A 286,966-nucleotide genomic window follows, 5' to 3' on the forward strand; every position below is an offset into this window, starting at 1 on the left:
GCACTGTTTTCTAACACAACCTGTTCACAAACCCCCTGACAAATGACTATGAAAGCCAACACAGCAGTTCTCAATGCAGGAATTCATTCTGTTATGTCAGATTATGCATAAATGATGGAAAAGCTGATCTCCATGAGAACTGAGAAGGCATAGAATTAATGGACTCAGTGTTGTAGTGCTCGCCGCTGACAGCCTGAAATCTACATATAGGATTGAGAATCTGCACAAGCTGTGGAATTTCAGATCCAGCTAGGGTGCAAATGGATTTCAGCCACGTCTACAATGGTAACTGGGAGACAGATAATAGTCTGTAATCAAGAGATAAGCCTGCACGTGACTTTATAGCGAAACTGGGTTTGTGTTCTGACTCCCACCCACGAAGCCTGCTGGGTGACACTGGGCTAGTCACAATTCTGTCAGAACTCTCTCAGCCCCACTTACCTCACAAAATGTCTGTTGAGGGGAAAGGAAGGGAAGGAGTTTGTAAGTGGTTTAGAGGCTTCAGAAAAGCAGGGTCTAAATCCAAACTCTTCTTCTTCTTTCTATATACAACTTCAATGCAATATACAAAAGGCCAATATACAGAACACCCCCCCCCCAACACACACTATTCTTACATAGAGTTGCCAACAAGCCGAGAGAAAAAAAGGCCAATCCCTTTAAGGGTTATAGTGCAGGGACAAGCAGCTGAAGCTTTTCATGGCACTGAGGTAAAAATATACCATTAAGTTTCTTCTAAAGGCACAGGACATTTCGTGCTCCATGCAGTTGCCAGTCCTACATCTTTTGCCTATGTGAAGCGGATTCCACATGGGTCAGAAACAGTGGTGTGAAAAGGGTGTAAAATGGTTTAAAACATTGTAAAAGAGTTTACATCGTTTTCACATGACTGTTTTGGGCCCATGCGGAATCCACCTAAGATGTTGCTTAGAAATCCCATTGTGAACTTTGAGTCAATCCCTGTAGTTTTCTGCCCGGTTGCTCTGCAGTAATTAGCAATCAGTGATGCTTAGCACCTTCACATGAAAACTTTCACTTGCTGGTTTTGTAGATCAAACCTCTGTTAAACTGCACAGCAAAATTCCAGTCTATTTTGAGCTCATTTGAGTCCACAGGAGCAACCATGTTACTCTGTAGCATTTAAAGAGTCTTGTAGCACTAGCTCTTGTTAATGCTATAAACTGACCCAAGACGCACTTTCTTTATGCATCTGATGGAGAGGCCCTTGAATTTCTTGCAAAAGGAAATTATTTTGACCCTGAAGTTTCTTTGAACTTAACCTTGAAAAAAAAACCTTTCCCCATAGCTGTCTGCTACAGGATTCCTTTGAAACCAGTGACTGGTTTCCTATATTCTGCTCCGTCTACTGACTTAAGAGTTGAGTGTGGTCAAGGGACAGCAAAAGAGGGCCTTTGAAGAGAGATAAATGACTCTCTGAAGTGAATGAATATCTGTGGTAGCAAACTACTACATCTTCCTGCTCCACTGTCACCAAAGGGAATACTTTATGGAAATCTAATGGTTTCACATTACCAGAAAAATGTTGAACATTTTTCATTGTTTACTGTCGTTAATACCGGAATCCAAACGCAATGCCAAGAAGGTAATTCCAGATTACTTTGGAGAATAAAGCTCCTGATCACAAACATCTTTTGCCAAACTACAAGAGATCTTCCAACAGAACAGATTTCCACCATTTAAATACAATTAGCAGGCAAGATTCCCAATTAATTTTTTATTCTTTCTTTATTCTTTCTACGACAGCCAGTGTGGTGCAGTGGTTAACAGCAGTGCCCTGGAGAATAAGATTTGATTACCCTTTCTTAGTTTCATATGAAGCCTGCTAGTGCTAGTCGCAGTTCTCTCAGGCCTCACAAAGGCAGGCAATGACAAACCATTCTGAATATCTCTTGCCTTGAAAACCCAATGGGTTCACTATGGTCGTTTCCCCACTCACCATTTGCTGCATGCTACTTGCATAAAATACCGGGGGGGGGGGGGGGCTGCCGCATTCCCCACTACCTCAGCGGCGACCATGCAGCCACCCCGATTCTACTGCTCTCCTTCCTCCTCAGCCCACAGCATTTCTGCTCCTGGATGGTCAAGCACCTTTTTGAAAACCCCGTGCCAAGCGTGGGGGAGTGGGAAAGCCCAGGGGGTGACTCTGGGTTTGATTTTCCCGCCGCTGCTGGTGACGAGAGCCATCCGTCCAATTAGGAGGTGCGCAGCCTGGGTTTTTATTTTTTTATTTTAAATGCTTAAAATCCACATCTGGACGTGGAGACGTTGATTCGTCCTTTTCACAATAAAAAAAATCCTGCCCCAGCAGAACACAGCAGCCAATCAGGACAGCCCCTGTCCTGCGTGGGGAGTCCTGCATAGCTGCTGTGTGGCTGCCGCATTCATTGGACCAAGGGGGTGGAGGCTGCGATGGGGACCAGGACTCCGCGCTCAAAAGGTCCCGCAGCAAAGGAAACCACAGCTTATGACCTCCATTTTGTAAGTGGGGAAACGACCCATGTCAGCTGTGACTTGACCACACTTTATACACACATTCTTTCTTCAAACATCCATTTTTAACTAGGTTCAGGAGCAAAACCATGACTGGGCAAAGTCAACTTTGAGTCCTGCTAGCTTATACCCTGGAAAACAATGTTGGTTTTATAAGGTGCTCTTAGACTCACATCACTATATTTATCTCCTCCATCACATTTCTGAGATATTCCCTATAACCATCTGTTTCGTATTCAGCTTTGACCTACTTAATTTCACCCATATGTTTCTTAAAAGCAAAGCACAGGACGACAAGATGGAAGGCAGGTTTAAAATAAGAGAACAGCTGTCTGCTGCCTTCACAGCAACCAAAAGTATATTACAGTCAACTGACATCGACTGGTGTTTAAGCTGGTTTGACAAGTAGTTTTCGAATTTTGATAATCCAACCTCAGTGGTTTGTTTTGGTTTTTTTCCACCTAAGTGAAGGCTGCATAATGCATCTCTTTCACCTTGAAAGAAGAGCTGGCCTCACTCAACAGAGCTCCCTGCAAGGCTTCATCAGAAAGTTACAGCGGGTGAGCGAGGTAATACTGTCATACAGAATATTACTATTTACTGAAGCTATACAAGATCCATAGCTTTTAAAGATTGTTCAAGAATAAGTATAAAACATGGGCAGCCCAATCCAGAACCCTGGGGTAGACAGGGACACCACTGCTGAGGCAACTGCCTTGCCAACTCCAGGGGGCTTTTCGCCAGCACGGGGAGGCAAAAAAACAAAACAAAAAAACCATTCCCCACTGTGAAAAGCCTTCCATTGGGCTCAGTTGGCTTACATCACCCCAAAGTCCAAACCTGGGACACTGGCATCCTGGGAAGCAAAGCAGGGTGGAAGCTAACTAAGATCAGCTCCATCTTTGACCATGTCTCTGGAATGCCCCCTTTATGCCAACAGAGCCAGTGGGGGCACAGAAGTGTTGATGTGGTGCTCTGTGGGCAAATTTGCCCCTCCACCAGGGGCAAATCTGCCAGCATAGGGGGCTGCTGCCTCCACAACTCCCTTTGCCTCCACAACTCCCTATCCCCCCCCCCCCCGGCAGTTTGGAGTCTGAATGTAATTTTTAATTGTGTCAGATGTGGTCTCAAAAGACGTATGTGAACTTAGAGCTATTTCTACTGGTATATTCCTTTGGTGCTTCATGGCATTTACTATGTTTGAGTCACTGTACAGATGATGTGGGCTATGAATAAGTGACATAAAATCAAGCTATAAAAATGTAAGCGTAATCAACCTGCATTTCACAGGTTGGTCTTTAGTATTTGATTATGTCTGTGATAGCTTCAGGGAGGGACGTTAAACGTTGTTTTGTTCTAGGCACTACAAAACAAGCTTGAAAAAGTCAATTGTATAATTATATTTAAGGTATTCCTTAGACAAAGAACTAAATGCTCCAAATGCTCTGGGGCCAGTTTCTTCTTGATAAAGCTCCTTCCAGCAGCCACTGAATCATTCCAGAGAATAATATTACTGCACCAATAGCTAGTATTAAATTCTGACTCATTTCTGTTAGCAGGATTTGTGCTGTTTTATTCACAGGAATGTCCAAGGCAGTTTCCCCCATTTTATTTCTACCAAAAGACTAGCATGAGGAACTGACCACTATGGCAAGTAGAATAGAAAATATGCTAAATGTCTCAGATCACTGTAGACCTTCTTTGAGCTCTTTATTTTCACGTCTTTCAATCCATTCCAGCCATGTAAGCTCTATTTCCATTCTGCAGATAAGTTTGCAGCTATGTTGCTGTCACATAATGGAGCAACACCAAAACACCTAGGCGTTTTCCCTGCAGACAAAATATCCCGAGGGAAAACCGGTATCAAACATACTGGGTTGTTTGCATCTCGGTTTCTCCCTTTGCATGGCTGCCCTGTTGGAGTGTTCAGGCTGGGAGGAAGAACTCCAGTGAATTATGCATGAGCCCCCAGTTTATTTTCATTTTCCCCATGAACGTTTATGTTTACGTTGTTTACGTAGATTCCTGAGCATGTGTGAACATTCCCATTTTTCTGGCATTCTGATTGGCTGCCACTGTGGGACGGGGAGAGCAGGTGGCAAGAAGGGAAAAATAAACCAGTCTGTCGCCTGCGGTGTTTGCATGGGAGTAGGATCAGCCCGGTCTTTTTAAAAAGAACCTTCAATTTTATCATTTTTTGAAAGCTGCAGGATAAGGGAAATCTTGCAGGGCGAGCCCAATTTAGGCCCAGAAACCATGCGGAAGTCATGGCCGAACTGGGATGTTTCACCTCCTTGCCACAAGATATACGGTCCGTGGGGAAAACACCCTAGTTTCCTTAGCATAATGGTTTATTTGTCACCACTGAAACTTTAGGGCAGATAACTTGAATTGAAAAAAAATGGAATAAAGGCTGCTCCTTGTGCATTAGTTGCTGGTTGAGAAATACCGTGGAACCTCGGTAATCGCTGCCTTCGGTTTACGCCCGTTTTGGAGTTCGTTGGTTGCGTCAGGCCGCATTTCTTCCTCGGTTGTCGCTGGGCGCCTCGGTGTTCGCCTACACTGTTTGCGCACATTTATGCTTTTTGCATCAATTTGCTACACCGTAGTGTAGCGCATGCACAAATGCATGCACAAACAGCGTAGCCTCAGTTTACGCCAGTTTTGGAGTTCACCAAGCGCTGCCGGACAGATTACCGGCAATTACTGAGGTTCCACTGTACCTGGACACTGGGGTATGTGTGTGTGTGTGGAGCCTCAAGAAGGCAGGGTTTGGGGAAGGGAGGGACTTTAATGCAGTAAAGTGCCTTAGAGTCCACCTTCCAAAGCAGCCATTTTCTCCAGGTGAACTGATCTCTGTTGCCTGGAGATCACTTGTAACAGCAGAAAGTCTTCACCACCACCTGGAGTCTGGCAACCCTCAGCTCAGAATTAGGAGTGTCAGCTTCCAGGTGGGACCAGGGGATCTCCTGGAATTACAGATAATTTCCAGACTACAGAGATCAGTTCCCCTGGACAAAATTGATACTTTGGAGGGTGGAATCTATAGCGTTGTCCCCCACAGAGGCCCCTGTCCTCCCCAGGCTCCATCTCCAAATCTCCATGAGTTTCCCAACCTGGATCTGGCAAACCTACCCTGGCCATTCTCCCTGCCGCCCGCAGCCCACCAGAGGCCAGGAGCGACCTGGCAACTCTACAATTGTCCTACCCTGGTTCTGAACATTTATGCAGGTCCAGCATGCCCACAAGTTACTAGCAGGTAAATACAACCTGTCCTATTGTCCTGTTTGCACTGAGGTTTTCTGGGATAGTGGTCTTAAAGAGGCAGTATACAACAATTGCACCTAGTCCTAAGCACAAAATCCAATGAAATATTAATAAAAAACCCTGTGATATACGTACTGAATTGATTGTAAATGCCTTTGCTAATCCGTTCTTTATCTGGTGTGGGGAGCGAGGCTGCAGCTATCCGTCCACCTAGCATGGCTGCTTCACCCCCAAAGACCCAAGTGGGGGTACAAAAGTCTAAGTAGTATAGCTGATGATAATTTTTTATTAGGAAACTGGCCATATGATGTGTCCGCAGATGTTCAGTTTGGCTGTTAAGCTCTGGTGGTAGGGTAGTGTGGCTGGCAGGCATGCTCTAATTCCCTGTCCTGTGCAGGGAATTGAGCAGTGAAGATATTGCCCAATCCAGCAGACTGTAAACAAATATAAGCATGGCAACCTAATCACAAAATATTTAGTGCATGACTTGACTCTGTGCCAGCATCAGTCATGCAAAACATGACTGAGAGAGAATGCTTGAAAGGAAAAGGGATATAGAAATGTTATAAAGTCTTTCTGCAAAGTGGAATGTGACAATTGATCCCCAAGCATCCCAGTTCCCCAAAGATCCATGTCCCTGACAAATACTTCTACTGTATTGCCAAAGCCCCCTATGCATTTTCCGCAAACCAGATGGGAGTTCAAAAATGTAATGCATCATTCTGCGTTTTCTGGGCCGAAGCGCGAATGGTTTTGATTGGCTGCCCAAGAGGAAACTGAACTGGTTATGGAAACACAGTAGAAGAATTCTGGTATCAATATTTAAAGACCATGAGATCACTGCTCTGAGAGCAAAGTCATCTCCTGTACCTCATTTCTACATTGTTCATAGATTGGTTTGGGATTACCTTGGGTGGCTGAGAGGATATTTTCACCTGGATGATGCGATAGAGTTACCCACCTAAACAGATACACGAAAGGAACAGCTGCCTCAACAATAGTGTATTATCAAGTGAACAATTACCTTTTAGGACTAGAACAAACTGTAGATGTATTTACCTTAGTGTTTAAAGCAGTCATCACTGCCTTTTAAAGTTGTCTGTGCATTTGGATAGTACCGGTATTCTTGAAAGGCTCTTTCACATGCAGTAAGACCTTATTGGATAGCAGAAGCTAAGCCATGTCAGCCCTGGTTAATGCTTGGATGGAAGACCACCAAGGAATTCCAGGGTTGCTAAACAGAGGCAGGCAATGGCAAATCACCTCTGAACATCTTTTGTCTTGAAAACCCGACAGGGTTGCAGTAAGTCAGCTACAACTTAACGGCGCTTTCCATCACTGCCAACAGAGCACAGGAAAGTTCCATTAAAGTGGGGGCATGTACACAGTGTGCTATTTCTAAGCACGATTTGTGTGTGTCCTTTAAACCAGATATAAAAAACCCGCTTCTTTGATATGGCTTTGATAAGGGGGAAATTGCAGAGTTGCTGGGGCTGGACAGTGCATGTGGATGCTCTCCCAGCAGCTTCTATGAAGAGTGGGGTGGAGGAAAACTTTGCAAAAAGCTATCACAGAATCCAGGTTTTTCTTTCCTCCGGCCATTTTATCTTTGTTTTTATTATGCCAGAGGAATAAAGCAGCCAATCTAATAGGAAATTTTAAAACCAAGGGAGCTTTAGAAAGCAAACAATGTCATGTTATCAAAACAAAGAATGACTGACACCATTTGATCTAGTTCCAGGGCAATTTAACAGCTTGTGCCAAGGTTTTAGTACTTTGCAATTTGCCATTAACCCATTTCTATATTTTACCATGCAGGGCAATTAATTAGATTAGCAGTTGGCTAGATTTTAATCATGCACCGATGGATAAGGGGAGACAATCTTTCATTTGCAGATATCTACAACCAGTAGTTAAGGCCAATAATATAAATTTAGGATCTCTGGGAAGAGAGTATCTAAATATCTCACTAGAGAGCCAGTGTGGTGTAGTGGTTAAGAGCAGGTGGATTCTAATCTGGAGAACTGATTCCCCACTTCTCCGCCTGAGTGGCAGAGGCTTATCTGGTGAACCAGATGTGTTTCCGAACTCCTACATTCCTGCTGGGTGACCTTGGGCTAGTCACAGTTCTTTGGAACTCTCTCAGTCCCACCTACCTCACAAAGTGTCTGTTGTGGGGAGAGGAAGAGAAAGTAGCTTGTAATCCACCTTGAGTCTCCTTACAGAAGAGAAAGGTGGGGTATAAATCCAAACTACTCCTCCTCCTCTTTCTCTTCCTCTTCAGAGGCTTGGCAAGGCCCTCAGGCCAGAGCTCTTGGCCACTTTGTTGGACTTGTCAAACTTCCTCTGGATAATTTTCCCCTGGCCACACTCTCACATTCTTAGCAATATTTGCCAGTGCAGGTGCTCTATTCTCTCCATAATCCATTATCCCAGGCTATATCCCTGGCATGCCTTCCCACTCCATGTCTCTGTGCTCCCAGGTAAGGAAAATTGAGCAACCCAGGTGAACCCTTTCAGGTATTGCTCTTTCCTCCCTTGTTGCTGATTCCTACATGGCCCCCCTCCAGCTTACAGCTGGTCTGATTTCTTCTTTTGGCCCACCCCCCTTGATATGATGGCTCTGCTTCCCCTTTGGAGGCAGTGGGCCATGGGCCCGTCCATCCTGCCAGCAGAACTGCATCACTTCCAGGACAGCCAATTAGGGTTGCCAACCTCCCACTTTTATAAGCTGGATAAATCAAATTGTCAGGTATTTCCCAACCCAGAGCTGGCAACCCTACCAGCCATTCTTACATTTGGCTGGGCTGGTTGGAGTACCCACAAGGGCCTCATAGGACTGGCCCATAGACTACAGTAACATTTATATGTCCAGAGATTAGCAATAATTCCTAAATTTACCAAATGTATGTAAAATATTCCCTCTGGGAACTGCACCCGCTACTTGCTTTGATATAGATTTTTGAATGCAGATCACAGGAGAGTAGGAATTTAAGGTCAATGGAATATAGCTAGTAGTATCCAAAATTATTTATTAAATACACAATTGCTGCAAATTCCAAGAAGCAAAGTGCCTTGGGTTTGTCTTGTTGTCTTTAGTGCTTTCACATAATGGCTCATTCAGCAAGTCAACTTTACTATGACGTTTGCCTACACTCACCCCCTGTAACTGTTTCAGGGCCATTGTGAGTTTCCCCCCTCTTTTTTTGGAGTTATTTGTAGACATGATGCTTCATAGAGTCTTAGATTCTCTATAGTAATCGTGGGTTTATGGTCAAGTAAATTTACCCACATGAAAGAGAAACTACTAGAAGAACATTGGTGCAAACGTTCTGACTATGACTCAAGGTTTTTCTCTGTCATGCAACCCTGGGCTTAAATGTTGTGCCGGGGCTCATGTGAACTCATTTTCAGTACCAGGTCTGATTCCTGGAATCTGAATGCTAAGAAACATAAGCACATCTGAACATAAGCAGAGTTTCTTACTTCTCAGCCCTGAGGCATCATGCCTCTACTGAAAATTCAGGAGCATGACTTAGAAAGACAGATGCTGCAGCCTGAACCCCGACACCTGTCGCTTTAGCAAATTTGAGGACGGGTAGTGTCAAGTATTTCAGGAAGCAGAAAAGTACTACCAGATGTGCCTATGGAAAGGTTTCCGTTCTGCTTTCTGGTTTAAGCCCTGTAGATTTGTATCTGATTACAGCTTTGTGACCAGGATAAGGTTATACAGGGATGAAAGTACCTGCCAGAGAGAAAAAAAATCACTTTATATGACTTCTGACCAGAAGCGTAGCATTTGCTTTATGCAAGAATAAAGCCCCCCCCCCCGCTCCGCCAAAGATGTTTGCAGCTCGCGCTAGTGGGACGGTGAGGAAGAAGGTAAAGAAGCCATCGAACCTTCCAAAGGTTTCTTCAGAAAAGGACAACAGATATAATGTCTCAGGGCCAATGCAGCAGAAGGCACGGAGGCTGGCCCTTTTGCGTGAACTGGAGATGAATTTTTACCTCAAGACATGTGAACTGTCTTATGAATATACAGTTGCCTACACAAGTGGGATGCCGCACAGGTAAGCACTTTACACCTGTTACCTTTACATGTGTAAAATGCACCTTTCAAGTCTATAAAGGGATAATAATTTTGTGCAGCAGCTGTGTTTTAACCCTTATGAAAGATAATAATTGTTCTTAGGTCTTAGTGGCTTCTTATGCAGCAACTTCAATTTATCTTCTGTTCTCAGATGTGTTATGGGTTGTCTGCTTTGCCCGTGCGATTGAGGTTTGTTCCAGAAGGGCTTCTAGTAAGCAAATGATGTAGGAGAACGCTGAACTGCTGGACTGGGCTTCATATATAAGTGACAACTGTGCATGTGGTTGTAGAAGGTAGGCTAAAGAGCAAAAAGAGCTTCAACAAGGTCTCTTGAATTCAAAGCTAAATTAAAATGGAGCAGAGTATTCAAAGACTATAGATTGTGGGGTGTGGGTGTGTGGGTGTGGGTGTGTGTGTGTGTGTGTGTGTGTGTGTGTGTGTGTGTGTGTGTGTGTGTGTGTGTGTGTGTGTGTGTGTGTGTGTGTGTGTGTGTGTGTGTGTGTGTGTGTGTGTGTGTGTGTGGGGTTGACCCCTGAACCAGTCACATACTCTCAGTCTTGACCCTGGATAGTATTTGAATGGGAATCGTCTTGAATTTTTACATGGTTTAAATTGAAGTGCAACTTAGCAGCATACCTTTATAGTTTTTACCATATGTTTTAATGCTGATGTGCAAAGTTTGGTGCTATGGCTATAACTTTTTCTGGTCTTTGACCGTAGTAAAGTCTGTCTGTCTGTCTGTCTGTCTGTCTGTCTGTCTGTCTGTCTGTCTGTCTGTCTGTCTGTCTGTCTGTCTGTCAAATTGAAGTGCCATTCTGGAGACGCTAAAGTTCTTGTCAAAAACATGATCAAAATAATTTCTTGTGCTAAAAATATTTACAGACCAAGAATGTTGGTAGGACTGTGCTGCAGACTGCTTCGAGAATTCAGGGTTGTCACTCATGCCCCATAAAAGCTGATTTACCTACTGTAATGTCCATGTTTCTACCATGAAGACTTTATATAGGCGTGTTTCTGGGAGATCAGAGCTAGAAACTTAATTCCCGGACATCAGGGAGTCCTATTTGTTTTGGGGCTCTGGTTCACAAGCAGAATAAGTTCCAGCTCCCCCCATCCATGCCATTTTCCTAACTTGAAGAGCCCAGAACGCCACTGTTTACAACAAAGATGCCCAATTCTGGCCCTCCATTAGCCATGGTGGATGGGAATTGTAGTTCATGAACATCTTGAGGGCCAGAGTTGAACATCCCTGGTCTACCACATGTAAACTTCACCAATAGGGCAAATACAGGCTCCTCTGGGTTGTATCAGGTCTGAAAAATGGCCTGGGGAGGAGTGAAACCTGTTAGTATTTGGCAAGTGCCAGCCACCCAATTCAGTCATGAAAGAGTTAATACTGTGCATGCTAATTAGTGAGGTCAGAGGTGAGAGACCAGTCAGTGAATCAGCTATTGGTCAGAGGGGCAAGGCTTGCATGCCAGGTCACATGTAGGACAAAGGTTATATAGGTAACCTTTGTCTTTGTTAGTGTGTAAGTCTGCGCGTGCAGTTGTAGTTGTACACCATGTGATAGTTAGAGGTAGCTAGCTTCTGTAGCTAGCCAGTTCGTAAAGCAATTTGTTGTTTTAATTACAAGCTACCCTTCCCTTATAGCAAGTAACTAAAAAGCAACTGACTCTGCTCCTTATTTGCGTAACTCTGCTGACCAAAGTTTTTGTATAATATCTGCTATAAATCCCCATCTTGTTGTGTGTGGTGGACCTAACCTGGGCCTGCACATCTCTGGGAATTAAGTTCACAGCTGTGAACTTCCAGGTGCACCTCTGACCCAAAGTCCCTGAGGCAGCAGCTACATTTTCAGGGGAATTGATCTCTGCAGTCTGGAAACAGTTGTAATTCCAGAAGATCTCCTGGTCCCATCTGGACGCTGGGGAAACTGCAATTTATCTGCACATCTCTGGCTTCTGGAATGGCTTATGCAATCTCCACCACCCAGGAGGAAGGTTTGGCCCTGATTCCAAAGCTCAGGTCATAGCTTGGATCTACAGAAGCTCTGATCAACATGTAGTCTCCTTTTTTGCTTACTTCATTCAGATTATTTCGGCTTGTGGAATAGCCTCAGAAATCATTCCACTTGAAGCAGGGACAACGTGGCTGGGTCAGTCCCACACTGCAGAAGCTGCCTGCTGTGCTGATACAGCCAGTGAAGATGACTTGAGGGTGACTGGAGAGATGCCACTGATCAAATCAGAAGCAGAGTGCATACAGTGTGAACTTGGCTGCTGCAGCCTGCAGTCCATCCGGTAAAAGTTGGCCATTTGTTCAGTTGACAGGCCTAGTTTTGAGACCGCTAATTTAAAAGCAGTGCAATAGAGAAAAGTCCTAAAAATGCTAGTTGAACTAAGCAAGTGATGTCAATTCTAATTTAACGCTAGTAGAATCGTGTAAATGAAAATGATGAGAATAATATTGCAGAGAATGAATAATTCTGTTATTCCAAAGCCCTAGAGACCAATTGCGAAACTTTAAAACAATTAAACCAATAAAATATGTGTCTGTTTTTTTAAAGTATAATCACAGATATAGTTCTTGCTGAGAGTGGGGAATCCTGTTTCTTGCCACTGCTCCTGCAACAGGCTGGAGAAAAATACTATTTTAAAAAAAAGCTAATGGCAATGGTTGTGATGTCACTTAGGGAGAAAACCTGGAAGCTACCATAGATTTTCAAACAATTCCTAGAGAGATGTGATGTCATGCCTGGGATTTTCCTGGAAGTGACATCATGGCATCAGCAATGGAACCCTGCATGCTCCCCAAGACTCTCCCCAGCTTCCAGGCTGTGCTTGGCAATCCTAGTTCAAGTACAGGAACAGATTATATATGTATTATGGGCTCATTTCACAGTTTTAGAGGAGAGCATGGTGTAGTGGTTAGAATGCTGGACTAAGATCCATAAAGCTCCGGTTTTAATTCCCAATCTGACATCAAGTTTGCAAGGCTAGTCACTCAGCCTAAACTACCTCACAAGATTGTTGGGAAGATAAAAACAGAGGATGGGAGAACAATGGTCCCTGATCTAAGCTCCAGGTGGAAGGGAAAGGGGGAAATGAGCTAAATAAATAAATGGAGAACCATCTGACAGCTCACACATGCACAGGCACATCTCTGAAAAAAATGGGTTGAACGTTCCAATCCCCAGAAACAAACTGGTGTTGACCTCTCCCCTCCTAAAAAAATGGGAGGAGAGCAGCTTTGTGGGTAAAGAACAAGCTTGAACCATAATGCTCCTGATGAAACAACTTCAAACAACTTTGGAAGGTATGGTATGTTTTTCCTGGTTTGCTGTTACAGCGCAAACTGGAATAACAGTTCGGTCCCTGGAGCTTGGGATCTTCCTAACTACCCACGCTATAAGTTGGAAACAAAGGGCGTTTTCCCACTCTCCACGATCCCCCCTATGCATGCCCTCTAATGCCAGCAGTATCCCTAAGCCTCAAGACATTCCTATCACTCCTGACTCTGCGCATGGTCACCAAAATACTTGGAGCCGTTTACAAGAGCTTAGGGATGTCAGATGCTGAGGGGGCGCAGAGCTTGAAGGCAGAATAAGTATTAAGGCTGTCAGCTGCAGGCTGCTACTGTCGTGGGAAAAGTTTGTAGGACCCCGCGCTACTTGAGGAGAGTAGCGCAGGGCTTAAGGTAAGTGGGGAAAGGCCCAAAGACTTTCTGGCTGCACTGAAAATACGTATCAGGTTTCAAAAGCAGATATTAAAATAGGTATTGACCTTTGTAAATGATAATGGAGAATTGCTTGAATCTGAATATAAGACCCTGATGAAGCCTTCTAATAACTGGTGCTCTGGCAAGGTCATGAGCATTTTTCCAGATGTTGCTTGCAGAGCAAGAATAACCCAGATGCCCCTGCCAGAAATCTCTCTCTCTCTCTCTGCCCAACAGAATTATCATTTTTTCAAAACCTGTTGTCTTTGTAGATCAATCTCATTAATCTTGGTTTTCATGGGTGAAAGATCATGATTTAGTTGTCCCATAAGAGCACCACCAAATGAGTTGATTTGTCTAATCACACTCTGCCTATATGGATTAGTGATTGCATGGAAGTTCTTAGGACTTGGGGGTGATGCAAATAATAGCTTCTCTCACACCTGCACATGCCTAAGACACAGTTTACAAATATCTACACTTTCCACAGAAAAGAGAGTTAATGTGCCCCTAGATTTGCTGAGAAGGCACTTGAGATGCAGAATAAGAAATGTATGTATTTATATAAGTATTTTTATCCTGCTTGTCACCCCACTGGGGTCTCAAAGTGGCTTACAAAAAAAAATCCACAAAAATATAATTTAGACAAAAAAATACATCTGAAAGGCAACTCCTGGTCTGATCCTAGATTAACTCAGGGCCACAGGCTGTGAGCCACAGCCTATAAGTAAAGTTGCCAACTCGTGGTTGGGAATTTCCTGGAAATTTTAGGGGTGGATAAAGTGGTATCAAAGGACACCGATTTTTCCCAGGAAGACCTTGTCTCTGTGTTGACAGATTATAGACTCTGTTATCCTCACAGTCCTTCATATCCCTCTGAAATTTAAAAAAAATATATGATTTCCTTAAGTTCAGTAAATTGTTTTTGTATGTCTTTATCTAAAATACACATTTTTGTCTGAGAACTTTTTCTTCCCATATTTGTTTTGATATTATCTTTCAATTTTTAATTTCTTGTTCCATTTTAGAGCTTTTTACCTTCATTATCTCTCATTGGGTCCATTGAACACTCATTTAAGATGGCAAACCAATAGTCCTTAAATCTTTCATTTTGCGGGAACATCCCTAAGGTCTTTTTCATACAGAGGCCCTAGGTATAATCTTGTTTCTGCAGTTATCCTTTAATGCTCCTGAGGTAAAGCTTATGGGGAGGAGGGATTTCAGTAGGGTATAATGCCATACAGACCATGCTTCAAAGCAGCCGTTTTCTTCAGGGGAACTAATCTCTGTCAGCTAGAGATCTAATGGAAGGCCAGGAACTCTCCAGGTCCTGGAGCTCTAGCAAAACCACAGCTATGTTCAGTAGTCAATAGCCCAAGATAAATAATTTTAAAATAAAGATAAAACATAATTCCTGTTTCATAGTTCTTTCTTGGCAGTCAAAGAAATGTTCCAACTTTCCTCCCCTGCTATCTGTAAAAGGGGGATCCTTAGGATAAATTAGTATGGAATGCTTTGCTAAATCAGGACCAATTCTGAGGAGCATTAGGCCCACCCTTCTGCCCACTACCAGGAAACCCACATCCTTTCTGCCCCCATCCAAGGACCCCACATCTGTCTGTGCATCTTTCCCTGTCTGCTCATGGGCCCTCCCCTATGCTGCCTGTCACTGGTTGCCATTTCCTTAATAATACTGAGCAGTGTTTGTGTGCAGTTGCCAGAGTTCCCACTCACAGTAATTATAAAGGTCACTGCCTGCACCACCCACATTAAAATACTCATCCTCAGTAGTGCTCTGCAATCCCAGAGGTTGAATACAGGTAAAAATGATTGGCCCAGGGCATGTAGGTGGGTGTCAGTGTAAAAGGGTTCTGCCAGAATCCCTGGGTCCTAGCAGATGCCCCACTTCCAAATGTGCTGATGCAGGCCCTGGCCCAACTATAACATTTTCAAGTCTTCAGCCTTTCCTTATAGGGCGTGGTCTCCAGGCTCTTGATCATCCTCATTGCTCTCCTCTGTACCTGCTCCATTCTGATCACATTTTTTGTAAGGTGAGGCCTCCAAAACTGCACACAACACTCCAGGTGTGGCCTGACCAATGCAGTGTACAGCAGGACTATGACATCTTGTGATTTGGATGTTATACCTCTGTTGATACACCCCAACGATCACATTACCTTTTTCTGCTGCTGCATTTCACTGGCTGCTCATATTTAACTTATAGTCCACCCATAAGATGTTCACATACACACTGCCACTCAGAATGCATCTCCCATTTAGTACATTTCTCATTTTTGTTACCCAGATGCAAAACTCAGCACTTATACTTGTTGGCTTGCATCTTCACGATAACTCACTTTTCCAATGCATTCAGAACTCTCTGGATTCTATCTCTACTTTCTGGTGCCTTTACTGGTCCTCCCAATTCAGTGTCATCTGAAAATTTAATTAGTCCCTCCATCCCCTCATACTGTTCATTTGTAAAAATATTGAAAAGAACCACTGGATAGTTCTTCATTCAAATGAAATGGCATTGGCAGCTACTTTGAGTGTTGTTCTCCAACCAGTTCTCTATCCACCTAGTTATCTGATAGTCCAGTCTACAGACTCTAGTTTTCCTGTCAGAACGTCATGGGGAACCCTGTCAAATGCTTTACTGAATTCCAGGTAAACAACAGCAACAGCCATAGCAACAGCAGAGGGCTGGTCCAGCAAGCAATCCCAGGCAAACAGGCCCTCCCTACTCTGCAAAAACTAGACAAAAGTACATACAGAATGAATCAGAACCCCTTCTCCAGTTGGGTCCAAACACTCACTGACCCTCACACACTGTCCTCTCAAACAGCAATGCTCAGCTGATGCTCCCCAGCAGTTTAGGAAGGACAAAACTTACATTCACCTCACCAGCAACTCTGTGTCTCAAAATTTGTAGAAGTGTGGGGGTAAAAGCTGGGGAGGAACCTCAGCCAGGGTGTAATGCCACAGAGCGCACCCTCAAAGGCTGCCATTGTCTCCAGGAGAACTGATCCCTATAGCCTGGAGATCAGTTGTATCTGTTGTAATTATGGGAGCTCTCAATGCCTCACCTTGAAGTTGGCAACCTTGTGCAAGTAATTGGAAAATTCAACTTTTCTGTGCAGTCGATGAGTTTGTGTGTTGGGGAGCCTGGAAGGAGTGGTTTCCGGGCTGTATGGCCGTGTTCTAGCAGTATTCTCTCCTGAATGCCGCCTTCGCATCTGTGGCTGGCAATTTCAGAGGACTGCGCCAGCCACAGAGTGCAGGCTGCAAACGCCAGAGAGAATGCCGCTAGAAATGACGCCATACAGCCCGGAAAGTCTGCTACAGCACTCCAAGATTCCGGCCGTGAAAGTTTCTCAGCAATATCCTTTGTATTTTGCGTTTGCAGTAAGCCTCAGCTCCCCCTCCCAAGGAATTTGTGGAACTACTTAACAGCCTTGAAAGGTGGGGAACATGAACTGTAATTTTCTGCCTACGCTTGAATTTCACCCACTTTACATGAAACCAAGCTGCAAAATCGTAGAATTCGAGCAAAGATGGAGGAATGAGTGTATTTTCAGCTAGTTGCCAGCGAACTGTATTAACAACAACATTTATTAATATTACAAAAAGGAAAAGAAGAATCATTGTAGAAATAAACCAGCTTATGAGTATTTAATGAATGTTCCTTATTAACAATTCATTATTTTCCATACTAAATTAAACAGCCTGCAATACATGGGTTTTCTTACCACTCATTACCTGTGAAATAAACATTCTTTTTGGCATGAAAAATTTCAGTAATGGCTCGAACAGATGAACAAGCACACACTTAAGCAAACAAACTTCCAAACCCAGCAGGAGCCACGCAAGGAAAGTTTGGTTAAGTGGCAATCAATGCAGGACGGCAGCTTTAACAAAACAGCGAAGGCAAAATCCATTTTCAAAATGGTTATTTCCCCTGTTCAGATGAGGGAGTTGGAAGAATTTATTACTTTCTCTTGCAAGTTATTTTGTTCCTTTGTAGCCTGTAATGAAGAAAACAGAGATGCAAACCATTCCCCCTTCTGTCTCCATCGATCTGCAATTTTCAGCTTCCTCGTTTGCTTTCCTTCCATGGGTGCAGCTCAACTAAAATCATGCTTCTTCTGATGGGCAATTGTGCTTGTTTAACATGGGTGATCTCCACTTATCCACAGCCCAAGAAACAAACGCACAATTATGCATCAGAAGAGGAATGGCTTTTGGCATTCACGTGTGAATACTGAATTGTGATCTGCTAGCAGACAAAGCTCAATGAAGCTCCAATGACCAGCAATGAAAACAGTCAAAATCCTTTCCCAGCCTCTACACTGTGCCACTTGTTGTTCTGTAGAGTTTGCTCTTCAGCCTTTCAGGCCACCATCATTCATATCAGACGCATCATTTAGCTCTGACAAAGGTCCAGAACAGATTTTGGCCGCACAACAGAGCCAAACTCCCTCCAGACTGCCTTCCATGCCTTCTGCAGGCAAGGGTGTTTTGCCAGGGAAGCTCAGCCTCCTCCTGGTCTGTGTCTTGACTGGGCCAATATCTCCCACATAGAAAAAAAGAGAAGAGATTGGATTTGTATTCCCCCTTTCTCTTCTATGAGGATATAAACTCCTTTCCCTTCCTTTCCCCACAACAGACAGTGTTTGAGGTAGGTGAGGCTGAGAGAATTCTGAGAACTGTGGTGAGCCCAATGTCACCCAGCAGGAATGTAGGAGTGGAAAAAATAAATCCACTTCACCAGATAGGAGTCTGCCGCTCATGTGGAGGAGTGGGAAATCAAACAGTTCTCCAGATTAGAGTCTACATGCTTTTAACCACTACACCATGCTGGCTCTCCATATTTGTTTACTGCTTCCCTGAAGTGCCCTCTAATACACTTAGAAATCAGAATAAACAAACCAAAACATTGGCTCTTGAGCTTCAGTCTGGCAACAGGATTCTCAAAAGTCTTAATTCATTGTCTACAGTTCTTGCTTGTGTCCTTTCAGCAGTGGCATAGCACCAAGGGGACGGGGGGGACGCACTGGGACGCGCCCCTGCTGGGACATGGTGATGGCGTAGAGGGGGTGTTCCGGGGCAGGCGAGGGGTGTGGCCGGGGGCAGGGTGCACGTGTGCCCCCGGTGCAGTTCCTCCTCACTCTGCCCCTTCCTTTCAGTACTCACTGGCTTGTTTCTAAGGTTGCCAGCTCTGGGTTGGAAAATTCCTGGAGATGCTAGGAGTGGACTCTGAGGAGGAGTCATCTGTAGACCACTGGGGAAGGCAGTGGCAAACCACTCCATAAACATAGTCTGCCTAGTCAATGTTGTGATGTGATGCCACCCCTCATGGGTCAGTAATGAGCTAGTACTGGCACAGGGGACTGACTACAGTCTAAGGATTTGGGGAAGGGGTATGTGTGTGTGTGTGGGGAGAAACCTCAGCAGAGTATAATAACATCTACAGGAATTTCCCAATTTGGAGTTGACAATCTACTTTGCAGTCCTAGGCAGTAGGCCAAAAATGTTTGTTTTTATCCAGACTTTTAACGGTAGTTTCATATTTTTTTAACTTTTTAAATGATCTGTTTGTAGCTTGACAATTGTTTTACGAGTACCCTTTTAGGCTGCTGAATGTTTTCAGTGCTGTTTTAAAATTCTCTAGAAACTATAACTTTTAAAAAATTATGTTTACGGCTCAAATGATAGCATCCTACTGCTTTTACTCAATAGGGTAGGTGGGGGTGCGTGGGTAGGTGACAATAATGTCCTTAGATGCTGCAATGTCACGTCCGGCTGCATAACTGAAAGTTCTATCACTGCCTCGTGGGATGCTCTAAAATTCTCCTGAAACATTATGTTTTCAACTGTAGATTTTCAGCAAAATTCTACCACCTCCTGAAATATAGAGAAGTTTTCAGTGATGCAACAAGAAGTGATGTTGGCTGATATTGTGGTGTTGCAGGACGATATTTGCATAAGCCTCTCCCAGTTCCAGTCTCCCAGAGGTTGGTCTATCTCTGCAGAGGCAGCATAAATGTTTTCTAAATAAATACATACATTTGTGTCATATAAATGCTAATATCTTGCAAAGAGAGACACTTTTTTTTCCACTAATGCAAACAACCAGCTGCATAATCAGCATAACTACTGAAAGTATGCAGGAAAATACCTACAGCAACTTTCCCTGGAAGAAAATAATGTATTTTATTATTTTAAGGGTCATTCTTAAAGGGCCATTTTAAGGGTCATTCTTAAACAGCTGAATGCTGTTTTTATGCTCCTGAATTGTTTTGGTGGCTTGTTTTAATACCGATAATTCTTATGTTGTTTTCATGATTGTATTGTTTTGTTTTTAGTTTGAACCACATCAAGGGTGAGAAATTGGAGAAATGGGAATCAAAGAAGGATTTTTTAAAAAAAATCCTCATTCTGTTGGTTTTGATCCAAATCGCCTCCCTGCAGCTTTGGACTTTTCTGCTTTTTGCTGGTGCCGTCTGCAGGTTATGCTTTCCAAGCCCTTCTTAACCCTAAGAATAACAGACATTTATATGTTTGGGACAATACCAGACATCTGGCAACCCTACTTTCACCTATTACTCCCTTGGGTTAAGGCTCTGTCCCTACATGCAGAATAATGCACTTTCAATCCACTTTCAATGCACTTTGAGGATGGATTTTACTGTGCAAAATAGCAAAATCCACTTGCAAACAATTGTGAAAGTGGAGTGAAAGTGCATTATTCTGCATGTGCGGAAGGAGCCAAAGTAAACCTTCTTTTTGAGAATCAGGGCTCTTTTTCCTGGACAGAAGAAAGTCCCTCAGTCCAGCCCAGTGTCTTTTCCTATATTGCATGAAACCAGCCCTCATCCTTCTTGTTGGCTGTAAGTGTCTCAGTAGGACCATTTAAGTAAAACTATGCTTTAAAACTGGCTTTCACTATGGCAAATGTCCCTTCCTGCTGGGACAAAACAGTACCAGAAGGCATATAGTTTTTATCCTTTTGACTAATCAAGCTAATTAAACGAAGGGTTATGCCTTGGTCAGCTAGCGGTGCTATATGGAGAACAGGCTTTCTTGTATTATATAATTGCTTTATTAAAACAGTAAACTTCATAAGCCGCAAAACATTGCAGTGTCAAGCTGTAATTATAAAATATTTTACCATAAAAAGGCAGCTATAAAGGATATGTTCATTAGCACAGTGATGTTAATTCTGGCATGAGGATCTAGACCCGGGCACAGACATAGTAACAGATGTGGGTAGTGTTGCACTGGAAGCTGTTTTTGGCTTCCAGTGTGGTCTAGCTGCACTCTTTAAGGGTAACTATGAGTAACAGGGTCACAGATGGGCCACAATGTAGGACAAGGGAGATGTATCCAAGTCAGTGAAGCCTTTCAGGGCATTTGTAACTTCCCCCTATTTTGTACTGTCTCCATGGTAGTGGCTGAAGCAGAGACAGCTTGTACAAATGCAGGGTCAGTACTTGGAATGGAGACCTCCAAGGCTGGCTCTGCAGATGAAGGCAATGGCAAACCGCCTCTGCTTCCCTTGGAAGTTCCTTGCTGTGACCTGATAGCACTGATTAGGTTTTCTGATTAAGTTTCACTTGGAGAAGCTCTTTGTATCTGTGTGCGATGAACCTGAGCAAAAGAAGTGAAAGCCAAACCCTATGTAGAAAGGGTCTGTGAGAATTACTGAGGCAGAGAAGAGTCTTCATCTTTAGAATGCTAATGGCAGCTGATGGTGTCAGATGAGCCCAGGCTGAGGTCCAGACGTTTTAGCTGAGCTTCCCCTCTGCAGCACTGGTAGCAAATAGGATTGTTGTGGCTGGCGATCGCTCGCTATTACATCTGCTCATCAAGCAACACAGATCAATTCATCTGGAGAAAATGGCCACTTTGAAAGGAGGAGTTTATGGTATTATATTCTATTGAAGTCCCTCCCTTCACCAAACTTCATCCTCCTCTGGCCCCACCATCAAAATCTTAAGGTATTTCCCAATCTGAAGCTGGCGGTGTCCCTAAAGATCCCTTCCCCAGTTTTCACAGGTTTTAGCTATACAGACTTTTTTTTTGGTGAACTCACACATCAACAAATAATTTCTCTGCAAAATGCAGCCACTGTTGCTGTGTTCCTTTTAAATCACCCAGCTGCATCCTGGTCGGAAAGTTCTTCTCTCCACAGATAAACCAGCTATGCCACAAAGTCTAAAATAGATGCCTTTTCCTGGTTTCCTCTGGAGTGAAATTATGAAAAATCTGGAGGGTTTTTATTTTCTGCAGAGCAGAAGTCTTACAGGTTTTGCCTAAGGATACAGCGGGAAGGTAAAGCAGTCCTGTGCTTCAGCTGCCATTGCAACTGTGACTTTGTCCATATGGCTTGGCACTGGTTGTCTTGGGAGTGGGGGATCAGACCCGCCTCCCCCTGGCCAAATTGTGAGGGGCAGGAATTAGGCAAAAACACAGGTCTTTTATACATGTATCAGTGAATCCAACCCTCTGCCTTTAATCATATTCTTTTTTTAAAAAAACTTTTACTTTCCGGTTTTGGTGGGTTTTCTGAGCTGTGTGGCCATGGTCTGGTAGGTCTTGTTCCTAATGTTTTGCCTGCATCTGTGGCTGGCATCTTTTATTTTCTCCTCATTAGAGGCCTCATATGTGACTACTTCTTGTAGATAAAGCATGTTATGGTTTTTATTTCATTTCCCACCGGTTTATTATTATCAAGCAAACATAACCTGAGGAGATGACACACTTTGCACAATACTGAAGCTATTTGTGAACTTCCTCTCGCACCATTATAATGATTCCCTTCACAGTGCTGGAAAGGTTATCTTAGAATTAGAGATAAACTAACTGTGCAGCACTGATGTGTTGTGTTTAAAAAGATGTGTGAATAGCCAGAATTTTTAAGAATGAAGTCCATATTGTTCAGCAGAGGGGGAGCCTATGAAAAGAATAGCATTGGTTCTTTGAGTAGGCTTATAAGTTCAAGGTTCTTTTATTGAACACAGAGATTTCACTTGGCAATTCCCTGCTCATACAGCTTGACAATACAATAACTATGGGAACAAAGTGTTAACCTGCGGGAAGCAAAGGTTATGATTAATATTGGGTAGCATGTGGAATGAAACCAGAGGTTTAGCAAAAATGCAAAAAACAAAGAAACCTAGCTGCTGTTATATCTGCTGTTATATCTGCTACACTGTGTAGCTCTGAGGGAGCCAGATGACCCACCGATGAGGAAAGTGGATAGATTTTGCTCCCTATGCTTTACTTTTTTAAAAAGTATCAGAATAAATGTTAGACTTTCCTTGGTTCAGCAAGGCTTACAGCATTCTGACAGCATGATTTCTGCTCTGAACACTAAAGAGGCAGCTCAAGCAGAAAGTGCAGCTGAGAATTACTTTGGCCGCCGTTACTGGCTGGGAGTGGGCCTCCCCTCTGCAGGATAGACTCTGGTGTTCGGCCCAGCAGGCAGGGCCATTCTGCTGCCGGTGCAAGCACATGATGTAGGTGGAGGGTCGGGGTTGCAGCCTTATAAGGGCAGGCTGAGCCTTCCCGTCCTCTCTTCCATTCAAGCTATGACAGCTTCTCCCAACCACGCTCCCGTGTTTTTTCAACATTGTAGTGTTGCCCTATTGTTTGTTAAGCTTTGTTGTTATTTGCATTCATCCGTCACAACATGGTGGGTTGCACATGGGGACTGATCCGTTCAGGGGAGGAAGAGCCTGTGTGCCTGGCCTCCCCTTTTGGTGCATGCCTCCATAAGAGGCCTGGGGGGGGGGGGGCATGGCAAGCATTTGTACTGCATGCCCAGGCGGGGACTGAGGGTGGCTCACACGCCCTGGCAGCAAGGGGAGTTCATCCAGAGGCTAGTGCCCAGATGGCTCCTACTGTCTTGCTGCTCTACTATCTTGCTGTTTTTCCCCAATGCATTGGGCTGGGGGAAGGTTATTATTGGGGGATAGCAGATGTGCTGCCCAGTGCCAGATCCATTCCCTATGCTGCACCTCTGCTTCTTCAGCCACCATACCAACGAACAGGCTATGGCCAAATTTTATTCCATACCAGGTGGTTGTCCGTGTTGTCTTTCGCTCCCTCTAACTCATTCTCCCCTCAGGTGGCCAAAGGAAGAATTAGGCTATATCATTGGTGTCTTAAGTCACATTGTGGCCAACTGTCCCTTCATTAGCAAAGGTTTTTTAAATGGTTTTGAATAAGGAAAGTGCAATCTATGAATTATTATCTTGAGACTGTAGACTTAATTTGTATTTCTGCTGTCATTCACTTTTACCATAAGTGGCCCAGTGTTTGTTCATTTTCAGCAAACTAAACTAAAAAAAAACCTTTTAGAAGCGTTTCATTTCAGTTCTCAAGATTCTGATCTGTCTGCTCTTATAGTAACTGAACTCATTGTAAAATGTTTTTTTTTCATGTGTAAAAAATTGTATATTGCTGTCTAGGATTTAGAATTTACAGTACAAGTAGAAAAAAATTAAATTGAACTTAGATGGGGGAATCATGGCCAATGGAACCTAAAAGTGTCAGGTCAGTGGAGGTGTAACTGTTTTATAGTTTATTTGTGTAGCAGATCTTTACACAAAAGAAAATTAAAAGTAAGTAACTGGAGTATAGAAATCAAAAGATGCCTACTTGAATGACAGAAATACAGTGCCAACCTACTGAAGTACAAAGTTGTTTAATGAGTCCGTGAACAGTAGATGTGAAACATTCAGGCATCTTCTCATTTCAAGTTCATTATTATTGTAAGTATAAAACTCTCAATGAGAAATTTATTTACAACAGGTGCTACTGGAAACTGGTGGATTTTTCTACTGACTTTTTACGATCCATTGCTAGCCCATGAAACAATTTCAAATACGAAATTTTCTCTGATGGGTTTTTTTTTTTTGGTCTTCAAAGCCAAATATGAGTGTAACAATTGAGTCAACAACTAATCGCTGATGAGAAAAGGTTCCAGAGGGTAGTTTAATGTTTGATCTGTTTTACAACAAATCATTAATGTTCTGGTTCATATTGTAATTGCCGCAGCAATTAATTTGTTTAATTTATGGTTTTTAATTAGTTTGAAACATCTGGTGGAATCCTTGTGAACGTGTTTTTATAAACGATCAATTCAGTAATAGGAGATGGCACTGACTGATGTTTCTTACATATAACTGGTTGGATTCCTAATTAATTTTTGCATATTTGCATAACTGCAAGATGTTGTATCTCAGAGAATGCAATTAAGAAGACTGACAGATTGAATGAATTCATACTTCTGAGCAATAACAGTTTTAATGCCAAAGAGAGATGGCAAGTGACGTCACATAAAGAGCATCTCTGAAGCACTTTGGCATCATTCATGGGCACCTGTGAATGTTGCTAATGCAAATCAGAAAGCAAACAAGAGCAATTTTTTGTTGCATTTCTTCAGTAGATGGAGATTGTGGATCAAATGACACATTACACATATATTTGTGTGTATCTTTTCTCCGTCTTTTTCTGATTTTAACCACGAACAGTTTTAATGATGGCAGCAACCTGTGGAAGAAACGAGGGGGTGGAGAAGGAAATACTGTGTAATCCTAACCCTTCTGGTGATTTTTCCCTTTCAAAATTACAACACTGACTGTTTTTACCCCTGCAGGACTGTGGAGGGGAAATATAGTTACTTTTCCACGTGATGAAAAACAGCTCATGAGAGGCAGTGCTGAGCAGAAACATGGCAAGGAAAATATACATCCATCAATGAGTTCAACCCTAATGGGTACAATCCATAATGAGTAAAGGGAATGCTGTAAACCACAGAAATCCCATGCAAGGAGATAACACCAGGGCTTTAGACATTATGCTCTGTTTGTTGGCCTTCCAGAGCAGCTGGTTGACCACTGTGTGAAACAGGATGTTGGATTAGATGGTCTGATCCAGCAGCGCTCTTTTTATACATATGATTGCATGTACCAGGTTGGCTTGGCCATGTCATTCCTGGGTTGTAGGCTGCCAAAGTTATGGTAGGAGTATGAAGCTTGGCAGAACAGCAACTTGAACTTGTTGGCACACTGGAAGGCTAAAATGGAGGCAAAGATAAAGTGATGGAATGGGTTCAAATTCCAATATGCTGTGATGCTCACTGGGTAATCTTGGGTCGGTTACTTTTTGTTTGCTTATCCTACTTCACTGGGTTACGATGCCAACAAAATAGGGAGAAGAGTCCCAACCATGCATACATCCCTGAGTGTCTTGCAGAAATAGTAGCATACGAAAGGTAACAGTTTGAGGTAATAGAAGGCCAGATGCTGGAACTAGATATAAAGCCACCCCCCCCCCCCCCCAAACAGCTCCTGCGGAACTATGTTGAATATTTTAACAGGAATCCAGCATTCTCCCATTAGCTGGTTTCACGCTAGAGTATTATTTATCTCTGATAGACATGCAAGTCTGTACTGATGATTAGTGTCCAAAGGTCACGACAATTAGGCATAATGGCTAGACCAGCTAAGTGTCAAGACAACAGCATAACTACATAACAGCATAACTAGTCAAATGGAGACATAAGATGCTCATAAGAGACATAAGATGCTCATAAGATTCTCTCAAGATGTAGTCTAACAGATAATAATGACAACAAAATGGATGTGAAATTGCAGAAGTCTTCTCTCCTTTTTTGGCCATTACATAATCTTTAAAGAGAAAAAATGATACATAACATCACCACTCATTTGCTAGTGAAAGAACTATGATTTGGTTATGTTCCTAATGCCCAGAGTTTGAAGTAGTAAGTTATGTCAACTTGCTGGAAATTTGTACCTCATCATAGGCATAGCACAAATAGTGTTAGCAGTGCCTTTGAACTTCCAAACATGACCTGTCCCATTCGCCTAGGGTTGCCAGCTCTGGATTTGGAAATACCTGGACATTTGAGGGTGGAGCTTGGCAGGGTAAGGTTTAGAGAGGGGAGGGGACCTGTAGGGTATAATGCCATATAGTCCACCTTCCAAAGCAGCCATTTTCTCCAGGAGAAGAAGAATAAACAAACAAGAAATCTATGGCCCCTTCTGCACACACAGAATAATGCGTTTTCAAACCACTTTCACAACTGTTTGCAAGTGGATTTTGCTATTCCGCACAGCTTCAAAGAGCACTGAAAGCAGTTTGAAAGTGCATTATTCTGCATGTGCAGAATGAGCCTATGTAATCTGGAGATCAGCTGCAATTCTAGGAAATCTCCAGCCCCCAGGTGGAGGTCGGCAACTGTACTGCCATCATATCGCGCCTGCTGCCAGTCCCCGTGCTAAGCTGCGGGCTGTAATCCCAGACAGTACATCATCTTTCCAAACTCATAATGGGAGCCAGCGACTGTTCTATTTTCATCTCGGGCTCTGCTCCCAACAGTGCATCCGGCATGCCCGGCCTTGGAATCCTGGTTCAAAAGTCAGTAGGCCTGGACTCTGACACTTCCTTCAAAGAAACTACACATCTTCTCCCACTGTCCCCACTAGCTATAATATGGCAGAAATATTATGGTGCACCCCAACTTAAGCAGTCACTCTATGCCCATGTCTCTGATCCATCAGGTTCAGTAGGTCAAACAAGGCTTGATGAGATTGTTAGTCAAAACTCTTGCTTTTAAACCGAAAGATACAGGAGCTTTTCAGTTCTTCGTCATTTACAGACCTCATGATCTCCCAGTTGGCCTCTGACTGATCATCATTAATGATTACTTTCAGTATTTCCAGCCCCAGTGTGGATTACTTGGAAAGCCTTGCTGTGTGTGCGACTGGTCCAATTATTTCTACCTTCTGCCTCAGATCCTTTAAATGACTGCCAACCTTTATCTCATAATTGCTAAGTTTCCTGAAAAGAGACTTTTGAAAGCTCTTGGCAATACACTATATACTCTACATACTTGCTGATAACCTTTGAAAAAAAGATTTAAAGAAACCAACCTGTTTTTCTACCCAAGGTTTGTTATTTATAAAAGTATTCTGGCAGCTAGAATTACTACACATAAGCAAAGTTTAGCTATTCTAGCTTTGGAATGTTCTCAGGTAATTATGGGAAGCAGGTCTATAGCCGAGAGGCCTTTAATTTTTTAGGTACCTTTTCTTTTCTTTTCTTTTTAAGGTGTTTTATATTGGCTATCTCCAGTCTTGTGGTAGATAGTTCGCAACAATAATTGTAGAGACTTTAGAGACAACAGATTCTAGGGATCCTTATGGATCTGAGTTAGTTCAGCAGTGCCCCACCATTTCAGTCAAGCATGACAGTCAAATGTGTGGTGAACATCAGGGTGACCATATTTGCTATGAGGCCCAGTACCACTTAAGTTAAGGTTCTCCAAGAAATCCCTGGAACACCTCCGCCCTGCCCTGGAACACCCTTGCCACATCCCCACATCCCCATCCCCCCACAGGGGCGCGCACCTGGTGCATCGTGCACCCCCCTGTCCCATTGGAGCTACGCACCTGCCCTTAAGTTCAAACAGACTAAATACATTAGTATATTAACATTAATGAAACTGCTCACACACTGTTATATCTCCAACAAACTTCCAACCTGAACCTTCCAAGGAGAGGGAATCAACTTTTGATCCAGAGCCATAGAAGGGCTACACTGTATGAGGGAAAGTGCGCTGAGGAGGGAAAGTGGGGCTTTCTTTATGTCAAGTATTCACCAAGATTTCAGTATCTGCTCATCTTTGTGAATCTTCTATAGATAACCCAGATGGCAATCTGGAATTTATTTCACAAGATCAAGATTACTATGATTGTAAACACAGAACAGAAACCAGTGGGTTCATGAGAAAGATTTAATGCCCAGCTGGTTCCAGACGTATTTCCAAATGCAATTTCTTCCTCAGTCCAAGATTAGTTCATTTTTTTTCTGCACCAACTTCTATGCGCACAGCAAATGCAAGTGTATTTTGATTTTCATGTCCATCCATCTCTTAAATAAATGTATGAGCTATGGAATAACTTGAAAGAACACCAATCAGTTGAGAATGCTATTTTAAATATCTTTTGTTTTAACTTTACCCCAAGGAAAAACATGGGTGTTTGTTATACACGGACAATCTTCTTGGCATTAATTTATTTTATTCACTCTGTGTTTTTTGCTATCTGCATCCTGAACTTTACAGTGAGAAATAAAGAGTTTTTAGCATATAAATCCAAGCCATGTCTAGAAATTGCTGACAGCAAAAGATCATGTGACACTCCACATAATGAGATCCAGGTTTAAATTCCCACCATGGGAATTAATAGAAGATGGGGACTACACATTTGAGGGTCCATAACTTTGGCCCCCATGAACCAAACTTCACCAAACCCGGGTGGTATCATCAGGAGGGTCTCCTAAAGATACTCTGATATTTTGGTGCTACTAGCTTAACAGTTGCACACCTGACAGCAGGCACACCCCCAAAGGGCAGGCCTAGACATCTTCATTAGAAACATGCTGCAGTGAGCATGTTAGAACCTGGATGAAAAGGCGCCAATTCTTTTGAAACTTAGTTGTATCTAGATTAAATTTTCAGTAGGAATTCGGCCTCTGCCATGGAACTTAGTAGATGAATGAACAGAAAGTCACACCATGCTTGCATCTGCTGTTCACATGGAGGTTCATGCAGAAAAAAACACATTTGCTTCTACATTTGCACATCATTCCTGTAGTCTGGGCTGTTACCTACTCTTCCATCCTTAATGTTTAGATATGTTGTTGTATCTAGCAACAGTAGTGGCTGCTGGTGTAATAATGCCGATTCATGCTGTTATGTCCCCATCGCAATCTGGTTGGTGCAGTGGTTCAGTTGGTGACTCTGCATTAGTGCCATGCTATAGCATTTAATGTGCTCCACTGTAAACAAACAAAAGGTAGCTAATTGTAGCATCAGGCCATTATGACTGAGTGGTTTATAGGTGACTAATTCAGAAGAACAGGCTTACATATTCATTGCAAAAAGAAGCAAAGCTCTCTCTCTCCTTAATTACAATGTCATCACTTGATAGATTTGGGGAATTTTAAACAGTGTGCAAGTTTAAAAAAATGCATTTAGGAATCCTTCTTGAAATGTGGAAGTTGGATCTTCAGTTCTCTGTGATCAGCATGATTTCAGTCAAGAAGACATGACAGAGATGAGTACTCTTTTCATTTGGTCCATCAAGATTTATGACATTTAGCAGATCCAATTAAACTGTGCTGAAACCATGCCAAGAATTGCTCTGATTCATGGCTTAAACCGCATTTTAACATTGAGCTCAAACATAGCTGCTGTAAGTTTCTTACCTGTGACATCAACATTTTTCACTCACTCAGTCTTCCCACCACACACACACCCTGCAGCATGAGGCATATGCGCTCTGTCTGTCCTAATTTTAAGGGATTCATCTGTCTGTCACTTCAAACATTGACAATCCTGCTGGGACTGCCAATTACCTGTCCTTAAAGAGCACAGAGGAAGACACTCCAGGGCAGCACTAAAAAGATGGCTGGTTCCTTGCTCTCTAATACAGCCAATCGAAGAAACATTGATCTGGAGGAGAGGAAGCCCTTTGCCTTCAGCTCTCATCAAGATGGCTACAAAACCCAAGAGATGCTGGGTAAAACCGCTTGCCTCTGAGCACTCAGTTGTGCCACATTAAGGAGGCTCTGGCCCCTTCTGCACACACAAAATAATGCATTTTCAAATCACTTTCACAACTGTTTGCAAGTGGATTTTGCTATTCCGCACAGCTTCAAAGAGCACTGAAAGCAGTTTGAAAGTGCATTATTCTGCATGTGCGGAATGAGCCTCTATTCCAGCAGTTCTCAACCTGTGGGTTGCGACCCCTTTGGGGGGTCGAACGACCCTTTCACAGGGGTCGCCCAAGACCATCGGAAAACATATATTTCCGATGGTTTTAGGAACCGAGACACAAATAATTTTGTGGTTGGGGGACACCACAACATGAGAAACTGTATTAAAGGGTCGCCGCATTAGGAAGATTGAGAACCACTGCTCTATTCAGAACTAAATCAAGATTCATTTACTACCTAAAGTAAGAACAGGTCTCTTTAGGGGCATGTTAGCCAAAGTTGTAGTGTTGACTCCTAGTATAGATAATCTTTGAAAAACAAGCAACAGAACCTCTGTATTCTGAGACAACATAATTTCAGATTTTGGGGAAGAAATAATAATAGGTGAAGATTATGGACTATTGTGTTTTTCATGTTGGCTCTGCAATGAATTTGCATTCCTGTCAGGGCAGACCTTCCTGTCAGGACACCTTTTACACTGCAGTCACTTTGCAGCAGATGGGAGAAGACCCAGATCTTTGATTAGCAGGAAAAGTCCAATCCTTTCCTTGCCTGCTCAGCAAAAGCAAAGCCATTCGATGACCATAAGGCTTGCTTCATGTCTACCTGCATTCCCTCATCCATGAACTTCCCCCACACTTCCAGGGGATTGGGAGAATGCCTTCCGCCCTCTAATTTTAATCACACTGTTTCATTGAGGTATAGGAGCAATGATGAAATGAAACAACTATTAATTTTTTTCCAAAAAATTTTTTTGGAACGTGGTGATCCTTATGACTCAGAAGAGGAGGCAGATGGACATGTCAAAGCTCTTCCTCACATGTAGCAAGAAAAATGCAAGGAGAGCCCAATGTGGAGAACGCAGATGCAGAACAGGCATGGGGCAGGCAAGGTATACATAACCAGCCCAAGTCTGCTCATGAGCGTGTGAGTGGCATCTGGTAGGTGGGAAAGTTCAGATTTGGCAGCCATTTTCCATAACACTGCCCCTGCAGTAGCTATTTCCTCCCAACACCATTAATTTCATACCATTATATTAATATTATATTGATTTCCTATCCTCATATTAATACACCCATGTCTTCTATTTCAGTGTTCTTACATAAATCTCTGCTGTTGTAGGGAGAGGGGAAAAAACCAATTGAATACGTGATAAGTAGTGCTGACAAGACAGGTTGAGATAGGTTGTATACCACAGTTGCTTATGTCTAACACACAGTGAATTCCAAACAGCATCCTTTGCGTGATTGAACAGGCAGGGGCCCTGCTGCAAATCATCTTCTACTGACTGCCAAAACCCTGCTACAATAAGGCAGCTGATTTACATGCTATGGCAGTGCAAGATGTGTGGCTCTTTATGTATGTAAGAGACCAGATGTGATGGAATTTCAAATCGCTTCCCCGTGAAGTGACATGATCCTTCAAAAGATGTTTTCTGCGGTGCTCTCCTTGAGACACAGTATGTCTGATTTAGAAAGCTGTTAAAACTTGCCTCCAGTTCTTTTCGGAGAAAGTAGGTAGTGTCATAAATAAATAAATAAACTCACTTGGAAAAAGAGGAATCCACTAAACACATGTTATATCAAGTCTGGAAGATGGTTCAGATCTCCTATTTAGTATCACAGGTAGTGAATGTAACCATGGTTTTAGCATAAGATTTGTCTATGAAGTCACAGCTGACTTATGGCAACTGCATAAGCTTTTCAAGGCATGAGATGTTAAGAGGTGGATTGCCATTGCTTGCCTCTGTGTGAGCTCTGAGAGGACTGTGATTGGCCTAAAGTCACCCAGCAGTCTTCAAGTGAGAAGTGGGGATCTTAGTATATGTTCATCAATGAAACTGGCTAATGTTGCTTTAAATTATAGACATCAGAGCTATAGTTAGGTTTTCAAGCTGCAATTCCTTAAAACACAAGTTTTATAGGTTAAATGCAGCAGGCTTGGACAGCTAAATTTAAAAACTTATGTGTTTATATGTATTTCACACAATGCCATAAATTCATTGCCTATGTACATTTTTGTTTCATTTGGTGGGGTGGGGCGGGGCGGGGCGGGGCAGAGCAATATCAAAATAAAACTCAGTTTTGTTGTCTTTGGTAAGATATTAATAGGCAATTAATTTTTAAAAGTCACCATGGTTCCGATTTCCTTTTTATAGCATTCCTCAAAATCTTTCCCACATTCTCTCTCCTTTTGCCCTGTCTGCAACTGGGTAAAATTCCATGTCATGGGAACTTTCTTTATCCTCTTCTTCATCTTTCTTTTAAACAGGTCAAACACTTGCAAGTGTAATATCGGTAGTGTAAAGGATTCAATGGTGTTGATGTTCAGAACAGCCGCCTGGCCTTGACTGAATTCCATAACCCGGGCGATGGGCCAGCATCTGCGGCGGAGACTCTGGTGGAGGCCTTATCTCTTCAAGAGAGATGAGAACTCCGTTCCCATGAGAAACCGGGAGGGGGGATGGGATGGACAGAGTTATAACCTGTGCTTCTGGCGGGAGACTTTATTCCCAAGCAATGTCAGGTAATGGAGTTTTCTAGGATGTCTGAATAAACGGTCTTTTACACCAAAAAGCCTTTTATTTCTGCTTCTATGGAATTCCTTACATTGTGGCAGGAATCTTAGTTCATCTATCTTCCCAGTGTAGCGGACCTCTGGTGTCTCGGCATGGAGAGGTTGAATATTCCTGAACCTGTGGAAGGTGCGGTAGCCCCCAAAAGAGGGTTCCGAAGCCTTCCCTTATGGATTTGGAGGGAACTGGCGGGAGAACGGGTCTCATTGGTAACTCTTTCCGGTCCTCGTGACAACACGAGCCTCCCTCTTTACTCCGTTGGGACGAGGGACGAGGAAATCCATCATGTGGACTCTGTATGAGTCGCTAGGGGCGCTAAGGTCTATGGATCGGGCGCCTGTGGATCGGATAGCTACTCTAAATTCGCTTACGCGGTGGGATTGGCAAACCTCAGATGCAACCTGTCACTGGAGGAGATGGGCCTGACCAATTTTCAAGGCGGCAACCCAGGAGTCCATTGAACGCATTCCTGGACTCGTATTTTGATGATGCTCCCAAGAATCCACCGCGGGTATAGCACTGGGGTCTGCCCTAAGACCACCGCTGGAAACCGGGACTATATCGGGGATTGGGAGGGGTATCCGTATCAGCTTCCCATCGGACCTCCTTAGATCCCGGATCAGCAGTTGCACCTGAGGCGCTCAAGAGTCAGCTGGTATCAATGGTGCTGCATTCCGGCTGAAGAGGAATCTGGCGAAAGCCTGCCTTCCCATCCGGACCTATTTCCCCTCCCGCCAAAAGAGAGCTGGGATGAGGAAGTGGGCTGACTGGGTGATGCCCAGGGAAGCATTGGGCCCGTGGAACGCCAGCTATGGGAAGAGGAACGGGAGCAGCTGCAGCAAGAGCTTGAAAACTCGCAAAAGGACCACCGGGAACAGTAGCGCAAAGAAATCCAACTCGAATTGGACCGTACCAAAGACGCGCTTGCAACGGCAATATATGCAGAATCTATCGGTCCATGATAGCGTCCTGGAACACTCCAAACTGGACTTAGAGCGTCAACGCTGAAAGCTGCTAAGGCCATGCGCGCGCAAAGTGAACTAACTGCAGCTATTCAAATGACCTAACTGGCCAAACTGGAACGAGAGAAAGCAGCTTTGCATGCTAATTCAAGATGCCTTTGACTCGCAAGGAAAGAGACTTAGCCGCCTTTGAAAAAGGAGCTGAAGAAGCAGCTGGTGGCAGGACAAGATGCCCTGCTGGAAGTCTACGCCGTTACTGGTACAGCGCCAACGCCAGAGGGGCGACGCTTCTGGGTCCTGCTACTCGTGATTCAAGCACCTTCCAAAGACCCGCTGCTCCCACCAGAGCACACGTGGGCGCCGGGCGCCGGTGCCCCCCACCTCCACCGATTCCGTTTCTCCCAAGCCACTTCAACCTGGCGCGCTAACCGCCGCCACCAGCGGGTTTCTCGAGGGCCGTGGGAGAGAGGATACATAGACTCCTCCTTAATACTCCAAGCCCAAGCTTCGATGGGACCGCTTTCCAAATCTCCCCTACTCATCAATCCTGCAACTCGATGCCCACATGGAGTGACTATGGACGATTTGTAACCGGGTCTGGAACATCTAAAAAATATCGGACATCGGGTTCCGGCCTTTGGATGAGCGGCAGCTTCGACTGGTTTGTGGGGACTCTTTTTGACTCTGCAAGTGGGAGGATACTCGCGACGGGTGCCTGCGCTCTCTCCAAGCCTTATGCGGGCTTCCCGCCTCCAAGATCCGGATGCTGAAAATGAAGCCATCCGGCATTCATCAAATCTATTCCAGCAAGGCAACCGCTTCCTTTGCTGAATTTGCTCCGTGAATTTGCGTGGCGTGGCGGCTGCTCGACTCTCCTGAGTGGGCCTGAGCGCATGAAATGTGAATAATTTCGGATGCCAGTCGACGGCAAACCATGGCGGTGAAACGGTGTTCCTTATTCGGATCCCTGCACGCACTCATTGCTGAATGGATCAATTAGGATCTCAAGTGGCATGCCCTCGCTTGGATTACGCCACAGCTGGGGGCCCACGCCCAAAACCCGCCACTCACGCACCACCGCCAAGCACTCGCAAGCCAAGCTTCTCCAGCAGCCTCTACGGAAACCACCTCCGAGCCGTCGCCGTTTGGGATTGTGTCTTTACTCATGCGAGGACCGGGTCATCTAGCTGCCAACTGCCCGAAAAAACAGAAGCTAACCGCTCTGACTGCACGCACTTACCCATCTGCCAAGCCACCACGTGAACTGGGTCACGCTTCCAACGGGCTTTCGCTCTAAGGCGGTTACCGTATAGCGCACTCCAGGAAGAGGGGAAGCAGCGGTTTGCCTCTCTTCAGCCCCCCCCTGGATGGATACAAGGGTTCGGACTCCAGATGCGGTGTGGGAGTGAAGGCAGCGCTCCCATTACGCATTCAAGCGATTCTGGCCAACCCCCGCTTAAGCACACTCGTATTATAGCCTCAGCTCCTTGTAGATTCTGGGTGCTCCCATTGCTTAATGCGGGTCCCAAGTGGGCGGAGGAACTTTGACTAGGACCGGAGTCCCCCCTAGCTAAGCCTCCATACCGTTTCACTCCTAAATGGGACGGCAGCCCTCCTCGGGCCGGGCAAGGGACCGCCCAGCTCTAAAACGCAACCGTTCTCCCTCTGGCCAAGTGCGCTGACCATTGGGAGAAAATTAGTTTTATTCTCTGGCTCCAGTGGCCAAACACTCCATAGTCCTGGGCATGCCATATGGTTGTTGCTGCACGAACCAAAAATTCATTTGGAAAGAACGGGATCTTAGAATTCTACTGGACCCTCCCTGTGGAGAACACATGAATTGGGGGGAAAACTCACCTCCTAATGACATACAATTCCCCTGGTTTGGCCAGCGGTGCACGCCTCCAGTTGCTCCCGACCCATCGCATTCCGCACCGGCTTCTACCAAGATTTAGCCAGAGTATTTCAGGGAGCAAGAAATGCGATCAATTGCCACCCCATAAAGACACACTCGACTGCAAAATCGTGATACAGCCAGGGCCTCAACCCCGCCCAAGGGTAGAATTTACCAAGCATGAGTCCTAATGAGGAGAAGCGAACTTCGTGGCCTTCTTTAGACAAGAACCTTGCTCATGGGTTCATAATGACGAAAGCTACCAAACACACACATGCTGCTCCTGTATTATTTGTTAAAAAAAGGGACGGGTCTTTGCAAGGCTCTTGTACGGATTACCGAGGACTCAATGCGGTTTCCCTGTCCAATAAATACCCCTTTGCCTTTAATCAAGGACCTTTTTTAGATGCATTGGGCAAGTGGGACGATTTTTACTAAGTTGGACTTAAGAGAAGCTTTACTACAGAGTCAGGGATTTCATGGAAGGCTATGAACATTTGACTGCATTTAACATTTCAAAAATTTGGACAGTATGGAATACTTTAATAATGCCATTCGAGCTAAGTGGGGCCCCCTGAGCTTTTATGGCCCTCCTTTATCAACCTAAGTTCTACATGATTTATTATACAAGGGAGTAGTGGTGGTACTTAGGATGATGTTTTGCTTAATTTCTATTCACAAACCATGGAGGAGCATGAAGCCTTTGGTTCGGGAAGTATTAAAAACGCTTTGCTCAACAACTCCCTCTTTGCAAAAAAACTTTCTAAATGTTGTTTTCTACCCAATCCTCCATCTACTATTTGGGCTACCGATCTCTTCCGAGGGCTAAAATGGATCCTGCTAAGATTGAAGCAGTCCCTCCAATGGTCTCGCCCCTACCAATCGGAAGGAACTCCAGTCTTTCCTAGGGTTTGCTAATTTCTATCGCAGGGACTTTATACCCCACCCGCTGAACTGGACTCTCCCACTACAGACCTTTTTACGCACTTAAAGGTAAGACTCCACATAGGCTTGCCAGGCCCGGGGCCCCCTCTTTCTTGGTCTAAAGAATGTCAGACAGCAGTTTCAACATTTAAAATCAGCTTTTACTACTTGTAAACCTATCCGGTAAAACACCTGACCCAGATCTTCCTTTGAGGTTCACGTGGATGCCTCTCGGACAAAGCGCTTTGGTGCAGCCCTGTTGCAGAGAAATAAAGATGATAGGACTTGTTCCGTGGTGCTTATTTATCAAAAAAAATTCTCCGTGCTGAGCTCAACTGGACTGTAGGAGATAAAGAGACTGGCGTGCCATCAAAGTAGCGCCTCCACTTGGCCATCTGGCTGAGAGGGGGTTAAACACCCCTTTCAAGTTTGGTCGGACTCACAAGAACTTGGGTCAGCCTTTCCACCCCCCCCCTCAAGATGTCCGCAAAACAACTCCATAATGGGCCGATTTCTTTTCTCGTTTCTCTTTTCACTCAGTCCATTTTTTCCTCCGAAAACCAATAAACATGGTTGATGCAACTCTCGCTCCTGCCGTCTGGAGGGGGTGGAGCTGCTTTTATCGGGATATCCCGCGACTGTTCTCTCCCTCCCACTGGGGCTGGCTGGGTCACTCGATCTCCAGACGCCCACTCCTCCTTCTCCAGCCATTCCCAGCCTGGCTGGTCTCTCCTTTCCCACGGTGAACTCCTCGAGAGGAGGCGGGGCTGCGCGAGCCACCAGCTGGAGGAAGGTGACCTCCCCAGCCACGCTTCTGGAGTAGGGTCGCCAGTGTTTGGAGGCGGGGATTGTTGGTATCGCGTCTCCCCCCCTCCGTAGCAGGTTCTCGAGGCCTGTCATGATGCCTCGCCTCGGGCTGGACATTTTGGCTTCCCTTAAGACTCTGCATTTGGCCCGCCGTCAATTTTGGTGGCGCGCGATGCAGACATTATCAGACATATATCAGCAGTTGCTCTGTTTGTGCGGAAGCCAAAACCGGGCTCCGGGAAAACCCCATGGTCTGTTGAAGTTCTCTCCCGGTGGCCTCACTCCCCTGGGAAGTCATCTCCATGGATTTTATTACCGGATTTGCCAGAAAGTCAAGGCAACACGGTCTTGTGGGTGGTGGCGGACTCATTTTCCAAGCAAGCCCATTTCATCCTATGTGCTTCCCATCCCCTCCTCATTCTAAGTTAGCTGGCCTGTTCATTCAGTATATTTATTGCTTCCACACTTCGCCCCCGTTAAGGTGGTATCCGACCGCGGTTCCCAATTCATTCCAATTCACGTTCTGGGAAAGCTTTTCCTGGGCTTGTTAGTCACTGCAATTGCCGCCTCCTACCACGCCTTCAAAGTGACGGTGAGTCGGAGAGAACGTAATGAACTCCTTGGAAATAGTATTTACGTTGTTACACCAACTATCACTAAGACAACTGGTGCGAAGCATTCCGCTTTGCAGAATACGCCTACACAATGCGGTTCATAGTAGTACAAAAAAAAACCCCTTCGAAATTGTATCTGGTCGGTCCTTTCCTCCTGCTGTCATAACTACCTGCAGAAGCTGCTGAATCCCTCCAGAGTTCCAACAGTGGATTTCCATCTCATGGCCGAGGGGTGGAAAACGGTCCAGACCGCCTTTACAGCAGGCTAAAGATTCTAAAAACTTCAAGCTGTGGATAAGCACCGCTCGGATTTCACGGTACGTGTGGGCGCCTGGGTATATTTATTCACCAAGAATCTCAGAGGACGCATATAAATTTTCAAAACTGGGTAAAAGATCTGTGGGACCTTTTAAGATTACTAAAGTGATTAATGATGTCACTGCCCGATTAGGACTTGCCTAACTCTCTAAGTAATATCCATCCTGTCTTTCATTCCCAGTTTACTCATGGAGGCTCCCCGCTTCCGGTTCGAGTAATCTAATTCAATGGAGAGACCCCTACCGACTATAATTGATGGCTACAAGCATTACTTAAATTGATTTCATCCTGGACTCGCGTTTTAATCAAAACGCTTGTACATTTAGTCTCTTTGGGTGGGATATTCCTCTGGGTATAATCAATGGGTCTATTCAGAAAATATTGACGCCCCTTCCCTCATTTCTGCTTTCCACCGCACCTTTCCGCACAAACCTGGGGGGGAGAAGTTTTTCTTAAGGGAGGTGAGTGTGCGATCTAAATGGTGTGGATGTTAACAACAGAGGCCTGGACTTAACTGAATTCGATAACCAGGACAATGGGCCAGCATCTGCGGCGGAGAAGATGGAGGAGGTCTTATCTCTTAGAAAGAGATGAGAACTCCGGCTCCCATGAGAAACCGGGAGGGGATGTGGGATGGACAGAGTTATAACCCGTGCTTCATGGCGGGAGATCCTATTCCTGCCACGCCGTGGTAACAAGTGGAGCTTTCTAGGATGTCTGAATAAACGGTCTTTTACACCAAAAAGCCTTTTATTTCTGCTTCTATGGAATTCCTTACAGGTAGGGAAGGCAAGTCTGATTTATTAATCCTTTCCTTCCCAGCCATGTTTGCCCTGCTTTGCTCCCAGAAAAGTACCTGCTTCCCAAGGTTCCTATAGCTTTTAACTTTCTGAGAGAAAGAGGTGAAGGGTGTGTGTGGTGACTGAATGGCCAAATATCTGGGGAGAAATTTGCTTCTTCCTCAAATCCTGACACTCCTCTGCTCAGTTTGAAGCTAACCTTCACTGGGTAGGGGAAATATTTTAAGAACTAAAAATAACATAATGTATGGTTCTGTCTTTCTATTTAAGCACCTTTTGTTCTTGAATGTTGAAATCCAAGTTGCACAATGCAAGCTCACTGCATTCATCTTTAAGGGTGCTGTCTTGGACGTCTTTCTAAAATTCCCCCTAATCAATTCCAACCCAACCCATTTAGTTACTAGGAAGATGATTACTGTTTTGGTTTTACTAAAATAATTTGTCCTACCTAAGAGATGCTTTTAATGTCAACAAAAGCGATAGGGAAAGGGATGGCTGAACTGTCGTTTTGGGGGGTTTGGCACGGCGTTGCTGCAATAAGTTTTGCAGTGGTGAAAGAATTAGGATGTAAAATTCAAATTCCTGTTGGGAGAATAGCTACCAAGCCAGCTTTTATTTGAAAAACAAATTAACTACAGTACTGTATTTTTTTAAAAGTAAGGCAGCTAGGTGATCAGTCAGCTGAGCTTAATTGCTTTTTCTTAGGTAGACAAAGAGATGTCTTGAGCATACTGGCACGAATAAACTTTAAACAAAAGGAAAGAGGAGCCCTAATGTCCATCCTAAACAAAAAAAACAGAATGCCTTGTAATTTTTTGAATGGAAGAAAATAATATTACATCAATGCCAAGAATTATTCTAGGGTGCTATGTTGAAAAATCCTGTTTGTTCCAGCTTGCAATCAAAAGGAAATGTAGTCTTTTCCAAGTCATTTAAGGTTCTCTTGTACATCTGAGAAGGAGCATTAGTCACAGTTGGATCCTGGCCCTTCTTCTGATGCATTGTGGGTGTACATTTTCCTTAGCTCAGGTGGAACGGGCAGATTTAAAAAAAAAATCAAGCTACAGAGAAGAATGACTTCAAAAGCTCACAGGCTGGCATCTGATCACTTCTTGGGGACTGAATAAAGCATTTTCTATTCAGGTCCTTATTCCATCACTGTAGTTACCTTAGTGCCTTCTGCTAGAGCAGCTGTTATCACAATGAGAGGGCACCTTCTTTGGGAAGATTGTAGTTCGGTTCTCTGAACATCCAGAGAACCTGTAAAGTTAAGAGCAGTTTTATCATTATTTTCTCACTAACCTCATTCAAGAGATCCAGCCAATTTTTTCACTCTGTTTTCCGCAGTTCTTCTCGTTACTACAGCCCTGTAGTATATGTTTTTTGTCTGTCCAGGTCCCATTGAACCCCTGTGTTGCAGTTCTGGGTGGTCAAAGTGGTCCCATTCTCTGCTTTTCTTCAGCAGAAAAGCTGATTGGTTCTAACCCTGTGTCACATTTTCCAGTTGATACGTCCCTGTGAATGCAACCATGTATGAACAGTAATAGACTATGTAGTTTCCCAGTGGTACAACAGTTAAATGATGCACCCATGCACACAACTACTAGGCAACTATGCATTTTTCCAATGCCAACCTTCTGCACAGCGGGCCTAAGCAGTACCTTAGACACAAATTCCAGAGGAGCCATCATGCAAGGTGGAAGGTTCCGGTTTCGGTAAGGCAAAGGACATTGGGTGCCTAAGTGTGGATTTTACCTGTTTTTAACTATGTGCTGGATGCTTGTGATTTTTGGTGTCCTTGCAGTTTTTGCTGCTTTGTTAGCTGCTTTGAGTCTAAGGTTGCCAACCTCTAGGTAAAGCCAGGAGATCTGCTGGAATTACAAATGGTCTCCAGACTACAAAGATCAGTACCCATGGAGAAAATGGCTGCTTGGGAAGATGGATTCCGTGGCATTATACCCAATGAGGTCTTTCCCCTTCCCAAACCTCATCCTTCCCAGGCCCCATCTCCAAATGTTCAGGAATTTTCCAATCCAGAGTTGGCAACCCTTGAGTCTGAGGAGATGAGGCAGGGTATAAAAACTTTAACTAAATGAATACATACATCTGCTGCAGGTCAAATAGCAAGGAATCTTGTAGCACCTTATAAGATCCAGCCATTTTTGTGAGTTGGAGCTCACGTCGTCAGGTACATGAACTGCAACATTCAGCTAGTGGGGTACAATTTATACCCAAAATTACAAATGATAGAAAAACAGAGGAAGGAAAGCTGTTACAAGAGAAACCAGAAGGCCCAGTTTCTCCCGACATAGGTGTGTACCATTACATTGCCAGGCACAGGCAAAGGCAGGATCAAATACAATCACAGCCAAAGTACTAACAAAACAAAGATTATGTGTTATTTTCTTACGACACAGCATACTCTCATCCTGCTATTACAGCAGAAAATTCACATAAAAAGTTTGCTCCGGCAAAATGTTTATACTAGAGTACTCAAAACATCATAGAGCATTTACTGTTGCTCAACTCAATGCACTTCCATCAGCTCTGACTTCTACCAAGACATCCAAAGTTGATACATCTCTTCAATATTACTTAAATATCCAGGCAGAATAGACCATTTCTATGTATCCCTGCTTCTTGACGATAGACACAATGAAATTGCATGCAAAGTAGCAAGATTCTGGATGATCCCTTGTGGGCAAGGTTCAACAATTAATTTTACTATTCCGTTTATTTTATATCTAAATTGCTGCATTTTGAATTCACCATTGTTTAAAGATAATTAACCTTGTTCAACTGATCTGCTATTTTGTTTGCTGATCTTTGATTGTAATAAAAACTGAACTAAACTGATTAAGTCCAAAGAGTGGATGAATTGGAAAAGTAGGATGAATTTGCAAAATGCACATAAACCTGTACATAAAGGCAGGGGTTTTTTTGGTTGTCCCTCCTTCATCAGGGAGCCACCCTTCTGCAACCAGTAGTTTCGATGTGCCCCCCCCCCCGAGTCCTTTCACCACCCATGGAAGAGAAAATGAAGAGGAGGCAGGGAGGGAGTCTCAGCTGACTTTCTGTGCTGTACCTTCTGGTGTAGGATACAATAAAGGCAACAGAACATTAGTGTTATTGATTACATTTATTAATATTTTAAAAGTATATATTAATAAAGTTAGGAGAAACTGATTACTTTTAATAGTGGCTTAATCATCCCAAGTCCTTATAGCCTCCTAGTCTGAGGGCACTTTCGCACAAGAAGAATAATGCACTTTCAATCCACTTTCACAATTGTTTGCAAGTGGATTTTGCTGCAGTGCATTATTCTGCATGTGCGAAAGTGCCTTAGTGTATCAAATTTGTCCATAAATTCCAACTTCACCATTTCCTCTGTGGAATTTTCCTTTGAAACCTTCCTGCTGTGCTGAAACTCAGAGGTCCATTACAAAATGCTCCGGGAGGTGGAAATGCTATCTTAACGGTTGATAAGGGCCTGACTAATAAAGACTCACTACATTGTTCTTATATTCTCCCTTCCTCAAATCCACTCTGGCTTCTGCCTACCAGAGTTTTAAGCATGGAACTCTCAACACACCTCTGATTTGAGCCTCCGTCAGAAGAATACATATCCAGCAAATGATAAGAGAAAGAGGTTGTGTTGTGTGGACAAATACTTATTTAGCAGAGTTAATGCAATAATGAGGCAGAGACCAGCTGCTTTACTGAAATAAAGTTTACTTACTACAGGGAAGGGAAACTTGGAAGAAAAACAATAAACATCTTTCTTACTAGCTAGCACCAACAGCCAGCTTGCTGCTTAGACTATTACATGGCTACTAAGCTATAGACTGAACTCAAATCAACTGAGCTGAGCGGACTGAGTGAGTGAGTGAGTGAGCACGTGTAGAGTGCAACACAAAGAAGATATATCTAAAGCCTACGTGCAGACCTGCATGTAGCCCACCCAACCAATAGGTATCAATTACCTGGTCACTGACTTCTGACCTCACTAACTAATTAGCATGCAACAATTAACTCCTTCATTACTGGATTGTGTGACTGGCACTTGCCAAATCCCATCAGGTTGTGAACAGCAGGATTTTAAAAAGGTATAAAATTCAGGAAGTATCATTTGTGATATTTCTAAGCAAATCTCAGAAGTATACAAGATAAACACAACAACAATTCACATTTCTGTAAACCTCGTCAGCATGTCTTGTGCACTGGGCTTCCAAGAGCCTTCCTAGACCGTGGACAAAAATTCCAGCTATCCCTCCCTATGACCCTGATGCAAACCAAGTATCGTAGCAAAACAAATCACTCAGCCAGCTGTTACCACACATCTGTAATAATAAAAGAATCCCCATATCCGTCTCTCCACCCATTTCTGGTGGGCATAACTCAGCAGAAAATAGAATTAAGAATCTCAAAACTGGCCACCAGCTTCAAGATGATTGTGGGAGTTCTAGCACAAAAGAAAAAGAAAAAGAAAGGAATTATAATATCCTGCCCTAGGTGATCTCCACACCCCTTTCCCCAGTGCTATTTGCAATGGACATTAAGCTTGTGTAGTAGTTAAAGTGTCAGACTAGGATCTGGAAAACCCAGATTCAAATCCCCAGTCTGTCATGGAAACTTGCTGCGTGACCTTGGCCCTGTCATGCTCTCTCAGCCTAACCTACCTCTCAGGATTGTTGGGAGGATAAAATGGAGGAGAGGATAAAATGTAAGACATTTTGGGTCCCTTTTGGGGAGAAAGATGGGATATAAATAAATAAATTCTAACTTCTGTTCCTTAGTTATTACCACTGAGGCAGATGAACATTTGTTATCATGCATGTAAAGAGTGGCAGGAGGAGGGAAACACCCTTTCACTATTTGGCTAGATTATGGGGAAATATTAACTCTCCCCTTCTGTTCGTAATATTAACAGAGCCTTGCTGCTATACTACTATTAAACATGTTCTAAGTTGCCAGTAAGGATGGATGAGAAGGAGTTGAGACTAAAAAATAAGGGGAGTGGGAGAGAAAAAAAATAGAAATGGGGCAGATGAGTGACAGATCATGAAAGGAAGAGAGCAAAACAAAGAAGCAGGCAAGGATGGAAAACAGGAATTGAAATGTAGGAAATAAGCAAAAACTTTTGCAGGGGAGGTTGTTGCCATGCACAAATAGGGCTGTCCCTTGGGAAAATCCAGCTGTATAGGTGATAGGTGGAACAAAAGGAAAAAGGAAACTATAGACTGCATCCTGGCACTGACTGAAGCTTGTCTTGGCTGGTCTGGTACAGGCTTGGCTGATAGATTTAGCAAGATCTCAGAAGCAAGGGCTTCCCTCAACCTTGTAATGAACTTTGCAGAAAGGCTGAGCTCTTGACTGTGCTCTGCCTTGCCTGCGCCCCAGTGGCCACAGTCAGAACTGCATCTGGATTTTTAAAAAATGCATTCCATTAAGGCAGCATGAGGCTGGCTTCAGGGGTCTTACCGCTCATTTGGGCCCCTCAAATTTTACCCCAACAGTCTCCCCACCCTGTTTGGCAGCCCTGTTTGGCTTGGTGCTGTTAAGAAGCAGTTTTGTGGCCAGGTTCAGTCAGGCACCTGAGACAGCAAACATAGCCCAAAACACAGTCTGGGGTCAAAACACAAGTATTCAAACGTTAAAGCACCAAACCAGAAGGCCAAATCCAAAGAGCACAACCCAGGTCATGGTCCAGAAAGTCAAGTATACAAAGGTCTAGAACAAGGCACAGTCCAACAATGAACACGCAAGACTTGTGAACAAATTGATTCCATCCCAGGTCACCCTTTCTTGATTGAATTTATTAGGAAAATACTTTTGAGTCACTCAGCAACAGGTGCAACTCATCAGTGATGAGTAACCTTTGTGGCTGTCAACTACAATCCTGTGGTGATTCAAGCTGACAGGCAGAGGCTGACTGGTGCTGGGCTCCCGACTGTGTGCTATGGCACCAGTCCAGTGCCTCCTTCCAGGCCCACCTTCTCCTATGTTCCCAGGGCTCTGGCAATTCTAGGGCCCCTTCCGCACATGCAGAATAGTGCTCTTTCAATCCACTCGATTCCCTACAGCATCCTTGGGCTGTTCTCTGATCTTCCCTACACCTTCTCTGCTGTGAAGTTCTGGGAAAGATTGCGGCAATGACTGGATAGCTGCCCTGTGGGAAGGAAATTCCAGATTTTCGTCCCTCCAACATGGTGGACAATTTTCCTGCTCCACTCCCCTCTGTGGTCATTCTTGTTTTAAATTGATCTCCTTTTATTGTTATATAAATTTACCTATGTGGGTAGACACTCCATACATCTGATGAAGTGGGGCCCCTGGGCTCTGGTTCAATTTTCCACACAGCTTCCCGGTAGTTTCCTGGGCTAAAGAATGATAACTTTTCCAGTCAGCAGAAAAATGTCTTGTTGGAATGAGCCCTCCAGTTTGGATCGTGAACTGCCACTTTTCTGGCTTTTCAGTTTGGTTACCAGAAGTTTAGGGCTGTGTGGAATTCTAGTCATTTTTGTCTCTATGACTGAAGCAGCCAGCAGGCAAGACCTGGACCAGGAATCCAGGGTATGTATTTGGTTTCTGGAAAAGGTTAACAGCAGTACTGGTCCTCCAGGGAAAATAACCTTGCTTTCCACCATAGTTGAAAAGATGTGTTACGTGGTGACCTTGCACCTGGCTTTCCACTCCTTCCTCTCCTTTCTCCCACTCGACATCATAGAGACTGTGTTCAGTGTGATAAGAACAGCGTCATGCATAACAAAAGATACATAATTATAGCAGGAATGGAAAATGGAACATTGGGAGATATAAATAGGTAGAGAACAACTTACTGTTTCCTCCTTCCAAACTTGCTGGTTATGGTTGCGTCTTGCTGATGAACATCTTTCAAATATGTTGATGTATGAAGTAAGTTCTTGTGTGCGCGTGCGTGCGTGCGTGCGTTGGGCCCCTTGGTATAAAGGCAAGGCAGAATCTTAATCTGAGTCTGAACGTTTGAAATGGCATCTTTGAATCACAACACCTGCCAGTCTTAAGGACTGTAGGAGGCTTTCTGTGAATTAACACAAGGGGTTTTTTTACAGGAAAGGAACTGTGGAATTTTTTTTTAACCAAGGGTGCAGGATATCCTTGCTCTCATGATCTGGAAATACAATGCAATCCTGAGGGGGGTGGGGAGGTTACAACAAAAGGGCACTGGATGCAGTGCGACCTTGGCACTGCAAATGCAGGGGCATTTATGCAGACCCTGGGGAGCTGTTGGTATACAATGCCTGGGTGCCAATGCTGCCGCGACACCAGCACTCCTCCAGTGTAGGAATGTGTGCTGGTGCTGATGGGGGCAATAGTAAGCATGGAGCCTTCAATAGTCAGTTTTCTGAACCCTCTCAGCCCGGGAATGCCCCCTTTTGCTGGCATAAACTTATGCTAGCAATAAGGGCAGTGCAGCTCATGGGGTCCATGGGGCTTTCCCCTGCCATCGAAGGAGGTTGCCTGTTTTCTTGCTGGGCATGGCAAGGTAAACCTCTCTGGGGGCAGCAAGGCTGTGCCATGCCTAGCCACTGCACATCTACCTCACCTCCTCCCAGGACTGGGCTAACCAAGACTCAAATGCATTGCTTGTATGCAAAGGTTGGGAATATGCCTGGAAAGAAGGGGTTGAAACAGTTTTTCTGAAGTGTGGGCATGGCTCCAGAAAGTGTTGTCTGTGCTTCAGGCTGTTTAACTTATTTCCAAAAGAGGTGCGTCATGCTTGTGACCATATTACACTGTAGTGCCCTCGTTTTATGTTGGGCAGATGTCTTGCAGACATCTTTACAAAGGATCCAATTCTTAACTCACTCCCTGTCAATTCCAGCCATGCTGCTTACACTTACCGTGTTTCACACTGGATAAACTGAATTTGTGTTGAAGAGGAGCATATTGTTATTGCATTTGCTGTTCTTGTGTCTCTGGTTCCGCACCACTGAGATTCTACTCTAATCCTGTTCTGAACAGCGGGGATTGCAGATGCAAATACCCTTTGTGCTTCTGAATCCCCACTAACAATAGAATAAGTATGTGCTGTAATTCTGGTGGTTATTTTTTAAGTAGATTGATAAGCAGGGGCGGGGGGGGGGGAGATGGAGCCCAGGGAAACACCTGCACTGGCTGCCTCCCCGCTCCCCCAGCACCCCCCCTGCACCCCACTTACCTTAGCTGGCGAGAGCCTGCTGCAGGCCACTCCTCGAGTAGCCTGGACCGAGGGGCACCCGGTGATGGAGCAGCCTGGTGGGACAGAGCCAAGGGGAGGGGTGTGGGGGCGATTCTCTGTCCCCCACGTGACCAGCTGGCATGTGCCCGGGGACATGGGATCCCACATGTCCCCATGAGTGCTCCTCCTCTGTTTATAAGCATGAGCTCTTCTTGTGTCCCAATTACCCCTTTGAGTTGGTCACTCTAGGCCAGTGGTGGTGAACCTTTGGCACTCCAGATGTTATGGACTACAATTCCCATCAGCCCCTACAATTGGCCATGCTGGCAGGAGCTGATGGAAATTGTAGTCCATAACATCTGGAATGCCAAAGGTTCGCCACCACGGCCCTAGGCCTTAAGGAGCCATTTCTGAAATTCTGTTCTGCATATATTCTATGATTTTGTTCAAGGTACCCTATTGAACATCCTGGGAATTTCCAGTTTTATTTTAAAAAGTCGAGCAAGTTTCTAGTTCTTAAGAAGATGATGATAAGCTAACTTATGGATAGATATGTGGAAAGAAAGCATGGAACTTTGTTTCTATATATGACAACAGTGGCAAGAATACTTTACATGTAGAAATGGAAAACTTCAGCTGAGCCTACAATTGTAGAGTAGTGGATGACGGTATTAGAGTTGGCAGAGATGGCCAACTTCGCTACTCTAAGAAAATTGATAGAGTATTTAGACAAAACAGGAAAACAGATTATTGGCTAGTGGTTTTGAAAGTTAAGGATTATTAAAATAATAACCAACAGAGAAAAGTGAGACAGTGATAAAGATTTAATGTTATCTGATGCTTAATGACCAAGTGCTAAAAATTGTTTTTTAAGAGTTAATATTCAGTGCATAAGGAACTGGAAGTCCTGGTGAATTTTATTTTGTGTGTGTGTTAGAAAGGTTTTGAAGTACAAATAAAAAATTTATGTTAAAAACATGATGATGATGAAAGGCTTTCGGATATATGAGCAGCATCTAGTAAAATGATCAAATGTAGAACTTTCTACAAAGTGTTTCCACAGGGCAATTCCTCCCTCCTACCATGGACAGCAGGAAGGGCCTGTAGTAAAGGGGGGACATCCATCTTTTGATTTTCAGCCACGTGAAGCCTTCTGGGTGACTTTGGGCTAGTCACAGTTCTCTTGGAATTCTCTCAGCCCCACCTACCTATGAGGTGTCTGTTATGGGGAGAGGAAGGGAAGACGATTGTAAGCCTCTTTGAGATTCCTTACAGTAGAGAAAAGCAGGGTATAAAAACCAATTCTCGTCCTCCAGGTGATGTCATGCCCTATAAGCACATACAGTACGTTGGTTGGCTTCCTTATTTGTCTCCTTTGCTCTGAAGAACATGTAAACCTCATTTTCTCTGAAGCATGAGGAAACTGTGAGCAAGCTGTGAGCAGTGATTCCATCTGGACACTCCACCATAGCAACCTAGGGAGGGTAGGGCTCCACTTCTTTACTCAGCTATGCTGCTGTACTCCAGTGCAGCTGGGAAAATGAGGAGGAAAGAATCTTTAAAAGGCTTTCAAGGGGAGGCGCTGTGGAGGGCCGACACAATGGCCAACTGTGACAGGAAGGAGCAGGGCTGGACTGGCAGCAAAGCAGGCAGAGTGAAGATGAGGCCTGTAGACACTGTCTCCATTCCTTTTCATGCCCTTTGCTGTTTCCACTGTCATGTTCCCATTGTCACGGTTTTTGCACTGCCTTCGAGAAGCAGCCACTGTAAGATTTGCAGAGTTTCAGGGTGATGAATTTGCATGCTGCCGAGCTCTCTGCTCTGTCCCATGCTAATTATAAGATAATGCAAATTGGCTTTATTTACATGATGTACATAAGCGACAGATGCGTTTTCTCTGGCGCAGAATGTGGTGTACAGTAACATTTGGATTTTGGAGTACGTAGCACACAGCCTTGCTTGATGCTGAAATACTCACAACAGAAACTGCCACTCAGGCTACGTATAGTGGTGGTTTTCAACTCATAGGTTGAAGTGGGTTGTAGACAGGGGTCATGATCCTCTATAGAGTTGACATTTTTAATTACTTTTCTAAATTTATTTTTATAAGTTTTTATTTTAAAAGGGAGACGGGACCTGTTGCTAAGGTACATGCACAGGGTCAAGGATGCCATGTCTTTTGTTTCTATTTGCACGATTGCTGAGAGGGGCCACTGGCAAAATCACTCAGTTGTGGGCAGAATTCATCCTGAGCTTTTCTTATCCTTGGCTTGCTCCTCATTCCCAGTTCTTTCCTGGTGTTTAGACCACGTTTCTTGACCCCGGTTCTCTTGGACTGCTGCCCAAAAGGCCTACCGTTGAAGCAGGTGAGGTTGTAATCTTGCCCCTTTCTTCCTGTCTCATAGTTCTGATATCACATTATTACCTATCACGTGCTTGTATCTCAGTGAGTCCTAAGTCTGGAAGAGCTGAAGACCACTGTGGTAGAGCCAATCGACACTGTTCAGAAGGCACAAGGTTCAGCAAAGGCTCATTTAGCAAGCACTGGGAAGAGATGTGTTTTGTTCTGAACCTTGGACAACCTACAGATTCTACTGAGTTCAGAGGTCATGTTCTGAGGTAGTATAAGGCAGTTTTACATATCCAGATGCTTCTCATGTCATTCATCCATAACTATTTCTTGGTAATGAACAGTGCTGTCAAGTCACAGCTGACTTACGGTGGCCTTGTAGGGTTTTCAAGCCAAGAGACAGTTGGAGGTGGTTTGCCATTGCTTCCCTCTGTGTGGGCTGACAGAGTTCTGAGAGAACTATGACTGGCCCAAGGTCACCCAACAGGCTTCATGTGGCAGAGTGGGGAATCAAATTTACTTCTCCAGATTGGAGTATGCCACTCTCATCCATTGAACCACACTGACTCTCTAACTATTCCGTAGCTCTCCAAAATGTCTAGCAACTGCCTGCTTCTTGGTGTCTCAGCGCTATCTTCAAAGTGCCTGCTGTTAGATCCTCCCACTCTTCAGCACTCTCAACAAGTCCTTCATTACAGTTTTTTTCTGCATTTATCTGACGGGGCTGACTCCTTCAAAAGTTATCTCCTCAGGCATTCTGTCAGAATTGTTCTGCTGGATGAGTAACGGTATCAGAGGTGTTTGGTTGACTGGGCATCTCACATTACTGATGAATTTGGTATTTGGTTGCTGCCTCTTTTGAACATTTAGGGAGTTCATGGAGAAAAACTCCCTCCTTAACAAAAATGCCCCTTTATTTTGGGGCAGATGTGATCAAACTAGTTCAGACCTGGCATTGGTCCAGGTTTCTTGGATGTATTTTATGATATTCAAGGAAGCTGGAGATAGGGTTTTGGGACCGGGGGACAACACTTCTGTGGAAGAAAGAAGACAACTTGTCTTTCAGTACCAAACATACACTTCTCTCAGTGTTTGTTGGATTAATGTGTCACAAAACTGGGCCTGGGGCCAATTATGTTGTGTAACTGAGTGACACATGAAAGTATTAGGAGTGTATTGTCGAAGGCTTTCACGGCCGGAATCACTGGGATGCTGTGTGGTTTCCGAGCTGTAAGGTCGCGTTCTAGCAGCATTATCTTCTGACATTTCACCTGCATCTGTGGCTGGCATCTTCAGAGGATCTGATAGTAGGAAAGCAAGTGGAGTATATATACCTGTTGGAGTATCCAGGGTGGGGGGAAGAACCATTGTCTGTTAACAAGTAAAGGGTGCAATTAGCAAGCTAGATTTACATGTGTTGAGTGGGATCCACCCATTAGCATGTGAGTAACAATGAAGATAGCAAGGTCAATAGGTGAGGGCATCTGAATAGAAGTAGCCTGGCCTTTGTTCCCTTAGATGGTTTACTGTCTATAGTCATCCTGTGTTTATGTGGAGCTGATTAGTCACTGTCTTGACTCTAGTGTTTTTCAACACTGGTAGCCAGGTTTTGTTCATTTTCATGGTTTCTTCCTTTCTGTTGGAATTGTCCATTAGGAGTGTGTTAATAATTATGCTAAGCAACCTCATAAGCAGGGCCAAAAATAAATAAAAAGCTGCTTGAGGTGGCTATCCACAGACAAGCAAACTACTTTTTAAAAAAGTATTTAGTACTCTTTAACTTTTAACAAACTACTTTTTTAAAAAGTATTTAGTACTCTTTAACTTTTATACTACTCATTAAAGTTTAGTTCATCCTTTGCAGGCGTAATTGTGGTAATCTCCAACAAATAAACCAACCACAACAAAAAGCAAAAACCTGTTTTAGATCATTCTGCAATGGTAATAATATGCCCCTCCAAACTTGCAATGAGGTGGCTTTGAGGGGTGCATTTCCTATCTTTTCACACCCTGCAGAACTAACACCCATCTTACCGATCTCTGCAGAAAGGTCAGGGGCTTCGTGTTTATATTCACACAAAGGCTGCCACTTAACAGGAACAGCCTGGCACATCTGTCCGCCAAGTTTGAAAGTCTGTCCTGGAGCATGCCTCTGGAAAGAAGGCCCCACATCTCATGTAAGGGAGGCTCTGCCTGCTTTAAAATGGTAATTTGGCCATGCAGACTCCGTAGCCACCAGCAGTTTTCAAAATGTCCTGGTCAGCACAAGCCAGAGGTGGGATCCAACAGGTTCTCACAGGTTCCCGAGAGTAGGTTACTAATTATTTGTGTGCGCCAAGAGGGGGTTACTAATTGGTGATTTTGCAACGTGATTTTTGCCTTAGTTACGCCCCTCCTCTCAGCAGTAGCGCGCAGAACTGGAAGCAGTCTAGCAGGAGGTGCACCGGTGTGTGTGGCAGCCTGCGCCTGCGTGCATTCATTTCCCGCCCAAGGACCGGCGCAGCAGCTGCGTTCTTGTCACAGCCCCGCCCAGGAATGCCCCACCCCCGGAATGCCTGGCTATGCCCCGTCATGCCCTGCCCTGCCCCATTGGCGCTATGCCACAGTTTGAATCCCACCACCATGGGAACCTGTTACTAAAATTTTTGGATCCCACCTCTGGCACAAGCCCAGAGGGGAAATCAGAATGAGCCAAAGCCCCATCTTTTTGTCTTATTCAAACACAATATCCATGAGTCAACCTTGCCATGTGCTTCTGGAGTTAAGTTGGGTGGCAAGGACTGAAGGGAGTGTTAATTTCTGTCGGCCACACCGCATTACAGGAGAAAACTGCGCAAGGATGCAGCTTTCTGGGTCCAGTTCCAAAGAGCTTTTCCATAATGTTGCCCAGTGAGAAAATTATATTTTATTATTTATAAAACATCTGAAGTTCTGGCATCGTACAAGGATTGCATTAAAAATGAACAACTTTGCCTGCGGGGTTACAACCTACAAGACAACTGAGCATTAGTTTGCACAGAGCTGCTTCCATATCACAGCAAGCGTTTTGGAAAGCTTTGTTTTCCCCCCCAAGAGCAATTGTGGTGGGCATACCGAAAGCTGAGCATTGTGCCTGGCGGCTGCTGCACACGTGCGGCAGGGAGCCAGAGAATGCAGAGTTTTAAAAGAGATTTTTTTTCCTACACCTCCCATGTGCCTGAATTGTGAATCCGAGCCCCGTTTGCCACCCTTCCTCTAAGTCCTGAGTTCCGATATGATTTATGGCAAGTTGCAAAATTTCAGACTAAAAGCAGGCAAAGGGATCTGCATTTAGCAGGGAACGCGTTTGTGCAGAGCAGAGATTAACCCCGGCGCTGCTGACGATGTGCCAGGGCTTGAAGGCTGGGGTTTAGCGTGCCACACTCAAGGGATCAACGAGTTAATTTGACAGCGCATGGTAGAATAGTGCTTCTCCCACTTAGAATCGTTAGCACGCTTTAGCATCAATTTGTCCAGTCGGGATGAGAAGTCTTCTGTTCGTTTAGCCGCGCTGCCAATTGTTGGGATTGCTGGAGTCCATTGAAGTGCCTCCCTTTATGCTGCACACAAAGGAAGCAAATTGAGCAAGCCGATCATACTTTCTCCAGGCTTCTTAAAGGGAGCGCCTTACGGTTCGCTGTACAGCTGCATCGCCGATATCAGCACAGCGTTTCCCTCTGCCAGGCTATTGAGTTGCCAGGAAGGAAAAAAGAGCAGGGGATCTGGATGAGGCATAGTTTTTCCCCCCTGCAGATGCTGACAAACTCTATATGGATATTCTTGGTCTTCTGAGACTTGCTTGTGACTAGATGCTCCTTGGGCTTTTGAGCTTTGCCTGTTCAGCATTTCATGGTCCAGAGGGTGTTCGAGACGCATCGTGCAGTATGCCTGCATTGATTTAAATCCAGCAGCCAGAGAGGCAAGCCAGCGTTAAGACAGAGTGGATGCTGTGTTGCTTTGGGTTAACTGCAAAGATGCAGGTCTTGCATTCCTGACTGAATGGATGATTCTGTCTAAGTACTGGGGGAACCCTTGGCAAAAGGAATTTTGCTTTGCAAGAGCCAGTGGTCTGCTCTTTTAGTTTTTCTTTGGCTTGTCTCTCTCCTGGTATCATCAGGGGCTGTCTTAGTCACTTCTGCCCTGAACCAGGTCCAGGTACTTCTGCCGGAGCATAGCTGTGAAGAGCTGCATTAAGGACTGACCACCTTTAGCTCACCGCAGTCCAAGTCTCTGGTCCTGTGGAAGTTCTCTGTTGTATACAGAAAGGCTAAGTGAAGGAACAATGCAAGTCTCCATCGCTTGCACGGAGCATAACCTCAAGAATCGGAATGGAGAAGACAGACTTATGAGCAAACAGAACACCACGAACCCAAATGCAGTCAATGCAGCTCGGGCCAAATTTCGGACGGTGGCAATTATTGCTCGCAGTTTGGGAACATTTACCCCTCAGCACCATATTTCCTTAAAAGAGTCCACTGCCAAGCTGACTGGCATGAAATATAGGTATGTGTGAAATATTTATACTGCACGGGGTTTCCGTGTCTTTTTTCTGTAGCTCTAAAAAGTCATCTTCTAACAAAGGTCCCTTATGCCAAAAACAAAGCCAAAAGAAAGAAAGAAAGAAAGAAAGAAAGAAAGAAAGAAAGAAAGAAAGAAAGAAAGAAAGAAAGAAAGAAAGAAAGAAAGAAAGAAAGAAAGAAAGAAAGAAAGAAAGAATCCTTTTGTAGAAATGAAAGTTCAAAGCTTTTTGTAGAGAGAAACTCTGGTGTTATTTTGTTTTGTGGGGGTTTTTTTTGCAGTCTTATATATTTGATGTTGACAGGGTTTGGTACTTGGTATCTTACAGAATAACCATGTGAGTGGCATTCAAAGGAGTGTTTGATGGAAATCGTGTTAGATTTATGACTTGGAACAAATGATGCTCCAAACTGTGCTTGGAAGAAAGTTTGTATCTCAAGGCACCTGCTGGATAGAATGGGGGGTGGGCGGGGAGAGAGGGAGAGATCAGCAACCGTTAAACTAAGTGAGGTGCTCATTTGTATTCTAATTACCACTCTCAGGATCCTAATTGGATGGACTCTATAGGGATAAGGAAAGGATTTACTTTAAGGGACATAGAAGCCTGTTCCTAGAAAACTTCATTCATTGCACTAAACTATCCCTTTCACAAAGAAAAACTAAGAAGGTGATATTTTAAAGACTATTGCTGAGTTGACAACCTTGATGAAGAATTTACTACAGCATAGGTGTTCGATAGATTAAGAAGGTTCAATCAATCTAGCACATTAACGTCTGAATGGGTCCGTTCTACCACTTGTTCATTTGCAGGTGATCTCCTAAGCAGAGTTATATCTTTCTAAGTCCATTGAAGCCAGTCATCTTAGAAGGGTGTAATTGGTCTTTAAATCTCTTCTTTTTTTGATAAGTTACATTCTAACTTTCATAGTGCAATCCTAGCAAAGTTGTAACTTAACAGTTGGCTCCTGAGCAGAGAGACATGATTCTGTTGAAGCCAGTAGATTCAGAGGGTTTAACTATGTTTTGGTGTCCATTACTAGTCATAAAAGCTACTGAAACTTTTGTGGGGCTATCTGATGAGTAGAGGGGCTGGAGTTTGCATCCAGGAATCAGGGGTTCAAATTGCAGGACTCATTGTGTGATTTACAAAAAGTCTGTTTTGGTTACCCGGCCATAAAATATTAGTTATCGATAAATGACCAAAGGATATAGCAATTTTTTAGCGTGAACAGGCAAAGGTAGTAAAACAACTCTTTAACAATGTTTCATGAGTTAATGGGTTGGATTCAGACTAGCAGTACAGTCCTAAACAGAGTCAGTGGCCCCTTCCGCACATGCAAAATAATGCACTTTCAATCCACATTCACAATTGTTTGCAAGTGAATTTTGCTATTCCACACAGCTGCAAAGTGGATTGAAAGTGCATTATTCTGCATTGCTTAATTTACAAAAAAAGCCATCTTCTCTATTAAATTACCAATACTTTCTGTAAAAATGTAATCAGACTATGAATAATAAAGTTAAATCATAGCTCTGCCATGGTTTATACAGGAAAAGTTAAGGAGGGGAGATTCACTTAGAAACAGCGGCATGGCAAATACTGGATTCTTCCACACTGTTCTCCTGCCGTGTTACCTAATCTTCAACTTTAATCATGTAGCATTTGTATATCTAAATCCCTTTTCCAGAACTGACTGCAATTGGTTTATTGTATCCTGGATTATCATTCTGGTATAGCAAATAACATAACAGCAGGAGATTCACTCCTTGCAAATCAAGCATGCATACTGAAAGTTCTTACACAGGTTAGTAAGAGCGATATAGATTCAGAAGAAGAAGAGGAGTAGTAGTAGTGGTTTGGATTTTTACCCCATCTTTCTCTCCTGTAAGGAGACTCAAGGTGGTTTACAAGTTCCTTTCCCTTTCTCTCCCCAAACAGACACCTTGTGAGGCAGGTGGGGCTGAGAGAGTTCCAAAGAACTGTGACTAGCCCAAGGTCACCCAGCAGGAATGTAGGAGCGTGGAAATACGTCTAGTCCACCAGATAAGCCTCTGGCACTCAGGTGGAGGAGTGGGGAATCAAACCTGGTCCGCATGCTCTTAACCACTTCACCACGCAGCTATCCCAGTAAGCCTAATGCCAGTGAAGTACAGTTAGATTCTGTAATCTGTAGACATTGACTGCAAAGAGAACATAAGAACATAAGAAAGAGCCTGTTGGATCAGATCAGAGTCCATCTAGTCCAGCATTCTGCTACTCGCAGTGGCCCACCAGGTGCCTTTGGGAGCTCACATGCAGGATGTGAAAGCAATGGCCTTCTGCTGCTGTTGCTCCCAAGCATTTGGTCTGCTAAGGCATTTGCAACCTCAGATCAAGAAACTTGGTATCTGGGGAATGTGTCTGTCATCTCTGTAAAGTGGACAATTTCACATGAATAATATTGTACAGGAGTACTGCATAAAATTTATTTAGTGCTGATATTGTACATAGTGCTGATATTGTACATTTGATATTTTTGTTTTGTTGGCTAATAGAAGAAGGAATTCAGGTGAGAGATCCCCACAGTTGGGTTGGACAAATGTAACGCAAGCAAGCCAGGTCCTTTCCGATTACTGCAGGAGGAGTGTTTCTCAGTGTTAGAACATCTGCTTTGCATGTCAACAGTCCCAGGTTCGATCCCCAGTATGTCCATTAAACATATCAGACAGTAGATAACATGAAAAATCTGTTCTTGAGACCCTGAACAGCCAATGCCTTTCATAGGAGACAATGTCAGCCTAGACCAGTGGTGGCGAACCTTTGGCACTCCAGATGTTATGGGCTACAATTCCCATCAGCCCCTGCCAGCATGGCCAATTGGCCATGCTGGAAGGGACTAATGGGAATTGTAGTCCATAACATCTGGAGTGCCAAAGGTTCACCACCACGGGCCTAGACAGAGTCGTGGTCAGACACAGTATAATGCAATTTCATGTGTTTGTGTGTATTTCTACAAAGTTTCGTAGCAGAGGGTTTGTCCAGTCCTGGTAGATGCATTTAATCTCTGACCAGTGTTCCTGCATTCTGTCCCCCAGTCTCTCCCCTTCCATTTTGCTCACCTAGTCTGCACTGGATAATAGACATAGGAACATAAGAAAAGCCATGCTGGATCAGACCTAAGGCCTATGTAGTCCAGCATTTTGTTCACACAAAGACCAACTAACTACCTCTAGAAAGCCCACAAACAGGAAGTCTGCAACAGCAGCAGCATGCCTGTGCTCTCCAGAATACTACCACTGAAAGTGGAGGGAGTAGATGTCCAGTGTAATTTGTAGTCATTGATAGCCCAGGCCTCCATGAATGTGTCCACTTCTCTTATAAAGCCCTCCAAATTGGTGGCCATCACCACATCCTGTGGCAGTGAGTTCCACAAAGTAACAGTGTGTGGTTTGAAGAAATATTTCCTTTTGTCTGTCCAGAATCTCCCATCCTTCGGCTTCAGTGGATGACCCTGAGTTCCAATATTGTGGGAGAGCACTTGTCCACTCTCTCCATACCATGCGTAATTTTATAAACTTCTATCATATCTCCCTAACTCTCCTTTTTTCTATGCTAAATAGCTCAAAGTATTTTAACTGAGATCTGGCAGCTGCTCTACCTCCTGATCATTTGGCTGTTCTTTTATGCACCCTTTCAAGCTCTACAATATCCTTCTTTTTCGGTGTAGTGACCAGAACTGTACACAATATTCCATGTGTGGTCTCACCATAGATTTGTAAAGCCATTTGGGGATAAATGTTTTAAAACAAACAAATACAAAGGATTGACACATTTGCTGTGTTTGGATGCTCCTGAGCAATGCATGGTGTACACTGTCATAATAATTAGGATACAGTTGCAGGTTTTTCAGATTACCCTTTTATTACTAATGTTAACAGTCACAACTTCGGCAGCATGATAATATCAAAAGCCTGATTTTCATATAAAATCAGTGGTGACTGGAGATATTCACCAGTCAAACTTACTGTGATCTAACACCTTGTTTACACAAAAGTTGAAGATCCTTACTGGATCACATGAGTGTTTTTACTCAAGGTTCAACTTGAATGCAAGGACAAGCTGGTTTGCAGCTGAACAATACAGATCTTGTGGTACAGGACCATGGACAGGTCCACCCTTGGTAACTAAGCTATCCTTGTAGCTCTTGGCTGGCAAACCAAAATTTCTGGATTGTAGAGAAACATAGAAATATAGAGCTGTAAGGAACCTCAGGGGTCATCTGGCTCAACCCCCTGCAGGTATCTCCCATAGTCATGGTTGGGTCCTTGAAATAGCTTGCTGGTTGAGCATGGAATCGCCTCACTTGCAGTCTGTGCCTGTGCAGTCAGATTCTACTTCGTTTTAAGTAACCTTTGGCCATGGGTGGCTTCTCTTTGCCTTGGTTCCTTTTGCACTCCGCGCGATAAGCGTTGCTTTTGGTCAGAGTTGATTGCAAGACTAAGAAGTGGCAACTCATCTGACAATCCAATCCTGTCCCTGGATGAGATCTGACAGTCCAATCCTATTCCTTAGCAAGGTTACATTGTCTATGTCTGCTGCAGTCAATGGGTTCTGAAGGGAGTAATTTGGCTTAGCAGTGCATTGGAAGTTGCCTTAATTCATATATTGGCCACATACCCTTAAAAAAACCCATCTCCCCTGAGCAACCATTGTTTTTACTAAAAAGAAATTGTGTGGCAGGAATACAGTGGTAAAAGAAGATCTACTAATATGTCCTTTTACCAGTATAAAAGTTTTTAAAATAAGCTATAAAGCTGAGAATTTGCCCTGGTCCCTCTTCAAATGAGGCACAAGGCAGTGATTGGTTGAATAAATAGTAGCTGCCCAATGGGAAGGCATAATGAAGGGCTATATAAGCAAGCCTCATCCCTTCCTTGCAGACTTTTGCTGACTGCTACTGACCCACCTGCTTTCCCTGCAATATTGTGGGAGTAGCTTTTTGCCATTTGGGGCCAATAAAGAAGGGGGGGGGGGTTTCCCACGGTTTTCCCTGTTTTGCAATGTTCAGGTGAGGGGAGAGGGGATATAGTTTTGCTGGATTTTCTTTTGAAAAAAAGACAGGTCATAAATACAGTAAATATTGGGTCAAGAGTCAATTCAGGTGAGGAAGCTTATTGTGAATCCAAGGTGGGATACTAGAAGCTGACAATGAAAGTTTGTATTGAACCTTTGTTGTCATTGAAAGTTCTTATTTGTCCTCCTTTCTCTTTGGTTTTTATTTATTTACTGAAGTATCCCTGCTTTCTTTTTGTGGCTCAAGGTGGATAAAATAGTTCATAATGAAAACTACAGTGGAAATCAATGTCTTAAAAAACCCTGTTAAAATCCCAGAAAATGTCCGTAACTCAAACTCCATTATATGCTCTAGCAAATCAAAAGGACTTACTGCCCAATCCAGATTTTTTTGGGGGGAAGGGAATCATCCCACGGCGGCATTGCAAGGCCTTAACTGGTGGATTTGCCTTCGCCAGGGAACCTACCCCCACAGGGGGGCAAACATGCCAGTGTGTGGCTGCTGCACCACTCTGTGCTGCTGCCAGCCCCATAATTAATTGACTTTCACTCTAGGTTGGAGGGAAGTGAACAGCGGCCTGAGCCTTCAGCCCTATGGGGTTTTTTCCAGCAGCTGGGATTTTGGGGGTTTTCCTCATTCCCTGCACTTCCAGAAAGCCCTCTGGAGGCACTGGGGATGGCACTGCATGGTACTGTCCCCAGCCACCTGGGGCTCTGGATTGGACTGCCCAAGAATCTCCTTAAAGCAAGGCAGCCTCCTCACTTCCTTTTTTCATAAACTGGGGGCCACTACTGAGGAGTGGAATAGGAGGAGGCAAACAAAGACATGTAGCAGGGGAACACCCAGAAGGTGGCAACCAGAGGACTCTAAATGGGAACATATGAAGAGAAATAGTTCAGATATGTGGGGTCCTGAGTGATAAAGGACTTTAAAGGTCATTAGAAACACTTTGGCCCCTTCTGCATATGCAGAACTATGCACTTCCTTCCACAATTGTTTGCAAGTGGATTTTACTATTCCGCACAGTAAAATCCAGCTGCAAAGTGCACTGAAGGTGGATTGAAAGTGCATTATTCTGCATGTGCGGAAGGGAGGGACCTTTGGCTATACGAAGGTTATAAGAAGCACTTTGGATTGAAACCAGTTAGCAGTCGAAGCAGCTTTTTAAAAAGTAAACATGGCATGGTCATTCATATCAACCAGCCCTAACGATAATCAGACCGTGGCCTTCTGAACCTGTTGAAGTTTCAAGACTGACTTCAAGAGCAGCCCACCTAGAGTGCCCTTTAGTTGGTTTACCATCAGTTAGAAAATTAAATGCTCTTTAGAATAATGTTTTTGATTGTAAGCACCTCAAAGCAGGGAATAGAGTTTCTACTCATTGCTATTTTGTACAGTGCATGGCATACTGATGCATATTACTATTATGTTACAAAGAATGATTTAACAGGAAGGAGGACTTCAATAATTGAATCAAATATAACAAGATGACATTTAAAGGAATTTGCAGATGGTTGCAACACCTATTTAAAGCTTTCTGGGAGTTTCAAAATTGGCCTCATAATATATTGACTTATGATTGCCGTTTTTTGAACCGCGACTTCAGAATAAATTTTATCAGGCACCTCAAAAATGATAAGCAATCATAAAGTCCCTCAAAACGCATAGACTTTATGCATCTGACTGTGCTGTTATTCCCTACTAAAGATAAATCCCTCCTCTCTTTTTAGTCTTCAGACTATCTCGGCCTGGATGTTTTGCAACATGCTTTTTTAATGCTTCATTTTAACATTTCATTTTCTTTCACAGTAGTTTGCCTCCTACGTCTGGTAGGCAGTTTTTGAACTAATGCAGTTCTGTCAGGAGTTTTATATAAAGGCATAGAAGGAGTGAGAGAATGAATGCGCGTGACGCAAAACTGAGCAGAGAGGAGGAAACAGAGAGAGGACATTGTGTATATAAGATAAGTTTTAAGAGTCTCTCCAGAGCCAAACTCAGATTTAGACTTAAAAGGAGAAAATGCTACTAACACTAAGAGGAGCAAACGACTTCCTACTGGTGGCAATAGCAAAATCCTTTAGAGCTACCCCTAAAATGTGAGAATCTATGTAGCAATTAAAAGTGGTTGGGCTTACACCACATTACATTTCTTGAGCTGTACTGCATTGTGTATGTTTCTATATAGAGAATATATTTGTTCATGGAAATGGGTGGGGGTCATCATATAATTTCAGCTAAAATGATCTTTCTTCAAATTTTGTCCTTCAGATTCTCATTAGCAAATTTTCAAAATGAATATTCTCTTGCTACATGCTGAGTTCTCAAGCCGTTTGCTAAATAGTTTCTATCTGCATTTCATACACAGTGATATTTGCTTCAGTAATTGATCCCTGAAAGTTGATATTGTGCCTTATTTCAGAATGGGGTGCCACAATATATAGTCGCTGATGTCCAATATGCGATATCGTGCAGTGGTTTTTAAACATTCTACTTTCAAGAAACACTTCTTTTTTGTATAATTTTATTGATTGATTTTCAAACTTAACAATTAGTATAAAGATAAACAAGTACAGGCTTATAATCTTCGTCATAATGAAATTCTGTACATACATTTCTATCTTTTCTTCTCTATCTCCCAATCATATTACCAATCCCAGAAATGTATAATTCCCTTTGTACCTTCCCCTTATCTACCCTCCCCACCTTTTACCTTCTTTCCCCTATATATAATGTATGATATTTCCCCTTCAGAGAGAAAGAGAAACACTTCTGACACCAGCATCAGGAGAAGACCCTCTGTGTTTCTGCCACAGAACCCCTACATGGTGCAGAGGATTGTGAGGCATGTTTGGGTACAAATTAAGTTCTGATATATCCTGTAGAATGTGTAATGGATTCCCACAGAATGGGGTACCATCTTTTTAGGAGATGTAAAGCCATCTAGCTTCTTTTCCAACAACTTGCTTTGTTGGTTGGTTACACATCTTTTAGCAGCATATGATTTGTAGCGTTAAGTAGTTACAATGAGGTAGGAATGCATCTCAAACACCTAATACAATCCCCCCTGACAAAGGGCTGATTCACCAGACACAAAGACTTTGGTTTATTACCCATGACTGGCTCTGCCCAGCCTTTGCTCCACTCTGGCACAAAAGTTATGCCAGAAGTGCTCTTACTTTCCATGGGAAAAGCGAGAGGCACAGGTGAGGCAAGAGGAAGCACACTGGAACAAGATTTCTTGCCGTGATGTGCTCCAGCTGCCAGTGCACAGCTCTGCCCAGTGGGTAATCTACCCTTGTGACAACCATGAGGACTAGGGATGCACCTCCTGAAATTTCTGAATCAAAAATATACATGAACATTCCTGTTTTGTGTTGTTACTGTGATTCCCAGAATAACAAACCCTGTTGTCCTTTCTGCTTTAAGCTGCACCAGAATCTCAGATTGGTTTCCCAATTGAAAGTAATGCTCCGAAAATTCTAGAAACCTCCCTGCCCAACCGTACATATTTTAATCCCAAACTGATACTACCCTGCCCAAACTTCAGGAATAAGCCTGTCCTCCCCAAATCCAGGATCTGAAGCTGTAACAAAAAATTTCTTGGAGTGCATCCCTAATAAAGACTTGGATTACTGGGATTATAAGAATTCTGTGTTCCCCAGGAGGGCAGGATTTGATCCTGAGGCTGTGTGCACTTTGGCCCCTTCTGCACATGCAGAATAATGCACATTCAATCTCACAATTGTTTTCAAGTGGATTTTGCTATTCCGCACAATAAAATCCAGGTTCAAAGTGCATCAAAAGTGGATTGAAAATGCATTATTCTGCATGTACAGAAGAGTCTCAGCATATTGGAGTTCCACAGTAGTCAGAGGACTTTCACATTTCAAACCATGAAGGAGATATTGTAAAAGCTACCAGAGTCAACTGTATTTTGGCTCTTGAGCAGGACTTGGGGCTGTGTTGAAAGCAAGGTAGGCAAGCTCACCTCCTACCTATTGCAGCTCAGGGAATTCCACATGAAGTACCACACAACTACCTCTGCTCTAGAGGCTTTTCCAGTCTTACAACTATGCATCAAAAAGAAATGATAGTACATTTTAAAATATCTCTCCGAGCTAAACTTAGGCGAGAATGGGAGCATAAAGATTATACTTAATGGTTACAAAAACTGAGGATGATTAAAATGATTCTAATTTGCTAGAATACTGCATTGCATTAGAAATGTACAATGTGTCTGATATGTATGCAGAGACAGCAAAGAAGACACTAGCAAAGGCTGCATTCAGGAATATTCTCAGCCTAGGAAGAAACCCTGTGTTAAGTTTCAGCTCTTGCAACAGTCCTGCAATGAGTGTAGAGGCATAGACTAGTTTCTTTGGCATATTAGTCAGAGACCCAGCTCAGCACTGTGAACTGGGAGCCTCTATAGACCTAATGCTAAGATACAAGACTGCCTTTAACATTTCAGACAGCATGCTTACAGAATGGCTCCTGAAAAACTCTAGCCTAAGCATCTGCAGAGCAAAGGCCCTTGGCAGGGGTCAATTTTGAAGACCCCAGAACCCAAACTCCTTCCCATTGAGTACAGAAATGAGAACCTCCTAAAGGGAGAAAGTCACTGGAGCAATTTTCTTCAAGAAAGGTCCTTGTAACTGCACAGATCAATTACTGCAGGAGATTTGCTCATGTTCACAAACAGGAAGCTGTATTCCAGAAACAGGAAGCTGTATTCCTGAGAACAAAGAATACTTCTGTTAAGAATATGTGAAACATAGATGCCTAGTATAGATCAGTGTGGCTGGTTTACCAATCCCTAAGTAGATACTGGAGCTGAGGCCTGGTAGAATATTCTGATGGAGGAGAGCTGGACCTTGCAGAACTTGGTACAGTTTTGCAGGACCTTTAAGATGGAGCTGTTCCAGGACGGCCTAAGGTTGAGGCAGTAACAGTATTTCATCTAGCTGGTTTGTAGCATTAAGTAGTTACAAGTAGTTGCCCTTCCACTTGCCCTTCTTTCAGTGTTTTTATTTCCTTCTCCCCATATTGATATGACGGTGTAATATGAGAACTGGTTGCAAAAAATTAATCCGTTATTTTTACTTAGTTGCATTGGAGTTGTATGGTTGCATAGACGTGTTAGGCTGGCATTCAGAGGATCCTCTGAAGATGCTGTTGCCATGGCATGTTCGCCAGGAGAGTAGTCGCTAAGAAATACTACAAGGCCCGAAACCACACAGCAGCCATGGACTCATGAAAGCCTTCGACAATACATTGTTATTTTAAATGCCATCTGGATTAAATTATCAGAGATAGTGTAGATTGTATATATATCGTACTGATTTTATTATATTATTTTACGCTGGAAGCCACCCTGAGCCCATAGGGAGAAGGGTGACCTAAAAATAGAATACATACAAACATACATGCTGATTAGTGATTGATTGACTGATTGAGGAAATTTGTATGCTAATTGCCCCAACCTGCTCAAGGCAGCTGACAAGCAAAACAATAAAACACAACCACTCAAGTCAATAAAGTCAATAAAATGAATCGCATAATAAATAAAGTCAATAAAACAGCCAAACCAGTAGAATATTTTTTTAAAAAAATCCATTAAAAATGTAACTATCCAATACATTTCCTCCAAGACACTGCCTGCAAGAGAAAGTGAACAGGACAGGGACAAACCAAATGCTAGTTGCCTTCAGGGTTACAAGGATCAAACCATCACAACTCATTGCAAGAATGACTCTACCACATGCAGTCTAAACTTCTACATCAGAAGCAAGGGGTATCTACCAACATTGGGCAATTCAGTCTCCATTACCCAGTGCACAGTTGAGAAGCTTTGCATTCCCCAACATCTTCCAATGTTATACTGATGTTCTTGAGCAAAATGCTTTCCACTGCTTTCTGGATATGCATTTTACCATGTGGCCCACATAGTAATTTGTTTCCTATGTCCAGTGGACAGCAATTTCTGCATGCTTTCAATCTGTGGTACCCCCAATCAACAAGAAGAAGAAGAAGAAGAAGAAGAAGAAGAAGAAGAAGAAGAAGAAGAAGAAGAAGAAGAAGAAGAAGAAGAAGAAGAAGAAGAAGAAGAAGAAGAAGAAGAAGAAGAAGAAGAAGAAGAAGAAGAGTTGGATTTATATCCCCCTTTCTCTCTTATAAGGAGACTCAAAGGGGCTTACACCCTGTGAGGTAGGTGGGGCTGAGAGAGCTCCAATGAACTGTGACACCCTGCTGGCATGTGTTGGAGTCCACCAGATAAGCCTCCACAGCTCAAGTGGCAAAGCGGGGAATCAAACCCAGTTCTCCAGATTGGAGTGCAACTGCTCTTAGCCCCTACACCACGCTGGCTCTCTAATAGGCAGGCAGAGTGAGTTATCCTGTCAAGAAGCTGCTCTAAAACGCATTGCAAAATGGTGCAGACCTTCACGTGCTGCTAAGCCTAAGGAATCCTCCCATCAAAGGATCAGATTTCCTTTTGAGCTAGCTGCTAACTGGAAGGACACTGGGGATTGCTCCAGTTCTGTGGTCCAGAGAGCCACTAAAGGGACACTTTAAAACTGCAATGCTGGCAAAAGTGCCTAGAAAAGCAGGAATGCAGCATGTTTTAATTGTAGTTTTAAATGTCTTGGTAGGTACTTTCGCTCCCGTTTGAATTATTCTGTACTCTGTCTCAGAAAAGGATATTAGTATGGTCAGTTGAGGTGCAGCAGCTGAGAAAATTGCATGTTTCCGCATTAGAATATAGTCCCAAGCAAATATGAGAATTCATTTTTATGTGAGGAAGACCAGCCAGGCGTAAAGGTGTGTAATTGAGTTGGGTGCCAATGTTGTATAATTAAGCTGAATGCCAAAATGTATTTTTACTTTCAAACTTTTATATGGATGTGGGGGGAGCAGGGCACTAAAACTTAGGCAGAGCATTCTACCACAAAGGAGGTCCGGCATGTTGAATTCTGTGGCAGAGGAACATACAAATACTAACATCTTTTTCTGCAACAGACTATAGTAATGAGTTCTTTTTGTTGGTTTAATACTTTCAAAATGTGGTTTTATTATGTATGTTGTAATTTATTAGCTGCCTTGTGAGGGCAGACAGGCAAAATGTAAATAATTTAAAATGGATATAATTTTTTTTAAAAAAAACTCTTCGTTTGAAAGCAGGGAAAGGCTACAAATGGCCTTGGCTTGGATGCCACCATGAATGAAAAAAAGAAGCATGTCACACTTGAGCGTGGTCAATATTCCTCAAGGCCACATTTACGGTGCTGTTATGAGGATCCTCTTTCCAGGAAAGACTGTTCCCTGCCTGCCAGTGTTCTGTTTACAGCAGCTCTAGAATCTGCAGGGGTAGAGCAGCCGTCCCCTCAGAAATGGGACCTCAGCAGGAGCAAATTCCCTAGCAATAACTGAGGTGACAGATTTAATTAGACAAGAATGGTTGATGACAGCCAGAGAGAGGATGGAACTTGAGCTGTGGAGGCTTATCTGGTGAACTAGATATTTTCAGTTTTCAGTACTCATTCCACAGTTGCATTCCACAGTTGCATTTATAGAATGGATTGCCATGAACAAATCTAGAAGCTTCTGACTCTGTTGGCTTTTGGAAAGGCTGGGCTTATCAAACTGGACTTTTGGTAGCTCTACAGAGGGAAATGAGATACGTTTTAGTGGAGTTGTGTTTTGGAAAAAGGGGTAAAGAGTAGGAGAGGTAATTATAATGTTTTAATTGCATTTTTAATTGCATTGGTTTTTAATTTTGTATTCAATGTGTTTTTAAGTGAATATTATTGTGAGCTACTCTGAACTTCAGAGAGGCAGGACAAGACTATTTTAAAATTTAAAACATTAAAAATTAGACAAGACATGGTCCTGATGCAATACCTGTACAGTTCAAAGATTATGCCAGGGGATAATGCTAAAGGTTATTCCCTAATGGAGAGTCAAGTACTAGAGATCTTTCACCCCTGGTTCTGAAATGGTTGTGTGAAGGTTATGAAGAGTGATACTGAACTGATAAGGAGACAGTTTCTGCCTGAAGAAGGAAATATGACTTTTCCCTTTGAGGTCTGTATGCGGGGGGGAGGGGGGGAGGGAAGCTTATGACTCTCAGTGCACTCTCTGGCATATTTTGGAATCCTCTGGTAGACAATGCGCTCTGTGCCCTCATGTTCAGAAGCAGGAAAAAGACCTTCTGTTGAAATGACCAGAACTCCTTTGATTACTGAACAGGGACCAAGTCATGGACTAAAGGAGACAACTTAGGTGATCTCACCCCTTCCAGTCATGCCTCAGGGAATATTGTAGTCTCTCACCACCAAGGGAATGGAAATAGCAGACTTCTTCTGAAGTAACTTTTGTTTTCTGGAGATCACTTTCGAATGGATTTCCAAGAAGTAATTCCCACAGATCCATACATTTCTGTTATGACTCCATGAGTATTTTTTAAAAAGACCCAGTACCAGAAACTTAGGCTGATTCCCCATGGCCAAAACAGAGGTATGAAAATAGTGTGAAAACGGTATAAACCCCTTTACACCATTTAAAACCCTTTTGCACCATTTTCACACCATTTTCACATTTTTGGCCCATGCGGAATCAGCCTTAGAGAGAAATCGAGTATGTTTCAAAAAAGAAAAGTCTCCCGAGGGCCAGTATACTCTCATAGCACCCTTCTCGTGGAGTTGACAGTTCTTTTCAGTGAGGCCTCTTACAAATGCTTCCTGGCCATAAAGGCAGCACTGTCTCCTGTACATTCCTCACAGGAGCTCATGGTGGAGATTACCATAGTTGTGTGTCAGTGGTACATTTGTCAGCTGTATGTTAGTATCGTGTTTCCCCGAAAATAAGAGTGTCTTATATCAACTTTTGCTCCCAAAGATGTGCTATGTTTTATTTTCTGGGGATGTCTTATTTTTCCACCTACAGCCGCATGCTCTGTCAACGGGCATGCTTCCAAACAAAAACTTTGCTGTCTTACTTCGACGTTTTATATTTAGCACCTTCAGCAAAACTCTACTACGCCTTTATTCCTCAGGGATGTCTTATTTTTGGGGAAACAGGGTAGCACATTGGGATGTGACCTACCTGTGAAGGGGGCTAATTATGTATGCTAATGCAGGCAACCTTTCCCTGGCACCATGTTTACACAACAAAGCAGCCTTGGAGCAGAGAACATGTAGCAATAAAGAGGGAGCAGAGGGAAGGGGGGGACTGCCTAGGCTTGCTGCCATTTTGTTTTTACTTAAAACTGATCCTTGCGTTTGGTTCCAGATTAAGGGGTTGGATCCAGACTAAATTTTCCATCAGTGCAATGTAACTTCCCTGTTTCCCCCATTCTACTGCAGCCCACTGATCTCCATAAAAATACTGCTTCTGGGAGATAAAGAATCTGAGTAATGACATGAGGGAACTCTGGAATGGGAAGAGAGCATTAGTGGGAATGAATCCAACCCACATGCTTTCCTGGGGATGATAAGCTACGGTGACCTTGAGTGCAGAAATAGTAAAAGGGTTAAATACTCTCCTACCAACCATTTATCCCCTGTAAGGTGTCTCCTTCTCAAAGCTTCTTTGCTTTAAAAAATAGCATCAAAGTTCTCTTGTCTTTTTGAGCATGTAACATGCAGTTAATATAAGAGAATGCTTTACAAATGTTGTAAAATAGGATCGGCCCAATGGCATGGGCTTTTAGAGATCTCAGTGAAGCAGCTGGTGATGTGTGTAGCACTGAATACCAAATACTCATGTTCTGTCATGAAGCATACCAGGTGCCATGAAAAAGGATCCTCATTCTTTGGATCTGGAAATACGGGGGTTGGCCTTTAAGGCTCTCTACTGGACTCAAATTTTGTTCAGGTGCAGTGCTTGGATTTTGTGGATTTTTGTCTGCAAAAGGGATTTTGGATTGTACATCTTGGAAAATGTTCAGCAAAGTGTTTGTGCTTTGGCCTGGCTGACAAAGGCAGATCTTGCATGGGAACGAAGATTCTCTTCTTAGACAGGTCGACTTCTTAGCTACTCAGACAAATTGCATTTAAGAATGAATCAGTTCTGTGCACAGTGGCTCCTTAAGATCACCATGTTACCTTGTCTAAAGTGGCAATAAAGCCTGCAGGGGACTCAAATTTCCCCCTGCGTGAGATAGCAGCAACATGACAGGCTAGTGAAAATATTTTCATTCCTGCTAACTCCATTCAGATTATGGTTCATTAACTCTGTGGCCCAGAACTGGTCCGTATGTTCATATGCTGTTCTACCAGGTGCTGAAAATCTTTGAAAAAAAGATGTTGGCTGAAATGCCTTGTAAGGGGAAAAAATAGTCTCTGATCTCCTGCAGTATGCTTAACAACAGCTACAGTGAATCTTCTCCCTAGTAGCTCTCTAATTAGGAGCTATTTTAAATTCCTGAGCATTTGCCTGTTTCCTACAGACTACACTAAGCAGGTCCATCTGCATTCTATAGTAAGACATCTAATTGGACACAAGAAGCTGCCTTATACTGAACCAGACCATCAATACTTCATCAACATTGTCGATTTTGACTGGCTGCTCTCTCCACTGGCTCAGGTAGAACTCATTAGCCTTGGTGATTTAGTAAACGCAAATCACAGAACCCCCCCCCCCCCCCAAAAAAAAGTCCTATTGGGGTGTTTTTTGTTTTTCTTTTACTGATTTAACCTCCACCCCCAACCCCGGTATATATAAAAAGCCAAGTACACCTGGGGCTGAAAAAGCCGAATAACATTTCTCCTTATCTAATAGTAGAGTTGAGGCATCTGATGAGGCATGAGTTCATATGCAAAGCGGGTGGAATGAGGAAAAGAGAGAGTCTGGTTTTTTTCAGTTTAGAAATTAAGAGAGACATTATAGGGATTTATGAAATTATGCACGGGGTAGAGAATGTGGATAGAGAGAACTTTTCCTTGCTCTTTCAAAAGACTAGAACTCAGGGACAGCTGGCAAACTTGATGGATTCAGGACAGATAAAAGGAGATACTTCTTTCCTCTATGAGTAGTGTAGTTGCAGGATTCATACTTGGTGAACTTATGCTTGACGGCCACAAGCAAAGGCTTTAAAGGTGTGCTAAAAGATGGCAGGGAGATTGCAGAGAAGCTGAATGAATTCTTTGCATCTGTCTTCACCCAAGAGGAGGTGAGGAACATTCCTGCACCTGAACCAAGCTTCTTAGGAGGCGAATCCGAGGAACTAGCAAAGATAGTGGTAGACAAGGAAGAAGTTCTGGCAGCCATTGATAAACTAAATGTTACCAAATCCCCTGGCCCAGATTGCATTCACTCCAAGAGTTCTTGGGAAGAGCTCGCTAGCATGAAATTGCTACTCTTCTCACTTTAATATGCGCAACTTATCCCCTGAAATCAGGCTCCATCCCTGAAGACTGGAAGATGGCCAATGTCACACCAATCTTTAAGAAAGGATCTAGGGGACCTCGGAAATTACAGGCCAGTCAGTTTGACATCTGTTCCTGGTAAATTAGGTAGAATCTATCATTAAAGATAAAATTATAAAACATGTAGAAAGCAAGACCTGCTGAGAAAGAGTCAGCATGGCTTTTGCAGAGAGGCAAATCCCCACCCTACAAACTTACTAGAGTTCTTTGAGGGTGTAAACAGGCATGTGAAAGGGACAGGGGTGAACCGTGATACGGTCTACTTGATTTCCAAAAGGCTTTTGACAAAGTTCCTCACCAGAGACTGTTGAGAAAAACTCAGCAATGAAGGAATAAGAGGGGAAGTCCTCCTATGGATTTCATTAAAAAACTGGTTGAGAAACAGGAAAAACAAAGAGTGGGTGTAAAATGGGAAGTTCTCACTAATGGAGAGATGTCGGGAGTGGTGTCCCCCCAAGGATCCTGCTTTTGGGACCAGTGTGCTCTTTAACCTATTCATAAATGACCTGGAAGTAGGGTGGTGAAGCTGCGGGTGGGCTAAGTTTGCAGGTGATACCAAATTATGTAGGGTGGTGAGAACCACAAAGGATTGCGAAGAGCTCCAAGCTGACCTTGATAAGCAAATTAGCTGAGTGGCTCCAGAAATGGCAAATGCAGTTCAATGTAGTAAAACATGTAAAGTGATGCACATAGGGGCAAAAAAATCCAAAACAAATCCAATACACGCCACAGGCTCAGTGCTATCAGTCACAGACCAGGAAAGGGATTTAGGCTGCCTTTAGGGATAGTTCCATGGAAATGTCAACTCAATGCATGGCAGCTGTAAAAAAAGGCAAACTCTGTGCTGTGGGATAATTAGGAAAGGAATTGAGAATAAAACTGCAAAGATTGTCATGCTCCCTTTATAGTAAAGCAGGGAAGCGAACACCGCACTTGAGCGCAATTGTGGTTCAGTTCTGGTCACGTGATTCACAAAAAAGCAAAGGATATTGAGGAGATAGGAAAAAGTGCAGAGAAGGGCAACAAAGGATGATTGAGGGACTGGAGCACCTTCCTATGAGAGGAGAGGCTGCAAGTATCGGGACTCTTTAGTTTGAGAGGAGAAGGCCAGAGCCGGGATATGATTTCAGTCTATAAAATTATGCATGGGTAGAAAATGCTTGATAGAGGACGAAATTTTTCCTCTTCTCACCAATATTTCAGGAACCAGGGGCATTCCATTGAAAATGCTGGGGAAGAATTCGACTACTAAAGCGAAAACACTTTCACGAACGCAGGATTGGTGTTTGGAATATGCTGCCACAGGAGGTGGTGATGGCCACTCACCTGGATAGCTTTAAAAGGGGCTTGGACAGATTTATGGAAGAGAAGTCGATTTATGGCTACCAATCTTGATCCTCCTTGATCTGAGATTGCAAATGCCTTAACAGACCAGGGTGATCGGGAGCAACAGCCGCGAGAAGGCCATTGCTTTCACACATCCTTACAATGTGGGAGTCTCAAAGGCAATCTGGTGGGGCCACTGCTAGGCAGCAGAGAGCTGGACTAGATGGACTCTGGTCTGATCCAGCTGGCTTGTTCTTATGTTCTTATGTTCTTAAAGGGGAAATCAGTTCACGGAAGAGGGGTTTATCAATGGTTACTATCAATGGTGACTAAAAGTAATATCCACAGAGGCAGTAAACCTCAGAATATCAGTGCTTGGAGGAGAATGATTAGCAGTATCACCCATTTTCTACCCAGCCCTATTTTCTCACTTTCCATGTTCTATAACATCAACAGGATTAAATAAGATTTAAGAATCTGCGGGTGATGCACAAAATAGTACAGTCTTTAAAACCTGAAAAGCAATTTAGATATTTCCTTCTATATCAACAAAGCTTGTTCTAGAGAGGAAGGCAGTAATATTTTTGGAAGTCTGTAATTGTACAAGATTATCCAGTCTATTTGAAATGCACACTTTGAAAGTTGGTATGGCTATTTTTGCTCCCGTTCTCTGACATTCTCACTTACATTGCTGGAGGCATAGAAAGCTCAGCCTTTCTCAAACATCCCCTAGAAAGATGAAATTCTGAATGAAGCTCTTAACATCAAATAATATCTACCTAGACAGATTACAACTGGACTTACTAGAGCAAATGCAGTCAAAAATACTTTACCCCTCGCTCCTAAAGGTTTGAAGATCAGCTCCAAGGAATATTCAGAGGCCGGACAAACCCATGCAAAATGCAGATATCCTTCAGAACAACTGTATAACTGTATAATTATATGGTCCCAGTACTGTTCTTTTGCATTTCTATACCACACAATCTACAGCATTAAGAAATGTTTGACACTTTCAGCTCTTGGCCATTAAGCATCAAAATGAAATTAATTTTTAACATCTTTATTAAAACAGTCATGTAAGGAATTCCATAGACGCAGAAATAAAAGGCTTTGGGAGTAAAAGTCCATTTATTAAGACATCTTAGAAAGCCTAAGTAATAATGCGAGTGGCAGTGGAATGACACTTCCTCGCCAGAAGCACAGGTTATACTACCAGTCACCCCATCCGCCGGTGCCGGCATTCCCCATGCTAACAGAGGCTAAAAGCCCCGCCAAGACAGCGCAAGTCTACCCATGGCCTGGACGCCCGGCTGTGGAATGCACTCAAGGTTACTTCACCATCAACATCATTGGGAATCCTTTTTTACACTCTGCCTCCTTAAAGCAGCACCTTCCCCCAGGTTTATGCGCGGAAAGGCGCTGCGGAAAGCAGTAATATGGGTGGGGGCTCAATGTTTTCGAATAAACTCCATTGATTATACCGCAGAGGAATATCCCACCCAAGAAACTAAATATTGCTGCGCTTTCATGCATTAAAGCCGAGATCCAGGATAAGGCCACTTTCAGAGTGCTTTGTGGCCATCAATAATAAATCGGGTAGCCTCTCCGCGGCCGCCAGGCATCGGAAGCGGAGCTCCTTTGAGCAAGCTGGAATGGAAAACAGCATGTATTGATGTTACCAAGAGAAAGAAGTAACGGCAGGCTGGCAGTGACATCATTAATCACTCTTTAGGTAATCTGAAAAGGTCCTACAAATCTCTTGCCAAGCTTCTTAAATTATTTATGCATCGCCTCTTTGAGATTTTTTGTAGATAAATACACCCAGGAGCCTACACGCAGAGGAAACTGAAAGCCGTGCTTATCCGCTGGTAGCTTTTGGGAGTCCTTTGCTTGTTGTGGCAGCAGTCTGGACTTCCTAATTTCCATCCCTCGCTAGGGATGAAATCCATTGTTAAAATTCTGGGGTCCAAAAGCAGCTAAGTGGTAGTTGTGGCAACGGGGCGGAAGGAGCCACCAGATTACCACCTCAAAGGTTTTCTTTGTACTTGCTATGAACCGCGATTGTTGTAGGCGATTCGCGAAACGGAATAAGCTCGCACCAATTGTCTTGGTAGAAGGTGTAACAAACGTGAATACTGCTCTAGGGTTCTGTTCTCACTTCTTCCCGCTCCCCGCCACTTTGAACGTGGTAGGGGGCGGCGACGTAGCCGGGCTGCCCCCCCAACAACCCCAAAACGCTTTCCAGAATTTTGAGATGACCATTGGGGGGGTCAGCGTCGGAGACCACCTTAACGGGGCGGAATGGAGACGGTAAACATGTTGAATAAACAGCCGCGGCTAACTTAGGAGCCGGAGGGGATGGAAGCATTAAATGTAAAATGGGCTTTGCTTAGAGAATAAGTCTACCACCACCCACAAAACCGTGACATTTCGCGCGACTCTTCGGCAAATCTGTAATGAAATCCATGGAGATGACTTCCTAAGGGCGGAAGCTACCGAGTAAGGTTTCAATAGTCCAGCGGGCTTCCCCGATGGTTTTGGCTTCTGCACAAACCGCAGCAGCCCTTTTAATGTATGCCTCAATGTCTTTACATTTCGCTACCACCAGAACTTCGCCGCATGGCTATGCAGAGTTTTCTAAAAAAGCCAAAATGCCCAGCTGAACGGGCATCGCGGGCAAGCTTCAAGAACTTGCTTATGGAGGGGAGGTATCGCATCAACATTCCTCCGCCAAACTCCATTCTCCAAACGAATTGGGAGTCTCCTTCGGCCGCTGGAGGTCTTATGCCTCAGCCTCTCCTCCAATTCCCCGCAGGAAAGCGGAGAGGACAGACTGGGGATCGTGGGTGGAGGAGAAGCTGACGCTTGAGATCGGTGACAGCCAACCCCAACTGGGAGGTGGGGGGTAAGAATAGTAGCGCGGAATAGTCTGGTGAAGGCAGCCCCACCCTCCTCTCGGGTAGATGAAAGCGCCAGCCAGTTTGTTGGTTTTTCCAGGGAAAAATGAATCCGTAAAAAAGAGAAACGAGAAAAGAAATCGCCCAACGGGTTGTTTTATGGACGGGATCTTGAGGGGGTGGAAAGAGCTGCCAGTTTTGGTATGGACCACCAAACTTGAAAGGGTGTTTAGCCCCTCCAGCCAATGGCGCCAAGTGGATAGGGCAAGGCTTTGATGGGCCGGTGAGTCTCCTCTTGTCTCCCTGGCCAGTCCAGTTCAGTTCAAGCACCAGAGAATTTTTAGACAAATAAGCAATTTCACTCTGAACCAGGCCTTACCATCTTTATTTTTTCTGCAACAGGCTGCCCCAAGCGCTTAATCCTATAGCGCCCACGGAACCACAAACGGGAGATCCGGTCAGGGTGCTTTAGGGATAGGTTCGGTGGTAAACGAGATTTTAATAGCTGAAAAGGCTGTTTGACATTTCCTCAGACCAGTATAAAGTGTATTCCCGGGCTTAAGCTGGATGCGGATCTTTTACCTTTAGCGCGTAGAGGTCTGGTGAGGGGGAGAGTCAGTTCAGCAAATTGGGGTATAAAATCACGACATAGAAATTAGGCAAAAAACCAAGAAAACGCACTGGAGTTCTTTATGGGCAAGGGTGGGGTAGGCCATTGGAGGACTGCTTCAATTTTTTTAGCAGGCATCCCATTGTTAAGCTTCCTCGGGCGCAGATCCGTAACCTGGGGCCAAATAGTCAATAATAGAGGTCTGATGAAACAGCATTTGGAGAGTTTGGCAAAGAGAGAGTTAATGGCTGCCGCTTTTAATACCTCTCGAACCAATATTTCATGTTCTTCTATAGTTTATGCAAGTAAATTAAAACGCCATCTAAGCATACGCTACAGCTACAACCACTTTGTACAGTAAATCAAGTGGAGAACTTCTCGCTGATAAGGGCCATGAAAGCCCGGGCCCCACTTTAACCCTAATGGCATTATTAAATATTCAAAATTGTCCAAACCAGTTAAACGCAGTCAGTGTTCATATCCTTCCAGCAATTCTGGACTCTGTAATAAGCTTCTCTCAAGTCCAATTTAGTAAAATGCGCCCTTTGCCGAAAGTGCATCTAAAAGGTCCCCATCAAAGGCAAAGGATATTTATTGGACAGGGAGACCGCATTGAGACCTTCGGCTAATCTGTGCAAAGCCGAAAGACTCCATCTTTCTTTTTGACAAACAAAACGGTTGTGCAGCGCAGGTGTTTCAGAAGCCCGCCGTGATGAACCCAAGGAAGCAAGGTTCTTATCTAAGAAGGCACGGGGTTCCTTCTCCCTTACACTCATATTCCGCGCGTAGATTCTACCCCTGGGTAGTTGTGCCCCTGGTTGTATGACAATTTTACAGTCAGTAATCTCTGTGAGGTGGCAACTGATCGCGATTCCCAGTTCCTGAAAAACTCTGGCTATAGATCCTGATATGCAGGTGGGATGTCAATAGAATCGAGCAATCACTGAGGAAGCCGCTGAGAGGGGGGGGGGGGGTGTGTCAGGAGATCGCTGGGTTTCTTCCCCAATTCATGTGTTCACCACAGGGGAGGGTCAGTGAATTCTAGATCCTTTCTTTTCCAAATGAATTTTGGTTCATGTAACAATAAACTGCTGCATGCCCAAAACTATGGAGTGTTTGATGCCACTGGCCAAAAATGAAACTAATTTTCTCCCAATGGTCGGCTAACGGAGGAGAACCGCTTTGCAGTTTTGTACTGGGCACGGTCCTTCGCTTCCGGAGGGCTGGCCCATCTGCGGAAATGGCATGGGCTTTAGCCAGGGGAATCTGGACATCTAGACCTAGCTCCTCTTGCCACCCAGCTTCCTATTAAGCAGTGGCGGTAGCCGAATCCACAAGGGGCTGAGGCTATACGCGAGTGTGCTTTGAAGCTGGTTGGCTGTGAATGCTTTTTTGAACAGTAATGGGAGCGCTGCCTTCACTCACCGCTGCCAGGGAGTTTCCGGGCCCATGTCCATGGTGGCTGAAGAAAGGCAAACAGCTGCTTCCCTCCTCTGGGTCGCGCTTCGGGTCACCTTTAGACGAGTTAGGCGGAGGCGCTGCCCTGACTCCGCGCGTGGTGGTTTGGCCATGGAGGCGCCGAGTTGGTGCCGTTGGTTTTGCTTTCTGGGACAGCGGCTAGGATGACCTGGCTCCTCCGCGAGTAAAGACACAAATCCTAAGCCGGGCGACGGCGCTCAGAGGTGGTTTCGGTAGGAGCCGCTGGGCTTGATTTGGTGATTACAGTAGTGGTTTTAGGGCGCATGCGTCTTCCTTTACGGAAGCCGTGATTCCAAACGAGACGCCCACTTGAGGACCCCAAATCTCTGATCCAATCTGCAATGGCACGAGGAACTGAATTAAAACACCGCTTTCATCGAAGTTTGCTGTCCACAGCATCCGAGAAGTATTATTCGTGATTGGCATGCGCTCAGGCCACTCAGGAGGAAGTTCCAGCAGCCGCCGACGAATTCACGGACAAATTCTCTGCAAAACGGGTTGCTGCCTTGCTGGATGGTTTTGATGGTGCTTAATAGCTTCATTCTCGGGCGCTTCTGGATTCTTGAAAAGCCGCCTTTAAAGCTTGAGGAATGCTGGCACTGTAATGCAGAGTCCTCATCCTGCAAATCCATGTTATCACGTAACCAGTCGGTTGCTGCCCTATCCAGGACTGAGCCGATGTCCTTATTTTTTTTCGCTACCAGATCGGGACATAGGATCATCATAGTCTTCCAAGTGGGCGGGTATTGAGTTGCAAGATGAAGCAGGGAAGTTTGAAGCTGTCCCCATCAAACGGGCTGGTATCGGGGCTTATAGTAGCCCCGCTCGACGGCTCTAGTTTCCTGCTGGGGAGGTGGTTGCTGCCATTGAGCAGGCTGGGCAGGCAGCTGTTATAATGGGGGGCTGAATCGGGCGCCATGGTACCGGGGCTGGCGTTTAGTGGCAGGACCGCAGGTACGCGGCCCCCTGGCACCGGGCATGATCAGTAACAGCATAGACTCCAACTTGGGGACCCCCCGGTCTGCTGCCTCCTTAGTTCCCTCTCCAACGCAGCCAGCTCCCCTCTCCTTGGCGAAGTCAATGTGCATCTTGGTGCGCATGCAAAAGCAGCTTTTTTCCCCGCTTCTAACTTTAACCAGTTCGGGTCTCCGCTTAGCGGCTGCCAGTTATTCTACTTTGCGGCGCGCAGAGCCTGGACCGCCAGCTGTTGCTTCGCTTGTAAATCCAGTCTGGACTGTTCCAGGACTTTATCATGGACTTAATCGTATTCTGGGCATATTGTCGCTTGGAGCTGCTCTTTGCACGGTCCAACTTCGAAGCTGGACTTCTTTATGCTAAGGTTCTCGGTCCCTCTGCAGGTTTTCAAGCGCTCTTGTTGCAACTCGTGCCTCGCTCTCCTCGCTATTACAGCTGGCGCTTCACGTTCCATGCCGCTTTGGGCATCTCGTGAAGTCGCCCCACTTCCTCATCCCAGTCCTCTCGATGGGAGAGGGAAACCGGTCCGCTGAAGGCAGGCTTTCTTCGACTCTCTTCGCTCGCCTGGAAGCTGGAGGCCTCGAGGCACCGTGATCGTCAGCCAGAAATAACCGGGTATTCCCTCGGCGGTACCTCGTAAAAGGTCAGCGGTCGGCCTGGATTTCTGATTAGGGGGTCCGATTAAAGCTGCACGATGTTACCCTCCCAATGCCAGGTTTAGTCCCGTGTCCTTTGACGGGCTCCCCAGTGCTGCTGCCACGGTGGTTCTTTTTTTGGGAGCATCACTAAAATACGCAGTCCAGGAATCGCTCAATGGATTCCTGCTGCCGCGAGATGAAAGGTGGTCAAGCCCGCCTCCTCCATGACAGGTTGCATCTGAGGTTTGTAATCCACAATAAAACGTGGTAGAGATCCGCATCCATTGTAGCCGATCCATGGATACGCTCTCAAACGCACTCATGGAAGTCCCTTATCAAGCCGCCGCTTACGCCCCCTCGCTCCAACGTGGAGTAAAGGAAGACTTCCCGTGCTGATATGAGGACGGAAAGAGCCACCAGCGAGGCTCCGCTTCTCCGTTGGTTCCTCTAGATCCAGAAGGGAAAGGTCGGAGCCTCTCTCTTTGGGGCTACCGCATCTTTCCGCAGTAAAATTCAACTCTCTCCATCGCAAGACAAGAGGTCCACTGCACAGGAATGTAGATGAATTCAGGATTCCTGCTACAATGTAAGCAACACCCCATAGACGCAGAAATAAAAGGCTTTGGCGAGTAAAGTCCATTTATTAAGACATCTTTAGAAAAAAGCTTCAAGTGACACGAGTGGCAGGAATGACACTTCCTCGCCAGAAGCACAGGTTATAATACCAGTCAACAATTTATCCCCTCTTTCCTGCTTCCCATGGGAACAGAGGCTTTATCTCCTACAAGAAAGATAAAAGTCTCCGGCCGATGCATCTGGCCCATCGCCCGGGCTGTGGAATGCACTCAAGGTTACTTCACCATCAACATCATTGAATCCTTTACACTCATCATCAATAAAACAGAGCTGATAACTGGTATCTAGTGTCTGAAATTCATAAGAACATAAAAACATAAGAACTAGCCTGCTGGATCAGACCAGAGTCCATCTAGTCCAGCATTCTGCTACTCGCAGTGGCCCACCAGGTGCCTTTGGGAGCTCACATGCAGGAGGTGAAAGCAATGGCCTTCTGCTGCTGCTGCTCCTGAGCACCTGGTCTGCTAAGGCATTTGCAATCTCAGATCGAGGAGGATCAAGATTGGTAGCCATAGATTGACTTCTCCTCCATAAATCTGTCCAAGCCCCTTTTAAAGCTATCCAGGTTAGTGGCCATCACCACCTCCTGTGGCAGCATCTTCCAAACACCAATCACACGCTGTGTGAAGAAGTGTTTCCTTTTATTAGTCCTAATTCTTCCCCCCCCCCCCCAGCATTTTCAACCCCCTGGTTCTAGTATTGTGAGAAAGAGAGAAAAATTTCTCTCTATCAACATTTTCTACCCCATGCATAATTTATAGACTTCAATCATATCCTCCCCTCAGACGTCTCCTCTCCAAACTAAAGAGTCCCAAACGCTGCAGCCTCTCCTCATAAGGAAGGTGCTCCAATCCTTCAATCATCCTCGTTGCCCTTCTCTGCACTTTTTCTATCTCTTCGATATCCTTTTTGAGATGTGGTGACCAGAACTGAACACAGTACTCCAAGTGCGGTCGCACCACTGCTTTATATAAGGGCAAGACAATCCTTGCAGTTTTATTCTCAATTCCTTTCCTAATTATCCCCAGCAATTCCAGGGTCATCTGGAGGTAGTCAACATTAGGTCTCCTGCCCAATGGAAAATAGATAACTAGTTAACTGTTTTATGGATGGCATTGACAAAATCAAGAAATCACAGCTCTTTTTTTCACCTTGCAATGTGCAATTATAGGCATTGTTGTGTGGTATGAACAGTCACATCTCAATTCCATAATCATTTTCCTAAGAAAAAGATGTTTTAAAAAATCCAGACAAAATTGACTAATCAATATCTCATCTATGTCCTGTTTTAAAAGCGATTACAGCCAATGAATCCAGTTACCCTTTATCCTTCTCAATGGAATAACTAAATTAATAGAACTTGGCATTGCTATGGGAGTGATGATAAATGTTGTGTGTCAAACTAAGGAAAGGAGAAATCTTTCATAAGAGAAAACATTATTCTAAAGACAGCACATTCTGTGAATAATCAGGCCAACCCCCTTAGTCTGAAGGTCAGAATTGATTTACATTTGCTGACTTTTTATGTGATTGTCACCATCACAACATCATTAAAAAATTTCCACCGTATGTCTGACCTCACTAGCCCTTTCATCATGTGCAACATATAGTCTTCTGGGGAGGAAAGGTAAAACATTGAGCTTTTTGAATGGTAATTACTGCATATTCTGGATGTATGACTCTAACTACAGTTGTTTAACAATGTAACTATATGCTGAGCTATTCCAGTCTAAGTCCATTGAACCTGATGAATAAGTCTGCATAGAAATGCTGTGTAGGACTTAGTTCCTGTGTAAGCTTTGTTCTAACTCCTCCCCACCAGTACTCATGAATACATTTGCAAGTACTTGAACTATTTCTTAACAATACTAGATGGCCTTATGCCTTAGCAGAACAGGTGCTCAGGAGCAGCAGCAGCAGAAGGCCATTGCTTTCACATCTTGCATGTGAGCTCCCAAAGGCACCCGGTGGGCCACTGCGAGTAGCAGAGTGCTGGACTAGATGGACTCTGTTCTGATCCAGCAGGCTAGTTCTTATGTTCTTATGGTTCTCCATATTGTAGCACTGCACATAGGACTCTATGTATTTTTAATCTACATGTTGGTCTCTCCTTGATAGAAAAGCACCCCAAAAGGACCAAAGTGGCCTCTACAAATATGTGGATTGCTCAAGAACTTTTTAAATGTGCCAAATGCGTTTGGGATTAAACATTCAAAAAGCACAGGGATATTCACATTTCACAAACACAGCAATGCTACTTACTGGACCTCATCAGTTCGGGGAAAGCAAAGCTCTCCCCACAACAGAAACCTTGGATAGGCAATGCCATATACCACATGGCTGAAAACATGGGAAATCAGGCCCCTTCCGCACACACAAAATAATGCGTTTTCAAACCACTTTAACAACTGTTTGCAAGTGGATTTTGCTATTCCGCACAGCTTCAAAGAGCACTCAAAGCAGTTTGAAAGTGCATTATTCTGCATGTGCGGAATGAGCCTCAGATACAAATAACAGTAATCCTTTTAAGATGGCCTGTGGAATGAATGCATACATACATAAAACCTTTATTAGGCATAATACCAATATAACAACCAGCATTATCCAGGCAAATGTTCAATACATAAAACCATCACAGGTATTATTCCAAAGTTCCTAAAAGGAACCTAGCTACAGAATTTAAAATCACAGAAGAAGAGTTGTTTAGTAGGAATGCAACCTTCCCAGCAACAGAGTATTCCTTAAACTTAGCAGGAAGAAGAGTCAAAAGCCTGGTCCTAGCTTCTTCGTATTTGGGGCAATTAAGCATTATATGTTCCATAGATTGCACCACTATAGAACAGTGGGGGCATTTCCGCTCTTGCGAATCAATTTTAAGAAACCTCCCTTGGAGTACAGAACAAGGGAAGGAATTACAACGAGCCCTTGTGTATATCCATCTAAGCTTGGGGCTCTGGGAGTATACTCAGATAAATTCTGCCATCAGATTGGTTTTGAATTTTATGTTGAAAAGAAGGGGAACAGTTACTTCGCTTTGGCCTTGTAGGAACTTTGTAGCTCCTGGTCAAGGAGTCGCCTTTTTAGTTGAAAAAAGAGTTCAGAAGGAGGTAGCATTTGTAAAGAGTCCCAGGAGAATCCCAGGGAAAGTATTTTAATTTCAACTGCCCGCCACCACTTAGATCCATGGAGTTGGGGGAGGATATGATTGATAAGGCTACCAGTGCGTCCCAGGGGAATAGCTAAAAGCACAGGCTTAACCCAGTGGAACTTAATGGGGTGGCCGTAGCCAAGCTTCTCGTGAATCAGAATGATGTTGTCCCGGCTTCCAAACAGAGTGCAGCATAAGGAATGCAATGTGGCACTCCGAATATTTTGTATAAGAAGGCTGACTGAATCCTTTCAACTTTTTGGCTCCAAGCATTAATCCACAAGGGGATTCCATAGACCAATTGAGGAATCGCTTTCATGTTAAAGATGAAACTGCGGCAGGGATAAACCTATTGCCTTTTGTAAAGAAAAAGTTCTCCACACCAGCCACAGTAGCCCTACAAGCTGTCATGGCTAGGTCTCTGTGTTTATACCAACAGGCTTTATGATGGAAAACGATTCCTAAATGAATGCATGTGTCTGAAAGCTCTTCCCTCAACATGTAAATATAAAGCATAGGCAGGTAAACATGTACACTTTCTCCAAATAATGAACAACTGATTTTCCCCAGAGTTCCTAACTGCAAGCCCAGAGCTCTGTGCTTGTATGGACTTTATTTCTCTAACAAGTTCCAAAGAACATGTATTGATTGGAGCTTGCTTCCGTAATCCCCTCCCCTCAAACCATGTGCTCATTATACCTAGTAATGCTCAAGCACCTATCAGTTCAGTTCACATCCTGTTTGCCTGTGATGAACAGGGAGATGGTTTTTTGACAGATCATTTATCTGCCTGTCAACTCATTGCTTCACCATATTCCTTCCTAGCAGTTCAATGCAGCACAACCATTTTTTTCCACATATGCACATTCTCACACAGCCTGATTAAGACTACGCTGTTCTGAAGCCCCACTCGGCAAGCACTGATCAGACACAAATCGTAGAAATCAATCAAAAGTGAACACTGTGCTTTATTAAAAAATGCCCCACCAGTCAGTGTTTCATGGATTCCACACGGCATATTTCTAATGAGTTGCACTCAGTACAAATGAACTCGTTTTCCCTAAATGTTTTCTTATATGCACAGTGTTGGGGGGAAATGATGTCAACTTTTAGTCATTTGGCAGAACTCTGAGTCACTTGGTGCTGAACTGAACTGAACACGTTATTGGCTGGTGTCTGATCATCACAGTCAAACATGGTAAATCCCACTGTCATGCAAAATCTACAGCATCTCTACCCACACTGAATAACTGAGAAGAGCTTCAGTGATATCAGAAAGCTAATGACAATAGACTGTTGGTGCCTAGTGGCTCCTGGATCCTTTCCAGATGTTGCAGTCAGACGTCATGCACTTATTTGGTGCCCAGTGAGGCTTACTTCCACGTAAATGTGTGTAGGTTTGCATTCTGGGACTCTTCCGTCCCACACAGATGTGTATGCAAGTGCTCAGGTGTGGGTACTCTGTCTGAAGTTTTTGTCTGAGTGGATTAATTGCCTCTGTGCTCATTGCTTTAACAAATAACTTTTTTACTCCTGGAAGCCCAGCTGGGCCCACAAGATCTCTGAAATGTGTCCCTTTTTATACCTCATAACTGCCCACTAGAACTTATAAGCTGAGGATCTTATAAGAAGAAGGCTGGGGGAAGTTTAGATACAACTGATATTTCAGTTGTTTTATTTAAATTCACAGTATCAACTGAAGCATTCATCCTTTTTTTTGGAAATGCCAGCAACTTTCACATTGTAACCTAGGCTCTGCCCCCCATTAGCTGCATGTACGACATACCATGTGTTACTTGATTGCCATGGTAAACTGCTGCTAATGGAAGAGGGGGAAAATAATTCTGATAAAAAATAATATTTTTTTATTAATACCTAAAAACAATTTAACAACTAACAAGTTACAAGTTACAAAGGTTACAAATGAAGATAGATACATTTATCTATCACTAGCAGGGCACCCGTGCTTCGCTACGCATACTTCATCACAGGCTCTCTATGAATTTCAGGGTGGCATTCAACATACTTATTTACAACCTGTTTGTGAACTTTCGGGTGACATGCAGCATATTTCCTCACAGCCTGTCTGTGGACTGATGGTTTTGTTTTCGCATATTTTGCAGCAGCTTCATGTAGTTGTCTTTTTCTAATGCAATGTATTATTGCTCTCTTTCACCTGGTGGGCTCCAAAAGACATCATGCAGAAGCAGCCGTTGTATTTTCAGGATGCAGAAAGGAAATGTTCTGCCATTGGATGCTGATGAGTGAGAAGGCTGTGAAGAGGTTCAGGGTAGGGTTGAAGGGCAGGGAGCTGGACTGTACCTCCACTGCAGCACATTCCTGGGACTCATCCCACCACTTCAGAGCACAACACAAAGCACAGGGTGATCGGAGGCTGAGAGCAGTAAACTTGTCTGCACAGTAATCAATCTGATGTCCATATGCAAAATTTGACAAATGTTTAGTAGTCCAAGGTGATAGTGTGGTTTGTAATCTGTTTTGATTGTATTTGGCTCTAGTGGTGTTGTTAACGTGAGGGTGGGTAGAGGAGTACTTTTTCACAGCCTGTCTTAATTTCGGGGTGACATTAAGCATGCTTTTTTGCAGCCTGTTTGTTGAAACTGGTGGTGTTTAACTGTCACCCTTAGAATCTTTGTGCAGCATGTCTGTGGACTGAGAGGCTGGTTTGCCCTTACAATGTTCATGCTGATGGCCAGAGATAAGCAGTTAAAACAGTAAATGTGTAATAACTCGACTAAAACTGAATATTTTGAAAAATCCTTTCTTAGTGAGCACCTAAACCACATAATGAACTGGTGTGCCAAATTTCAACATTGTACTTTCGATTATTTTTGAGTTCTTTGCATGAGTCAGTCAATGAGTCAGTGAGTGGTATTTCGCATTTATAGATATAGATAAGGACTCCCATTGACTATTAATGCCAAATATATATATACCTCCTGGTCTTTAACCACTAATCACCAGACATGTTGTGTGTTATTTAATACTTTGAATAGCCTGAGCTGCAACATCTCCAGTGTCAGGCTCTTGCAATACAATGCTAAGCAATTTGTTTTAGTTTATGGCCATATTCATAGACTGCAGTCAATTTCCATATCTCCACAGAATCCATATACTTTACTTCATCATTAGAAATGATTAGGCAATGTCACTCACACAGGTAATGGCTCAGATCTTGGGAGCAAGTGCTACTCTAATGTAAGGTGTTTCCCTCAGCAGAAAGGTGCTTTTTTCTCCTTCCTCCTCCCAGCTGTAGATACAATGGCTGCCCTTGGAGAATGGGAACTCTCAGAAACATAAGGAGGGACAAACTGTGGGGTAGGAAGGAAGGATCGGTGAAAGTTTCCCCCTCTTCCATTAGTGCCCTGTGCCCCTACTGTGACACCTCCTGCCACCGCCCTGCCCTGAATGCCCAGGAATACCCCCGCCACGGCCTGGCCACGCCTCCACCGCTGCTCTACCTTGGGCGTCCCCCCTCCCCATTGGTGCTACGCCACTATCTTCTAGGCATACTTATGGAGGGTTTCCCTCTGTCTTCCTGCTTTTTTATTTATTTATTGTTTAAACTTTTATACCGCCCCATCCCCAAGGGAGTCTGGGCGGTGTACAACATGAAATATAAATAAAATAAGTTATAAAAATCTTTAAAACAGCGATGACAATAACAATGATTATAATAATGGAGGCGTCCGATCAACCCCATTCTTAAAATTCTCCCCAAAAGAGAGGGGGGAGGGTGGCGAGTCACATTGGATGATGGCCAGGATGAAAGGCCAGTTGGGGGGCACCCAACTGGCAGAAACATGACAACAGATTTGTACAACTATGTTTAATTAAGAGGCAACATGGGCCTAAGTGTGGTGATGAAATGTGATACTCCTTTTAGAGTAATCTTACTTGTATGTATTGCACAGAGCTACTGGAAGTAACCAAATGACCTAATTTTTTGTTTCTCAGCTTGATCAAAGCCTTTAAAATATGCTTATCCCCTTCAAATTGATAGATGAATCACACAGCACATTAGTGCAACCTTTAGAAGAATCCTTGTTGGCAGTGGGATATCAAAATCCTTTTAGACAGTAGAATATCAAATCAAAATCAACTGTGGTAACTTCTTCCCTTACAACTGGGTGTAAAGCTGATGTGGTTAATAGCAGTGGACTCTAATCTGGAGAACTGGGTTTGATTCCCCACTCCTCCACGTGAGCAGCAGACTCTTATCCGGTGAACCAGATTTGCTTCCACACTCCTAGATTCCTGCTGGTTGACCTTGGGCTAGTCACAGTTCTTTGGATCTTCTCAGTGTCACCTATCTCACAAGGTGTCTGTTGTGGGGACAGGAAGAGAAAGGAGTTTGTAAACTGCTTTAAAACTGCTTACAGGAGCGAAAGGCAGGATATAAATGCAAACACTTATTTTTCTTCATGTCATGGGTACCACCCACATTGTTCCTTCATGCATACAGTATCACTTTGATATGGTAGTTTATAGTTTCATTTACTTGGGCAGGAGAATTAATGCTATGCTCCTGTTTACTTGAATTTCTGACCAGAACAGATAAACAGCCGGTTTCAGAGGGTCACCATGTTCGTATGCAGTAGATTTAACAGATAGATTTGAGTCCAGTAGCCCCTTTGATACCAACAACATTTTTGGTGTTTGTGTGTGTGTGGGGGGGTGTTGGATCCATTCGGAGGTCATAGCTTTTAAGAGACCCGTCCTGTGCTTACTTGACAGGTAAGCTCTACTGAGATTCATTTAGGAGTAAACACAAACAGGATGAGGCTGTACCAATATTTCTTCTGAAAATCAAAAGACTTATAGATGTCTAGTTTATTGCCATGGGAACAAAAATAGCATTTTTTAATTTCTTCCTTGAAAGGTATATTTTAAATATGTGTGCATCCTACTGTGAGGAATCATTTTACAGATTATTTTACCATGTTCTTTTGTATTAAAATGACAGGACCACTGACTAAAGTCTAAAGAATGGGTAATTATTTGCCTGCTTTTTAACCAGACCCACTTTTTGGGGGTATAAGCTTTTTGAAACTCAAAGCATATACCCTGAAAAACTTGTTGGTTTCTGAGGTGCTGCTGGAGTTAAATTTAGTGGTAAGTAACATTGTACTCACCATGATCCTTCGTACTAGAGGCAACCAGACCCACTGAAGTTGTAATCAAGTTTATCACTTATTTGGAAAATGTCCTTGCACATATTCACGGTTAGTTACTCAAGGTATAGCTCATGTGAAAAGTCTTTGTTTTTATGAATGTTACGGTTTGCAAATCGCTAAAAAACTTTTCATGGCTAATCTCCTCCTAATTTCTCTATTTTTACACCTGATTTTCTTTCTTCACTAGTTTGCAGCTGCGATATGTACAACATCTACTTGAAATGCTTAAATGACTGCAAATTGTACTAATGTAATTACTGGAGCAGGAACAGTTTTGAGAGCCTGTCAAATGTACTTTAGTGGATTAGTGTATCTGTTGCAACAAAATCATGTCTCGGTTCTGGACCCATTTGTTTTGTTTTGTCTTGTTTTCCTGCCATCAAGTAGTGGTACTTTTAAAGCAATATTGGAAAGGAAAAATAATATTTTGGATGGGCTCCATGATTTGATTTACAGCAGGGCTATGTTTTGGAAAAATCTGCAGACTTTATAATAGTAGGGAATGTCATGATTGGATGTAAAAGAGCCTCCAATTTAAAAGTATACCAGATAGTGATCTCTTGTTCTTGTTTTTTGTAAGCACAAGGGTCTGTTCATTGCACTAGTAGGTACTTGGAGCACTGGGAATTTTCATTAGGGTGAAAATTATGCCCCCATGCTTCTCTGCTGCCTGAGCTGTCCCACCATTTCTCTTCCCTTCTGGCCACAGGGTTGCACCAACTATGGCCTTATTCAAGCTACTGATTTTTAAGGCTCAACACTGTCTGCAGTCTTGCGGATAATAATGCATCTATATATCTAATTCCACACTTTGCCCCCTTGATAGATAGGGGGCACACTCACCTCCAATAGGTTTTTTCTTTTGCAGACAAGGGATCTCCTAGAATTGCAAAAAAACCCAACAACCTGAGACTTAAAATCTAGAACTTTAAAAAGTGGGGTGTTAGATCTGCCTGATTTTATAACAGACATTACACTTTCAACTTGCTGGTAAACGCCAGCATCACAATGGGCAGGAGTTGTCTGGGAAAGGAAATTGGACCTAGAGCAAGTTGAGCTAAGTGGCACTTAGAGCAAGTTGAGCTAAGTAGCATTACAGACCAACACTGCAGGGCCACTCAACCTAGTGGTGCCAACAATGGGCACTGGCTTACCCACTGCCTCCTCCTGCAAACTGTTGGCCATGCAGGAAGAGTTGGTTGGTAAGATGACACCTGCTATCATTATTGCTGAGCCAAGTGGCCCTTGAGGCACTGGGCCAAAGGTTGGTGGGAAGATACCTGCCAAGCCGTCATGGACCAGACCTGTCACTGACACATCAGCTTCCTATTTGCATCTGATAGACAGGATGTGAGCCAAAATGGTGGGTATTCCAGTGTCCCTAATTTTGCTACTTCTGTAAGGTTGTAATAAAATGGTAAACATAAGTGCTGTCAAGCTGCAGCTGGGTTATGGCAACAGCAGCAAGGGGGGTTCAAGGCAAATGAGAAGCAGGGGTGGTCCACCTTCCTCTACAGAGTCTTCTTTGGTGGTCTCCCAGTCAAGTACCAACCATGTTTAGCTTCTGATGAGATTGGGTTATACTATGACTCCTTCCCTCCCCAAAATCACAGGGACCTACTTCAGGACTGCTGTCCAAAACATTTTAAAGTGCAGGGCAATTTGAGAGATATCAAAATATCCTTAAATTATTGAATTTAAAAAGTGAGTATGGACCTAAATGAGAGATTTGTGGTGGGGGGGTTCTGGATCCATTCAGAGGTCATAGCTTTTAAGAGACCCATCCTGTGCTTACTTGACAGGTAAGCTCTACTGAGATTCGTTTAGGAGTAAACACACACAGGATGAGGCTGTACCAATATTTCTTCTGAAAATCAAAAGACTTACGGTATAGATGTCTAGTTTATTGCCATGGGAACAGAAATAGCATTTTTTATTTCTTCCTTGAAAGGTATATTTTAAATATGTGCGCATCCTACTGTGAGGAATCATTTTACAGATTATTTTACCGTGTTCTTTTGTATTAAAATGACAGAACCACTGATTAAAGTCTAAAAGAATGGTAATTATTTGCCTGCTTTTTAACTAGACCCACTTTAGCTTGGAAAATCTTCCTGTGAAATAGGGCACATTCCGGCTTTCTTTAACAAATACAAACACTTATTGCAAAAACATGCGTCTCTTTGACACGGGAACATTAAAGACATTCTAGATTCCAAAAGATTGTTGATGTGGGAGCTCTGCTTACCAGTTTGTCTGTCGTGAATACATTCTTGAGTTCAAGATAACTAAGATCATAGCTGTCCTACAGCTCCATCCAAATGGCTGAGTGCCCAAACATGGCACCACGGCTGCACCCCCCCCCCCCACTGTTCCCAAGGAAGCTTTTCAGCGACATGGGGAGGCAAAGAACACAGAACTGCTGGAAAGTCTTCATTGGGCTTAATGGACTGACGCCATCAAAAAGGTGGCCTAAGTCCAAACCTCTGGCCCGTAATGTAACAGTAACAATGGCCGAGTGGAAGCTCGCTGGTGTTGGCTCCTTCCCTGGCCATGCCCCTGGATTGTCCCACTATACCAGCTGTGGATGGGGGGGGACAAAGGGACGCTGACACAATATTCAATGCTACATCCCACTGCCATGGAGGGCTGCAGTAGGCACCCGCTGGCGGATGTACTACTCTAGTGGGACAAGTGCCCCGGGGGGGGGGGGGCGGCAATTTGCCTGTGCAATCCCACGCTACTCCCAATAGTGGATTCACCTCCCCCCTTGGACGGGGCTGTAAGTTGTCTTGAACTCAGTTATAAATGAACGGCAGATGATGAATACACTGAATTTCTATAGAGTTCTACCAAAACTCGTAGCTTTTCAGGATGGTCCTGAGAATAAATCCACATAGAACAAAGAAAGCAGGGCTGCTAACCACAGTGGCAGGCTCACATCACATTTCATTCTTTCCCTTAGTAACATTCAATTTAACTTAGCTAGCACCATGATATCTTCACAACTATAATTGAGTTTTAATTTTATTTAGTTGCTGGATTTAAAGTTTTTTTCTCCTTGTTCCTATTTGGCTTTAAAGAAATAAACAAAAAGCAAGCATAACTGATTTTGTAAATGGATGTATAATAAATGCATGTTGTAATGTCATTGGGAAACAAGGTCAATTGAGCTAAGCTATGGAACTTAATGCCCTCACAACACACATTGTCCCTGTTCATTATTTGGGGTTTTTATAGGAGTCTCTCCACTTGTAATGGAATTATTACTCTATTTGCAATTAAAATGAGATGTGTTTTGAGCCTGAGGAGCAGACCTACAGTATAGTGTGGGAAAAGGCATAATCATTAAAGTTACCAGGTTACTTAAGCAGTGTATTGATTTTGTGAGCACCACCACCACAATTCCCAAGTGGTGGTTTGAGAAATCAGAAGCTCATAAAGAAAAAAGCCCACCAGTTTAAAAGTCTTAATGGAAATATTTTGTTAAGCATTCGAGATGCTGTGTGTCATTAGCAACCCATTTAGGATTTGAGGAAGGAATTTTCATATCCATCTTCGCCCATCTAGTCTGTCCATGAACATTTTGGATAATAGTTTTAACCTTCCTTTGAAATACCAAGAGGTCCTGGATGTCTTCTTGGCAAATCCTCAAAATCCCAATCAGAAATTTATTGAAGGATGGCTTCAAAGAATAAAGGTCAGTTTCTGTGTAATGCCATTTTCTTGGCTATTCTTGGAAAACATACCATCCTTTCATTTTGATCTATCTTTCCCCCAAAGGCTTTTTTATTTCGCTTTCTAAGCCATGAGCCAGTGCTGTCATTTTACTTTTAATTTGGCACCGAAAGTGTTATTAGTTCTGGACAAAAAAAAATGGAAGAAACGTCTTCACAAAAAGATGGCCTACAGCTGACAAAGTTTTCTAGACAACTTCCAAAAATGCCCTTTTTCTTCTTGTGCAAAAACTGCAAAAATGTCTCAAATAGTCTAAGGGAAAAAAGCCAGTAGGACCAAGGCAGAAGTCAGGAGCATGTAGAAGGGGTAATATATCCTCATAATGGAGTGCCCAGAAAGATGAAAGCTTTAGTGCTTTAGGAACAGCAATGCTGAAGACGTTGCTCAAAAATGTATCATTGGAAAAAATGGTTTGGTTATGGAGAAGAAAGGTGCTAGTGCAGGAAGCAGCATAGCAGAAAACATAAGATAAGTCTGAAGGAAATGAAAAAAGTGACTAACAAGAAGAAACGTAGACAGGTCAAGGGGTTTTTTTTGGCATGTGTGACACTATCCAAGTCCAAAAGGTAAGAGAGTGCTAATCTAGCATATTATATATGTCAGGTGCAGTCCCAAGAGCCTTCCCTTTAATCTACTCAACCTGAATATATGGGATTGGCTGACTCAGTCAGAGGCGGAGGAGGGTCACATATCCCTGGGCGCATGCCAGCTAGTCACATGGGGGGCGGAGAATTGCCCCCACACCCCTCCCCTCAACCCCACCCCACCAGGCTGCTCCTTCAGCAGGTGGACCCTCCTGTAGGGGGCGGTGGGAGGGGCTCCCAGAGCAGGTGTTTTCCCAGGTGCCATTTCCCCCTCCTACATCTCTGGACTCAGTGGTGAAGCATCAGATTTGCTTGCAGACAGAGTCAGGTTCAGTCCATGGCATCTCTATCTCTCTTTGTGCATGAGAGAAGACAGAGATAGGAGAATGTGCATACGAAAACAAGTTATGTTCACACACCCATATTGAAAAACAGAGGTGTGTCATGATCTTCGAGTGGAGTTGCCACTATGCTCAGGTCTACACACGTAGATCATGAATAATGTAATGGTAAACAGTGGTGCTGCCAAGTGGACATTTACCCATAAATTGAGATCCATGAGTTTATCATGATCATACATTACATATGTCATGTTAACTGCAACATTTTGTGGGGCCACGTTTAACACATTAGGTTTGAAGATGATCGTATTTGGATCACAAGAACATAGCTTTTGCCCCCATACACTGTTCATATTGACTGTCCCATCCAGAACTGGATACCCTGCTTCTTTCACCTTACCCAAGAATTTCAGATTGTGGGCTGTCTTGTCGTCACTGCCTTAGATGTCTGTTTAAATGACCTATATTTCTAGTAGTTTTCAAATACTTTCTTCTGGTGTCTCTGATTGACAAGCCAGTCATGCCTGCATGAAAAACCTGTTCCTTTTCTCATCGATCCCATTTACAATCTTCCATCATTTCATTTCTGACAGCATCTTATAAGATATTCGTTCCCAGAATCCTTTCAAATTGCTGATCACAATACGATTTGGACTATGCAACTATTCCACATTTTCAACAACTGCTCCAGTGAAGAATGTTTAGCTCCCTCATTGCATCTGTGTGGCTTTGTGTATGTTACATAACAAACCATCTTCTCCTGGTTTGTCTTATAAATAAATACATCCAAATTTTCAACAAGAAACAACAGGTTGCTCGCAAGCAAAGGCAATAGTCATCTCTCTGTTGAACAAATCCAGGAAGGTAGAAAGATCAAATCGGAAGCCTCCAAAGGAAAGTTGTAGTTGTAAGTTACGACTGCTGCTAGTTCTAATACCTGCACAAAAATAGAAAATGTAGTTGCCGCAGCAACCAAGCTAATCAGCAACATCCACTGAAGAATCTAATGATATGACAAATCCTTCATGGAGAGTCACTTTTCAAGGCTGGCATGCAACACACGCATGATACCCTTCTTGGAAACTACAGCACAAATAAAAGAGTCACATTGAACTGTTCCAAATGTACTTGGGTGCTTATAGCATACTCTTAATCAGAACCCCAATTGTACAAATGCAAAAGGGTTTGTTTTGTTTCGTTTGTGCTGGCTGCCATTTTCATTAGCATACCTCGTTTGTCTTTGTTAGGAACATCTACATTAGACATACGTACAAGTTTAGATATATCTGTGATCCAATTAAGTGAGTGTTTAGTGTGATACTTGACAATGTTATGGTTACTTCCAGACTGAAATATTGCATGCAGTATGCAGGGGCCTTCCCTTACAAGGCCCCTTCCGCACATGCAGAATGATGCACTTTCAATCCACTTTCACAATTGTTTGCAAGTGGATTTTGCTATTCCGCACAGCTGCAAAGTACATTGAAAGTGGATTGAAAGTGCATTATTCTGCATGTGCGGAAGGGGCCACAGTGAACTAAAATACTCCAGTTGGCATAGAACACTGCAGCCTAGTGACTATTAGGACCTAAGTGACACTCCCATTCTGCTGTCACTCCATTGGTTACCAATCAGTTGCCTGGTTCAGATCAAGGGAGGGATACAAAGCCCATAATGGACACGAACCCACAGACTTGCAGGCCTACTCGACTAGTTGTGCTCCACCATGACAGATTTACTTATCTGAGCAAAGCCTTCTGAGAGTGTCACCCTACAAATAGGTAACATTGGCAAATCCCTGTTCACACCCATTCTCTGAGCAGATTCCCTCCTTGTGGAACAGCTTCTATTATGCACAGAATAAGTCTTAAGATGTCTGGTCCCACTTTTTATATATTTTGTAATCTGTTTGGAGTCTCAGTAAGAAAGGTGGGCTATGAGTCAAATAAATAAATTAACAAAATTTACTGCGACTGTGTCTGTGACTAGATGCCCTGAGTTGCCGGCAGTACATAAATTAGAGCTGGACTCCACAAAGAAATGTATGATTAAAAGATAAGGTATTTTTGAAAAACTGTAGAAATAAATTCTTAGATTTTTTAGCCTGTGTTTTGTAGAAAACCAGTTCACTTTGATACATAATATATCTGGAAACAAGATTGGTTCATTTTTCCCCTCCCTATTTCCTGCAAAAAGCTCACAGCCCAATAAGGAAAGGGGAAATAGCTTCTCCATTTATTTCAATTTACTGGAGGCTTGCCAAAATGAGAAACCAGCTCTTCTCAGAGCTGAAGATCCATCTTATCCCTGTTGGCACTCACTACACAATGAGCAAAAACTTTGCAGCTCTCTCAGCACAGTCTCGTGAAGAATTCCAACTAACTGATATCCAGTGTTCTACCCAGGGCCACTCCCCACTCCCCATAAGCCGCGGGGTCACCTCTTTAAAAGACACGAGGAGGATGGACGTTCCCCACGTCACCAGCGCCCACTGCGCAGCTGCCCTTAATTTGCCGCTCTCCCACCTCCTTGTCGCGCAGCAAATTAGGTCCTCTGAAAAGAACAACATTTTGGGCATTCATTTTGCACTGACATGAAATACTGCTGGAAAAACTGGCAGATAAGAAAAACAGTCCTTTATTCCAGCTTTTGCGTGCTGTTGGTCTTGGCTCATTTTTGTCTCTTCATCTGCATTTTCATGGCACCTAAGGACTTTTTTGAGAAGGCAACCAAAACACAAAAAGAGCTGTAGCAACTTATTCCTTGGGCCTCCACTTCAGAATATCATAGGTAAGGCTGCCAACTCTGGGTTGGAAAATTCCTTGGCATGGAGCTTGAGGAGGAAGAAAAGAGTGTAATTTCATAGAGTTCACCCTCTAAAGCAGCAATGTTCTCCACTGTTGTCCATAGATCATCTGAAATTCCAAGAAATCTCCCATTCCCATCGAGAGGCTGGCAACTACAAGATTCACAGATTAGTTAGAAAAGCCTTTTTGAACCATAAATCATTTTGCACTTAACTGGCAACTTGACAGCTGCTTTAGTCTTTTGATGGTTTATGACTGTACTCAAATATACACATTTTGATTGATGGAGTTATCATGGAAGTTCACTCACCATGTTCCTTTTTCATAGGTTAATCTTCTTCCCAGTCAAGGGAGAAATGGGTTTTATATTGTTTGGGACGGAAGCTGGCTAATTACTGTATTGATTAGCTGATATGAATCAGAATTCTTCCCTACTTTCTACAGGAAGAGGAAGTGATGTCTGGCAAGGAAGCCATGGAGGACTCCAAGGATTTAACTGCAGTTGGGAGGATGCTCCTCTTCTATGCCGCATGCCCTGCTGGGCAGTGTTCATAGCTGTGTATTCAAAGAGACAAAATTTTAATTCTTGAAAAGTTTTTTTAATGAAACAAAATGCCACAAAAATGTTAAATTGGAAGCATTAGTTGTGTTTTAAAAATAAAAATGGGCAGTCTAGGAGAAGCTGGGAAGGGAAGGGAGGTGCAAAGCAAATTATTCAGTCAGTGGTCTCCTGAGAACTACTTCAGTCACAAGCACTGAAAAATATGAAGACACCAGGTTTATTCAATGAAAGGCAAATGTGACATAGGCCTGTTCTGCACAACACAAACAAAATGTTTTGAGGAAAGAAATAAAATGTTTCCTCAGATGAGTTCTGCACAGCTTTTAGAATCATGGAGTTGGAAGAGATCACATCGAGCTCAACCCTCTGCCATGCAGGAAGACACAATTAAAGCACTCCTGGCAGATGGTCATCCAGCCTCTGTTTAGAAACCTCCAAAGAAGGAGACTTTACCCCCCCTCTGAGGCAGTGCATTCCACTGTTGAACAGTCCTTAACATCAGGAAGTTATTTTTAATATCTAGTTGAAAACTATTTTCCTGTACCTTGAACCTACTACTCTTTGTCTTAGTCTCTGTAGCAGAAGACAACAAGCTTGCTCCATCTGCAACATGACATCCCTTCAAACATGGCTATCAAGTCACCCCTTGGTCTTCTCTTCTCCAGGCTAAATATACCTAGCTTCCTAAACTGTTCCTCATAGGCATGGAATCCAGATTTTTTACCATTTTGGTCATCCTCCTCTGGATCTGCTCCAGCTTGCCAATATCCTTCTTGAATTGTGGTGCCCAGAACTGGACTCAGTATTCCCAGTGAGGTCTGACCAGTGCAGAATAGAGAGATACTATTACATCCCTCAACCTCCTATTAATGCAGCCCAGAATTGCATTGGGTTTCTTGGCTGCCACATCATACTGTTGACTCCAAAATCCAAATCATTTATTTACGGTCAACGACCAGAACAACAAAATAAAAATACACAATTCAGCAACAATAAAGCACAGGTCAGAGATAATACATATTCTGTATTGCTGACAGAGAGGATGTTCGCGGGAATTAAGTAATATATATATATAAAACAAGTTCAGTCGCTTATGTTTGGTGTCCCGTTACACCTAAATTGCAAGTATACAGTAGAAGTAAAAATATAATGAATTGGAGCAGAGAGATAAAAAATTAAATATAAAAGAGGCTCATACAATATTACTAAAAAAGGACGCCTATAAGCGTGGACTGACTTAAAAGGCTGGACTTCCAGCCATGTCATCTAAAAGTTGGAGCGAGGTCCAGACCAGGATACAAGATAAAATTAGGGTAACCAGTTTCAAAGACTGTTTTGTCCAAACCATAAAATAAGTTCAAGATTAAAAAACTGGAATAAAATTTGAATAAAAGATAAAATCATTAATCCAACGTTCCTATTTTAATTGCCCTACTTGTCCACGTAGCACTTTTTAACCACATAAGCGCTAAATTTTGCCACCTCTTGTTATATTCGGATTGGCATCTTCTAATAGTCTTTCCATGGCACAATCCTCAGGGCCAAGAAAAATTGATGTTGGAAGAGAGTCAAACAGTTTTGTACCCTCATTTCTTTGTGAGTGGGGGCATGCGTAAAAAAATATGCTGTTCGAGTCTCTTATTTCCCCCATATCCCACATGGACAAAAGCCTGTAGCCGATGCTTAGTAGGATTTTTATATCTGCCCTCAAGCACTGCTGAGGGAAGAGCATCACATCTGGTGACTCATATTCAGTTTGTAGTTTACTAAGACTCTAAATCCCTTTCACATGTGTTATTGTCAAGCCAGATGTCACCCATCCTATATCTGTGCATTTCATTTTTTCTGCCTAAGTGAAGTATCTTACATTTATCTCAGTTGAAATTCATTTTGAATTCGTTTTTTGAAATGAATTTGTTTTTTGAAACAAAAATGAAATTTTGTTCATTTTGGCCCAGCTCTCTATTCTGATCAGGTCATTTTGAATTCTGACCCTGTCCGTTGGGGTATTAGCTACCCCTCCTAATTTGGTGTAATCTGCAAATTTGATTAGCAAACCCTCTGTGCCATCAAATTCCAGGAGAACATGGCCATTTCTACCTAAGGACCATACGACTTCCATCCCATTAACTGGGTCATTATTGTTGGTTAGGAGCAGATCTAAAATAGCTGATCCCCATGTTGCCTCTTCTACCTTCTGGACCATGAAATTGTCTGCAAGTCCCTGAGGAATTAGTGGACCTTGTAGTCTTGGCAGAGTTTCTTCAAATTTTAGTCCAAAACATTTTGGAAATGTATTATTTCTGCCTCATACCATTTTATTTAGATATGGTAACTTTTTTTAAAAAATTCAGCAATTGTTAAGGTGCACCAATATTCTAACACATTCTATTGCCACAGTCTACTGGTTCCTTTGTTGGCTTCACCCCTTGGACCTCCACTAGCCTGCCTCCAGCTGCACTGGTCTACAGCTTTAGGCTGGTGCAGCTCTGTGGGGTGCAAGTTCTTCCAGGCCGGGCACAGCAGAGTTTCATGGCACCTGTTCACCTCCCATTTTGCCCTCCCTGCCAGTGCAGGTGCTACCTATGCTGGTGCACTGGGCAAAGGGGTTGGTGCAGTCCCACGCCAGCTCCAAGAGTCCAATTCCACCCCCCTCCAGATTGGGCTGGCCAAGTTACAAAAGTTCATGGTTCAACATGACCAAAAGTTCATGTTCAAAGAACACTCTTAACCTATCACTCAGCTCAAAAGAAAAAAAGAGCCAAAAGTTTTAACAGCTCTGTGTTCTGTCCACAGCAACCATCAAAAGGTATCAGAGATTTTGAAAAAGGCTTTTTCTAAAAAAAATCAACTCTTACAAACCACTGTGTATTTGTTCATGCACAGTTGTGTTGCTTCCTCAAACAAGCCTGCTCGAGTGATTCACACACAGCCAAACCTCATGCTGAATGTTTGCTTTCATTTATCATCACAGGATTCAAGCTGCACAATCAGGACATCAAATATCTCACTGTATGTCTACTTAAACTGATATAAGGTTGACTTCCTGTTCTCAAGGAATCCTGACCACTGAGGTTCTATGAGGGGCTGGGCAGTGGTGGGATCCAAACATTTTAATAACAGGTTCCGATGGTGGTGGGATTCAAACAGTGGCGCCGCCGCACACACGCACCTCCAGTCCCTATCGGGCAGGGAGGTTGCTTTAGTAACCCTTTCTCGGCACTCAGAAAAAATTAGTAACCACTTCTAGAGAAGTGGTGAGAACTGGTTGGATCCCACCTCTGGGGCTGGGGATTGATAACAGAGAATTCTTGGCATCTTCCCCAGGATTCATGGGGAAACCATGACAGTTAAACAAATATATTTACGTCAACCAATTTCATACAATTGTTTATTGATTATTGTTGGAGTCAGATGTAAGATCTTCAACTTATCAAAATAAATTGGAAAACATTTAAAAAGACACAGGGTCTTGGACTGGGAAGCATGCTTTCAGGAATACATTATCAAGACAAAAAGGTCTTTATAAAATGGCTGTTCTGCTGATACAGAACTGTCTTACAATTGAAGGAAATGCTGACTTGTCACATGTATTTTGGACTTGTATATCCACGCCCTTTTGCAAGCAGATTTTAGTAATAATTGAAATTGCACCAGTTTATGAAATCATTCCTCTAATAATACAGTGGTTGGTTCTATGCCAGTCGTTAGAACACAAAGAGCCCTTCGGGGGTTATATTTATTTATTTATTTATTTATTTTTTCAATTTCTATACCGCCCGATCCCCGAAGGGCTCCGGGTGGTGAACAACATAATATAAACATAAAACATGGAACAGGAGCAAATCCAGCACACAATACACAGGCTCCACCAATAAAACATCTTAAAATACCTAAAACCAGCGGTTAATAATTAACATTTAAACATTTAGACAAAGGCGTCCAGCCTCAATTTCAACCCACCCCAAAAGAGGGGGGGACAGCAGGCTCCTCAATATGAGGGGCTCTGATGTACCAGTGCCAAGGCAAGGAGCAAAGAGGGGGTTGGGCGGTATATAAGCCTAAAAAATAAAGAAAAAATAAAGAAAATAAATAAAGAAAATGGGACCACTCCCATATAAAAAAGACATTGGTATACCCAGGTATATAGGAAAAAAACATGATGCTTCCCCTTTCAGGTCACAAAGAGGGAAGAACCCCTATAAAATAGCCCCAGTGAGAACACGAGGCCATGTGTTCTGCCCTCATGTTGCCATGGAGCCCTGGCAGTGTGAGAACAGAGCTTTGGCACCAGCCCTCATTCTGCTTGGTGACAATTAGGCTAAATGAAAGCAAGCAGCTTGCTGTTTGCAGCTATTCAGCCTACAGACTAACTGAGGAAAGGACAATTTCTCCATAGTGATGCTGGCAAGATAGGCAAGCAGCTTGAGGTTCACTGGCCCAAATCCCTAATGACAACATGCAGGGAAATTTCCCTGTACCGTTTTGATCTTCAACCAAGCAAGCTGCCCTTCCTAAGATCCTTTACTCAGAAATGCAGCACTATGTAGAAACTGGGGTATCGTGTAGTTTCCGGGCTGCGTGGCCATGTTCTAGTAGCATCTTGTAGGAGAAAATGCTACTAGAACACAGCCATACAGCCCGGAAACCACACCCCGATGATTCTGGCCGTGAAAGCCTTCGACAATACTACGTAGAAAAATTTCCACCTCGTGTTGGAGATCATGCATCTAACTTTCTCTTCAGTTCAAACACGGCAGTGCAGTTTCTCTGTTGCAGTTTAGTAGACAGCTTTTAAGAGACAAGTTGCCATCCCCCCCCCCCCAATTTAAGAAATGCCTTGTCTCCGATAGTGCCATCCTCGGCAGAGTTACATCCTTTAAGACCATTGAAGTCAACGGTCTTAGAAAGCTGTAACTCTATTCAGGATTGCACCGTTAATGTCTTCAGCTTTTGAAATGCTGGGCTATAAATACATTGCCCTATAATGCTGGAATTGGAGTGCAGGCAAGACACACAAGCCAAAACACTCAGTAAACTTTTGTCGTCCCCCCCACCCCATTTTAATCCCTATTTGGAGAGCTACTTGGGACTTTGTTCTGATAACACGGCTATGTTTTGGTATAGCATTCCCATCTGCCCAAGTGCTTCATGAATATTATCCTAGTAATCCTTCCAATATTCCTAGAAGGTAGATATGATTTTTATCCCTAAAATTGCAGATGTGAAACTGATGCTCACATGGATAGGGCGTTTGCCCAAGGTCAGCTGGAGAGTTTCTGACCTCTCAAATTGCAGCTGGCTCTCCTATCCACTATGGTACGCTGTTTCCAAATGCTGAAGGATCCTGCACAAGTAAGTTGGCATCAGCAAAAATGAGTGTTGCTTCTCACTGAAAATCACCCATGGTACCTCCAAATGGTACATTTACTTAAGGAGAGCCATAGAATGTATGCAACAGAATAGATACATTTCAGCATACAATGATCTTGGGTCAGGTGGTGGGAGAAGAGGGGTGGGGGAAATCTGACAATGAAGTGGCTTAATCACAGCAGAGACTATTCAAAGTAGACGATGTAATCTCCTCCAGTAATAAATTGGTTATGGTAAATCACTTTGTAGTGATCCCATTAGTAGTTCATTGTTAGTGACCTATATCAAAAGCATCATCGCTTCCCTACAGATTAAAAATAAACTACCCAAGAAGGAACGGTGAAGCTGCACCACACTGTAAAAACAATTTTATTAAAAGTTAAATTGGCAAGGGGCTAGCTAGCAGCTCTTCTTTTTGGACAGCATCTTGCGAGCATATTTTTCAAGTGGAGCTAAGTCTGCCAGGAAAAGCAACTCCAGAAATGAATTTACAAGAGGAGATGAAACTTCTGACAGTGACGTTAAATGCTGGGAGTCAAGGACTCGCTGGCAACCTTAAGCAGATGTATGAAATTCACTCCTGTTCTGCTTCACTGTTGGAACTTGCAACCCTCTGTGTGGGAGAATGAGGTGGTAGAACATACCACTCCACACCAGGTGGTGGAATCCAGCTCTGAATGTTTTTTGCTAATTAAATGCAATAAGAAAACTAGTAGGGCAGGGTTTTGCATGCCTCTCTTCACGTGCTCTGGTGGTTTTCAGTGTGCGGGGAGTTTTTAATATAAAACAGCATTTCAGTATGTGATTGTTGGTGACCCTCCATTTACAGTCCAAAGTGGTTCAACCCAGGTGACCTCGTCAGTTCTCTGTCACCTCATTCATCCCCACTCATGTGAACCAGAAGCCAAGTCTAGCAAAAGCTTCCTTGTATGCAATTCTGTGGATTGATTTACATAGGGATGCTCGTCGACTTGAGTTATCAAAGCACCTTTTATGCTTCCTGTGTCAGTGATTTAAAAGCATAACCTATATTAGCTAGACTGTACATTCATTTTCCAAATGGCTCTCTGCTGCTTTCTACCACACATTAACGAATTTCACACCAGGACATAAATCCTTCAAGAGAAATATTTTTGAAGTCATGTGAAAATGCACTGTAGGAAAGCTCCAGAAACCCTCCTTTCCACCTGTAGCTACCAAATGGCTCCAGAGTTGCCAGAGCCAGGCTGGGAAACTTCTCAAGATTTTGGAATGGCACCTGAGGAGGACAAGGACCTCAGTGAGATACAATGCCATAAAGTCCATCCTCTGTAGCATCCACTTTCTCCAGGGGGATGGATCTCCATACTCCAGAGATCAGCTGTAATTCTCAGGGATCCCCAGGTTCCTCAATACCACTTCCATAGCCCTCATAGGAAAGTTAGCATTGATCGTGTGTGAGTAAAATTGTGAGTAAAGTTCTTTAGGATACCCTCAAAATGGATATAGGACAATGTACTGTGGTCTGATACCTACGATACCAGCTGTAGTGGGGTGAAAGATTGATGTGCCAGAGGGGCCCCAAAGTACCTGAAAGCCGACGGCCCTGATCACTGTCAAGCAACGATGATACATATCCAATGATGTGTGGATTTTATTTTGTTTTTTGGTGACTGAAATGCATCCAAAGTGACTAAGTAGTGGAATATGACTCAAGTGGATTTTAAGGTTTGGTTATGTCCCTAGTTCTCCATGCGAATCTGCTTTCCCTGTGTCTGTTTCTATTCTCTATACCTGGTTTTTGCCTCTCTTTGAAAGTCCAGCCCATCACATTCTGACTCTGAATCAGTTTTTACCTCCAGCACAGTTTCCTTCCTCCTCTCACAGCCTTCATCATCCTAGCTGTAGGCTCTCTCCTCTCACATATCCTCTATGTGCTCACGATGCAGATGCGGTAATCTCATTGCGAGGCAAACAATGCCTCCCATTTGGGTAGCTCTTCCGTCTCCTTCACTTGGCATCTCTTGTACAAGGGTATTTTCTCCCTGGGGCTACATTTTGTTGAGTTTCATTAAACATGGCGATTGATTCCTAGTAGGAAGTCTTAGTCTTGTGATTCAAAGCAAGGCTCCCCATGGAACAAGATCTGAGAGGTTGCTGAATTGTGTTCAGCATGTTGGGGGCAGAATCTCTACCCAGCCATGGGTGTGTGTGTGTGTGTGTGTGTGTGTGTTTATAAATAGCTCATTTTAACAGCACTGGCAATACTATCTGTGATGCTTGTGGGCATTGTTTTCCCAAACCGACCAAGTTACATATCATAACTCATTAGGTTTCTGAAAGGGACTTCACAAAATGACTTTTACAGTAGGGAAACAAAGCTCTCTGTGGAAAAATGGGATTTGACTGCAGTTGTTTGAAGATAAACAGGAGTCTGTGATTTCATATGCCTACTTATAAATCCTCTGAGGCTTGGTTTATTTCATGCATCATTTTTGAATAAATCTCATGATATAAGACCTGATGGGGTGGGTGGATTTTCTGGGCTGTGTGGACACGATCTGGCAGTATATTTACTCCACAGCACAGTCACTCCAAATTGTGTCATGGAGAGAAACACATCTTACTGTGACATGTCTCTGAAGATGCCAGGCAAAACATTAGGGGCAAAAACTACCAGACCACAGCCACATACCTCAGAAAGTCCCCAACAACCAGGTGGGTTGTTGAAAGACCTGATAGTTTATAGAAGTTTGCTTATTAAATTTATACCCCACTTTTTTTTTTTTAGAAGTTCGGAGTAGCTTTGCAAGATTTGGCTGGGCAGGCAAACTATGGAGCTGGTTGCAAAGAAAGAAAGAGGGAAAGGATAGACTGCTGGAGTCAGCGATTGTGTTAGCAGGCTGCTGGCTGGTAAGAACTGTAGCAGCCATCAGCCATGATGGATTTTCTTCCTGCAATTCTGGTTTGGTTGAAGGCCTTAGACAGATTTTATAGGCAAGTTTGCTTCAATCTTGCAGAACGCTGAGTCTAGACCAACAGTCTGAATTCCCACTGAATATTTAATCTAGATACAGCCAAGATTCAAAAGAATCGGCACCTTTTCATCCAGGTTCCAACATCCTCACTGCAGCATGTTTCTAGTAAAGACATCTAGGCCTGCCCCTTGGGGGAGGGGGGGTATCTTTAGGAGACCCTCCTGATGATGCCACCCAGGTTTGGTGAAGTTTGGTTCATGGGGGCCAAAGTTATGGACCCTCAAATGTGTAGCCCCCATCTCCTATTAGCTCCCATTGGAGTGTTTTTTCAAAAAGGTGCATATACAAGCAGGTTCAGGAAAATCCTGTGATGAGGGGAGAGGAACGCCAAAAACGGGACTGATCTGTGTTCTGTGGTTCAGAAGTGGGGAGATCGTGAGGAAACCTGGATATATCAGGTGACTATCCCAGGATTAATCGCCAGTGGGAAATCGCCCTGTCAGAGTGCCTTTTACTATGCTCAGATTTCCCTGTACCCCTAGTGGCTGCAGCCAGAACTCCGTTAAAAGTAAAACAAATAGAAAGGTAGCTGGCTGGATGCAGCAAGTCAAGGGCTTTCCAGCTGACTTGGGCCCTGGGAATTTCGTCCTTCCAGTCCTATCTCGGCAGTCCTGACTGCTCCCCCCCCCCAAACACATTTTCATCTATACATAATTTCATTTGTACAGTGCCTTTCTTTATAATAGGGACCCAAAGCAGCTTACATAATTCTTTTCCATTTATCCTCACAGCACACCTGCCGGGTAGGTTAGGCTGAAAGCAACTGGTCCAGGGTGACCCAGTGAGCTTCCATGGCAGAGTAATAATTTGAACCCAAGTCTCCCAGATAGTGAGTGTGAAACTCTAACCATGGTGCCACAGTGGTTTTTGGAGTATAGTTGCTGCAAGCAGCTGGCCCTGGTAAGTCATGGAAGTCACGTTGTAGCAGTTGTCCTTTGGTTTATTTATTTTTATTTATTTATTAAATTTATAGGCCGCCTCATCCCCGAAGGGCTCGAGGCGGCTCACAACTTTGCGGCTAGACCTGATAACAATTTCTCCTCCTGGGGTGGATTAGCCATTATGGGATCCAGAACATATTCCTCCCCACTGGGGTCAAAGCCCAGTGGTAGAAGAGCTGAGTCCAGCCCTCCTGAGCACCACATGGGGTAGGGAAGGTGGCTCCACATGAGATAGTGCCAACACACCTATAGGAGGCAAGTGAGGTGCTACCCAGCCAGGCCAAGCACTGCTTGAGATAAGAGACACCAAGTCTGCAAACCCAAGGCCTGTGGAAGGGAAGGGAGGTGGCTCCTGACCTGCTGCAGCCCTGTGAAAAACAAGGGTTCACACAAACCCTCTGTGAGGGAGGTGGTGCCTGGCCTGCCTAATGCCCCTGAAAGGCCATGTAGGCAGTGGCCAGCCTGACTAAGCACTGTATGAAGTGAGGGCAGGAGCACCCCACCCATCGGAGCTCCACGCAAGGCAATGCGACGGAGGCAGTGCACAGCCCACCCAAGCCCCATGTGAGATGAGGGAAAGCAAGGAAGGTAGATCTCTGTCCATCCAAGCCCCATGCAAAGCAAGGGAAAGGGCATACAGTCCACCCAAGCCTTGTGCAATGTGAGGGAAGTACTATCCAGCTCACACAAGCATTAACCAAGGTGCATTGACATTCCTGCTCAAGCCCCATGTAAGGTGAGGGAAGTAGCCAGGCAGTGGCAGGGCACTCAACCCCATGAAGTAGTGGTCAACCTGCCCCCTCTCTCCCCTTCCCTCTCTCCTTTGAAAGGTGGGGCCCCTTTCCAGGGCTGTTTCAACTGAGTCTGCCACTGTCTCCCAACTGATGCAACCAAGTCTTGGGGACTAGTTTATGCACAATATGGTTGCCTAACCCAGCAATGATGAGAGGGCATTCCTTTCTTAAAACGACAGGTGCTGCTTCTATTATTTGGGGGGGGGGATTGTTTTGTCTTTTAGATTTCAGATTTGAGCTTCTTCCAGATTTGTAGAAAGATTTGTCCTGTCTGCCCATGGCCCCCTTCTCTGGGTTTAAGTATCCACAGATGGGGCCATGTTGAAAATTAGATAAACTGATGATCAGTAGATCTATGCCTTTCCCAAAAAGATGGAACTGTGTTGTTCATTTGGCTTAAAGATACATTTGACTATTAAGATAAGTTCCATTCTCAAAGACTTTTTAGTAAGATATTTGGTAACCCATTTACATAGACTCCACATGGATTAGCGATAGCAGTTGAATATTCCATCCAAAAGTTTAACTCCAACCTTACACCATCTCCTGGTTGTCATAGAAACAGTGTATTATGAACCATTCTTCATGGGTTGCAGGAGTTAACTTCTCAAGTTTCATCCTGGTTACCATGGTACTGCCTCACCTCATTAACTGATTTTATGTGTGGGTTTCTGTTGTTGTTTCTAATTTCATTGAATTGAATCTTGGTCCCTCTCCTGGTTTAGTAATTTCCTGATATTGGCAAAGGATGCCTGTTATAAGTGTGCAAAATGTACTTCCTGACACTTAACAGACAAGCACCTTGTGTACAAAGGTGGTTTGGAAATTGGACCCTTTAAGGAAGGTATTCTGAGCCTAGTAAGATCTCATTTTTGCTTACATGTGGTGTGAGCTAAGTTTTTACTGCCGATCAAGAAAATGTATTCTTTGTGGAAGCAAACAACCACACTCAGAGGTTTCTGCCACTCAAAAGGTGACCTTATTGTGGTGAACAAAAGTCAGCCCACGCTTCCAGTGTTAGGTGAATGGGGCTATGCAACTGCTACAGCGGAGGTCATTTCAGCACGACTACGACTTTCCAGATAGCAAATGTAGAAAAAAAAATGTTCCTGACAAGCAAAGTTAAGCTTCTTAGTGCTAGGAAATGCCTTTGGACACATGAAGCAGCTTTATAGTGAATCAGACTATTGGTATATCATCAACATTATCTACTTTGCATGGCAGCAGATCTCCAGGGTCATAGATAGTGATAATCCAAGTCACTTTCTACCCAGTCCTTTCAATGGAGACACCAAGGATTCTTCATACAAACCAGATACTTTTCTATGGGGACCTTGGTCACTCCCAAACATAAGAAATCTTATGAACAAACTGATGTTGTCAACCTACAGGTGGGGCCTGGAAGTCTCTCTGGAAGGACTCAAACTGATTTCCAGAGAACAATCATATACAATCAAAAGATTATAGTGGCTGTCAAGTTGCAGATTGAGTACCAAATAATTTATGTCTCAAAAAGACTTTTCTAAATAATCTGTGAATGTTGGAGTTGCCAGTCTCCGAATGGGGACTAGAGATTTCCTGGGATTTCAACCGATCTATGGATGACACAGGTCAGCTCCTCTGGAGAAAATGTCTGCTTTGGAGGGAGGACTCTGTGGCATCATCTTTCACTGACGTCCCTCCCCTCCCCAAATCCCATCATCCCCACGTTCCACCCCCAAATCTCCAGGAATTTCCCAACCTGGAGACGGCAACCCTAAAGAAGAGGGTTAGGCATTTATATGTATCAGCCACGGATAATGAATGCATGGGGGGACATAGCAGAAAGTACATTTTAACTGCATTTATAACCATTTACATTTTGTTAAGGTTGTGAAGGGCATGAAATGCATTTAAAGGTTTTGCATAGCATTTCAGTTTTTACCATAGCCAATTAAAACAGTACTGAAGGGTTTTTTCCCCCCCACAATTGGAAGATAGGAGTGGAAAATGAAGATGCCTTTAGAACATGCTGAGTGACCTTTATGGCAGTACAAGACAGTGTTTCAGGAGCCGCTCAACTCAGCACTGCCAGCAGTGGGCATTAGTTCATCCATAGCTTCCTCTTTCAAACTGACAGCAGGCCAGGAGACAACAGGAAAGCTCCTGCCGGCAGCCCTCTCTTCCCACTGCCGCTCAACGTGGCCGCCGGAGAAAAACAAACAAAAAATGTCATATAAGTTCCAGAGAATGACGTCAGTCCTCTCTAGGACTGAAAGAACAACAACCCAACCCATGTGGGAGGGTATCCAACCCAGAATGTATCTCTGTGGGCTTGGCAATCTCTTTCTGAGACCATATGGACAGCAAATGCTTCCTTGTCCTTGGAAGCTGGAAATAAACAGCATCTCTTCCCCAAATAAATTAACCAGTCCCACAACAGGCATTTTGTTACGGGCTCCACCCCCATATCAATTTGGTGGTGGTGACTCTAGGTCAGTGATGGTGAACCTTTTTGAGACCGAGTGCCCAAATTGCAACTCAAAACCCACTTATTTATCGTAAAGTGTCAACACGGCAATGTAACCCAATGCTAAGGTTTTAGTTTAGAAAAGCGGTTGGCTCCGAGGCATGCGTTACTCGGGAGTAAGCTTGGTGGTAGTTGGTGGCTTTGCTTTGAAGCAGCCATGCAACTCTTCCAACGGGTGAATCATGACCCTATGAGGGTTTACTCAGAAGCAAGCCCCATTGTCAGCAACCGAGCTTACTCCCAGGTAAAGGATTGCACTTTAGTTCTTTGCATGAAAATCAGTGGGGTTTAACAGTGTTTAACAGGGTTACCTACACTGCTTCACCAAAACTAGGTCTTGGGTTTAATGCTAATATTCGAGACAGCCTAGGTTTGTGTGTGTGGGGGGGACTCTATTTGCGCGTGCTCACAGAGAGGACTCTGAGTGCCACGTCTGGTACCCGTGCCATAGGTTCGCCACCACTGCTCTAGCTCAGCAGTCCGAACTCAGCTAGATAGGGAGTGGATCCCGGGGGGGGGGGGGGGGGGGTCTGTCCTTACTGGCAGTGAATCTCAAAGATCTGGACTTTTCTGTGCTTTTTCTTTTTTAAAAAAATTGACAGCATTTTAATATGTCTGTGTGGCATGTTTCTCACTTGCATTTGTAAGCTGCCTTTAGCTTAACTTCAAAGGGGTGGGAGGTGGGGAGAGAAGGCAAAGTAAGATATTTTGAATAAATAAATGCATGCAAATTTTTGACTCAGAACCTACTCTATAGCAACTTCAGTATAAATATTTATTTTAACCCCTTTCATGTAATGTGTAAAAGGAAGCATTTTCCCCTGTGCATTTCATTTATGACTAACACAGTCACAAGTGCTAACAAACACCTCTAAATCACACTCTACTGTGTCACCTATGTTAACCTACACAGACATCATCACTTTAAAATAACTATAGTATGCAGCAATCCAATTGCAGCGCATTGCTGTCACCTGGAAACAGCTCTAAATTTAAACTCCAGTCATTCGCAGTTTGTTTCACTGATTCAGATATTTTTGAATCAATTAAAAATGAATTATTGTCCCCCATGTCCAAAAAGCTCAAATCTCTCAGAACATCTAAACATCACCTCTGCCTTATATTACAAAATAGTGGCATGGATGGCTAATATGCAAATCTAAGTCCTTCTAACCAATAGCACAGTTATTAAAAGAGATCAGGGCGGGGGGGGGGGGACTCTGAGTGATAGAGCATCTTCTTGGAATCCAGAGGGTCTCAGAATCAACCCCCTCCTGGTCATCAGGTAGGAGGTAAGTCCCGAAAACAGGGTCTGAAAGCAGGGGTTCTCAAATCACAGTCCAAAAATCACAATCCAGAGGCCAATAATAAAATCAAAGGCAAAGAAGTCAAACATGCAGTCTGTGGGGCGGATCAGGCCCCTTGAGAGGGCCTTTCAGGCCTGCAAGCCAGCTGAGGCAACCCTCTCCCTTTGCTCCCAATCTGGTCTGGTGACCAGCAGGCTCGCCAGTCCAGGCACCTTGTCACCACCAGCTCCTGATCTAGCCTGGCAAGCCCGCTGTGGCCTGGCCAGTCTAGGCAGTCACACACACACCTCCCAATACGATCTGGTGAGCCAGCCTCTCTTCCCCCCCCCCCCCCCCCCCCCGCCCCCAAGCTCATCTAGGCGGGCGAGTCTGCTGGGTACTCACCGGCTGCCACCTCCCCTCCTCCAATAGGCCCATCCTAACCAAGGGCATTTTCCCACTTACCTTTTGCTGTGCGCAAGTAGCGTGGAGTCCCCCGCGCCTCTCCACTACAGGGGCGGCGACAACGCAGCCGCCCCAACGCTGCTGCTGTCGTGCCCCCTCAGCGTGCGTCTTTCCAGGCACTCTTTGCATGGCGCAGTGACCCAGCATGAAGCATGCCGGAGGCCGATGGGGAAGCGAGGCATTAAGCCCTCTCTCAGAAGGATGTGCGCTTCAGCAGCGCGCAATAAAAGCAAAGGCGAGTAGGTGGGAAGCGCCCCAATCCCTGGTCATGTCATATCCAGTTGTCATAACAAATGAGTTTGATACCACTGTCCCAGAGAGTAAATGGACCCTTGGCACTATCCAGCAGGACTCTTCTCAGGTTCTTAAATTAAATTAGTGTTGAAAATGCACTCAAAACTTGGCTCAAGATTAGAGATTGTAGCAGTATCTCTTCAGTTCCTTCTCATTTAAGGTCAGTCCACTGCTTTGGAGAACATGCCAGACGATAAATTGGTTGCCGCAATAATGCTGCCAGCTTTCTCATGTCTGATCAGTTATTCGAGTAAAAATTCATTGTGCTTCAGTAGACTGTCTCTTCCTTTCTGCACCTGTTCCCCGATTGACTTATAATATGTACTGTGTATGTTTGAGTAATCAGCAGCTCATTAAAAAGGTTCACTTGGTTCACGATAAGAAAAAACTTAAAGTAGGGGGGAAAAACTTGTGATGAAAAATGTGCTGCTGTTAGCTCAAATGAAAGGCTTTTTAGCCTGGCAACTACATGGACCTCATTTATCATCTGGGATTATTTTAGGATCTAGGAAATAACACTCGAAGCCGTTTGCACAAAACCTATCGCCGCTGCACTGGTACGATTGCTATGATTTTAATTATGGTTTTGGCACTTAGTCAAAGTGCTGACAAAGCGGAAACCACAGAATGAAGTGTTTTTTGTGACAATTCCTTGCCCTGAAACAGACTGTATGACCAATTCTCAATTATAGCTGGGTAAATCAAGGAATTTTCTATTGAAGTTAATGGACTTGGGATTGCATTATGTCCAGAACTAGGTCATAAATTGAAGAGCTGACTGACACAAGAAAACTCCTGCAGAATTATTGAATAGTATGTCATAGATGAAACGGAACACCTTCTCGCACTTCAAAGATGCACCTGATGCTGCCCCAAATATGGTGCAGTTACAACAGGAAATGATAGGAGGAAGAAAAAGCACAGTTCAGTGGGAGAGCACATGCTGGGCATGGCATGGGTTAGCCTGCCAGGAGGTGGTGGTAGAAAATGTCAGCAAGTAGTTCCAGCTGATCTATGGCAATCCCTTAGGGCCGTGGTGGCGAACCTTTGGCACTCCAGATGTTATGGACTGCAATTCCCATCAGCCCCTGCCAGCATGGCCAATTGGAGTGCCAAAGGTTCGCCACCACTGCCTTAGGGTTTTCAAGGCAAGAGATTTACTATTGCCTACTTTTGCTTAGCAGCTTTGGACTTCCTTGGTGGTCTCCCATCAAGAAGAAGAAAGAACAACAAGAAGAGAAAGAGGAGGAGTAGGAGTTTGGATTTATACTCCACCTTTCTCTCCTGTAAGGAGACTCAAGGTGACTTACAAGCGCTTTTCCCTTCCTCTGCCCACAACAGATACCTTGTGAGGTAGGTTGGGCTGAGAGAGTTCCAAAGAACTGTGACTAGCCCAAGGTCACCCAGCAGGAATGTAGGCGTGTAGAAACACATTTGGTTCACCAGATAAGCCTCTGCCACTCAGAAAGAGGAGTGGGGAATCAAACCCAGTTCTCCAGATTCAAATCCACCTGCTCTTAACCACTACACCACACTGCCTCTCTCTTAGCGTGAGTGTTTTGATGAAATACTAACCAGAGCCAACTCTTCTTATCTTATAATATGGGATGAGATTGGACTAGCCTGAGTTATCTAGATCAGGGCTATTTCTGTCATAGTATGGTTGGATCTGTAAATATGCTTTTCTGCACATCATTCATAAATATTTTCTTGAGTTTGATACTGGCTAATCTCATTACCATTTATCACCATCACTTCACACGTATGCCATTTAAACAAGCACTAATGTTGTCACAAAACAGGTAAAGGAATGGTAGCACATCACTGATAATGCATGTCAGGATTGTAAAGCTTATAAATAAAGAGGAAATGTTTGGACTTTTTCTTTTAGTAGTTGGGGAAACTTAGTAGAGAACATATGCCAGATACTGTCTCAAATATGGCTCACCAGGAGGGAGAGTTGCCAAGCTTGACATGCCTAGAGATCTCCTGGTATTCCAAGTTATCTCCAGCTGCTAGAGATTAGATCCGGGGGGGGGGGGGGATGACAGTAGTAGCTCACTCCTCTTTTTAGTTGGATACAATTATTTAACTACACAAAGGAGGCTTTGTGACAAATTTCAGACAACTGCTAGAACAGGGGTAGGGAACCTGCGGCTCAAGAGCCGCATGCGGCTCTTCTGTCCTTGCACTGCAGCTCCACGAGCAGAGCCGCTGGCCCCATCCTTGTCCGCTCTGCAGGCAGCAGGGCGGGCGCACCAACTGCCAGCACCAACTGCCAGCACCGCCGCGGGCTTCCCCTCTCGCCTGCCCCGTTGGAGCGGGGCACTTTCTCGGCAGCCGGCGAGGCCAAGCCGCTGGCCCCATTCTTGCCCGCCCTGCAGGCAGCAGGGCGGACGAATCCATGCGCTTCTCAGAATGAGCAAAGGTAAAAAAAACCCAATATATACAGTGTTATCTTTATTTTAAATGTCAAAAATTATTTGCGGCTCCAAGTGTTTTCTTTTCCCATGGAAAATGGGTCCAAATGGCTCTTTGAGTGTTAAAGGTTCCCTACCCCTGTGCTAGAAGGATAACATAGGGAAATCTTATTTTATTGGTACCCTTGGATGAAAGCTGGAAATACAGCTAATGGCTAGCAGAAATTATATAAATTAACTACTGGTCCTCTGGAGAAAATGGCTGCTTTGAAGGGCAGTCTCTATGGCACTATACCTTATGGATTTTCATTACCTCCTGAAACTTTGCCCTCCCCAGTCCCCAAGGCTGCCTGCCCCAAAACTCAGCCCTGTCTATACTACAGGTTTCAATTTGGATAGTAGTCAAAGAATCCAGATTCTACAAGTCATCCCTTTTAGAATAGTATGCTGCCACCCTCCTTGGTATTATCCAGAGGGTGAATACACTTGATATTATCCAGAATTCTAAACTGAACTGTGTGCCATTGTGAACCCTGCGTATTTCTTAGCACAGAGTCGTCTTTTTAAACATTGCACATGTGATAGTAATTGGGTTTCAAGTGAGCCCTTAGTGAATAAGCACTCCCAATGTTGTGATTCATGGCTCCACTTGTGAGTGACAAGCCTGACATTCCAACCTGGCAAAGATCACAGTATCACAGTTATATCCACCATGTGGTCTGTGGGATGTGCCCATGTGGTTTGTTCACATTTATGCAAAGCCATCACTCACTCATCAATGGCTTTTCTAGCTGGCAGTATGGTCGTTTGATATTGTCTTTATCAAAAAGAAAAATCTAATTCAAGAACAGCTGGTTGATTCTCCTTTGTGTTATTTCTGGTTAATTTTTCATATCCCATTTTTTTCTCCCCAAAGGGTCCAAAATGGCAACAAAAAATACAATAGCACAACCATACAAAAACTACAACCTGTTTTCAGCTGATTGGGAATACAGCAGCTGGCTTGTTGAAATGCAGTAGCTATGAGCCATGGGGTAAGAACCTAAACAGCCCAATCCAGACCTGTTGGGCAATGGAATGCAGTGTCACTGTGCTGCTGCCCTCTTGTTCTGCTGTCTCCAAGTGGCTTCTCCAAGATGCGGAAAGCCCAAAACAACACCCCAAACCACAGCCAGCCGAAAATGGACGTATGCCACAAAAAATGTGGCATACACCCCAGGCTCACTGTGTTGGCCCACGGAGACTGGGAGAGCAGTGGAAGCTAAAGGTGGCTCCATTCCCTGGCCTGTCCCCAGAATGCCCCCAGCCATGCCAGTGCAGTTTTCTGCACCAGTGGAGCTGGGGAATGGCAGCAGCTTTCTGGTCGGGTGGCAAGGGGCTGCGCAGTGCCCACCCACCTGCACATCTGCCCCCTCTACTGGTGCATTTGCCCCTTGCACTAACAGGGTGAGCACCCATGTCAGCACAGAACTGCACCATGCTGGCACAGGGCTCCACCGCTTCCCCAGGTACGTCTGCCTTCACCCCCAGTCTGGACTGCCTGAGTAATAATTAAACCTGTGTTGAGGCTTAGTATCTATTAAATGTCACCAACCAATGTACATAAGTACTTATGCATAAATATGTTTTGCGCAACCAAATTTGCTTGCAGCAACACAAAAATGTCGCATCAACGCAAAGGCAGAATATGGCTTTTGTAAATTAAAAAAACAAAAATCAATAAACTAGATATCATGTTATTTTACTTATTTATTGTTATATAATAATAATCGTGATTGAACATGTTGACCAGTTTATGCCCTTATAGAACATCATTTGTATAACTCGATGGGCCCTCTTTGTTCTTAGAATTGTAATCAAGTTTTGTTTCGTTCTTGGTTCCCAAGCTTTTGTTTGTTTGCTTGTTTTTACAATGCTGTTATGCTTTTATGAGAAACAAAACAATTAATTTAAAAAATAAACTAGATGCCATGGAGGTTAGCGTCAGAATGAGATTTTCTTGCCTCCCCTCCCTTACTGCTGCACACTAAATGCTGCTCCGGGAGCATCGGGGGACCTGTGGAATGACACACATGAATCTGCCCTATTCTGAATCAGAGCATTGGCGCATCACAGGGCCTTTCCCCACTTACCTTAAGCCCTGCGCTACTTGAGGAGAGTAGCGCGGGGTCCCCCGGCACTCCCCACGACAGGGGCGGCAACAGCGCAGCCATCCCGATGCTGCCACTGCCAGCCCCCCTCAGCCTTGCTGACATCCCAGGCGCTCTTGCAAAGGGCAGCCTTTTGAAACCCACGATGCAGAGCATGGGAGTCGATGGGGACCTTCGGTAGCAGCGCCTGGGATGCTGCGCGATGCTGAGAGCAGTGCGCGGCATAGGGGGGATCAGGGTGAGTGGGGAAACGCCCACAGTCAACTCAGGATTTTCTTCATGTCAAGTAGATCCTCTACCACTGAGCCACAGGCGCTTCCCTCAGTGAATGAGGTCATGTGTGGGGTCTACAGCAGGAATTTGGAATCAATAAAAACTGCTAATTCACTCAGGATCCAATCCTATGTTTTTAGGTGTCCGTCTATGATATTTAAACTGAGTATCTAGAAATGGCTCTATAATCTTTATAAACTGCACTTTGCTTTGTCAAAATCAATGCGTTAAAATCACACAAAGATAAATTTAAAAAGAGTCAGAGGAAGTACAGCACTGTTTTTTAACCCTAGGTCCATGAAAAAACCATTTTAATTCACCTCCTGAAAGTTATTGTACAGCAGAACCCAGGCCCTTTGTCATAGGACAACAAATAGCTTGTACTATTTTACTGTATGTTTTATATATTTTGCTGTATGGAGTGAGATTGTAGCAATAGCAGAAGTCTCATTTAAATGCCTATCAGGATTCCTCTTCCCACCCCCTTCACATGTGTAATGAACTGCATCTAGCCAACAAAGAATGTGGCCCAATATTACTCAGGTAAAGATATGTAAAAGACATTCTGTTCCTAGCACAAATAAAATGGCAAGCATAATTTGTGCTTTGAAATGAATCCATAATTTTCAAGCTAGTAATTTGCTTTTACTGGTTATGGCTTTGCTGTTTCAGAACTGGAGTTAAATTGTAAAGGTAAGGCAAAAGAGAGAAAGGTAATCACTTCCATAATGTATCTGAGGCAATATCTGTTGTGTCTTCAAGCCCATTCAGATGACTCTAATTTGGGGTGGGGGGTGGGGGTTGGAAGCCGACACAGATTGGTCCCAGCTGTGCAGTTGGCACAACTTCTTGGCCCCAAGTGCTGCCCCTGGGACACTCTTACCAGGAAAATGAATCTGTGGCAGTCTAGGTTAATTGCTGGAGTGAATTTTCAGGAGAACAAAATTCTCAACCTTCATCAAGCTTCTAGCAGCCAGTACTAGAAAGTGATGAGTAAGAATTCCAGGCAACTAGGCAGAGAAACCATTGCAAATCTGATAAGAGCGAGTTCTCTTTTCTGATTGTCATTTGTGGGCCTTTTTCACACAAATCTCCTAAACCACTTGTAAAATATCTCTAAGACGTTTTCAATCCCACCTCAAATCAAATAAAAGAACCTTTATTGGCATAACAATGTCCCGGTATTATATACACAGGTCCATAAAATACAAAGAAAAAAGAGGGGAAAATTCAGGTTTTGCTCCTAGAGCACTGTTTCATATATGAATCGAAGTATTTGGCAACTGCATCATTTACATGGGGTTGTCCAACAGAAAGGAAATCTTTTGCAAGTCAGATGCATGTTCTTTTTTAAGTAGCAGGGATGACAAATATTTAACTCTGGGTACAGCGTAAAGTGGGCAATAAAGTAGAATGTGATCTATAGAATCTACACAATTCCCGTTACATATACATAGCCTTTGATGGTAAGGGGTTTTAATAAATCTCCCTGTTGATATGACTGATGGAAGGGCATTACAACGGGCCAACATCATTGCTCTATGGAGACTGGGCGCAGTTATTTGGTGTAAATATTGAGCCCCCTTGTTACCAGTATAAGTGATGCCCAGTGCTAAAAGAGAGCAAGTCCTGGAAGCCTTTTCAAGTAGGATCTGATGTTCCTGGTCAAACAACCTTCTCTTCAGAAGTTGAAAAATCTCTTTGGGAGGTAACATGGCCAGAGAGTCCAAAGAATAGCCAAGTTTCTTAATTTTAGTTTCTATAGTGCCCCACCATTCAGAATGACAAACGGTCTGATGGGCTTTATAGGACAAAGAGGCAGCATCACGGTTGAAACAGATGTGCAGCCAAAATTTGAGCATGGCAAGCCATGCTCTTGTCTCTAGGAGATGTTGCCCAGTTTCGAGACACAGAGTGGCATAAGGCACACAGTGAGGCATGCCCAAGAGTTTAAATAAAAAGCAAGATTGTATTCGCTCAACTGTGTTGGACCAGGAGCCTATCCAAAGTGGGACTCCATATAATAATTGCTGGGACATCTGGGTGTTGAAAACTTTTAGTGCTGCAGGCACGAATTGATGGCCCTTGTTATAAAAAAAACATAGAATTGCTGATGCGCTGACCATGGAGTTTGTAATAACATGGTCTATGTGACTGGCCCCACCCCCTCTACAATGGAGGTGCATTCCTAAATATTTGAAGCATTTGACCAGTTCCAATTCAGCAGTCTTGCTGTCGCATACTAAAATCGGCATGAAGCGACTCCTAGTGACCTGCAATGACTATTGTACTAACAATGGTCTGACATTCAACTCTCAAAAATCTAAGGTTGAGGTGTTTTCAAAATCTTGGAAGCCATCCTGCTGGATGCTAGGAATCCCCCCTTTTGTTCACAGTCACTCCTTCTAAGTGATTCCCAGCTGCCATTGTGTGATTTTCCCTTTTTAAAAAGTTCTATGTTGAATGAATACTTCAATGCTTCACAGCCTCGTAAGGCATTCTAAATTCCTCGTGTACTCGATGCTTTGAAGATTGGTCCCCCCAAAATAAAAGAACAGAGAAATGCTGCAAATAAACAGGCGAGGGGGGACTGAATGAGTTCAGATAATGGCGATGTGGAGGAAGTTCGGGGAAGCAGAGAGGGGTGGGAAATGTAGTAAATAGATCACACAGCAACTGAAGACACTTTCATAATGTTTCAGCTAGAGAATGGTTTTAAAAGGAGATTCATTTGAAACATGTTGAGGTTTGAAAAAAAACATTTTGGGGTAAAAATAGTTTGGAACTCCATGGAGGAAACATTTTGTTTCCTGCCTCAAAAGGTTTTAAATGAATTGTGCGGAAAAGCCCATCAAGTAGACTAGAGGAAAAAATGTTGGCTGGTATACTTTGTTCCATGTAAAGATGTTAGGTCAGGTACAGCAGCTGAGAAAATTGCATGCTTCCACATTGGAATATTGTCCCAAATTAATATGAGAATTATTATTCACTTTTGCGCACAGCCTTTGTCAAAACCATTATTTTTGCATTATTTAATGTGGTACTTTGATACAACCACATTTATGCTACCATGCCTCCAAGCTTCCACCAGTTAACCAGGAACTGCTTAGCACCCCTATGTCTGTTGCTTTCTCTTTCTTATCATCCCTTCCATTGTTTTAGATTGTAAGTTCCTTTTTACTTATTAAACTCTGTAAAATGCTCCATTGAGCAAGCAACAGTAATAGCCATCGAATTGCTCTTCCCACCTAAAGTGTATTCATGTCAGTGGTGTATGCTGAAACAGTTTAGAAGTCAATCTATGTCTCTCTCTCCAATTCTGGACTCTCCAGACTTCCCAGTGGTACATTAATCTTTCATTAGTATAAATGAGTTTTAAAACAATGCATAATTTTAAAGACATTAAGGAAGAATTCTTCTATTCCCGGTAGAAGGGCAAGGGTCAGTAATAATACCCACCCCCACTGCTGCCTTTTAAAATCTGGACTGAAGCAGAAATCCTCCTGGTCTGGGATAAAAGATAGACTTGCGTACCATTGCTGTTGATGGAGAGTCAGACCTGGCTGGTCTCTGCATCACGTCAAACAGTCCAGTCGTAAATTGCAATTACAAATGTGCTGGCCATTCTTCCTGGGAAGCAGCTGTTATTGCAAAGGAATGTTAATTAGTCCATTTAGTATCTTTATCAACAAAATGTATAAAGTGAGCACTGCATTCAGGAGCTGTTGTATGCCAAAGCGCACGCATGAGCTGAAATGAAAATAGATTTTATCTCATCGAGACATGTGAAATCATCCTGCCTAGCGTTATCTTTATACTATGAAGAATTGTCTATGATGACCCTTTTTTTCCTTAGTAATGAGACTTATTATTATGAATATCAGGTAGCAAATGTTTTAACCCTCAGATTCAGTATCAGGTATTTCGGTAAAGAAACTAGTTGAGGGGAGGGGTTCAAACATTTGAGAGTCAGTGTGGTATACAGATTAGAGCAGTGGTTCTCAGCCTGGGGGTCAGGACCCCTTTGGAGGTCAAACAACCCTTTCACAGGGGTCGCCTAAGACTCTCTGCATCAGTGTTCTCCATCTGTAAAATGGATAAATGTTAGGGTTGGGGGTCACCGCAACATGAGGAACTGTATAAAAGGGTTGCGACATTAGGAAGGTTGAGAACCACTGGATTAGAGCATCAGAGTAGGGCCTGGAAGACCCAGGTTTGAACCCGTACTTGCTAGGGAAGCTCAGTAGGTGACCTTGGGCCAGTCACACACTCTCAGAGTAACCTACCTCACAAGATTGTTGTGAGGGGAGGAGAACAATTTGGACCACTTTAGAATCTCACTGGAGTGAAAAGCAAAATATAAATAAAGTAAAAAAAATAAATGCTACATTAACTGGATAGTTAAAATGTTTCTTCTACTGCTCCCCCTTTCCACCAGCCTCAGTCTCCTGTTCCATCCTTCAAGAATGTTCCAAGTTTTACTTGGAAAAAATGAGATATAAATTCACTCAAATCTGTAATTTTAGGGAATTTGTTTGAATATGGTCTGATGGTAACAATTTCAATCATCCAGAACAATAAGAGAGTGACTAGAGTCTTGCCAATTGGCCATGCTGGCAGGGGCTGATGAACATCTGGAGAGCCACAGGTTGCAGACCCCTACATGAACATCTGGAGAGCCACAGGTTGCAGACCCCTGGACTAAACCTTCTGGTCTCTTTCTTCCCCTAGACCCGCGGTGGCAAACCTTTGGCACTCCAGATGTTATGGACTACAATTCCCATCAGCCCCTGCCAGCATGGCCAATTGGCCATGCTGGCAGGGGCTGATGGGAATTGTAGTCCATAACATCTGGAGTGCCAAAGGTTCGCCACCACGGCCCTAGACAATTTCAAGATAAGCCAATGCATTGATGACTCTATTCTGCTGCTGGTTTCATAATTTTAAATTTCAACTTTTTTTAAAAAAATCTTATTTTGCAGAGTGTCTGTATGCAAGCATATATGTGTGCATTCACACAGAACCAACAAGGGGCAACTCTTTGCATGACCCGGCCAATGTAGTTTAAACACCCGAAGACTGCAGAGCACTCACTGTCTTAACTGACTTCCTTCCTGTTTTCCTTGTGGCCAACTCAAGGCCACCTGTGTGTCAAACTCAGCAACAGCCCCATTGGAGATGGGGAACGACAAGCCCACTGATACTGATACTGCCACTGCCTTTGCACTTGCTGTTGTTGCTGCACTTAAGTTTCCACCGGCACATTTTTCTTGCTAACTTAGTCAAGGGGGAACTTGAGAGTGAGTTCTGGATTTAGCTTCACCAGAATCCAAACTTTCCTCTTGTTATTTAACATGACTTCCCTCCAGAGGCGTAGCAAGGGAGAAAAGCGCCCGATGCACCAGTGCATCCTCCACCCCGCCCCAGAATGCCCCGCCCCTGCCACACCCCAATGGGGCGTGTGCCCAATGCATCACACCCCTCCTGTCCCCTTGGAGCTATGCCTCTGCTTCCCTCCATGTAAGAAACTGGAAGCTGAATGGCAGTAGTGGGTGTTCATAGGCAACCTGCAGCCCTTTCATTTGCATTTAATCAGCCTTTTATGCTTCTCTGTGGGAGAACTGCCACAGGTAACCACTGGAATGAACATTTATCTTTGGAATGGACAAATGTCTTTGGACAGTTGAGGATCTGAGTTATATTGTCATTCCCCAAACACTTAGTCTGAAGTAGTCCCGATAAAGTTAATTGGATAGTTTTGGGCAGAACTGTAGCTTCCCCGCTCCCTTTCCCTCTGCACAGAAAACCTCTCTGTTACCAAAGCTGCCTTGCAGATCCATGTAGGCATCACATTTATTTTAATAGGTGCTAAAATGATGCACTGTTTTTCTGCTTATCAATTTTTGCCTTCTTAAACACTTTGCAACGCTGGTTAATTCTGATGCACTGCGAAAGCAGAACTAGACTGAAGAACAGCAGAGGTGTCAAGAAGGGGGGGAGGGTGGTGGTGGAAAGTTCTCCAGATATATGATAGAGGCTCAGGTTTAGTTATAGCCAGAATTCCCAAAGAGATTAGCAAGATTTAGAGGCGGAGCTGATAAAAGCAAGTCATTTATGGATAACAATCACATTTTCAAAATCTTGCCTCCAAATCACTGCATTCAGCCCCCTCAGGAAAACTCCTTTGTGAATGTTTTTTTTAAAATCACACTTGATTAATTTCTTGGAGAATGGTGACATGGCATGGTGCGACTTCTCCTCGCACAGTATTTTTCAGCTCATGTTGTTCTTGGATTGAAAAAGCTGTCCCTGCTTTGGTAGTCGTGGTGTAATTTCTGTTCTCCTGCTGGACTGTTCCTTTCAATCCTTTCACATATTTCAGGTGGCAGTTTCATTTGACAAATGCTTGTCAGGACTTCGTCTCTAGAATCCAGTGAAATTAAAATACAGTCCCCTCAACTGGCATGAAGTTGGGCAGAGGTTCTTTGTGCATCTCTGACCCTAGGTGCTACATCTTGGTTCTCCATGCTTCTTAGATTTTTTTTTGTGGGGGTTTGTTTAACTTTTTTTTTTTAACAAATGAAGCCTCTGGGATTGTTTCATCAAGGAGGAGAACCATATGGGAAGAGAAAGACTTTCATATAGGCAGGGTCTCTAGAGAGGAGGCATAAACGTTTTCTAGATAAACACTTTATTCCCTTTCCTGTTTCTCACCAGTCCTGATCTGTTTTCATCCTCTTTTGGGGGAAAATACACACACCTGTAAATTTTCTCCAGGAGAAGTAAAAGTTGATTCAAGGTGCTTTTTTTCTGTGAGAAAATGGCAAAACATAAAATGGTTAAAGTATCCTTCTTTCCCACAGCATTCTACTCGTTGTTAAAGCAGCCCTGCCAACTGCACTTCCAAAAAAAGTCTCATTTAGAACCACAAAAGAAACTAGAACATGCAACTCAGCCCTTAATTCAGCTTACGTTATGTTTATTAAATTTCTAGACCGCTCTTCCGTTATACAGGCTCAGAGCAGTTTACAACCATCAATATGATAAACAATTAAACAGCGTAAAAAACAATCGTAGCATCCAAGATTATAACCCCAGCAAAGTATGAAGTTAATGGGAACTTAATAACAGAACAAGCTTTGCTGGCCTTTGGCCGTATTAAACTGTCTGTCTGTCTGTCTGTCTGTCTGTCTGTCTGTCTCAGAACAAGATTAAAATAAAAAAGGGAAGGAAAAGGAAGAGGGAAAGGAGGTCGGCTAAGATGCACAATTACTGTTGCAGTCCTCAACTCAGAGACCTAGTGGAACAGCTCTGTTTTGCAGGCCCTGCAAAACAGTAATAGCTTACCATTCCATCTGTTGTTTTGGCAGGGTGGTGGTCCCTTGCTGATGTGCTGTGTCTTTTGAATCTCCTTTTCTCTTTGTATGCCACTCTGACCCACGCTACAGACATAAGTGGGTTCCACACAGCATATTTATAACGAGTTATAATCAGTGGTGGGATCCAAAAATTTTAATAACAGGTTCCGATGGTGGTGGGATTCAAACAGTGGCGCCGCCGCACACACGCACCTCCAGTCCCTATTGGGCAGGGAGGTTGCTTTAGTAACCCCTTCTTGGCACTCAGAAAAAATTAGTAACCACTTCTAGAGAAGTGGTGAGAACTGGTTGGATCCCACCTCTGGTTATAATTGTATTTTTTTCCCCAGATGGAAAACAAATTCATTTATAATGATTGCAATTCATTATAAATGTACTGTGCAGAATCCACCATAGAGTTGTAGCCAACAAACCACAAGTTAAATAAATGTTGTGCAACTGGACTTTCTAATCTCCCTATGTATTTCATTGAGCCCCCCCTTCCATTATAGTCATGGTGATCATTATAGGGGGGAAAGTGGATGTTTTGATACAATTGCCCTTCTGCCATTAGAAACAGCAGTTGGATACGACCTGTTGTATACTATCCACAATAACTCCTTATTCTGAATATTCTAGCTAGGAACACCATTGATGAATGAATGGTAGGCTGGTCTGTAAATCAACCAAACACATCAGCATATTTCCCCCTATCTTGTTTCCCTGACTACAGACAGCTCTGAGTGATTTTGTGCATGGCCCTAATCCAGTGGAGTGGTGTCTGCATTTGCAAAAGTGGCTCTTCTGGAAAGGTGCATATTTTCCCATAGCAGATAAGCATCTCTTATTGGGGCCATTCCTCTGCTACAGATGTTGGGTATGAGAAAATGTGCTTCCTTTGTAACATTCTTTTTTCATCCTCTATATATTAAGAAATGGAAGCACAGTTTTCTTTCTCTTGTTGCCAGTCCTCTCCTTGCTGCAAGCAGGGAAAGACATTCAGGTGTGCTATTGTGTCCTGTGGGTTAAGGTGAAAAATTTTAATGTGCTTAGAGAAAAAGTGAGAGCTACAGTAAGCATGAGGTTATTCTTACTGATGCCATGAATGGTCTCTTAATAATTTGCAGTCATGTAACACCTTTTGTCCTGAGGAGATCATGTCTGCTGGGCCCAAGCTGAGCTGACCTAGTGACTTGGTCACATCTAATCACCACCTTCAAATGCTGCTAGTGCAAATGTGGAAGACGTTTGTGGCAAAATCTGCAGCATTCCAACTGTGGTCCCTATTGTCCAGGCCTAGGACCTGGTGGGCATGCACTGCAACTCAGGAATCCTGAGGGCTGTGGTCAAACATTTCACTGAAAACTCTATAGTTTTACCATAGAATTTCCAGCAGTTCCTAGAGAGGTATGAGTCATTGTTTCCTGGAAGTGATGTCATGCCATCACTGATGGCTGCCCCCACAGATCTACTGGCTGCCAGGTTGTGCCTGGTAACCCCAACTCAGATTTCTTTGTGGGCTTACTCCCCAGAAAATCTAATCAAGCATGAGAGAATTTGACTCTCACCACATTCAAATCACACAGGTTTCAAAACCAATATTTTGACAACCTAAGTATCTTCCATGCTCCCTCTGTAGTCTCTCAGGAAAAGAAGCAAATGACTTTCATTTGTATAATTACACAATTTTTTGTTGAATGAAGAAGCTTATTTAAAGGGATAAAAGTGCTTCTGTTCCAGGAGATCAGGGAACGCAAGCAATGCTGGCTTTTTCTTTCCTTCCTGAGTCCTGACATTCCAAAATCTTATACAACCTCATTTATCCAACTGCAAAAAAAGACGATGTTGGGATGCCTGCTGTTTTGCTCAAACATGGTTTGGAAATGGCCCAGGGAAGAAATGAATGTAGCAAACAACTCTCTTTTGAAAAGGGGCTTTCAGCAGAAATTATGATATTTTTATGCCCTTTCACACTTACGTTAGATGCAAAAAAAACCCTCTTTCTGCTATACCACTGCATCGTTTGTATAGGTCCATGTCATTTAATTGAATTCCTCTCAACAATTCCTAATAGAGAGATCAATACCACATAGAACTTTACCAGTCAAACATGCTATTTAAAAAGCGTGCCAAAAGAAAGGAGAGGGACAGTTAGTAAACTGCTAATTCCTCAGGAGTGGGCAAGGACAGTAAGCTGCCACCGTTGCAACCCATCTCTGGAAAGCAGGCAATAGGTGGTGTCTTAGAATGGCAACATGGGAAGGGAAGCTGAGAGCACTGAAGATTTAATTGGCTATGTGAATTTTAAAATTTGCTTTTGCCGCAGCTGCCACCACGGTACAAGAATTTTCACTGCATGACTGAAGATGAGCTGTGTATGCAAGCAAATATTTTTAAACAATATGTTCATTCCGAAAAGCATTCTGTTAAACAGAGCTTCTGCCCGAAATGTTGAACTGTTATTATTAGAATTGTGCATAACCTCATTCCTTGACATTTTGTGGCTGAGTCTGCCTGTTGTGACAGCCGTTCTGTATCTGGCTCCATCTCCAGTGGCCGCCATTTTGCTGTTGGCTCTGCCCTCCTATGGCCCCATTTTGTTGCTGTGCCATCACCCTGTGTTAGAATACAATTCCACAGCTACTTGAAGGCTCAGAAAAGTTGGGGACTTCTTCACCTTTACAAATCTTGTACTTCTGGCTGGCAAACATTCCTTTCCTTAAAAACATTAAAGCCTGCCTGAAACCCACCTGCACCAGTGAATATACAGACATGGTAACATGTAGAGAAAATGAGGCTCTAATAAACTTGCTACCTTCTCTGTTGGCCATCTTGCCCTGAGCCAAGGGCACCATTGCGACTGCAGAATTGCTCATCCTTCTATTTCAAACCACCTGTCTTTATTCCTCAGGAAAACCTGTGTCGGGTTGTTATGAGATGTAAAAAAAATAAAGGCATAACCACAATAAATGTGCTTAAAATGCACAGCACTGATTTTTCCCCCTCTTTTTTAAAATTCTAAGTGAACTGTGAATTTTTCTCCCCCTTCAAACACACTCGCACACCGGCTGCTTTCACACATGTTGGATAATACTCTTTCAGTGCACTTTAGCAATCATTTAGCAAATAGGAAAATTCATTTGCAAACAGCTGTTATAGTGCATAATCCAATGTGCGTGAAGCAGCCATTATAAACTCCCTGCATGTTCCCATGCTGCAGCTTTTGTTCTTCCCAGCAGGACTGCTGTCAATTCCTAGAGTGTTTGACAACAGATTGAGCTTTTTCACAACCTGCCCCAGGTTTGTGGAGCAGCCTTCCTGAAGAGGACTGTCACAAATATTACACCCATGTGTACTCCAACTCACTAGGTGAGTATCATTTCAACATTATCTTTCTATCACAAATATACAAAAACAAATTTTCTGGTAAGTACACCGTCAGGTATGGCTATAAAACCTCTAGATGAGGTTTTTATTTCGGCAGTCCTTTGTCAAGCCAATCTGAAATGTACAAATGCAGGTGTCAATATATAAAAGTCTATCTAATCCTTTCATTTTCATATAATTAACAAAAACCCAAAGAACCCTCCCATATGCACTTACAATTGTTGTACAAAGTATTCTTTTTCCTTACTCCTCTAGGAGCACAACTGTTTTTTCTTATGCTATATAAAAAATAAAACATTCATATTATTCAATATTAAACCTAAATTTTCATATAAATAATAACACAACACTTTTCATTGTAAAAATTCACCTACATAGTTTCCAAACTGAATTTCAAATTTCACTTGAATGGCTCTTCTTCTATAAGAGCAAACAAAAGGGGGGAAGAGAGAAAAAGATGAGGAATAAATTCAAAATATATTTGTTCTAAGCTTTTTCAAAAGTAATCAAATGCCTTTCCAAATATATAAGTACACTTACTAAATAGTCCTTCTCTCTGGATATCAGGATCTCATGTGAGAGCATAATACAAGGAAGTTTCCACAGTATATACTGGTTAATTGTTTCCAGCTGAAGAGGATAGCAGGCTGTGATGGTCCTGCTCTTCAGCAAGGCTGTATGACAGAGTTGTTTCAGAGAGCCTTGAGGGCAACTTGAGACCAGACAACGGACTACCCTGCTGGGGGGAACATGAGGTGTTTTCAGATTGGTCTTTATTGTATTGTCGGGGAGTGGCAGTCTAGGGCTTGCCAGCCTCCAGGTGGAACCTGGAGATCTTCCAAAACTATAGATGATCTTCAGACAATAAAGATAAGTTCACCTGGAGAATATGACTGTTTTGGACATACACCACTGAGATCTCTCTTCTCCTCAAAATTATCCCTCCTCACAATCCACCACCAAAATATCCAAGAGTGTATCCTCATCTCTGAACCCACCTGCTCATGAGGAGACTCCAAAGGAACAGCAAGCAATGGCACAAAAGTGGCTATCAGTCCAATAGACTGAATACTTTCACACTTTTACTAAACTACTAATGTTTACGTGTACAATAGGGCTCAACGTGTGCGTTTCATTCAAATTCCAGTCACAATTCTCTTAGACTGGTTGTACATTCCAAGAATCAAGTCTGCACTTAGAGAAACACAGCCTGAATGATTCAACTTAGTATAATATAGAGTCTCTAATATGACATAGAATGTCCACAAGCTGGCCAGTTTCCGGTATTGTCTCTGGCTTCGAATAAATTTTTGGAGGCTCATGGCCTCCAAGGAGAAGCAGTGGTGTAGTGGTTAACAGCAGGTATACTCTAATCTGGAGGAACAGGGTTTGATTCCCGTTCTGCTGGTTGAGCTCTGAAGGCTTATCTGGGGAATTCAGATTAGCCTGTGCACTTCCACACACGCCAGCTGAGTGACCTTGGGCTAGTCACAGTTCTTCTGAGCTCTGTCAGCCCCACCTACCTCACAGAGTGTTTGCTGTGAGGGGGGAGGGGAAGGGAGATTGTAAGCCCCTTTTGAGTCTCCTTGCAGGAAAGGGGGGATATAAATCCAACTCTTCTTCTTTTTCTTCTTTTTTATTTCACTGGGACTCAAATAATAAACTATTTATTTCATTCAGACGGGACAGCAATTCTTTCACTCGGAGAAATGGTGAAATGGTGCTCAGAAACGGTACTCAGGAGCACCTAGAAATGGGTCACAAGAACAGACTAGCAGCAACTGAGGCTTTCTGGAACTTGTGCAGGCAAACAGAGCAGCCTCTTGAAACTCTGAAGTGCAAGCAGGAGAATGGAAGGTTCAGTCAGAGAGCAACGTGGCTCAGTTTCCCTTCAGTTACCATGAGATCCCAAGGGTGTTGTCACCCCCCCCCTTCTGGAATTTGTAGCAATGCTATTACCAGCTTTGAGTCTTAGGAGAGAAAATGGGCTATAAATACTTTAAATAAATAAATAAAATCAGGGAGACCCAAGTCAGTGCCAGTCGGAGTAGACAGTAATGACTCTGATGAACCTATGGTCTGATTCAGTATAAGGTAACTATATGTGTACTCATGTAAAAAGGAATCCTGAGGGGGCCCCCTCCCCGATTAAGCACATTTTTGGTCCTGGATCTCTTCTGAACCATAGGGAGAAATATTAAATTGCTCTGTTCCCTGGCTTTTCTTCACAACCCTCATTTGAAGACACTGCTGTGCAGCTGTGCTGTTTACCTCACAGCCTGCTGGTTTGGGTCTTGTAAGGCTGTGAGAAAAGCAGTATCCCATGCTATTAAGCCTGCCTTCTCCCTTCCTCCCCCACTTCCTGGAATTGATTCTTGGTTAAGTATACGCTGGGCCACTTTAGTGACTAATGCTCAGGAAGTCTGAGATTTCTGACAGTTCACATTGTATGAAAAACGAGCAGGCTGTCGTTTACTTAATTTTTAATATATGGGGAAATAATCTTTTGAAGTTTACTTTCGGCTGCATATTTCAAATCAGTATGGATGAGTTTTCCCTGCGCTGCTAAGTCGACACTAATCTTTACCTGTAAAATAAAACCTGCCTCTGAAAAGGTTGCAATGCATCCATTCTACAGCTGATGATAAAAAAGCGTATATCTTTGTAAAGCGTTTTTATAATCTGCGGGATTCTGTATTGGTAGCCTGTAAGTGAACAGCAGAAGGATCAGGCTACAAGAGAAAATAAAGGACATCTGTTCTTTTGCAGTAATGAGGAAGTGAGTCTCAATGCTCAAAAAACATGTTTCGGATAAGAGTAATTACATTTCCATTTTCTAGTGGTGAGCAATACAAGTTACATCGCTTGACAAGTTCATGTTCCAACAATAATTGGTCACCCAAAATGACACTGCTCAAAATGCTAGTATGATGGTTGAGGCCAAGGATTGTGTGTGTATGTAAAGTGTCACAGCTGCTTTATGGAGACTCCATAGGAATTTCAAGGCAAGAGAGGTTCAGAGGTGGTTTGCCTTTGCCTGCATCTGCAAAGGACCCTTGAACTTCTTTGGTGGTCCCCCATCCAACTATTAACAAGGGTCGACCCTGCATAGTTTCTGAGATCGGATGAGATCAGGCTTGCCTGGACCACCCAGGTCAAGGATCGGGGTTACCATTTTTGGGTTTTTTGTTAGACTGTCTTATCCCGCTGGAGCTCCCCTTCATTCACAGAAAGCCTCCACCTCCCACATAGCCACCCTGAGAGATTATTACTCTCACATATCCACTCAGTCATATATTTTAGCTCCATCCTGAGAGAAGGTATTACCATATTAAAACAGCCTAATAAATCAAATGAAGTAACACAAATATTTATCTACAAACGGTGATGATATATGACTCTTCATCCAAATATCCAAGGAAGAATTTCCACTCTGCTTGTGGGATTACATTCTGTGAATACTCAGGGGTTAAGCTCAGGCTGCCATTTCAAGCAGCCTGGCGAAAAAGGGAGAGCTGCTTTCCGCTCTGAAGAAAGAGGCAAGAAAACTATCAGCAAAGTCATTAATTCTAGCGAGGAAATCAAAATGGCAGAATGCTGGCCTGGACACATAGAAATGGGAGCCAAATAATTTTAACCTTTTCTCACTTTGGCGTATTTTCACAAGAGGGATTGGGGGAAAAGGAAGAGTCTCCATTAGAAAGTGGGTGGTACTTATTCTTTAGGAGTTGCTCAGGGAAAGCCACACTTCAAGACAGACATGCTTTAGAGATTCCTGAGGAGGACGTGCAAAGAGAAGAGGCATTCTTTAGAGCAGAGGCAAAGAAATAGCTAAATCTGAAATGAACAGAGATGCACAACAAACCTGGAACCAATAAGACATTTCTACGTTCACTCAGGCCCCTTCCGCACATGCAAAATAATGCGTTTTCAAACCACTTTCACAACTGTTTGCAAGTGGATTTTGCCGTTCCGCACAGCTTCAAAGAGCACTGAAAGCAGTTTGAAAGTGCATTATTCTGCAAGTGCGGAATGAGCCAGAGATACATTTAGGTATAGGGATAAAGGACTGCACGTTGTTGCTTACTTGGTTATTCTTTGATAAAATGTTGTAGTTGCTTCATAATGGTATTTTTTCCCCTTTCGTTCCTGTGCAAGGACTGACAACTGTATTTAGGAGAACAAGGGAACATTGCATGTTGAGAGCGGCCACTCAGTGCTAGTGCATGCTTTCCTTGTAGAAGGCCCCAGTTCTTCATCTCTAGTTAAAAGATTTTAGCTTATTTAAGGAACCAAAGGGAAATGGATTAGGGTAGATATCATGTCCAGTAAAGAATCTTATGCAGCGAGTTCTTGCAAAGACTTTTCTCAGAGTAAGATATTAGAGGGAAGGTAGCCTGGTATAGCCCGGTCTCATCAGATCTTGGAAGCTAAGCAACGCTAGTCCTTGGAAGGGAGACCATCAAGGGAGAATCTGCAGAGGAAGGCAATGGCAGACCACCTCTGCTTCTCACTTTCCTTCAACGCCCCCTGCTGAAATTTTCATACGTCTGTTGTGACTTGATGGTACTTTATACACATAAGGTATTGGGCAACCATGGTTGTCAAGACTGGACAGTGTTGAACTGGGGGGGGGGGCGGGCAATAATTAGACTCAGTATAAGGCAGCTTCAGAGGGTATTCCCGATGTTGTGTTTCAGACCACGTGTGGTAATTTCTCCAAAGCTTGTACTTGGGGGAAATCCAATGGCCCTTCACGTTGCCTGTTTTCAGATGTCCAGAACAAATGCTTAAGACTATTGAACTACAAACAGAGCTGGGGTGGGTTGAGTGGCCGTGCATCTACTTTGCTTTCAGACAGTCACGGGTTCAATCCCCAGCATCTTGAGCTAAAAGAATCAGGTTTCATGTGAGGAGAAAGATGGAGCTTGAGCTGCTGCTAGTCAGAGAATTACCTTGGCAGATGTGTGGTCTGGCTGAATATAAGGCAGCTTCAATATAAGGAGCAGCAGTGGCGCAGTGGTTAAGAGCAGGTGCATTCTAATCTGGAGGAACTGGAGGAGATTGTAAACCCCTTTGAGTCTCCTACAGGAGGGAAAGGGTGGATATAAATCCAAACTTCTCCTCTTCCTCTTCCTCCTCCTGTTTCTTCTTCCTCTTCCTCTTCCTCTTCCTCTTCCTCTTCTTCTTCTTCATCATCATCATCAACCTTTTATTGGCATGAGTTTAAAATACAACAGAGAGGTTGAGGAGAATCAAGTTAAAATAAGTAAATAAAATAAGTAAAAGACATTTCCAGCAGTTAAAACAATAAAAAATAAATAAATAAACTAAAATCTGTGGCGAATCTGTTGTGCCAGCGCCAGGAATTTGGCAACGTCTAGGGATCTCTGAGGAGACTGATCACAAAGCAGATAGAAAGATTTGACCTTGTCTGATGAGTAGGCATAGTTCTCAGTGTATGGGTCTATATCTTCCTCTTTCTCCTCCTGTTTTCTTCTTCTTCTTCTTCTTCTTCTTCTTCTTCTTCTTCTTCTTCTTCTTCTTCTTCTTCTTCTTCTTCTTCTTCTTCTTCTTCTTCTTCTTCTTCTTCTTCTTCTTCTGTAAACCATGGTCCAGTGTGGAGAACAAAGATATTTCAGGGAAAGGAAAGGCTCCTTACAGTTCCCCTCTTGCTTGATGTACTTAATGTTAAATTGTCAAAACAAACACACCAGCATTGCTTTTTAACAACATTAGGAAGGGTGATTAAAAAAAACACAAAAAACAAAATTACTAGAACAATGTTATAAGGCAAATGGGGTTGATTACAGGCCTGAGGAAAAAAAATGACTAGTTTAGTATCTATACAAGCCTCCCAAACTGATCAGAGGTTATCATAATGGTTATCATGATTGCTTTTTCCAGAGAGTTCCATACTCATGATTCACTGAGATTTCCTTCAAATTCTTAATATTACTCCATGTTATCAAATATTTTAGTCAAAATGTTAGAACCTCAATTTCTTCCCCTTCCATTGGCAATACTGATACAGCCGTGTATCTGTATAAGCTGACAGCCATAACATTTTGTTCTCTGCAGCCACCCACAAGATACTGAGCCTTTTAATTGTATGTCTTCTATGGCATCTTGCAGAGATAAAAAGATTTCACACCGTGTTACTTGACTCCATCCCCTTCCCACAGCCCCATTAAGCAAAGGGAAATTTGAATGCCCAAGTTGCTTGCACACTGAGAATTTTTTTCCACTCCTGAAAGATTGCCTTCCTACAGCCAGCTGCAAATAAAATGTGGGTCCGGTACTTCAGCATTTGATTTAATGTCACGTTCCTCATGAAGATCCAAAGAGGCCAGAAGTGTTTAAAGGCTTCTCTCTGCCCACCAAAAAAAAAAAAAAAGGGAACTGATTAAAAATCTATTCAAAAGCAGAAATGAGAAGAAAGTAATTAATTAGGCTAAGAAGTGGAAGCAGCTTCAAAGCAGCCGAGGCAAAAAGGGAAAAATTTAAAGAGATGGTAACTCTGGAAAGGCTCAAGAGCTCTTTGTTAATGCACCCCCAAGACAACCAGTGCCAAGCCAGACAGAGGGCCTTTCCCCACTTCCCTTAAGCCCCGCTACTCGAGGAGAGTAGCGCGGGGTCCCTCGGCACTCCCCACTGAGAGGGGCGGCGACAGCACAGCCGCCCCGAAGCTGCTGCTGTCGCGCCCCTCAGCGCGCAGCATCCCAGGCGCTCTTCTCAACGGCGCCTTTTGATGGCTCTGCGCGGGGTTGTGGGGACGGCTGGGCGCGCACCTGGGATGCTGCGCGCTGAGAGCAGCGCGCGGCATAGAGGGGAAGGACAAAAGTGGGGAAAGGCCCAGAGTCACATGGCAGCTGAGGCAATAGACTGCCCTCCCTTCCTGCTGTCTCCATAGGGCCTACCAAGCGGAGAAGACTGGTGGTGGCTCCCGCCCTACAATGCCTATGGCATAGGCAAAACCAGTAAAACTCCCACTCTGCTGTAAATAAAACCCTCCAAGCTTACCATAGCTTCACCCCAGAGGAAACCAGGAAAAGGCATCTATTTTGGACTGTGTGAGCTAACTCTGGTTCAGTTGCATTGGTACCCAAGGCATTATTTCTTCTTTGGCATTGAACTGGGTCTCTGGTATTTTGGAGTTCTTCACTTCAGAACAGGTAATTATTGTCAAATCCTAAAACTATTCCAAATCTATCCTCATCCCTCTCTAAATCCTAGGCTTTCTTGAATTCTGTCTGTATGCAATCCACATTTGTGTGTGTGTGTTTTATTATTTGGCTCTAACAATAAAGATAACACTTAAATCTCGTCTCCTGAAGATTTCTAAGGAGAAAAACCATGGTATAAAGAAATAAAAAAGATCCTGCAACCTGTGTTCTTATTGTCTGGACTATGTCTTGCTAATTCCCCATTTAATGTGCTGCAGGATTTCCTCTTTATTTTTGCTAGAGAAAATGCTATTTTTTTCTGGACGCAAAAATTAAATGTGTGAATGTATTGTCGAAGGCTTTCACCTGGATTCAACTGGTTCTGGTGGGTTTTGCGGGCTGTTGGCCGTGGTCTGGTGGATTTTGTTCCTAACGTTTCACCTGCATCTGTGGCTGGCATCTTCAGAGGTGTATCACAGAGAAAAGTCTGTTTCACACTGTGTCTAAGTGAGAAGGGAAAGTTATACCATAATATACCACACTAAAGTGGTCTCCAAGAGCAGAAGTGGCGTAGTGGTTAAGAGCAGGTACATTCTAATCCTTACGGGCAAGGAGACCAGAATTATGATTCCCAGCTCTGCCCGCCCTGGCCGGTGGAGGCTTATCTGGGGAATTCGGATTAGCTTGTGCACTCCCACACACGCCGGCTGGGTGACCTTGGGCTAGTCACAGCTTTTCGGAGATCTCTCAGCCCCACCCACCTCACAGGGTGTTTGTTGTGAGGGGGGAAGAGAAAGGAGAATGTAAGCCTCTTTGAGTCTCCTACAGGAAAGGGGGGATATAAATCCAAACTCTTCTTCTTCTTTTACTGCCAGGGACCCCATAGAGAAGACTAGTGCAATGAATCTCCCAGGAACACATTGCACATAAACCTAGAAGGCCTTGAAATATGCAGGGACCCATTCCAACACCCCCACATGTCCTGTCACAATAACGGGCATTTTCTTGATAAATAATGGATTACAATAGTCAGTTTAATAATTTTCAAAGTGAAAATTATCACTTTCAAGAACAAAAAAACCCCTTTATAAATGTTCTAAAAGGCAATCGGAATTGGAGGTCTCCAAAAAGCATATTCATGAAGAAGCACAGAATAACCTCCCATAAGATCAGTCATGTTCTTTCATGTCAGAAATGTTTCATCTCTACTTCTAATCCGTGTCGACAGCCATAGCAAGCGAAATGTTTTAAATACTGCACTTGCTAATTGATGAGTAGTTTTTAAAAATGCAGTGTCATTTATTAACTAATTTCAGGTTTGAATTTCTGTAGTTTAAATTTGTTCTCCTGATCAACTTGCCTTAATATATAGTGCCAGAATAAAGGCATATTCTGATATAGTGCCTGCCTGTTATTTAGTACAGAATATACATTGACCAGAGAAAAACCAAAATCATAATTTATTAATCTTATATAGCCAGCAATCAATTCAGATACTTATGACAAACACATCAATGTGTCTAATTTTCAAAATGACAAAATCGGGAGATATTTAAATCCATTCACTGGGGCCATGAACAGATAAGACAGTTCTTTCTACAAATCTGAAAAATGCTCCAGGTTTTCAGAAAAATCTGAAATCTAAAAAAGGAGGGGGAATTAAACATTCCCCCCCCCCACACACACACAAACAATGGAAGCAGCACTTATAACTTGAAGAAACAACTGACTGCAGTGGCCATTGCTAGCCAACCACACAGTATCATCTGCCTTCAAGCCTTGGTTTCAGTCAGTAAAAGGAGGGGGTAGAGCCTTTTCCAGATCTGTTTTCGGTCTTGAGGGAAAACTAATCAAGGCTAGGCCTGACTGCAATTTGATATTATGTGATTTACATGACTTACCCGGGACTGGCAACTTGCTACTGTTCAAAAGCGCGCGCGCGCACACACACACACACACACACACACACACACACACACACACACACAAATGGGCCTGCAGAGCCCTTCTTTTGACACTTCTTTTGACACTTAATAATGTGCAGGGGAGCAAAAGTATCAGGCTCTTATAGCATTTTTAATTAACTTTAAAATAGTGTTGGCATCCCCACAGTGGTCCCAGGGTAGCCATCACATGTAGTTTAGCCCTCTGGGAGGGAAACTGGAATACCAGGACCAGAAATATGAAGATTTAACTTCGAGTACAATACAGTAAAGTATAGTCCAGAGGCAGGAAGAGGCAGAGGTGTAGCAGAAGGAAATTGTGCCTGGGGCAATAGTCCTCGATTTTGCACCCCCACGGGCACCATCCCCCCCTTGCGCCAACCTGGGACAAGCCAAATCAGCATGGAGGAGGTGCAAAATCACCCTCCACACGGCACACCCCTCCTCCCCTGCGCCATTATGGCTTGGACAATCCAAGTCAGCACAGGGTACAAGGTGTAGGGGGTCAATTTTGCACCCCCACGGGAGCTATGCCCTCCTCCCCCATGCCAACTCGGATGAGCCAAGTGGTGCGGGGGAGCACAAAATCGCTGCCCACATAGCACTCCGCTCCTCCCCCTCCCCAGTGTGGTTCAGATGAACTGAGTCGGCATGGGGGGAAAGGGGCGTGGGGGTGATTTTGCACCCCCATGGGTGCCATCCCCTTCTCCCCTGCACCAACTTGGATGAGCCATGTGGTGCAGGGGAGCGCAAAATCGCTCCCCACATGGCACTCCCCTCCTCCCCTACGTCAACTCAGTCGAGCCAAGTCAGCATGGGGGAAGAGGGGCATGGGGGCAATTTTGCCCCCCCATGGGCCCCATCCCATCCTCCCTCATGCTGATTCATATGAGCCGAGTTGACTCAAGGGAGGCATGGCTGGGCAAAAAAATCACTGCCACACAGCACACCCCTCCTCCCCCACACCAACCCAGGAGCCAAGTCAGTGTGAGGGAGGAGGGGTGTGGGGGGCAATTTTGCACCCCCCCCACAGGACAGGATGGCATGCGCTCAGGGACATGTGACCCCACATGTCCCCATGTGCACTCTGCCCCTGGAAAGAGGGCAGGCAGGGATGTGAGCCCACAAAACAATAGGTACAGAGAAGCAGGTAAACTGCATCAAGGCCCTTCTATGACAGATTAGGTATTACGATTGAGAAGCCAAGTCAGAGTCATACATACTCTGTTCTCATTGGGCACCCTCAGTCACATGATCCAGGGTACAGTTCTTTAAATGACCCAGCCTGACTTTAGGTTGGTTTGTTGGGTTGCTCAGAACTGAGGTGGTAAAAAGAGTAAGGTGCCAGGTTGTGATTCCCTGGTATCTATATCCAAGACTTCACAGTTCTTATACACCTGTGACTCCACGTGATCCAGAACTGTAAAAAGGAAAGAAATGACGCAGAGTAGGGAGATGTCAACCCTACCTAGATATGAGTATCAAATGGCATCTGGATAGGAGGGGCCTGATTTCCTTAGCTTGCTTTTCACAAACAGATCGGAGACCAATTAGGGCAAACTTTTTTAAAAAGAAAGAAATCTGTCCAGACTGAATTAGACTTGTGCTGCATTTATCGCCCAGAGCAATTCACCACAAACAGAAGATGCCTTTGCATCTGGACTGAGATGTCATGCCTTGGCTGTGTCTGTAGTTATGCGTGTTCTGAAAAGAAACAAGCCATCTAAGTCAACTGTTTGACTTTAAAATTGCTTGCAGCTGCACATAAATATTCAAGGATATTGTTCAAAGACTGGAGCTGCTGAAGGATTCTGGAGTAAAAGGTGGAGAGATTGTTGACAAATTATACCTTTTAGTTTTGCAAAACCAAGCAAAAAAGCATTGCTGTGGGCAAAGTTAATAACGCTAAGTACTAGTGTCGAAAGGCATAATTAAAAGGGAGTTCTGTGCTGCATTGATCACTTGGAGCTGGAGTCCGTGTTTAATGCACCATGCTCATTAGCCATCCAGATAATGCTCTTTCCTGACATCTTGCTTTATTGCTTCTATTGTTTTTCTACTGAGTTCTCAAACAAGAATAGAAATCACAGATGCTGCTCTTCTATCTCAGATGCTCAATTCCAAAAAAGCTATACCGTAAGTTACCATGGTGCTGTTTCACACTTGGAAGCCTTAGCTTGATGTCATAAGTCAGTATCAGTGAATGACTGTTATTTTTATTTATTTTAAACATATATATCCTGCTGTTCCCTTGGACAGGGCCGAGACATTATGAACTACATGCAACACGTACAAATTTGGAAACTCGCTACCACAAACTAAAGGCCAAAACTAGAGGCCGAACTATAAATTACACTGGGGATCCATGATGAGACCTGGATTATTAGAAAATTGATGACTCCCCCATTCCATCTAAACATAGGTGACTTACACACTCCACACCCACATAGTTTGAGTCCCTAAACAGGACCGAGATCTCAACTCAGGTCTCATTCATATGTAACTGGGGCATTGTGATTCCCCTAGCTAAATGCCACAGCCAGTGACAGGTCGCTGAGAGACATTATGGCCTTCCAGACAAAAACTTCCTCTGGGCGGCCTCAATCCAGGCATATCACATGAAAAAAAAATATCAGTTGCTCAGCTCCATGGGCCTTCATAGTTACTTTGGCTTCCAGAATGTTGTGTGCCTAGTTCTTCCTTGAGTTGACAGACCTTGTGAGCATGGGTGAAGGGAGGGGGAGGTGAAGCGGAGACTATAGAAACCAGCATTGCCTAATGTCATGATGTCACTTCCAGTTGCATACCAGAGGTATCTTGAGATCTTCCATTATTACAATTGACCTTCAGGTGACAGAGATGTGTTCACCTGGAGAAAAAAGCCACTCTGGAAGGTGGCTTCTATGGCATTATAACCCATTTGAATCCCTTCTCTTCCCAAACCCCACCCCTCCTCTGGCTTCAGCACCAAAATCTCCAGTTATTTCCCACAATGCTCTAGAATTTCCCAAATCCCTGTGACTTTTCCTACAGCTTCACAGGATGCTTTGATGTCATTTCCAGATGCACAGCTGGAAGTGGTGTCATAGCACTGCACAATGCCAGTTTCTTTCCCACACACATTTTTGTTCTTGCTGCATCAGTGAGGGGCAGCAGGAACCTTTAGTATGGGCAGTCATGGTGACTGGCTTGGCAACCCTACACCCTCCCCTTTTGGCAGACCCTGTAGTATATCTATTGTACACAGTACAGTGGAATGGCTTGTTTCTCCGCAGATATCTGCGTGAGTTGGTTTAGTTTCATGGGGTCGAATCCCAGCTTAGTTCTCTTTGTTAGCCATAAGCACAAGCGGCATGAGCTCCTTTGATCTGAAACAAATTCCTGCCATCCCTGTGTCTCCTTATTAATAAATTGATGTTGTTTTGAGAACACCGCTCCCTGATGTACGAACTTGAGAACAGGAGCCGTAATCCTGAACTACAGCCGTGGGCCGACAAAGGCTGTTGGATAAAAAGAGTTGCGTAGGTTGGCCAGGTCACAAAGAAAGTCATAACATCCCAACGTGCAGGGCAACACCAGTGCTGCAGCTGCAGATCTGGATACAAACTAGTTGCGGAAGGCAGCCTTTCATCAGAACTTGTTACATGAAAGCTTGCACTAGCCCGGCAACCACAGTGTGAGACTCCGTTCGGAGCTTGGAAGTACATTTTTGAAACTGTCGCTGCTTGGCAGCACAGCGTGTACCTTTATTTTCAGAAACTCGTCAGATGACTTCATTTGTTGTTATGATGGATCTGTATATTTTGCAAAAAAACGCGGAGGTGATTGGGGAAAGTGAAAACATTTTTTCCCTACAAGTATTGCATTAATCAGTGTTACTACAACGAATGCTAAATGATAGCCGAAATAGCTCAAAATGAAGACGTGCAGCATGCTATGCTTCATGGCACACGCCTCTAAATATATCCACTTCATTTTTTTTTACTCCAACGACAAAGTTTAACTTCTTGAGAAGCCTCTTTGTTCAGGAAACGTAATATGGTCTTCTTGACAGGGTCTAACTTAACAGACCTGTGTTTCCAATTACAATATCATCTAGGCTTACTGAGACACATAATTCCTCTTTGGCAGTGTTCCTATTTGTATATTAAGGAGTCATCTGATATTAATATTGCTTCCTTGGAGATATTTAGCACCTCTGGTAATTGCTATTGCAAAAGTGGGGTGTTAATGTTCTAACCACCTCTTTCCATGATCTCTGAATTCCCAGCCTTCATTTTTAAAGTAAAATTTAACCCTTTTCCTTGCCAAGTTATAAAGGGGAAAGTGCAGTGCACATGTCTCCTTACAGCAAGGAAAAGGTCCAGAGAATGTTATTGCACACTTCTGCAATATTAGTTACTGACTTTTCTTTTTAAAGAGGTCCTAAAAAAGCCCTCCAGTGGCAAGACAGGGAAAATCGCATCCAGGGTTGCTGGAAAAATTGGTTGTGTTATACTGTACCATTAGGAAAAAATATGGAGAAGCTGATTGCCAGACAGCAGCAAACAGGCCAATGAACCAAACAGTCTAAAAATCGGCTCCCTGTTCATGGCTAGTGAACAGGGCATAAGCCAAACCAGTGGGTGTTCACATATCCCTAGCCACCACACCAGTTGTACATAGCAGATAGATTTCTACTTGATACTACAATTGTGTTCTTATTTTAATTCTAGAAACCTTGGGAAATCCGGACTAAGAGTTTCATGTATGGGGCTAGGTAAGTTTCTTTTTAATTACGTGTGTGTGTGTGTGTGTGTGTGTGTGTGTGTTGTATTTTATACATAGTTGCATTATTCTAATGGTGTCGGTATGGATAATCATGGATTGGGTTCCCCAGATCTGTTCTGTGGGTCTATAGCTATGGATCCTTCCTCTGTTGCAACTTGATCTGTCCTTTCCCCCCATTCCAAATACAATATTTGGTCATGTGCCCTTATTTGATCGCACACTGTTTATGTTGCATCCAGCTCATAGTTAATCAACAAAGACCTTTAATACCACTTTTGGGAACATTTTTGCCCTCGGGGTTCTGAAACTGTAAGAGCAAATGCTGCTGTGTCCCTTGAACATTCAAGGATTGTTTGTGCTGTTGAGTAAGGAATTTATTTAACCCTTTGGGAGCCACATGCCATAGCTAGTTTACACACAGAGGAGGAAAAAAGGAGGCGAGTAGAGTAGTGCATTCCTAAAGAAAGTTATTTCAGGATTGCACTGCAAATATTCAGATAATAGACTGTACTCGCTGGCCTGATAAAATCCCTCAAGTGGCCAGATCCAGTCCCACTCCCAGCCGCATGTTTGACACCCCTGGTTTAGACAACCTTTGAATATTGAGAACTATTTTGACAACACAGAGCTTTATATTGAATCTCAGAAAAAAAATAATAAAGATTATTGCAGTCATCTTAGAGTAATTCATTTGTACAGAGTCTAAGAAAATAAAGTATTGAATGGGATTTGGAAAAGATAGAGGGCACTATCTGGGTTCTCCAATGCCGATCCAGAAGTCAAAAAGCAAAAGAGCTATGCACGAGCAGCACGCACAAGCTTGAAAAGGAGAGGCGATGTTGGGGTGAGAGAGAGCACCAGCAGCGCGCATACAGTTGTTAGCTTCCTTCTTTATAGAAAAAGAATGTAGCCTAAGTGATGTTGAATGAGGCTTAGTTTTCATAAGAACAATAGCTGGGTGTTCTCTTGGAGACATGTGTTCTGTCAATTGTTGTTTTGTTTTCAGGAGCTGGTGGGCCACTGCGAGTAGCAGAGAGCTGGACTAGATGGACTCTGGTCTGATCCAGCAGGCTTGTTCTTATGTTCTTATGAGCTGCTGGCCGGTGTCTTTAACCTTGATAAAAGAAACATTCGGCAGCTGAGTTAAATCCTTTCCTGGGAAAGGATTTTTTGAAGTGTGGAAAAGGAAAACTGCTGATAGGATAGATATTTATTAGGGAGTATTAGTAATTCTATAGGGGAAAATATCTTATAGGAAAGACCTATATGAGATTTTTAGAGTGCAATGGGAGACTCATAAGATTTATAGTGGTGTATACCATTAAAGCTGTGGGTGGGGGAGATGGGGTGGATGTTTTATGTCAACCCTCCTTAGTTGTTACGTGTTTTCTGCCTGAATTCCACTTCTCATGTGCAACTGCACCTGTCCTTGTAGAAGAGGGTTATTATTGCCCTTAAAACTGCCTTTTAGGATCGTGGGAGAAGTCTGACCCACTAACAGAGGGGCGTGTGATTTATTACACATATGCATTATAAAGCTTTTCTCGCTAACTACACATAGCCCACTTTAGCTGCATGCCCTTTCCATAATGGTACATTGCCTACATCATTTACTCACAGTTTACTCACTGTGTCAAAATCTAATAGCATTTGAAATTCATGAGTCTGCTGTTTGCCTTTCATAAGGCTTAGTTATGAAAATCTCCAGTGTGGAATCTGGCACCGCTTAGATACCTCTCTGTGTTGCTATGAGACATAAGCTTGTAAATGCTGTGAAATCCATGGATGAAACTGGAAATGGAATCGTCAAGGAGGGTAGTTCTCACTGCTTTGTACGAAGAGAATTGGGATTAATCTTTAGAAAGTTTTTCATTTCATAGCCTGAGCAAACTGGAAATCTCCAGGACTGGAACTAGGGTTGCCAGCCAGTAGGAGTCTGGTGGGGCAGGTGACCATCAGTGCAATGATGTCATGTCACTTCCAGGGAAAACCCAGAGGTGACATCATGCTGCTGTAGAAATTGCTGGAAACTCTATGATAAAATGATAGCATTTCTGAGAATTCCTAGAGTGGCATAATGCCACCTCTGGGTTTTCCTGGTAAATGATGTGATGCCATTGCACCAATGGAATTTTTAAAAAATATATATATTTGTCCCATGGGCTACCACAGGCAACAGGAAGTGGGGGCAGGTTCTCCACCCCTGTGGGAAAGTAGCAACCCTAACTGTAACTGCAACAAAATGTGCAGTGCAACCTGACTTGAAAACCATTAATTCCTACAGAATCCTTATTTATTTAATCTTTGTGTCCTATCACCTCATCTCTCAAAAGAGCAGGACAGGTTGTAATATATCATTGTCCGCTATTATCTTCACAGTAGCTTTCTAAAGTAGGTTAGAACAATTTGCCAAAGCTGCACAGTGAAAATTTCTAGGCCAGGAACAGCTGAGCCTCAATCTTTCAAACAGGGTCCCTGAGTGGAAGGTTTGTGCTACAACTGAAAGGACAGGGAACAGGAAGGATTTAATCCTTTAAAATATTTCTAGGCCATTTCTCCAAATACAGGGATTCATTTTCTAAGGTGCACTACTCTGTTGACCAGGCAAGGCAGGCCAGGTCCCTAATATTTGCACTATGGATGATTTTGAGATTTTCGGCCTGCCGTTTGAGCCCCCAAATAAGTTACTTCTCCTGTGTGCAAACCAAACTCACAATTCTTTGTTTTCACTCTGTTTTAATTTTCTTTATACTAAATTTCTCATTGAACATATGCACTTTTTGACATTATTGGGTGCCAGTAAATCTGATTATTTGGTATAGTATGCAAATAGATATTGGATAAATTGCATATAAAACATATATACACAATATATACAAAGCTCCAAAACCAACAGCAAAAAGCAGAGAACTAGAAATGCTGACAAAATGTAAAGGAATGACAGAGGAAATGGTTTTTTATTTCCTAAACGAGATTTGGAGTTTTCATACTGCCTGGCAATTGCTGGAATTGATAGTGCATAATACAGAGCCTGTGTAGTATAGTGGTTAAAGTGGTTAAAGTCTAAGCTCTGGAAGACCTGGGTTCAAATCCTACCTCTGCCAAGGAAACTTGTTGAGTGACAATGGACCAATCATATGCTCTCAGCCTAATCTTCTTGTTGGGATGAGATCAGTTTCCCTAGAGAAAATGGCAGCTGTAGAGGGTGTACTCCATGACATTATAGCTTAGCTGAGCAGGGGCATAGCTATTTACAACAGTACCCAGGGCTCAGCTTGGGTTTCGTAACCACCACCCCCCCCCCCACTCACAATAGCTGCCACCTGCCAACAACTAAGCCTTTTACCCCATTACAATCTCTAGTAAACTTGCTTTCCTCTCTTATTCCTTTTAGCTGCTGATCAATTCACAGTGTCAAATATCAGCGGCTGATATCTGAGGCCCTTTCCCCACTTACCTTAAGCCCCGCGCTACTCTCCTAAAGTAGCGTGGGGTCCAGCTGCACTCCCCACTTCATGGGTGGCGAAAATGCAGCCACCCTGACGCTGCCTCTCTCGCGCCCCCTCAGCGTGTGCAATTCCTGGCGCCTTTTCAAATGGCGCCTTTTGATGACCCCGCGCAGAGCGCAGGATCGTGGGGAAGCCGGGGCGCGTGCCAGGAATTGCGCGCGCTGTGAATTGCCCGCAGCAACCCTCCAACGAGGGTAAGTGGGGAAAGGGCCTGAGTCATTTTAATAACCAGCATGTTTGACTGCAAGCCTGCATTGGTCAGACCTCGCCTAGAGTACTGTGTTCAGTTCAGAGCACCGCGATTTAAGAAGGATATTGACAGGCTGGAACATGTCCAGAGGAGGGCAATCAAATGGTAAAAGGTGTGGAATCCATGCCCTATGAAAAGAGACTTAGGCAGCAGGGGATGTTTAGTCTGGAGAAGTGAAGGTTAAGGGGGGACATGATAGCTATGTTTCAATATTTGAAGGGATGTTATGTTGAAGAGGGAGAAAGCTTGTTTTCTGCTGCCTCAGAGACTAGGATACAGAGTAATGGGTTCAAGGTGCCGGAAAAGAGATTCCACCTAAACATTAGGAAGAACTTTCTGACTGTCAGGACTGTTCCAACAGTGGAATTCACTGCCTCAGACAGTGGTGAAGTCTCCTTCTTTGGAAGTTTTTAAATAGAGGCTGGATGAACATATGTTGGGAGTGCTTTGATTGTGTGTTCCTGCATGGTAGGGGATTGGACTTGATGGCCCTTGTGGTCTCTTCCAATCACTCTGTGATTCTATGGCCACTTCCACACACGCAAAATAATGCGTTTTCAAACCACTTTCACAACTGTTTGCAAGTGGATTTTGCTATTCCGCACAGCTTCAAAGAGCACTGAAAGCAGTTTGAAAGTGCATTATTCTGCATGTGCGGAATGAGCCTGATTCCATGGTATTTGGGTTTGGTTTGCAATGCATGCTGCTCAAAGAAGGAAATGCTTCATCCATTGATTATTTCTAAGAGGCAAAATGTGTGAACCACTCTTTTGGTCTCCACTCCCACATCTTGAGTCATGGACTTGAGTTGTTTTGGCTGAAGTTACGTAGGCAACTCCAGAATGCCCATGTACCTTTCAATTGTACTGTTGCTGTTTGGCAGCAGACTATATAACTGCATCATCATAGAGTTCAGCAACATTATAGAATCAGTTTTCCGATTAGAAATAAACCATTTAATTATTCTGTAGAATCAGTTTTGTGATCTAACCTCATGATATACTAAAAAAAAAAAACCCAAACCAGAATCCATGTGAAGCCATTAAACCCCTACACAGCCTGGACCCCATATATCTGAGGGACTTCCTCCTCCCATGTATCCCCCCATGGTTGCTCCATTCTTCATCAAGTGGTTTATTGAGGTGCCCGTGTTAGATTTATTTTCATGTATATAAATCTGATAATTCAGCAGTGTGCTCAAAAGCTATTGTGCACAACAGAGCCCATCTAGTCTCTGAGTGACCTCAGGAACAAAATTACTTGGGGTCTTTAATCTATTCATGTTAATATACTTGATTTATTATAGGAACTCCATTTCTGGATAGGATAGAGTAAATAAAGTTTCCCACTCTAGTCTAACTAACTAGGATGGAGGGAGATACAGGAACTGTGTCCTCCCCTCATGACTGAAAGATGAGGAAATGTGTGTGCATGCAAATTGAGGTGCAAAAAAGGAGGAAGAAAGTTTCCTGGGAAAAGCAATCTGTACATCAAAGGGGTAGCATTAGAGCATTAGGGGAAAAAAGGCCCAGTGCCTTGACCCCTCTCTCTCTGACTCTCTAAGTCCCCCTCTGAAGTCTGAGATTAAGCTGGGACCCTGTGATGTTTATCTCTTTACTACCAGGTCTAGAGCATTTTCAGTGACTGTGGCAACATTATTCAGGATCCACTTTTTGGCTCTCTTACATTGATGCCATTTTTAGAGGATTGAAAAAATACTGATAAGATATTTGGGGTGTGTGTGTGCGGTTTGACTTTGCCAAATGCACACTACTAGAAACCCTGCGATGACACATGATGTTACGATAGTACTTCCAGTTTGTATCCAGAAATAACATCATAATGCTCTAGGAATTTACACACTTCTATTATTTTTTTTAAAAAGGATAGAAACTGGAAGTGGTGTCACAGCTTCACATATTATTGTGTAATGTTTGGCTCCTTCCGCACCTGCAGAATAATGCACTTTCAATCCACTTTCGATGCACTTTGCAGCTGGAGTTCACTGTCCAGAATAGCCAAATCCACTTGCAAACAATTGTGAAAGTGGATTGAAAGTGCATTATTCCGCATGTGTGGAAGGGGCCGTTAATCCCTGTCCTCAAAAAATGTATTATGCTGGGTGCCAGAGTTCAGCTGGTAGCCCTGCCTCCAGCCCAATTAAGAGTTGTGGACAACTGGAAAGCTTGAACACAACTGTGTCACATTCTGGTTGCTCCTTAATATAAAGGGATGATATAGCTTTTGTTTGGGGATTATGTTTTGCAGGATGTTCCAGTTCCTGACCAACTTGTGTCTATGGTTCATTCCTTGCAGGTCTGCAAAAATATATTTTCTGACAACACCAATGCTAAGATTCAATGTACACCGTTGTAAGATAAGGCAAGCCCATTGCAAAGGGAGTCCCAGAAGGGTTATAGAAAGGAGGGAGGGAGAGAGAGCAAGCGTAGGACCCAGGAAATCCTGAAATAAGAAAGATTTGTTGTTTTACTCTGCTGAACCATTCAGAAAATGACTCTGCCATGCTATGCAGGATGGCTTAAGAACATAAGAACCCCGCTAGAACATACCAGGATCCGTTCCGGACAGCCTAAGTAAAAAATTCTGAGGACACTAAAAAAGGCTTCCTAGGGAGGCACACTACACACCTTTCTTCCCAAGACATCCTCAGGAGGTCTTATTTTAGCTCAAGGCATCATTTCTGGAGAATGCTTTAAAGGTCTGTTCCATACAACCTAAATAAGACATCCTGGGGCATCTTGGGAGGCACTGTGAACAGCTTTCTTTCCAAGACGTCCTCAGGATGCATTATTTTAGCTGAAGGCACCTTTTTTGGAGAACATTTTAAAGTGTATCTTTTTTCCTTAAGCCACCTGAAAGATGTCTCCTGCTGGCTGTGCAGAATACAGAACCCAGGGGGCATCTTATTTTTCCCGCCTGACCATTTTGCTCTCTGGTCAGTTTCACCCTCAGCTTGCTCCTGAGATTTTGTGTGTTGCTGAAGGAATTCTCCCAGCCACCATTAGCTGAAGGTTGTCTCAGCACGTTTGTTCTGCAGGCTCTGATTTTGGGTGCCTTTTTTTAAAGACATTCCCTGGGCATCTTATTTTGAGTGACTAAAGTAAAAAAAGGCAGAAGTCTTTTTGAGCTCTGTGGAACAAACCCAGGAGTGTATCTAGTCCACCACCCTGTAGCCAACCAGTATCTGGAGTGTCAAAACAGGATATAGCGGTTGAAGCATTCCTCTGGTGTTGCCTCCTGACACTGGGATTCAGAGGTTTACTGCCTCTGAACATGGAGGTTTCCTTGTTACCATGGCTAGGAGTCACTGATAGACCTTAACCTCTAAGAATCTTTCAAAGCTGTCTATGCCTGTGGTCATCACCTTATCCTGTGACAGTGAATTCCACACTTTAATCATTCATGGAGTAAAGAAATACTTGTTTTTGTCCATCCCGAATCTACTCTCGTCAGCATCATTGGAATCCCCTGGGGTTCTGATGTAGAACATTCTGGTGTGGGAAAATTGAGGCCAAGGGTATTGGGAAAGCAACACCTTGTGTGTGTTTTTCCCTTGCACAACGAGCAGAGCGGCACAGAGGCTAGAACACAGTGGAGCTTACCTGGGCACGCATGTGTGTGTGAGCTTGGGAGAGAGAGCTTTGAACACAAAAGAAAGTTGGAGTCATTTGTAGTTTCTAATCTATTAAAAAGAGTATTTATTAGTGAACTCCATTCTGGATAGAAAGGTGGAGAGATAGGTTCACTAACTATCCTATTCTAGCTGGATGGAGACGGATGCTTGGGGCACCCATCCTCTCTCTAGGCATGGTAAAAGTAAGATGGAGAAGGTCGAGAGAGAAGGCGGAAGGAAGGAAGGAAGTCCCTGAGAGTATCAGTCTACTTCAAAGGATAGAACCAGCATGATAGAGTAAAGGTGACAATTCCTAGGTCCTTATCTAACCACTGGCTATCTAGTAAAACCCCCTCTGTAGGTCGAGGCAGGAAACAGCGTAACGTCCCTTTCTTCCAACAAAGAGCTCATTGTGTAATGAGGCTAATAATAATTTGCACCATAATATATTCTGCTATGCAAGCCTTTCGGCTTAGCACTTTAGGATGCACATAAAATATAAACAAATATAAATGTGCTACCTGGAGGGAGTATCATGTTTCTGTTCGGCAAATCAGCTGGGTGCATCTTCCTGTTTGTTGATATGACACCTACTACAGAGGAAATAATCGATCTGCTTGCTCTTTGTGTTCTTAGATTTTCACATTCAAGTTTTGTAGGCAACTGTATTGTTTGCTTCTCCATGTATAGGTTAAAGACCTTTAGAACATACCGTAGTTCAGAATGATCTTTTTCATGTTGCTTGTGAATCCCTGCAAGGCTTCCCTTGATTACTTTGGTAAAATGTTTTTTCATATATAACGGAAGCATTTGAAAAGACAAATTTCTTAAAATAAAACGACTGCAAGAGCTTTCCGGAGAAAACAAAAGAATCCTTGAAAATGATACTTGGGATTAGGAATATGAAAGAAGATTTTGATTTGTGTTGTGACTTTTCAAAGAACAATGCTGTTTAGAGAGGCTATTCTAGGAGGATCACACTATGTTTTCCTGGTGCCATCAGAGAAGAACCCCTTGAGGAGGAGTAAGAAATGGTGCTGTGTACATTTGTGGCAGCAATGGTTACATCATTGTGCACTCCCTACCCTTTTTAAATTAGCTTTATTTAGAAGAAGAATTTGGATTTATACCTCACCATTCTGTCCTGCAAAGAGTCTTAAAATGGCTTACAAACTCCTTCCCGTCTTTTCCTCACAACAAACACCTTGTGAGGTAGATGGGGCTGAGAGAGTTCCAAAAAGAACTGTGACTAGCCCAAGGTCACTCAGCAGGCTCCATGTATAGAAGTGGAGAAACAAACTGTCAGGTTTTGGAACTGAAGTCAGTAAGCGGACTCTGGTGGTTGGCTCAGAAGTGTTTATAGATAATAGCAAGTGCCTGGCTTTCAGAAAGCCAGTTCTGCCAGATTCCAAAAGTACAGTTGCCTTTATTCCCCCAGAGTTCCCACCATAAATCCCCCCTCCCTGTTTCCCATGGAATGTGAGAATAGCACAATGGAAACAGAGATGTTTGGGAGTTGAGCACCTCAAAGCCAGCGCAGTGATAGTTCTCAGCTGCCACCCCTTCCGCTGGGAAGGCACCAGGGTTGTTCCTTGTTAGCTACAGTTACAACCATCACAGGAAAATGAAAGGAAAAGAACAGATCCATTAATATATTAGAAGGTGAAGACAGCTGCCCCTTTCCCTACGTCTGGACCCACTCACCTCTTCCGCCCCATTGATGGCAGGAGAGCGCACATCCTGACACTTTACCAGAAAGAGTTCACCGCTCTAAACCACTACACCATGCTGTCTGTCATATTTGATTGCCTTTGATGTTTTGGTTTTGGTTCTTCCTTACGTTACTGCCTCCTTGGTTGGTCCTCCTGGGTAATGTGAATGAAATTAAATAACTGGTTCATTGACAGAGTTTTTAATTGTATTATGCCTTTCGATTGATTTTTATTTGATGTTTTGAGTTGATTAATTTTTATGCTGTTAGCCACCCCTGAGCCCAACTCTGGTCAGGAAAGGGCAGAATACAAATTTAAACAAGCAAGCAAACAAACAAGCAAACAAATAGCATGGGACCTTGTCTGAGCTTTGAGCATATCAGCAGTTCCATCTAAGTTCCATTCAAGTGACTCTTTCTAATAACGGAGTGTCATGTGCAAGCACTAGATAGAACCTGACTCAGACAATTTGCCAGGTAATAATCATGTGAGGAGTTGCATTGAAGTAGGCTACAAAAGAAAAAGAAGAAACAGTAACAAGTGGACTTCATTGGAGATCTGGAGCTGCTGGCGACAGTTTTTGATATAAGAAGCCCTCAGAAACTAAGGGGTGTGAGGAATTCTATTTATATTGTCATTTGTTTTCTTATATTTGTGCTACCAGAGTACCTGCCTTATTGAGCTTCCTTTGAACCCCCCCCCCCCACCATCCTTTAGAAGGAACCTTTGCCTTAGGCAAGAAAATTGCCTTTGGCACAATAGTTCTAAATCCAAACAAGGTTGTGCTATAGTTCAATGTTTTTGAATACTGCTGCACAGCTCTTTCCCACACAAAACATTTTTGTTATTTCACTTGCAAGCAAAGATAACTTTTGTTCAAGAGGGCGTGTATACCGTTCTCAAATTAGGGCACGGTTGCCTGGCACAGCCTAGCAATCAATGGGAGACCCGGGGGATGTCAACATGAGGATGCCATTGGTGAAAGCCCAGCAATAATGTCATGCCTCTCTAGGAATTTCTGGAAATTCTATGACTGTACTGATTGACATCACTTCTGAGTTTCCCTTGGAAATGACATCATGCTATTGATAGCCGTTTTTAAAATTATTTTCTTCTGCTGCTACTCCAAGCTGTGACAGGAAATAGGAGCAGGGCAGGGAAATCCCCACCCTGTATGAGGGCTTGCCTTGGCAGCTCTACATCAGGGGACTGGACAGCTGGACCATACTTTGAATAACATTTATTTGCTGTGTCCACTGCTTTTTTCATATTATGCAACTCTTTATTATACTGTCAACAGATTTCGTTCAATAAAACAAAGCAGACAGATCAGATAGCATTTGCACATATTTGATTCCTGAAATCCCTTCTAGTCTCAATAGCTGCTAAAAAAAATTGCAAAACATATGTTCCTCTGCCTGTGAGGCACAGTACCAAAAGTACAATAGCCAGCAAAGAGGAGCTGTTTATATAGCCTTAAATCATAGTCAGACTTCTCCCAAGTAATTAATAGTTTCCAAACAACATTTAGAAATACAGACCCATCAGCAAACTCCTCTTAAATTAGAAGCTCTTTCTGCTGATCAGTACATTTCCTCATCAGTTACATATCTTCTGAGAGTTTTCACCTGTTTCCCCCTCCCTATGACCTACTTGGACTCTAGCAGTGCCATCCTAAGCAGAGTTATACCCTTCCAAATCCATTGAAGTAAAAGGGCTTAGCATACTGCAACTTTGTTTAGAAGGCCTGAGCAAGTCTGCAGGCTTAAGAATCCTTTTCCGAGAGCTAGGTTTCCATGGCAGGGGTGAGCTTTCAACCAGGGGCTTCCTGGTTTACACCTCAGTTTCTCAATGGTTGCTCAGCTTTCTGTTCAAAGACATTAGGCTATATAAACAAAAATGTGTACTACAGTCAAATGATCAGGAATTAATTGGCGTGACTGAAAGGTGAAAATGAATTTGGATGTGTCAGGAGCAAACTTATGAAGTCAATATATTACTACAGTACTTAATTTCCAGCTACAGATGTAACTACTGATCAGCTCTGCTGTGTAGCTGAATATTAGTGTAAAGAGGGTGTTTTGCATTAGTGCTATGAATTTGCCTGAACTTCTATTGGCCATTACTAGCATAAGCAGACAACAGTGGCAGAGACTGTACCCACTGGAAACATGCAGCTGAAATACTTTCTATGCGAATATTAATCTCTGTAGTCTTTGTATTTTAGCATTTGACTTTCTTCTTCTCCTGTCCGCAGTGAGGGTGTGCATACATGTGTTTTCTTATCTTAACTTCAGAAAAAAAAAGAATCTGGAATCAACATAGTTATTTCTCTCCCCCTCCTTGGCATTGGCATCAGAACATTAAATTATGCTGGGTTGAGTTCAATAGTCTATCTAATCATTTGTTACCTCTGTGCTGAACTTCCGGAACACTGGGTGGAACTGAGCCACCTGGGAAAGTTCCCCCTGCTGAGCATACCCTTATCTGCGCAACTCCAGTACAATGACTGTGTGGCCGCACACCAGCATGGCTCACAGGGAACATTGGCTATGTTAAAGATTTAGACTTAAATTAGGAGGGCAATGTCAAGGTTTCTGTGCATCCCTGAATATTTTTTTATCTTATCCTGATTTTTTAAATCTTTCATTTAGTCTCTATTTTTGTGTTATAAAGAAACACAGGACAAGTCATCCTGGCTCCCAAGAAATTTGTAACGTTATGCAGAAAAGTGATAAGAGGGAAGGAAAATATTACATTTTTCCTAATGAAAAACTGATATACAGAGAGATTGGTTTTTTTGGCCAACATCAAACAGGACATAAGTAACAGACAGGAAATCAGTCCAGACAGGAAGTACATTACAGACAGGAGGTGCATTTCTAGAGTCCTGACCCAGTGCTCCACTGGTACCTGCTATTACCTATAAGCAGAGGCGTACCTCCCATTGGGCAAAGTGGGCAGCTGCCCTGGGCGCCACCTTGTGGTGGGCGACAAAATTGCAGGTTTGTGAGGGATTTTGTATTTTCAGTGTTTTTCCGTTTTTGGCCTGCAGGGGGCGCAGATTTTAGGCTAGCAGCACCAAAATTTCAGGGATTTTTTGGGAGACTCTCCTGATGATGTCACCCAGGTTTGGTGAGGTTTGGTTTAGGGAGTCCAAAGGTATGGACTCCCAAAGGGAGTGCCCCCATCCCCCATTGTTTCCAATGGGAGCTAATAGGAGATGGGGGCTACACCTTTGAGGGTCCATAACTTTGGACCCCCTGAACCAAACTTCACCAAATCTGGGTGGTATCATCAGTAGGGTCTCACGAAGACACTCCGAAATTTTGGTGCTGCTATCTTAATAATTGCACCCCTGACAACAGGCACCCCCTAAATTTCCCCAGATTCTCTTTTTAAATTCACTCCCTTCCCACCAATGCTTGTTTTCTTTCTTTCTTTTATTCTCTCAGTGCCTAATAAAGGTGGTGGTGGTTGTTGTTGTTGTTGTTGTTGTTGTTGTTGTTGTTGTTGTTAAATCTACCCCCTTCGGCATGGATTTCAAGGGAGAATCTGAGGTCCCCAGTTTAAACACCATTTAAAATGATGCTGTTTGGGGGTGGATTCCAGCATCACTTGTTTAAACCAGGGAGCCCAGATTCTCCTTTTAAATCCACCTTAAAGGGAGAGTCTGGGCCCTCCCAGTTTAAATAACATTGAAAGTGATGCTGTTTCCCCCAATTGGGGGGACTGGATACAACACCATAAAATGTTTTCATAGCAGTAATAAAACATTTTGAAAGCATTTTGAAAATGTTTTCCAAATATTATTTCGGCTGTGTGGCATGGCCCATTGCTATGTTCAGATTTGTGAGTTGGGGGATGTTCTATAATGTGATGGTGACTTTGAAACGACCTGGTGGAAAAAATTATTGTTTGGTCATGGTGGGGGCCACCCGTGGGGGGGGCATCAAACTCAGGTTTTGCCCAGGGCTCAAGTTTGCCTAGGTACGCCCCTGCCTATAAGTAATAATTTAGCTAAAAAGAATGCTAAATTAAGAGTTATAGCACACTAGAGTTATAGCATCTTGCTTTGATTTTTATTCATATTCAGCAAGAACCTGTCCAGGTAAGCAATGGTCAGAACAAGACTCAAGGCATGGAAAATGGAAAACAGATTAACAGGATGGTGAGCTGTCTGGGCAATCACTAGGCAAGAGCTGGTTCAAAGGATTATTTTATCCCACCAAAGAGCAGGCTTCATCTACAGAGTTAAAGTGAATGGGTTGCCCCCTTCCATCCTTCCTGTGGTCCTGTATGAGACTCTGATGGTGGCAAGACCATATATCCCCTGAAGATCATTGCAATTAGCAAATGAAAATCTGCTAGTGGTCCCTCACCTAAAAGATGTCTGGGGGCTTCAACCAAAGCCAGGGCTTTCTCTTTTGTACAGTGGTTCCTCAGTTGGAGTAGTTAGGGACATTAACACAGTTCCCTTTATTCCAGATTTAGTTAACGGCTTCCTTTCCCCAGCCAGAACATTAACCAATGCTGCACTAATGCAGGTGTCATTATTTCCATGCTGTCACTGGCACCTATTGGATACCACCTATGACATCAATGATGAAGAAACCCCTGAGGTAGGAGGGGGTAAGACATGCCAGCCATGCCAGTATTTGAAAAGGAGAAAGAAAGGTTGCCTATTGGACTGGAGACATTGTATTTCCCCCCCACCCTACCCCTATGCAATGAAATGATCAAATGAATGCAAGATGGAGTTGTCTAATGACACTATCGCTATGATTTAGGGTAACAGTGCTGTAAAATGTCGGAATGATAATAATGCGACTGTACACAACTTCAGAAAGGAAGACTGTGATTTAACAGGAAATTACATAGAATATAGTTGTTGGGAATTGATCGTAAAATGGCAGCATCTTTTATGAACCTTGCGTTCCAACTGTATATTGGTACTTAGCAGCATCCTGATGTTCTCACATGATGAGCCTGTAAATTTCTTTCCTGGGCTATGATTGAGGGTAACAATTTCTGTGCAGTATTATTATTATTAATATTAATTTTTAATTATTATCATCATCATCATCATCATCATCATCATCATCATCATTATTATTATTATTATTATTATTATTATTATTATTATTATTATTATTATTATTATTATTATTTATTCCACTTTTATACCGCCCTCCCCCAAAGGGCTCGGGGCGGTTCACAACATAAAATACATATAAGTGGCTAAACAGAATAAAATGCTAAAATTTATACCAGTTAAAATGCAGCGCTCCAAGTTCATAAATATTTAAAACAGACGGCGTTCAACCTTTGACTCCTCTAACTCTGAGAGGGGAACAGCGGATCTCAGTTGTTAACGGGCACCTATCATTGGGATGTGGAACTCTACAGGATAGCCGGGCCTTGTCAGGTCTCAGAAGCTAACAGGATCAGCACTTGAATGGAAGACCTCAAGGAAGCCTAGGCAGAGGAAGGAAATGGCAAACCACCTCTGCTTAATCACTTGCCTTGAAAACCCTATGGGGCCCCAGTCACCAGAAATCAGCGGGCAACTTGACAACACACACACAGCAGATTGTCTCCTAGGGATTTACTTTATGAGCTGGATCCAGTGCAGAATTCCTGCTGGTGCACAGTGCAGAATTCCTGAGCTCTGCACGGAAAAAGACCATGGTAGCTGCTTGCACCAGATCAAATTTATTATCCCCACTTGCGTTTTCTCTTATACAAGATCTTATGCAACCAATTTCTGTGTACTATACTATAATGGGAGAAATGTTCTAGGTATTGTGCAAGATCTTGCATAAGTGGAACTGTGCTAAATCCATTTATTGTGCCTCTTGCATGTCGCTGGATCCAAGCCTATGTCCTTATGAAAGTTTCCAGGCAATGGACAGCATAATTCTCCAACATAAATGTGATCATTTGGATAATTGATGGGTGTACAGTCAGGCTAAGTGTGGTTTGGTTGAAAACTGACTATGGGTTAGAGATTCTACAGCATGCACCTCTACTTCAAATGCTTAACTGTCATCTGATCCTTCATAATTTACAGGAGAACTGATAAACAAAGGAATATGTTGTAAAAGTGAGATGATAAATGAAATGTTGGTTTGTAATGCTGTATCTTTATAGCCAGAGAATCACACACACAAACAAATTAGCCCATTAACACACACACACACACACACACACACACACACACACACACACACACACACACACACACACACACACACAAAATTTTCAGTACAGTAATAGGTAAAACAACAACAATTCAGAAGTGATCATTGTGCCAGGGGAATGCTTTCAGGTTCTTGGTGTAGTGGTGTACACGAGCCAGCATGGTGTAATGGTTAAGAGCAGGTGGATTCCAATCTGGAGAACCGGATTTGATTCCCCACTCCTCCATCTGAGTGGCAGAGGCTTATCTGAGAAACCAGATGTGTTTCCACACTCCTTCATTCCTGCTGGGTGATCTTGGGCTAGTCACAGTTCTTCAGGACTCTCTCATCCCCACCTACCTCACAAGGTTTCTGTTGCGGGGAGAGGAAGGGAAGGGAACTTGTAAGCCACCTTTAGTCTCCTTACAGGAAAGAAAGGTAGAATATAAATCCAAACTCCTCCTCCTCCTCCTCCTCCTCCTCCTCCTCCTCCTCCTCTTCTTGGTGCTTTAGAGTTTGGGGTGAATCCAAGAACATAAACCCAGAGCAGTGACATCACTTCTGGTTTTTCACCAGAGTTGACAGAGTGTGCTGGTACAATACCAAGGAGCACCTCCCCACCACCACTACCACAAGCTCATTAAGCACCAGTGGGGAACAGGGGGCCAAGCTGGAAGGCTGCCCTGTTATAGCAGGAGACCTCTCCTGTATGTGATTATTTTGTAACTGACTAAATCAAAGTGATTTACTGTGCAGTCCAAAGGAAGGGGCCGAAACCTCATTGGAAGCAGCATGACCCCTGCACCAGTGCCATCCTCACCAGTGCTGCACAAATGGGCCTGGATGCTGATGGACTTCCCTCAGCAGCAGAGAGCCACACAGCTCCACAGTGCCCAAATCTGGAAGTTGACCCATGAGCTGGTGATCCTCCACTACAGGAAGCAGTGCTGGCATGAAGGAGAGTATTTCGGGGGTGAACTCAGAGGCATTTCAACCCAGGAATGCCCCTTTTTGTTGTATAGACTTACACCACTTTTATGTGGCTTAAGTCATTCCCAACAGTGAGGTTTCTCCAGGAGAAAACAGGATTTTTCTCTTCCCTCAGTGCCCATTCTTCCAGTTGCCTCGGGGTGTGTGTGTGTGTGTGTGTGTGTGCTGCTGCTGCGTTGCCATTCCCAGCTGCCACTCTACCCCCACCCCCTTTGGATTGGGTTGTTACAGTGCTGTCCTTAATGGAATTACAGCCTTCTAAGCCCATAGACTTCGGTGGCCACAGAAGCATGTAATTCTGCTTTGAATTGCACTGTTGGTAACTAGGTAACAGAGCTAAGGATGATTTTGTATAATTCCCATTTTTCACACTTCCTCAATCTGCTCTCCACATCATGATGTGTAAACTCAAATGGTGAGGATAGAAACAAAGATTGTTAAAGCTTTTGCTAATTAATCAACAGACTATGATACAGATAAAGGGCAACATGTTCCCCCCCTACTGACAGTCAGTTTCTAGTATATTGTCAATCTGTTCTTTTAAAGAGGAATATTTATCTTCTTTAACAAATGACTAGAATTTGGCCTGGCCAACTTCAGAACACAATTCATGACTGTGCAAACGTGCCCTGAACGTCAAAATCTTGAAACGATTATTCTTGGGCCATGAAATCGATGGGGCATAATTAAAACAGAATTCTGGCTTGTGTGCGGAAATACTGGGCTGTATCCCAATTATGTTTTCCATTAGGACTGGCACCTTAGAACCATTGTGAGAAAAGGCTAAAGTAGGACTCCCCAACACGGTACACATCGTGCCATTGCGACTCTTGACACCTTTCCTGTACCACCAAGTATTTTCAGAAAGTGGGCATGGCCATATGGGCTTTTGTTCAGCAAGGCTCCTGATTAGCCACTGGTGATTTGATTGGCTGTACAACATGGTATATGTCTGAAGCCAGCTCCATTAGTGTACAGGTGTTGGGAGGGCAGTGGAAGCCGACTAAATTTGACTCCACCCCCTAGAACATCCACAGCATGCTCCTATCTAGTCACATTTGGGTATCTTTCTGTGGTGGCGGGGCTGGAAAATGGTGGCAATTTCCAGGGTCAGGTGCTGTTAGTGATCTGGATTGTGGTCTAGCTTACATTTTGTATGGAGGAAATATCTTTTCTCTTTTCATTTTCGTAAGCTGCCGGATAAGATCAAGCTTCCAAATCTTTTCGTGCACCAAGTGATTTTCATGCTGATTTATCCATGGCTAATTGCTAACAAGAGCAGTGTATCCACTGACAGTAATCTCTTCCCATTGAGATATGTCATCATTGTCTCGTTAGGAGGGAGAAATCTCTACCCAGTTATGACAAAGCTTTTTAAGCAATGAAAGCATGGTCACTGTAGCTTGTCAGCCAATTAAATTGAAAGCAGTCTGAGCCCTCCATGTATATTCTCATTAGATAAAGGTTGATCGAGAAAATCTTAGGAGGTTCCCTAAGGGAAAACAACCTAATTATATTGTGTTTTGTATATTAAAGAAAACCCTACAGAGTAACAAATCATTGTGCTTCTTTTTAGGGACATGGGTCACATTTGGAGGTCAGATTTCAGATGAGGTAAGCACTGTTATTTCATTTAACTATAAGCAATGTTATTTCATTTAACTCTAATTTGCAAGCAGGATATGGTGCCTTTGCGTTTTAATTAGAAGTCAAGTCACAGGTGACAAAATGAACCAAGTCTATTCCTGTCACAGGAAATGGCAAGGAATTATCATTCACCGAAGAAAAGATTCTGCACTTCTGGTACATTTCTGAACATCCTAACAATTTTAAGAACTTGGTGTTTCATATGCAGCATCTCCTGCATTAAAATTTTCCCAGTGGGCAATTAAATTATGGCCACAAGCATAGATGGATGGAAGGGGAGACTGGACAAATTCACGGAGGACAGGTCCACCAACGGCTATGTATGGGAACTTCAAGAGTCCATCTTGAGGCAGCTTACAACTAAAAACCAAACCATAAAAAACAAGTATTTGTGTATTTACTTACAAAATTTATATCCTGCCTTATCCAGCAACATTGCATCTGCACCGTGACCCCCCTCCCCCCAAGCCTTCTTGCCATTTGCCAGATAGTCCTATATGTTAGAGGTCTAGGAAGATTCCCTCAAGGGCAGCCTGCTAGTGATTTTCTCTTTGCCTTTTTGTGTGTTGTTTGGCAAAAAGGACTGAATGGGCTGGAGCAGATTTGCTCGGGGGGGGGGGGGGTTCCCCCACAGAGCCATGTCATCAGAATGGTGGAAGGGATCCATGGATGACTTGTTGATATTTTTCTGCTATGATTTTAGGGTTAAAGCAGTCAGAAGACATTTCTTTTAGAACCAATGACACTATTTGTCTAATGCCTAAGATTGCTGGCAACACGAATTCCAAAGAAACCTTAACTAGGAAGATGCATTGATCATGTAACTAGCTGTGCCACACACACAAGCAAGGCCCCCTTGCCTTGCTTTGTTGTGACCTTCCCTGCTCTGGAGGACCCACAAGGTCAGAGACTGGAGCAGCGAGAGGGATTGCACCGCTTTGTTTTTCTTCCTTTCCATATCCTTTGCTTCCTTTCCATATCCTCTGCTCTCCACATCCTCCCTGGCCTGCTGCCAATCTTTCTTAAATAGGGCATCTTTCCAATTGCCTCCACTGGCTTGCTCCATCCCTCTATCATTTTGCACAACTAAAAGTATCGTGCCTCAGTTGCCTATGCCTACTGGGTTGCTCCTTATCCCAAGGCAGGTCTTCATGATGACTGATTCCACCTGGCTGCCAAACTGAACCTGGAGTCCTGCCCTGCTTGTTCTGGATGCTTCCTGGTGGGGCTGCTTGCAGCTACCAGGTATATATGGCTTGTTTCTGCCAAGGTGAGGTACCCCTGCAAGTCCAGGGTGGGTCCTGTTGCTGGACACTGTATTCACAGCTGCCACCTACAACAGTGCTTGTAGTGGCTAATGACCCCTTAGGATTTTGTGTAACTGTTCCAGTAATAGATTAATCAACTTCTGATTAATGAAACTTGATTGCTGATCATTACTCCCAGCCATGAAAATATATGCACCTGACTGAATATGCTCCATATTTTTCACCGCAGTTTTTATGGACTGAATGTGGACAGAAAAGAGACTCAAAGTGCAATCCTATTCAGGCAGGGCCAAGTCTAAGACAACTGAAATCAGTGGGCTTAGATTTGACTAACTGCATGAAGATGTATGCTAGAAAGAATTGTTAAGATGTCAAGCCAGAAATAGCTTATCAGCTTCCTAAGATGCAGAATTGGAATCCCTTGTGGACTACATACAGGCATTTTTCTACTCAGCCAGAAAACAGCCACATACAATGTATTGTCAAAGGCTTTCACAGCCGAATTCAACTGGTTGTGGTGGGTTTTCCGGGCTGGCGGATCTTGTTCCTAACGGTTTGCCTGCATCTGTGGCTGGCATCTTCAGAGGTGTATCACAGAGGGAAGTCTGTTACACACTGTGTCCAGAGAGAAGGAAATGTTTGGGGTATATATTGTCCATGTCCCAGGGTGGGGAACCAATCAGTAAGTGTTTGGGTAGAACTTGTTATGCAAAGATGTGGTTGATAGTATTGTATTGTGGGTATATATAACGTCCTGAAGATGTTATATTGTATGTGGCATCTACCAATGTTCTCCTAATGATGTCACTTGAGATGGCCTGCCTCACCCTGCTTCTTGGTAGAGCTAGCTAGGCCTGTAGACTAACATCACAACATGTAAGCCACCAATCTAATATAGGGAGTTCATGTCTCGCACATTGGTTTTGTTTTGTTTTGTGGCTCCAGACAGACAGCATCATTAGGTTCATTAATCCTTTAGTGGTAAAAAATTGTGCAGGCCAATTCTAATATAGCAATGGAGACAGAGGGCACTAAATGTGAAATCTGAGGTAGAATAGTCTGTCTCAGATATGCTTTCTTCTTTTAGCTGTTGTCTTATTTAATCTGCTCTGCTGGAAAAGCAATTAAGAATGGTGGAATATTAAATATGGGGTTAATACAATTTGGCCATGATGATTATATTCCAAGGTTCTTCTCACTGGAAAAGGGGGGTATAATTGAAAACTGAAGACTCAAGCAAACTGAATCCCAAAGAATGGCTGAGTCAAAGTGCATGACAGAGAGAAACAATCCCTGTCTGTTTTCAGAGATGATCCTTTCAGTTCATGCTGCGGTCAGTGCTAAACATGCTAAAACCTCAGAGCTGTGATTTCCATACACCATTCTACATGAACATGGGCCTCCTGACAGGACAGCATCTTATGATACATACTGCCTTATTCCATACAAGTCCCTGAAAGCATTTGCAAAATGTTTGCAAAACATGTTCAACCCCTCCCCCCCCCCCACGCGCGCGCCGCAGTTTGTCCACACGTACCCCCTTGAAACAATTCCTGGTGACCATTTTGTGTTTTTTCCATTTTTAAACAATTCTCTGTGGAACTGATGCTTTGATGTTTCAATGCCTTGTGCTGGAATTCCCCATCCCTCTTACAATTGAAGCTTCAAAGATTTAACCCTCCCGAATAAATGATTATTTTCATGATTTCATCAGAAATGATGAAAATAACCAGGCAAGAAAGAACAGAGTGAGCTCAGAGACGCAACAGAAAACGGTGCCAAGGAGGAAGTTCGGGGACAGCAGAGAGGTGTGGAAAATGTATTAAATAAATTGCACAGCCATGAAAATATTTTGAAACATTTCAGGCTAAAGAATCTGTTCTTTGGAGGGGAACCTTCTGGAAATCCCTGGCCTGAAATCTATCTGGCTGGCCTTGATGAGGGCCAGGGCATTTTCAGTCCTGGCCCCTACCTCATGGAATATGCTCCCAACTGAGATCAGGGCCCTGCGAAACTTGAGTAGTTTCCGCAGGGCCTGTAAGACAGAGCTATTCCACCAGGCTTTTCCTGATGGCCAGCCGGGATAACATCTAATTTCTTTTTTGGCCTCCCAGGGGTGGGGGCGGGGGACATACTGGGGTTTAGTAACTCACCATCTGAAACTACGTATTTTAAACAATTTATCATTAACAGTTGTAATATATTTATTATGTTTTGTTGTGTTTGTTTTTATCATGTTGTTGCCGCCCTGAGCCCCTCGGGGAGGGCGGGGTAAAGATCCAATAAATAAAATATAAAACCTTTCCAAGCTGGAAATAAAATGTTTTCAGAATGTAATGGGGGTGGGGGAGAGAACCATGCAGAACTCTATGGAGGAAACATCTTATTTCCTGCCTCAAAATGTTTTATTTTGGTTGTGCATGGGCCACTTGATGCTTGCTCAGGAGGAAGCATATTTATCTGTCCTATAACACTTTAAAACATGTATAGACACCTATGCCTTTGTGTTATGTGGACTACCCAAGCCAAATTCCAGCTAATCTCACAATACTCAAGTGTTCTACAAAACAAACAGTCAAACACTAGATTCTCATAGGCAGAGGATTTCCTCAATGTTTAGATCCCTCCTCTAATTTAATAACATACAAGTTCTGTGGGCTGTTGCCAGGTAATTTTTCTGTGAACCGAAAAGGGAACATATTTCCCTGGACTAGTGTTTTCTGAAAATGAAACTTATGGGAGAATCTTTTGACCACAGTACCCCCTTGTATGTTTTATTGGTCAGACAAGAAATAACCTTAGTCACTAAAAAACAGCTGATTTTTGTGGGGTTGTTCATGGAAATAAGATGATAAGCATTACGCGAATTGTACTTTGGAAACATTCTTTACTACTGTGCAGGTAACAATGTTCTAAAAGAAAAATGTTGTAGAGCGTATTCTACCCCCCCCCCCTTCCTTTCCCAATGTGCAACCAGGGTGGAATTTTTCATCCCAGAAAATTGGACAATGGATTTATTAAGGAAAAAGAGACATCACTGCAGTGCCTGATTTTGAAAGGCACATGCTGTAGGGGGCAGTGGATTTTGCCAGTATCTAAATATGGATAATTTGGATCCACACATCCTACTGCATTGAGGGAATTATATTTTCCACACTGCAGTTCATCCTTCAGAAAGTATCATTTAACAAACTCCAACAGCTCTATTCGAGTCCCACAGCACTTTAGAGAACAACAAGGTATATGACAAAGGGAGTTTTGACTCTCGGAAGCTTATACCCTGAAAATCTTATTGCTCTCTAAGGTGTTACTGGACACAAATCTAGTTGTTCTATCATGACCAACATGGCTGCCCTCTGAGACTGAACTTTAGCAAACTCTTTAATCCTTATGGTCCATGTACCCATATTCTCCAGCTATCCCTGTTGACCAGGGACAATTCTGCTTTCTGGTACCTAAGATGTGCCTTTTTTGTTTTCATTTGTGCCTTTGAGAATGTTCAGTTCATCTTTTTTGATATTGTAAACTCCTCACTTCACATACACGCTACAGGGGTCAGTGCTATCAGTCACAGACCAGGAAAGGGATTTGGGCGTCTTAGTTGATAGTTCCATGGTAATGTCAACTCAATGCATGGCAGCTGTGAAAAAGGCAAACTCTATGCTGGGGATAATTAGGAAAGGAGTTGATAATAAAACTGCAAGGATTGTCATGCCCTTATATAAAGCAGTGGTGCGACCACACTTGGAGTACTGTGTTCAGTTCTGGTCGCCACATCTCAAAAAGGATATTGAGGAGATAGAAAAAGTGCAGAGAAGGGCAACGAGGATGATTGAAGGATTGGAGCACCTTCCTTATGAGGAGAGGCTGCAGCGTTTGGGACTCTTTAGTTTGGAGAGGAGACGTCTGAGGGGGGATATGATTGAAGTCTATAAAATTATGCATGGGGTAGAAAATGTTGACAGAGAGAAATTTTTCTCTCTTTCTCACAATACTAGAACCAGGGGACATTCATTGAAAATGCTGGGGGGAAGAATTAGGACTAATAAAAGGAAACACTTCTTCACGCAACGTGTGATTGGTGTTTGGAATATGCTGCCACAGGAGGTGGTTATGACCACTAACCTGGATAGCTTTAAAAAGGGCTTGGACAGATTTATGGAGGAGAAGTCAATCTATGGCTACCAATCTTGATCCTCCTTGATCTCAGATTGCAAATGCCTTAGCAGACCAGGTGCTCAGGAGCAGCAGCAGCAGAAGGCCATTGCTTTCACATCCTGCATGTGAGCTCCCAAAGGCACCTGGTGAGTCATTGCGAGTAGCAGAATGCTGGACTAGATGGACTCTGGTCTGATCCAGCAGGCTATTTCTTATGTTCTCACTCTTCACAGTTCAACTTCCTACCCAGCCATTATTCAAGTTAAAGTCCTGAGTGGGTAGGCAGATGCATCTTTTCTTTGATATACAGACGGAAATGTGTACACATGAGCATTAAGGTAACGGAAATTGAACAACCAGCAATTAAATATGTCACTGAAGCTCATTTAAACTGCTGGTAGCACTCCTGGTCTATTAGTGGATGCTATACATAAGTGCAAATACCCTCTTGGCTTTCAAAGCAGTGCAAGTTAAATGTCTGCAGAAAAAAATATATAGTGCACAACAGCACACACAGTGTAACTTTCAGTTATGTGGAAAGGGAATCGAGGGACTCAGAGACTCGCGTTGTCTGTGAAATGTTGGCAAGTATGTACACCCACACCAGTCTTCTTTTACAGTGCAATCCCAAACAGAGTTATATCCTTCAAAGCCCAGTGCCTTCAATGGACTAGAGGGTTATAACTTTTTAAGGCAGCCCTGTAAGCATGTTTCCATGACAACTGACCCCTATGTTAGAAGCCTGCATGCCTGCTACTTTGAATCTGCGGGCATGCCTTACAGTTGCTGTTCACTCACAAGTAAAATTGTTTTTATACCTGCAAGGAAGTGCTTTCTCATTTCAGCACTGGAAAAGGCAAAAATAAGATGAACAGCCATGTCAAACAAATAAAACAATTTTCAGCACTTTCTTGTGGACGTCTTCTGTTTCCTTAAAATAACTGTTTTACCATCCTCGAGGAATTGAATTTCACATAATAGCAGTGCTGACTCAGCAGTGTTCCCTGGCACTATAATGTCATAAGGTCGCTTCCAAAATTAATCATAACTGCTTGTGACATCAGCAGTTATGAGGGTAGTGAACAGTCATTGAGTTTTCAAATGTGTAGGGTCATCAGAAATGTTGGGCACCATCTAAATAGCTATGGCTCACTGAGAGTTATTTTTGGTTTGCTGCAGAAGTCAAATTCACCAGCATTCTGATTACTTAGGATTCAATGAACGAAAATGGTCCATTTCTTTTTGCATCAGCTGCTCAAAACCAAACTTTGCTAGGAACATAAACAGAACTTTGGAAGATTTTAGGAGGCACCGAAAGGCAGTTTTATTCATCACATCATTTGTGTGTGCTGCAGGTATTTTATCGTGGGTTTTTGTTTTTACAGTTTACTTGGTTGGGAGGATTTGGGGTTTTTATTGTTGTTGGAGGTTCTAATGGTTTATTGTAAGCTGCCTTAAGCCAGGGAAAGGTGGAATATAGCTGTTTAATACACTCAACCCGTATAAAGATTGACTTTAAAAAACATTCTAAAGCTCAATATATAAACTTCAGTACTTTTTAAAAGGTGACAATAACAATATTGCATTAGTGCAGAACTTTAAACACAATCATTACTCATCTTTCTACCCATTCCCCAAACCTACCCCCACAAAAATTGTGGACAAAGAATTTAGCTAATTCTTCGCTTGAAAAAAATTGGTTTAGAACAGGGGTCTGCAATCTGCAGCATGCTGGCAGGGGCTGTTGGGATTTGTAGTTCATGAACATCTGGAGAGCCGCAGGTTGCAGACCCCTGGTTTAGAAAATTAACAGTGCAATCCTAATCAGAGTTACAGCCCTCTGTGTCCATTGATGTGAATATGCTTAAAAGTGTGTAACTCTATTTAGGATTGCATTGTAATAGTGCAATACTGGGGACATTTTCCTTGGACTAAGCCTTGTTAAATGGACCTGAGTATGACTTTGAGTAGACCTTGTACTATTATAATGCAATCCTATGTATGGTTAATAGTTAGTCCCATTGAATTCAGTGGCAGTTTTTTCTGAGTAAACATTCATCAGATCAGTCCCAGAGTGCATTTGGAAGGTATATCATGCATCTGCTTTGCTGAAGTGAAGCAAATCTCTGCCAAAAGGAGAGAATGCCTAAGAACCCTGTGTTCACAGAAGGAAAGCAGAATATAATGTTAATATATAAATCTGCATATGTCTGTTTTGGGGGCTCTGAGGAAAGGCCTGTAGTCATGCAGGCAACCAAAGCTTTGGTTCTGAGCACTGGGAGTTCTTGTGCTTACCCAACCCATTCCAGTTTCTGTGATTTTACCATGTCTTTCCTACATGTTTTCAAGCTGTCTTTCATAGCCTGAGGGTCTAGAAATTTGTTTTCTATTCTCAGCTAAAAGCAGACGCTCTCCCAGTGCTGCCTTTTGCTTTCTAGTGCTTATACAGTATAAGTATACTTACATAGTATGGATCAATACACAGAATGGGTCTCAAAGTAAACTCTGTTGGAGTCCTAAACATTGCAAGTTCTACTTCAAACCAGGGTGAAACTCAACTGTGGATAGCAGGACTACCACTGGAAATGGCAGCCTTGAGTCTGGCTTCATTTCACTTGATGCTGGTGGCTAGGACTAATAGGTGGTATGCTTTAGGAGGGGATGGAGAAGACTGTAACACAGGGATGCTGTTTTAGGCAGTAGCCCTCTTGCTGCTGTCATGTGCCGCTTCACTCTAAAAGTGGTGCAGTGGTTAAGACCAGTAGACTCTAATCTGGAGCACTGAGTTTGATTCTTCACTCCTTCACATGAGCAGCAGACTCCTCCTCCTCCACCAGTGTGACGTAGTGGTTGAGAGCGGTGGACTCTAATCTCGAGAACCAGGCTTGATTCCCCACTCCTCCACCTGAGTGGTGGATTCTTATCTGGTAAACTGGATTTGTTTCCCTGCTCTTCCACATGAAGAGCATAGGTGGCCTTGAGCTAGCCACAATTCTTCAGAACTCTCTCAGCCCCACCTTCCTTACAAGGTGTCTGTTGTGGGGAGAGGAAGGGAAGAATTTCTTAAGCCACTTTGAGACTTCTTGCAAGAGAGAAGGGCAAACGTAGATGTGATACAGGAGACTTGTTATTAGGATCTTCTGGAGCAGGGATCAGCAACCTTTTGTAATTAAAGGCCCCTTCCGCACATGCAAAATAATGCGTTTTCAAACCACTTTCACAACTGTTTGCAAGTAGATTTTGCTATTCCAGTTGCAGTTTCAAAGAACATTGAAAGCAGTTTGAAAGTGTATTATTCTGCATGTGTGGAATGAGCCTGAATTCCAGACCAATTCTGACAAAACATGTTAAAATTTCAGACCAAGAAATCAACAAGCCACTGGCATAAGAAAGCCCATTTGCACAACTGAACTGTATAGTTTAACATTACAGATGACTGACATGTTGCTTCATAATTACTAAACTGCTGCAGCCTATTCACTAGCTGTTGTAAGTCCTTTCTTGTAAAGCAGCACATTTGAGATCTCCCAATAAGTAATAAATATACGCAATAACAACCAGTTCAATTCTTCTACTGCTCTGCCATAAATCTGCACATTGTTCTCACTGGATTACAGGTAATTGTTCACTTCAATCATTCCCTCTTCCCATAAAGCATCTCCAAGGAGCCCTCCAGTCCCATAAAAATCTTTGCCTGACATTCCCTCCACATATTGGTTATTCTAGCACCCCATATGTTGCTCCAGTATACAATAACTCATTTTCTTTGTAAAAGAACCATATTTTCTTCTGTACTGAGCCACGTCTGGTTCTGGAGCCATAGACTGCCGACTCCCTCTGGTCTGGAGCTTTTAGTAATTGGCAGTCCTGTGCAAGCTCTTATGAAGATGGGAAAAGGAGCATTACAAGAGAGAGTGTTTAATTCCCCCATGAGGCCATCCTCTCCAAGGCAGATTGTCCCTCAGCACAGCAGTTGGCTCCATGTAAAGTATTCTCCCACATACAAAGCAATTTGGGGAAGTTGAAGTCCATTCTGCATAACACACACACACACACAAAGCCTGTGGGACATCTTAAAAAGAAGTGACTGCCTCTTTCCATTCTGCACACTCAAAATAAGACATCTGCGGGGACATCTTAAAAAGAGACAGCTTCTGGTGTGCTTCAGAGGGGAAAAGAGGCTGTTTCCAGCCCGACTGTTTTGCTCTCTGGTTCGTTTCCCCCTCAGCTTGCACCTGGCATTTTTGTGTGCAGCTGAAGGGATTCTCCCTGCCACCATTTATTGAAGGTTGCCCCTGGATGTTTGCTCTGCAGGCTTCAACCTTGAGTGCCTTTTCAGCCTGAAAACTACATAGTTGTACTCAGCTGGTCCTGCTGATTTTGGCAATACATAGCTTCCCTATCTTTTTTTTTGGTTTCTTTTCTATAGGCTATCTCCATAGCCACACAGATGCAAATTTGAGAATCTTAACCACTTGGAAGACCCATCTACCTCCCATTGAAAAGCATTGGGTTGACTTGCCCAGACTGACTTGGTTTTTTTCTTAGAAAAAACTGTCCATCTGCAGAGTCAGGTCACCCCCAATGCTTCTCAGTGGGAGGTAGATGAGTCTTCTGAGCAGCTGAGATTCTCATATTTGTGTCTGTGTAGCTATGGAGATAGCTCCTCCCTGATACTAAAAATGGCTATATGGAGCTGACAGTATTAGACTAGGAGATGTCTCTTGTGTATCATGTCATTGATCCCGCCATATAGTACAATATCATTATACCAAATTGTCCTTTTGGAATAGAGGCATACATTGGTGTCTCCTGCTTCAGAAATATCCATGGACTCTTTACAGACTGGTTCCTGGTTATGTTTCTTAAATCTGTGCTATGGAGAAAAACACATCTTACTCTGACATGCCTCTGAAGATGCCAGCCCCAGATGTGGATGAAACATTAGGAGCAAACACCACCAGCCCATGGCCAAACAGCCTGGAAAACACATAATAGCCAGCTTCTTAAATCTGTCCAGTTTTCTAATTCACAACTAAAGAAAAAAACCCAAGTACGATAGGGAAGAGTTCCTTTATTTTTTTGTGATTGTTTTACTTTAAGTTTTACTCTAAGTGGGTCATGGAAGAAGAATTTCATATTCTCTCAACTAATTTTGTATCTGTTTCTCAAAGGTTGCCGAGAAGCTAATGACTATCGCGTACGAGAGCGGAGTGAATCTGTTTGACACGGCTGAGGTGTATGCTGCTGGCAAGTAAGTCTCTGGACATCCTCAGGTAGAGCCAGTCTGTGACAGCGCCTGGGCAGATAATAAGCCCTTAGTGCATATGTGTGCATGAGCAACATTGCCCCTAGACCAGTCCAACTGTGGCCAGTTTTGCCCCATGCATTTTAGGCAGTGATATGTTAACTGTGAGGAACTTTGCCAAAAAGAATTGAAGACGAACTTCACTATTTCTCTGCCTTTTTCCTCTTTGTGTGCTTATTAAAAATGGGATTAAATTGGCCTTGTTATCTGGCTGATTCCCCGCTAACTTCCTCCACATGCTTATTTCTCAGCTGAATATCCCAGTTTCTGTGAGTGTTTATAAAATAAGAGTGATGGCAGATTAACATTTTAACAGTGTTCACAGCAGGTCCTTCTGCTTGCTGTGTAATGCTGGCTTTACAGCTTGCTTTATACATGTACGTACTGAAAAGTAAAATGCTGGCTCAGCTATCAGTCTTGTCCTCTTCTTATGCTTCAGGGTTTTTTAAAAATAAAGTGATGTGCTTGTGATTATGTCTTCATCCTTCAAAGTATTAAGAAACATTCAAACAGCAAAACTGCTGGGTGTGTGGGGGAGACAGAAGTATTGATGATGGCATAGGCATTAGCCTATCACGACCTAGTTCAAAATAAAAACTTGCAGAACTAGTTTCCCAGAGCTCACTGGTGGCGGAAAGCACCATCAAGTCACAGTGGCTTTACTGCAAACATGTAGGGTTTTCAAGGCAAGAGATTAATAGAGGTGGCTTGCCATTGCCTGCCTCTGCATAGGAACCCTGGACTTCTTTGTTGGTTCCCATCCAAGTATTAACCAAGGCTGACCCTGCTTAGGGGCAGGGGAGATAAGCATCTGGTGGCCAGTGGGGATTGCCTTGGATTTCCCTCAGGGCTGTCAGATACCTGACAGAAAGGGCGTTTAGAAATATAAATAATTTCAAATTAAAATATTTTCATATAGATTACGAAGTATGGCCTTAGGCCAGGTTCAGACCTGTGCCACCTCTCACCCCAGAAAATTGAGGAGTCTGTACTCCTGCCCCCGGATCATATTGCAAATCTTGGTTTTTCTATACCTGATTAATCCCAAGTGGCTCTTTGCTCCAGACTCATCATGAATTTTCTACCACGTTTTGTATATCAGTAGTCCTGGGATTCTTCTGTAGGTCTTCGTTGTACAGATGGGATTGGTTTCCTCTCTCAACAGTGCACTTTTATTGAGTTCCCTGTAAATCTTTTCCTAAGCCTTCTCATACTGTAGTGGAACCCTAGGGATATGAACACAGCTGGAGGAATTGTGGCGTCCAAAATATCTCCCACTACTGTCATCGTTTTGGGCATTCTCCTCAAGACTGCCAACAGATGGTTATAGTTGGACCATCGCACTGAGCCTGGAGCTCAGATATCAGAAGGAAGAAACATCAGCCAAACGAAAAGCATCACAAAAAAGACAGTCTGTGCTGGCTGATACCACACAGTGATACAAAATGCCCTGTTCTCTTTACCATAACTCTAAGGCCTTTGATGCATGCTCTTAGTCTGCATGACCTACTCCAGATCAACTTTCCTACCTTTCAGCCACCTTTTGTATTTGATCTAAAAAATCCTTCTAGGGGTCATGTTACTCTTCCATTATTTATCTGGCTCTCTGGATTTCTGTAGCTCTTGACTCTGCAGCTCCCCATGCACATGTCGCTGGATGTATTTTGGGGGATTTCAGAAGTGGTTTTGAATGCAAGAACAATTGCTCAATAGTCAGTATGTAACCTGAACTTAGTTACTGGACCCAAAGCTATCTTTTTTTTTCCATGTCAGAATTCATCAGTAGACCATCTGAAAAAAGGCAGAGAAGAATGTCTCTTTGCTGATTATTTTATTCATTTATTTTTGTTTATAGCACATTTTTTTTGCTTGTATCACGTTTTTTTCTCCCTTGAGGGGATTTCTATCATGTCATTCTTTCCTCCTCTATTTAATCCTCACAATAACAACCCAGTGAGGTATGTGACTCTGAGAACATGACTGGTCCAGCAAGTTTCCATGGCAGGAGTGATTTGAACCACATTGTCCTGGGTCTTGGTTCAACACTCTAATCAGCACACTGCACACCAGCATTTTTCCTTCTCTGACAAATAAGTATAGCCGATCCAGGGTTGCCAGCTCCAGGTTGGGAAATATCTGGATGTTGAGGTGTCGCCTGAAGAGGGTGTGATTTGGGGAGGGGAGGGACTTTAACGAGGTATAACACCATACAGTCCACCTTCCAATTCCCCTATTTTCTCCAGATGAGCTGATCTCTGTAGCCTCAAGATCAGTTGTAATTACAGGAGATCTCAAGCTGCTACCTGAAGGTTGGCAAACCTAAACTAGTCTAATCAGTGCTAGGGTGGCTAAAACCACCCTAAAAAGGGGGGGTCCCAATTTGCTGACATTCAAGAAAAAATGACTCTCAACAGAAGCCCTGTGTTACATAGCCGAATTATTTAGATGACATTATCTGGCTAAGCCAAGAGAATTCTATTGCTGTCAATGCATGCAGACTTTGTACTGACATTTGCAAAGGAGGGAGACTTCATTAATTAAAAAGAAGAAAACACCATTGACTCTCAGTTGGCTTAACAAGGGTATTGTTTAAGTTGTCTCTCTTCCCTGGCTGAATTTCTGGACTATAGCCTAATGCCTCATAACAGCAACATAGAAATGGCATAACCTGATCTCAGAGGCATAGCGCCAATAGGGTGAGGTGGGGTACGATGCTCCGGGCAGAGCCACAGTAGAGGCATGGCCAAGCTGTGGACGGGGCATGGAGGTAGGGTGTTCCGGGCGGAGTTTTCCCTCGCTCTGCCTCTGCCTGATCTATAGGGACATTTTCAACTGTGTCTGGCAAAGTTAAGAAAATTCCAGTTAAGAAAATTACAACTGATCTCTAGATGACAGGGATCAGTTCTTCTGAGAAAATGGCTGCTTTGGAAGGTGGCCTGTATAATATTATACGCTAAGGTTCCCCCCCCCCCACCTCCCCTGCCCGACCTCTGGCTCCTCTGGCTCCACTTCCCAATTTTCCAACCCAAAGCTGGCAAGCTACTGCAGGTACCAGGGATGGGAGACATGGTCCAGGCAAGGTGACTTTCAAAGTCTTATCTTTTTATTAAATTGTCCAGATCAATAAAAACTTACTGTTATTAATGCAACCACGAATCTTGATCAAAAAGTCCCTTACTTTTATGTTCAAACATTTACTGATATATTTATTTATTCATTCACACAGAGCGGAAGTCATTTTGGGGAACATCATAAAAAAGAAATGCTGGAGGTAATGTAAAGATTTAACATGCAACTCTTGGCATGCACTTTGTAGTAGTGGTGGATTTGCAAGTGTTCAGGTGAGATCCACTCAACGCACCTGAACTTTTTCTCCCGGCTCTTGAGGGCTCTGCAGAATTGTCCTCAAGTCTTGGCTGACTGAAAGGGAAGTACTGACATTTTTCAAAAAGTAGCTGCTGCTCAGCTTTGAACAAGATACTGTGTAGAAGAGCTGATCTCTTCACGTTCGGGGACATGAACTTTTGTCCAAATATCTAGTCCTGTCTGATGGAATTGTGGGTAATAAAAGTAAACAGTAGCAAAAAGTTTTTTCCTACTCACCTATATCAAAAAATGTTCAATGCCATTCAGTTCAGTGGAGTAGTGGCAATAAAAGGACACTGGCACCTATGTAGCTACACAGATGTAAGGCCACAAAACCCGGTTTGGGGAAAATAACACGAAGCAGACTCATTTTAGGGGCAAGATCTGTATGAAGTTCCCCCGCAAAAAAATTTTTTTAATTTTTCTACACCTGTGTTTATTGGCCCATGTTGGGCCAATGATAGTACAGAGGGGGACTCTTTCCAGCAATGGGATGTATCTTTTTTTTCCAGCGTCTAACCTTGGCATGAAGCTTGCCCTGCCTACTTAGGGTTGTCAACTTGAAAAGCAATTAACTGGCTCTTGAAGTTTGCTCTGAGTCAAATGCTCCATGCCTTGTTGATATCTGTGGTTCATGCCCCCCAGACAGATATGGATTTTTCTTTTCAAAAAAAGAAACCAATACAGTGATCAAACAGATGCTATATTTATTAACATGAATGAGCTGATACACTGCCCCTGCACCAGTTATTTGGGTTTTTTCTTACAAATACAGAGTACAACATGGTAAAAACTGAAAAGTGCTGTACGCAGCATTCTCTATTGACCCCATTTTGATGGGAGAGCTTTCTGTTAAGATGGTAGGATTTATTTATTTGTTGTCTGATTTATGGATACATTTAAAGAACTACAGCTTTAGAAACAATCTAGTAGATTTTGTTAAAAAGGGCTTTTCTACATTCTCGTCTTACTTGTGATCTTTTTGACAGTCAATCCACAAGCACTGGAATTAGTTTTGGTTCTTTCACAGGTCTGCCCTCCGTCTGCAGTTTCTCAGTGGTGCAGTCCAGTTTATTCTGACGTAAATAAGCATAATTTTCAAGGGAGAGTTCTGGCATCATCAGTGGTGTCTTCAATGATGTCACAGCAGACAGTCCCCTTTTATTTTTTGTGCATGCTTATAGCAACATATTGATATCATGGCTGAATTAAAAATACTGCAGTAAAGTATCATTATATTGATATACCATTGTAGTGATAGGTCAAGCATGTTCTCTGAATTCCCAGTTTTCATTGCTTTAAAATGTAAGTCTCTCACCCCCTCCTCTTGTGAAGATATAACAAAAAAGACATAGCTTCATAAGGGAAGGAACTAGGGACTTACTTTTTAAAAAATGAAACCTGAGATTTGAAGAACCTATTTGACCTATCATTACAATGGTATGTCAATATATTAATATTATAGTGCCTTAAAAAAACATTCATGGCAATGGGGGAGAAATGAGAGGGGGTGGTTTGATGATGAATACAGTCCAATCATCGTAAAGTGGTCTGGGGGTGGGTGGGAGTGAGCACACCAAAGAATACTAGCAGAAACATCACATATGAGGAAACAGGTGACTCAAAATCAAATCGGCTTCCAGAAAAATATACGGTTAAAGTGGTCTCAAAAGAAATTGGGGTGTGTGTGTGGAAATGGGGGGGCGGAGAGAAGGAAAAAGCAAAAAAGAGGTACAACTAAAGGGACAAACAGGTGTTTGGAAATCAGGGGATAAACCAAAGCAGTATGGCACCAGAACTGACGAAAACAACCAGTGCAGACAAGTCCAAAGAAAGGCATTTCAGCAGCTTGTTTTGAAACATTATGACAACTGAGATGTTTTTGTTTTTTTTATAGGAGGTCGAGTCTGGTTATTACAACAAAGCTCTACTGGGGAGGAAAGTAAGTTTATTTTCAGTTGTTTGTTTCTTTGAAGCAATTTCCTTTGCACCCTCAAGAAAAGAGTGTTAGATGTTGGGGTGAAAGATCAAAGCTAACATGTTACACGGTGGTTGATCATTGCTTTGTTTACCGTAGCTAATGGTTCTGAATAGTCAGCTAATGTTCTCTCATTGGACCTTATTGTTAGGATATGGTTCCTCAGAATGACTTGAAAAGTTAACCTCTCTCAACTGAAGGTGGGGGACAGGGGAGGATCCATGGCTTAGGCATTGAGGACATGCTCATCAAATTTGCAGTTTACACCAATTAGGAGGGGTAGCTAATAGCCCAGGATCAGAGTTTAAAATGATCTGGACAGATTACAGAGCTGGGCCAAAACTTACAAAATGAATTTCAACAGAGATAAAAGTAAGATTCTTCACTTAGGCAGAAAAAAAAGAATGAAATGTACAGATATAGAATAAATGACATCTGGCTTGACAACCGTACACGTGAAAGGGATCTGGGAGTCCTAGTAGACCACAACCCGAACAAGAGTCAGCAGTGTGATGTGGCAGCTGAGAAAGCCAATGCAATTCTGGTGATCATGAGCTGGATTCAGTCCTTTTGCAAATAGAAAAAAAAATCTGCCTTCCTTTTTTGCCTTCCTTTTCTTCTAGCAACCTCCTTCCTCGACTCCCCCTGAATATCAAGGGATCTTCAGGCGTGATATGGGATATAGCAAAAATGGGGAATTGGCAAAAGTATTCTACAGTGCTCCTTCCATTCCAGACATAGAAGGGGATTAGGGCTGTGTTTCTGAATAAAGCCATACTGAAAATAAGCCCCCCCCCCCCCACCCAAACATTTTTGACTTTTTTTTTCAAGTGTATTTTTGACTGGAAAAAAGGGGTGGAAATTTAAGGGGGTCAAAAAGAGGATGCCCCAAAATGGCTTTTTTTGGTCTGCTTTGGCCTCGCTTTGGCCATTAAAAATGCGGGGACCCCTTTCCCCCTCCCTGTCATTTTCCTGATGAATGCTGCTTGTGAAGTCCACCTGGGCTCAGAGATGGCAGGCAGCACAGAGCTGAACGTTGGGTTCAGCCCAGACGAGTCCAGCCTTCAGGTCTGCAATTCAAAAATTTTTGGAATCAACTTTAAAAGACCGGAAAATTTTCAACAACAACAAAAAATATGAATATGAAGAAAGCTTGGAAAAGCTTGAAAAAAAACCCGTTTAAGAGGTTGACTTGGGGGTGGGGGGAGTTAAAAATGAATATGAAGAAAGCTTGGAAAAGCTTGGAAGCTTGGAAAAAACCCGTTTAAGAGGTTGACTTGGGGGTGGGGGGAGTTAAAAATGTCTGGGTCTTTTAACCCAAACCCTAAAAATACCAGGAAAACAGATGCAAACCCCGAAAGAGGATTTTTCTGCCCATATCCCCCCCTGACTGTAACCAAGTTACATTCAAACCCTTGGGAGGACCTCCTGACCATCAGAGGCAGCTTTTCAGGGGTTGCAGGGGGGTCCTGGGGGAAAGAGAAGGCATCAGATATTCCTTGTTATGAATTCTGCTTCCAGATGATTGCCTTTTAAAAAGTGTTCCATAAATAAAGAAGTCATCTTGATCAATCATGAGCATGCCAGATGATCTGTCAACTTTATAGCAGACCAAAATTAAATAATCTGGTTGCTCAGGTGTGACATATTTGAATGCAAAAAATGCACACGAAGTCAGTCTCCTAAGCCAATGTCAGGCATGGCTGACTTCAGAGAAACATATCTGTTGAACATTCTAGCAATCAAATGCAGCTTTCTCCCTGGACTGAGGAGGTGAACTGTTGATCATATACTGATGATTCTGTAAAGAATTTGTTCACTCTTGCTAGTGTCCATGAGGTAGACTTGGGGTCTCAGCCAAGCAGCCTACTCAGGTGAACTTAGGTGAACAACCACCTTTTCCTGGGGTGGGGTGTGGAAAGGTGATGTCCTTCTTTACCCTACCTATCTGTGCCAGGACCTCCGTGTACAGGAATGGGGAAGATATATTCTTATTACTACCCCTAGCAGTAAAACAGCAGAAACAGGGCAGGTGTGGTTATGTTGGTATGTGTACGGTATAGGCTGCTTACACACACCAAGTTGTGCCTGTCAAATTAACAGACTCTTAACTAGTATATAAATATTGGCTGTAATCATTCCTTCATTTGTTTGTTTAAATACCATTGCAGTTATTGGGTTTTATTTACTTGATTTTACCCTTCCTTTACCTTGTGCCCCAAAGTGGCTTACAATTCAAACTAAAGTGGCCTTTCGAACCCAGGTCTCCCAGAGCCTAGTCTAGGGATGACAGACTTGGGAATTGATTGTGGGTAGGGCTTCAGAGGGGAACAAATTGCTGATGTGTTGACGTTGCTTTTGGCTGAAGACATTCTGCTTCCCTAACCCTCTAGGAATCCCCAAAACTCTATGGTACCATCGAGATTTGGTCAGTTCCAAAAGAGCTGTGGGGGTGAGCAGTGACATATCTTACACGTCGTTACTTGAAAGTGAAATCAAATATCAGGGTGACATTTTCGTCCCATCGCTCATCAGAGCAAGGATGAGCAGTGGATAGCAGGGGCAGGAGTTCCCCTGACTATATTGGGCACCTGCAATCCTACCCTCATCCAATACTATTGCACATGAACTGATTATTAGTTATAGGAGGAAAAAAGAAAGGTATCTCTCTTTTCCTGCCTTTTCTCTTATTCTGGGTGTGCATGTAAGTTCAGAACAACAAAACCATGTGGGGAGGGAAGAGTTAACCCTCTTCTCCCCCACCCCTGGGTCTGACTACACTATAGCAGAGGTCCAAATCAGGGTCCTTCACAGCTGCTACCATCCTTCAAAAAAATCTGAAAAGATCTGATCTTCCAGCTGCAAATCAAACTAGATTTCAGAAGTGCAGCTATAATGGATGAACCTTGCCTTCTGTAACTTACTGGTTCCCAAAACGTGGGTATAGAACAAGAAAAATAATAGTCAGCAGTATGGGAGAGTGAAAAGTAATAGTCTGCCAAAAAGGCATTATTTGATTTAATGAAGAGAGTTTAAAAAAAATACCTGCTTGACCCATGGGCATGTGCTGGGATTAGGCCCTGCAGCAAGATCAGTTCAAAAAGACCATCCTGTTTAAAATAAAATGGAGCCACCTCTGTCTCCATATCCAACTAAATGAAAGGTAATGTTCTCTTTCCCTTTCTCAATTGTAGAAATGCTGCACAGATTTTGCTGGCTAAAAAAATATCTCTGATGTGCTGAAACCAACTTTTGAACTGGAGGCTAATTTACTCAGTGACTTTGCTTTAAAAAGACTTGTCTCTTATAGAAGGTTGGAGATTCTGTACCCTTTATAGAGTACAGTATTTCTTGCTTTATTTTATATGGGCCGTTTTTATTTCCTCCTTTTCAGCCCTCAGTGCAGCTAACAGTATGCAATTGAAAAGTGTGAAACTGCGAGACTAATAAAAATTACATTTAAAATATTCTGGAAACCATTCTGATTGCAAAATGGTGAGGGGATACAGCCAGCCAGCAAATGCTATTTTAATTTTATTCATGCGAAGAACTTCCAGAGATGAAATGCCTTCAGCTTGTTGCAGAAGGCCTTTGGGGATGCTGCCAATCTCAGCCTCCTGTGGGAGGAAATTCTACAGTTGAGGGGTGACTGCCAAAAAACCAAAATCCTCCTGTGGTTTCTCATCAATCTCACTCTGATTCTCATAGAAAGGCTCAATCCATCAGCCACCAAACTCAGGCATGTTGACAATAACAGAGGAGACCGTTCAAATACTTTGAACTTAAACCATTCAGGACTTCAACAGTGTAATCCTAAGCCTATTACAGCCATCTAAAACCACTGAAATCAGTAGGCTAAGAAATGTTTTTACTCAGTTTAGGATGACCTTGTAGACAGACAGAGAAGTAGACATGAGTGACCCGGGAATTGGCTGAAAATGAAGATCTGTCTCAAAGGATCTGATGTTGAATAGCAGATGTGCTGCCTTGGAGGAATACCTCTTTTCTCTTTTCTTGTATATTTGTCAATAAGACAAATCTCACAAACATACCATAAGTCTCCAGAACTCTCAAAACCAAAGGAAAAGATCTTTTTAAATGTGACGTATGTATGGGGTGGCACCTGGATGACCCAGGTTAGTCTGATCTTCTCATATCTCAGAAGCTAAGCAGAGTGGGCTCGGGTTAGTATTTAGATGGGAGAAAGTCAGTATAAACCAAGGTTGCTATGCAGAGGAAGGCAATGGCAAACCACCTCTATTAATCACTTTCCTTGAATACGCCGCAAGTCGGCACTCTGCACACACACACATATATATATATGGGATTGGGAAGTAAAATGGGATAGCATAGCCCAGGGGTAGGGAACCTGCAGCTCTCCAGATGTTCAGGAATGACAATTCCCATCAGCCCCTACCAGCATGGCCAATTGGCCATGCTGACAGAGGCTGATGGGAATTGTAGTTCCTGAACATCTGGAGAGCTGCAGGTTCCCTACCCCTGGCATAGCCCAATCTCATCAGTTCTTGGAAGTTATCAGGGTTGGCCCTTGTTAGTAGTTGCATGGGAGACCACCAAGGAATTCCAGGGTCCCTCTGGAGAGGAAGGCCTCTGTTTAATTGCTTGCCCTGAAAACCCGTTGGGGTCACCATAAGTTGGCTGCAATTTGATGGCACTTTACACACACAGATATGGGGTTGCCAGATGAGCACGCAAGTGGTGGGCATTGTAGGAGACAGGGAAATTCAAAATAGGCATCAGAGCCCTTCGGGGATGGGGCGGTATAAAAATCGAAACAAATAAAATAGTGATTCTGCAACATCTCCTGGCATGGGCCCAGGAGTGAGGTGGGCGCAATGCTCTAGGATTCCACCAAAAGGTTTAAAGGTTTGGTGTAATCCTAGAACACCACAGTGAGGTCACTTCCAGGTTGATGCATGAACACTTATTCCTCTCCTCTGTTTCCCCTCCCCTCTGTTCTATCAAGCAGCAGTGAGCTCCAAGGCTTCCAAGAGGGTGGCCCTTGGCAACTCTATAGAATTCATGTATGGACTGAAAGGAGCCTTCAAGAACTTCAGTTTCAGTTCACCTTTGAGAGCTACATAAGAGGAACCTCACTTGGTTCTTGTAAAGGGACATTACATGCCTGCGCCTTCCCTGTAGACCCCAGAGTTTGTAGACCTCTGCCAAAGCAATAATAATCCAAATTAGCTGTCTGCTTATAGCACAGGGCTCAAACTCGACTGTTGCTGTCTGTCTTTTCAGCTGCAGCATTCATTCAGGGGAGAAAATTAGCACAAACAAAAAAAGCAAAGGGGGACATATCTCAAATGCATATTAATGAAGCCAAATCCTCTCTCTCTCTTTTTTTTTGCATTTTTAGAATAGCCTTTAGGGAGCTGATCTCCTAGGAAAAGAATAACTGCATGCTTTTTTGTGCTCAGGTGAGGGCTTTGCTAGAATTCAGTTTCTCGAAGCTGGTAAACAGAGGAGAAAATGCCTTTTATGCACAGCTAATTAGAGGGGTGGTCTCATGAAGCAAGTGAAAATATAGCGTGGCACTCAGCCTGCATGAGAAACATCTTTGATTTATTCGTGTTAAGTAGCAAGTCGGGCTGTATCCTAATTTACTGCTTGCAGTTTGGACCAAACTAGATGAGATACAGGATGAACCTGATTTCTCCAGAGGGGCAAACAGAAGTAGCTGGAGGAGAACAGCCCTAGGGGGAAAAGCTCATGAGGAAATAATTTCTTTAAAGCCCTCTGTAGTGGGGTAGCTCTGATCCAAAGAGGACTCCTCCCCATGAGTGCTTTCAACTTTTACAAAACAACATAGGAAAGCCGGTCATGAATTTTCCTACATTTCATCTATTCAGAGACTCTCTTCAAACATGCAGATTTCTGGAACTAAATGAAAAGAAACTCCTTTGTATATTATCAGTGTTCAATCACGAGCACTGGCAGCACAGTAAATATCCCACTGATGCACATGCAGATTTCTGGAACTAAATGAAAAGAAACTCCTTTGTGTATTATCAGTGCTCAATCACGAGCACTGGCAGGACAGTAAATATCCCACTGATGCTGACAAAAGCGTGGACGTTCATTAGGGGGATACACTGGGTACAGCTATCCCAGTGATGGGCGAGGGCTTCCAAATGCCCTGAGCCCTGTTCACACATGCAGACAGATGCTGCACCCCATTCCCCAGCCCAATCCAGCAAAATCTCACCAGTTCTGAGGTTTGATTTAGTTCCTCCCTAAGGTTACCAGTCTACAAGATCAGTTCCCCTTGATAGTAGATTCTGTGGCATTGCTGAGCAACTTCCCCTCCCCAGACTTTGTCAGCCCAGGTGCTGCCCACAGATCTCAATGCCAGAGTTGGTAACCTCACCCTCCCTCTCCAATTGCTGGATTTTTTTTAAAGACTACAAGCACAGAGCCTGGCCTGTGTATGCATAGTGAGTACTGAGGATAGAATTATCTCAGACTATGGCGGTTGAAAATGGCTGCTTTGGAACTGGAATCTATGACATTATACCTTCCTTCCTTTCCCAAATCCCTCCCCAGGCAATGGAACTTGTTGAACTGAAACTTTGGATGCTGTGAATTTCACAGCAAAACTGTTTGGCAGTCACAATCAGACCACAGACCAGTTGTGTTCAACATGTTCCAAACAGCTGCTGAATAAGTTTGCAGCTGTTCTGTTGGCAGAAATTGACTCTCAGCTGATCTAGGGAAGAGCTGGGATTCAGCTTTTGATCTTTAAGCACTTCCCTGTATCGCAGCTGGGACGAAGGAAAGTTTCAAGAAAGAACTGGAGGCTGCTGCGAGTTAGCTTCTGATTGCGGGAGAGCACTCTGATCCATTCAGCTGAGGTGAAAGGGAGCAATTTACTTCCCAACTGCCTGCTTTCATTCAGGGATGTAAAATGCGGATCACTTGTTTCCTCCCTTCTTCCCTTGCTGGGATGGGGGGGTGGGGGTCAGGGTCAGGGTCAGAAGCAACTTGCTTGTCAGCTCCCCATTCAAAGCAATGAGAAGACGAGAATCTGGTTGCCTCTCAGCAAGGCAGTGAATCCAGAAGAAACTGAGGGGGAGATTGATCAGCTGAGCATTGACTTCCCCCCTACCCTGCCCAAGCTTTTTCCTGAGTGTGTGCAAGGCTTGGACAAAACGAGAAATGTTATGCTCATGCCAAACGGGCACAGAAAGGAACATCCGTCTAACAATTGGCTTCTTGATCACTTCTGGAGATCAAAAGGAAGAGGGTGTTCAAGTAACCCTTATTGTTTTTTAAAAAAATTTTTATTGTATCATTTGAATATTCCATTTTATATTAATACTCTTCTTCATTCGTTTTCAAACAATACATTTTCCCCCTTTCCCCCTCCCCACTGTATTTTCTTCATAATTTTATCAAACAGCAGTAAGTTCATTCTTTGTAATCTTTTCTCCCAGATCTCCTCATTGACTCCAGCTTCTTTCATCCAGTCCGCATATATTGTCCATATCTTCAAAATTTCGCTCTGTTTATCTTGCCACAGTTTATTTTTTGTTATTATATCAAAAATGTCCAGTGTCACTTGTTCCCAGATATATTCCAACCATTTCTGGATTGTCCATTTTTTCTTTCCAGCCGGTTGCATGTGCTGCTTTGATAATTATTTTATACATATAGCTATATTTTTGATCTACCCTTCTATCCTCCATTACACCCATGAACATTAAATCATTATTTATCCCAATATTAATCTTCACCAGTTTCTCAATATAGAACATTACGGTTGTCCAAAATTTTTTCACTTCTATACATTCCATCCACATATGAGCCCTTTGGGGGAGGGTGGTATATAAGTTTAATAATAAATAAATAGATAAATAAATATGACTATAATATGCCTCCTGGTCTCCACAGTGCCAGCATTTAGGACTAGTAACCCTTATTGTAACCAAATAAATCTCTGTAGAAAGCTATGGATATTATAGAGAGTTTTGTTGCAAGTTCAAGTTGCTTGTTGTAGTGGTGATGGAGGAAAGTGTGGTCGAGTTGCAGCTGACTTATGGCAGCTCCATACGGTTTTCAGTGCTAGAGACATCTGGAGGTGGTTTGCCGTTGCTTCTCTTTGTGTAATGACCCTGGCTACCTTGGTGGTTCCTCGGCTTGCTGTAGTGCAAGTTAATTTTTGTTTTGAAAGATTGAGAAATGTACTCATGTTTCCATGGGTGGAAGGATTTTTGCTTGCAGAATGCCTCCTTTCCAAAATGCACCCCCTCCAAAATGCATCCTAAAATATTGCGCCAGCACGGGGAGACGCAATTTGAGTTACAGTGGGTGAGGTGAGGTGAGAAAGTTACTCTACATTCATCCACAGAAATTCATCCCCAGAAATGCTTTGGTAGATCCAAGCCATAAAAAGAGAACAGCTTGTAGAGAACTGCTCCAAGCAACAGGCTTTGGGGCACCTTTTTGACTGTTAAAGCTAACACTTAATTTTAAAGTCAGTGTTAATCACTGAAACAAATGGATACTTTTAATGCAAGAAACATTATAAGCAATTTTTTTTCAATCAAAAGCAATTATTTTAACCAAGAATAAAATTGTTTAAAAAGTAACACTAATTGTTTAAAAAGTAACACAATAAATGGTATGTGTTTGGGATATTTGTCCAGGTTATTCAATTACTCCCTCGGGATGCCCTGGCCCCTCTGGTAGAGTGAATAAGTCTGTATTCTTCTTTTTTTCTCTCTTTGCAGAGCTGAAACAGAAAGAGGACTTTCAAGAAAGCACATTATCGAAGGTAGGTGCTGGGTGTAGAACTGTGTGAATTAGTCCCAATTAATATAGTAGCGACAGTAATATTTAGCACATATATGGCAGCAATACACAGAATGTTCAAAATGCTTCACATTTTCTCAGCATTACAATATTTCTTCATCCTTGTAAGGAGAGTAACTAAGTTATATTGCAAGAGAAGGACAGAAGGGAGAGACAGAGACCTAAGGCTATCTAGTCCAGTGATTTTCCACCTGTGAGTGCCAAGGTGCCTGCTCCCATATTCCCCAAAGAAGATCCCTCCTTCTGAAACATCTCCGGCCCAGTGAGGTAGATGAAAGCCAAGACTGACTCTTTGCTTTGGGGGAAAGATGTGCATGAAGCTGCCTAGTACTGAATCTTTTGTCCTGAAGGTCTATAGTGTTTATTCAGACTGAGTTTTTCAGACTCCAACAGAGAACTTTCAGATCACCTCCTGCCCGATCCTGTCAGTTGAAGATGCTAAGGACTTTGACCTTCTGCATGGAAAGCGAATGCTGTTTGTCCTGTGTGATTAATAAAATGACACATTAGAGAACTTGAATTGGCAGTGAGTTTACCTCATGTGTACCTGAAGAAAAACAGAGATGTCACCCAACACCTTGACAGATTTTGATGTGTGCTTGTGTAGGAAATATACATGTGAAGTGCCCCTCTGTGCAAAAATATCTCTTAATGGCTTCTTAATAAGAGTTCTCCAGTTATTAATATAAAGCCACATTCTTGTTCAGCCCCAGCAGTTGGGTTATCTGCCTTAGGTCCAATGCTGCTGGGAAGCCAGTCTTTAGGTCACCATGGCTAGTCGCCACTGACAGACCTATCCTTCGAAACTCTCTGATATTTAAATTATTTAATTTGGTTAAATATCACTGCTGCCAGTTCTTTAGCTGGTTGTTGGCCCTTTATTACGATTCGAGCCTCATCCAGAGGCCTAGGACGTTGTAATGTATTGGCATAGTATTCGTAAAGATCCCAGCAGAGCTGCCTTCTGAATCTGATGTGGATTCTGTTGATTTGAAGACGTTTCAAGTGCTGCCCTAGTGAATTCAGAATGGCACCCTGGGTGCCAGTTACCACTGGAACTATTATTGTTGTTGTTGTTGTTATTGTTATCATCATCATCATCATCATCATTATTATGGTATATCTATATAATAATCAATAGCTGATTTTAAAATATATATATATGAAAAAGCCCCGATGGTTTGATGGAGGTATGAATGGCTGCTGAGAGCAAAGAGGCTCAGGAAACCATGACCAAACCTGCTATGTGGAAGCATAAGAACATAAGAACATAAGAACTAGCCTGCTGGATCAGACCAGAGTCCATCTAGTCCAGCATTCTGCTACTCGCAGTGGCCCACCAGGTGCCTTTGGGAGCTCACATGCAGGATGTGAAAGCAATGGCCTGCTGCTGCTGCTGCTCCTGAGCACCTGGTCTGCTAAGGCATTTGCAATCTGAGATCAAGGAGGATCAAGATTGGTAGCCATAGATCGACTTCTCCTCCATAAATCTGTCCAAGCCCTTTTTAAAGCTATCCAGGTGAGTGGCCATCACCACCTCCTATGGCAGCATATTCCAAACACCAATCACACGTTGCGTGAAGAAGTGTTTCCTTTTATTAGTCCTAATTCTTCCCCCCAGCATTTTCAATGAATGCCCTCTGGTTCTAGTATTGTGAGAAAGAGAGAAAAATTTCTCTCTGTCAACATTTTCTACCCCATGCATAATTTTATAGACTTCAATCATATCCCCCCTCAGACGTCTCCTCTCCAAACTAAAGAGTCCCAAACGCTGCAGCCTCTCCTCATAAGGAAGGTGCTCCAATCCTTCAAGTTGCTGCTGTTCTATATCAGCAGCTGCACCAACAATGAGGAAAACATACAAGCTTGCCCTCATGTGGAAAACGCTGTGGGCATGAACTCATCCCTTTTCCTTGAAAAAAACTAATAACAGTGTGGGCAGCCCTGTTTTTGTTCTTAAAACTGTGCAGCCCTAGAAGAATGAGAGCACATCTCTTCTTCCTACACAACCCCAAAGCCATAAGTGTATGACAGACTGTTAAGATTCAGTCTCTGTGGGTTTTCATTTCCAGTGGACCCCTGATTGGCAGGGCTTAATTGCGGAGAACAATTCCAATGCACTGTGCATGGGGGTGGTTTGGCAGCCAATTCACGTAGATATGATTTTGATTAGATGTACTTGGAAACAAAATTTGTGCTCTGAACTCTGTCCCCAAAGGCTGTGATTTGACAGGCACATTGGGATGCAGCTGATAAATGCTTCTTTGCTCCAGTCCCAATATCAGTTTAAAAATTCTGCAGAAGACCATGAATTCTGCCTGTATTTATAGTCTCATTTTTCTTAAATAGCATAACCTCATCTGTCCACCAACACACTCAGACACTGCTCAGTTCAATGATACTTCTGATCCATCAGACATGCGTTCCACACTTCATTTTTTTTTACATTTTCTAATGCTGCATTGGTTGGTTTTTTTAAAAAAATCTCTCCCGTCTTTTTTCTTCTTCTTCTAGGATTAAAAGCTTCCCTCCAGAGACTCCAGCTTGAATACGTGGATGTGGTCTTTGCAAATCGGCCAGACAATAATACCCCGATGGAAGGTTAGGAAAGATTTAATGACAGCTTAGTGCTTGCTTGATCCTGGCTTGTAGGCTTCTACCAACCATGGCAGGGTACAAAAATATTTAGGTGTGGAAAAGTACGTCCAAACATCTCCATCTTGAGTCTTTCATATTTCTGCTCTTAAGCAAATGTGCATGCTGAGATCTGTGAAAGTTCTGTGTCTATAACCCTAGGGCCATGGTTAAGCGTCTCTGAAGGAGCTTTGCTACCATTTGCTCCCTGAGTGTAAATATTTCCTTTTGCTTTATTTAATCAAACACATTGAAATTGGCTTAGGGTTTGCACTGGCTATCACAATTTTATGTCAGCTTCCCATACAACTACACTCCGTCACTCAGGCTAATGCTGTCTCTTACATTTTCATCCCACTTCCTTCAGGGAGCTCAAGATAATACACATGGCTCTTCTCGTCTCAATTTTATCCTTTAGATAGACAGCAGAGGCGTAGCAAGGGGAGAAAGCGTCCGGTGCACCGGTGCGTCCTCTGCCCCAGGAATATCCCTGCCCCACCCTGGAACACCCCAGAACACCCCCACCATGCCCTCGGAACACCCTCACCACACCCCCACAGAGGCGCATGCATGGTGCGTCGGCCCCCTGCCCCCGCCCCCTTGGAGCTACGCCTCTGATGGACAGATCATGATTGGCCAAGGTTATCCAAGGAATTCCATGGCAGCGCAGGAATTTGAACCTGGATCTCCCTAGTTCTAGTCTGACACTGCTATACCAAACTGGCTCTCTGCTTAAGACCAATTGTGTAACTTTCATCAAAACCAGCAGTCCTGCATCTCTTACTCTCTGGTACATTTAGTAAACAGAACTATGTGATGTGACATCCATCCACGTGGTTAATGACTATGGAGAAACTCATCTTCAGTTAAAGTTCCCCATACCCCTGCCAGTGGCTTCAATGTCCACTGGAAGCATGGAGATTTAATGTAACAACATTGTTGATTTTGATTCCCGTTTGTTTTTATTCCGAAATGCATGAAACCAGGTGGGACTATTTGTCAGTTCAGTTTGTGTTCGTTTTCAAACAAATGCATATCCTTACTCTGATTTACCCGATTCTGATACAACGCTTGTAAACTTCTCTGGCAGAAGACCAGGTAATGAATTAGATGAAACATTATTCAGACTCAGCTTGATGTTTCAGAAGTCTAGTCTTTGCACTGTGGCTGCTTCCGCACACAAAAGATGTGTTCTGCCCAGGCTGTCAAATTGGAGCACAGTTTTTTCAGAGTACCCATACGACAACATCACCTTCCAATCATTTGCCTTCCATCTTCTGCCATAGTTGCCTCACAGTACCTTGACAGGTCCCAAATCTAATTTGGTTTGATTTGTCTGGAACTAAAGCAGGCTTAACTGCAGTGTGGATGGGAAATTGTGGATCTGTGAATCTGAAACAGAAGAAAAATAGAGCTACACCAAGCATTGTTTCAGCAAAACTCAATTGCTGTGCAAAGATTCATCAGAAAGAATTCCCCAAAACAGTGAAATATGTTGGAGCTGTACATGATGATAAAGCTGTTTCCAGTCACTTTTTCCTCCTTTATTTCCTTTTTTTGGTTTTCTGGTTTGTGGATCCAGCACCATTTCCCTTTCATGTCCCCTCCTCTGCCACTAGCAGGCTTTTGGCCAACTTACATTAAAAAGCGGTAGGATGTATATTGCTATGCCCCGACCTACATATCTTAGGCTAGCCAATTGGCCATGCTGGCAGGGGCTGATGGGAATTGTAGTCCATGAACATCTGGAGAGCCGCAGATTGCAGACCCCTGTTTTAGAAGGGAGACCTCCAAGGACTACCAGGGTTGTGATGCAGAGGCAGGCCATGGCAAACCAGCTCTAAACATCTCTTGCCTTGAAAACCACACCGGGGATCGGAATAAGTTACCTGTGAGTGACTTGATGTCAAAACAATCTCTGTAGCTCTGTAACACTATAGCCATATACTCGCCACTAAAAGCTGGCAAAAAGCATTCAGGCAGGGATGGCTAAGGAAATGGCAGATGCCCTGTGTGGACCCACCAACACCACTGTGAATGACTCTGCAGCTGCAGCAACAATGAGGGCACAATGGGGAATCACCCCTCTGTGGACACAGTGCCCATCTTAGAATATCAGGGGTCCAAACGTATTTCTCAGTGCTCCACGTTCACTCTAAAGGAATACAACAACTTAGGAATCTGCCTGGCTTCGTTGCTAATTTGCCTTACTTAGTATGAATGGGATACAGCAGTGGCATAGTGGTTAAGAGCAGGTGCATTCTAGTTTGGAGGAACCAGGTTTGATTCCCCATTCTGCTGCTTGAGCTGTGGAGGCTTATCTGGGGAATTCAGATTAGCCTGTACACTCCCACACACGCCAGCTGGGTGACCTTGGGCTAGTCACAGCTTCTCGGAGCTCTCTCAGCCCCACCCACCTAACAGGGTGTTTGTTGTGAGGGGGGAAGTGCAAGGAGATTGTAAGCTCCTTTGAGTCTCCTGCAGGAGAGAAAGGGGGGATATAAATCCAAACTCTTCTTCTTCTGCCTTCGACTGACAGCTTTATCATCTTCAACTTCAATGGACACCTTCAACTAACAGCTTTATCACTGAAGAAGAGTTTGGATTTACACTCTGTCTTCCTCCTCTGAAAGGAGACTCAAGGCATCTTACCGACACCTTTCCCTTCCTCTCCCCATAACAGACACCTTGTGAGGGAGGTGTGGCTGAGAGAGTTCTGAAGAACTGTGACTAATCCAAAGTCACCTAGTAGGCTTTGTGTGTAGGTGTGGGGAAACAGTTCAGTTCACCCAGTAAGAGTCAGTTGCTCATGTGGAGGCATGCAGAATTAAACCCAGTTCTCCAGATTAGAGTCCATCTACACTATGCTTGTACCCAAAGACACACTTGAAAAAAAATTGGGATCCTTTCACTGACTGTGATTGTATTTCTTAGAACACTTTCACACATGCAGAATAATGCACTTTGAATCCACTTTCAATGCACTTTTTGATTTTATTGTGCAAAATAGCAAAATCCACTTGCAAATAATTGTTAAAGTGCATTGAAAGTGGATTGAAATTGCATTATTCTGCATGTGCGAAAGTGTCCTCATGTCTTCTGGAACTTCAGCCACAGCAATAATATCATGTCAAGCTACCGTGAATTCATCGATTCCCCCCACCCCACGAAGCAAATGGAAATATTTATTTCTTAAAGCTGTTTATTTGTTTTTTCCAACAAGGAAACTGATCTGCTTCAAGTGAGTGTCTAAACTATAACAAAAGATGTCTTTTGGGGGGAAATTTCCATTTAAGAAATTATAAAATACAGCACAGCCTTTTAGTTGTTAATTTGAACAAACACCAAAATCAATTGCCGTGCTGTGCTGATGTGACTTTTGCTGACAGTGCCCTCCAGTTACAGGATCTGAGAGGTTTTGCTGGAGATGGAGACTAGCCAGCACTTGATGAGGTCAACGAACATGATGAATCTTGTATCTTGAAGGAAGAAATAACCTTTTTCCTAGTCAGTTGCAATATAATGAAAGATGAAGGGAAGAAAAGACAGTGCCTGCAACCCTGCATGGGGTTAGGTGGCTCCAAGCCTAAATAGTTATACTAAGTAATGGAATGATAATAGAAGTCAGCGGGGTTAACGCCCCCTAACCTTGTGCAAGATTGCAGCCAGACTGTGTATAAACTTCACGTGCATATGCGCAGCTTGCCCCAGCAACTTTGTAGACATGGCTTTCTGAATTACTACTTCCGTTGGCAAAGTAGTGGAATGAGAAATATGGACACATGCAGCCCAAGTAATGCTAGCTCCAACTCCCTGTTTAGGCAAAGGCAAAATGATCAGTAGGACAGACCAGCATGCAATCCTCAATAGAAACCAGAGAAGAGTCCTTTCGGAATAAAGGCATTTATTTATTTAATTACTTTGTTTATATCCCACCTTTCTCTCTAATGGTAACCTCCATTTTATCCTCACATCAATGTGAAGTAGTTGTGGTGGGTTTTCTGGGCTATGTGGCCGTTGTCTGATACCACACAGCCCGGAAAACCCACCAAAACCAGTTGAATCCGGCTGTGAAAGCCTTCGGCAATTCATGTGAAGTCAGTTAGGCAAAGAGAGTGTGATTGGCCGGAGATCACACAGTGATCCCATCCAGCACTATTTTCTTTGCATGTCCCCTGATATATCTCCAGTAGGTGTTTAAGTATCCACCCAAAAGGACCATGAATTCCTGTGACTATAATTGTATGCTGTCTTATTTCAAAATAGCTAATTGAACTCAATCGTAATGTTTTCCTGGGTCATGGACATAAGAACATATGAACATAAGAACAAGCCAGCTGGATCAGACCAAAGTCCATCTAGTCCAGCTCTCTGCTACTCGCAGTGGCCCACCAGGTGCCTTTTGCAGGAGCTCCACATACATGTATGGGATGTGAACGCATAATGGCCTTCTCGCGCGCTGTTGCTCCCCCCATCCTGCCCTGGTCTGGTTCAGACGCTAAGGCATTTTGCAATCTCAGATCAAAGAGGATCAAGATTGGTAGCCATAAATCGGCTTCTCCTCCATAGAATCCTGTCCAAGCTCCCATTTTAAAGCTATCCAAGGTTGAGAGTTGGCCATCACCTCACCTCCCCTGCTTGGCAGCATATTCCAAACACCAATCACTGCCGTTGCGTGAAGAAGTGTTTTCCTTTTATTAGTCCTAATTCTTCCCCCCAGCATTTTCAATGAATGCCCCTGGTTCTAGTATTGTGAGAAAGAGAGAGAAAACTTCTCTCTGTATCAGCATTTTCTACCCCCATTGCATAATTTTGTAGACTTCAAATCATATCCCCCCTCAGCCGCCTCCTCTCCAAACTAAAGAGTCCCAAACGCTGCAGCCTCTCCTCATAGGGAAGGTGCTCCAGTCCCTCAATCATCCTTGTTGCCCTTCTCTGCACTTTTTCTATCTCCACTCCAATGCAGAAGCTGTACCTAGGCAAACTGTAGGCCGGGGACAAAACCTGAGGTTTGGCTCGCCTCGAACCCCGGTGTATGGGCAGGCCACCCTCCCCCCCACCATGACCAAAGCAATTATTTTTTGTACCCAGGCTCCTGCAAATCACCTCCCACTCCCATCAAAACATAGCATGGCTCTCTACCCACCAACTCTTTTCCTAATTTCCTAATCCCACAACTGACCCTATGAGGTAGGTTGTTAGCCTGAGAAACAATTCAAGCTAGTGCAGAGTGGGTTTATTAAGCATGCAGAGTTCCTCTCACAAATCACCCCCAGCGAGAAACCCATTTACCAAAACAAATGTCAGCATCATCATCTCCTACAAAGAGACACCTCCAGTGGAGATCCACTTTCATTGAATTGTTTTAAACTAGGGAGCTCAGATTCTTCTCTTTTTAAATCCTACCTTAAAAGGAAGACCCTAGGGGTCCCCGGTTAAAACAAGAATTGGAAAGTGATGTGATACTTTTTTTAGAATTGGATTCTACTCCCCCACCCTGAAACAGCATCACTTTTGAGGGGTTTTGGAAGATTCCAGATGGAAACCAAATAGCTTAGGTCCCATTCGGCTGGAATCTGGACAAATTTGGGCACATCTCAGACAAAAATTGTCTGATTATGTCCTGCTTTCAAAAAAATTACCAAATCTTTTGGAATGCTAAAGTATTTGGGTTTGGGGGGGTTTATTTTTGCAGGTGTTTTTTTTTCCAGCCTGCAGGGAGCGCATTTTTTTTTTAAAGCTAAGCGGCACCCATGAAGTTTCAGGGGCATCATCCAGAGACTGCCCTGAGTGATACCATTCCTGAGTTTGGCAATGTTTGGTTCAGGAGGGCAGCAAGGATTATGGGACCTAAGATGGGGGGATGCTCCCTCCATCCCCACTGTTTTCAATAGGGAAGCTAACAGGAAGATGGGAGGGCTACCCATTTGAGGGACCACTAACTTTGGTTTCCCTAGAACATTAACTATCATAAACAGATTGGGTGGCATCATAAGAATAGTTACCCAGATGATACCACTGAAATTTTTTGGGTGTCACTAGCTTCAAAATAGTTATCCCTTCTCTCAGGCACCCAAAGAAATTCTGCCCAAGATTCTTTGTTTTGCGGTGACTTTTGCTCCATTGTAGCTAATGAGGAATTTCTGAGGCAAGGCTGCACATTTTTGAAGATAGAGGTTGCCAGACTTTCAAAGGTGACTCCAAAGAGGCTCCTTGAGGTAATAGCATCCCAATCTTGGTGAGCTTTACAGCTTCTGGGTGGGGAGTTGAGAGGAGTTCTGAGAGAACTCAGCCTGGGCACAGGCTTTCATGTGTGCAGGGTGAGCTGAAACAAAATAAGCCTTTTGGGGGCCCATGGGAGAATTAGAACCCCCAGAAGCAAAGGGTCTCCAAGGCCTGGAAGCTATTACCAGGGAGGCCTTCCCTAGAGCCACCCTAGAAAGTCTGGTTGCCTCCTATCTTCAAAATGTGCAGCCTGCCTACACACTCAGAGGAGATTCCCCATTGCAGCTACAATGGAGCAAAGTCACTGCAAAAACAAAGAATCTTGGGCCAAATTTGCTGTGGGGTTGCCTGGAAGGGGTGTATTTTTAGGAAGCTAGTGACACCAAGGAATTTCCGAGGTATCATCTGGTAACTATTTCTTAGGGATGTCCACCCAAATTTGGTGGAGAGTTATGTTCAGGGAAACCAAGAGTTATTGCGGGTCCCTCAAATGGGTAGACCCCATCTCCTGTTAGCTTCCATTAGAAAACAATGGGGATGGGGCCACCCCATTTAAGGGGGGGGTCCATAACTTTGCACCCCTAAACCAAACATCCACCAAATTTGGGTGGTTATCATCAGGACAGTATATCTGGATGATACCCTGAAATTACTTGGTGCCGATAGCCTTATAAAATGCGCCCCCTGCAGGCCAGGAACTGTGAAAAAACACTTAAAAAGGATTTAAAACAGCACAAGCTTGGAAAACGACCCTGAAATGTTGGCGCCCCCCCCACGTGACCAAATGGGGGGCGCCCGGGGACATAGGGTACCCCCTGTCCCTAGGCAGGAACGCCACTGCCTCAATATCTTTTTTGAGATGCGGCGACCAGAACTGGACACAGTACTCCAAGTGCGGTCGCACCACTGCTTTATATAAGGGCATGACAATCTTTGCAGTTTTATTATCAATTCCTTTTCCCTAATGATTCCCAGCATAGAGTTTCTTGCCTTTTTTTCACAGCTGCCATGCATTGAGTTGACATTCCCATGGAACCCCTATCAACCTAAGATGCCTAGAAATCCCACTTTACCTGGTCTGTGACTGATAAAGCACTTGACCCCTGTAAGCGTGTAATATGTGAAGTTTGGATTTACCTTGCCCCTATGTTGCATCACTCTTTACATTTTGCTACATTGAACTGCCAAATTTGCCATTTCTGGAGCCCACTCACCTAATTTATCCAAGGTCCGCTTGGAGCTCTTAGCAGAATCCTTTTGTGGTTCTCACCCACCCTACACTAATTTGAGTTATCATCTGCAAACTTAGCCACCACGCTTACCCACCACCCCTACTTCCAGGTCATTTATGAATAGGTTAAAGAGCACTGGTCCCCAAAACAGATCCTTAGGGGACACCACTCCGCACGTATCTCTCACCATTGTGAGAACTTCCCATTTACACCCACTTCCTTTGTTTCCTGTTTCTCAACCAGTTTTTAATCCATAGGAGGACTTCCCCCTCTTATTCCTTCATTGCTGAGTTTTCTCAACAGTCTCTGGTGAGGACTGTGTGAATGAGGTAGATAAGATGGATTCACACCTGACTAAAAGAGACCAGGGTAGATTCCTGAATCTTTAACACAGAGAAGAAGAGGGCTTTGGGGGAATGTAGCTCGGTTTGTGAAAAATGAAGGAGCTGCATCTGCTGACAGGCTATTTCTTAAATGATTATGAAGTTTTATAAAATTATCATTTATTGAGCCATATAAAGTAATGAGCAGTATGAATAAAATGAGTAGAGACATTTTGTTTCTGTCTCCCTACTATAACTCTGGGTCATTCATCATGGGCAGTAGGTTTAAGACAGCCAAAAGAAGGTACTACTTTATGTAATGTATAACTAATGTAAGATATGATGGTCATTGGTTTAGATGGTTTTAAAACAGAAAATGACAAATTCATGTAGTGGAGAGGTCCATCAGTGGCTGTTAGCTAGGATGGTCAAATAGACTATCTTGTGTTCAGAGGCAGTATGACTCTAAATACCAATTGTTAGGTTAATTGTGGGGGAAAGTTGTTACTTTCATTCTTCTGGCAGACTTCTGGCATTCTTCTGGCAGACTTTACTTTAACCATTTGTCTGGTGGGAAATAGGATGTTTTACTAGGTAGATCTTTGGTTTGGTCCAGCAGGTCTCTTAGTTTATTCCTACGAAAGATGCAAAGTATTACCATAATCTCATTCTTACTAAGGTGTTAATTCAGAGATACCACTGCTTTTTCTGCATATTTATGTACAGACTGTCTTATGTTGATCACATAAATTATAGAGGGCTGCAAAGAGACTTGCATAATATACGCTCTTTTAAATGAGTTTGCTGGATTTTTATTCCCCTTCTGAACTCCAGAAATTTCCAAATTAAATGCAAATTACGTGCATTTAAGATTGACTACTTACTTGCATGTTCATCCCAAAACAGAAGTTTTTAGGGATGGGAAACAGAGCAGAATCAGGTTTAGGGTAAGGAAAGAACTCTGTTCAAATGTCTACACACGCTTTAATCATGGATAAAGCATTAAATCAACATTTGCATTGGTGAATTGTTTTGAAAAATACATCTTTACATAGTAGAATCATAGAATAATAGAGTTGGAAGAGACCATAAAAGCCAAGTATTCAGGTATTCCTGTACTAGCTCTTTATTCTGTGCTACATTTCCCCTACTGTATCTTCTGATCCGTTTCCCCCCAGAAGAAATGGATGAAGCTTCCATTTCTTTGGAAGAAAACCAAGGCAAAGAAGGTGTTGAGTAGTTCTGCCTTTTCTCTGTCCCCTGTTAGAATTTCACCATCTTTTCCACGCAGTAACCCTATCATATCCTTTTTCTTCCTGTTGCTATGGACATAACCAGAAAATCCCTTTTTATTGTTTTTAACATCTCTCACAAGTCTGAGCTCATGGTGAGCTTTAAGTTTTCTGACTTTCTCCCTAGATGCCTTGGCTATTTGTTTGAATTCCTCTTTAGTAATTTCCCCCCTTTTCCATTTCTTATACATGTCCCTTTTATATCTTAGCTCACTTACTTCTAGTAAGTATAGGTAAATCTCTTTCATCAGATGCATGGTATGGAATGTTAGTCAGTGCGCGGTTCAGGAGTGGGAAACATCAATATTTTGGGTAAATGGCCATGAAATGGAAGAGTATCGTTTGTGACAGTTCTGTGTAAAACTTAAAAGTACAAGATAAGCACAGTACCCACTCACAAAGCCCTTAATGGAATTTGTTTAAGCCCTTGTTAGTACAATAACATTGTTAAATTCTAATTCAACCATTATTCAGTAATTACTTATGCTATAATAAATCTAAAAAACAGCAGTTGTGACACCCATTAAATTACATTCTGTCGTGGAGCTATGATCCCTTCGCAATGAATTAATCAGTATTAGATATTAATGCTTAAAAGGTTTAACGTGAAAGAAAATTATATCCCAGAATACCATAAACTATTTTCCAAGACAAAATCACATTGAAAACAATTAGGAACTAAAGGGACTGGGTTTGCATCCATGTACTGTGCTTGGGGAGGCAAGATACTTTGAACCAGCCTTGAATGCGCACTGTTTTCAAAAAGTCATGGTTTTCACAGTGTCTTTTTTGATGTCTTTGTCCTTGTTTGCTTCCATAGGTGGTTCCGACCCCTAGTTGAACATGGGCACACTTGCCGCAAAAGTGTTCCTTGACTCAGCACGTTATCTTTCTGGAGGGCAAATGCATAGCAGAGAGTAGATGAGTGAGTCAGATTTTTCAGCCAACACACATAGTTTCTAGTTCGCGCTTCAGTTAAAGTAGGTCCCAAATGTTTCTGCATCTTCATGTAAAAAATGCTTTCATTTAAGTCACTGAAGGTGGGTTGAAATATGAAATGGCAGTGGGTTTTTGTATTGCCTTGAAGTAAGAAGTGAGAATAATCCCACAAACCTTCTGAATGGTTTTGTCCTCCCACTTCGTCTTCACAGTTTACTGAGGAAGATTGTTCCTACCAGATAAATACCATATGTGCAAGGCAAGGCAATATACTTGGTAGCAAATTCATCAGCTTCCTTGAGAAAACAGGCCTCATTCTTCCTCCTTTAGGTGACTGGTCCCCGTCCCCCGCCCCCAGCTTTTATTGTTGATTCACAAGCAAATGCTGCTGTTCTCTGCTTGTCAGTTTTGACAAAGAGTAGAGAAACCCTTTGAACAAATAACAAAGGACTTTTAATGTTGCATAATTATGAAGAAATGTGCATGGATGATAATGATGTGCCATGCTTAATGTTATAGCATTGTGTCGGGTCTTCAACACCCTTTGAGAGCCAGCATGGTGTAGTGGTTAAGAGCAGGTGAATTCTAATCTGGTGAACTGGGTTTGATTCCCCACTCCTCTACCAGAGTGGCAGAAGCTTATCTGGTGAACCAGTTGTGTTTCCACACTCCTACATTTCTGCTGGGTGTCCTTGGGCTAGACACGGTCTCTTTCTGAGACTCTCCTCAGCCCCACCTACCTCACAAGGTGTCTGTTGTGGGGAGAGGAGGGGGAAAGGAGCTTGTAAGCCACCTTGAGTCTCCTTACAGAAGAGAAAGGTGGGGTATAAATCCAAAAATCCTCCTCCTCCTCTGCCTCTTTTTTTGTGCTGCTCCACGAAGCAACTGTTGCATTGAAATTTAAACAGTACAACTCGGGAGAAAAAGCATTCTCAAAGCTTTCATTCCTTTTAAAATGAGTACTGGCCAGTGTTGGCAGTGCACACTGTGAGTAAACATTATTATTATTATTTGAAGGGTAGCTGGTACAGATAGTGGGGAGCATATCTGGTGTTGTCTTCAAGCGAGATAGTGTGGCTTTTGACTTGCCACTCCTTGGAATTCAGTGTCAGTGTTATTATGAATGTGTCTGCTTTGATTATAGTGACTGCACCTGTTACTGTGCAACTAATAAGCGGTCAGATGCTTAACAAAAGAACATAAATGTTCCTTGGTAGATAAATGGTTTTCTCCATTGCCTTTGGAAAGTGACAGCCTGTGGCTAGAGGGAGGGACAGAGAAATAGTCTGTAGCAAATTTGAACCCACCAAGAAACAGCAGAGAGATTTCAAGTGGAGTTATTTAAACAAATATATATATATTTGGAGTGAAGTTGCTCTTTGATCATCTGAAGGAGGGACACATTCTGCTCCTTTTTCTGGGACTCCAGTTACCTCCAGTAGGTTCTGCTCAAAATAATAGGACGGTACCGTTAAGGTCCCAGAGCCCTCCTGCCCAGAAGAAAGTAAATCTTGTAGCACTTCCCCTGGATATCTCACCACTTGAGGATGTGGGAGACATGTAACAGATTATCTATGATTAGGGCTAACAAGATGATTCAGAATAATAACACCTGTAAAAGGACACTGCTTGCTGGCTAAGGTCTTATCTACATGAGATGTATAATGTGAGTCAGATTGGGAGACCCTGACCTGACTTACAGTCACATGTACTATTCTGAACTCACCTTAGAAAGTGCTGCATTGCTTGATGCAGTTCAGAAGTGCTCCATAATGGGTGGGAGGCTTCTGCCTTCTCTTCCATGCTGTTTTCCAAAGTGAAATGGCTGGGGGTGGGGGGGGGGCTCTATTTGCCGTGTCTCGGAACCCATGTGCCATGTCATCAAGGAGACATGGAACCCAAGATAGGAGCCAACAGGGCCTCCCTGGAGCTGTTTACAGTCTAGAAAAGAGCATGGGAGGGCAGGCAGAAAGCCATCCTTCCCCCCTCCTAGGTGAATTCTGTGATCATATATATGGCTGCAAGTCATGTCTGGGGACTTGTATAGATGATCGCTTAGACTTCCCATTTAAGCCAGTGCTCAATATTCTGAAGACCTTTAGCACCACCAGCACAGTAACCATCCATGTGGTCTTATGTCTCCAACTGGAAGATGTGACACCCACAGCAAGAAGAATTGCTAAACCTTATTCCTCTGCCTTGGGGGACTTCGGTACCACAAGGACCAGCTCTTAAGAACTCATAAAAGCACTGTTTCTATAGGCCAGTCCACATGTTACCTTCGTGTTCTCATGTGATGGTTTCTCTACCACAATGTGTAGTATGGTGCATCTTGTTCTTATTCCACCTGGAGCCGGGTGTTTCTATACCAGCGCTGCATATCAGCAGCAGATGCAGGTGAGGAAAGTGCCATACCAGATAGAAGGATGGCATGATGTTACCTTCCATAGTGTGTGATGACAGGGGAAAAAAAACCAGAGGCCTTTCTGGCCTTCTTCATCATTATTTAGGTAACCGTTGAAAGACCCTATGTCCATGGTTGCGAACCTTTGGCACTCCAGATGTTATGAACTACAATTCCCATCAGCCCCTGCCAGCATGGCCAATTGGCCATGCTGGCAGGGGCTAATGGGAATTGTAGTCCATAACATCTGGAGTGCCAAAGGTTCGCCACCACTGCCCTATGTAATGCTATAAAACCTAAGGGTATGAATATAAGATTTCCCTGACCTGGGTGGCCCAGACTAGCCTGATCGTCAGATGCAAGGTCAGCCCTGGTTACTGTTTGGATGGGAAATCCAAGGAAGTCCAGGATTGCTATGCAGAACCAGGCAATGGCAAACAACCAGTCTGTCTCCTGCCCTGAGAACTACAGGGTTACTGTAAGTCAGCTGAGACTTGACAGCACTTTCAAAAATGGAGAAGAGAATTAGACTTGACAGCACTTTCAACCACCATACAAATACAAGAAACATAAATGATGGAGAAGATCTTCATTTCATCGGACTTGGGTTTCCTTTTGTTGGCCAGCTCATTTTAAATGACAAAGATGTGTGTCTCTGGCCATTGTCCGGCCGCATCCCTAATCACATTTTTGAAGAGCAGGTTCCCAAACGCGTCTGAAATAGTTTGCCAATTGTGTTGCCTTACTGACCGGGCCCCAGGTGTTTCTGCCACATGCAGAGTTTTTCAAGATCTTCTTTCAAATCCACCTCAAGGAACAGGAAGATAAGCTTATGTCCCATTCAGTTCAGCTGAACTTTCATAGGAAACAGGATCTGGTTTGTAATGATGACTCCTGTCAGTTTATTACAGACCAAAATATCCAGGTCCACTTCCAACAATTTCTTTCCAGGCCTTAATGGTGCACAGGTCTATTATGTTCTCAAACAACTTAGTGATTTTTCTCTCAATTTTGTCTCACCCTTATGGACAGCATGTCTTGGACTTGAATTTATTAATGTATTTGGGAGAGGAAAACAAGGTGTTTCATTAAAATTGTGACAGGATTACGTAGGCTCTTGATCATTCTTAACCCTCTGCCCTTCATTTTCTGAGCTTGATTTATTATCAAGCAACTGTTTACCCACCCACTCTCCGCCTCGCCATGACTCACAGAAGGGGTTTCTACTGAGGTAACTGAGGACCTAATTGATGGGTTCATTTGTAGGAAAAGTCTTCTGTGTGTGTTGGAGGGGCAGCATTAGGGGAAAGGTTATGTCCCTGAGGAATGGCTGGTTAATGGGCAGTGCATGTCTTCGATCACAGAAATGACTGAGAAATAAGCAGCTGTGAGAAGATTTCCCACCCTGCCTCCCACACTCACTTATTTGTATTAGGAAGATACAGAAATTAAAGCAAAGAACTTCAGACAGTGCTTGTGATAATTATGCCCTGTGTACCCTTGTCTATTATAAATACTATTACCAGTAGCTGCTCATGAGAACTGAGTGTCATGTCGAAAGAAATTGTTGCTATGACTCCCTGACAGTAAAGAGGCCCTTCTGGGCAAGCCGTTATTGTGCAAAAGAAATCTTCATGGAACATTAATTAACACTGATGTTTTGTTTGGTTCTTTGAAACCATTCTTCAGTAGTTAATCAGGTTGCGTGCCACAACTGGGGTCAGCCAAGCCCTAAGGAGCCGCCTTTGAGTTTCTGGACAGTCTCCTTCTCCCAGTATATGAAACAGAAGTCTAGCAGCACCTGAAACACTGACAATTTATTCCAGCATCAATTTTGTCACTGTTTGCTTGTTGTATAGTGGTTAGTGTGTCAGGCTGGTTTTAATTGTTTTAAGGATGGGGCATTTTGTTTTAACTGTTTTTAAGATGTGATTTTATGATGTGTGTTTTTAATCTGTTAGTTACCTTGGTGACCCTGATAAGGCCAAACAGGTAGACGTAAATCTTATAAATAAATAAAAGTGTTCTAAGTAAATAAATAAAGCCTACACCCCAGGATTTGTGTAAGGGCTAAAATGGAGAAAGGAGAAACCATAAAAGCTAACATGCCAACATCTGGGGAAGGGGGGGTCAGGCAGCTGTGAATGGAGCTCTCCTAGATCATAGGTGTCAAACTCGCAGCCCTCCAGATGTTGTGGACTACAGCTCCCATCATCCCCGTGCCAGCATCATGCTGGCAGGGGATGTTGGGAACTGTAGTCCATAACATCTGGAGGGCCACAAGTTTGACACCTGTGTCCTAGATGTATAACTGATAGCCAGACTGCAGGGGCTAGTTCCCCTGGAGAAAAGACATCATACAGCCCAATCCAGATTGGGCAGGGAGGCGGAGACAGCACCACTCCAACACCATCCTCCCAATGGTGGGATCCAAAAATTTTAGTAACAGGTTCCCATGGTGGTGGGATTCAAACTGTAGTGTAGCGCCAATGGGGATGGGCGGGGCACGACGGGGGCGTGGCTGGGCATTCCAGGGGCATGGCATTCCTGGGCAGGGCTGTGGCAAGGACGCAGCCACTGCGCCGGTCCTTGGGTGGGAAATGAATGCACACAGGCGCAGGCTGCCACGCACGCCGGTGCACCTCCTGCTAGACTGCTTCAAGTTCTGCATGCTACTGCTGAGAGGAGGGGCGTAACTAAGGCAAAAATCACGTGGCAAAATCACCAATTAGTAACCCCCTCTTGGCACACACAAATAATTAGTAACCTACTCTCGGGAACCTGTGAGAACCTGCTGGATCCCACCTCTGGATCCTCCCCTCCCCAAAGGGCTTCCCCATGACTCAAAAAGCCCCCAAACAAACAAAAAACAAAAAACACCAGCAAAAATCTGCCACAGGGGACAACAGAAATATGTCATGAAAAACATGGCAAATCTCCAAGGCCAGCTCCATCGGTGTGGGGGTGGGAGGCTAGGTGGGCAGTGGAAGCTGACTAAGTTGTCCAGAAGATGCCACCAGAAAGTTGTGCCAATGGGCCTAGGGAAGTAAAGTGACTTTCAGGTTGGGTGCTGCAGAACAGCACGGTGCCCACCCACTTGGGTAAATTGCCCCCTCCTGTGCCAGCTCCAGAGGTTTGTCCACTCACCCCCCACCCACCCCAGATTGAGATGTTAGGAGGATAGACTCCTACTGAGCTCTCTTTCTCCTCAGAGTTCACTCTCCCCAGGATCTGCCCCCAAACCTCCAGGAATTTCCAAAAGTAGAGTTGGTAACTCAAAACAGTCTGCTGCCCTGAATTCCTTAAAGGCAGGCCAGGTTTTTAAAAAGATGGATAACAAAAACTTACCAAAGCTTTGAAAGTTTTGGGATAATCTACCTAGTAATGTCTGACATGTGCTCGATTTCATTACTGAGAAAATGAGAGCTTTCCAGAAACAAATGACCCATTTAATTCTATTTCATGCTACTGTTTGTTACACATATGCTTTGTTTCCTTCTCTTCCTCCAAGGAGCTCAGAGAAATCTCCACTGTGTTATCTCCATTGTGTTATCTCCATTTATGTTCCTAAGAGAATTCCCAGGTATTACTGGTTGAGCAAAAATTTGAACCCTCGTCATCATGGCCCAAATTAAGCGTTCAGTTTTCATCCAGCCTTTCTCATATATTCAACTAGTGTCGTGTTAATATTAATAATCTTCCTCAAGCCAGGCTGTCTTAGTCCATCAACATGATAAATAGTCTTGGATGTGCTTTTAACTATTAGGTAGATTAGCAATCCATCAAACGTATTTGAGGCTTCAGTCTAAATCAACTTCAGGTCCTTTTATTTTCTGCCTGAATGCATATAAAGGAAACTGTCAGATCGTGCTCTATGTCTGTTATAATCAGTTCTGTATGGATAATAAGGGGAAAGCTGTTATGGATACTTACCATAAATCTAACCTTTGTTTAAAAAAAAGTTGCCATTGATCTGTTATGTTTTTTTAACCCCACCCTTCCTCCAAAAAACTCAGGATGGAATACATGGTTTTCCTCTTCATTTTCTCTTCACAATAACTCTGAGCTTTAGGTTAGGGCATTAGGCTGAAAAGTGTAATTGGCTGAAGGGCGTGTGTCCCCCACATGTTGAGGCAACTGGCATACTCTGGGGTTTCTGTGCTTGAAGCTAAATTCCCAGGTATCGATACACACAACTCAGGTTGGGACTTCATTGTGTGCTGAGAAGCTGCTTATCACCCCCCCCGCCCCGCCCCGCCCTGCCCCGCCCCAACACTGTCCTAACCAAAAATTACCTCAGAGAGTTGCTCTTTATCCCATGAGGGAAATGTAAAGAGAGCATAAGAATGTTGGATTTGTTTTTACTTGTTTAGCCATAGAAATGTAAGAAAATCGATTGTTTAAATCATAAGTGTGGCTACTTTGGGAAAGCTGCTGGATTTTAATGTTGTTTCCTTTGTCGTCTGCAATCAGCTACATGTGACTGTTGGGTCTGTGGTCTTTCCTCCTGACTTTTTAAAAATGAAAAGCAACTTTGAGACTTTGAAATTGGCAATAGACAGCGGGGGGGGGGGGGGTTTGATTAATCCTTTCCCATCCTATAATTTTTACTCTAGAAATTTCTAACTCCATCTCCTCCTTTCTTCCCCCTCCCCCCGAAATTCTGATTTTGATTTGCCATCTGTTATATAACCCATCTCCTTTATCCATTTCAAATCTTGAACATTTCTCCCCAGTTGACCACTTCATAAACAAACTTTGGTTTCTGGCCTTCTCTGGTGGTGAAACCACACCCCCTTTCTTCCATGGGTACCTGGCTACAATTGCCTCTCTTTTCTTTCTTTACTAGAAGTTTAGCAATTAAGCAGTCCTCATACACTTACTCTGAAGTCAGTCCTGTTACAATCAGTGGGAATTATTTCCAAGGTAACATGTCTAAAATCTCCCTGTTGGAGGTGGTTTGTTGTTGCCATCCTATATCTGTGTTGTTTCCATGACAATCATATACATTATGCCTCCCTGATTTGCTCATTTTGCACACACAAGCACATGCCCATAGCTGCAGCCATTAGGGATAAATACTGCCTGCCTGCCAGCCTGCCTTCCTTAATTCAGACTTTGCAATTAAGATTGAATGATACCTCTCAGCCAGGTTCAGTTCAGAGACAATTATCTAAGGCAATCAGATGTTGAATTAACAGTTATGATTCTGAAAAGTCAATTACAACTCATGGGTCTAGTGTGGGATGGAGATGGCAAGAGAGTTGAAGATCTGGTGCCAGCTCTGTGAGCACAGTAGTTCTTGAGCTGTACGGGGGAATCTGGCATTCCTTCAAGATCATATTTGTTTTGTCTGCCCCAGTGGCATACCACCACAAGACCCCTGCCACCACAAGACCCCTGCCACCACAAATCATTTCTTCCCCCAAGCTGCGCTGTCTGGTAATGCTGTCTGGTAATGCACTGGGGAACTCTGCCCCTCGTGTGTTGCCAGGTGACACCACTAGGAGGAGGAAAAGATTTATTAGGGGTTTTTTTGCGTAGGCCACGGGGGAGTTCAGCAGCAGGAGAGAGTTCGACTGAGGGCTGGGCTCAGGGGGAGAGGGGGCAGGGTCAAATGGAGCCTGGGTCATCTGCCCCCTCTAGCCTTCCTAGTTCCACCAGTGGTCTTCCCTTCTATCACAATAAGCTGGACTTGCCACAGAAAAAAAACATGACCTGACTCTTGACTGACAGATAATCCTCTATGGCTCCCTTCTCTGACCATTAGTTGTTTCCCAGGATGCTGTGTAACAAAGTATATACTTTGTAGGCAGAGGTTCTCTTGTTCGATCCCTGACACCACCAGTTAAAGAACCTCAGGGAGAAAATACCTTGGAAATATATTTCTCTGCTAGAAAGCTGCTGCCTGCCAGTTGGAGTGGGTTCAATTGAGCAATGGGTTTGTCTCAGAATGTGATGTTTTAATGTCATCTTGAAGCAATACACATGGCCCCTTGAGCCTGTTTAGGTATCACCACAAGGCTCTGATTTACCTTGCAGACATCCGAAAACACTCCTGCTTAGCACAAACTGTAATTTACATTTGCTTATCCAGCACTCTGTGTGTGTAAAAGCAACGCAGAAGCTTCAGGAAATAATGAAAGGGCCCATTTCGTACTTGTACAAGAGCTGAACTACAAATGATGACAGAATCTGTGATTAGATGCTCAGTTGGGTATTTTAACTGCAGTCAGAAAGCTACACCAGAGAGTGGAGGAGGATATGAATCAAGTTTGTAGTGTAAGGGAAGGTGGTTCTGCCATTTTTTTTCACACCATGGTGGTTTTTACTATGGTGCCAACATGATGTTGTGGTTAAGAGCAGGTGGATTCTAATCTGGCAAACCAGGTTTGATTCCCCACTCCTCCACAGAGTGGCAGAGGCATATCTGGTGAACCAGATGTGTTTCCACACTCCTACATTCCTGCTGAAGTGACCTTGGGCTAGTCACAGTTCTTCGGAACTCTCTCAGCTCCATTTACCTCACAAGGTGTCTGTTGTGGGGAGAGGAAGGGAACAGAGCTTGCCTTGAGTCTCCTTACGGGAAAGTCTCCTTGAGACCTTGAGTCTCCTTACGGGAAAGAAAGGAGGGGTATTAATCCAAACTCTTCTTTTTCTCTTGCTTGGTTACAGTGTGGGGTTTGAAGAAAATGAATGGTCCACTGAATGGGTAATTCATCTGCAGGGCTGGGGGTCTGAGATGCGTACTGGGAAGGATGTTTGTAAGACCACACAGTTTAACATGGTTGAATTTAGAAGTAGAAAAAGAGGGACAGAGAAAGCTGTGATTGCTCTGAAGATGAAGTGCCTTCGGCTGCTCTGTCTGTGTGATCTGATAGAGTGTAGCAGATCTGCTGCTTTGACGGAGTGCCTGTTTGCATCCACTTATGACTGCAAGCTTTCTTTCATGTAGGTGTCCTGCTTTACATGGGAAGGGGGCATATCAGCACACCTACTGAGGATGGAGACAGTGGTCTTAGACCCGAGGCCTAACCAGAGAGAAAAGAGTTAATCCTTCAAACACTTGTATAAAAATAAACAGACTAGCCAGGGGAGAAAATAAATTCTACAGTGAAAAATTCCTGGAGGCATTAAGAAGTTCTAATGCAATCATCCCCTGTGCTGTCAACCAGTAGATGGGTGACGAAGCAATGCAGCTAAAAAACTGACACAGTTTAACTATTACATTTAATTTATATATTTACAGTAAAGATGGTTTTCTGATCACTAGTTTTATGTTCCTTATCTCAGTGAGGTTGCAGGAAAATGCACAACTGTCAACAAAGGTTGCAAATAGTTGCAATGGTTAACAGGGATATTCCAGAATCAAAAGTTGCACAGTCTCTTTTAAAAGGACCAACCTAAATATCATGCGACAGTGTGCAACCTTGCAAATTTGCTTGAACACGTTACCTGCCTTGGGGTAGGGAGAAACATTAATTTTGTTTCAGATGCAAAGGTTTCAGGGTTGGAGTCCACATACCCATTCTGCTGGCAGAGGGGCTTTTGAAAGTCTTCCACTGAAGATGCCTCAGAGTCTTTTGCCAATGTGGTGTAATGGTTAAGAGTGGCAGATTCTAATCCAGAGAACCGGGTTTGTTTCCCCCACTGCTTCACATGAAGCCGGCTAGTGATCTTGGGCCCGCCATAGTTTGCTCAGAACTCTCTCAGCCCCACCTACCTCACAAGAAGAAGAAGAAGAGTTTGGATTTATATCCCCCCCTTTCTCTCCTGTAGGAGACTCAAAGGGGTTTACAATCTCCTTTCCCTTCCCCCCTCACAACAAACACCCTGTAAGGTGGGTGGGGCTGAGAGAGCTCCGAGAAGCTGTGACTAGCCCAAGGTCACCCAGCTGGCATGTGTGGGAGTGTACAGGCTAATCAGAATTCCCCAGATAAGCCTCCACAACTCAAGTGGCAGAGCTGGGAATCAAACCCGGTTCCTCCAGATCAGAGTGCACCTGCTCTTAGCCACTGCTCTTAGCCACTACGCCACTGCTTAGCCACTACGCCACTGATGTCTGTTGTGGGGAGGGGAAGGGAAGGTGTTTGTAAGCTGCTTTGAGACTTCTCAAATGCAGAGAAAAAGCTGGGTATAAAAACTGTTCTTCAAGGAAAAACTCCTGCTGGAGGAAATAGTTTCTGCTAGAAGAACTTTACTTTTTATTGCATTGACACAAAGTCATAGCAAACAACAAACACAGAATCATAAATTCACAGAACAGTTTATGTTGCCAGTTATAGTATACAGTCCTCAACCTTGATAACAGACTGATTTCATTATATCTCCCATTAAAAAATCACATCATAATAAAACGATTCGTCAGTCAAACTCACATCAGGAAATCTTAACTTTATCTTAGTCTTAACAGCCAAGGCAATAAGCGTTGCCATTTGCAACATTATCTGCCAATAGCATTACAAGTTTATTCAAACCTGATCTCCCTGACAATCATAATAAGATATTTCCAGGATATCTTCCTAATATACTGTAAATTTTGGGCACCTGACCTGAACATAAGGGCCAGAACAGTTCTGCAGGACCCAATTAAAAAATCTGTCATTGTAGCATCTTGCCTCAGAAAATTATAAATATCTCAGAAGTCTAGATGTTATGGCTACTTCCACAAACAGATGATTCTTCATATAGTTGTCATTGCTGCTGCAAATACAGAGACATTCATGATGGCAGTGGAGAATTCACACATGGAGAATTCACACAGGAGCAGCAGTGGCGTAGGAGGTTAAGAGCTCGTGTATCTAATCTAGAAGAACCGGGTTTGATTCCCAGCTCTGCCACCTGAGCTGTGAAGGCTTATCTGGGGAATTCAGATTAGCCTGTGCACTCCCACACACGCCAGCTGGGTGACCTTGGGCTAGTCACAGCTTTTCGGAGCTCTCTCAGCCCCACCTACCTCACAGGGTGTTGGTTGTGAGGGGGAAAAGGCAAAGAGATTGTAAGCCCCTTTGCGTCTCCTGCAGGAGAGAAAGGGAGGATATAAATCAAACTCACCTCCTCCTCCCTCCTCCTCCTCCCTCCTCCCTCCTCTTCTTCTTCTTCTTCTTCTTCTTCTTCTTCTTCTTCTTCTTCTTCTTCTTCTTCTTCTTCTTCTTCTTCTTCTTCTTCTTCTTCTTCTTCTTCTTCTTCTTCTTCTCCTCCTCCTCCTCCTCCTCCTCCTCCTCCTCCTCCTCCTCCTCCTCATACTTCCTTTGTATCAGTTCCCTTCCCACAACTATCACTCCTTCCCCTTTTACTGGAGGGCTTTTTAAAACCAGGAACCTTGTGGAGTGATAAGGGAAGGTGTACAACCAGCATCTTTCCTTTATAATTCTGCAGTGAATTTTGCCCTGGGCGCCATTTCCTCCCCCTACGCCCTTGCTATCACCCCTTAACCTTCTCTTCTCCAAATTAAACATATCTTGCTCCCTAAGCCGCTCCTCATAGGGCATGGAATCCAGACCTTTAACCATTTTGGCCACCCTCCTCTGGACCCGTTCCAGCTTGTCCCTGCTTTTCATCCAGCAAGCTTTTGAAAGCATCTGTGAGGTATCCAGGTGTCAACTAAATTCATACCTGCTTCAGTAAGTTTTCTGCCTTTGGCTGAAATCAAAAAGAGTTCAGCAAAAGCAGCCTTGCCCAGCTTGCTCCCCATTTAGTAAGCTTCCCTGTGCTTCTGAACTTTTAATTAGTTTCCCATTTTAAAAAAATACTCAGTCTGCCTTACCTCTCTTTCAACGAGGGTGCCCTCTTGTGTAAAAATTGTAAAAAAACAACAACGTCATGAACAGATGTTGGCAGGGTTATATATTTCCCTTCGTAGGAAAGTATTCAACTCACAGGCTAATATCCAGGTTATCATTTCTACAGGCATGCGAAATGGATCTTTCTCAACTGCTGCAGCCAAAACTTACCCTCTCCCTAATAGGGGCTTTCAAGAATAGGATTTCAGGGGGTGATTGGGGCTGCTGCAAGACAATGGGAAATTGTTCTTTTATGAAAGAAAACCTGGCCCCTGCAGAAATTCTACGCTGGATTCAAGCCACATTGTGTTTTCTTTTCAAATGTATATAAGTTTCACTTCTATCACTCTTCCAGAGTTAAGATAAAATGGAGATCGCCATCATGGTGACCATAAGGCTACGTGTAGGCAATCGGCATACAGCCATGCTGCTGCTGTTTGGTACCAGTCTGTGTGCATCAGTGTTTGCTTTTGGTCATCAGCAACCATTCAGACCTGCTGGGAACTTCCCCAGTCAAAGAACTGACCTGTCCCACTGAGACACTGTTTGGATTCATGCCCGATGACTTCTGTGCAGGGACGGAGTGAGGGGGGAAAGCGCCCGGTGCACTTGTGCATCCTCCGCCCCTGCCATGCCCCCATCCATCCGCACCCCGCCATGCTCCCACCACACCCCAGAATGCCCTTGCCACACCCCCGCAGGGGTGTACACCTGGTGCGTCACGTGCACACCCACCCCCGTCCCCTTGGAGCTACGCCTCTGCTTCTGTGCAATTGGCTGTTGTAAACATCTGCTTTCTTTCTGTTTTAGAAATTGTCCGGGCAATGACGCACGTGATAAACCAGGGCATGGCGATGTATTGGGGAACTTCCCGATGGAGTGCCATGGAGATCATGGTAAGAGAGCTTCTCTAAATAAAACAGTGGAAGATAAGCTACCAATATAGACAGGACATTTTCCTCACTGGCTTATAGATTGTGTTTGTTCTGGGTTAAAAAACAAACCCCAGTTCCATAGCAAGGTAATCCACATTCTGCTTTTACAAACAATACAAATGAGGCATATATTTGCTTTTCTTCTTGGGCAGAGAGGTCTAAAAGAGGCATGACCTTCCACGTGATGGAAATGTCTTCAGACTTCAGTGTCACCATTGACTTCATTAGACGTTGCCAATATGTTTTCAGCTGGGGGTCTGCGGTTTTGAGTATTAGAAATCTGAGAGAATATGGAAGGGTTATACAACTGAGCTATCAGGACATTAAATTTTGTGCTCAGTACTGGCTGCACTCATAGGGTGAGCTCATAGATTAATGAGATTCATTCATCCCAGCTTAACTGGTGCTCTGGCCCCAGGAGCCAGGAGACCTACATTACTTCTTGTTGGGCTAATTCAGACAATCTGGCGACTGGTTTTGTTACTGCAGGAGTGGTTTTGCAGTAGTACTTGGAGAATAATAGTGTATTCCATTATCTTCAGTGTGCCAAAATGTTGCGTCGAAGATCAGAAAGAGTTCTCCTCTGAGACTTGTAAATTGCTGGCTCCGTGCATGATATTCTAAATGGATATAATGCCATGTTAGTCTCTTGTAGCAAAATTATACAGGAGTCAAGTAGCACCTTACTGACTCACAGCATTTATTTCATCATAAACTATTATGAGTCCAAGCACAAATCTTCAGTTGCCATGTAATGCATGCATTATACTGTTGGTGCTAGTGGAGGCACACTCTATGTTTTCTTTGGCGTGGGGAGGAAGGAAAGAACCACCTCCTGAAATATCTTTCTTGATGATGTTGCTACAAACAAGATCTCGGGGGGGGGGGGGGGGGGGGTTATAATGCCATACAGTCCTCCTTACAAAGCAGTCATTTTTTGCAAGGAAGCTTTAAAAGGGTGCTTGGACAGATTTATGGAGGAGAAGTCGATCTATGGCTACCAATCTTGATCCTCCTTGATCTGAGATTGCAAATGCCTTAGCAGACCAGGTGCTCAGGAGCAGCAGCAGCAGAAGGCCCTTGCTTTCACCTCCTGCATGTAAGCTCCCAAAGGCACCTGGTGGGCCACTGTGAGTAGCAGAGTGCTGGACTAGATGGACTCTGGACTGATCCAGCAGGCTTGTTCTTATGTTCTTAACTTTAGTGTCTGGAGATCAGTTGTAATTCTGGGAGGTCTCCAGGCCCCGCCTGCAGGTTGGCAACCCTATCTATTGACAGTTTTACACACTGTGTAATAATGACAGGAACTTCTGTACTAGGTATACAGACCTAAAGGCATAGCACTAAACCTAAGGGGGATATTTGGTTATTACAGCAAAGTTTGCCCAGTCATAGAAGCGTGATATTGCATGCAGTAAAATAAAACTGCCAAGAAGTATATTACAAAAATAAAACTTACATTTATTCAAGTAGTTTCAGTTAACATTCAGGTTGCAGTCAAAAGGAGAGAGAGATGCCTAATCTAAAGGAGAAAGATGAGCGTGAGCTAGGGAATACTGTCCCTATCATGTGGCCAGATAATCCAACGTCACGTATGTGGGAGTATGAGGACATTGTTTCTATAGGAGAGACTCTGTGAAGCTCCATGTGAAGAATGGTACAATAGAACTAAGGGCAAAGGACAAGAACGAGGTCACAGAGCAGCTCCCAGGACAAAGGAAGGCATCCCATTCAAGGAAACAATGCTTGTATCCACTAGAGCCGTGGTGGCGAACCTTTGGCACTCCAGATGTTATGGACTACAATTTCCCATGGCCTGCCAGCATTATTGGCCATGCTGGCAGGGCTGATAGTCCATAGCATTAAGGATGCTCCTGCCTCCCATAGAGTCAATGGTGGTATAGCAGTTAAGAGCAGGTGGATTCTAATCTGGAGAACCAGGTTTGATTCCTCACTCCTCCACCTGACTGACAGAGGCTTATCTGGTGAACCAGGTGTGTTTCCAGACTCCTACATTCCAGTTGGGTGACCGTGGGATAGTCACAGTTCTTCGGAACTCTCTCAGCCCCACCTACCTCACAAGGCGTCTGTTGTGAGGAGAGGAAGGGAAAAGGAGCTTGTAAGCCACCTTGAGTCTCCTTACAGGAGAGAAAGGTGGGGTATAAAACCAAACTCTCTCTCTTCTTCTTCATACCCCAGGCATGCTGAGTTGCTTACTCCAACAGAACTACAGTTTAGAATCTTGATAAATGGACTAATGATGGCTGAAAGCAGGAAGTCTTCAAGCTTGTTATGTATCCTGGGGAAGGAGGAAATAAATGTCCCTGTGCAGAAACTGGACATCAAAACTGAATCCTGCCCATCATAAACAAACTTCATTCTTTACTACCTTAACAAAATCTAGTAGTGCTCCCTTATCCATTACAGATATTAACTAGCTTAGCATTACTAATGAGTAGTCTTTGTGTTTTATTAGCTTAGACTGAAATTTTACATAATTACTCTGTACTTCTTTCATTTCATAGTCACTGATTGCTGATTATTAGGGGGGTTATTCATACCACTGTATAAAATGCAGCTTTTACTGGTGGATTCGTTTTCACATATTAACATCTGTGCATTTAACTGGGATAACTTTTTAAGGCAAGCATTGTTTTAAATTATTTAATCAATTTATCAATAATAAACATTGTATCTCTGCTAATAAGACCAGAATTGTCCATTGACTGTAGACAGGGTTTCTTCATGTGGTTAGATTTCCCAGGAGAGTTCTCTACTAATGTGTTTTCCTTTTGCTATTGACTTTCAACAGGAAGCTTATTCAGTAGCGAGACAGTTTAATATGATTCCACCAGTGTGTGAACAAGCAGAATACCACCTATTCCAAAGGGAAAAAGTGGAGGTCCAGTTGCCGGAATTATATCACAAGATAGGTAATTCCTACACTGCTAATATTCATTACGAGAATGAGAAAAGAGCTTGTTTTGATTTTTAAAAAGTGTATACCCTGGAAATGTTAATAGCCCCTGCTGTTCAATAATCATTGAGGGTCTTTTGTCCAGAGCGGTTTCCCTGTGCAAGATAACAGGACTATATCATTTCCAGGATGCCTCAATGACTTTTCCCATTAATGTATTGTTACTGTTGTTTTTTATAGCACCATAATTGTTTCTGGAAAGACCAAAACTTAGTGGGGTTGCATTTAACGGGGTTGCTTGAAAGGCAGCATATGTGTTTATTTTCTTACACCAAAAGGGCCTTCTATCACAGTTGCTATTTTTTTTTTGCTCTGCCGCTTTTGGCAAAGGTATCTCCTCTCCATCCCCATGCAGTAAGCAAACACCCACTGTATTCTGAGCTATGGAGCATTTTTGAAGAAGCCCTGAACAAGAAGGTTATTTTATACCCACTTAAATATCATTATGCTGCTGCTGGAGTCTTGCTCCTTGAACTCATAGTATGGCTGGAGTCTTGCTCCTTGGCATACTAAGTCAAGCTCTTCCCATTCTCCTGATTCATGTACTTACCACCTAAATGCATGTTAAAATAACTAGTTTTAGGCATTGTTGAAGGCTTTCACGGCCGGATTCAACTGGTTGTGGTGGGTTTTCCGGGCTGTGTGGCTGTGGTCTGGTGGATCTTGTTCCTAACGTTTCGCCTGCATCTGTGGCTGGCATCTTCAGAGGTGTATCACAGAGGGACACAGTGTGTAACAGACTTCCCTCTGTGATGCACCTCTGAAGATGCCAGCCACAATGCAGGTGAAACGTTAGGAACAAGATCCACCAGACCACGGCCACACAGCCCGGAAAACCCACCACAACTAGTTTTATGTTTAACAGCTTAATGAAGGCCTCTGAATGCCCAAGTATAAATTTCTTGCACTGCTGCTGAAATAGGCTCAGACTAGGACTTTAGTGTATCTCCAAAAGGAAGAAGTCCACTGATTGTAGCATAGCCAATTAGGATGCCTTTGTAATTTGATCACTATAGGAGCCAAAACGATGAAGATAATATGCCTGTTGTTGTTAATGTGTGCATTTGATTAGTGCCATCGATATGCTGTACAAAGTGCAAGAAATGGCATTCCTCCACCCTTTTTTGGACTAAAACAATGTTGATGTTTTAAAAACGAAATATTCCTGCCATTAGGGATTCATTGATTAGAATAATTATTCACAGTATCTTTAATTTGTTTGCATAATGGGTTGGATCCCTTGGATGTGTTCTGCTGTCAGCACGCTTTCTTCCAACCCCCAGTCTTCCTGGTTTGTTGGTCCTCTGGAGTAACTGGTTGGCTACTGTGTGACAGAATGCTGGACTAGAAAGGTGTCAAACTTGCGGCCCTCCAGATGTTATGGACTGCAGTTCCCATCATCCCCTGCCAATGATGCTGGCAGGGGATGATGGGAACTGAAGTCCACAATATCTGTGACAGGGCGGGAAACAGAGTAGCGCCCCAGAAGGCAGTGCGGCAGCCTCCCACGCTGCCGCGCTGCCTTCTGGGGCACTCCTGTTTCCCGCCCTGTCACAGGGCGGGAATCCGGGGAGCGCCCCAAAAGGCAGTGCGCTCCTGCTGCTGCGCACGCGCACCCACCCCCCCACCCCGTCCCAGTTTTAAAAGATGACAATCTGGTCACTTTACCTATGATGGACCACTGGTTTGATATGTTCTTCTGTTCCTGGATGCAAGAAGTTGTTCCAGCAACAGAGAAGCCTCTTGCACCAGAGGAAAGCACTGCCCCTGGTGGGACAGATCCCCAGAATTCATCCCATTATATTATATAAAGCAAGTGTGTGTGAGTGTATGCATACACATGTAGGTACATTCAATAAATGACATTTATTTTATATAGTTTACCACTGCCTCGTTACCACCTTGTCTTGACTTGTTGGTTGTCCTGTAGGAGTTGGAGCGATGACCTGGTCTCCGCTTGCTTGTGGGATCATCTCAGGGAAATACGCCAATGGGATTCCTGAAAGCTCAAGGGCTTCACTAAAGGTATTTTGATTTGGTTCAAGAGGGAAAAAAAGAGTATGACCTTTCTTCAGTAGAAGCAAGAGGTGGTGGCTTGAAAGAAAGCAATAAGCAGAGTCCACATACACAGGATCTCACGAGACACATGAATAAAGAACTAGCAGTGTCATTATGTGCAGGTCGATAGCTATTCCAGGCAGGCTGAGTAATTGCATTGCTTGGTTGCCAGCATGGCTGAACAGGGAAGGGGCAGACACCTCTCACACATGAACAGGAAAGGGGCTGAACAGGAAGAGGCCAGGTGCCTATATATATCCCATGAAGAATGTTTGGGGCACTTTGCCCCAAGACTGCTTATAAGCAAACTGTGGTCAGCGAGTGGTTTACATGGCAGGATTTTCTTAAGTACTCCTGATGGATGCTTTTCAGATGCCCTCCAAGGCACAAGTAGCATTGTTTTGAAATGACTGGGCGAATGAATTTGCTTCTGTGCAGTGTGCAGAGGGGGACACTTTTAGGTAATGATTTGTAATGTATTGCAGGCTGCTGGGTAAAGAAACACAAACTTTTTTTTTTTTGCCAGATTTACTTGCACCCAAGAAGTCATTTGCTGTGCAATAACATTACTCTTCTTTATGGAATAAGATCACTGGGAAGAAAAACCAAGCCTGTTTGATTATTGGGGAGAAACATGCATTAAAGTAATTCATATGTGCTTGGAATGCTATCCAGAAAGCCAGGGGCTAGGTAACACCTAGGACGAAAATGAATGACTTTTATATATCAAATCAAAAAGGAAAGTGTTTCTTGATTGCAGGGTCTGGCATAAACATCCAAAACCATGTTGATGTTGCCAGGAGGTTCTTGAGCACTGGATAATCCTAATGAGAGCACTGAGATAATCCTAATAAGAATGAAAATCTGAATGCATCTTTTGCAAGGGAAAATCAAGCAATAACTTTTCCTTATTCTGTTGTACATCTGAATAAAACTGAGGTAGATTTTTCTGCCTTCGTTGCATGTTCTTTTGGAACAGCCAACTTTTCTGTTACTACTTGATCCTCTTTTTCAAATATATATCCCCTCATTTCTTCTTGCTCCCTGTTGATTGGATTCAAGGTGTCTGGGCTTGATAAGAACATTCGATGGGCTTTCACAAATAAAGAAGTGGAAGAAGGCTGGGCGAATGTTTTAGCATTCAGTAATTATGCAGGAGTGCCTCATGGCTCCAGATCTGGATGCAATCAGACACTTGGTCACTGGAAAGCTGCTACATAATTAATTGCTATCCAGGATAGTTTGTGACCACGTTGCTTCTCAAGGGAATTTAGTCACGTTTTCAGTTTGCTGTGCTGTTTCTGAGAACCTTATGGAAAGGTCCATAATTTCAGTTGAGATGCTGTAGGTGTGGTTGGCTTGAGTTAATAAAGGAACCAGTGAATGTCAGTAATTCCTAAATCATCATATTTATTCTATGTGTTGTCATGGCTTATCTCAGAAAAAAAAAACTATAACAGTACCATCCCAAGGAACCCAGCAAGCAGAAATAGTGCTACCCCACGCCCTCCAAAGATCTTTTCTGCAGTGCAGGAAGTCCCAAAAAGTAACAGAAAAAACCCTCAAAAATCCCCCATAGGTAAGGTGACCAGATTTTTATTATTGAAAAGAGGGGCGCGCGCATGAGCACACTGCCTTTTGCGGCGGCGCTCCCCGGTCAGGAAACAGGGAAGCGCCCCAGAAGGCACTGCGGCAGCCCCTGTTTCCTGACTGGGGAGCGCCGCGCAAAAGGCGCCACCACAAAAGGCAGTGTGCACGCGGCCGCAGGAGCACATTGCCTAATCGGGACAATCTCAAAGCCGGGCGGGACGCGGGACATATTGCGCAAAAGCGTGAGTGTCCCGCGAAAATCAGGACGGCTGGTCACCTTACCCATAGGGGACACAGAAATATGTCACCAAAAACATATCTACATTGGTTCCACCCTCTGGCCCACCCACAGAATGCCCCTGGCCGTGCTGCCGCAGTGTTTTGCACTGATTAGCCTGGAGGCAAGTGGCAGCTTCCAGGTCAGGTGCTGTGGAGCTCCGTGGCACCCCGGCAAGTAACCCCACTGCTGGTGCATTTGTCCCTTGGGATGACCACCTCCGCTGGCGCAGGGCTGTGCCGGCTCCAAAGAGAGATTCCCCTCCCTGGATTGGGCTGCCTGGAAATAGATACATTTGTTTTTAAATCTCACCCAATGATTTGGAGCGATTAGAACTGCAATTTGTCTTCTAATCAGTTGACGTGAGGAGTGTGGTTCCTGATTCCTACTCCTGGTTTGACTTGGAGGCAGAAAATTTGGGCCCCTGTAATTGCAAGTTTCCTGGGATTTAGCCAAATGTGGGCCCTTATAAGATTCAGCCAGATGATCAAGTTTCTTAGTGAATCTTTGGAGGTGGTGTAGAAGTAGATGTATCTCCCACCAAAATACCTGTAATCTACAATTAGATTCCATTAGATTCCAGTTGCTATGTAAAGGGGGATTACTCAGTATATCTTCTGACATCAGTGGGACCTTTTTAGATGTTTCAGTATAGACTATAGTGCTAGAAGTCTACTGTTTCTTTAAAGCTTCTGTCGACCTCTCCTGTACTAACCTTTGGTGGCTGTACAAGTGCTGGCATCTTTCCCGTCTTTGATACCAGTTCATTTTCCTGCTTCATTGACTCATGTTCTTGCAATCTTTCATTGAGAGGAGATGCCTCCTGTTGAAATGATTTAGAAGATACAGGCTTTAAACTCTTAGCTGCCAAAGGGGGAGATTTCAGAAAATCTTCTGTGTGGGGGTGTTTAGATGAAAAGTGGGCTGGACTGGATTCATGAGCATCACGACTGAGCTTTTTTTCTTTTTCCCCATCTCAATGTCTCTGAGTTATCGTCTCAATGCCTTGGAGTGCTGGCTGCCCAATACTCCCCCACAATTACTCAGGGCTCACAAACAGCCTCTTGGCATTCGACAAAAAGTGAGAACTTGGTATTCAGTTTAAAAATAAAGAAACATGGAGACCATGTGCTCTTCTTCTTGAAGAGGATTTATAGCCCAAGGAGAAGGTCATCACTCTACTCCAGTGGTTCTCAACCTTCCTAATGCCGTGACCCTTTAATACAGTTCCTCATGTTGTGGTGACCCCCAACTCTAACATTTATCCATTTTACAGATGGAGAACACTGATGCAGAGAGTCTTAGGCGACCCCTGTGAAAGGGTCGTTCGACCCCCAAAGGGGTCCCGACCCCCAGGTTGAGAACCACTACTCTACTCATTCTGTCCAGGAATGTCACCTCTGACTCCAATTCTATTTCATCCAAAATTTTGCTTACTTAAAAATTATGGTCTTTGTCCAAAACAGCCCCCTTTTAAAAAGGTACTTTTAAGAGATGCAAATAGAGAAAGAGAACCTATCGGGGTTTGGAAGTAACATTCCAATAGGATGAAACTGGAAACAAAAATATCAAATTTCAGGGGTTTTGGAAAAAAAAAAGATTAGAATCTAGATGAATAGTGCCCACACTAAATTTGAAGCACCTGTGTATAATCTACAAATGGAAGAAGGGAAACTAATAACAAAATACTATTGAATCACAAACAAAACCCATCTCAGATTATTAAAAAGAACTGAGAAACAGAATTAAATACAACTATAAATGATAATGCATGGAATAGAATATTTCAGCAAACTCCATTCAAGTCAATTTCTAGGAACGTATAAGTACATGGATTAAAGGTACATCAAAAATGGTATTGTACCCCGGTTAGGATTTATCATATAATGAAGGCTGGAAATAAAAATTGTTGGAGAGATTGTGGGGAATTGGGTACATTTATACACATATAGTGGGTTTGCCCTATGATAGTAAAGTTTTCCTGCTTTGATGAGATTAGTAAGATTATAAAAGAACAGTTAGAATGAATGATTGAATTAGCTCCGTTAAACATATTTTCCAATGGTAATGTGCATTGTAAGCAAAAAAATGTTCATAAATTTCCTTGAAGTATTGGCCAGTATGGTTATTGCCGCAAGCTGGAAAAAACGCAAATAATATTTCGTTAGAGAGGTGGTGGATTAAAATAGGAAATGTCACAGTATTGGAAAAATCAATTAATAATGTTAGAATAATACAAGGAAGAAAAAAAGGAAAAGATTCTGACAGCCCCGCCCAAGCCCCAGAAAGATCATCCCAAGGGTCACAGGAACTGCATGGAGAAACATCTGTGGGGGTCTGGGGCCCTCGGGTGGGAATGAACATGGGGTAAACTCAATCCCCCTCCCTCTTCAGCAAGCACTGCGATTTCTTCCTCCTGTCCGTCTTCAATCCAGCTCCCCAAACAACACAACTGTTCATCCACATGGGCCTCACTGCCCCAGAAATTAACTTTCGTAGGCTGATTCCACATGGGCCAAAAACAGTGGTGTGAAAGTGGTGTGAAAACGGTATAAACCCTTTTACACCATTTTAAACCCTTGTACACCATTTTCACACCATTTTCACACTACTGTTTTTGGCCCATGCGGAATCAGCCTTAGTGATTAGAAAGGGTTACAGAAATGAGAGAAATGGAGGAAAATTCAGTGTGCCTTCTGTGCATGGACGGTTGGAGATGAATCGATGCCCCCAGCCCTTCTCAGTGAATTGTGGTACACGATGTGGCTGGTGGGAAAACTTGACACAGCAAATATTGATTCCTGTGGCAAGCAGAACCAATGCTCTGGTAACACAAGGAGGCAAGAGTCGAGGGCTGCAATTTGAGAATCATGCATAATATAATAACGCTCTAGCTTTCGTGCTAATTTTGACATTCTGTTGGGTCTGATTGCCAGAGCTATCAGTGGCTAAAGGAGAAGATTGTGAGCGAAGAAGGGAGGAAACAGCAAACAAAGCTGAAAGATCTCTTCCCGATTGCTGAACGCCTGGGATGCACACTACCTCAGCTAGCCGTGGGTAAGGAGCTCTAGAAAATCATATATTTCTCCAATACTTCTTTTGTAGCTCAGTTGGGTTGCTGCACTGAGCTTGTTCGCACAGAAAGTAGGTATTCTTCCTGTATTAAATGTATATTCTCTGGAAGTCAAGTATCTCTATCCTATAAAATAGCAGATTCCAAAAAGAATGGGTTTAGATGTGACTCTGCCTTGGATGGCACTAAAAATATTCCCATTTTACAGAGACAAAGTGAGGATGCAAAAAATATTTTTTCCCTCCAAGGATGCCTGATGGGCTCTGACCTGGATCGCCCAGGCTAGCCTTATCTCAGCACTGGTTAGTACTTGGATGAGAACACCAGGATCATTATGCACCAAGGAATGTCAGAATTACTATGCAGGGGAAAACCATAGCAAACCACCTCTGTTAGTCCTTTCCTTGAAAACCCTACTGGGTTGCCATAAATTGGCTGTGACTTTACACCCACATGTATGACGAAGTCTAGGCTTCAATATGAACCTATGTCTTTCAGACCCATAACTGGCTCATTAATTCTTGGTGTAATAGTATTGAGATTCAGTGATGGTGTGCTTATATGGCCCTCCAGTGGAGATACATGCAAAATCTTGAGCTAACTTATAGCACAACCATTTTTCTTCCATTTCGTGACTGAAGCTTAACACAAAAGTACATCCCCTTGGGAGAACACAACATATGGCAAAGGGTGCCTCCAAAGGGATAGCATGCTATTGCAACTTTCCACTTTGGGGAGTTGTGACTTGAGGGACCATCTAGGTGAAGGCAACTCATCATCATTGTAACAGAGGAGTATAAGAACAAGAACCCCAGACTAGCTGAAAAATGGGACAGTCAGCCCTGCTGCTTTATGGAGAGCCTTGCTCTGAAAAGTCGCACGATGCAGCTATAAATAGTTGCCCTTAAATATTTTGAGCCTCAACAAAAATGTTAAAGGTCCCCTCTGTGACCTCTATGGCACTTGCTCAACTGTATTAGCTTTTATTCGTGGGTCTATTTGTATGTGTGCTTGGGAATCCTAGATGTGGAGCACAAGCTGGCATCATGGGGCAGATCTGGCTCTCTGATAGGGTGGCATGATCAGTCACGAGGGAAAACAAAAGGGATATGGATGAGAAACCATCATATGAGAGCCTTGGGCCATCATCCAAGACTCCACTTCTCAAACTTATTCCCAGCCCAGAATAACAACCTCTGAATGGATTTCAGGTTCTGATTTGTTATCTCACTACAAATTCTAATTTTGTGACCCCAGATATTTCCCCTCTACTCTAATAAAGCTGATCACAATAGACGTTGTACCTCTGTATCCTTCACAAGCAGTCTTTTACAACACACCTCCCACCTCCTGACTAGGATAACAGATCTCAAAAACTTCTGCTCTTCTACTTTGGCTCTTAAAAGCTTACTCCCTGAACCTCTGGTTGGTCTCTAAGGTGCTACAGGACTCAAATACAGCAGATTAAAATGGCTACGCTCTGAAACCATGCAGAAGACTGTTTGCTTTGGGACTTTTGCATGCCATTGATCTGCATGCTCTGTGTGTGCGTGCGTGCGTGCGTGCGTGCGTGCGTGCGTACGTACGTGCACGCCATCAAGTAACAGCTGCAGGTTTCCAAGGCAAGAGACGTTCAGAGGTGGTTTACCATTGCCTGTCTCTTCATGCTCAACCCTTATTTATTTATTTAGATAATTACACCCTACTTTTTACGCCAAAGGGGACCCTAAATGGCTTACAATATCATTCTTCCCTCCTCCATTTTATCCTCACAACAACCCTGTGAGGTGGATTAAACTGAGAGAGTCACTAGGCCAGGGTGGCCAAGCAAGTTTCCATGGCAGAGCTTGTATTCTAAACCGAGGTCTCCTAAATTCCGAGTTCACCAGGCTGGCTTTCTCTACCTTTCTCTATCTTCATCTATTTCTATCCCATTTTGCTGCAGCAAAAAATAAAGTGACTTTCTCAAAGTGTTGGAACTTCAAAGCAAATCATTCCATAGAATGCATGTATATAGAACGTTATCAAACTACCACACTAAATTTTACATATGTGTGTGTGAGAGTGTTAGAAAAACTAATGATTACCTCAGCTCTATGCACAAACAGTGTCTATTTTTATGGACAACAGCAACAAATTTGATGATTACAGTGAAATAATCATGAACAGTATTTTTTTAAGAAGAGGCTTCTTCCTACCTGTAGCATAATTTCTTCCTAACAGCTGTATCTCAGTTTGCTCAGGCTGTTCCAATATAGCTAACACAGCACAGAAGTTCAAGAGAGGCCATTAATCACTTTTTAACTGTGCCATCTTCACCTTGCCATGCTGAAGACACCATTTGAATGTTGCATGCAGCTGACAGAATGGGAGATAAATGATCCTGTACATCACTCCTGGCCCTGACAGGGGATTTTTTAAAAAAATGAAATCCACAAATGCAGCCAATGCAAGAACAAACCTAAGAAATCCGATGATACCGGCTGGGGAGCCTATTTATCAGTTCTGCCAACTGCTGAAGGGAGAAATTTAAACTGATCTGCAATCCAGGAAAACGTTTTTAAAAAACTGAACATGAAGAAAGTTTCACAGATAGTGACAGTCTCGGAAACAAACAGCAGAGAAGAGGTGTTAATTTACCTTTCCCACCTCCAGCGTCCCAGCATGAGGTGTTATTATTGCAGATGTTTAACTTGCTTAGATTCCTACCAGGTCTCTCTTCCGTGGCTCAGAGCAGGTGTCAACAATTCAAACTAGCACAGGTCACAAATCCAGGGTGAAGAATGCAAAAGCTGTTGTGTTGCTGACAGAGATCACTTCGACCAACAGAATAGTACTGTCTCACCTCTCCTGTTTTGCTGCAGCTCACTTGTTGAGGTTGCAAATAAAACGTTTTGGGGTAAAAACAATGCAGAAGTCCACAGAGGAAACATTTTATTTCCTGCCACAAAACATTTTAAAGTGTCTGTGTGGAAAGGGCCAGGGTAGTGAACTGGAAATGGAATTAGCAGTTTCAAGAGCCAGATTGATTGATGAAGTGGTTAGAATATCAAACTAAAACTTATCAGGTAGCTTTGGGGCAGAGGTGGGATCCAGCAGGTTCTCGCAGGTTCCCGAGAGTAGGTTACTAATTATTTGTGTGTGCCGAGAGGGGGTTACTAATTGGTGATTTTGCCACGTGATTTTTGCCTGAGTTACGCCCCTCCTCTCAGCAGTAGCGCGCAGAACTTGAAGCAGTCTAGCAGGAGGTGCACCGGCGTGCGTGGCAGCCTGCTTCGCGCCATGCGTGCATTCGCTTTCCTGGGCGCGATCTGGGCCACCGGCGGCGAAGGCCGCGCCCTTGCCACAGCCCCGCTCCAGGAATGCCCTGCACCCCCAGAATGCCCTCGCCATGCCCCTCTGCCGCGTCTCCTCTGCTCTCCTCCCAGCCCCATTGGCACTACACCACAGTTCTGGAATCCCACCTCACCATGGTAGAACCCGTTACTAAATTGCACTCTTGGATCCCACTCCTACTGGCTTTGGGGCTGCCATTCTCTCTCAGCTTCTCAGTTTCACCCCACAAAAAAGCTATTATAGAAGGAGAGAACTTCGCATTTATTTATCTTTATTTTATTTTATTTCATTTGTTTGTTTGTTATATTTATATACCGCCCTCCCCGAAGGCTCAGGGCGGTTTCCATCAACAATAAAAGTTTAAAACATCGTATATATAATTTATCTAAAATACATAAAATACTAAACTATAGATGGCTTCAGCTCTTCAATTCCCCTTTATGAACCCACGGGAGGCCGGATGTTTTTATGGCAAGTTGACATCATCCCGGCTGGCCAAACGCCTGGCGGAACAGGTCCGTTTTACAGGCCCTGCGGAAACTTTGTAAGTCCCGCAGGGCCCTGATCTCACCTGGAAGCCTGTTCCATTACTACCCACATCTCCTTGGTGAAAGGTCAGGCTAAAACAGATACAAATATATCCTTGTCCTTCACGATCTAAGAGTGATTTCCTTTCACAAAATGTGTAATAATCATCATGTGAAACAATCCCATACATGTTTAAAACAATGCATGCAGAGGCGTAGCTCCAAGGGAATGGGGGGGCGCAACTCACCAGGTGTGCACCCCTGCGGGGGCCTGGCAAGGGCGTTCCAGGGGCATGGCAGGGGTGTGGAGGGGCAGAGGATGCATCAGTGCACCGGGCGCTTTTCCCCTTTGCTCCGTCCCTGAATGCATGTACCTGTGAAGGGACATTGCACATAGGAACATACACAAATGCAATTTCACGGTCCCTATCAGATTCAGTCAACTTCCTGCATCAAAGTGCCTCAAGGCAGTGTTAAGACTATCAATAAGACTTCCATGTAACAAATTTTAACTGTGAAATTACCTATCTGAATAGAAACGTTACGCAGTGCCTGTCTTACAATGCAGTCCAAAGCTCTTCTAATTCAATTGAAAGCAAAGTCCCTTGAAGGGGGTAGCTCCCTTTGGATCGCTCTGTTAGATACCTGGGGATGCTACTGAAAATGTCTCCCATATGAGACATGCCAATTGTAAGATGACAAACCAAGGGCATTATTAGAAGACCATGCTCAAAAGATGAAAGATATGCAGTGGGACATAAGAAAATTAGACTGTTTCTTCAATGCACTTTGGGTCATTAAGACCCCAACCATATGTGAGGCTGTGGGGAGGGGCAGTACGGGTTGGGACGACAGCACAAGGAAAAGCAGGTTAACACTTCTTCTATGCTATTTCCAACTGACATCTCCCCTGAGATGTATCCATGGAGTACCTTTGCTTTGCATTTCCCCTACTGAGGTTTAAAGGATGTGTAATTTGGCCCTGGAGGTTTTAATTTTGTTCATCATCATCACAGCAATGCTGAAAGACTTAATATGACTTCTGTGTGTGTCTCCTGTGCTGATGCGTGTAGCTTCTTCCCTCCAGAACCTCCCATCACCAAGAATTCACCAGTAGGGGAGATGGGACATTGAACATGTGTGTTTCTCTGATGTCCAGCAATAACCCTAACCGCAGGGCACTTTTTCTTGTTTCCAGCATGGTGTCTACGCAATGAGGGTGTCAGCTCAGTTCTTTTAGGATCTTCTAACCCAGAGCAACTAATAGAGAACCTCGGTGCCATACAGGCAAGTACAAACCACTCTGGATTGACTAACAGACACAAAGTTCAGAAACCCTTGTGTACAAATCTGTTCAAATATGTTTAATTTGCATTTTGGAAATACATCGCAAAACTCAACTTCTGTTAGGCAGATGTTTGCATGTGCAGGGAAGCATTTTTGCCAGCTCCCCCGCCCGCCCGCCCACCCACCCCCCGCTTCCCCCCCTCACCAACCTTATGGCAAATCTCAGACTCCCCCTCAAAGTGTTACCTGGAAGTTTCAGCCTGGAAGTGTTACCTGGAAGTGTTACCTGGAAGTTTCTCCAAGAAGAATTCTGGGCTGAAACAGGAGAAAAGGAGATGATTTGGATCCAAATCCTTCCATCCACAGAGATTATGAACATAAGAAAGAACCTGCTGGATCAGACCAGAGTCTATCTAGTCCAGCATTCTGCTACTCGCAGTGGCCCACCAGGTGCCTTTGGGAGCTCACATGCAGGAGGTGAAAGCAATGGCTTTCTGCTGCTGTTGCTCCCGAGCACCTGGTCTGCTAAGGCATTTGCAATCTCAGATCAAGGAGGATCAAGATTGGCAGCCATAGATCAACTTCTCCTCCAATAATCTGTCCAAGCCCTTTTTAAAGCTATCCAGGTGAGTGGCCATCACCACCTCCTGTGGCAGCATATTCCAAACACCAATCACACGTTGCGTGAAGAAGTGTTTCCTTTTATTAGTCCTAATTCTTCCCCCCAGCATTTTCAATGTATGCCCCCTGGTTCTAGTATTGTGAGAAAGAGAGAAAAATTTCTCTCTGTCAACATTTTATACCCCAGGCATAATTTTATAGATTTCAATCATATCCCCCCTCAGACATCTCCTCTCCAAACTAAAGAGTCCCAAATGCTGCAGCCTCTCCTCATAAGATTGGGGGCAGCATGGAAACTTCCCTTTGGAGCAACTTTTTTAAAAAACCCAGAATCTAAGAGTCAGGTCTGGTTAGTACTTGGATGGAATTTGTTATACTCTGTTCCAGAGAAAGATGATTGTTTGGTCAGTTGAGGTGCAGTGGTTGATAAAATTGTATGCTTCCCCCATTAGAATATAGTCTCGAAAGAATATGAGAACAATCAATCATTTTTACATGTATGCTTTTGTCAAAACCATTATTTTTGCATTGTTGAACATGGTACTTTATACGAAAGCATTAATGCCAAAATGTATTTTTACTTTCAAACGGTTCGGGTGACCAGTGCTAACTAGGCAGTAGGACCCAGGTGGATCATTCTACAACAAAGAAGGTCCGGCATGCTTTGTTGTGTGGTCATCTTTCTGTGGAACAGAGTATACACAGAGACGAGCAATGGCAGACGCCTCTGTTCATCTCTAGCCTTGAAAACCCTCTCCATGAGTCAGCTGTGACCGGACGACACTGTCCACTCAAAGTAGATGCCTTTTGTTTTATCTCTACAGGTTCTTCCAAAGATGACATCCCACATTGTGAATGAAATTGATAACATCTTGGGGAACAAACCTTTCAGCAAGAAGGACTACCGATCCTAATGCATTGCATGGCTCAACTGGACTGCATGGCTAAAATCGCGCTCTGTACGTAGTAGGGTACTGAGGCAGTACTAATTATCCTGTTATAATTAGAATTTATTCAGCAGTCCCTCTTGCTCCCTGTCTTCTTCAGGGGGGCGTGCTGTGCCCGAATGCTGAAGCACAGCTGATCTTTTGGTCACCTGAGATAGTCTTAGCTCTTTTCTTTTGACTCAAGTCCTCAGAGTTTTGACTCGACTCCAGCTCAAGCCAAAGGGCACCACCCAGAGGGAAGGGCTGCTGGGCAAGCCCCATTGAGATGAACGAGATAGGCACAGCAGCGCTGCCATTCAGCGTAGTGGTGCAGGATCCACACTGGATCGTGCTCCATTTACTCTCCCTCTTGCCGCTTCCTAGTTATGCAGCGAAAATACTCATGTAAAGAAACAATAAAGATTTCTAAGCTTTGGGTACTTGGAAATTCAACGAAGGATGTACAGATATATTTTTTCAATACAGCCAGATACAGGTAAAGGCTTTGGATAAATGACACGAGACAGACCATTTTCAGTTGTAAAGATTTTCAAAGTTATCTCAAGAATGAGCATTCAGATTTTTTTTTCCAGTTGTCTTTTTTAATGCTGAGGTGAGTTTTTGCTTTGGGCTTCCACTACCCAAGGGCTTACTAGTTATAGTATTATACAGGTTGGCTTCTCAGTCAGTTTTAGGATTTTAGGTTAGACTTAGCAATGCCACATTCTGAAAGAAAAATGGACACATTCCAGCATGCGTTTAACTCCCCCCTTAGGAGGGCTGTGACTTGATGGTAAAATACCCATTTTGTACTATGAAAGTTCCATGTTCTAGTCTCTACCATCACCAATTAAAAGAATGAGGCAGTAGGTGACATGAAAGACTTTACCAGGGAGTAGGCACTACTGCCCTGGGTAGGCCAGAGAGCTGACTAAGAGCTTTAAACGTCGACTGGATTATATGCATTATTTTTATTACAAATCAGAAAAATGGAAAAGGTTGAAGACCTCCAGTGATAGCAGTAAATCCCATGGAATTTGATAGGAACCAAACATGGTAAAACAGGTGGTGTGGCTGCCAGTTTTCTGACAAGGGGGATGTGAAACTTACTCAACCGGCCCACAGCTTAAGCTGCTAGACCTCAATGAGTTCACCTCCCAAGCTTTATTGTCCACCCCCTCCACAGCACAAGAATTATGCTTTGCTGCCATTACCAGGGCATTTGCCTGATAGCTTGGTCCCTTATCAGTCCAATCCTGAACAGAGTTGACATTCTTCTAAGACTATTGCACAACTGTGCTTTAGATCAAACAGCGAATATAGTTGGGATCAGGCCGGAAGAACAACCGATTATTAGCTAGGCTAGGCAACTCAGACCAATATAACAATGCAAAAATGAAAACCAGAAACCCACAAGTAAAAGCCCTGTTTCTTTGACTCAAGCCTTTTTCCTTTTGGTAGTTTGCAGACATAGCGGCTGCAACTTTTATTACTCAATATAATGTATAATAAATGTACATAATGTGCAAAGCACATGTACAGTTTCCTGAAGATCAGAGCCCCATGTAGGTGAAAGGTTTTCATTGTCCCTTTTTGTGCTGGCATCCTATATAACATGATTGAGTGTGTGTGTTTTTCCAGAAAGCTCAATGCAATTTGTGAGCAGTTCATTATAATTTAGCATCTCAGAGCCTTCCCAGTCCCTTAGTCTGGATTGTGTGTCTTCTTTCAGAAAGGGTCTGTGCTAACACCCCTCTCTGCACATCGGTTGCAATGGTTCTCAGTACTCCTCTGTGGCTTAGATGTCACACTTGCCAAGTGTGGTATGTACCAGTGGTGTGTGAAATCTGTGCAGCAGGGCAGCGTCATGCTACAAGCTTCAGTGTGCAATACTGTACATATGTGGCAGTGCGGCTAGAAGTCAGCATGAGCTGACAGGAAATAGGAGCTGAGAATTCATGTAAATACACCTGTGTGCATCAGAGAGGAAGAGAGTCAGGCAGCTCTACACTTCCAGTCCTCACAAAGTGGATGGAAAGATGGGCTGTAACCCTAATCTCTATGGTTTCCTGCCACTAGTCACATGGGTATGTTGGATTGGTGACTGCATTACTTGGCACCTCCAGCTCTTTGCATCTCCATGCTGTATATTCCAAAACTCTTCCCCGTTCTGTGCTTGAAGATATGGGTTGGTCCAAGGTAGTACCACTGACAAGCTCTAGTCATGCTACCATCTAGTGCAGGGGTCTACAACCTGCGGCTCTGGAGCCGCGTGCGGCTCTTTCTGCCATATACTGCGGCTCCACATGGCTTGGAGGTCGGAGGGTAGCGTGGGCATGTCCCTCCAGCCCTCCAGAGCAGCGCTGGAAGGAAAGGGGAGTGGAGGGCCGAACCAGAGGCAGCTTCGTGCAGAGCTGCCTCTCTGGCTTGGTAGATCTTTGGGGCCATGGAAAACGGGTCCAAATGGCTCTTTGGGTGGTAAAGGTTGCCGACCTCTGATCTAGTGAGTTTGGGAAGCCCCTGGAACCATATCTTGTTTAGGTCTGAGGGCCGCACAGATCTTCTTGGGGCCTTTTCCCCAACCGAAATGGAACTTGTATCAACTCAGCAGTCTTTTGCTTGCCTGTCTTTCACTATTCTGAAAGTTTATTTATTGGAAAACTATTGTTCTAGTTGCATACAGTCGTGGCCATTTCCTACAGCTGTCAAGGTTTGGTAAGGTCATCCTGGTTTCTCAGTTGGTACCTGGACAGCCAGCCATTTTCTAAGGGCAAACCAAAAAGAACCTTTGAACCCCCCCCCTTCCAATGATTACCTGAATCAAAACTGCCCATTCAGCATGTCCCTTCCTTTTGAATGTACCATCGGAAAAACATCTGAACAGAATTTAACTATAGCAGGTATTTTAAAATGGAAGATACTTTTTTCTTTTCATGTTCAATCAAATCATTGGCCTGCATAAATGAATTCAAACTGCTGTATACTTAGCAACTGTTTTCCGCCTTTGATTTTTGCCTGGACATAATAAAAGCATTTTGTGCACCTGACTTGATCACAACTCAGATCCATTCCTTTGACGAGAGGGGGAAAGCCTGCATTAGTGGAATTTAAAACAGCCTTGTGCCTTATGATTCACCGCATGCAAAATAAATTCACTTTACTTTTTTTTCTCCTGGTAGAGAAAACCACATTACACGAAATGCATGCCGGAAAATAAAACAATTGGTTGCTAAAAACAAAATTTTAAAAGCCTCATAATGAGACATCCAGCAGACAGCATTTCATTAATGGCTGTTAACTTAAAGCCAGCTGAAGTAATGGAACATATGAAAAATACAAATTTGTTTTTAACCCGTCTCTCTCCCCCCACCCCCCTTAAGTTTTATTTGAAGGAAGTTTGTTTCCAATACAAAGGCTGTGTTCTAAGTTCCCAGCAAAATAAGAAGATGGAGACAGGAAGAGTGTGTATGTCAGGGGATACATATCCACTAAGCTAAGTCGGGTTGGCTGTGGTAAATGTATGGAGGGGAAATCAAGGAAAACAGGTTGCTATGCAATGGAAGGCTACGGCAAACCACCTCTGTGAGTCTCTTGCCTTGACCATCCCTTAGTTGGTCACAATTTGATAGCACATTCATTCAAGGTAGGATACGTGCCACTGTCTATACATGGAAAAGCTTCATAGGCTACATGTCTTGGAAATGCCTTTATTCAAACACTGTTACAAAATGTTAAGAGGTACGGTCTACAGCAAAACAAGGCTCCCTTTACTGACAGGTAACAAAATATTTGCTACACATACACCTCTCGCAAACTCCAGGTGCAGTTCTTGTGATGGATCACTTGACATTCTTGTATTCCACTGAAGTTTTAACCCTTAAAAGCTTTTTTCCAACATCCAATGTATAGTAATTTTTGGCATCTGTTTCTTCAAGGAAACAGAACATACATTTCTATCCATATCCATGCTAAAAAAAAAATCCCATGCTTTCAAGATGCGCAAAGGCAACACCACCTTCACTTTCGTGCCTTTGAGTGGATAGGATAGATCCATCCAAATTCTTCCATCTACTTAGAGCCAGTAGAGAGCAGAGCGATAAGCCCGGATGAAACGCTGATGGAGAGAATGTAATTTCTGAAAAGGCACGTCAAGGAAAAACAAAAGCGACACCTGGGTACACCTGCCCATGCTCACTATCTATTGTGGTTGCTAAACTGTTACAAGAGGGACCTATAAATGCAGCCCAAAGCCAGTCTCTGAAACATTAGCATCCACCACCATTCGTCACAGGTAAAAGAGAACAGCTTGGATCCACCAATAATTTTCCCATTTACATGTCGGGGAGATTTTCACCAACTTCCCAGCCACCCACCCCCCCCCCCGCCCCCACACACAGAAGAGCGACTGTGATGTAGTGGTAAAGAGGAGGTGGATTCTAATTTGGAGAACCAGGTTTGATTCCCCACTCCTCGACCTGAGTGGCAGAGGCTTATCTGGTGAACCAGGTTTGTTTACCCACTCCTACATTCCAGTTGGGTGACCTTGAACTATTTACAGTTCTTCAGGACTCTCTCAGTCCCATCTACCTCACAAGGTGTCTGTTGTGGGAGAGGAAGGGAAAGGAGCTTGTAAGCCACCTTGAGTCTCCTTATAGGACAGAAAGGTGGGATATAAATCCAAACTCCTCTTCCTGTTCCTCCTCTTCTTCTAACTCCCTCCTTATGCTTTTTATGGGGATCCTCCACCCACCAAAAGCTGTGCTTCACAGGTCATTTTAGACAGCAGGAGGAGGCAGAAAAGCCCCTTTTCTATGAACAGAGATCCCTTCCATTTTCAGAGACCTCCTGGTGAATCCAAATGCCTATATGAAAGAGGCTGCAGAAGTAGATTGTACAGAGATCGCATTTTGTGAAGACTGCCCATCCACGATGCCACCCCCTTTCTCCTTCAGTGGCCCTCCCATAATCAGCTGCCGTCCAGCATCTAACAGCCCATTCCTACAGGGCCAATTAAGCAATGCATCTCTGCAGCTGAAATGCAGCCTCTCCTTGCCAGAGAGACCAGAAATGTGAGGAAGCCAGGGTTACTGAACTGACACCTTCCATTCCTATTTGACTGAGATTGAAGAATTCTTTGCTTTTCCTCTTCCCCTCATTGTTCAAGGCCTCCCAGAGCAAATGCTGTACAAACACTGTGACATGGACAACTTGTTTTTTTCCTGGTACTGGCTATATATGGGTTATGGGACTTGCAGTTCGGTGCATTACAAAAATCTAAAGAGGCCCTATGAGGGTTATGTGACCCACTGTAAGGGTACCGACACATCTCAGCAAAACCAAAGGATACACGGTGGGATTGAAGTTCTTCAGCACAAAGAATGAGGCGACCACAACCAAGACCAGGAAGAGAGTATTGTTGTAGAAGATGGAGAATGTGGTCGCCTCGTAATCTGCCACTTCATTCTTCTTCCACAAAATTCTGCAAAAGGAAGAGGCATCTTTGACCATTTCCAGACTAATAACAAATGAGGTGCACAGCAATTTCTCACCACTGGGAATCTCTTCCCATTTCTGGCCCAAATAAAAAGATACAGATACATATCCCTAATGATCAAAGTTTAATATGCTTAAATTGGATTTTCTCTGCAGCTGGGCCATAGTTCAGCAGAAGGAGAGTTTGCTGAGAATGCAGGCAAAAGCCTCCAACAATGCCATTCTGTGCAGAGTTACTCTAGAATAAGCCTACTGAAACAGCTCTGCACAGGACAGCCCTGTCACAGCCCCATCCCCAGCTTGGCTCCTGAAATGCACAGGAGAAAGGTGGGCAGATAAAGTTTTCAAATAAATAAATCCAAGCAGAGCTATGTCCTTCTAAGGGAGTCACACTGTTTAGGCTGGCCCTGTTACTCATTACCGAACTGCCATGTGCATGGATCAAGGAGGCAGGCTCACAAGCCCCAAGATTTTTACCAGATGTTATTTACTGAAAGCTGACCAGCAGCAGAGCTGGGTTCCCAAAGCAAGCAGACTGCCCCTGTTCTTTCGAGGATTCTGCTTCGGCCATTATCATTTTTCAAAGAGGCACAAATCCCAGTTTTCATAAAATAAGATAAAGGTTTGTGCTACCACCTAGAGACGTTTATGAAGAATGAGAAGCTTAGCTTTGAGGGGTAATGACCGCCCTCGAGTCAGCAGGGATTTGTGAGCATGCTGCTGAGACACTCTTTAGACGCAACCGTCGTTTAAAAAAAATGTATTTTTAATGCAACGAAATTTACAAAATGGGGGATGAGCTAAAAGCCAATGTAAATTCTGCTATTAGGGTGACACTAAGCTGTTTTAAACGTCAACAAGATGAAGGTCGCAGCACAAATTATGATTGAAGTGACACTAAAACTCAGCTGGACTAAGGTGACAGGAACCCCCCCCCCCCAATCCTAAGCCAGGTGACCACAAAATGATGGAAATTAACTTATCACAACATAAAACTATTAAGAAGAGAGGGATGGTGTTTAGATACCCCGTGAGACAGGCTCACCACATTACCTCTCATCTTTCTCCTTACGTGACATCTTCCTGTTGTCTGCCTCAGACAGCTTGCGGGTGACTTCTTTGGAAACAGCATCTTCTCTCTTTTGAGCTACTCTGCAAAGGAAGGAATTTACATGCCATACTTTAGGGGAAATGACCAGCTTCCAGAGCTGTCTGTTTCCATTGAAGGGCTTTCGGCAGCACCAACATGATTGCCACAGAAGTGCCTTGCCGTGCAGAGTAAGAAAGCCCCTCTAAAAGCACTGAAGAGGTACAAAAGCAGCGGTCCTAGATGTACAGTCCTTGCATCGTACTACATGGATTTACACAGTACTAAATAGCATACCGCAAATTATCAACTGGATCTGTTTAGATCCATCCTTCCTCTAAGGGCTGAATGCCTGGTTCCCCCACCTCCTCTCACAACTCCATTAATAGGTTAAGCCAAGAGAGACTACCAAGAAGAGGACGAGTTTAGATTTATACCCCGCTTTTTCTCAACTGTAAGGTGTCTCAAAGTGGCTTACAAACTGTTTCCCCTCCTCTCCCCACAACAGACACCTTATGAGGTCAGTGGGGCTGAGAGAGTTCTGAGAGAACTGTGACTAGCCCAAGGTCACCTGGCAGACTTCACATGTAGGAGTGGGGAAACCAATCCAGTTCAGCAGACAAATCCAGATCTGCCACTCGTGTACAGAAGTGGGGAAACAAAAAGTGGTTCACCAGATTAGAGTCTGCTGCTCATGTGGAGGAGTGGGAACCAAGCCCGGTTGTCTAAATAAGAGTCCACTGCTCTTTACCACTACACCACATTGGCTTCCAAGAGATGCATCATTAAATGGGAATCTGAACCAAAATCCACCCAGGCCTAGTCCAACACTTCAGCCCAGGGTTAAGCAACCCCTGTACATGTGCAGAACATTTTGCTTGGTGCACAGGAATGTTCCTCTGTATAAGCACTAGGCAAGCCCCAGGCAGCACAAGAGACAATACTGGGCATAACCTATATGCTCATCTCTGTCTCCCTGTCCTTCCCATGTCTGAAGCAAGCCCAGAGTCTCCAGCAGGTTTTTGGAGCTCTTCTCGCCGTAGCAAAACCCACGTATCTCTCTCCCTCCCTGGTTTCATACACACCAAGCAATATCCTTACTGGCCACTACTTACTTATAAAGCAAACTGTCTTCACACACCCACTCAAGGTTGATTTGGAAAATAGGTTCCAGAAACTAGGCTGAAAATATTGCTAATAGGCAGGTAAGGCCTGCAGGATGTGAGCACATATCATTCTTAATTTTTAGCAAATTTTAGAGGAACCACATTTTGGCCTGCCCAGAGGGCTCAAGCAAAACAAAGTTATCAAACTGCTTACTTGTGTTTGAGAACAAACTTTACATTCTTGTAGGCAAAAGCAACCAGGTATGTACTGACGAGGGTCATCACGCTGTACAGGACTGCAGACTGGACCAGGTCCATGTGCCAGATCCGCCAGTACAGCCCTATGGAAAAAACAATACAAAATGTTACCAATACAATATTCATCCAATACAGGAAAAGTTAGCAAAATCAGACATCTCCAACCTGTGCAGTGCTCTCTTCAACAGGTATCCCCAAAGTTCTACAAAAATACCATATTTGGTCATTATAAATTCTAGCACACGCAGGTTCCTATGGTCCTAGGAGGTGTGAATAACCTGAGAGGCAAAAAATAGATGGTTTTAAAAAAATTAAAAAGTAATGTAACGCCATGTCAAAACCAGTTCCAACTCTGTAGGGCAGGAGTCTCCAAGATAGGGCCCTTGGGCAGCATGGTGCCTGCAGACACCTTTTCTTGTACTTGCCAAGTGCTTTTAGAAAGTGGGTGGAGCTAGATATGGCTTTTGCCCAGATTCTGATTGGCTGTGCAGATTTTTAAAAACACTGCTTTGGCAGCAGCTGTGGATCTAAACTTTGATACTAAAGTTAGGCTGTGGCAATCATTTTTCTGCTTACTCCACCTCCTGTGGCATCCATTTTGTGGCATCCATTTTGTTGCTGCACCCACTAGGCTACGTCAGAATTCTACTGGTCCTTGCAGGCTCAAAGAACTTTCCTACCTGCAATAAACTAGTCTGAACTTCATGGTCCAACCCAACAAAAGCCAGCTGTGTTCATTTCTACTTTCTACATAAACAACTACAGCCATACATTGCGCATGCAGCCAATTTTTACTTTTTCAGAAGTTTAAACTACAGTCGAGATCCAGGGTAGTATAGCATTTAACAGCAGTGGATACTAGTCTGGAAAACAGAGTTTGATTCCCTGCTCCTTCACAAGAAGCCTGCTGGGTGGCCTAGGGCTAGTCACAGTTCTCTCAAAACTCTCATTCTGCCCAGAGGCAGGCAATGGCAAACGTCTGAATGTCTCTTTTCTTGAAACCCCTTCAGGGTCACCACAAATTAGCCGTGATTCAAAGGCACACAAACACACAGGAACTACAATCAACTTACACTATAAAACAAAACAAAGGAATAGCAATGCCATCTAGCGGTGTGTTAGAGAATTCATGTCTCCTCTTTATACAACTTATAAGAATCACTGCAGGAACGATAGGGCTAAAGTTATATCAGAACAACATTGTTCCACTTTCAAAATGCTCTTGTATTTATTTACATAAACCTGGCAACCAAAAATACAAACAAAAATGAAGTGCTTCAACATCACCAAACCAGGACGCACCACTTCTGCTTTTCCAGACAGTATTTGACTAGAAAAGACTTCCTATGTCCAGATGAGACATTCAACAGGCTCAGAATAGAAAGGGACACCAGATTATATATACTGCATATGACTGGATACTAGATCCAGAAATAACCAGTGCAATGTAGCAGTTTGGCTGCTGGACTACCATCTAGGAGACCCAGATACAAATCCCCACACTGCTACAGATGTTCACTGAGCAACCTTGGTCCAGTCACATGTTTCCGTTTGACCTATCTCACAGGGTTGGTATAAGTTTCAAAGGATGGAAAAGAAACAGCATAAGTCACTTCAGGTCACCATTGGGGAGAAAGGACGTAAATTATGCAACAAGTAACTACTCCCTAAGCAGCACAACAAACAAATGAAACCCTGCAACTCTCACAAAACTCATGGTATAGCTCTGAATCCACAAACTTGTACTTATTTCGACATACATTTCAGTGCTCCGTCACCTGGACCTACAAATAGCTTTATGACCTGGCAAGGGGAAAACACAAGCCCTCAAGGCAGAGCAAGACCTGAAATTTCACACAATAATTGTTCCTTCACTGAATTAATGTTTATTCCTAGAGTTCTTTCTAGTTGCTATATAGATACGCATATAGTTAAAACACTACTGGAGGAATGGGGCTACTGAACACATCCAACTACACCGAGGAAGATTCCTGGTTGGATCAACACCTTCCACATCAGCTGTTTGCTGGATTTTATCAACTGGAGATACTGAAGATTGAAGCTGGGACCCTTGACAGTGCAGTCCTAAAAACGCCTTCCAGGAAGTAAGTCCCACTGAATAACCTGAATAGGATTCTGAGTAGACCTGTTTAGAATGGCTCTCTAAATTGGCAAAATAAGCAGTACCAAAAGGCTTCAAGAAGAGGCGAGAGGGAAGGTGGCTGAACTGCGCCCACTTATTCATTCATTCACTCATCGCTGCTGACCTGCCCTTACAGCCACTTGCTCCCTGCCCCCGCCTACTCTCTACAGATCCGGGATAGCCAGAGACACGATGAAGGCGCGTTCCCTGAAAAAAACAGCGCCGGAGGACTTTGGGCCGGACAGAGGTTGCCAGGGCTTCGAAGTCCTGCAAGAGCAGCTCCTCCTCAGACTGCTGCCGAGCCCCGCCGCTACCGCCCTTGGGAGCCATCGCCGTCTCCCACCGCCACGCTGCTCCAGACCTCGCAAAAAGGGACTTGGGCTGACCCCGCGCGGTTTCCGTACGAGCCAGACAAGTGTACACGCAGCACAGAACGTAGGACTTCCGGCGACCCGGCCTACGTGCACTTCCGGTGTCTTGATAGACCGCCCTATTCTTTTTCGATATTTGCACTGTGTTTTCCAACATCGGATTTACTATTACTGAAATGTGTTAAAAGTGGCTTGGAAAAATCCCTCGTGAATAAGAAAGACCCTCCCGCTGAACATATAACTTCCGGGTCAGCAAACCTCAGTTGACGTGTCCTAGAACTAGTAGGAAGGGGTGGGGCTTATCAAATGGAAGTCGTTTGAACGGTGGGTAAGTTTTGTAAGAGAAGCGGAAAGCCGAGCAGAGACTTGCTTCGGTCGTTAGTTCGAATCTCCAAGTGGTTGATTAAGTGGCTTGACCATTAGGCAATTACACAGCTGTTTGCTTGTTATTCTTAACATTTCATGTGGCTGCTCAGAAATAAATTTGTGCACGCCAGCTTGACTTTCGCGTTTGTTTTCTCTGAAGTGAGATCAGTGTTTAGGATTATGTGCCAAAAGCGTGTGGGGTAATCTCGGGGTGGATTCCTGCCTTTTATGTGGAAGCGGTAGATTATTTCAAAATATCTCTGCAGAAGATGGCTGCTTTGAAGGGTGGGTGTGTTAGACCCTGCTTAGGTTTCATCCCTTCTCCATTATCTCTTGTCATAGATAATTAGTGTGAGATGGAGCTATGTCAGGGTTAGGTGCCAACTCTCAGAATCGTACATGCGAAGTGAGTTTTATTTTACTAAAGTAGATATATCCATGCTTCCTGGGAGGATGCAACGCAACCAAAATAGGTTCATGTTACATAAGAAGAGTCTGCTAGATCAGGCCAGTGGTCCATCCTGTCTAACACAGTGGCTGCTTGGTTACTCAATAGGGCCAAAAATTTGTTTCCTCTTTAAAAAAAAACGTTTAGCATAGAGCTGCCTTAAACTGTCAGTCTATTAAGGTCAGTATTGTCTACTTTGACTGGTAGCAGAGGTTTTTCCCGCTTGTACGTCCTTTTAATGGGACATGCTGGCAGGGACTGAACCTAGGTACTTCTACATGCAAAGTGGATGAGCTCTCACAGTGCCACACCTCCTGCTCACAAGTGTTGTGACATCCAACTCTCATACATGTGTAGCCCCATTTGTTGGTTTTTTGACATGATAAATAGCAACAACGTCATTCATTTGGCAAGAAAGTGTTTTCTGCCTCATGATGACCATTCCTCTTATATGTTGTGTGGACATGAAATGAGAATTGAAGTAAGATCATGCAAGACCTTCAAATGTAGAAAAATCCTAATCGTGCAAACCTTAGCAAATTTATTTACTTTCAAATCCATGCCAGGGGCAGCTTGCCGGGTGACCTTGTCCAGTCACACACGCACACACACAGCTTAACCTATGTTTGCTGCTTTGGGGAACTTATTTGCATAGAAAAGCTGCATGGAAACATTTTAAATAAGCACCTCTCTGGGGTTTAAAATGGAAGAGGGAGTGTGTTTTAGTTCCCATTAGGGAGAAAAATGGGATATAAAGAAGTAAATAAATTTATTTTGGTAATGACTAGCTTTTTAAATACAAAAAATAAACGTTGTCCATTGGGTGGTGCTATATAATTTCTCTTATACTAAACTCTCAGGGAGAATATGAATATTTATCTTTTAAAAATTCCAGCCCCTTTTGCCTGTTCCGATTCTTAAAACTAGCTAATATGTACATGTTTTGTGAAACTGAAGTGAATCCCTTCCCTTATCAGAATTCATCTCTGAGAATTTTGTTATTGAAGTTACACTAGATGTTTTCTGAATCTTCAGCTACTTCTCACATGTTTGCATGTAATTTTGCCGTACGTTGGAGGAACATCTTGCCAAATGACCCTTCCTCTAAATTAAGTGGATTGTTTATTGGCAAAGGAACCACTTCAGTGGGAGGAAGCTTCAGATGTTGCTCTGTGGAGTGGTAGGAGACATGCCATTTCATTTGGCATTTGATATTCAGTAACATTTTAGGTTACTAAGTATATTTTATAGCTGATGTGAAGTGATGGATAGCATGGAATCTGTGCATACACAAATAAAGACTGTAGTAATCTTCAAAGTATCCTTATAGTTAATCTAGAGATATACATTATGACTTTTATTGAGTTCTCAGACCCCAGGTGTGCTCTGAATGGAAGAGGGCTTTTAAACTATATATAAAGAGCTGTATGGACTACCTTGTGGTCAGCCATGAATAATAACTGGTACTGGAATTCTTCCATAATTTCAATCTGTAGAAAGAACATCAAATGCACCTTCTTCATCAGCAAAATATTTGTTTTTCTTCTTTCCATTGGGTGGTTGCTAGACCTGAAGTCACAGTCCTAAGACATTTGTTTTGTACTGAGATAAACAAGTTTTTACTGTGGTAAAATGAGTCAAAATGAACCTGGTTTACTTAAGAATGTTCTGGAATTAGATTAACATTCTTCTGACCCGGCCTCCACCATCTAAGTTCAGTTACATTTCTGAAATGTTGTGGTTACCATCAATACATAGCCCTTTGAGGTTCTGTCTCAACATGTAAATACTATGGGCATTTTCAAATTCCAAGAAAGTTTGTTAGCATTCATTTCATAAACTAATTCTTGTAATATGGCAAATCACCATAACATAGTTTCCTGATACAAACGGAAATGTGAGTTTTGTGTGGCACTTGGGTAATATAGCTTGCCACAAGTAAATCCAGCCATTTTAGGAGGCAAATCAGTCTATAATGAGAAAATTGATATGGTAGCGGAACTATTAATCTGTAGCTTGAGTCCAGAAATTAACATTGTGGATTTCAGTTAAATCAAATCGATTTAAATCATTAGTCCGTAAGACTGTAAGAGCCCCATCCAGAACGGAGGGGGTGAGTCTGCCCTTGGGAGTGTAGCAATAGAAAAAACTAAGTTCTTTATGCCTTTGAAAGTTGATAAGCCTCTGCTTCACACAGTGTTTTAGAAAAAGCCTAGTTGCCCAGGAAGAATTGGGAACCTGCCTGAAGACTGAGATTTAGCCACATTCCCTAAACTTGATATATTACATAAGGTTGGATGGCCAGAATGGAAGAGAACTCTTAGATGGTTAATTGAAAGTGCTGTATTGAAGTGTAAAGTTTCGTCATGACGTATATGAGATTTATGGTTTTGTTTTGAACAGTGATGGACTAACTTTCTTTGTCAGTCCAGTCCTCTCCTGTTTGCCACAAGAATCTCTGATGACTAAAATGTATTATCTCAAGCCTCTTGTCTCCTGGCATTTGTCGCCCTCCCCTGTAAGGAGTAAAAGGTAGACTGCATGTTGCTTCTCGGAGCAACACTAGCAGCAAATGAATGACTTTCTGGTGATCTGAATAAAACCAGGAATAGTTTTGAACTCCCTAAATGAAGATATTTCCCCTTTCCCCCCTACCTCGGTTTTCTCAAAACTGAAAGCAGCTAAGAATATGTTGTGGCCTGTGCTATTTCCCACACTAGGTTGTTTTGTTTCTTCCATTGGTTGTATTTGCCTGAGTTCAGGGTACACAAATGCACAGTTATAACATATGATTAAGAGCAGATGGGGCTTTTAATTGAAGAAACTAAATTTTACCTGCTTCTTAATGTGAATCTTCCATGTTTTCATATTGTTATCTCTTTATTGTTATTTCATTTCTATGCCATCCTTTCCCCTTATGGCAGTGATGGCAAACCTATGGCATGGGTGCCAGAGGTGGCACTCGAAGCCCTCTCTGCAGGCACGCACACACACAGTTCGTCATGTGGGGGGCGGGAAATCACCCCCCACACACACACACACATCTAGGCTGGCTTGGGCCTCTGTGCACGCACCGCAGTGAGCAGGGAGGACTCGGCTGGCGGGCCTGGTGCCTGTGCTCTGGGTGGCTGCTGCCTGAGAGGTGTGTGTGCAGAGGAGGCAGAGATGCTAGAGAGGCACAGAGACTTGCTGGAGGCTACAGCAGGCTGGCCCCTGCTCGAGCGGGTGGGGCGGAGGAAGAGGGAGCCAACTGTTTTTTTCTAAACTAAAACTGGGTTGGCACTTTGCGATAAATAAGTGGGGTTTGGGTTGCAATTTGGGTACTCGGTCTCAAAAAGGTTCGCCATCACTGCCTTATGGGCTCAGAACAGCTTCCAACAAAACAACAATTACAATAAAATCAAGATTAAAATCTTTCCAAATTCAGATGGTGACTAAAATCCACCCCCAGCAAGCCTTCCCCACCTTCCCCCCAACCCCTGCAACCCCTCCTGGCCTCCGCCCCTCCCTCCCCCCCTCCCCCCCTCCCCAGCAAGCCCACTGGCCCGCTGATCAGTTCCCTGCCTGCTCTCACCCCCTGCCCTATCTACCATAGGCCTGCTTGCCATACAGCGGGCTTTACTGCTAGTTTAACTATAAAGATTATAAAATTTCTGATTTCAATAATATTCAAAAATACAGAAAACAGAACTTAGAAACAGAAAACCAAAAAAAGAGATGTCAAAAAACTGAAAAAGGAGGGGAAGAAGAACGGCAAAAGAGAGGAGTGGGACAATTTAGATGGGAAAAAACCCTCAAAAGATGCTGCCTCAAACGTACGCTTGGTGGAACAGCTCCATCTTGCAGTCACCATCTGTGGAATTACTTCCTGCAGGGCCTGGGTCTCTCTAAAAAGAACATTCCACCAGGGCAGGTGGTGGGGCCAGGGCAGAAATAGCCCTGGCCCTGGTTGAGGCTAACCAGACAACTTGGTTGAGGCTAGCTTCTGTCTTTATCAGCCTTGACAGAATCCCTCCGCTTTTAGGGAAAATGTGATTATAGATATGGCAGTCTGCACAGCTCCCTGAGTATAGAGGTCCAGGCTGCAACTGTGCAGCAGTAAGAACAAGACCAAGCACTTTCAAAGCACTTCTGAGATACAGCTCCCTTCCTGATACTGTTGAAAGACAACATTTTAGCTTGGAAGTTTTCAAACTTGTCCTCTTTGGGGAAGGCTTTTCATACCCATATACTCTCCCATGAAGCCTTGTGTGTTGCAGAGGATTCTGAAACAATCCCAGGGCTCACACCATCGTTTATGTTGTTTTTCCTCGTTCTGTTGTTAATATTGTAAGACACTTGAGGTCCCTTTAGGGAGAAAAGCTGTGAAAAATATTAAGAGATTTTTTCACATGGGATGCTGGCCATCTTGGTCTGTGCAGTTGTGCTGTGAGAACTTGTCTTCTAGAACACAACCAGCCTTTCAGGGAAGATTGGTGGTGGTGGTGGTTGTCTTCTGAGGAACTCCAGAGCCTTCATGCATATTGGTTGAGGGCCTGTGTGGTGCTCTGAAAACAAAGGGAATTTTCGGCAAGATTTGTCATAGACAGGCCCTCAGGAACTAAGGATAGTCCACACACAGGTCTTAGCAGGTTCAGATGTTTAATGTGCACAGAGCAAGGAATCCAGACAAGGCAAGAAACATAAATAGAAACCTGCAAACAATGTTGCTGCCACAAGCTAGCTCAGCTGCAGCCTCTCTTTTATAGCCAGCCTCCCATTCCCTTGTGCAATAACCTCTTGCAGCTGGGTTACTCTAGTCTGGCTCCTGAAAAGACTCTGCATCTACTCTAGCTCACCCCATAGCTGCTAACCTGCTGCTGCGTCTCCTCTGCTGCAAGCTTGCACATAGACTCCTCCTGCATTGCTCCTGGGGCTCTGGAGATGGGGGTGGGTGGGTGAGGGAGCTGTCAGCGTCCCCTCTGGCTTTGCATCAAGGGGTTGAAGAGTCTCAGAGCTAAGTTCTTGCTGGGGAACCTCAGAGCTTGGACCTGGCTGTGGATCCCAGCCTGAATGCTCTGCCTGAGCCTGGGGACCTGGTCCTGCAGGAACTTCTGGCTGCTCAGTCTCTGCATCTACAGGCAGTGCCTGAGAATCTGGAACCAACACTGTCCCCTCTTCTCTATCTGAGTCTTCCTCCCAGGGGTTCCCATTCAGACCAGGCTGAACCCTAACACGATTCTCTGTTCCTGTGAAACAGGTTTCTGCTAGACACCTCTTCTTCCTGTAATATAACAAATTCAGTAATTATAGCTGAATCTGAATAATTTATTCTGGTCATATTCTGTTGGCATATCTTGGTACAGAACACAGTGTTCTTTGGCTAGGATCCCAAGCACACCTGCATACAAGGAGTTAGCTCTGAAATCAGTTGAGTTAATCAGTTACTTCCAGGTAACTGGATTTCAGATAGAGATGTCGAAGAGCATATGGGAAGGAGGAACTCAGAAGTTTCCCAGACACAGGAATTAATTGGATAATATGCCCTTTGGAGGAGATCATATACTCAAGATTTCTGTGGCTAGCCAAGCAAATTAAATATCCCACATTCTGCCTTGCGAGCATCTTGCACCAGCTTGCATAATGTTTTATTCATTCAGATGCACTCAAACAATTAAACACATCCTTTCGATGTAGATAAATAACAGGTTCCTCTGTTCTTCCATCTTAGTTCAAACGACAGCCCTGCTCTGGTTTTCTGGCAGTTATAGAAGAGTCTTTACTTCTGTCCTGCAAATAGATTAGCTGCTTCTGCAAAGTGGTTTTTTTTTGTTTGCACCTGAACAAGGCAAGTAGGATGAGTTCTGCTGATTCACAGCTTTCAGTGCTCTGCCTTTTCAAGGCTTCAAGGAGCCTGTTGTGCCACTGTTCACTTGCTCAGTAAGAACTCATCTCTTGCATGAAGTCTGACTTGTGCTTAAAACTTGTGTATCAGTTAAAGACTCATTCAAGGAGTCTGCAAACTGGCTCTCCAGTTGTTCATGGACTACAATTCCCATCAGTCCTGGCTGGTGGGAATTGTAGTCCATGAACATCTGGAGAGCCACAGCTTGGAGACTCCTTGATGGATGCTTTCATAGTTTGTATGTGTCCTATGGGTCACTAAAGGTGCAGTTCAGTTGTGGGGGAGCACAACAGCGGCTGGTGTTTGCTCCCTCTAATCTGGATAGAGCCACCCAAGCACTTTTGACTTCTCTGGTGTTATGAGAGCCCACCTGGTACAGTCGTTAGCAAGTCAGACGAATATCTGGGAAATCCAGGTTCAAATCCCCATTCTGCCTTGGATGCTCACAGGGTGACCATGGGCCAGTTCGTTTTCAACCTAATCTACACCACAGGGTGGTTGTTGTGAGAATAAAATGGAGGAAGGGAGAGTTATGTTATGAGCCGTTTTGGGTTTCCATTGGTGGGAAAAGCAGGAACAAGTATGTAAATTAATGTGCCTTCAGTCTATATGTGACACATCTGTGAACTCTACCCAAAGCTAGCTTTGTTCTGTGTGATTTGATGTGTTTTACCCAGTAATCTTCATAGTCGTACGCTCAAAGCACCTGTTAGCTTTTAGCTGTATACTTTCTGCCCTAAGTAAGGGAGGGGGTGATTCCCAAATCCCAAGGTGGAAGGGAACATGGTAGCCTTTTCAGAGGGAAGACATCTGGCTTGATAAAAGGGGTGGTGCAAATCGACTGGAAGTAATGGTGACACTGTCAAAGATTAGAAAGTGTTGATTAAAGAGCAGCTTGTCAGTGAGAACACCTTAATTCTAATAACCATGCTGAAACAAAAGATGGAAGCTTGAATAGCGCAGCTATGTTTGATTTTAAAAAATCAGTCTCAAGCTCCTAAGCCATATGGTTGGAAGGAAGACTTTATGAACAGTTCTAAACTTTCAAAGAGTATTAGGACAACTGTAGCCTCTGAGTCAGTGGTCCCCAACATGGAGAGAATATACCCGAAGGTATCACGTTGGGCCTGCAAGGAGCACTCATTTGGAAGCATCTGCTCTCATTTTGGGAAGATGCTTGGATTGGAACTTCACAACCTTTTGTAGTTGGCCCCTTGCCAGCCATTCTGTGGTAGTGCCCACTTCCTTTTCACAAAACTCCAAAGTTCCCTTGTAGCTTGATCTTCTGAGACATAAACTCAGGTGGGTAATATTTCACCCAATTAGCAACAAGTATTTGTGAAGAGACCCAGCATGGTATAGTGGTTTAGATGTCAGACTAGGATCTGAGAAATCCAGGCTCAGATCCATACCCTGTCAAGGGAACTTGCTGGGTGTCCTTGGGCCAAATACCTGGCAAGTATTTAAATGGGAGAACTCCAAAGAATACCATGGCGACATCAAACCACCTCTGAATGCCTTTTGCCTTGAAAGCCTCATCAGGGGTTGCCATAAGCAGTGAATTGACAGCAAAAAAGCAAAACAAAACATGTGCGCTATACTCTTTTCCACATAAAGATTAAAGTGCAATCAGTTGTGGTGTGACGGAAGAGAAAGTAGCGTGCTTCCACAGTAGAAAAATAGTCCCGAATGATTACAAGCATTATAATTTAGTTTTAAGTTGAGCCCTTGTCAAAACCATAATTTTTTGCAGATTGAAACATGGTACTTTGATAAGGTATCCTGAAGGAGTACAGCCACATCCGTCAAAGGCTGTACCTCTGTTCCTGCATCACCCAATCCATAATGCTTCTGTTATCTGGATTCAGTTTGTTTATTTTCATCCAGTCCTTTGTCACCACCAGATGCTGGTTTAGCATGTCCACTTCCTCATTGGAATTAGATGAAACAGACAGCTAAAGCTGAGTGCCATCTACATGTTTCTGATACCATTTTCCAGATCTCTCCCAGCAATTTCATGTAGATTTTAAACAGCATGGAAAGCAAATTATGGCCCTGCAGGACTGATAGACCAATTAATAAAGGCTGAAGTAGAAACCTTTAGGACCATTGTTACCTGCCTTCCAGAAAGGTGCGGGGCGAGAGGGGAGATGAACGAAAAACAGTGCTTCCAAAGCCTCAAAGGATACAGGAGGATGAACAGGCATATGTTCCCAGGTCAGGGAGCCAAGGCAGTTTCAGTGCCCTGGCCTGGACAAAAAGGCACTGTATAATTATTGAAAAGGTACTGTATAATTATTCTCATGAAGAAATAACTGGAGCTGAGAAGCCACTGCTTTTGGCAAAAACTTGGAGATGACAAATATAACACAGACTTGAAACCATTTAAGTCTGTTCAGTTAAAAATGATTCACATCAGTTGTGTCTAGAGATGATTTTGTCAAAAGCAATCTTACCAGTGCCTTTTTTAAAAGTCAGAGACACTGAGGCTTCTATGAGATGTTTAATAATATTCATCACCCACTGACTTTCCACTTTTGTCTGATTTTACTAAACCGAACCAGCACACATCCGGCAAGCAAGTTGTAGGACTCCAGTCTCCCAGTATTATGCCAGTGTCCTCAGGTTGCACCATCTGAAAAAGATCCATAGAAACCTGATTAACAGAAGCCTTAGGAATGTTCAAAGACTCTGTAATTGCTGCGGTGTCCAAGTCAAATTGCTTTTATCTGCAAAAAGGCAAATGGGTCACGAGAAGCTATTTCCTCTCAAAGAGGGCAAGATGTAAGAGGCCTCTTACACTTAGACAACTGTGCAGGGACAGAGGGGAAGGAAAAGATTTATTTGCCACCCTAGAGTACTTCTAAAATGAACCCTAGTTTGCGTTTGGTCAGATTCAGTGTCAGTCTTTCTCTAGGTTTGCTGCAGCCCATTCAGTTTCATTTTTCTGCATTCCTCCAAGAACCAGGAAGTTGAAATGTGAGAAAGGGCACTTGAGAGAACTTGGAGCTGACTGCTTCTAGAAGCATACCAATTCATTGACATGCTTGCCAACTTTGTCCACTAACACCATCAGAAAACAATTTGGATTCATTACTGCAGGCAAGGACTATTATAATTGGTCCCCCCCCCCCCACCTACAGGATCTCTGTGCAAGGCTACTCTGAATCTCACCAAGTCGTGATTTGACCAAGATGACTGGTCTCCTGCTCTACATAGACAACAGTGCATTTCCTATGGCTGTACGTAGCCGAATTCACCAACAGTGTATGTTTATTGAAATTCATACAAGAACTGTTACTTCATGGTGATGTTCACCACAAACACCATTGATGTTCCAACACATGGGAATAAGCTTCACTGAAATCCATGAGACATTCAAGTTAGTGAGGGGGATCCACTGAGAAATCACCACCAGTTTGTTCAATCGTTAAGATATTTATACCCTTTTGCCTCAAGTTTGAAGCATTTCTCCAGTCTAAGAAGCCTTGTTCCCCATTAAGTAGTTCTTCCATTGGAAGAAGAGCCATTTAAGAAGATGGTTTTCTCCACCCCAATAAGTATAAATAGCATGTTTTAGGATGCAGACTCTACAACTCTACAAAAGTACTGTGCTTTTATACTGATTTAACTACCTTGAATTCCCTCTTCCAAGAGTCCTGGGAATTATAGTTTGGAGAGGTGCTGAGAGCTGCCCAATTTAATCATGTGTACATATACTCATATATAGGTACTGGTGAGTTCAGTGGATTTACTCTTTTGTAAGTGAATATGATTGCACCCTTAGTACCTTCACCAAAACTACGGTTTCTGGAGTTCCATAAAGAGAGGGGAAGGCTAGGTTTGCGCTGTGGTTATACCTTCTGAAACTGAATAAGTTCAGGGGTCATTTATGAAAGATCTCTAATGGGGCTTTTTATATTACCCTGTTTCCCCTAATATAAGACATCCCCGAAAAATAAGACATAGTAGAGGTTTTGCTGAAGTGCGAAATATAAGGCATCCTCCGAAAGTAAGACGTAGCAAAGTTTTTGTTTGGAAGCATGCCCGACGAACAAAACACAGGAAAAATAAGACATCCCCTGAAAATAAGACATAGCGCATCTTTGGGAGCAAAAATTAATATAAGACACTGTCTTATATTCGGGGAAACACGGTACCTATGTTTGAGGAAAAACCTGATCGATCCTCCTTTGCCTGGGCCTAGAATTGTGGTGTCAGGCTGCAACATTAGCCACATTGATTTGGGTTTCTTACAGAGGGGTTTAGAAGCCGCCTGAAAGTGTCTACCTCCTGCTCAGGAGACATGATCAAGTCAGAACAAAGGAGTTAACAGACCTGGTTCAGCCAGCACATCTATATTATTCTCTTTGAATAGACACACACCGCACTTATCTACATCCTCATGAAATTCCAGTCGCTCTCTGCTGAGTGCTGAACAATGTCTTTAAGTGTCGCTGTGACTCATGATGAAACCCGGCAAGAGTCCAAGGCTGCAACGTGTTTTAAAAAGCATAATCAGATCACAGTTTAGCCTGTGTTTCTAGGGCGCGTTAACACTGTCAGAAGATTAACATGATCCTCACAAAAAGGAACTGCAACGCTGGGTCACGTACCTCGCATGAGATTCTCGAGCCTCTGTGAACAGCACAGACTTCACAAGGAAAAATATTCATCTTTGATACGGCTGTGCTAATACTTAAGAACCAAAGGACTTAAAGATCAAAGAATCTTTCACATGGTATATTTGCATTCAGTGTAAAGATTAAAGCGGGGGTCATTGCAGACATCATAGGGGTTTCTTCCATACATCTAAGATTTGTGGACATCGCATGTTTGAGCCGATTAAGAACCAGATTTTATTATATATAAGAAATCTGCAGATGTGCCTTTCTTTTTTTTTCTTTTTCTGTTGGAATGCCTGTGCAATTCTTTCTGTTTGGCTGTCCTCTTTTCCATGTATAGCAATTTGAATCCTGATGAAAATTGCTTTCTGTTAGCGCTAAAGAGCTTAAGAACATAAGAAAGAGCCTGCTGGATCAGACCAGAGTCCATCTAGTCCAGCACTCTGCTACTCGCAGTGGCGCACCAGGTGCCTTTGAGAGCTCACATGCAGGATGTGAAAGCAGTGGCCTTCTGCTGCTGCTCCTGAGCACCTGGTCTGCTAAGGCATTTGCAATCTCAGATCAAGGAGGATCAAGATTGGAAGCCATAGATCGACTTCTCCACCATAAATCTTTCCAAGCCCCTTTTAAAGCTATCCAGGTTAGTGGCCATCACCACCTCCTGTGGCAACATATTCCAAACACCAGTTATGCGTTGCGTGAAGACATGTTTCCTTTTATTAGTCCTAATTCTTCCCCCCAGCATTTTCAATGTATGCCCCCTGGTTTTAGTACTGTGAGAAGTATTGTGAGAACGGAGAAGCTTGACTGTTCCACTTCCCACTGCAACTTTCCCTGAAATGCTGTTCTCAGGGGGACTCCCTCTAAGAGTAGCATAAATAGGATGTGTGATGTGGGAGGAGGGAATAAGTGACAATCACCCCCACCCCATTCTATTAGTAGACATGATTGGCAGGATCTAATCCTCTCTTTCACAGACCATCCCATTTATGATGGCCATACGCAACATGCTTATAAACACACATTAAGTTGGTGTCTATTGAATCATATGGGTAAGAGGCAATTCTAAGAATATTTGTTGGCAGTAAATGCTACTGAATAAAATATTACTTAATTCTGAGTAGAGCTGCTTGAGCTCCCTCCGTCTATTAAAGACCTAGCTGATAGTGACTCTTGATCCTTTTAACTACTAGATCTTCTGGGTATTGAACCTGGGACCTTCTGTATGCCAAGGAGATGCTGTACTTCTGAGCCAGCCCTCCACACAGCCCATTTCAGACACCCATTTCATTATGCTGTCATTTTGCTCTTCAGTGATTCTAGTATTTTCTGTCCAGTCAGATTCCAAGAGTTTCCATGAAAGAGGCTGCATCATCTGTATAGGATCTAAATTGCCGAGTGTCCCACTCCATTTCACTGGTCCTCCCAGTGAACATTTGCTGTTTGCTGTCTTTCATTTAAAGTGCTACGTTAGTTGTCTCATTTTCCTTGTGGTACCAGTTCAAAGCCCTTCTGATGGTTCTCCTCAGGTTTTTGCTAAATATATTCTTTTTGCAACCTTGATAGGTGATGTCCATTGCATGCCAGTAGGTCGTCATCCAGAAGACCTAGCCTGTGGTCCCAGCATCCAAATTGCTCCTGCTGGCACTACCAACACAGCCAGTGGTTCATCTCCATTATCTTCTGTTGCCATTCCATTTTACTTCCTCTGACAGGAAGGATCAAAGAGAACACCACCTGTGCCCTCATTCCCTTCAGCTTCCTCCCAATAGCTTCACAGTCAGCCTTAATGCTTTCAGTGGCGTTCACAGCCATGTCATTGGTTCCCACATGGACCATCACAAATGGGTAACATTCTGTAGGTTTGATCAGCTTTGGGATCCAGCCTACAATGTCTTTAATTTTCATCCCAGCAAGTAACAGACCTCTCAGGCCAAAGAGTCAGGTCTGGACACAACATGCCCCACAGCAGGGAGTCAAGTTAATTAAAAAACATTATGTGGGATTTCTCTAAGGAATTATCCTGAGAATGAAGAAGCTATTACTGCAAGTAAAAAAGCAATATTAAAACATGGGGTATCTGGGCGGGGGAGGGAATTGCAACTTCTGAAAATAATTTATTTTCATTATGAGAGAAAATGTTTTCTACACTTTGATAAAATTTGATAGAACCTCCAGGGGACTGTTTAACACAGTGTACCCTGTAACCATGTACCAATGAAATGTTAATTCTGTATCACAAAAAAGAATAAATTTTGTGCAGAAAGAAACCAACATTTGCTTGTTTATTTCACTTCTGAGAGTGCTTGAATGGAAGAAGGAGCTATGCAGACCAGTAAATCCCAACCCTAGTCATTGGAAGTCTACTTAGTACTTTATGCATAGGCCAACTTCATGGGCTTGGATGCTTACAACAACAGGCACAGCTATTGTGTCTAGTTCTGGGCACCACAATTCAAGAAAGATATTGGCAAGCTGGAAGAGGTCCAGAGGAGGGCAACAAAAATGGTAAAAGGTCTGGAGCCCTACGAAGAGAGGCTTAGGGAGCTGGGGATGTTTAGTCTGGCAAAGCGAAGGTTAAGGGGGGACATGATAGCTATGTTTAAATATTTGAAGGGATGTCATGCCATGTCAAAGAGGGCGCAAGCTTGTTTTCTGTTGCCTCAGAGACTAGGACACGGAGTAATGGGTTCAAGGTGCAGGGAAAGAGATTCCACCTAAACATTAGGAAGAACTTCCTGTCCATCAGGGCTGTTCGACAGTGGAATTCACTACCTCAGAGAGTTGTGGAGTCTCTTTCTTTGGAGGTTTTTAAACAGACGCTGAATGAACATATGTCGGGAGTGCTTTGATTGCATTTTCCTGCATTGCAGGGGGTTGGACTTGATGGTCCTTGGGGTCTCTTCCAACTCTATGATTCTAAATGAAAGAGGCAAAGCAATTCCCTGGACCACACTCTGCTGAAGAAGGGGACCACATATACAACTATCCCTCTACCCTCCCCACACAAATATACACTTCCTGTGCCTGCTGCTGCCTCACAAGAAAAAAGAGACTTCTTTTAAAATAAAGACATGTTTGAAATAAAGTTTTTAAAAGGCCTCCAAATCATCGAGGAGGGCAGAAGCAGAGTGGGGAAGGTGGAATGGAGCCCAAAAGTGACCCTGCTTGTACCCTCCTTGGGAGAGACTTCTCTGGTATTATTATATTGAGATTTCAAGTTCAAGAAACCTTTATTGGCATAGTATATCAAGATTTAAAGAAGGAAGAAGCTGGCAACATGGAAAGGAGGTGAGGGATGAGGCACGGATGGCAATGCGAGAGAGTGGGAAGGGTGGAGCTAGGTAGGCTGGCCGTGAGTGGAAGGAACATGTCCAGGGCAAAACTGTGCTCATTGGCAAATCTTCCCGCTCTGGCGGCAAAGCAAATCAAAAGTCACGCTAGAAGTGGTGTCATTTGCCACAGAGAGAATGGAAAGTTAAAGCAGGGCTTGAAGAAAGACGTCCATACAAGAAATCCTGCCACAATGGACATTTGCCCCCAACACGCACCAGGCAATTTGTGCATAAGTGGCCATTGACATACAGACATTACAGAGTCTTATGAGTAAGTGTCAGTTCTTCTCAACATCCTTGTTTGTGTGCTGTGCGTGTCATCAAATCATAGCTGATTTATGGTGACCCTGTAGGGTTTTCAAGGCAAGGTGATTTGCTGTTGCCTACCTCCATGTGGGCTGAAAGAATTCTGAGAAAACTGTGACTGGCCAGAGGTGACCAGCAGGTTTCATTCGAGAAGTGGAGTTCTCTGGTTCTCTCTTGATATCCTTCATGTATTGTAACAGAAAGCAGCATCATAATGCCGTTATAAATAGCTTTAACCCTCTCTCATTTGTGCTAAATTGATGTATGTATTGTCCAAATGCCCAGAAATCTAGATTTTAATGTAGAAAGACAGCTTTAAAATTGCATTTTAATTTGTTGTGGACTTTTGATGTGACCTCTGATTGGATTTGCTTCAACCGTTTTGGAGTACTGGGCCGCCATCCAACCTTATTAGCAGAGGATTGTATAAAAAACAAGCCTGGGCAGGTGTGTGACCATGTGCTCTCCTGCAGAAGGTTTCTGCAGAATAAGGTTTATGGGGCCATTGAAAGCAGGAGACCCCTGAATGTGGTGAGCTTGAGCTGCCTATGGCCCTGATGACAAGGTCACCATTAAGGCATATGTGAAAGGACAACAGGAAGGAAGATGGAGCAAGTATCCAGTTCTATGTCACTGTGCTCCCTGTTATAAGCACACGTGTCCTTCTTTTCAGAAAGCTCAGACATAGGATCCCAGCAACTTCCTGTGCCAGAACTGATTGGAGCCACATCTCCCTAGAGCCAAAATAAACCTCACTGGGACTTCATTCACAACTCTGCTCAATTAATATATAAAGCAGATCGGATGGCTCGTCTGGCTTTTTCTCTTTTTAAGACACAGTGTGTAACAGACTTCCCTCTGTGATACACCTCTGAAGATGCCATCCACAGATGCAGGCGAAACATTAGGAACAAGATCCACCAGACCACAGCCACACAGCCCGGAAAACCCACAACAACCAGTTGTATCCGGCCGTGAAAGCCTTTGACAATACAAGGAGTCTTTAGCTGATGGGAGCCAAACCGAGTTCCCCTCCCCTGTCTGCCAGGATCCATTTCTTCACACACTTTTCTTCACCGTCTACCTCACAGCGAGTGTCAGAGCTGGACAGGCCAAAGAATGCTTCATGCACAGTGAGCTAAAGAAAAGAGGACTTCATTCACTTTCCCCATGCACTGTTTTTTTGTATATGGACATTCCCTCCTGCAAGATATGTGAATGCAGCAGCAGACACACAAAGAAATACAGCTGGCGGCTCTGTCACTCTAGTTTAGTCTTAGATCCCCCAGTGCTGAGGGGTTAGGTGCTCTGCGGTCTATTTATCTATCTCTTTGGTTAGGGGGGTGCTGCACGTTTACCATCAGAGCTTCCATTTGCTACAAGAATGCCAAGTTCTGTTCCCCTGTAACATACTAGGCCATATAAGAACATAATTCTATAAATGTGTAGCAATATAACTCATGAAAATACAAAGGGAGGGGAATTTACTTGTCTGAGCAAGTAGAGGAACTTTTACTAGTGCAGAGATAGGAAAGGTTTTTATTTCCCCCAAAGAGAATATGGCTTAGGGGTGGCCCGAGATATGAACAGTTGACTTTCCTTCTAACTCAACTATATTTCTATCCTCTCCGTCACTAATTCTATGTTAGTCTGTGGTAGCAAAATTAAATTAAAATCCAATTGCACCTAACAACATTTCTAACCAGCATAAGCTTTTGGGAGTCTGAACTTACTCCATCAAGATGCACAGGAATATGAATCCAGAGTATAAATTTAGCCATTTTGGATAGTCACTCCAGTGAGCTCTGACTCACAAAAGCTCATGATGGAACTAATGTTGGTCTTTGAACTGCTTCCCGTCTCTTATTTAATTTCACTGTTTCTACTGAAGCTCATAACAAGGTAACACAATCCTGTTTCGGTTTCTATTTGACATCCCTCCCAATTCTGGGTTATGTTGCTGTCCATCAGTTTCTGTTCTAAGCCTTGACTTCAGAGCAAAACTATGACCATACTGCTTTGATTTCCTGAATATTTTATAAATTGTTAGGTGCCTGAGGAAGAATGGGCAACTTCAAGGACACAGAAAGTTTGGGTTTTGGTCACCAGATGGTGCCAGAGCTAAAGTTACAATCCAATTATAAACCCAACTAACGCAGTCTGTGAGTTTTCTTTCTCTCTCTCTCTCTGTAAAACTCTGTTATATCTAATGATCCCACCATTTTATTGCCTCTATGTAAGGATGCCCACAACAGAATTGGGAAAAAGGCAGCATGTGATGTTTATTTTTCATTTTAAAGAGCGATTCAGGAAAAGGAGTTTAAAGGCAGGAAAGTTCCAGAATACATTCATAAACGGAAATGATGACTGAAAAGGCAGTCAGTATACACCGATAGGAAAAGATTTATTTTATTACATTTTATATCATCCCTCCCCATTCGCGCTCAAGGAGGTTTCCAATAAGACAATACATATACAATTATATAATAAATACAAGAAAACTGTAACTACTCACTATAAATTAAATAACTAAAACTTTACACATTTCTCTTAAACAAGACGGTGAAAACATCCAACTTCCTGAGCCCGGATATATCTTAAAAAGGAAGAGAGGGATAAGATAAAACCCCTCACAATAAAAGGGGTGGCCAAGGGAGGAGGAGGATTTCTTCAGAAATAGTGATCATTCACTGGAATAAATATAAATATTGAATAAACACAATCATAATGGAATGTTAGCAGTTCCTCACACATCTGGGAAAAAGCTACTGATAATGGATCATGAATGTTGGACAAAAAATGTTGGTGTTCCTTTGTGTATCTTTGCATTTTGGGACATTCACCAGATGCTGGAAGAATTCTTGATATTTCCTTGTGACTGCCAATGGTCCCTGCATTTGGAACATTCTTTGTGATCTAATAATAAGTTCTCAACAATCTGGCCATATATCATGCTCAAAGTGGATCAAAAAGACAGGATGTCAGGAACCATTGAGTGGAAAGGTTGATGAGAATGGAAATAGTTTTTGTTTTTTCTATGGACCCGGGAATTGGCTTTATCTCTTTTCCCCTGCCAGAACTGTTTCCTAGGCTGGGGTAGATGAGGTTCACCAGAAAGAGACGCAGCGGGAATAGGTTAAGAATGAGAAAGGAGTGGGTGGGTGATAGGACGGAAGGCAAGGGATGGGAAAGAGGGAGCATTTTCCTTTGAAATATCTCCAGTCCAAATATTGCATACGTCTACTAGCTGTATTGTTGCAGCTACATTCCCTACAAGAAATCTAGATAAACACAGCACCTCTCACCAACTATACGTATTGATAAAAATAGCAGTTCACTTGCTGTCTGCCTCCTTAACATCACTTTACCCTAGGAACTGAGTTGCTAAAAATATCAATGCCAGACGCTGTAAGAATTTTCAAATCATTTTGTTTTATTACAATATTATCTTTCGGCTACTCCAAGGAACTCAGCAGCAAGCATGGTATGTTTCCACTTTACTCTCACAACCGCCTTATAAGGTAGGTTGGGCTAAGAAAGAGTGGCTGATCCAAGCCCTCCGTCCAAGTAAAATGAATGGCTACAGAAGAGAGGCTTGCCAGGGAAGGGAGATCTTTATTTAATTATATCTGCGAATTCGATCTTTGTAAATATATAAATGAAGTTGGATTTTGTTGGGTTCAACTTGGTGAAATAATTCTGGCATCCCAATCCACAGGGCAAATGCGCCGGCAAGGGGGCAACGAGCAGCTCCATGGTGCCCGGCTCAGAAGCCGTCATCGTCCAGGCCTCAAAAGTTCCTGTCATTTGACCTTTCCATTTGTTAAGATTTCCCAGTGAGACCCTGTGCAGAATACCACCACAAATGGAACGCCGTTACAAATTAACAATCATTAGAAAAAAGACCTTCTCTATCAAGTCTCCAGCATTATGGAGCTTTGCCTCGTGGGAGTCATTTGACCACAAAATTATCCTCCTTTCCAACACAAATAAATAATCATGGCTCAACACCCCAACACCCCCAAGGAGCCAAAGAAGTCACTGCTGTTTCCTTCTTCCTTTCCCAGGCACCTTGAGAAACAGTATATTAAGATGCATATGCCCAATAGGCCTTTCCAAACTGTTCCAAACCCTATTGGACTTGTGTAGCTTGCGCTGTGTTTCAGGACATTTGGGGTCTGAAGAAGGAAGGAGCATTAACTCCTCTAGCTCCAAGGAGAAGGAGAGTAGAGGGAGATCAAGAAACTGCTTCTCCCAAAATCTGCTGCTTGAGGCTATAGCCTCATCTGTCACCAAACCTCGTAGAGAGCTGGTCCTACAAGTGAAAAAATCTCCTTTATCTGCCAGGTTTCTTATCAGGGGAATCTGAATTTCGTTTGTATAAATTTGCACAGCAGAAACATTTGTTTATAGTTTGTTTTATTATTGTGGTTTTTAGTGTGAACTAAACTGCCTTGAATGTCCTTCCATGCATGTGTGATGTTGATGTTTTAGTTGAATAATGTGATAACTCAGTTTGAAGTGGCATGCTCTTGAATAATATTCCCTGTTACTATGTATGGGTGTGAAAGTTGGACAATGAAGAATGTCGATTCCATTAATGTGTGGTTTTATGGATACATTGGACCACAAAAAGGAAGACCAGTAAGTGGGTTCTAGATCAAAGTAAACCTGAACTGTTCCTAGGAGCTAAACTGACTAAACTGAGGCTGTTGTACTTTAGTCACATTATGAGAAAACAAGAGTCACCGGGAAAAGACAATAATGCAAGGAAAAGTTGAAGGCAACAGGAAAAGAGAAACATCCAGCATAAGATAGACTGAGTCTTTAAAGGAAGCCATGACCCTCAGCAAGACCTGTAAATGGTAAGACATGTTGGAGGACATTGATTCATAGGGTTGCCATGAGTTAGTAGAGACTTGATGGCCCTTAACACACATGATCTCTGATATACTTTCAAGTAGTACCTTCCCATATCTGACTCTTAAGGGACTTTATTTTTTTGTTTGTTTGTTTGTACCCTTCCCTACTCCCAAAGGGCTCAGGACGGCTTTCAATGGTGCTTTGGGGCTTCTTTCACACCAAACACTTCCTGTCTGCTTTGCAACTTCTTCTGGGCCTTTCTTCTGTAGGATCAATTCGTTGCTCAGCAGAAGCACCTTCCCTAATTGGGTTTCCTGATATTGTTCGCCCTCCAGGTTGTGGGAGATAATGAATTTGCCCAGCCCTTGAATCACAATATATTGTCCCTGAAGAAATGTGATAGTTCCACCATGTAATAGAATCTTTGTGGCATGTTTGGAAATGCAGTTATATTAATGAGCTACACAGGTATTGCGCCTTTTGTTCTGTGAACACTTTTTTTAAAAAAAGTTTATGTTTGTGAAGGGTTTCTATATTGCTTGAGGCTCAGACCCTTCAGACTTAGTGGTGCCAAGGAGTGGCATGTGACATCATCTGTCATCATGTGATGGGTAGGAGGCACTGCCTGGGGACTTAAGGTGGGGATCTGAGCCAAAGTTCTGGAGCAAAGTGGTATCACCCACTTGTTGTATTGCCCTAACACAATGTGTTGCGCAGGACCTTTTTCTTGTTCTGTGATGCAGGACATAAAAATCAAGATGGATCTGCCCTGTGGCTGTTGCCCTTAGCTGATATTTTACTGCTGTTCCTTGAGATCCCAAGAAGAAAGCTAACACCTTTCAGGGCAACAGCCTGCAGACATAAATGCTGCTTCATGCATTTCTCAGAAAAGAAACCTAAGTATACAGTCAACAGAGAGTGGTTTGTTTCGCTGCTGACTTTTACATTCTCAAAGAGAAAGTGCCCTTTTCTGGGGGGGGGGGGGCTTCTTTTTTCTCAGCAACCTTTGGTGCAATGAGAAACCTGTTTTAGACTCAGCATCACCTAATCCAGTTAAGACAGCAACAGATACCCTTTCTTCTGTTTTAAAATTCTACATATTTTGCCAGCATTGTATTTTAACATAGCAGTGGATGAAAGGACAAATATATGTGACAGCTCACAATGATGTGTCTAGGTTCATTTCCTCACAGATTAAGAAATTTGGGAAGAACTTGCCGTTCTTAATACAGTTAAATTGTCAGAACGAAAGGATAACACCTTTTCACTCTTGCTTGATTTTTTCCCCCTCAGAATAACTTGCTCCAAGCAAGTGGGTATACAGCCAATGTGATATAGAGATTAAAGTATTGGATGAGGATTAGGGAGACCCAGGTTCAAATCTCTGCTTGCCATGAAGCTCCCTTGGATGACTTTGGGCCGTCATTCCCTGTCAGCCTAACCTACCGTATATGTGAGGATAAAATGGAGGACAGGTGAACTACGTGTTGCCCTGAGCTCTTTGGTGGAAGGATGGGATAAAAATGAACTAATTAGAAATAGTCCACCAAGTATGCAAAGAAGGGAAATGGACTGATTAGCCTGACATGCAAATGGAAGGAAATATTCAAACTCACAATGTTGTGTTTCATGTGGTGTGGCGGTTAAGAGCCAGGGACTTTAATCTGGAGAACCAGGTTCGATTCCCCATTCCTCCACACAGAGCCTGCTGGTTGACCTTAGGTCAGTCACAATTCTCTCAGAACTCTCTCAGCCCATGCAGAAGCAGGCAATGGCACAACCAACTTCTGGATGTCTTCTGCCTTGAAATGCCAAGGAAGGAGTTAGTTGGCTCCCTCTCGACTTTTGCCGGTTTTTCGCCAGCATAAGTCCAGTTGGCATAAGCCCATTGCAGCCAGAGGTGTAGCTCCAAGGGGACGGGGGGGTGATGCACCAGGCGCGTGTCCTATGGGGGAGTGGTGGGGGCGTTCCAGGGCAGGGCGGAGGACGCACCGGTGCACCAGGCACTTTCCCCCCTTGCTACACCTCTGATTGCAGCCCATAGAGCAGTGGTGGCAAACCTTTGGCACTCCAGATGTTAAGAACTACAATTCCCATCAGCCCCACGGCCATAGAGGCTCCTCAGGGGCGGGGAGTGGGGAGGCTGTTTGACTTTTTCAGCCTCCCCAAACTTCTGGGAAGTCTTGCGGGGCGGGGGGGGGGGGGCTGTGGTGCTGAAGATAAGCACCCGGCTGGTGAATGGGGCTATCCATGAATAGATGTCCAAAACAGGAGGTTAATGAGAAGTGGGAATTATATTTTTTTTGTGTTATGTTGAATAATCAATATAATGTTTATATTCAATGATTTTTTTCACATTGTATAGGCCAAGAATGTACCAGATTGATCGTAAAACAATAAAGCTGTATTTAATAGTTATGTGATATTATATGGTTATTATATAATTAATAATATATATAATTAATGGTAAAATTATATAAACTCTGAATATTGCGATAAGAATAAACTGAAAAATGCTGAAGATTTTTAATTAAGATTTTTAATTAAAATGTAAGGTTAATGAAAAGATTATTGTACAATGGTTAAACGATTATTATAAAATCATAAACATAATGATATCTAAGGTAACAGAATATGTTATAGTAGTAATAAATATAAAGGTTGGTGTGTATTTACCTAATAGGAGTAAGATTTTTGTAGGAAAATATATCAAATGAATAACCAATCCAGGCTCTCTTTTATTGGAAATCTTTTATAAGATCCCTTTAATTTTTTTTAAAAAAAATTACCTTTCACTTTTGTATAATCTTTATTATTAATCTTTTTATTTTTCTGTATGTTTTATTAGAATGAGAAAATAATTTGAAAAACTAAAAGACTGTAACTGGAGAGCACACACACTCACACAAAGAAACAATTATAGGTAAAGGAAAATATTTTAGAATGAAAAATGCTTTCTAACTGTAAACGAGGTCAATGCTGCTGTTTGAAGAGCACAAAATCACTTAAAGTTTACTGGAAAAGTATGAGACAGAGATATAGAATGATGTGGCATGGCTAACTCATGACATGTTTGGGTCTTCTTCAGATTCACAAATTTCTCAAAAGCAAATGGAAAACCTGTAGTGGATAACTGAGTTGGCATTTTTGACTAGTATCACTTGTCACTTGAATGTGCTAAATCTCCAATGGCAAGGGAAATGTAAACTTTCTCGTCACATGTTGCAAGCCGTTAGCGCTTTTCTGAACTGGATTTCAACATTGGGCAAATACCCACTGAAAATGAAATACAGATACAACCAGGTTTCAAAAGAAACAGAACCTTCTCATCCAGGTTTCTTCCTCCCCACTGCAGCATGTTTCTAGTGAAGACATCAATGTTATGCTCCCCACGAACATGCGATCAACTCAGCGGGTCTGTCCTGATTGGCTGTCATGCTGTGTTGGGGCAGGAACTTTTTTTAAAAAAAAAATGTTGGCACGAAAATACGTGGTTACATAAGCACGTAGGTGCATACGCACAATCTCCCCGCCTATGCCGCTTTCTTTTGATTGGCTCCTCGTGCCCACCTTTCAACAATTTCTGCTCCTTGTGCCCACGTTTAAACAGCTTCTGCTCATCAGGCCCACATTTAAACAATGCCACATAGCCTCCACCGGCACAAAACCAAAAAAAAAGGGCTGCGCGCACATTACACACCGCCCGTTGTGGTCTGATTGGCTGGAAGGCTCCATGTCACTCCCTACAGCGGGGAAAACAAATCTACATTCAAACCCCAATTTTAAGGCTTTCTCACCTTATTTCTCCTACATAACAGCATACTAGCTAGATTTTGTGTGGGGAAAAAAGGAGACTTGGATATTGAGAGATATGGCTGAAATGACCCTCAACTTCAGACGGAACATCACTCTGTGTGTTATCTTTGAAAAGCAACTGGCTGGTTAAGCATAAAAACTTGTTGGGACGTGCTTTGCATGATCAGACCAAAAGGCCGCTTTGTCTCAGCTGGTGTTTCCAGGGAAACGCCTGGTGATCAGAGGACGAGTGGGTTTGATGTCAGGAAGGAGAAGGGGGCCTGGAGGGGCTAATCTTGAGGGAAAATCCATGGAATTGGAAAAGAGCAAAGGAAATCGTGGGAAGTCTTCAGAGGCTAGGATGGGGAGTTATCATGAGAAAAGCCCATAAAAATATAGTAATGCAAAGCCCATTAAAAATATGGTCATATTTTTGCTCTGCAGCTGTGGTTTGTATCACTGATACTTGCAACCATGTCAAGCTTTGACCACACACTGGGAAGACTGAATTCTACAGTACAATAGATTTATTTACACCTACAAAAAATTTGTGGCGGTTTTTCTCACCTGTTGAAAGCCTTCTTTTGCCTCAGTGGTATTTGGGTGTGCTTGGGGGCAGTGGTATATCAGGTAAATTATCTTTTGGAAGTGAAGGTTAGCCTCTGACTTCAGAGGGGGACTCTAGAGAGTCACCTTACCGAACAGTTCCCCAGCTCTATGCAAACTCCCAGCCACAGCTTCCTCCTTGGCCTTACCCCTCTCTTCTTTTATAGTGGTGTTCCCACCCTCTCAGTGTCAGTCCCCCCCTTCAGCCCTGACTAAAGGGCTGAAACCTCTTCTCCTTGGCCCTATATACTGTCTTGCCTGTCTTTCCTAATCCTCCTAATGTGGACAAATTGAAGAATTCAGCCTTGCCCATTTCACTCTGGTTCATCATTCCAGACTCTTGCCACTAAAATAAGAAAAGTAAAAGAAAGTTTCTAAAATTTTCCAGCACTGGTAAATGGAGATGGCATGGGTATGGGAAGGAAGGGAGGAGGGAGATGGAGGTTGAGTGGGAGGAACAATTATGATGTGGTGGGGGGAGGCAGAGAAGGGGGAGGCAAGAGCCCAAGGTAAATGTTTATGCATTGGGATTGCCTTCACTTTCCCTGTGAAGGGGGGAAAGTTTTGAAAGCATTTGTAAAACGCGGGGAATGGCAGAAGTGAAAGCGCAGAGTGTTCTGAAGAGGGAAAAACGCGTGCATTAAAAAAAAGTCTGGCAGAAATGTACACTGAAAGCGAGGGGAACACACATAAATGGCCTGCATCTTTATCCATCCTAGCTAGTTAGACTAGATTAGAATCCTGTTTCTATTCTGTTTTGAATGGAGTTCTTTACAATAAGGGATGCCTACTAGTTTTGCAAAGATAAAGAAGCTCCATGTAGAATTTTGTTTCTTTGCAACACGCACAAAACAGAAAGATTGTGCTGTGTTTTGTACTTTGAACACCCTGCTAACCGTAAGATTCCTTCATTATCGTGACTTCCCCCAAAGAATCTTGGGAAGTCTATTTTGGTTAGGGCTCAGCTAGAAATCCTCACAGAACTCTCAATCCTTGGATATTCCAAGGAGAGGGAAAAGACAATTAAATCTTCAATGTGCCCTTGAAGCTGAGATATTTCAAAACAAGCATCAAAAATGTTCTGTTGAGCCACCAATTTTCTTTTTTATAATTCTCTGAGGAGAAAAAAGTTAGTTACTCTATGATGGTGTTTCTTAAGAAAGGTTCAGTCATTCCTTTTTTCCTTACTACAAGAAGCAAAGTAGATGCTCTATAATAAGGGAATAGTTTGAAGCCTATCCAAAATTTCCATAAATAGAAAGCGTCCAATTTTTGCCAGTTTCTCTGTTCCATGGCAGCCCCTCCAACTCCCCCCCGCCCCCCCAGCTACTCCTGGAAATCCATTAGGAACTGCATTTCAGCGCAGTTTTGGATTGCAGCAGTATGTACATGGCAGACTGCAAATGGCAATTGGCCTGTGGAAATTTTAGGCAAGATCCAAGTTTTGTTTTCACTAAAGCATTACTGCTTCACCTAAACCCGTGTGTATAAATAAGCATAGCAGCTAAACAAATGTCCTCCTACTGGAAATGACTGGTGCCTTCTTATAGCAAAACCACAGCATTGAAGCAATTTACAGCCTAATCCAGAAGGGGAGGGGGGACAACCACTGGAGTCTGTGCAGGACTTTCAACCGGCTGGGGGATTTTGAGTTTTTCTTGCCTCCCCACACCACTTGAAAACCCTCTGGAGGAGGTATGGCAGCGACAGCTACCCTGGCCATCTTGCTCTCTGGAATGGGCTGTTAGTCTTTATTGAGTTTTTCCAATATCCTATGGAATAGAACGGACAATTAAAAAAACCCAATGTGTAATCAGTCTGTGAAAGAAGGTGCTGAAGAGGGCAGTAAATTAATGACAGCTGCTCTATGGTAAGACCAGTAGAAAATTAAAAAAAAAAAACTTCAGAACTGTAAATAAGAAGGATTCACACAACTGAGAATGCTTATTAGATGTGGAGCCCAGTTGTTTAGCTGAAACTGAGATTTGGCAAGTGCAGTAGGACATTACTGGAAGTAATGGAAGTAACCATACAGAGGACTACAGGTATGATCTGGCAGAAGTTCTGTGTAGTTACTCCACTAGGGTACATGAGCTAAGGTTTCTCTTGAACTGAACCATGGAATCTTGTTGGTCCAGTGTTAAGGTGGAATCTTTAGAGCATGCATTAGCTGGGATTTCTTCTCTCTGTACTTTTAAGCTAAGAAAAATGCCTCTCTGTACTGTTTCAGAGTGTCCTTTCCCCACTCATGAATCACCACAGTTCGCCCCTCACCTTCTTGGGCTAGGGAGGTAAGGAAATGTACTCCCTTCTTTTCTTTTCTTTTCTTTTTTTAAGCTGAATAAACAGGATTGGTGCTTGGCTTTCAAGCAGCCGCTGGTTCTGATAAACCTGTTGGAATCACACTCCCTCCCAATTATCACATTGTGGTTTCAGTATGGGCAGCAGCCTTGCTATACATGCCCAGTTTGCTTCGTGGTGACCTTGCCCCAGCTTTATCTGAAGGAGGAGGCGGGACCTAGCGCTGAGATTGGAGCGCTGCAACACCCTGAGTCATTTAGAATCAGCTCCTTTCGGTAGTCTCAAAGCCCAGCTATCTGTGTTTGAGAAAAGGCAAACGCAAACACACTTAAGTTTCAGGCAGCTGACTAAAGACCACAGCAGGCACGACTCCTCATTTCACCAGAATGCACTACTAAGAAAGATTGCTTGCAAGTAACTGCCTTAAAGGGCAAGGTCTCCTTTTTACCTAGCAAAGGTATTTGTGTGTGTGTGTGTGTGTGTGTGCGCGTGCGCGCCCGCATATCTGAAATACACAGACTGTTCCTCTGAGCAGCAAGAACCTCTATTGGCTCCTAAATTGGTTCCCTTTGGAGGTGAGAACATTGGAGACTAATAGTCTTTTCAAATTATATGCTTTATTTGCAGATATGCAAGAAGAGCACAGGTGGACACACAGAAGTACTCCTTCAGGGAAGCACATCTGCTATTCCACCCCAGAATCTTGAAGAGAAAGCGAGGGAACCTGAACTTTCCAGATACTTCAGCCAACTCACAGCAGTCTCACAATTGCTCTCCACCCCATGCTAGCACACATGCCTGGCCCCTTCCTTGAACTGTAGGGGGCAGCTTCCTCAAGTTCTCATGAGCACTTCCACAGAGCCGTTAGTAGATTGCAATTAATCTCCCATTTAGAAGACATTCACAGCAGTTAAAGAACATTAACATTCCTTTATTACAGGGCTTGGCTCCAGACCCTTTAGGCCAAATTCATTAAAATATTAAGCAACAAGTAGGTAAATCAAAATAAAGCTACTTAAAAACAACACATTTCCAAAATTCAAGTCCCCCATGGAACATGCTTACTGATAGAACTGTAGTTCCAGATGGGTGGCTGTGTTAGGCATTGGCATGTAGCAGCAGAACAAAATTTGAGCACCTGAAAGACCAAATGAACTAGAACCTTTGCTTACCAGGAACATGGTAATAAACATGATCTGCTTATGAGCCTCCAGAAACTGTGTTTGAAAGCTAGACTAGATAGGATTTCAATCTAATCTAGCAAGCCAATTCTCATTTACCGGTATGTCTCTTTTTTCTTGCCAACTAATATTTAGCAGAGAACTATTGCACACTTGAAAGGGGCTAATTTCACATGTTCTTCTTTTAAGGCAAGGAATCTGCAGCCATACCAATTTCAGCACTGATTTAACACTGTATGTCTGTTCCTTGCAGAAATGCCTCCTTCTGAAGTTTCTATAGTCACACCAAGCAATGGGAAACGATCAAGTAACTGCCCCTTTAAGAAAGAAAAGAGCAATAGAGGCAAAAGAGATGCTATATAGCTATTAGCTCTGTCCTGGTTTTTATTGAGCTGGTTCTCATTGCAAATGTTCCTTCTCCTCCTACCAGCTATTCATCATTGTTCATTCAGATTTCCAGAGAATCTGGTGGGCAGGAAGAAATTCAGCAGAAGTCAGTAGTTAGTGATATTAGGAAGGTCATTCTGTGAAAGGAATGGAAGATGGTGGATCAGCTTCATGCTCAAACTGAGTCCTATTATCAATGTGATTGTTTCTTCCATAGCAACCATTCCTTCCTCTGGTTTAGAAGCTAGAGGGCTAGCTGGTACTCCTCTAAAGAGGCAATAGGTCCTGGAGTCTCTAGCTTCTGACTCCTGGTTGGTTCAAAACCTATTCAACATTCAGTGGTCTTGAGCTATGCAGCACGTTTAGGAGGAAGAGTCCTATTGAGGACTGATGGCCAACTGACTCCCAGATTGGTTCATAGAACTTCAGTCTTAATTAAACATAAAATGGGAATGACAACCCTAGCTTGTATCTAACCACACAAAGAAGAAAGCATCAGTGCCAATTGCTATCGGTTCCTTTTCCCACTGCAGCCCACTGAATGTTTTCCTGGGGTTCAGTGGATGCTCGAGAACAACATGGTGGGAGGCTTGGGGAGTAGAACTGGAGGACTGACAGACATTTCCACACCCTCCTAAAAAACTGTAAGCACTCTTAAGTCTTCAGGTGGGAGCTGGATACAGACTAGTGATTAATTTGCCTATCAACCGGAAGTTTTGTAAATGGGTAATGGAATATTTTAAAAACCTGGAATAGCATAATGAACATATTGATATATACTTTTTAAAAATCACACATGTCACTTTAAAAGGTTATATTGATCATTTCATACCTTAGCCAGTGCAATTATTTCTTCATTCATCACTTGTGGTTCTCAGGAAAATGCACATGTGATCATCACAACAGCCCTCTGCGGTAAGTTAGGACCAAGGTGAACTTCATGGCTGAGGAAGAATTTAACCTAAGCACTCTTATGTGCTATTCTAGGCTGCCCCCCTCCGTAAAAGCTTTCCATTCTCTGACAGGAAATTTGGGGTGTCATTCAATTAAAAAAAACTTATTTGGCAACGGTGACTCCTTTCCTCTCCCTCTCACAACGTATCATTTGGAAGTACTCAGAAGTCAGAACATGCTTTTCTTAAAGTTTAAAAAAAAGACTTGGGCAGAAAACCATCTTGTGAGACCCAAAATGGAAATGAAGGGTGTTTGCTGACTACTTATAATCTGGATGTTTGAATTGTAAATGGTTGCACATGCTCTGGTGCAGTTTGCCATTGGAAAAGAGTTAATTAAGGCCCAGGGTGTCTTGCTGAGGGCACTGCAAACATGTATTTAGAAATGAGATCATGCCTTCATGGTGGTCATGGCTTCTGCCTGTATGTGTGGCATAGCCTCAGAAGATGCATCGTAATCCTTCAGTTTGTGTCACTACATAGCATCTTAAATTACATGGCTGCCTAATGAAAATACAAACACAGTTTGATTCCAGGCAGCTATATATAGCCAGTGGGGTTTGTCTGAGTGTAATAATTTGACGCAATTACCTCAGAAGTATGTTGTGCCTTCGGAAGCACCATTCTCTGCCCAGGCTGAGCAGCTGAAGGCCAGGGTTATTTAGGTTTATATGTGTGTATTCATCTAGTTGAAAAGACGAAGGGTTTTATTATAGTAATATAACTCCATAGCAAGCTTTCTTCACACAGCGTATAATTAATTTATGGAATTCATTAGGCCCATTAGTGTTGTCATGGTCACCCATGTCTGGTTAGTGTAAATGTAACCCCCATGCCCAGAATGGGTTGACCCAGTAAGGGGGTGGAGACTCAGAGCAGCAGAAAGGCTGAAAGAGCTCTTTGCAGAAGACAAGGGTACCAGTACCGGACCTTGATTTCTATAAGCCCTTAACACCTTGTTAAGGTAATTGCAATATTTGTTGGGAACTACTGGGAAGGTAGTTGTTGTTTTTGCTATGTTGTAAATGTTGGAGTTTATTGTTTCAGGGTTTCTTTTGTGGTTGTAATGGGTGAGAGTTCTCCTGGAGACCTTCATCATGTTGCAACCTGTTCATCAAGCCCTTGGAGTCTTCAGGAGCCAGCCAACTTGCAAAGAAGATTTGGACTTGGCAATATCAGTAGACTGTAAATAGAAGGACTTGAAATGCAAACCTGAACAGGACCTTGAATTGTAAATGTTAAATGTTGATGTTTAATGTTATTTGTAAAGAGAAGTAAACTGTTTTGTTTAAATTTGGTTCTTTGCAACTCCTTCCAAGTACTGCCCCACAGAACCCACAAGCTGAGGTTACATAAACACAGCAGAGTGAAATATAAATCAGGAGGTCTCCAGTTTATCTTTCTTCCAAAGAACCCAAGACAGCTTGCATAATTTTCTAGTACTCCATTTTATCCTTACAGTTCTGTCAAATAGAAAGAGAATAACTAGGCCAATGTCATCTAGTGAGTTTCTTGTGTGTGTGAAGTGCCACTTAGTAGCAGCTGACTTGAGGCAATCCCAGCAAGGGACTTTCCAGGCAAGTGAGAAGCAGGGATGGTTTGCCACTGCCTTCCTCTGCAGAGTCTTCCTCGGTGGTCTTCCTCCCAAGTACCTCTCTTCCATGAGAGCCAGCATGGTGTAGTGGCTAAGAGCAGTGAACTCTGATGGCTTCCGCACAGGGCAAATATAACGAGTGTAGGGTGCAATGCAAACCATTTTGGGGGGAGACTTAGCACAGGTCCCACCCCCCAGAATGAGTTTGGCCTGTTTTATTTTCCTCAACCCGGGATTTTTGAAAATTGCTAAACCAGCAACCCTTTTGCAAAATCCCGGGTTGTAGCTGCTCCTGCGTGAACAGCCAGACAGGAAGGAGGCTCTGCATTTCCTTCCCTTTCCCTGCGCCATCCATCAGGGAGAATCCTCCTGCCTGCCAGGTTTTCTCCCCCCCGGCAGCCACTATGACCGATCCACAGCAATACGTTCATTATTGGCCTCCCGTTTCAGGGAGGTCCCTTTTTCCCCCTTCTATTCTGCATGTTGCACATGTGCAGCTATACAGGTGCAGCTGATTGTATTGTGGGACCATCACCAGGGCTGCAGGGGCTCATTTCTGTATGCCTTCATAGCTACGCATGTGTTGCAGGAAATTTTTCTAAAAGAGAAGCATCTCTATGTGAAGGTGTGAAAGTAACCTGGATTGTTTCCATGGGCTCATGCACAGCACCAGAAGCGTATCGAGGGGAAACGGCACCCCAGGGCAACACCTCCTCCAGGCTGGGGCACTCGCCATTTTGTTATGTGGGGGGGGGGGGCACCCAGCGCAGAAAGGCGTGCGCCTGGGGACATGGGTGACCCCATGTCCCTATAGGCCATACCCCTCTGCACAGCACATGGGAAAAGGAAAACAGGTTTCTTTTTAATGGCTGCACCCAGTTATACATTTGCTGTGCAGAATCCACCTCTGATATGGAGAACTGGGTTTGATTCCCCACTTCTCCACCTCAGCGGCAGGCTCTAATCTGGTGAACTAGATTTGTGTACACATGAAGCCTGCTGGGTAACCTTGAGCTAGTCACAGTTCTCTCTGAACTCTCTCAGCCCCACCTAACCCACAAGTTGTGGGAAGGGAAGGAACTGTATTCCACTTTGAGACTCTTGTGGTAGAGAAAAGCAGAGTACAACTCCAACTCTTCTTCTTCAAGTACTGACCCAGCTTAGCTTCCAAGATTTGACAAGATTGAGCTACAGTACAACATGTCACCTTCATTCCCAGGGAGTTTCTTAGTGAGTGACAATTTGAACATGGGTCTCTGCAGTCCTACTTTAGCTCCCTAACCACTATACCATATAGTTCAAATCTCAATTTAGCCAGGAGTTCAGGAATTAGCTTTTCGTGGGTCCTCTCTCTCAGCCTCCCCTTGAAATCTGTAAAGAGGGGAAAGCTGAGAATGAAACACTGTGGATTTTCCTCTGGCGAAAAAGGGAAGAGGGAATTCACTCTGACTATAAAAAAACTTAAATGGACAAAAAGCCACATAGAATGGGAAATGTAACACAAAGCAAACCTGAGCATGACTGAGTGAAAAAGGTAGCTGAACCTCACACATTCATTCCAAGATCTTTCTCCATGTTAAAATGAAGTGCATCTCTGACACCAGTCTGAGAAAACAAAACAAACACCAGTGACTGGCTCTATCCACAATGTCTTTATAAATCCAGAGGCATTTGGTCAGTCACTGTTAACAGGAAAACTGTCAGACTGTTAACCCTTGGCCTAAACTAGCAAGGCAGTTATTAAGCTGTTTAAATAAGTAAGCGGTGACATGAGTCATGTATCTGGATCATTTGTTGGCTACTTCTCTATTAAATATGCACGTTGGCTTGCAATCAAGTCAACAAGAAATGAAAACACTTTTGACAGATTCATGTCCTTAGCACAGATTCTATATTTTCACTGTTTGTATGATGCTTCTTCTCTCTGGAACGTTTTGTTCCTCAAAAGCCTAGGTTCGTCTTGTAGATGCTTGCCTTCGCACATTGCGTTTCTTAAAACTGAATCATGCTCTGTGGTCCATATTGCCTTTGTCCTCAGGAATGGACCTCAGTTCATCTTACTGCACACCGATTCATCTCTTTGCTAACCCAGGGTTGGCTCTTTCCAGCTATTCAGTTGATGAAAAAGGAATGGGGGAGGTTCTCCTTTGATCATCAAAAAAAAGTTATGGTGGAGATGATGGTATGGATCTACATGGATAAAAGCCATGTGGGATGGGAGCTGTAATGAAGTGGTGAATTAAGCAGGACTGAGTGAAACAGTTGACTGAATACAACCTATAGAGAGACAATATGGTGTAATCGTGGGTCATTACTGATCCATGGAGTGATGTCACATCACAATGTTTACTAGGCAAACTATGTTTTTTCAATTAAAAAAAAACTTTACTACAAACATACATTTAAAAGAGAACAAAAAAATACACATACATCACACAGTTCCAAGTCAGAACTGGAACCCCAGTTTTGGTTCCCACAGGGTCAGAACAATAGCAATACCAAACATGTTTTAAAAAATCTGATACAAAGAAAATCACCAGCTTCCTTCTTAGAACTAAAATAAGTGAACCTAAACAAGGCACATTTCCCCACTTTAGGTTTATCTATCCAGTCATTCTAGTCAAATCTTAAACAATTACCCCCATTAATTAAATTATTATTTGTATTCATCTGTTATTCTGTTCCCTATATATTCTTAACAGAGACATTCATTCCTAATCTTCTGACCCTTCTAATATTACATTAATTTTTAATTGTTTCAATACAAGTTCTGCAAAGGGGGACCAAGTTGTGTTGAACTTTTCTAAAGAGTCCTCTCAAAAGGCCAGCCAACTTGTCTAATTCTACTACATTCCAGACTTTTTCTATCCAATTCTCTATAGTGGGAGTTGTTTGAAGTTTCCAATTTTTTGCTAGAGCAATTCTTGTTGTAGTAACCAAATAAAAAAAACCAGAACATTATTTTGTTTATCTTTTTATTACTAGTTATTCCTAGCAGATATGATTCTGGAACCATTTCATATTTAACTTTCATAATTTCCTGCATTTTCTCATGGATTGCTTTCCAGTATTCTCGTTCCTTATTACATTGCCACCACTGCTGAAAGAAAGTATCTTCTTTTCCTTCACATTTCAACCACATTGGTGGACAATTTTTATATATCTTAGATAGAGCTACTGGGGCCAGATACCACCTATGAAACATTTTGTTAAAAAATTCTTTTAGGTCCATGCTCAGTGTAAATCTATTAATATTTTTCCTTAGTTTAGTCCATTCGTCTAGTCCATTTGATCAAGACTTCTTTGACCTCTTCTTGTTCAGTTTTGAACTCTAATAAATGTCTGTGTATTTTCCCTATTAGTTTTGTGTCATCTTTACATAATATTCTTCAAAGGTTGTCCTGTCTTGCCTAAATCCCCATTTCTTATTATCTATCTTGAAACATTCTGTCAACTGAATGCTTTCCCTCTCTGTTTTCTAGGTTTCAATCTAATTTCCTTACTTGTCTGTTCTATAACATATTTACATCTAAGCCAACTTTTCTCTTCTCTTATTGTTTTTAATTTGTAGAGCTTCCAAACTAGATAACCACATTGGTATATTATAACGAAATCTATCTTTATATTCATCCACACTTTTAGTGGGGCATTCCTGATAAAATTATTTCTAAAAAATTTTAACACTTTTATTTAACACATAAATAGTCATGCCAGCCTTTACTATTGTTGTATCCTTCTATTTTCAGTAATTTCTCATTTCTGAACATAATCCATTCTTTTAACCATACTATGGCACAGGTAAACTATGTTTATGGGGTGGTTTGCCATTACTTTCCCCAGTAGTCCACACTTTACCTCAGCAAGCTGGGTACTTATTTTACTAACAAGAAAACAGGGTAAGCCAGGTGAAGAGGAGTCCAGACAGGCACCAGATATTTGAAATCCTTCCTATGTCAACGCTGGATTGGCAAGGAAGTGATCTCCTTTCATACAGAGACTTGCAGTCCTAGTACTGTTTGTGAGATCCCTTGTTTATGTTTTTATGTATTATGTTGTGTGTTATCTATGTGATTATGCTATCCAAGCACAATTGTTGATGTTTAGAAGTATGAGTGTATTCTACAAACTTTTTAATTATTTTCATTAAATATAGATATTTTAATACTGTTCATCAGAAGCCAGACAGAATACTTATTTTACTGACCTCAGCTTAAATATGGAAAGCTGAGCCTGTCAGGATCAAACTCAGTTTGTGACTTTAGTACTTCAGCTTACCACTCTGGGAGACCTGAGTTGAAATCCTCACTCTGCTATGGATGCTCACAAAGTGACCTTAGCCTAATTACTATCTCTCAAACCTAACATACTTCACAGGGTTGTTGTGAGGATAAAGAAAAATTATTGTAAACTATTTTGGATGCTGATAGTATGCTGATGGCATATGTGGGGGGGGAGGTGAGGTGAGGAATAAAAGAAGTTAAATAATAGTTTCAAAAATGTTAAGCACAACCTCACATAATACAAATGCCTGCATAAATGTTTGGTTTCAAGTACTGAGTAATCAAGGAGCAGGAAGAACTCTTAAGCACTAGTGTGAAACTTCACTGGTTTCAGACGTAAGGCTCCAGTTAATAAAAATAAAGGAAGTTTTGCTGTGATGTAACTTCAAATATAAGATCTCCTCCTTCCCCAGCCCGGTTTCCACATGACTGTTTGTATATTGGCATCTCTTTCTGAGTAAGATGCTCACAGACAAGACCCCACCTGTGAAAAACACTCTGCATCATCCTATACACTGGCATTCCATTTGATGATCAAAGTCTCGCATATGTAGGAAAGCGCCCATGTGTTCTATCAAATTCTTTTCATATCATGCTGAAGACATGGTTGACAAAGTGAACAATGAACCCCCAGATTAAGAATTTTTTCCAGATGTCCAAACATACATATTTGTGGAAAGCCATGACTTCACATTTTCTCACATTGTTTCCCATGAGAATGCAACCTCAAAGGTCACATTCAAACAGGCTGTGTGTGCAACGGCATATTTAGAGAGGGCAGAGGGGGCTGACGCACCAGGCGCCACTTCCATATGTCAGGTGGGGGTACATTTGGCTGCTCCCTCTCAGCCTCCCCCCAGGAGTGAGGAGCTGCACTGGTCTGCCTGCCACGCAGTTCCCTCTTCCTGCTCCCCCAATTACCAGCCTGAACCTCTGCTGCCTAAGTCACCTGCCAACCTACCTGGTCCCCAAGCCCAGAGATATCCTGCGCTCCCATCTTGCCACCTCTGACCTAAAGGGAGAGGCAAGCAGGCAGGCAGCAGAAACCTGAGCGGCTGGTGGGTGGGTGGGTAGGCTCATTCAGCCAGCTGCACCTCTCTCCCCCAGCAGCAAGCTCTAGCAAGTGATCAGTGCACTAAGCCAATGGAGCATCCTTCCCCAGGGACAGCAGGCAGCCACAAGGAGGCCTAGCTGGTGCCACAGGTCAAGCCCACCACCACCTGAAAAACCCTTCTAGTCTCCCTGCATCAGGTGAAGACTTTGGGACTGTAGCCCAGGACCGATTTAGCCATTGGTGATCCCTCAGTGCTTCCAAACAAGCAGATCGCCTGGTAAACACACACCCTCACACACACCCTGCAAGGAACAGCCTCGATCTCATCAGAGAGATTCAAAAGTAGCTTCCCCTTTTCACTGGGTTGGCTTGAGTTCGCCGTGAAAGGCAGTTTGCAAATGCTCCAAATGGACCAGCAGATAAATGAATATGCAGCTATGAAGGAGGCAGAATGATCAGGGCTGTGGGGCAGGAATTTCTAACCCCCACCCCACCCTTTACAGCCAGATCACCCTTCCAAAAACTGTAAAACATGCTTGCGACTCGGGGCACAAGTGGGGAAGATTGGGGTCATTGAAGCATACCACCAGGCCTCTCTTCTGGGAGAAAAGTCAATGAGGAACTTCACACTCATGGACCTGGGGTGTGCGTGTGTGGAAGAGGCCTATACAAGGAGCGGAAAGACAACCATCTCTCTAAGTCTGGATAACAGAAATTCCCTGGAACATTCTGAGGCTGAAATATTTCCTTTGCAGGTAGGTTTTCCATTCTTGGATGTACTTGCCTTGGGGACACAATTTCACTGCTTGCCCCGGGTGCCATTTTCTGTAGCTACACCCCTCTTAGTGTGTGTGTGTGTGTGTGTGTGTATGCATAAATACATTGTTGTCATCTTCTGTGCTGAGTTTAGGCTGCTGCTTTTATCTTTTTCAGGGCTAGAAGGAATGGAGTACATCTCTCCCACCCCTAGACACCTCTTTTCCTATACAATTGTCAGAGTCTGTGCCCACCTAATCTATTTCATCTGGTTATCTTGAAGGGACTTTTCACATAGTACATTTTTGGATTCAAGAATATGTTTTATGAACCCCAGCTTGGTACAGTGGTTAAGAACAGGCGGACTCTAATCTGGGGAACGGATTTCATCCCACACTTCTCCACATGGGCGGCAGATTCTTATCTGGTGAACTGAATTTGTTTCCCCGCTCCTTCACATGAATCCTATTGGGTGATCTTGGGCAAGCCACAGTTCTCTCAGAACTCTCTCAGCCCTGCCTACCTTACAAGGCGCCTGTTGTGGGGAGAGGAAGGGAAGGAGTTCGTAAGCCACTTTGAGACTCCTTTCGGTTGAGAAAAGCAAAGTATAAATCCAAACTCTTCTTCTTCTTTAGTATGCATAATTTAAGACAAAAAGAGCATGAAAGCAACTGATGTGTTTGCAAACATGTATCAAACAGTTGTACTTCTGGAATGGCCCTACTCTACAATCAGATGTACTTCTGGAATTGCCCTACTCGACAAGACTCTACAATCAGAGAGAGAGAGACATGCTATCCAGAACCATTTTCCAGTAATGGGGGGGGCGGGGGGTGGGGAGTACTTAAAGGACATATGGATAAAGAACAGGCCAAGAATGACTACAGATAGCTATGCAGCATAGCTTCCTCTCAGCTGGCCCCATGCCACAATAATAATAATTGTGTGCCATCAAGTGCAACCAACTCATGTTGACCCCAGGAGAATGGGGTTTTGAAGGCAAGAGATGAACACAGGTGGTTTGCCATGACCTTTCTCTGCATACAAACTCAGCCTTTCTTGGTGGTCTCCCATCCAAGTACTAGCAAGACAGAGGGTATCTGGGGCAAACTAAAGAGGCCAAAATAGACTTGGAAAGGATGCTGCTACTGGTTCCATCTTCCATAGAGATTAAAGGAAGGAGGATAAGCAGACTGGCACTGCCTCCTGCCTGCTTTTCACAGGCCAGAGGTCACCAGCTTGCAGAGGAAACTCACACCCACCTCACACAAGACAGCAGCTGCTGATTCACAACAGCAGCAACTCACCGCTGCCTCGCATGAGGTGGCCAGCTGCTTGTGGCGTCTCCCGCCCACCTTGCGCAAAGTAAGGACTGCCGCCTGGCATCAGAGGTGGCTCTCACCCACCACATGCAGGGGCCCCCCAGGGTGTGGAATTGGGCAGGTGAAGCTTTTCATGGCAGGGAGGTAAATAACATCACCTGGTAAGTGATATCCCATTCAGTCTCTATTAAAAAGGTGTGGCACTTTTCTATAGACCAGTTGACAACTCTAGTGTGAACTATGCCTAAGGCTGCAGCACTAGAGATACCAGCCCCAGGTTGGGAACTCCCTGGATATCTGGGGGCAGATGCAAACCTATGGAGAGCAGGGTTTGGTGAGAGGAGGAATCTTACCTGGGGTATAAGGTCAGGGAGTCCAGCTTCCAAAGCAGTCATTTTCTCCAGGCAAGAGGATTTCACTAGTGATTCTGATAGCGGAGCCAGGAGAGAATCCCGCTCCTGGACTATGTCTGAATTAAAACGATTGGAGGATTTATTCCGTTTTGTATTTATTTAGGTAGAAACTGGTTTGTATTAGGTAGAAATAGGATTTGTAAGTTTCCCTGTATTTGTGATTGTATGGAACCTCCTTGGCTGAGCGAGAGAGCCATCTCCTGCCCACCCGGACCCTGCCCATTCCGTGTAAAAGTCTCCTGATGCCTGCAGCGGACAAGGGAAAACACAAATTGAAGCGCCTTGCCCTGCCTATTGCCGTCAGCGAGAGCAGAATAAGGAGACTCGCGTCATAAGCTCTTTGCTTCCTGACCCGGACACCTGGGAGAAAACCTTTGTGTCCCCACGTCCAGTGGACACGTCATCGCCTCGCCCTGCTCTGGCGAAACTTGAGAAGGGATGCCTACTCGGACACTGATTGGTTCACTGCATGTTGCAAATGAATGATTGGTTGTTTTGAATTTTGTTAATGAATGGTGGTGGAAACATCTTTGGTTCTCGGGCCCCCCGACGGAAAGGGTAATATAGGGGTTTGCAAAGGCTGCTAGGCAGGCGCCAGTGTTTGTCGCGGAAGGGAGGTGCTGACACTTAGGTCAGCATCTCAATAAATCTCTTTTATTTATCCGAGCCTTGTCGGGTCTTGTTTTGGGTTCCTGGGCGCTGCCGAGAGCGGGATACCTCTGGGACGGAAAGTGTTATCCTGAGCAGCGCGGTAACAATTCCAGTTCTCCAGGTTCCTAAGCACATCCCACCAGTGCTGGGATTCAGCAGGTTCGCACTACTTCAGCAGAACCGGTTATTAAAATGGTGCTTGTAAACACCATTTGTTAAATTATTTGAATCCCATCACCAGAACCGGTTGTTAAATTATTTGTATCCCACCACTGCATCCCACCCTATCCATCCATTAGTCCTGTCACCCAACCATCTGGGAGAGAGCCAGTGTGGTGTAGTGGTTAACAGCAGGTAGATTCTAATCTGGAGAACCGGATTTGATTCCCCACTCCTCCACCTGAGTGGCAGAGGCTTATCTGGTGAACCAGATGTGTTTCCGCACTCCTACATTCCTGCTGGGTGACCTTGGGCTAGTCACAGTTCTTTGGAATTCTCTCAGCCCACCTACCTCACAAGGTGTCTGTTGTGAGGAGAGGAGGGGAAAGGAGCTTGTAAGCTACCTTGAGTATCATTACAGGAGAGAAAGGTGGGGTATACATTTGAACTCCTCCTCTTCTTCTTCAAACATTTTAAGTATGTTTAGAGTCCTGCAGGGTAAATTGAATGAGCATTCTACATTGCATTGCATTCTGCAAAGTGGCCTACTCCCCAGTAACGGCTGCTTCAACAAAAGGGGCCTTCAATGGAACTGAGTGGAAGGCACTATTTAAAATGTATTTAAAGATATAAGTAACCGTAATCATGGCTCAGGTAAGCCTTTTGAATAGCAACTGTTCAAAATATTGCTATGTGCTAGGCACGCAACCTTGGCTAACATTTTCGGAACATCATCCTGCAGCTAAATTTCCTGTTGAAATAACTGGCAAGGGAGTGTGTCACATGATCGCCTTTCTGTGCTTTATTAGTCAGTTCAGCACAATTGACTCATTTGAGGGTGTTAATTACTGAGATGAACCAAATTATGCTACTCTCGGCTCACTTAAAATTGATGGACGTGGAGCCTCACCTTCCGCTGAAACCCACTAATCAAATATAAGTACGTGACTCACACAGAGAAACATCTCTGCCAATGGCAGCAGTACGCTTAATTGACCCGCCGTGTTCTGGCACGCACGCACGGAGGGCAGCAGCAAAGAAGACAGCATAGTTAACCAGCAGCTGTTGCACCAAAGCTAAATTAATAAGTTTCTCTAAAACCACACACAAATCTATGTTTATGCATAGGCACAATCTGTGGGAAAAAAAGTTTTTTCTGAAATATGCCAAAGGACAATAAACTGCATGTGTATTAAAATTAATGCAACTTGTGTAACTTTTGTGTTTTGCAGAGCCAGCGTGGTATAGCCTCCAAGAGCAATTTGGAGAACCAGGTTCGATTCCCCTCTCCTTCGCCTGAAGCCTGCTGGGTGACCTTATGCTAGTCACAGGTCTTGCAAAACTCTCTCAGCCCATAAAGGCAAAGGCAAACCACTTCAGAATGACTCTTGCCTTGAAAAGCTTATGCGGTTGCCATAAGTCGGCTGCAACTTGATGGCACATTACATGTGCACACCTTAGCAGCTGCATAAATATCAATGCACAAGATGTAAGGACTGCTTTAAATGTGATTCTTGCAGTGCAAAAGAATTTACACGTGGGACTGCACACACACAGGAAAGAGCCGGCATATTGGCTAGAGGTTAGAAGGTTCTGCTCTCCTGCTCCCTCCTCTTCCCCCAGGGTGGGTGGGCATCAACCAGATGATGGGCCCCTCTCTCCTTCCCCCAGGGTGGGTGGGCCATGACCAGATATGGCCCCCTTTCCCACTCCCACTCCCCTCCCTTCCCCCCAGGGTGGGGGGGCCTCAACCAGATGATGGCCCCCTCCCCCTCTCCCCTTCCTCCAGGGTGGGTGGGCCTTGATCAGATTATGGGCTTTCTCCCCTTCTCCCCAGGGTTCTGGGACCACCCAAGACTGAATCCACACTGTGCCCTAGAAACTTTCCTGGGAACTAGTGTTGCCAAGAGACCTGGAAAAATATGCCCTGGCCCTTTAATGGAGAATGAATTTATCAGGTGATGTTATCTACTTCCATGCCTTGAAACTAAGCCCATTTCCCACACAAACATGAACTCATCTATGATTGTTATTAAATTTTAGCCCCCCTTTCCTCTAACGAGGTCAAGGTACAAGGCTCTTCCCTACTCCGTGAACAATATGCGATGCTAAGAGGGGATGACTTGCCCAAGGCCTTCCAATGAGTTTCACAGAAATGAGGGAGTTTGAATCCAAGCCTCAGCTATGTAACTGCAGCACCATTCTGACTCTTCATATTCTCATGCTGCCCCCATGCCATGCTTCTACCATTCCAGAGACGTCAGGATGGTGTGGTGTAGTGGTTAAAGGGTGGAGCCAGGATCCAGGAGACTAGGGTTAAATCTCTACGCTGCCATGAAAGCTTGTTTGGTGCCCTTGGGCCATTCACACACTTGCAGCTTAACCCACTTCACAGGGTTATTATGAGGTTGAAACAAAGGAGAGCGTACTGTAAACCTCTTTGGGTGCCCATTGGGGAGAAAAGTGGGATATACATGAATGAATAAAAGCAAATAAATAAAGTAACCTTTGACTTGATCTAGAGGGCCAGGTTGTGTCCTTCTATAAAACCTCAATGTCATTCTTATCCACAATAAGAGTAAGAGCCAGAACGGAAAGGCTTTATTGTAAAAGGCTTTGAGCAGCAAGGGAAAGTAGTACTGGAATATGGGCCAATTGGCCATGCCAGCAGGGGCTGATGGGAATTGTAGTCCATGAACATCTGAAGCACCAGAGTTGGATACTCTTGGTGTGGAGTGTCTGCAGTGTGAAAGAGGAATCAGTGAATACTACAGCTTTGGTCTAGATCAAATTCTTCATGTGTTCCACCCCCACCCACGCACACTGCAAAAGCTTTACTGTTATCATTGTGGACCCATTTTGTTTGTTTTTAAAAGATATTCTCTTGTACCTGTTCTTCTCCTAGTGTGACTGATGAACTTGACAGTGACATTTGAATTAATCTGTCACACCTGCCCTGCATTCCACCCCATGAATATATTCAGCTGTCATTATCTGTGAAGCGTGTGTGAGAGAGACTCCTGTCCTTCCTAATCATTTTCCCAATCTTCTCCTTTGCAACTGCTCAGCAGACAGGGGTTTTTTTGAGGCTCAGAGGCGGGCAGAAGAGAGGCTGTTCTCCCCCCCCCCCCACCCACCGCCCCACTTCTGTTCTGCCCTTGTCTTACTATGATCATGACCAGGTCTCTGAACTAAGGATGTACACCGACATTTTGCATTTGTGTTCGAGAGCCCCATGGCACAGAGTGGAAAGCTGCAGTCAAAGCTCTGCTCATGGGCTGAGTTTCATGAAAGTCGGTTTCATGTCACTATCGAGTACATCAGTCACATGGTACCAAAAGGGTGGCATATGTCCAAGAGCTGGTGCGGCACGCAACTGGCCCTAAAAACGGGGAGGAGGTAGCTGATTAACATCAGCTCTGCCCTCAGGAATGCCCTGACCTACCCCCACATCCTGGCATCCAAGTAGGATAACAGTGCGGCCCCACTGTGACCCAAAATTCCAGGTTTTGTGGCAGAAGGGCTGTGGGATCCACAGCTGCCAGTGTGTCTGTCCCCTCCACCAGGGTGAGTGCCCTGGGGAAGGTGAATGTGCCGGTGAGAGGTAGCACTGCTTCCAGGAGTCTTTTCAGCCCCCCCCCCCCCACTTTGGACTGGGCTCAAGCCTCCCATCCTTCGGAGGTCGGTAAATAATACCCAGCTTGCTAGGGGTAAGGTGTAGATGACTGGGAAAGGTAATGGCAAACCATCCCGTGAACATTTGCCTTGTAAACGTCATGAAGTGATATCATCCCATGGGTCAGTAATGACCAGAGGAGTAGCTCCAAGGGGACGGGGGGGACGCACCGGGCGCGTACCCCTGTGGGATCATGGCGAGGGCATTCCGGGGCAGGGGCAGAGGACGCATCAGTGCATCGGGCGCTTTTCCCCTTTGTAATGGGGAATGACCTGGTACTTGCACATGGGACTACCCTTAACTTTTACCCATTGTGTTCGCTCAGGTGGTTTATTATTGCTGTGACATATCTTAGCATGAATTGATCGGTAGTTTCCATTTGGTTTCAGTGGGAAACAAATTCCAACTTCTGATACTATTGCCTCTCAGGCAATTTGAGATGAAACTCTCAGGTGTTTGTACCCTACTCCTGAGGCATCTTTGTGTCCAAATTTCATGCAGATAGGAAAAGGCATCACCATTTTAGACACAACTGAAATTCTCACTTGCGGCCTTGGAGAGAAGAAAATGCTTCAAACAGCCAAGTACTCCGTGCAGCCTAATTGGGGAGTGAGTTTGCAGGGCTTGCCTTCTGTTGCTTCCGCACACTGCTTTTGTAAAAGGTGGATTTGATTTTATTATTTTCTTTAGAACATTTCAATCTCACCCTTCATCCAAGGAACTGAGGGCGGCAGATATTCTGCTCTGCTCCATTTTATCCTCACAACCACCCTGTGGAGTAAGTTAAATTTGTGACTGGCCCATGGTCACCCAGTAAGATTCCATGGCAAAGGGGGGCTGTCCCAGTTCTTAATCTGACACAGTGGCTTCGTTTACAGGTGAATTCAAGCATAATTCTTTCTCCACTCCACTTTTAACTAGAGAAACAGTGAATCCTTTTCTCATCTTGTGTCAGTGTGTTTTAGTGCTAGCTGATGGTTAGATGGCAAAGGAGGGGGACAGTCGGTCAATAGGGAAGCGACAGCAAGATGCTCAGAATGACTGGTCTCCTAATCCCCACACCAGCAGTAGGGCGCTCCTTCTACCTTACGGAGATTCCTCTTTCCCTGAAAACACCAGGTGATGAATTGGAAACTGGATAAAACTGAAACCTCTGCATCTATCTAAACCCCACCCCCACCCCAATTTCCCCAGTGGGTACAAGGGAACAAACTGCCCAAATCCACAATCAGGTCCATTCGCTTTTCACCTCTGCACACTTTCAATCCTTCCTTGATTTCTGTCCTGGCTGCGTCTTTGAATCTCACCACTCCTTATTTAGCAACAACAAAGCCTTTATTGGCATACAATAAAAAATACAAAGACATAAACAGGATACACAAACATAAGACGTTACACACCTTACTCTTAACAGAAAGCTGAGTGCTCCCAGTTTGTTACAGATAGGCTGACATTTCTGCTGATAATCTATTCTGCCATTACCTTGTTTCTCCCAGCAGATGCAAGGAAAGGAATTACCCACTCATGCAGTCAGGTGAACTCCCAAAAGCTGTTTTGGCTCAAACCCAGAGCACTACAGTTTAGACAGAGTGAGAGGCCTCCCCAAGCCAGTGAATCAGCAATGTGGGGAAGGGGGGGGGGGGATGCAGTGCACAGAAATGCCAATCAAGGATGATGGTGTGTGGTGTCAACATGCACTAAGTGTGCTGGTTGGACAGGATGCCTGACAGGCCTCCCACCCCTGCCGCTCCCCTTCTCTTCACCCCCCCTCCCCCATTTCCAAGAAATGGAAACCTTAAGTTGGTTCGGAAAAATGGAAACAGAATGTAAGCACAAAAACACCACCAATGTAAGATAGGTTTGTGTCTGTACGTCACAGGAAATTTCAGCTGGACTATCGCTCCTGCTGAGGTTAACAAACAAGACACATTTGGGTCAGGCTGGATTACTTTCCAAACGCAAGTCCCTGTCACTCACAGCTGTCTGTGAAAAGCTGAGCATTAACACAGCCTCTTCAGGAGGGGGTTGTGGCAGAGAGGCCTGTGAAATGAGGCCCTTATTGTAATTGGGAGACTGAGGAATGCTGGTGTCTCCCTCCTGCATTTGCACAGGTACCTCTTGGTAGCAAGCCACATAATAACTAGACTAAAGCCAGTTAATACACATTCCGAGAGTCCTTTATAATGCCTGGATTTTTAGCCACAAAGATCTGTTGATTATTTTTTTTTCAGTCTTTGTGTCTTTATAAATGTCTCAACAGTGTGCAAACCACAAAATAACATTTACAAGAGTAAAAAGGAAGCCCAATTGTGGTAAAGTCTACTTTATTTAAACCCAAATTTTCCACTGAATAAGAACCCAAGTAGCTTATTGTATCATTCTCCCCACCTTTTACCCTCATTCCGCACATGCAGAATAATGCACTTTCAAACTGCTTTCAGTGCTCTTTGAATAGCAAAATCCACTTGCAAGCAGTTGTGAAAGTGGTTTGAAAACGCATTATTTTGCGTGTGCGAAAGGGGCCTGACACTCTCATCAGTGTGCCATGCCAGATGTTCCCCAAGCAGTTTATGAGGTATCGGTATACACACAAGTAAACACTCTCCATTCTTCCACCCGCCCCAAAGGTGAAGAAGCAAATTATGCTTATGTTATATATTCCTCCACCACAGGGCAAGGCATGCCAGATCTCCTTTGTAGTAGAATGCTCTGCCTAGCCCTTAGTGCCCACCTAGCCCTGTTCCCTTCATCCGTTTCAAAGTAAAAATACATTTTTGCATAAATGCTCTTGTATCAAAGTACCATGGTCAATAATGCACAAAATAATGGTTTTAACAAAGGCAGCATGTAAAAATGAGTGATAATTATCACATTTGGGTGCTGTGTGGTTTCCGGGCTGTATGGCCGTGTTCTAGCAGCATTCTCTCCTGACGTTTCGCCTGCATCTGTGGCTGGCATCTTCAGAGGAGATCCTCTGAAGATGCCAGCCACAGATGCAGGCGAAACGTCAGGAGAGAATGCTGCTAGAACACGGCCATACAGCCCGGAAACCACACAGCACCCAAGTGATTCCGGCCGTGAAAGCCTTCGACAATACAATTATCACATTCATTTAGGACTATATTCTAACGTGGAAGCATACAATTTTCTCAACTGCTACACCTCAACTTGGTGGCGCAGTGCCCACGGGGAAGGGGGGGCGCAATGCCCTGGGCAGAGCAGCAGTAAAGGCATGGCCAGGCATTGAGGGGGTGTGGTGGGGGCGTTCCAGGGGCGGACAACACTGCAGCAGGGCACGCACCCCCTCGGTGCAGTTTCCCCTCGCTCCATCTCTGCCTCAACTCATCTTTCTGTGGAACAGAGTATACTTCTAGAACACTTGTTATGATCTCCACACAGAGCTGTCCTACTAGTCAGTTAACACAGTCGTTTGTTTCTCTTCCACTCTAGAAGTTTCTTCCCACTAGAGCCCTATTTAGAAGAAGCAGGCAATGGCAAACTACTTCTGAATGTCTCTTCTTCCCTTGAAAACCCTATAGAGTTGCCATAAGTCAGCTGCAACTTGATGGCAAAAAAAAACCCTAAACAACTCCAGAAATGTCCTCCTGCTAGAGCCCTATTTACCTCAGCTTAAAAATGGAAAAAGAGTTATTTACACCCCATATTCAAACATGCTTTCAGGTAATCCTTACAATTGCACTGTAAGGGAGTATAGTTATATCCACAGTGCAAGTGGAGAAGTCACACCTCACCAAATGCTGAATCAAGATTTGAATTGTGATCTGTTCACAGCTGACAGGTCACACTCTTTGGCACTGTGCTAAAGCGGTTCGTAGAGGAAGTTCTGTAAACCACTGGTGTATTATTAAGTGAATAAACACTACATGTTCCTTTTCCCACAGAGAAACTGTGCGTTTTCCCCCTGCAGGATTTACTGGTGTGGGTGGGGGAGCCCAGGGACAGCGTGAAATTCCCTTTCCCTGTATGCTATTACGAGGATGCACATATTTCTTGCAGAAACTGCTAGATCGTAGAGGAAGTTCTTTGTCCTAACATATCTAAGCCAAACAGTTCCTCTGCTGACTGATCGCTGCAAGCAGGGTGACTGGACAGATCGCCTGAGAAATTAGGGCCCAATTGTCACATCTGTGTCATGCCTTCCCCTTCCAATCACATCCTACAAATGAGAATTGGCTATTGTGTTTCTGAAGTAACAGAAATAAATCCTACTACTACAGAGGGTGCAGAGTTCAAGCTAGAGCCTAGGATCCCCAATTTCTCAGTCTTGCTAAAGTGTACCTCTTTCAGCCCCCTCTTCATGTTCATTCAGTCCCTTTCTGAAATCTCTGAAAGGCTGTGGAGTTTTCACACTTCTTGACAGAGAACAGAGAGGATTTACCAACTCGGTGTCAAATACACATACAAACAGGTGTTGCTGTACAGCTGTCACACTTTCAGGCCTAGAGGTGAACCACTTTTTCCAAACCAACCATCCAGCAATGTACTTGGCAGAGATATTTGAATGGACACACCAAGATTATTATTTCCCACCCCTCGTGGCATGTCAGTTCGTAAGACTGCAATGCTGCGTTGATCTGACATGCTCATTGAAACGACACTGCCTTGAACACAGAGGGTGTTAAAAGCACTGAGAGAAGCCCACCAGCATCCACAGAGAACAAGACAGAAAGGGGGCAGGGAAGGAAAGTGGTAGCATATGAAGAGTTCTGTAGAATGTGAAAGCTTGCATACTGTTTTGTGTCATTTGGGCCCTAAAAAAGGTGTGGCTTTTGATTCTGGATCTTGCTTTGGACAAGTGTAGCTCCATGTAGCTACTTTGGCTTTCACGGGAGAACATGTGTCATTGAAAAGGGTAGAGATAAATATGCATACCATTTTGTTTTTAGTGCTAAGATGCTCAAGGACCTCATGGTGGTGACAGTGAGCAAGGCAAAGACTGTATAGGCCTCACATGCCTAGAAAAAGATGCTTTGAAATACTGGCTTCCAAATATTATTTCCAACAGTCCGCAGTGTAATTTTGCTTTTGAATGAATGTATTACAAAAAAGGTTTATTGCTGGGGAATATCTCATTTTTATAATGCTGTAATATTTGGACTTTCAAAAATTTAACACACTAAACAAAAGTTACAACACTTCTCACCATAATAATGTTTTGTTTGTTTTTTTAAATTCAGAAGCAATTCTTATAAATGGAATTATTTCAGCCTCATGGATATTTCCTATAAGACTTAAAAGGGGCAGAATTTAGGAAGAAGAGGAAGACTCAAGAGAAAGTTAGATTCAAGTCCAGTAGCATCTTGAAAAGCCATTAAGATTTTCAGGGTATAAGCTTTTGATATCTGACAAAGGAAGCTTTGGATCTTGAAAGCTTATAACCCATAAGAATATTGGGGGAGGGTGGGATATAAATCAATCAATCAATAAATCACATCAGTGGTCCGCTTAGACCAGCATTCTATCTCAGACAGGGGCCATCCAGTCCAACAAGAACACAGTAGCCTTTGCCTTCCTGGCACCGATATTCAGAAATTCACTGCTCCAGAATGTGGAGGCTCCCTTTAGTTCACCGTGGCTAATAGCCATTAATAGGTCTATCTTCCATTATTTGTCTAATTCTCTTTTAAAGCCTTCTATGCCTGAAAATCTAGTTGATCTTTCAGGTTCTACTGTAGACCAACATGACTACCCTCTGAAATTATCTCCACTGAGAGAGTAGGAATTGAAAAGCAGATCTGATCTGATCAATCGGGGAATTATCAGGGACTCAGGGATGGTCAGCTGATTACAAAAAGTAAATATTCTTCCTTTCAGTTCATGTGTAAAAGTCAGATGTATCAGCAATTGGGAGTGGCCACACCCATCCTGAGTGGATCGTTGATTCTGATGGGATCTTGTTTTCATCAGTGCTCTCCAAGGTAACACACCTTGCCCAGAGAAATTCAGCCTTCTGGCCTTGCTTTGTAATACCACCCTCACTTCTCCGTCTTTTATCTCAGAACTCTTCGTGCATCTGACATGCATGGGCTCTGGTTCATGCAAGATTATATCACAACAAATTTGCTAGTTTGTGAGGGTGCAAGGAGATACTTTGTCATTTTGATTTCCAGTTTTTTTCTCAATCTTCCCTTTTTTGGGAACATTTTTATCTGCACAGCATTAACTTCTACCCCATGGGTTGAGCTCAGTGAAAATGATTGACTTAAGTTACTTCAGGGAGCATCAGAACGGACCAGGCATTGAACCATGCCTCTCTGTGGTCCCAATCTGAGAGAGAATGAGGCAGTACAAAGCAGACAGTGTCTAAGCAAGCAGAAATGACTGTTTCACTTTAGACTGCAATGGAGGAACTATATGTTTTTAAGTTCCCTTACAATAATATTTCCCCACACGTAAGAAACAGTACAGAATGCAAAGCGCTAGGTAAGAACCTTTCTCAATGACGTGCAGAGAGGTTCCCCACCTCCCTAAGGATAGCAATGAAAATACAACGCTACTTGCAGTCTCTAGTGGCATAGCCCATTCTGTGCCTTCATGATTCTACCCCTTGCTGGTGCTGCCTGCAGAGCACTCTTGAGGACTCTAGTCCAGGGGTCCCCAACATTTTTGAGCCCATTGGCACTTTTTGGAATTTTGACCAGGGGTCATGGTGGGTGCCTCCCCCAAAATGGGTGTTACAGGAGGCACAGCCAAATACTTTTGCCTTGTAAAAGAATTGCCTGACCACTTCACTGAAAACATAAAGAGAAACAAGAAAGAGAAGGATAAATAATAAGGAAAGTCTAAAGGTGGAATGGGAACACATGTTGGGAAAAGTCTGGGCCAGCAGACTGAGGTCAGTCACAAGTCCTTCCTTGCAACAGCTCAGTGGGAAAGGGGGTGGGGGGTAGTGCCCAAGAGCATCCCTTGGGGGATTCCTGTTCTAATCATTAGACCACACTGACTTATAGACACAAGACTGATAAATGGAAAAGGTAACACAATGTTATTTTCACAGTTTCCATATGTGTGTGAGCACATGTCCCAATTTACTTTAGGATAAGCACTATACATTGTAAGTTATGGCCTCAATATTTTTTTTCTGTTTCCAAATTTCTCCTGATGCAGGTAGGGCCAATCAGGGGGTGGATCAAGAGAACTGAAAGGGAAACTCCCATTTATGGGGGGCGGGGGGAGTGCATGAGCCGACTTATGGCAACCATAGGGCTTTCAAGGCAAGAGAGGAAGGGATGTGGTTTGCCAATGCCGCCTTTTTCGTACAAACCTTGACTTCCTTGTTGGTCTCCCATCCAAGTATTAACCAGGCTAGACCCTACTTAGCTTCCCACATTTAAACTTGGATGGGGCTAGGCTGGGCCATCCAGGTCAGGGATACCCCTCTTAATTTTTGGCATTGGATAAGTTTCACAACTTGTTTTTATAAATATATCCCTGCCAAGGAAAAACGTGACACGCTTTTCCAGCTCAAGAACTGGCACTGGAAACAAGTATGAAACGTGATGTGATAAAAGGCAGGTTTCCCCCCCTTCCTGTGGACTGACTGACACCTGTCCTAGGAAACAGAAGCCTCCACAGCCAGAGGCAGCCGAAAGCTAGACGGCCACAGGCTCCTTTTCCTCGCGTGCAAAAATTGCATTGCTCGCAAAGGCGAGGGAAATACAGGTGCCAGGCCGCTAGGCAATTGCAAAGCAAAACAACCCCGCAAGGTCGAGATCACTCGCGTGAGACGGGCAGGGTGGGGGGGAGGAGGGAGGGAGGGAGGAAGCGGCCACTTAACTCCTCGCAGGGCCACGCTGCGGCTGCGCCCACTCACCGCACCCCAGCGCGTGCGAGGGTGCCAAAGGCGCCGGGAAACCGGGTGCCTTTCTCACGCACTTCTTCCTCCCCGCACGGCATCAAGCTGCTCCGCGGAGGTCGCCGGGCCGCTTCGACTTTCGTTCCCACCCACTTTGGCCCGAGTTTCTCACTCATCTCTATTTTAAAATAATCTCAAAACCGCGCGGGGGGAGGCTTCATTTCCTGATCAGCTGCAATAAATAGCACCACCGCTGTCTCTCCCCGTTCCCCGTAGCTCTCCGGTTGCTATTTCCTCCCTCCCAGCCCAAGACAGAAACTGACGCGGCTCTCGTTTTACCCGAAATTCTCCCTGGGGTTGGTGCTGCTCGCATTGTTCAATTCCCAGATCTGCCCCGTCCTCACTCCATTTCCTGGCTTGTTTGTGTCAAGACCACTCCGGATTACCGTAAAACTCGGGGCGAGTCAGAAAGAGCCGAGAACTTTTGTTTTCTTTTCCCGTTTTCCGAAACTAC

The 286,966-nt window shown here is 43.5% G+C and overlaps 2 protein-coding genes across 3 annotated transcripts; one reads left to right on the forward strand and one right to left on the reverse strand.

Annotated features, from left to right (window-relative positions):
• Positions 1-9,604: 9,604 nt before the first annotated feature.
• On the forward strand, positions 9,605-227,455 carry KCNAB1 (potassium voltage-gated channel subfamily A regulatory beta subunit 1). Of its 2 annotated transcripts, none has more exons than XM_048505135.1 (14): positions 9,605-9,848; positions 139,891-139,934; positions 157,799-157,836; positions 168,470-168,549; positions 171,830-171,874; positions 173,867-173,911; positions 182,704-182,747; positions 185,300-185,386; positions 208,427-208,512; positions 211,364-211,484; positions 213,459-213,553; positions 218,390-218,510; positions 223,588-223,676; positions 225,122-227,455. In XM_048505135.1, exons 1-14 carry the CDS (start codon positions 9,622-9,624, stop codon positions 225,209-225,211), a joined length of 1,212 nt encoding a protein of 403 aa, XP_048361092.1. In that variant the 5' UTR covers positions 9,605-9,621; the 3' UTR covers positions 225,212-227,455. The 2 variants fall into 2 exon arrangements, with proteins under 2 accessions (XP_048361092.1, XP_048361093.1); XM_048505136.1 differs by lacking the exon at positions 9,605-9,848 and adding an exon at positions 53,123-54,365.
• Positions 227,456-228,916: 1,461 nt separating this feature from the next.
• On the reverse strand, positions 228,917-235,885 carry SSR3 (signal sequence receptor subunit 3). The gene is made up of 5 exons (XM_048505137.1): positions 235,479-235,885; positions 233,124-233,250; positions 231,770-231,868; positions 230,571-230,702; positions 228,917-229,358 (listed from the first exon to the last, which is right to left on the reverse strand). The coding sequence occupies exons 2-5, from the start codon at positions 233,225-233,227 to the stop codon at positions 229,292-229,294; spliced, it is 402 nt and encodes a 133-aa protein (XP_048361094.1). The 5' UTR covers positions 233,228-233,250; positions 235,479-235,885; the 3' UTR covers positions 228,917-229,291.
• Between the last annotated feature and the right edge of the window lie 51,081 nt (positions 235,886-286,966).

This window comes from Sphaerodactylus townsendi, linkage group LG08, assembly GCF_021028975.2.
Source record: "Sphaerodactylus townsendi isolate TG3544 linkage group LG08, MPM_Stown_v2.3, whole genome shotgun sequence".
NCBI classification, from domain to species: domain Eukaryota; kingdom Metazoa; phylum Chordata; class Lepidosauria; order Squamata; family Sphaerodactylidae; genus Sphaerodactylus; species Sphaerodactylus townsendi.

Excerpts from the sequence above, each read along its gene's own strand:
- SSR3 (XM_048505137.1), bottom strand. The coding sequence starts at position 233,227 with ATGGACCTGGTCCAGTCTGCAGTCCTGTACAGCGTGATGACCCTCGTC. Across the intron at positions 231,869-233,123 it reads AAGTTTGTTCTCAAACACAA|AGTAGCTCAAAAGAGAGAAG; the intron begins GTAAGCAGTTTG and ends CTTCCTTTGCAG. Across the intron at positions 230,703-231,769 it reads CGTAAGGAGAAAGATGAGAG|AATTTTGTGGAAGAAGAATG; the intron begins GTAATGTGGTGA and ends TTCCTTTTGCAG.
- KCNAB1 (XM_048505135.1), top strand. The coding sequence starts at position 9,622 with ATGTTTGCAGCTCGCGCTAGTGGGACGGTGAGGAAGAAGGTAAAGAAG. Across the intron at positions 157,837-168,469 it reads GAGGTCAGATTTCAGATGAG|GTTGCCGAGAAGCTAATGAC; the intron begins GTAAGCACTGTT and ends TGTTTCTCAAAG. Across the intron at positions 211,485-213,458 it reads GGAATTATATCACAAGATAG|GAGTTGGAGCGATGACCTGG; the intron begins GTAATTCCTACA and ends GTTGTCCTGTAG.